This window comes from Theropithecus gelada, chromosome 1, assembly GCF_003255815.1.
Source record: "Theropithecus gelada isolate Dixy chromosome 1, Tgel_1.0, whole genome shotgun sequence".
NCBI lineage: Eukaryota > Metazoa > Chordata > Mammalia > Primates > Cercopithecidae > Theropithecus > Theropithecus gelada.
Window position 1 is genome coordinate 127,064,379 of NC_037668.1, and position 288,358 is coordinate 127,352,736.

The 288,358-nt window shown below is 37.4% G+C and overlaps 1 protein-coding gene across 2 annotated transcripts; it reads right to left on the bottom strand.

Annotated features, from left to right (window-relative positions):
- Nucleotides 1–77,034: 77,034 nt before the first annotated feature.
- PLPPR5 (phospholipid phosphatase related 5) lies at nucleotides 77,035–200,822 on the bottom strand. 2 transcript variants are annotated; one of them, XM_025394590.1, is made up of 6 exons: nucleotides 200,364–200,822; nucleotides 146,282–146,414; nucleotides 142,796–143,046; nucleotides 109,548–109,724; nucleotides 101,692–101,826; nucleotides 77,035–79,896 (listed from the first exon to the last, which is right to left on the bottom strand). In XM_025394590.1, the coding sequence occupies exons 1-6, from the start codon at nucleotides 200,598–200,600 to the stop codon at nucleotides 79,864–79,866; spliced, it is 966 nt and encodes a 321-aa protein (XP_025250375.1). In that variant the 5' UTR covers nucleotides 200,601–200,822; the 3' UTR covers nucleotides 77,035–79,863. The 2 variants fall into 2 exon arrangements, with proteins under 2 accessions (XP_025250375.1, XP_025258076.1); XM_025402291.1 differs by having other exon boundaries at nucleotides 79,159–79,896; nucleotides 101,707–101,826.
- Between the last annotated feature and the right edge of the window lie 87,536 nt (nucleotides 200,823–288,358).

The following is a 288,358-nucleotide window of genomic DNA, read 5'->3' on the forward strand; positions in this document are numbered from 1 at the left end:
TAATTCGCTTAGAATAATGGCCTCCAGCTCCATCCATTTTGCTGCAAAAGACATGATTTCATCCCACTTGTGGCTGCATAGTATTCCATGGTATACGTACGTGTACTACATTTTCTTTATCCAGTCCACCATTGATGGGCACCTAGGTTGACTCCCTGTCTTTGCTATTGTGAATAGTACTGTGGTGAACATGTGAGTGCATGTGTCTTTTTGGTAGAATAATTTCTTTTTTCTTTTCGACATACCCCTAATGATGGGATTGCTGGGTCAAATGGTAGTTCTGTTTTAAGTTCATTGAGAAATCCCCAAGCTGCTTTCCACAGTGGTTGAACTAATTTATATTATCACCAGCAGTGTGTATAAGTGTTCCCTGTTCTCTGCAATCTTACCAACATCTGTAATTTTTTGACTTTTTAATAATAGCTGTTCTGATTGGTGTGAGATGGTTTCTCATTATGGTTTTGGTTTGTATTACTCTGATGATTAATGATGTTGAGCATATTTTTATAAGTTTGCTGGCTACTTGTATGTCTTGTTTTGACAAGTGTCTGTTCATGTATTTTGCTCATTTTTAATGGGGTTATTTGTTTTCTGCTTATTCAATTAAATTCCTCATAGATTCTGGATACTAGACCTTTGCCAGATGCACAGTTTGTGAATATCTTCTACCATTCTATAGATTGTCTTTTACTCTGTTGATAGTTTCTTTTGCTGTGGAGAAGCTTTTTAGTTTAATTAAGTCTGACTTGTCAATTTTCGTTTTTGTTGTAATTGTTTTTGAGGACTTGGTCTTAATTTCTTTCTCAAAGTTGATGTCTAAAATGGTGTTTCCTAGGTTTCTTTCTAGGATTCTTATAGTTTGATGTCTTAAATTTAAATCTTTAATCCATCTTGAGATAATTTTTGTATATGGTTAAAGGCAAGGGTTCAGTTTCATTCTTCTGCATATAGTCGGCTATGCCATTTGTTGAATAGAGTCCTTTCCCCATTACTTGTTTTGTCAACTTTGTCAAGATCAGATGACTTTAGGTGTGCAGCTTTATCTCTGGGTTCTCTATTCCATTCTGCTGGTCCATGTGTCTGCTTTTATACCAGTACCATGCTATTTTGGTTACTGTAGCCTTGTAGTATAGTTTGAAGTTGGATAATGTGATGCCTCTTTCTTTCTTTTCTTTTTCCTTAGCATTGCTTCAGCTATTCAGGCTCTTCTTTTCTGGTTCCACATGAATTTTTGAATTTTTTGCAGTTCTGTGAAAAATGACATTGGTAGTTTGATAGGAAGTATGTTGAATCTGTAGATTGCTTTGGGCAGTATGGCCATTTTAATAATATTGATTCTTTCAATCCATAAGCATGGAATATTTTTCCATTTGTTTGTGTCACCTGTGATATCTTTTAGCAGTGTTTTGTAGTTCTTCTTGTAGAGTTCTTCCACTTCCTTAGCTAGATGTATTCCTAGATGTATTTATCGTTATCATAAATGGGATTGCATTCTTGATTTGTCTCTCAGCTTGAACATTGTAGGTGGACTGAAATCCTACCACAAAAACACACTTAAGTATATAGCCTACAGGCCCTATCAAGCAACTGCACAATAGAAACTACAAAGCAACCAGTTAATAACTTCAATATAGGATCAAAATTTTATATATCAGTATTATTCTTGAACATAAATTGTCTAAATTCTCCACTTGCAAGACACAGAGTGGCGAGTCGAATAAAGAAAAACAATGTCCATCTGTCCATTGTCTTCAACGGACCCATATTACACATAAAAACACCCATAGGCCCAAAGTAAAGGGTTGGAGAAAGATCTACCATGCAATTGGAAAACAAAAAACAGCAGGAGTTGCTGTTCTTATATCAGATAAAACAGGATTTAAATAAAAAATAGTAAAAAACAAAAACAAAAACAAAAAACAAATAGGGCATTACATTACAAATGATAAATAGGGCATTACATAATTGTCTTCTTGTTCAATTCAACAAGAAGACATAACCTAAATACATATGCACCCAACATTGAAGCACCCAGATTCATAAAACCAGTACTTATAGATATACAAAAAGACTTAGACAGCCACACAGTAATAGTGGGGGACTTAAATACCCCACTGACAGCATTAGATAGACCATCAAGGGAGAAAAGTAACCGAAAAATTTTGGACTCACACTCAACACTTGACCAATTGAACCTAATAAACATTTAGATTACTAAATAAGTAATAGACAATATATTACTCCACTCATCAACCACAGAATATACATTATCATCTGCACACAACAAATACTCCAAGACCACCCTCATGCTCAAAAATTTGGCCATAAAGCCAGTCTCAATAAATTCAGAAAATTGAAATTATACCAAACATACTGTTGGACCACAGTGGAATAAAACTAGAAATCAATACCAAGAAGGTCTCTCAAAACCACACAATTATATGTGAAATTACATGGAAATTAAACAACTTGCTACTGAGTGACTTTTGAGTAAACAATGAAATTAAGACAGAAATTTTTTAAAAAATTAAATAAATGAAAAGAGAGATACATAATACCAAAATCCCTGGAATGCAGCAAATGCAGTGTCAAGAGAAAGGATTATAATGCTAAATGCTTACCTCAAAAAGTTAGAAAGATCTCAAGTTAATTATTTAGCATAACACCTAGAAGAACTAGAAAAACAAGAACAAACCAATGCCAAAGCTAGCAGAAGAAAGAAAATAACGAAAATCAGAGCAGAACTGAACAAAATTGAGATCCAATATTTCATCTAAAGAATCAATGGAACCAAAAGTTGGTCTTTGGAAAAGATAAACAAGATCAATAGACTGCTAGCTAGATTGACAAAGAAAAAAGAAAGAAAGAAAGAAAAGAAAGAGGTTCCAAATAAGCACAATCAGAAATGATAAAGATGACTGCATTAGTCTGTTCTCATGCTGCTAATAAAGACATACTTGAGATTGGGTAATTTATAAAGGAAAGAAGTTTATGGACTCACAGTTCCTCAGGGCTGGGGAGGACTCAGAAAAGTTACAATCATAGCGGAAGGGGAAGCAAACATTTTCTTTCTTCACATGGAGGCAGCAAGGAGAAGTGCAGAGCAAAGGAGGGAAAAATTCCCTTATAAAACTATCAGATCTTGTGAGAACTCACTCATTATCACAAGAACAGTGTGGAGGTAACTCCTCCATGATTTAATCACCTACCACCAGGTTCATCCCATGACACATGGGGATTGTGGAAACTACAGTTCAAGATGAGATTTGGGTGGGGACACAGCCAAATCATATAAGTCCACCCCTGGCCCCTTCAAAATCTCATGTCCTCACAATTAAAACACAGTCACGCCCTTCCAACCATCCTCCAAAGTCTCAACTCATTTCAGCATTAACCCAAAAGTTGAAGTCCAAAGTTTCATCTGAGACAAGGCAAGTCCCTTCCGCCTATGTATCTGTAAAATAAAAAGCGAGTTACTTACTTCCTCGATACAATGGGGGTACAGGCATTGGGTAAATAAACCAATTCCAAATGGGAGAAATTTGCCAAAACAAAGGGGCTACGGGCTCTGTGCAAGTCCAAAATCCAATATGGCAGCCATTAAACCTTAAAATTCCAAAATGATCTCCTTTGACTCCATGTCTCACATCCAGGTCACACTGATGCAAGAGGTAGTTTCCCATGGCCTTGGGCAGCTCTTCTCTTTTGGCTTTGCAGGGTACAGCCCCCAACTCTTAGCTGGTTTTATGAGCTGGCATTGAGTGTCTGTGGCTTTTCCAGGCTCACAGTACAAGCTGTCAGTGGATCTACCATTCTGGAGTCTGGAGGACAGTGGCCCTCTTCTCAAAGCTCCACTAGGCAGTACCCCAGTAGGGACATTGTGTGGGGGCTCCACCCCACATTTTCCTCCCACGCTGCCCTAGCAGAGGTTTTCCATTTGGGCTCTTCCACTGCAGCAAACTTCTGCCTGGACATCCAGGCATTTCCACACATCCTCTGAAATCTAGGTGGAAGTTCCCAAACCTCAATTATTGACTTCTGTCTACCTGCAGACTCAACACCACATGAAAGTTGCCAAGGTTTGGGGCTTGTGCCCTCTGAAGCCATGGCGTGAGCTTTACCTTGGCTCCTTTTAGCCATGGCTGGAGCAGCTGGGATGCAGGGCACCAAGTTCCTAGGCTTCAGAGAGAAGTGGGGCCCTGGGCCCAGCCCAGGAAACCATTTTTTTCCTCATAGACATCCAGGCCTGTGATGAGAGGGGCTGCTGCAAAGCTCTCTGACATGCCCTGGAGACATTTTCCCCATTGTCTTGGTGATTAACATTCAACTCCTTGTTGCTTATGCAAATTTCTGCAGCAGGCTTCAATTTCTCACCAGAAAATGGGTTTTTCTTTTCTGTTGCATCATCAGTTGGCAAATTTTCCAAACGTTTATTCTCTGCTTCCTCTTGAAGCTTTGCTGCTTAGAAATTTCTTCTTCCAGATACCCTAAATTTTCTCTCTCAAGTTCAAAGTTCCACAGGTCTCCAGGGCAGGGGCAAAATGCTGCCAATCTCTTTGCTCAAGAGTAATAAGAATCACTTCTGCTGCAGTTCCCAAAAAGTTCTGCATCTCCATTTGAGACCACCTCAGCCTGAACTTTATTGTTCATATTACTATCAGCATTTTGGTCAAAGCCATTCAACAAGTCTCTAGGAAGTTCCAAACTTTCTCACATTTTCCTCTCTTTTTCTGAGCCTCTGCCAACCTCTGCCTGTTACCAGTTCCAAAGTCTCTTCCACATTTTTGGGTAAACTTGTAGCAATACCCCACTCTACTGGTACCAGTTTACTGTATTATTCCATTTTCACACTGCTAATAAGGACATACCCAAGACTCTTTCCTCTATAAAGGAAAGGGGTTTAATTGACTCACAATTCTGCAAGGCTGGGGAGGCCTCAGGAAACTTATAATCATGGTGGAAGGGGACGAAAACATGCCCCTTCCCATGATGACAGCAAAGAGGAAGGGGAAAGCCTTTTATAAAACCATCAGATCTTGTTAGAACTCACTCACTATCACAAGAACAGCATGGAGGTAACCACCCTCATGATTCAATTACCTCTCACTGGGTTCCTCCCATGACACATGGGAATTATGGAAATTACAATTCAAGATGAGATTTTGGTGAGAGCACAGCCAAACCATATTGGTGACACTACAACCATTCTCACAGAAATATGAAAGATCCTCAGAGACTATTATGAACACCTCTATACACACAAACTAGAAAATCTAGAGGAAATGGAAAATTCCTGGAAACACACAATGTCCCAAGATTAAATCAGGAAGGAATTGAGACCCTGAACAGACCAATATTGAGTTCTGAAATTGAGTCAGAAATTAAAAATCTACTAACCAAAGAAAGCCCTGGACCGGATGGGTTCATAAATTCTACCCGACATTCAAAGAAGAGCTGGTATTAAACTCTACTAAAATTATTCCAAACTCTACTGAAACTATTCCAAAAAATCGAGGAAGAGGGACTCCTCCCAAACTCATTCTATGAAGCCAGCATCACCCTGATACCAAAACCTGTCAAAGACACAAAGAAAAAAGAAAACTACAGGCCAATATCATTGATGAACATATACACAAAAAACCTTCAGTAAAATACTAGCAAACCAAATCTAAAATCTCATTCACCATGATCAAGTAGGCTTCACTCCTGGGATACAAAGTTGGTTTAACATACACAAATCATTACATGTGATTCACCACATAAACAGAATTAAAAGCAAAAACCATGTGATCATCTCAATATTCATGTAAAAAGCTTTTGATAAATCCAACATCCCTTCATGATAAAACCCTGAAGAATCTAGGCATCAAAGGAACATACTTCAAGATAACAAGAACCGTCTATGACAAATCCACAGCCAATATTATACTGAATTGGAGAAAATGGGGAGCCTTCCCCTTGAGAATTGGAACAAGACAAGGATGCCCACTCCTATTCAACACAGTACTAGAATTCCTAGTCAGAACAATCGGACAAGAGAAAGAAATAAAAGGCATCCAAATAGAAAAATAAGTCAAACCATCTCTCTTTGCAGACAATATGATTCCATACCTAGAAACTCTAAAGACTCCTCGAAAAGGCTCTTGGAACTGATAAATAACTTATGGAAAGCTTCAAGATACAAAATATTGTGTCTTTTTTTTCTTTCTTTTTTTTTTTTTGAGAAATCACTGATGCTGAACACCATTTATAAATACCCCATGCTTTCTAGTAGGTCAACTGTCTGGCTAAGTGCATCAGTTTTCTACAGAGGGGCTTTTGAGGCTTCGTTCAGAGGGAGTATGAAATGATGGCTCTTTCCTTACTTTTTCAATATGCTCATCAAACAAACAATTTTAGACCACACCTAACAGTATAAGGGAACTTGGACTCATTTACTTTTTTTATGTCTAGCCTCTACTGCAATGTCTCACACATAGTAGGTACTTAATTATTATTTATTAAATGAACAAAATAACCTTTTCCCTTAAGAGTTTACTTGAAATAAGACATTTATTTGGAAATTTCTGTCATTGGAAAGTGTTCAGGCAAGGCACAGTAGTTCAAATTGAAAATTAACCATAAACTAACCCAGAATGAGCGCAAAAGAAACCATTCAGTATTCACTATGCCATTTTTTTTCTGGGATATTCTGACAGATGCAGTCTTCCATATTCACCCAAGGCTGATGTGATTCTAGGCCAACTCTGCTCATATGTGGCCAGAATATAGGATACAGAATAAAATAATTCATTTTTCACTATCTCTCTATATTCATATTCTCTCTCCTCTTCATTCCCATTCTTTCAGAAAATATTAAAGATGTCAATAATGTTCGGGGCCATGGGAACAGAGGTAGGTACTTACCTTCAAGGATCTTTCAGTATTCAAATTATAGTGGCAATTAATAGCTTAATGAAATATTATAAATCCTTTGACTAAGAAGTTATGGTCGTTACAGTGCTTGTACAGAAAAAATGAGATTGTTTTCATCTTGAAATTTGGAACGTGGCACCACGATATCTTTGTAAAGTTTGTAACACTTTAAAAGAATCTTAAAATATGAATAGTTATTCTTTAGATATTTCTTGAAGTTTATGATTGTGTCACTTTAGAGGATAAAGAAAATCAGGTGTTAACCTGTAAATGAGAACTTAAAAAAAGAAAACAAAATGTGAAAACAAAAAATTGAAAAATATGAAATTGAAAACAAAATATGAAAACAGAAATAGAAAACAAAATATGTTTAAGGTTATCTCCCTTTAGAAGAATAGTACATGTCATATTAAGCCATCTGCTGCAGGTGTTTATCAGGTAGACTGTGAAGTAGGAGGGTATTCCAAAGCACAGAGGAAGCAATCAGCATGGTGTGCTTGGTAAGCACAAGTTGTCCACTGTGAAGCAGGGGTTGGAGGTATAGATGATGCTAGAGATGTATCTCTCATTTGCTGATATGGAAAATGCATGACTTTCTTGTCTCAAATGTCTTTACTGCCTATCTGTATCTGAGGTTTGAATTCTGGAAGTTCCTGAAGATATTTAATGGTCATTTTCTAAGATATGACTATATAAAAATATAAGGAAGGCAGAAAGGAGAGAATACAATCACAAAATGATAAAATAAAAATTATAAGAATATATTTATTAGCTCTAAGTGCTATTCTCTAAATCTTAAAATTTCTAATGGGGTTTCAGATCATATGGGTTTTTTTTTTTCCCTAGCAGATGTTCATAGACAATTTCTGCTTGCAAAAAGCTGTGGGAAATGTCCAACCAAAAGGAGGCTGGAGTGATAAATCTGTGCAGGTTTTTGTTGATGAATTTATTCAGATGATGAATACAATTTACATACTTAGATGCTTATTTTTATTGCAAAAGCTTTTGGAAAAAATATTTGATCCACTATTTAAGGTCTCTAATATCACAGATGCCTTTTAAATTGACCTATATCTAACCCTGCCTGTCATCTCAACTCAGCCTATTCTATTAACATCACCTTTTCTAAACCCATTGCATGGAATTTAGAAATGGAATAGTGTTCAAATAATATGATGAAAAGGGAAAACAAAGAGCCTTCTAAACTGAGCTTCCCAAGTGTTTTTTTTTTTTCCCTCATTGTGCTGTCTTTCTCACATTTGTAGACCCAGTAACACAATGACATGATCATAGTTCATCGATCATAAAGACTAACTCATACTAACCAAATTTAAGTAAACTGGTTTTTATTTCATCAATTCACAATAAGGGATTTTCATTTCCAGCCATTAAGATATCCTTCTTCTGCCCAGGTAAATTCCTACCCAGTTACAGAGTCTGGGGTTGTTGCATTGGCTATTAGGATGTTCATTGATAGGCACAGAATCAGAGAAAGAGAAACAGAAAGTTTGAGGTAGGTTTTACTCATCCTTGGTGAGGCTCTTTAAATCTTCCCTGCTTCACAACTGGTTACACCTCTCTAGTGAGTAAGAAATGTGTTTCTAAGATTTCATGTCTGTTTTCTTTAGCAAGTGTTGAAGAACTACTGCCAAACTCATTCTCTGCTTTTCATTTTTCTATGACTCATAAAGATTGTTTCCACTTTTCTTAACACATTTCTTCTTTATGAAGATTTTTGTCACCCAGACTTGGAAGTCACATGGTGTAACTTCCACAGTACTCAGTGAGTGCAGGCAGTCACAAAGCCCTACCCATGTTCACTATAAGGGGACATAGATACCACCACTCAATCACAGGAGACTCAAGATCACGTTGTAAGATCACAGAATGAGAGGAGCTGATGATGGGCATCTTTGCAAATACAGTTTGCCACAATGCAGGCTCTGGTCACAACAATTCACATTGCTTTTATAGGTAAAATGCATCCACCCCTACCCCAAAACTTACAAGGTGTAATTCATTACAGCATCTGCTCAAAGCCCAGTATTTCATTATTTAGCTCAGGTCTATGTTCCTTAGATGCAGTTCCTCAAGTACAGCTTCTTCAGTACTTGTGAAGGAATTCAGTTCCTCTCAGTCTAAACAGCTTCAAATTAAAAGAGATAAATTATCTGTTCTCTACCTTTCTCCTCACTGCCACAACATATAATCCTGGGAAGGAATAAGATAACTACTCGAAACCGGGGGATGTGATAGACGGTATTCACTGGTTCATAGCAGCTGTAATATGCAGTGGGACATATTTTGCCAATTCTTTGATCAGTCCTATTCATTGGGAGTTGTTCTCAGTATTTCTTCTTTGTGTCTTCTGAGTTTCTCCTTTTCCACAAGAATAGGTCTTTGGTTTCATTTGAGAAGCCTTCTCAGCCTGATTTCTGCCTCTGGAATATTGTGAGTACAAAGGTTTCTTCTCATCTTATACTGTTTCTGCTCTTTTCCATGTGTGATCCCAATGCTTGTGCCAAAACAATTTTTTTAAATGTTGAGACTGTGTTATGAATATTACTAGGGTTCATCCCAATTTTAAAAAGCCACAAGTAGAAGTATCTTCAAGACTGGCCCTTGTCTATCTTGGAATCACTGAGGGCAGCTACCCGCCAAAACACAAGCTTCACATTTTGGTGCAGAGAATCTGCAAGACATTCTCTAAAGCACTTGAAAGTGCTTTTTGTTTGTCTGAAAGCTTTTAGTGAGGCACTATATTAGAACTTTCTAAAGTTTTAACAAAAGGGCTTATAGTCCCATCCAGAGTTTGACCTTTGGTGTGGTCCTTTCTTAATCTGAAAATTATTTCCAACCTGGAAACACTGGAAATGAAAAATAGTCTTATTTTCAAGTCCAGTAAGTCCTAAGTCCTTACTCCTTGATATTTATTAACAGGTTTTTTTTTCTTATTCGTCAACTTATTCTTTTCATATTTTATCAAAGGCTTGGAAAGGAAGCCAGGTGGCAATTATAATATTATGCTGGAAATCTCCTTAGCTATATTATATTCAAGGAGCACATGAGGTACATATTCTATTTTTTATCACATTACAGAGGGCAATGGTGTTGATAAATTATCCATCATTACATAACAAGGAATACATTCCTGTATTTGCAATATTTTTTTTTTTTTTTTTTTTCTTTTTAAGCTTTCATTTAACAAGCTTTTGGGCTTGAGACCTTTTAAGTATCTGTTAAAACTCTCCTCAAATCCATTTCAGACATCACTAACAGTCTCCTCAAATTCCTTCCAGTTTCCATTCACCACTGCACCCTCAAACCAATACCAGGTGCTTTAGGTCTTTGTCAAGACAGTATCCATTTACAGGTATCACGTTACATATTAGCTGCTCATTAATACATAACAAATCACTCCAAATCATAGAAGCTTAAAACAACAAAAATCATTTATTTGTTAACAATTCTATAATTTGGGCAGATGTAACTCCTTTTTGCTCCACGCAGTGTCAAACGGGACAGCCATTTTCATGAAGGTTTACTCACTGGAGGCCACTGCCAGCAAGCTCAGTCAGGGTTGTGGGCCAGGGACCGTGGTTGCTCTTCACATAGGTCTCTCCATGTGGTTCTGGGTCTTCCTCCCAGCTGGGTTCCAAGGCTGAGAATTCCAAGAAAACAAAGTGGAAGTATGTGGCATTTTTGTAATGCTGACTCAGAAGACGCATAACATCATTTCAGCTGAAATCTATTGGTTAAGAAGTTTCAGGGTCATATTGTTAGAAGAATATGTGGAATGGGAGATAATTGTAACTGCCATGTTTGGAAAAAAACCACCTGCTACAACGATTACTATTGAGAAAGGTCCTGTTTATGGGCCATTCCTGAACTACCTATTCATACTCATTGCCCATTGTAAAATCTTCAATTTTGACTTTTTATTGATTTGTATATGTGCTGTGTATATTGAGAATATTAACCTGTTGTCTATCGTATCTGTTGCCAGTATATTTTTTTTTCCTGAGGACATTTCTTTTAATGTGAATTCCAGTGGCTTCTTAACGGTGCTATACTGGGATAGGCATCCCCAATACACATGCTTGAACTGTGCTGTGGCTAAGATTTATAGGAATATTCAATTCTGTCGGGCTCTTTTTACATATTTGAAAATAAATAATTTATAAGTTAAAATAAGAACATTATACTTGCTTTGGGGTGGGGAAACAATATCATTCTGGGAGGACATTAAAGGGAAGTATTTCCAAGAGTAAGTAATAAAATATATTTTTTATGTGCAAAAATTAGACAGTGCCTAGCACCTAGTAAGTGCTTGTTTAATGGTCAGCTTCCTTCCAATTTCTCTTTCATCAGCATTGATCTTCGTTTGGGTTCTCCCCAAACGAATCTCCCAAAAGCATTCACTGGGAGAACGAGGTGGGTATGAGTAGTTTATTTGGGAAGGTATTCCAACAAGCAGAGTGAGGTAGTGGGAACAGGAGACAGGGAAGAGAGGAGGCAGGGAAGACAGGATGGTGTTACACTGGGCTACCCATGTGGACAAGAGGGACTGAGTCCACTGGGGCTCTTTATAAAGTTTAAAAAAAAAAAAAAAAAGGAACTCAGAATAATTGCATCAAGTAATGAGAAAGCTGGAGTACCAGACCATCAGATGTAGCCCCTCATTGGTTGTGTTACTCCTGGGATCATTAAACTATTGCACTTCTACCCTTCCATAAATGCAAGTGCTTGAGATAAGAAGCCATGGGCATGGACAGCAACTGCTTATGAAGCCACAGGTGACCTCTGTGGCAGACACAGGTATATGGGCAGGGCTCTGGCAGCATTTATTGCAGCGATATATTGGATAAAGTGAAAAAGGAAATAACATCTATAACGGTGAAATAACAGAAATGGAGCAAGGAAAAAAAGAAATTCATTTGTGGAGGAAAGATTAATTCCCCTCTAACTTCTAAGAATTATGTAAAATCAAATACTTTTACTATAACTTTAGGGGTCAAATAAAATAAAGGTCTTCAAAAAAGTTTTATATTTAATTATCTGAGATGAACATGTGAATGGGTACATTTCTAAGTCAAAAGTATGACTTTACCTGAGTTATCTGCATAAAAACTGTCTTTTTGAAAGAAACAGAAAAGGTATTAGAAAAGAGAATGCTGATTTACTACAGAGAGATATGACTTTGACAAAATGAAAGGCAAAATGAAAAAAGTTCATCCTTCCCTTTCCCTCCCTCCCTTTCTTCTTTCTTTCTTTCTTTCTGAGAATGTGCAAATCAAAGAGAAAGTTGTTGAAAAATGTATACGAAGATAGATTTAACCTTCTATAACTTTACCTTTAATTTATAAAGGACCTCTTAAGATAATAACATTCTTATGATTAATTGTTGCCAATCTTTTAGTATTTATTTGACCCTTAGAAACTGTATACTGTTTACATTAGCTGGAAGCTGCCACAGTCTGATCATCATTCAGTGAAGATCTCCCTGTAAATGATATGAGAATTAACTTAACGAACATACAGAGTAAAATTAAATGTCAACTTTTATTCCATACTTTTCTTCCATCTGCCAGAGTGATTTTAAATGCCAGCTTTAAAAAGTGCAGAGCAACCAGCCGGCCTTTCAGCAGGGCTTGCACATGGCTGCCTATGGCGTGTGGTGTTCGGGTGTTCTTCTGCACACTGGCTCCCAGCACTGCTGAGCCCTAGCCTGGTGGTGGCACTGGGCTGCACATGGCAGTAATCCCTTGTCCATCTGTGCCCTTTCTCTGCCTGGAATAAGACGTTATGGTTGAACAGCTCTGTTTTGTCCTTCTTTTTCTGCTGATTTCTTGAATTTCGTATCTTGGCTATTACACTGGCAAAAGTTCTGCTTTCCTCTTTCAAGAGAATGCTTTATCTTCTCTTTCCTTCTAGACCACTGTATTTGTTGGTTGTGAGCCAGCATTACACAATGTTATGTTTTGGGATTTGGTGGTAATTACCTGATGAAATATGAAAGCTTGTGAGTTAGATTGTGGGAGGAAACAAGAGTTTAATTTTTAAATTTCTCTGTATAAATCAAATAGCCTAACCTAGGATATTAGTAATCTACCTGGAATAAATTACGCACTTCCATCAGATTCTACAATAGCACTGTGCACACCGCCTTCACATTACTAATTGATACTTGCTTAATATATATTTTACCCACTTGTTTATTTTTCATAGTCACATTAGAAAGAAAGTTCTAAGAAGACAGGGACTCTGAATTTCTTCTGTGCAGATATACATCCAGCATACCTGGTACATAGCAGGTGTTCAATAAACAAATCTTGAATAATTGAGTGCATGTCATCTTGCTGCCTGTTGATCTCATCCACCTTAAATTGTGTTGTGTTAGGAATCAATAAAATTGGCAAGAACTATGCCTACCTTTGTAAAAATATATCACTTGGAAGGGTCACTGCAAATTTACCTCAGAACAGTTTTTTTAATCAAAGTAGTATATAAGGAATTTAAAAAATGAACAAATTAGAAATAATACACTATCTATTTCTAGCTAAAATACATGTATTCTTCTATCAGCTTGCACGCACGTTAATCTGAATTTGAGGCTGGAAGGTACATAATCACATTGCTGAAGGTCAAGGTTCACAAATGTGAAGTCCAAAATAATAGGTAAAGAACCCCAGAAGGTAGTGATGTAGATATGAAAACAGAACTGTTGAAAGAGAAAAAATACAGCTAGAAAAGCCAGGGTCAAAAGCTGTGGGCACTGGTGAAGGGATCATTGGAAGGATATTTGGGAAGTTAAGGAATGGCGGTGGTCAGGCAAGGTGAGGGTTAAACTGCTTGGTCACAAGAGGTGGCTAATATGTATATTCTTGCTGCCATTTGAGTCAATAACACACTCCTTCCCAGCAGCCTTGCTGGGGGTCATGCCTCTTCTTAAAAACGACCACTTCCTCCAGACTCTCTGTTGATGTGCTGGCCTAATCACCTATGAAGCACTCCAGTGCTTTCTACAATGTTCTTATAGTGACCAAATACCAGTAGAGCTCATTTTTTAAACACCTCAAACCATCTTGGTATAGTTCTGATTGTTAAGATGTTTATCTTTTGGTTTTAATTCTATTCTTAGGAACTGATAGATCATATCTTGTTACTCATATATATGACTGGCTTCTTAAAATACTTGAAGAGAGTCATTATTCCTTGTACTGGTCTGGGTAATTATTGACCATATCAGACAAACCCTGAAATATTAAGGTCTTAGAAAAATAAAGGCTTATTTCTTTCTCATGTGGGTCAGGATGCCTTTCTGAATCCTGTACTATGCTTTCTGGAACATGTGGCCTTCAGGATTACTTTTCCAGAGGAAAAGAGAGATGGAAGCAGCAGAGTAACTGTTAATTGCCATGCCCTTGAAGTGATGTATCTCTCTGCCCACTGGCCAGAACTAGTCATGTGGCCACAACCTAACTGCAACGGACTGGGAAAAGTAGGAGAGCCCTTGGATATTTAGACAACACTAAATGTGTTGTCTGCTATGTAATGCTCCCAGAGGGTTTTTTTCCCTTTATTTTTTCAACTGGCTAGATTTCTCAGAACCTTGAAATATTTTCTTTTAATTTCTCTTTCAATTATTTCTTATAGGACAGAATCTCAAGTACCCTAATTCCCCAAAACCTCTAACATCTTCTATATAGTTTATTAACTGTACTTTAGTACAGTTTTTACTGTCCAACATTGTATCCAAGCACTTTTGCTCACATAGCTTAAAGACTTTTGGGACAAGCAAATAGGAAATTCAAGTAGAATGTAAGAAGTATATTGATGATGCAAGTACAGAGGTGTATGTAGCCACACACAAAAAATATCCCTAACCTCAACCTTGCCTGAATGAAGAGATCTAATCTGAAATTGAAGAAATTAATTGGAGTCAGCCAGGAGGGAGGAAAACTGAGACTGCCAGTGTCAGGGCAAAGGGAAGGGCATGCGTGAAATCCAAGGCCCAAGTGCACAGTGAATATGATGCATTCAAAGAACTACTGGAACCTCATTCCTACTGGAGGATGTAAGGTGAACGGGAATTGGGCAGGGATGAACTCAGATTTAAGCACCGGCCCAATTATTCAGAAGCCTGGAAAATATACTTACGGTTTTTACTTTATAATAAAAGCAATGGGATTCATTGAAGCTTTTAAGCAGGGAGATGGAAAGGTCAGACATATTTTAGAGAGATTTTTTTAGCTTCAATGGTCAGATCAGATTCAGACTAGAATGGCCTAAATTTAAAGGTAGAAAGATCAGTTAGGTGACACTCATAACAATCTCAATGGGAATGTATAGTATTCTGTAAGAGGATTTTTTTAAAAAAAGATACTGAGGAGTTTAGACAGCAGGTTCCCAAGATACCTTCAACCTGCTCCATCCAGAACCGAAATCCACTCGGGTTTCTGACTCCAAGGAACCACGTCCAGTTAGGTGTTTCTAACCCACTGATGTTGTAAATACCACACTTTTAGTTCGAGTTTAAATATGACACCGGGATAGATGTATATTTATCCCTCTTTCAGCTAAAATTTGAGCTTATTCGGGGATCACATTTTATACCTCACTTTATTTCTATTTGCAGTTGTAGGTTTATTATAAATAGTTTAATTAATGCTAATTTACAACACAAATATAGCATAACATATAAAACAAAACCAATCTGAAATCATTATTATCATAATGCACTTGTACAAGTATTATAATGTACAGTATTATAATATATTATTATAAAGCACATGTACAATGATGTATATGTACATTATTATGATAATGGAGATGTACATGTGGCTGCAATAATAAATAATAATGTCTTTCTCTGTCAAGTAATCAGAGATTATCTAATAATTATTTATTTATCCAATAATTCCCTGATCTTACAATGCTGCTCTGGAATGTATTTACAGTTGAATGTCTTTATTCACCAACAGGAAAAAAGTAACCAAAATATGGGTTAAGTAGATGAAGGAGCCCCCCGCTCAGGAGTGATATAGCTTAGAGGAAGGTTTGCATATGATTATCTCTTTAAACTACTAATCTGGCAAGGAAAAAATACTCAAAATAATTAAGCTAGTTCATTCTTTGAAAATGGATTAGAAGTACACATCTTTGAAAGTAAATGAAACATATTTGTCATAGGAAACACTGCAAATAGTAGTGTCTTTTTGACGTGAACTGGAAAAGAGGACAAATATTTACTGGATCCCCAGACCTCAAGGAATAAAGTGCCAAGGTCTAAGAGAGGTATTGTTAACCACACCTTTACCACAAATATGGAGCTTCCTTGGTCATAAAGTATCAATGGTGAAACACATGTAAGAAAATATTTGTTAAATTTGCAAAGCACGTGTGTGGCATATATGAGGAAGCCTATTTGCACACATATCTGCAAGTGAGTTACATTCACCATTTGCCTAAAAAGGAGCCAACATGTGATTGCATAGTTGAAGCTGATCACTCTGTTTTGGCAAAGAAGTGAACATCGCAGTGGGAGCTGAGCACCACCACAGAGCTGAGATTCTTGTTAAATTAAGATTATCCAATCTCACTGAGGAGAAAAATAATTTACATATTTATACCTCAAGCTCTTAATTTTCCAGACAGGTCTTAATAAGAACTGTGCTTTATATAAGAAAACAAGAAAACTAAATATTTATTGTATTCTTCTAAATATTAGTGTGGCCACTAATATTCCTAACAGACTTCAATTCCCAAAGTATTTAATGTCAAATATTTAAGCTTCTTGAAGAGAAGGATCTATTAGCATTTGTTATATTCTTACCACACACAAAGAAAGTGTTCAGTAAATATTCATAAAGTGAATATATGAATGAATGAGTTACATTGATCCTATTTTGTATTTTGTTTCCTAAACTCTAACACTAAATAGTTAATTTTATAATGCTCTTATTCTAATTACGACTGAGTTTATAAAGCCAACACTATATCTTATAATTAAGTACAAGAAATAATTGTTTTAATTTTGAAATATTAACAAAGTCGGTTATAAAAAAAAATCTATACTTTTTGCATCGATAAATGTTTAACGGTGCTAAATCATTCAAAATGTCTCTTCACTTGATATTTTAAGGAAACATGTTCAAGGAAATGTTACTCCTTTTTTCTTTTACATCTGTAAAAGATTTGTACATTGGCTATTGACAAAATAATAATCCCATTCATCATTATAAGAATTCATTTTCGGCCGGGCGCGGTGACTCAAGCCTGTAATCCCAGCACTTTGGGAGGCCGAGACGGGCGGATCACGAGGTCAGGAGATCGAGACCATCCTGGTTGACACGGTGAAACCCCGTCTCTACTAAAAAAATACAAAAAACTAGCCGGGCGAGGTGGCGGGCGCCTGTAGTCCCAGCTACTCAGGAGGCTGAGGCAGGAGAATGGCGTGAACCCGGGAGGCGGAGTTTGCAGTGAGCTGAGATCCGGCCACTGCACTCCAGCCTGGGCGACAGAGCGAGACTCCGTCTGAAAAAAAAAAAAAAAAAAAGAATTCATTTTCATAGATAGAACAATTCCATCGGTTTCTTAAGATTAAAAAGAGACTTTAGGTAATAGATTCTTATTTGCTTTTCACAAGGTCTGGGTGTGCATTGCAATATTTACTTTTAGGAACCCAAGAGGACAGGAATGTGGCATGTGTAGTTACAGGTTCTGATTGAAGAAAGTTCCCAATTCAGCACTGCCAGCAGAACGTTTAAAATTCTGTTTACCTAAATCTTCATCGTGCTAGCAGCTCTGCACCAGTGATTTAGTAGCAAATTGGCAGTAACTTTGTATCTTTCTTTGCTTTAAATATAAGAATAGGAGATTCAAGTCTATTAGCTATCAAAGTCAGTCAGTCTCTTGAAAGCTACACTTACTGTGAAAACAATAATTATAGAGATTACTAAAAACGTGAAGTCTGTAGGATGTAAATATTAAGTGGAATAAATTTTATTAAAAATATAGATGTAAATACACAAGGATTAGAAGCTAACATGCAAAAATTAAAAGAGCTAGTTAAGATTTAGGGTTATAGGTAACTATTTTTCCTTTTACAAAATTATATTCAAGACTGTTGGAGCACTATCTTTTTTATTTTTAAAATGATACAGCAGGACAATCTGGTACCATTATAGCACAAAAGATTATTCTAGAAACATCAACAAACAGTCTGGGATTTCTTTGTAAAAATGGATATGATGCCTTTAGAATTGTTACAGTATTCTGTGTTTCTAATACAGGCTTTTAGTTCATACTACCTTTTCCTACTTGTCCAAAACTAATCTTCTTCATTCATGTTGTAACTAAACTACTAAGTCCTGGGAAGTTTAACTGATAATAATTTTAAGCAAAAAAATAAACTATGGATAGTAAGTATCCAGATAAACTAGAAGATTAGAAAGGACTAAAATAAAAATAATCATTAATGAAAAGGAAAACAAAATTGTCATACTCGTATCAACTATTAATCTGAGTAAACACTGAATTACATTTTGAAATTATTAAAAAATTCTTAACCATTTTTTTATTTTTAAATCTTACACATTAACATGTTCTTACTCATGGAATATTTACCAGTTCGTGACAGATACAAATAATAATGTTTTGTGATAATAAAACTTGAACTCATGTCTTTTGTATTTGCAACAGAGAAAAGATGAATAAGTGGTATGTGATTTATTTCATAAGTGGAATGAAACTTCTTTTTCATTTCTTCTTTTTTTGGGGGGAGGGGGACAGAGTCTCACTCTATTGCCAGGCTGAAGTGCAGTGGTGTAAACTTGGCTGACTGCAACCTCCTTCTCCCGGGTTCAAGCGATTCTCCTGCCTCAGCCTCCCGAGTAGCTGGGCCTACAGGTGTGTGCCACCACGCCCAGCTAAGTTTTGTGTTTTTAGTAGAGATGAGATTTCACCGTGTTGACCAGGATGGTCTCGATCTCCTGACCTCGTGATCTGCCCACCATGGCCTCCTAAAGTGCTGGGATTAAAGGTGTGAGCTACTGTGCCCGGCCCCCTTCTTTTTCTTAAAGTTATACTTCTTTAGAACAATATGAAATAGTTATTCATAGGAAAAAATGCAAGTTTTACATATAAAATTACCTTGTCATTTTTTTCTCCTTTCTTATCAGACAGAAATCTTTAATTTTATGCAATACTCTAGTCCTGTCATCATCCACAGCCCAAGATTAACCTGAGCTTTTATTCTCGAGAAAATTTGCAAATCACTTTTATATCAAAAATAGGAAATTGTTTCCTCTATCTCACACCACCAAATAACATCATGTATTAAAAATTTTCAGTAATCAATTGAGGAATATAGTAAGAGGTTACACAAGGAACAAATAGAAAATGACAACTGAGTTTGATGTATGACTGCTTAACCTGGAGAAGCCAGGTCCTGCAAGGAAGAACTCTTTTATGAAACACACACACACACACACACACACACACACACACACACACACACACCCCACAGCCAGTTAGAAGGAAATATTGATATTATTAAATACACTAGGGTGCCAATCTGCTCATGTAATACTAAGCATCAGAATAACATTCTGAGCATAAAAGATTTAGAAAGAAAGAGAATCATGGCTCTAGAATGAACAGTCAATAATATGACAACTATAAAAGGCCTATTTGGAATTCAGAGATCAAAAAGGAGCTGTAGTCTTTGCGGCTCCATTAGGAATTAGGCCCAAATCACTTCCCTTTTTTATGACAGTATTCAACTGCGCACTTTAGATCTTCCCAACAGAAAGCCTAATGAGCCCTGTGGAGGCCACACTACCTGCCAAGAAAATAATCCATCCTCCAAAAGCCCCAGTGACAATATTTCTCAATGTTCAAAAAAAAAACCCTGCTGAAATGTTGTCACTCAAAAGACTTTCTACAATCCTCCCTGGCAATCCTATAGAATGTAATGAGTGAAAAGCCAAAGTACAAAAAGGAATCATCATTTCCAAATTTAGAAAAGAAAAAAAGTGCCATAAGTCAGAAAATTAACTACTGACTGTCAAAGATGACCTTCAAGAAGTGTCAAACAATTCTGTCGTGGCTTCTCAAACTAGCCTAGCAGGAATGCTCGATAACTAAGAAGAGGCCACAGTGCTTTCATTCACTGTCCTGCTAATGTGCAACCTGTTCTTAAAATTCTTATTGCTGCTTCATTTTGGAGATACATTTTAAGACAGAATAATCCAATCCCTAGGTCATTGAGTGAGGAAATTTAGTAACAGGAATGTTACAAAGAAGAGAGCTTTCTTTTTTCCATATTTTTCTTCTTTTTTTTTTTTAACCTCTTATTGGCCATTTTTTTCTTTTTTTCAATCAAACATCAATATTGTTTTTGACCTTTATATTTGAGAAAAGGACAGATTGCCCTCTGGGGTATTCAGAAATCAGTATTTATGACCCTGATAAGGCTACTTCTCTAGATTTCTATTATAGAAATAAATGGACATGCATCATGAGTAAGGTACCATATCTACCCTCAAAAAGCTTGTATTATAGTTATTATATGACAAATATAGGGTACTAAGTGCTGTAGTAAGGCAACAATAGAGATCTAAGTAGTCCTATAAATGTATACCAAGTTTAGTCTTGGAAAATGCAAGATTTTTTTCTGGAAAAAATGATGATTAAACTGAGACCATAAAAAGAGTACGATATGGGAGGCTGAGGCAGAGGATCACTTGATGCCATGGTATGAGACCAGCCTTGGCAACAAAGCAAGACCCCATCTCTACAAAAAATAAAAATAAAGAAGTTATCTGGGCATGATGGTGCATGCCCGTAAGCCTTAGCTACTTGGGGGGCTGAGGCGTGAAAATTACTTGAGCCCAGAAGTTCCAGATGTAGTGAGCCATAATCATGCCACTGCACTCCAATCTCCAAACCAGATGACAGATGAAGACCCTATCTGTTAAAAATAAATAAATAAATAAAGGAGTAGGAGTTGCCTTCTTAATGTGTCAACCTTTGATTATACAATAAAGAACTTAGAAGATCGAAGTTGTTATTTCAGCTGGCAAGTCACTTAAGCTCTGTGTCTTGATTGTCTCTACTCTGAAACTAATTTTTCCAAACTTACAGGATTATTGTAAGCATAAGGATGTCTGAGATTAGGAAACTAAAAGTGAGTGCTCAGCGTGATATGGTTTGGATGTTTGTCTCCTCCAAATCTCGTACTGAAATGTGACTCCCAATATTCGAGGTGGGACCTGGGAGGTGATTGGATCATGGTGGTGGATTGTTCATGAGTGGTTTAATAATATCCCCTTGGTGTTAAGTGAGTTCTCTCTCAGTGAATTCACACAAGATCTGATTGTTTAAAAGAGTCTGAGACCTCCTCTTGCTCTCTCTCTTGCTCCCTGTCTCAACGTGTAAAATGCTGATTTCCCTTTACCTTTCACCATGATCACAAGTTTCCTGAGGCCCTCACCAGAAGCAGATGCTGGCACCAGGCTTTCTGTACAGCCTGTGGAATTATGAGCTAAAATAAACTTTTTTTCCTGATAAATTACTCAGCCTCAGGTATTTCTTTATACCATAGAAAATTGGTACTGAGAATGGGGTACTGCTATAAAGATACCTGTAGATGAGGAGGCAGCTCTGGAACTGGGTAACAGGCAGAGTTTGAAAGAATTTGGAGGGCTCCAAGAAGATAAGAAGATGAGGGAAAGAATTCAGCTTTTTAGATAACTGGTTAAATAGTTGTGACCAAAAATGCTGATAGAGATACGGACAGTGAAGGCCAGGCTAACGAGGTCTCAGAGAGAAATGAGGAAGTTACTGGAGTAAAGATCACTCAGGTTATGGGTTCAAGTGATTCTGCTGCCTCAGCCTCCTGAGTAGCTGGGATGACAGGCATGTACAACCACATTGGGCTATTTTTTGTATTTTTAGTAGCGATACGGTTTCATGTTGCCCAACTGGCCTCCAACTCCTAGAATCAAGTGATCCACCCACCTGGACCTCCCAAAGTGCTGGGGTTCCAGGTGTGAGCCACTATGCCTGGCCAATTATTCTCTTTTCTAATGAAAAAACAAGGACGTAGAGAAGCAAATGCTTTGGCCAGTCATCTAGCCCATACTAAATAACTAAATAATTTAGACACACACTAACAGATTCTATGTATATGACTTTTACAATAGACAAATCTATACTTATGGTGATAAATATTAGAGCAGTGATTTCCTTGAGAAATGGGAGTAGATTTATTGGAAAGGAGGAGCAGAAGGATATTTTCTGTGGTGATGGAAATATTCTACATCTTGCTTGCAGTAGTGGTTACACAGTTATATCTGTTGAATAAAACTCAGCAAAGTGGACATAAAATTATTTATTTCATTCTATGTAAGTAATACTTTAATCTAAAAATAAAATATGAGGAAGAATCAAAACTGCACATGTTAAAAATAAACATTTTTTATTAAGAAAAGGCTTGAAATTTGAAACACAGTTTTGTATTAATCTCTTTGGGATTGTTTTATTATTTGTTCACTTTTTTGCTATACATCTGTGTTCTCAAATTTTTCTAAAATTAAAATTCATTTATTTTTATTACCATCTAAAAATTTATTAGATGTTTAAGGACCTAGGAAGAATATTTGTTAACTCATTCCTCTTGTGCAAAAGCTTGACTGGAGCATCATGAATGTGAATGCTTCTGAGTAAGAAAGACTGAAGACCAGAAAAGAGGAGAAAGAAATAGGAGGATTAAAAATACAAGTGTGTATTATTAACAATATATTTTGAAGGTGTAGATATGATCAACCAGAATTTTGAGCTTGGTAAGGTGAAAACTAAAATATCTAATTATGAAAAAGTATCATTATTATATCCTCCAAGATCAAAGAGAAAATAAATGAGAGCATGTTGCAAAGTAAAAATATGCATAACAATGTAAAGTTTATTTTTTAACTGAGAATCATGAAGGCTAACAGTTTATAAAAGAGGATGTGCCCTGATCCTAGGAGAAAAGTCTATTAGCAGAGGTACTATCTGACACTTTTACTCAGAGATGAAGTAATGGCAAGGGATGCATTCTGTTGACAGCAACCAGTGTTCAAAAATTTTGATCTATGCTAGTCAAAGTTGTGTTTCACCCAGGATTTTTGGACTTGGAAATCAATGAGAGCAAATGTTATTTAGCTTCTAATTGGATCTCCTTCTTCATGCTGACTGTAAAGGAATCTGATCTGGCAAAACAAATATTTGGTGTAATTTGTTAGCAAGAAGAGTATGTTTTTACATGACTTCAGGAGAGCAGCAGAGCACTGCAATTTATTCTGAAAAGTCTCTAAACATTATTGACTAGTATTTAGTATTGTAATAATACTATGCATACCAACCTGGAGGTTTGTAATTGAGGACTTTGTTCCTTCCTTTAACTGTTTTTTTTTTCACTTTTTTATTTTTTATTTTTATTTTTTACCCAATGTGGTGTTTCTGCAATGAGAGTGAAATACCTAATTTGTTATTGAAATATTGTAATGTACAACTTGATTATAAACAAGTGGCAGATTCTTACCAGTACAGGCATACCTGAGAGATATTGTGGATTCAGTTCCAGACCACTACAATAAAGGGAATAGCACCATAAAGTGAGTAATAATTTTTTTTGTTTGTTTTCTCAGTGCATATAAAAGTTATGGTTACCCTACACTACAGTCTATTAAGTGGGCAATAACATTGTATCAAAAATGTGCATAAACTTAATTTAAAAATACTTTATTGCTAAAAATGCTAAAGATCATCTGAGCCTCAGGGAATCATAATCTTATTGCTGGCGGAGGGGCTTGCGTCGATGTTACTGGCTTCTGATTGGTCAGAGTGGTCATTGCTGAATATTGGAGTGGCTGTGGCAGTTTCTAAAAATAAGAAAACAAGGAAGTTTTCTGTATCCTTTGAATTCCTTTCACCAAAGATTTCTCTATTATGGGATGCTGTTTCATAGCATTTTACCCATGGTACAACTTCTTTCAAAACTGGACTCAGTCCTCTCAATGTGTGCCACTGCTTAATTAACTAATTCTACGAAAGATTCTAAATTCTTTGTCATCATTTCAACAACGTTTGCGACATCTTTACCAGGCATAGATTTCTTCTCAAGAAACAATTTTCTTTGCTCATCCATAAGAAGTAACTCCTCATCTGTTTATATTTTATGAGATTTCAACAATTCAGTCACCTCTTCGGGCTCCATTTCTAATTAATATTCTCTTGCTTTTTCCACAACATCTGCAGTTACCTCCTTCATAGATCTCTTGAATTCTTTAAAGTTATCCATAATGATTGGAATCAACTTACTCTAAACTCCCATTAATGTTGATATTTTGACCTGTCTTAATGTTCTTAATGGCATTAGAATGGGAAATTCTTTTCAGAGGATTTTAATTAGTTTCCCCAGTTCCATCAGAGGAATCACTAGGCTTCTATAGCCTTACTTAATGTATTATTTCAAAGAATAAGACTTGGAAGTCAAAATTAATCCTTGGCCCATAGATTATGAATGTTGCGTTAGCTGAAAACAACATTAATCTTACACATCTTCATCAAAGATCTTGGCTGACCAGGTGCATTGTCAGTGAGCAGTAATACTTTGAAAGGAATCTTTTTTTGAGCAGTAGATCTCAAGAGTGGGCTTAAAATATCGAGTAAACCATACCCTAAACAGATGTTCTGTCATCCAGGCTTTGTTGTTCAATTTACAGAACACAGGCAGAGGAGATTTAGCATAATCTTTAAGGGCCCTAGAATTTTTGAAATGGTAAATGAGCATTAGCTTCAACTTAAAGTTGCCAGTTACATTAACCCCTAACGAGAGAGTCAGCCTGTCCTTTGAAACTTTGAAGCCAAGCATTGACATCTTTTCTCAAGCTATGAATGTCCTAGATGGCATATTTTTCCAATAGAAGGCTGTTTTGTCTACATTGAAAATCTGTTGTTTAGTGCAGCCACCCTCATGAATGATCTTATCTAGATCTTCTGGGCAACTGGCTACAGCTTCTACATCAGCACTCGCTGCTTTGCCTTGCACTTTTATGTTGTGGAGATGACTTCTTTCCTTAAACCCCATGAACCAACTTCTAGCTCCAAAAATTTCTTCTGCAGTTTCCTCACCTCTCTGAGACAGTTACAGAATTGAAGAGAGTTAGGGCTTTGCTCTGGTTTAAACTTTGCCTTAAGAAAGTGTTGTGACTGGTTTGATTTTCTAACCAGATCACTCAAACTTTCTTCATATTAGACATAGAGCTGTTTTCCTTTCACATTATTCATGTGTTCACTGGAGTAGCACTTTTAATTTTATTCAATATATTCTCATTTATATTCATAATTTGGCTAACTGGCACAAGAGGCCTAGCTTTTGGCCTTTTTCAACTTTCAATATGCCTTCCTCACTAAGCTTAATCATTTCTACCATGCCAGGATAGAAATCGAGGGCCTAATAGGAGGTTTTGTAGCAATGCAAGTGAGAGATGTTGATAATTTAGGCCTAATGGTAACGGTGAAGGTGGTGAAAAATAATTAGATCTTGGATATATTTTAAAGTTAGAGCAAACAAATAAAAACAATTTGGATGTGTGGTATAAGATAAAGATATCCCAGAATAACTCTAAGTTTTTGATCTGAAGAACCGGAACTTCAGAGCACATAATGAACCTCAAAATACATGAAACAAAAACTGATCAAACTGAAGGGGCAAATAGACAAATTCACAATTATGAATAGAGACTTAACGCTCTTCTAAAACTAACTAACAGAAGAAGTAGACTAAAAATTCAATAAGGACATAAAAGACTTAAGTAACACTATCAACAAACTTGACCCCATTTACTATTAATAAAATATTATGGCAAACAACTGCACAATACCAACTCTTTCCTAATGCATCTCAACATTTTAAAAATTATTACCCCCTGCCCTGAGAAAAAATTAAATTTAAATTCTCCCTACTAAGACAAATTAAGTCTTAAGTAATTGTCTCCCTAATGAGAGAAATTAAATCTTACATAGTAAGTGTCAGATAAGGTTGAGTTTTGGAGTGCCACACATCATTGTAATATCCAAGATTTTTTTCTCTTATCACCAATAATCAACTTTCATCCCCTTGAGGCCAGTATCACCCGATTAAGAACATATACTGCAGAGTTGAAGTCATAAGGACGGTATAATTAATTCCATGTATAGAAATTCTAGAAGGAGCAAAATTAATCTCCATGATGATAGAAATTATATAAAATGTGGTTGCCTGTGGTGGATGGAGGCACGGGTAAATTCCAGGAGTGACAAAAATATTTCATATCTTCACTGTCCCATTGTGATATTGGTATCCCATTTGTCATATCTCATGAAATTTTGTACTTGAAATCACTATGTGTAAATTTTTCCTCAATTTAAAGATTGATACAAAGATCATAATTTAACTTAAAATAATATATTTTCACAAATTTGTCTTCCCCAATATGTACAAATTTTTGTACATAAATAAAATGTTCAAATAAATACCTGCTAGTAAGCATTTAAGAACTCTTGATACTCAGTGATAAAATATTTTCATTTTGCTTTCTAAATGTTATATGAAGATTAAATCCAAGAAAGAAAAGATGGCATAAAGAATAGTATATGGAAAGCGAAAACCACAACGGCTGTATGGGCACTTGAAACATGGTTTCTACTGAATGCATATTGCTTTCACACCAGCATAAAGTCAAAAAATCGTAAGTCAGAGACTGTCTATCCGTTTTGGTTTAGACACTTCTCAGGGATGGTGCTATAAATGACATCTTAGATTATCTATATAGGAGCAGCGTTAGGTGAAAACATAGAACCGATCTAAATTTCTTAAGTTCAGAGGATTTAAGAGTTTCTTTTTTAATTCATTCATATATGCACTCATGATGAGTTCATTCATTAGTCATTTCTCACTCCTTTCTCTAGGGAGCAGCAGGAAGTTGCCTAAATTAGAATACCCAGATTCTAGTTCTATAATTTCAGTTTATATCAAAGCCCTTATGTAGGAAAAACAAAACAAAAAATTAGCTTGACATGGTGGTGGGCACCTGTAATCCCAGCTACTTGGGAGGCTGAGGCAGGAGAATCACTTGAACCTGGGAGGCTGAGGTTGCCGTGAGCCGAGATTGCGCCATTGCACTCCAGCCTAGGCAACAAGAGTGAAACTTCATCTCAAAAATAAATAAACAAATAAAAAACCAAACCAAAACACACACATACACCACACACACACGCGCACACACACGCACGCACGCACACACACACACACCAGCTTTGAAGCTTGGAGGGCTAGCTGACTATCATGAATGATGCCGGTGACTGGAGAAAGGGTCTGGCGATTTAGTGCCTACCTGTCATGCCTAAGAGGAAAATGCTGAGCTCTCTGACACTTTTGCCTATTTCCTCTGGACTCTGCAGATTCTTTCATCTCAGAACAGAACAGAATGTGGGCTGAAGGCAAACAGAGACAATGAATGCTATGGATATGTAGTTTTCATTCAATCTGTTTGCTTCAGCCTCTTGAAAAATGTTGCATGGTGAAAGGGGCAGAGGAAAGGCAAAATCTATAAGCAGAGTCTTTATCTTGAACTCCACTATTGAGTTTGGAATGAGACCTGGAAAATGCTTATTTATGACTAAATTCCTGGATTCCATCATTAAAAATTAATTTTAGAGTGAAATAACTATTTATTTGTTTAATTTTCTTGGCTTTGACGTGACAATGCATTTGGTACATATGAAGTCATATTGCTTTATTGTGCAAGAGAAATTAATATAACCTCAAATGATTCTTTTCAGACTCACTTTTCAAACAAGTATCCTGGTTTCGTTGGAAACTGATGTCCTATATATTTGCAATGTGTAGGAAAACTGTTACTTTTTGATTGTGTGCAAAAGTAAATGAGATGTCATAAAATCAATCAGCTGTGTAAAGGATTGTCTGTCTTCAGTAGTGAATGGTTTCCTCTTAACATTTGGTTAATTTTTCTTGCTGTGATTTTAAAGAGTGTCTCTTGAATTCAAGCTACAGATGATATATGGGATTAGCAGCCACTTATAATAATGTCACCTTGCTACTCTGACTGCTTTTGAAGTTGATTTTGGGCTACAACATATTTTTAAAAGGCTTTGTTTCAGTGACAACATTGCCACCAGCGGATGTTTCTTCCTTTTCACTTCCGGAAAATAACTGCGGAATCTTTGGGAAAACTCCGATTGCTGGTTCAACTCTAGTTTGAAGGAGGTACCACTTCCCTCTTCATATGACTGAACTGGGAGCCCTAGCACTAGAATAATGAAATAGAGACCTAAATAATAGAGCAAAAGAGAAGACAGACTCATCCAACCTAATCTTTTGTTTTATATCTGAGGTAACAGGCCCACAGTGGTTTCCCCAGAGTCCTACATTGTATGTCTCTAGACTTCGCAACCAATCCCCTTTCCATTGAACCTCACTTTTATTTAAAAATTAAAGCAATTTGGAAAGTCAGTGATACAAAATGTGTTAACCATGAAATTATTATGCTTACCTCTGTATTACTAGTTTCTAGGCCTTAATTATTAATTCTAATATCTGGAGCTCTTGGAATAAGTTGCTGGTTGTAGCTCTTATGAATATGACTACAGTTTATTTTGTTTTCCTTCTTACCATTGGTCAGGCGATTCATTCCTAAACCGTATGTTTTCCTCCTTGGAATTTGTAAACTATCACGTACTTTTTCTGTATTGGTAAAAGGTCTTCCTTTCCCTGCCATTGAAATGGTGGCCTTTCACTAAATGCTTAGACCCATTTAGATAGGCTCCTGTTTTACTGCCGGAATCTATTTCTTCCTAAATACATAAGTCTTTGATTGTATAACAAACAGGGTTAAACAAATTGTACTCATTTCATCTAACTTAGCAAATAGAATGGCTAGCCATTGGATGCAACTTCTAAAACTTCAATAAGCAATTGTCTCACACTATAATTATTTCTGGCACACCTATTCTCATCTATTACTAGTTACCTTTTTGTACTAAATTATAGTGCTAGTGCTTTTCTTTGATGAACTTTAATGGAATTTTTAAATAGATTTTGAACTTAAATCAATACTACATTTTTAAGAAGGCTCTATTATTAAACAAATAAAAGTAGCACACAGAAACTTCATGTTTTCTTTGAGTATCATTTGTCCCCCAGGCCTAATAATATTTGCAGATAAAATTACAGAGTACCAATTTTTTATCATTACTTACAAAGAATAGCCTTTGAAGGAACATGAGTGAGGAAATTATTCAGTCAGAAAATGTGTGTGTCACTCTGTGATTTCATCACTTATGATGGATATTAAAAAAGAAAAAATATATATATATTTGAGACACCCAGGCTAGATTGTGCAGTGGCATGATCATAGCTCACTATAGCCTCAATCTCCTGGGTTCAAGCAATCCTCCCTCCTCAGCCTCCTGAGTAGTTGGGACTACAGGTGCACACCAGCATGCCCAACTAAACTTTTTAAAATTTTGTAGACAGGAGGTATCCCTATGTTGCCTATACTGGTCTCAAACACTTGGGCTCCAGCAGTCCTCCTGCCTCAGCCTTCCAAAGTGCTGCAAATACAGACACCACACCTGGCAGATTATATAATTTCAAAAGTTACCCAGGAAATAACAGTAAACTCTGCTCTTCTGTTAGGATAATATAATTTTTAATAAAAATTAATACAGTGAGCTATTTTCATATTGAACCCAAGTCTAAGTCCTCTAGCAAAGCATTTTCTATTGACTCACTTTAATACAGAACATTTAGCTTGTAGATAAATTAATGCTGGCTATCGCATATTTCCCTTTGGATAGTTCCCCCCGCCTCAGTCTGGGACCAGCTATAAGTTATTTGGTTGCTTTTATTAGTATTAGAAAATGCTTTCACAACCTGGCAGATTTCTTGCATAACTGCACGCCATGCATTGCATCTCAATGAGTGACATTCTCAGCACTGAAATTTAGAGCTTCTTATTGTGCATTAACAAATCGTACAGTCGTGCTGCTGACCTAGCTAATTTGAGGAAAAGGTCTTCTCAAAAGCCAAGTGCTGCTGTTGAATACTAACTTTGTTTTAATGATCTTCTATTGAGCAAAATAACAACAACAACAACAAAATACCCAGAAAGCTCAGTCATACCTCATAAGGTCAGACTCATCACACACAGAGTACACATGTATTATTAAAGACTGGCTATGCCCAGTAATTATGTCCAATCTGATTTGTAGCCTTAAACTATCAGGTATAAGTGTAAGCAGAACCACGTGAAAACTCTTCACCTATGTCTAAATTCTTTCTTTAGAATATCACTCTGGAATACTATAGTAGTAACTACGTTCCTGAAATAGGGTTTAGTAGCATTTCCCTTGCTTATTTCTCTCCTTCCTCTATCACCAAGTAGGATTTTCTACTCTTGATTATATAACAGACAGTGGATTTCAGAGTAGCCCAGAACCCCAGAGAACGAACTTGGAGCTTTGAGAATGCTGGTTTTATGCCCATACTATACTCTGTATTTCTTCCCCATTTGGAGCTTACTCCATTTTGTTGCTATATATAGGTTTAGCTCTGTGACAGTAACAGATATAGCTAAGCTACATCTCCTCCTTTCATAGAATGAAGTTGTTGCTGGAAGTTCTACTGAGTTAGGAACTATATGTCCTGACCATTACACATCCAGGCTAAATAATTTTCATCAGTGGAACATGAATGGGATGGTCACTTTTGGACTAGGATTCCTAAAAGTTAGTTATGTCTTCTCCAATGTCTCTCCCACTCTCTCCCTTTTCTCTTCTGCTGGCTGGAGCAGAGGACACAGAACTTTTAAGGGAATCCAGTGCCACAAGACAGGAGCCTGGTTCTCTGAATGACTCTATCAAGGAAAGCCTGTCAAATAGGGACTATCACCTTAGAGTTTTGCCTAAGAAATACACATCTATTGGGTTTGGGCATGGAAATTTGGTGGTTTATTTGTTACAGCAGCTAGCGTTTCCTAACTGTAATAGTTTTTATGTGTTTTCCAAGAAGTAAAATGACTCATTCATTTTTGAAACTTCTTACATGCTCAATTCCCACTCAGTATCTAGCACAGTATTTTCATACTAAATGGGTAACAATAAAACTGTTCCTTATTGAATACTAGAGATTGAACACAGAGAGATTGTGTATGTTGCTCAAGGTTATACAGTTAATAAGAATTTAAACCCATGTTGTCTAATTTCAAAACATTTCTTTTGCACTAAGCTTAACTGCGTCTTTGCAAATTTCACTTATGGAGAGATATATCTAGGCTAACTTTTCATTTTGCACAAATTGTCTCATTTAATCATCAAACAAGCATATGCAGAAGGTACTCAATCACAGAAGAGACAAGACTATTTTACAGAGTATATACAATTAAGCATTTTTTCAGCACTTGCACTGTGTACAGCTTAATGATATGTGAAATCCAAAGAAAATAGATTTATTTTCTCTTTCAGAGAGTGGTTAGTTAGACAAACACTAAACGCAACTGGAGAACTGAAGTAAGTCATAATAGAACATTAAAATCAAGATAGCCTATAACTTGGATGTGCAAGACTTAACTAGAAAGATATTACATTAGTTTGGTAGGGCTTCCATAACAAAGTACCACAAACTAGGTGGCTCAAACAACAGAAATTTATTGTCTCATGGTTCTGGAGACTATAAATCTAAGATCAATTTGTTGGAAGGGTTGATTTTTTCTGAGGGCTGTGAGAGAGAATCTATTGTTCCATGCTTCTTGCCCAGTTTCTGGTGGTTTGCTGGTAATCTTTCACATTTTTTGGCTTGTAGAAGCATCACCCCAATTTCCACCTTCATCTTCACATGGCATTCTCTCCGTATGCATGTCTATCTCCTAATTTCTCCTTTTCGTAAGGACTTCATAAGGACTCACTTGATTAATGCATATTCTAATAACCTCATTTTCATTTGATGACCTTTCTAAGACCCTGTCTCCAAATAAGGTCACATTCTGAGGTACCTGAAGTTGGGACTTCATCATATGATTTGTGTGTGTGTGTGTGTGTGTGTGTGTGTGTAGGGGACACAATTCAAACATAACAGATAGTCACTCATTTAATTACTGAACACATAACCATGAAATACCTGCTGGATGCAAGGTACTGTTTTAGATGCTGGGAAAGTCAGTAGTGAACAAAACAGATAAAGTTCCTGCCCTGAGGACTCACTAGTGCCTGTCTAGCCTAAGGTGCTGTCCACTGTACCCCTCTGGACTCCTTATGAATTATCTCTATACATTATTATAACAATTTAATTTCATATTTCAAATAGCTGAAAGAAGATACGCTCTGCCCTTTGAAAACCTGGAAGATAAGTAAATAATTTAGCTGTATTTAATAAATGAATTCATTCCATCTAGTAGTAAAGTTTGCAAAGCTGTTTTCATTTTTCTTTTGGGCCCCGGCATGACACTTAGTGAATTAATTTTGGCTGCTCATCAAATGACATAGCATACAACAAGGTAAGCAAATTAACTCTTATTTAATGTAACATCGCTTTGCATTAATCTTGCATTTCTAAATTATTAAAATGCTTTAAACACTCCAGGCCCGATACTTCTGGTGCTAAGCAATTTGCAAAATGATATACTAATGACTTTTTAAAAAGTTATTGCCACATCTGCTCTTTGCCCAAGTACAAGTGCCTAGTATACAGAAAATAATATTAAGCTCCAAGTGGATACCAGATACAGGAAAGGAATCTTGGGAAAAGGTTCAGCAGGGTTCAAAAGAAGGAGATCCTCATGGACAACAGCTAACAGGAGTTACCCTGAAAAGATGTATATTTTAGAGCTTCTCCTAGAAGGAATCCAGAAACAGGCCTTTATGATATAAAGTGAAAAAATTAACACTTGATACTATAAAATCTGCCAACTTCTTGAGAAAAGAAAAATAAAAAATAAATTCTCCTCAGGTATCCTCTTGGACCAGTAAGGCTCAGCACTCACTATCGTTGGCATCAAGGTGACATCAGTTGAATAGTAAGAGTGTTCCTCCATCTGAATATAGGACAGTTCTATGAAAACATTCTTGGAAACCTATTCCCAGACTTTCTTTTTCTTTTCTTTTCTTTTTTTTTTGAATCGGAGTTTCACTCTTGTTGCCCTGGCTGTAGTGCAATGGCACAATCTCAGCTCACTGCAACTTCCTGGGTTCAAGTGATTCTCCTTTCCTCAGCCCCCCGAGTAGCTGCGACTACAGGCACAGGCCACCATGCTCAGCTAATTTTTGTGTTTTTAGTAGAGATGCAGTTTCACCATGTTGGTCAGGCTGGTCTAGAACTCCTGACCTCCTATGATTCACAGCCTTTGCCTTCCAAAGTGCTGGGATTACAGGTGTGAGCCACCGCGCCCAGCCCACTCCCAGACTTTTTTGTTTCTTCTTCCTGGAATACCTTGCCTTACCCACACTTATCTTCTATTTGCCTAGCTAATCTTCTTAGCTTCAGTTGACAAATTTGAGTTACTACCTTTGAGAAGTTCTTGCTAAGTCCTCAATTATAGATTAATGTCCCCTGCTATTTGATCCCCTAGCACAGTGCTACTTAGCCCTGCCACAGTCTCCGCCAGTCTTCGGGGTAAATATCAACCCACTCATTTGTCTCTTCTACTACACAATGAACTTCAAGCTAGAAATCACATCTGTTTCACTGTTGTAGACCTGGTAGCTGGAACATAGAATTGCTCAATGTTAACTTGTCAAAAGAAAAAGTGAGAATGATAAACACTGTATCCAATTACTTTTTCTAATAACCTTGTTATATTTAACTTACACTAGAAAAGCACAGCATAGAGTGAATGAATAGTAAATGAATAGGGATTTTCATTCACTCTTGCTGTTCTATCATTCATAGTTGGGTGAGATTTCAGAAGTCAACCTGGCTGAGACTTAGGATTCTAATGAATAAGATATAAATAACAATAATAGTCTGACTTCACAGGTTGAGGATTACTTGAGACATGTATGCGATAATGTTTGTGACAGGTTATATAACTATTAGGTTTGTTCTTATCACTTAAAAAAATAAAACAATGTCACACATCAGGAGGCATGAAATCCACTTTCGAAAATAAGTTTGCAAACATCCCCAAATTCATTTTTTTTGCTAAAAATGCTTTTGGTAAGTTATCCTCTATATCATCAACAAATATTTACTGAACTCATACCGGAAATAAAATTTCTTTCCCTTTCATCAAAAACATTTGCATTTTGGGTGAAAGCACAGGAGGCTTGGCATTGTCAAATGCATTTCTTAATTAAATAATGAGTCATTTGACCCTTTTCATTTTCTAGATTGCATCCTTTGGAAGACATTTGTTCAGAATAGAATCTTAATGTTGTTGTTGTTGTTGTTGTTTTCTCACTAAGCTCAGAGAAACTTTCGTGAGATAAAGTAACGAAGCCTACCACTCTTTTTGGCTCTTTTTATCGTATTGTTTCCTTGTGGCACAGTATCAGCTTACTGTTTTAGTTTCCTATTACTGCTGTAATGAATTACCACACAATTAGTGACTTGAAAGTACACAGTTTTTTCTCTTACAACTCTGGAGTTCACCTAAATCAAAATGTTGACAACACTGTGCAACTTCTGGGGGCTTCACTGGGGAATCAATTGTCTCACCTATTTCTGTTTCTATAGGCTGCCTGCATTCCGTGGATCATCATCTCTTTTTTTTGTACCATTTGTACCTCTTGCTTCCGTTGTCACATCTCCTGACATCTCATGACCCTCTTGCCTTCTCCTCATAAGGACACTTGTGATTACCTTGGACCTACCTGTCTAACCAAGGAAAATCTCCCCATCTCAAAATCTTTAATCACAACTACACTCCCTTTTGTAATGTAAGGTATCATATTCACAGGTTCTAGAGATTTAGACCTCGTTGAATCCTAATGAACATCTTTGGGAGACCATAATTCTGTCTACTTCAACGCTCAAAACCTTTTTTTCTTTTTGAACTATTGCTACTAAAAGCACCAGATTCACTATTATCTGTGATTATAAATAATCCTTTCTGGGTTGCATCAGGTATCTTAATTAGGTTGTATTATATAGCTTTAGTTGGTATGTGACAAATTAAAACTTTGTGGCTTGAAAAAACAGTAGACAGTGATTATCTCACATAGTCTCTGTGGGTAAGGGATTCCGTAGTGGCTTAGCTGGGTGGTTCTGGCCCAGGTTCTCTCAGGAAGTTTCAGTCAAGATGTTGTCATGGCTGCCGTCATCCGAAGGTCTCACTGAGCAGCAAGATCTGATTCCAAAATGACACACTCACACATATAGCAAGTTGATGCTGGCTATTACTGGAGGCTTCAGTTCTTCACCAAATGGCCCTCTGCATAGGCTTCCTAAGAATCCTCATTACATGGCAGCTGAGTTCCCCCAGAGAGAATAATCCAAGAAATGGCAAGGTGAAAACCACAGTGTTTTTGGATTTACCCTTAGAAGTCATCACTATCAGTTCCACAGTGTCCACCTGATTACGCAGGCAAGCCATGAGTCAGTGTATAGACGACTATACAACATCGTGAATACCAGGAGGGAAAAATCTTTCAGGGCGATTTTTGAGCTTGGTTGTATGCATAGGTTTATACAAATTAGTGTGCCTTTTGGTGTGCTTGAGTGTTAAATACATTTGAGATTAAAGGAGACACAGCTCTTCAATTGGTCTTAATAAATGACAAAAGGAAATTATGAACTTTTTCTCAGACAGAACTTTATTTCTTAATATATCCAGTCACATGTATAGTATTTTATGTTAACAAAATATAGTTGTGTATATTTATTGGTTACAAAGTGATGTTATGCTTTTAAAACATAATATGAAAAGATTGAATTAAGGCAGTTAACATATCCATCACCTCAAATTTCTAACTTTTTAAAACACTTTTATTTTAGATTTAGGAGTACATGTGTGGGTTTGTTACATAGGTAAATTGCGTGTCATGGCGATTTGGTGTACAGATTATTTCACCATTCAGGCAATAAGCATAGTACTCTATAGGAACTCTTTCAATCCTCACCCTTCTCCCTCCCTGCATTCCCAAGTAGGCCCTGGTGTCTGTGGTTCCCTTCTTTGTGTCCATATGTACTCAATGTTTAGCTCCCACTTACGAATGAGAACATGTGGTATTTGGTTCCTGTGTTAGTTTGCTTAGGATAATGGCCTCCAGCTCCACCATGTTGCTGCAGAGGACGTGACCTCATTGCTTTTTATGGCTGCATAGTATTCCATGGTGTATATGTAGCACATTTCCTTTATTCAGTCCACCATTGATGGGCATCTAGATTGATCCCATGTTTTTGCTATTGTAAATAGTGCTGTGATGAACATGCACATGCATGTGTCTTTAAGGTAGAATGATATATATTCCTTTGGAAATATCCCCAATAATGGGATTGCTGGGTCAAATGGTAATTCTGCTGAGTTCTTTGAAAAATCACCAATGTGTTTTCCACAGCGGCTGAGCTAATTTACATTCTCAGCATCAGTGTATAAGCATTTCTTTTTCTCTGCAACCTTACCAACATCTGTTATTTTTTAACTTTTTAATTATAGCCATTCTGACTGGTGTGAGATGATATCTCATTGTGTTTGTTTATTTGTTTGTTTTTGAGATAAAGACTCTCTCTGTTGCCCAGGCTGGAGTGCAATGGCACTGTCTCAGTTCGTTGCAATGTCCTCCTACCAGGTTCAAGCAATTCTCCTGTCTCAGCCTCCCGAGAAGCTGGGATTACAGGTCCCTGCCACCACGCCTGGCTAATTTTTGTATTTTTAGTAGAGACGGAATTTCACCAGTTGGCCAGGCTGGTCTCAAATTTCTGACCTCTAGTGATCCACCCACCTCAGCCTCCCAAAGTATTGGGATTACAGGAGTGAGTCATCATGCCTGGCCTCATTGTGGTTTTGATTTGCATTTCTCTAATGATCAGTGATGTTGATCATTTTTTCATATACTTGTCGGTCATGTACATGTCTTATTTTAATAAGTGTCTGTTCATGTCCTTTGCCCACTTTTTAATGGGGTTGTTTTTTTGCTTGTTAATTTTTTTAAGTTCCTTATAGATTCTGGATAATAGGACTCTGTCAGATACATAGTTTGCAAATATTTTCTCCCATCCTGAAGGTCGTCTGTTTACTTTGTTAATAGTTTCTTTTGCTGTGTAGAAGTTCTTTAGTTTAATTAGGTCCCTCTTGTTAATTTTCGGGGTTTTATTTGCAATTGCTTTTGGAGTTTTTGTCATGAAATCCTTGCCAGGACCTGTGTTCAGAAAGGTATTTCCTAGTTTGTCTTCAAAGGTTGTTTTAGTTTTAGGTTTTACATTTAAATATGTAATACATCTTGAGTTGATTTTTGTATACAGTGCAAGGAAGGGTTCCAGTTTCGATCTTCTGCATGTGACAAGATATTTAATCTAGCACCATTTATTGAATAGGGAGTCCTTTTCCCATTGCTAGTTTTTGTTGATTTTGTTGAAGATTAGATGGTTGTAGGTGTGCAGCATTATTTCTGGGCTTGCTATTCTGTTCCATTGGTCTATGTGTCTGCTTTTGTAGCACTACCGTGCTGTATTGGTTACTGTAGCCTTATAATATAGTTTGAAGCTGGGTAATGTGATGCCTTCAGCTTTTTTATTTTTGCTTAGGATAGCCTTGCCTATTCAGGCTCTTTTTTTGGTTCCATATAAATTGTTACAGTTTTTTTCTAGTTCTGTGAAGAATGTCATTGGTGGTCTGATAGCAATAGCATTGAATCTATAAGCAGCTTGGGCAGTATGGCCATTTTAATGATATTGATTTTTCCTATCCATGAGCATGGAATGTTTTTCCGTTTGTTTGTGTCTTCTCTGATTTCTTTGAGCAGTGTTTTGTAATTCTCTTTGTAGAGACCTTTCACCTCCCTGGTTAGCTATATTCCTAGGTATTTTATTCTTTTTTGTGGCTATCGTAAGTGGCGTTGCCTTCTTGACTTGGCTCTCAGCTTGCATAGCACCGGTGTATAGGAATGCTAGTAATTTATTACATTAATTTTGTATTCTGAAATTTTGCTGAAGTTGTTTATTAGCTCAAGGAGCTTTTGGGCAGAGACTGTGGGGTGTTCTAGGTGAAAATCATACCATCTGCAAACAGGGATAGTTTGACTTTCTCTCTTCCTATTTGGATGTCTTCTATTTTTTCTCTTGCCTGATTGCTCTGGCCAGGACTTTCAGGATTATGTTGAATAGGAGTGGTGAGAAAGGTCATCCTTGTCTTGTTCTGCTTTTCAAAAGGAATGCTTCCAGCCTTTGCGCATTCAGTCTAATGTTGGCTATGGTTTTGTCATAGATGGCTCTTAATATTTTGAAGTATGTTCATTCAGTGCCTACTTTGTTGAAGGTTTTTAACATGAAGGGGTGTTGATTTTATTGAAAGCCTTTTCTGCATCTATTAAGGTGATTGCGTATTTTTTTTTTCAATTCTGTTTATGTAATGAATCACATTCATTGATTTGCATAGGTTGAACCAAGCTTGCATCCCAGGGAGAAACTTTACTTGGTTGTGGTGGATTAGCTTTTTGAAGTGCTCCTGGACTCAGTTTGCTAGTGTTTTGTTGAGAATTTTGTCATCTATGGTCATCAAAAATATTGGCCTCTAGTTTTACGTATTTATTATTTATTTATTTATTTTCCCAGACAGAGTCTTGTGCTGTTGCCCAGGCTGCAGTGCAGTGGCACAATCTCAGCTTAGTGCAACCTCCACCTCCCAGGTTCATGCAATTCTCCTGCCTCAGCCTCCCGAGTAGCTTAGATTGCAGGTACACACCACCATGCCCAGCTAATTTTTGTGTTTTTAGTAGAGATGGGGTTTCACCATGATGGCCAGGCTGGTCTCAAACTCCTGACCTCGTCATCTGCCCGCGTTGGGCTCCCAAAGTGCTGGGATTACAGGCGTGAGGCACTGTGCCTCGCCAAGTTTTATTTTTTGTTGTGTCTCTACCAGGTTTTGGCCTCACAGGATGATTTAGGGAGGAATCCTTCCTCCTCAATTCTGTGTGATACTTTCAGTAGAAATGATACCAGGTCTTTATACATCTGGTAGAATTTGGCTGCAAATCCATCTGGTCCTGGGCTTTTTTTGATTTGCAGTCTTTTTATTACTGATTTAATTTTGGGACTCATTATTCGTCTATTCAGGGATTAAATTTCTCTCCTGGTTCAGTCTTGAGATGTTGTATGAATTTATCCAATTTATCCAATTTATCCATCTCTTCTAGATCTTCTAACTTGTGTGCATAGAGGTGTTCATAGTAGTTTCTGAGGGTATTTTTTTTTTTTCCTGTGGGGCCAGTGGCAAAGTCCCCTTTGTCATTTCGAATTGTGTTCAGTGGATCTTCTCTTTCTCTTTTTTTTTTTTATGTATTAGTCAAGCTAGTGGTCTATGTATCTTATTAATTAATTCAAGCAACAAACTCCTGGATTCATTGCTCTTTTGTATGGTTTTTCCCATGTCAATTTCCTTTAGTTCAGCTCTGTTTTTACTTATTTCTTGTCTTACGCTAGCTTTGAGATTGGTTTGCTCTAATTTATCTATTTCCTCTAGTTATGATGTTAGACTGGTAATTTGAGATCTTACTAACTTTTTGATGTGGGTATTTCATGCTATAACCTTCCCTCTTAACACTGCTTTAGCTGTGTCACAGAGATTCTAGTGTGTTATATCTTAGTTTTCATTAGTTTCAAGCAACTTCTTGATCTTTGCATTAATTTAATTATTTACCCAAAAGTCTTTCAGGAGCTGGTTGTTTAATTTTCATGTAATTGTATGGTTTTGAGCAGTTTTCTTAGTATTTATTTCTATTTTCATTGCACTGTGGTCCAAGAGTGTGGTTGGTGTGATTTCAGTTTTTAAAATTTGTTAATGACTGTTTTGTGTCCAATTATATGGTTGATTTTAGAGTATGTTCCATGTGCAGATGAGAACAATGTATGTTATGTTGTTTTGGGGTGGAGAGTTCTATAGATGTCTATTAGGTGTATTTGGACAAGTGTTGAGTTCCGGTTCTAAATATCTCTGTTAGTTTTCTGCATTGATGATGTGTCTAATACTGTCAGTGGCATACCGAAGTCTCCCACTAGTATTGTGTAGTTATCTAAGTCTCTTTGTAGGTCTCTAAGAACTTACTTTATGAATCTGGGTGCTCCTGTGTTGGGTGTATATATATTTAGGATAATTATATATTCTTGTTTAATTGAGCCCTTTACTATTATGTAATGCCCTTGTTTTTCTTTTTTCTGTTTGTTAATTTTTTAAACATTTTTTTGTGATGAGAATATTACAAATATACTCTTTTAGTGATACTGAAATTTACAAACTCAATGATTAGCTATCTTCACGCTATGTGATTGATCTAAAAATAAATCAGATATATTCCTCTTTTATAACTGAGGAAGTGCTCTATATTATTCTTCTTTTTAAATTGACATATAATAGTTGTACATATTTTAAAGGTACATGTGATATTTTGATACCTTTACATAATGTGTATAGGTATCCATCATGTCTAACATTTATGTTTTCTCTGTGTTGGGAACATTACAATTAATAGTTTTTATAAATGTAGATGTAGAGGCATAGGAAGTAAATTTGGGGGACCAAAATTCTTCACATACTCCCGAAGAGAATTTTTAAATTTTTGTATTTCTTAAGCTATGAATACATCCAATTTAAGTTACATTTAATTAATTTTTAAGCTATGTGTTGAACAAATGCAACTTACCAAAAATAAAACTATTTCATGAAATTATGACTATTCCACAAAAATTAGAATACATATTTGTCATATAAATAATAGCAGTTGTTTAAGGCACTACTTACAGCTAAAATGGTGAGTTGTCAGGTGACCTGCAACCCATGATGCGTTACTTGCTATTGACTTTGGAATGTCTGGTTTTTACAAACTAAAGAGGGGGCTCCTAGGTAATAAATTCTCGTTAGTCTTTGTTGATAGATTGTCTAGATTTCTTTGAATAAATGAAGGCCTCTGCAACATTGCCCAGCAGGTAGAAAACACTTAGCAAATCCTCTTCAGATGATACATTATGGGATCTACACACAACTGCCATTTTCCAGTTCTACTTTTTTTTTAGACTATTAACCTGGAGAAATAGAATAAATTGTCTCTACAGACCAACATCCAGGTTATAGCTTCCATTCACATTTAAGATAAAGTCTAAATATGTGCAGACTTTCACGACTGGGTGTCTGCAGTCCTCCCCAGGTTCATCTCCCTGACCTCTCCAGCCCTCCCTCCTAGGATACATGTTATTTTCTCTGACAGTATTAAATGATCAACGTTTTTAAAAATTCACCAATCACTGTATCACCTCCATGACTTCGTATGTTCATGTCTCTTCCTGAAATAATATGCCTATCATTTTTCCCCACTGATTTCTTACTGATTCTTTAAGTCTCAGCTCAGGTGGCTCCTTATCTGAAAAGTGCTTCTTGAGCCTACCGTTCTCAGTTATGTGTCTCTCTTATGTGTCACGACATAATTGTTATAATATTATAATATGCAAGATCATAATATTATAAGACTGAAACTATGGCTCATAATGCCCTCTTTGCATTTCTTTGTATCCTAAACACAAAGTACTTGCTCACTAAATATCTGTTGAATGGGCAGATGGTCAGTTATACGTATAAATGAATGGCTAAGGTATAAGTCCATCAGTTAGAAGCCTGAATCTACCTGTAAAATTATCAGCTTGTGATTAATGTTGAGGATGCACCTTATCTGACCTCATACTCAGTGGGGTTGTGATGATAAGTGCCACTCACAACAAAATTACCTAGTAAGGTAATCCATTCATTATCATACTTAAAGAAGGCAGTAAGGCATCTCCATAACCCATGAGGTAACATTTTGTCTCAGAATTCTGTAATTTAAAGTTTTCAGGGGACATTTATAAATCTAGTAAAATTTAAAGTAGGTTCTCAAATTCCTGGGACTTTTTTGGTTTCTTGAAGCCCGCTATCAAAAAGTAGTTAACAGATCCTATGGAAAATAAACACTCGTTACTAGGAGAAGTAGTAAAAGTTAATGGTGAATTAATCACGAATATACTTACACATGGTTTCACTGTCCAAGGTTTCAGTTATTCCTGGTCAACAATGGTCTGAAAATATTAAACGGAAAATTCCAGAAGTAAACAATTCATACACTTAAAATTGCATGGCATTCTCAGTAGTGTGATGAAATCTTGTGCCAGCCTGCTCCATTCCAGCTGGGATGTGAATCACCTCTTTCTCTAGTGTATCTAGGCTGTGAATGTTACCTGCCCGGTAGTCACTTAGTAGCTGTTTCCATTACCAGATAAATTGTCATGTTATCGCCTTTCTTGTGTTCAAGTAAGCCTTATTTTACTTAATAATGACCCCAAAGCACAAGAATAGTGGTGCTGTCATATTGTTATATTTGTTCTATTTTATTATTATTTATTGTTAATCTCTTACAGTGACCAGTTTATAAATTAGATTATTATAGATACATATGAATAGGATGAAGCATACTGTATATACATTTTGGTATTAGTTACTAGATGTCTTGGAACATATTTTCTGCCAATAATATATGCTGATAATACTATTGTATCAGAAAACTGTTTGATGCATTAAGAAATCCTTCCTATTTGATAAATACTTTAAAGGTTTTGAAGTGCCCTTAGGAATATTGGATTCCATAGTTCTATGCAGTTGACAGACTGGATCTGAAGAAACTGAAGTTCAGTATGTTATTTGTCCAAATCAGACAGACAGACAATATGCATTTCTTGATTACCTTCTATGTAGATGCTGGTAATATGATCTCCCTGGCTTCAGAGAGCTTGCAGTTCTATAGCAAAGACATACATTAATCAAATAAATAAAAATGTATACATTTCCAGTAGAATGCAAAAGAGAATTTCAGGGTGCAACAGCAGACTATTATCAGAATAAGAAGTATACTTAGGGGGGAAATTTTCTTGGAGAAAGAGATACTGAAAGTAAGATTAGTAGGATGAGTAAGAGGTTGGTCCTATAGCAGAATCAGGGTTGGAGTTCCAATACCCTGATTTAAAATTCAGTTATCTCTAATGCAAGACATGTTAGGAAGGAAAATTTAGTGAATGGTCCACTGCAAGTTATTTCACATAATTTCATCATACAAATGTTAGAAATTGATTTCTAACTGTAGTCTAATAATCTAGTAAATTAATCCCTAAGAACATTTTCCCTCTGCTGAGGAATCACCTTAAAGTGAAGAAATGTAGCAAAGACGAAAGGGAAATGGACATCTGGTCATCAATAATTTTTCTTCTTTAATATAATTCAACATTTTCCCAGCCTGGAAGTCTCATTTTTCAGAATTCCCTCTTGTTGCTTTCCGAATTCATCACATTCTGCTTAGTGTGCTAGAGAATACTGACAAATTGCATACTTCAGTTTCATATGTAATATTTTCTCGTAGTCTATTTTTCCTATTTTCTGGTTCTAACAGGAGCCAAAAGTGTTTTGAATATCTCATCATCTCTTCATTTGTCTTCCCTCTCTAAACGACAGAAAGGGTGGTAAGAAGAGAGAGGGAAGGAGCGAAGAAGTGAGGGAGACAAAGAGAAAGAGAGAGAGAGAGAAAGAAAGAACCTCCGTCCCATCACATGGAAACTGATTTTGTTATCAATAGGTGTGAAATCTTCAAAGTTGTTAGTAGTTCGGGGGTTGGTTGAGACTGCCAGAGATGTAGCAGTAACACTTTCTTATGGCACCATAGGAAGCGTCAAGACCGACCAGACACTTCAGCAGCCAGAAAAGCAGATTTACTGCAGCCATTCTTTCCTGGGCTATTTATAGAGACCACGATTGTTGTCATCAAAAGTAAGTTTGAAATCAGACTCTCTTTTGAATCTCTGTGAGCATCTTTGAAGCTCTCCTGTGAATCTCTTTTGGGGTGGCTTTTCCCCTCCTGCTCTTGTAACGCATCAGGGCCTGGAGGTGGTGCAGGAATGCCTTTTGCTCCTACTGTCCCTTCCAGAACATTTTATTTCCTTTCCAAGCCCTACCCCTCGTGTGTTAATCTCATGTCAACAAATGACACTCAGATGTAGCCCATATACCAATCTATCTGCTAACTAAAGTCAGCTTTTTCCTTGAAGATGTTAAATCCTGGCTTACTGTCCATCTCTTCCACAGTACTCCTATCATAACTGGGTGTGATTTCAGTAATCATATAGGTTATTTTTCTAAACCCCAACATTTCCATTTCCTTAACTGTTCTCCTCAAATGATATTTTTTTCCTCTAAACCGTCTCTGACATTCATTCCAATGACTGAAATCACTCCATGATCTTAAATGTAAGCATCCTAATCTCTGAAAGTATCTGTTATCTTTTCTGCTCATTCCTACTATTGTTCTGACTTAGTGTTTCAACCCCCTTTGAGAATGAAATCCATTGATTCTACCAGCTTTTTACTTATCCTCATGTCCTCCCTTCTTTCCTTAAATTCCATTGTTAATCTTCATAATCATTTCCTCAAATACCTTTCATGTGCTTGATTGAGGCAACGCCTCAATCCTGGTTAAATCGAAATCTCTGCTATCTTGCACCTGTAGCGGCTCAGATGCAAATGCATGGAGAAAAACAAACAACCGGGATTACTGGTCTCACTTAAATTCACAATTGATTACTTTAATTGTGCCTGTATATGCTGCTCAGCAGTAGTGCTCTTTTTCCCACTCCATTCATTTTTATGTTTTCCAAAATGAATACTTAGTACTTCCTCTTCTCTCCTGAAGCTTCTAACTTCCACCTCCTCTTCACCGTCCTCATTCTCAGCTGATAACGCAATCAGAATTTCCCAAGTTTCTGTCATTTCTGTACAATCTGTGTTCCCTCTTACAATAGAACTGCCTGTCCTCTGTTTTAAAGCCAATCTCTTTTTCCCTTTGGTGCTAAATCCCATCACCTTTTCCCCAATTAAAAACATCATTTCAACTAACTCTCTTTTTTTTTCTTAATATCTGAATTGTAGTTATTTTCTCTCTGTTAGATTTTGTTATTGGTATAGAAAAATGCTAGTATTTCTTATATCTTAAAAAATTATCTTAATCCAACTTTCTCATTATTTCTCTTCTTTTAGAAAAGCTATCCTCAAAACAGTTATCTCCACACACTGGCTTCTTCTGTATCCATTTTCTCTTACATTCACTACAGTGAGGCTCACACTCCCACTGTCTCACCTTAAGCGTTTTTCAGGTCACAAATTGACGGGTTCTAAATCAAAGGTCGGTTCACAGTTTTCACCTTAACTTGACCTACAAGTGGAAGTTTACATATTTGCTTATTTTCTCCTCCTTGAAACACTATCCCTCCTTAAAACACTTTAGTAGAGATGGGCTTTCACCATGTTGGCCAGCCTGGTCTCAAACTCATGACCTCAGGTGATCTGCTCGCCTCGGCCTCCCAAAGTGCTGGGATTGCGGGTGTGAGCCACCGTGCATGGCACAAGCATCTTAAACTAGTGGTTGTGATCAAAACTCAGCTCATACTATTTCTGCTCCAAACCTGGTTCTTTTTAAATCTCCCTCATTTCAGTTAATGGTGGCTTCATCTTTTTGCATACTCAGGCCAAAATCTCAAATTAATCCTTGACTTCTCTTGTTCTCTCAAACCTCATATTTATCTATCAGCAAATCCTATTGTCTATGGTTTTACAATGTATTTACAATCTGACCAATCCTTACACTCTGTTACTATCCTTATCCATGCCGACACCGTCTCTCACCTGGATAAATGTAATAACCACCTAACTGGCATCTTTATCTCTCTTCTTGCTTCTCTTTCTTGCCTATTCTTACATAGCAATCAGTGATTAAACATATTTGCTAATATTTATGACAATTTATTCTTTGAAACATTTATTTAGAAGTGTGTTATTCAATTTTCATGTCTTAGGAGACTTTTCTACTTTAAAATTGATTTCTAGATTTAATTTTATTGTAGTTAAGGAACATACTTTTTGTGATTACAGTCTTTAAAATTTATTAAGACTCAATTTTATGAGCTAGCTTATGATCTGTTTTGACGAATGTTCCATGTATACTTAAAAGTAATATATTTTCTGCAGTTGTTGGGTGTAGTACTCCATAAATTCCAATCAGATCAAATTAAGTAATAAAATTGGAAATCTTCCAATTTTCCATATGTTTATTGAACTTTTGTCAGTTAAGTCTATCAATTACTGAGAGAAAAGTGTTGAAATTGTCAAGTATATTGTGGATTTTGCTATATCTTTCTTTTCCTTTCTTTCAAATACTTTGAAACTGTATTATTCAACTAAATGTATTTAGGGTTGTTATAGCCACCTTATGAATTGACACTTTTATCGTTATGAATTCTCTTTCGCGTCTCTATTAATCATCTTTGTCTTTAAAGTCTGTTTGTCTGGTATTAACACAATCATAGAATTTTTAAATTGGTGTTTGCATAGTATATAATTTTCTATCTTTTTACTTTTAACATATCTATGTCCTTATACTTAAAATGGAACCTAAATGCTAAAATGGATCCTAAATGCTAAAATAGATCCTAGCACTGTAAACAGCATTTAGTTGGTCTTTTTCTAGTGGACAATCATTGTCTTTTAAATAGAGTGGTTTAGCTTATTTAGATTTATTGAATTTACTGATGTGGTGGAGTTTAGGCTCACCATCTTGTTCCTTGTTTTCTATATGTCCATGTTTCCTTTGTTCTATTGTTATTCTAATCAACGTGTTATTAGAACATTTAAAAATTAACCTTTCATATTTACCCTCATGTTTCCCATCTTCATTACTCTTCATTACTTCTGGTAGTAATTCATTACTTCATTTTACAAATTACTAAGCATTTATTTGTTCAAAATAACTTTATTTTGCCTTCATTTTGGATAGACATTTTTGTGGATAGATATGTTTCCTGGATATGTGTGTGTGTGTATATATATATATATATAAACTAATATATATATTCATATAAACTGATATTATATATATTCATATAAACTAATACTATGTATATATTCATATATATATTCATTCTAGGTTAGTAGACTTTTCCTTTCAAAATATTAAAGATGTTATCCTATTATCTTTTGGCTTCTATTTATTTATAATAAGAAGACAGCTATCATTCTTATGGTTGTATCCCTGAATATAATGTTATCTGCCCTTTGCTGGTTTTAAGATTTTCTCCCCCTCTCTTTTTTTTTTTTTTTTGTATGCTTCTGTTTCAGTTTGACGTGTCCCATGTGGCCTTTATATTTACTAAGTCTCCTGAAATTTGCTGGACTTGTGGGTTGATATTTTTAATAAAATTTAAAAATGTTTTGGCCATTATCTTTTCCAATCTTTTTTTGTCCTCCATTTTCTCACTGTCTTTCTGGATTCTAGTTGCATGTACGTTAACGTGACATTATCTCACTTGATATGGAAACTTTAGCCTGCATTTTCCATTCTTTTATTTTTATTCTCTGTATGTGAGATTAGATAATTTCTACTGACCTGACTTTGAGATTACTAAAACTTTTTCTGCTTTTTCAAGTCTGCTGTTAGGCACTTCAATAAATTATTTGTCATAGAGAGATTTTACTTTTAGACTTAAAATTTCTCTTTGGTTCTTTTCTCGTCTTTCAGCTTTTTGCTGAAAATTCTCCATCTGTTTGTACCTATCTGTATTGTTCACTAAAGTTTTTGACATACTTATAATAGCCCTTTTAAATCCTTTACTGCTAACTCCAAAATTTGGATTATGTGTGGGTCTTTCATAAGCCAATTTTTTGTTGATGGATTTCAGGTTCTTGCTTCTTGCATATTTAGTAATTTTATTGATACTGAATGTTGCAAATTATATATGGTAGAGCTTCTGGATTATGTCATTTCCAGTTCAAGAGAGAGCATTGTGCTGACCAACAGTCAAATTTGTGGCAGATAACTTTGATCTAATTTTCTCTGAGTCCTGACATGTGGTATTTACTCTTAGGCTGTGGTCCTAACCCCTGAGGCATGGGCTTCCTAGGTTCTCAGCTGAATACTAACATTGTTCAAAAAGGTGCCTTCATCTGGATGGATGGGAATGCCAATATTTCCCCAGCACCGTAAGACCTCTGAAGTCTCTATTCACCTTTCAGTTCCCCAACAGGTTTTTTGCTTATCCTCACAGAATCATGCCCCACGCATGTACAACTTAGAATTTGATCAATGTCTTGGCAGGAAACTTCTATGCAAATTTCTCAGACTTTCTCGATGTGGTTTTCTCTCTTCAGAGCCTTGCCCTAACAACTCCAAGATAACATTAAGTCCTCAAACTCTAATATCCATCTTTTTAACCCACTTATCTTTTTCTCTATCCAGTTATGTAGAGGTTTTTTGCTTATTCAATTTTCTGAAAAATAATTTGGAAATCTCCCCCAGACAGAAAGCCATAATGAGTGAATGAGTGAATGAAACTGACTCTATGAGGCTCCCTTCTTTCAAGGATCACAGCCTTGTGCTTTCCATTGTTCAATATCTGAAAACAGTTTTTTAAAATAATATTTTTTCCAATTTTATAATTCTTTACTATGGGAGGGTAAGTACAATACTAGTTATTTGATTGTAAACTGAATCATGATTTGTTATTTGTAATCATTTTTGACAGTTTTAAGTTTTCCCCTAGAAAAACAATTTTAAAATGGCAATTTTTTTTCAGTCCTAGGAAAATATGCTGTAGAAATTCTGAGTGATTGATATAATGAGATCACATTTTAAGCGCTCATGATGGTGGTTGTGGTAGAGATGGTCATGGGGTATGTATGTGTGTCTAGGGTAAATTCTCAAGTTGGAATATAAGACATAAGTTACATATGCTCATAATTGTTATTGAAAATCCCTCAGAGTGGAGATTCACATGTTGTCTCTTGGGAAGTCCAACAGATAGTTGCTCTGCTTCTTTGAGCATCAGATGACGAAGTTAGCTAGTGTTTACGGCCCATGTTATTAAAAAAGTTCTTCTATCCACAAGCCTTAGATCACAAAGTGCTTATAGTAGGAGAGAAACTTGGGAGATTGATACCTACGGAAGAAACATTAGATTTGTATTTCCTGTCTTGTACCCTCCTTGGGGAATGCAGTTTTTAGTAAAATGATAGACTTGTTTTTCTTCTATCTTTTTCCTATTTAGTAGTGAATTTTATTCTCTCTCTCCCCCACCCCTTTTTCATCTGTGAATTTTGTTCTCTCTTCTTTCTCTCTCTCTTTGCCCTCACATCCCCCTCACTTGAGTACAGGGCTAGTGGCATTTTTCGTAAGTTACATATGTAGACTGGTCTCCAGTAGTGTGCATAGCCAGATACCTGTGTAGATGAATTGGTTATAGCATAGAGTTACAGGTTTGGGACCTGTTATTCTACAGGCTGATGAGTTTCTTTTCCTTGGTTACTTGGCCACAGATATCATTCTGACATTCATAATTATATTCAGGTGGTTTTGTATAAGATCAGTAGAAAACCCATGATGACTCTAATAATAATTCAGTGCAAGTGCCATGCTACAGGTTTTCAGGTATGGAGGATGTCAGGACAGTCTCTTTGCTATTTTGTTACTTGAGTCATTAATTCTGGACAGCACTGATGGCCATCTAATTCCAGCTTGTCTTGAGTAATTGGAGAGGAGGATAATTAAAAAATTAGAAAGAAATTGAAAATATTTTTTCTGGAATTCTTTTAAATTTATCAACTTTATCTTCTTTTTATCATATAATGATAGGTATAGTTTTTATATAACTAAAACTTTATTCACCCATTTATGCCTGAGGTTGCAATTTTTTGAATTTTTGCAATCAAAGTTTGGCAATGACCTTGAGCAGTAGGATATAAATAGCTCCCACATGCTTAGCATTCCAATAATGGAACACTAGGCATAAATGACTAAGATAAAATTAAAGTATGAAACAAGCACGCATACAGAATATTTATAACTTAATTTGTTTTGATTCATGCATATTCTTGTGAAATTGTCACCACAATAAAGAAAGTGAATACTTACATCATTCCCCCAAATTTACTCATGTCCCTTTGTAATCCATTCCTCCTCCACTCCCATTTCAATGAAACTACTGATTTGCTTTCTATCACTGTAAATTAGTTTACATTTTCTAGAATTCTATATAAATGAAATATAATGTATATACTATTTTAAGTTACTTCTTTCACTCAGCATAACACTTTTCATATTAATCTGTGTTATGTGTGTCAATAATTCCTTCCTCTTTCTTTTTTGCTGGGTAAATGCCCATTGTATAGAGCTACCACAATTCGTTTTTCTCATTTAACTGTTGATGGGCATTTGGATTTTTCTGGCTTTTGTTTATTACAAATAAAAAAATCTATGAATGTTCATGTACAATCTTTGAGAGGACATATGTTTTTATTTCTTTTGAGTAAATATCTGGGAATAGAATGGCTGTGTGTATGGCGAATGAATATTTAACTTTTTAGGAAACTAACAGTTTTGGCTATACTGTTAGCCAAAATTGTGATACCATTCTATATTCTCAACAGTTGTAAACAACATCTTCACTTACCCTACATGTTCAACAACATATGATATGGCCAGACTCTCTATTATTTTTTAAATTTAGCTATTCTAACCTATATGTAGTGGTAACTCGTTATAGCTTTAGTTTGCATTTTCATGCTGCCTAAATATGTGAAACATTTCTTCCTGTACTTATTTGCCATTCACATATATTGTTTTGTAAAATTATCTGTTCAAATCCTTTGACCATGTTTTTAGAGTTGGGATCTCACTCTGTTGCCCAGGCTGAAGTGCAGCTGCACTATCATGGCACACTGCCGCCTAGAAACTCTGGGCTCAGGAGATCTTCCTGCCTCAGCCTCTCAAGTCATCATTTGCCCATTTTTTATTAGGTTGTTTGCCTTTGTACTATTGAGTTTTAAGGGTTTTTTATTTATATAAATATAAGGGGTCCAATAGCAGTGTAGTTACATGAATGTATTGTGTAGTGGTGAAGTCTGGGCTTTTGGTATAAACGTCACCTGAATAGTGTACATTGTACCCAGTAGGTAATTTCTCATCCATTGCCTTCCCCCCACTCTCCCACCCTTCTGAGTCTCCAATATCTATCATTCCACACTCTATGTCCATGTATTAAAATATGTATTATTTGGCTCCCATTTGTAAGTGAGAACATATGATATTTTGAATTCTGTTTCTGAATTGTTTCACTTAAGGTAATGGTCTGTAGTTCCATTCATGTTGCTGCAAAAAACATGATTCATTTTTATGGCTGAATAACATTCCATTGTGTATATTTGCCACATTATCTTTATGTATTCATCCATTAATGGACACTTAGGTTGATTCATTATCTTTGCAATTGTAAATAGTGCTGTGATAAACATACAAGTGCAGGTATAGTTTTGATGTAATGATTTATTTTCGCTTGGGTAGATAACCAGTAGGGAGATTGCCAGATTAAATGGTGGTTCTATTTGTATTTATTTGAGAAATCTCCATACTGTTTTCCATAGTGGTTGTACTAGTTTACATTCCACCAACAGTGTATAAGTGTTCCCCTTTTCTCCACATCCTTGCCAATATCTGTTAGTTTTTCCCTTTTTAATAATAACTATTCAGTCTGGTCTAAGATGATAGATTACTGTAGTTTTAATTTGCATTTCTCTGATGGTAAATGATATTGAGCACTTTTTCATATGCTTACTGGCCATTTGTATGTCTTCTTTTGAAAAGTATCTATTCATGTCCTTCACCTACCTTTTAATGGGGTTATTTATTTCGATTGTTGAGTTGTTTGAGTTACTTGTAGATTCTGGATATCAATTTTCTATTGGTTTCATAGTTTGCAGATATTTTCTCCCATTCTGCAGATTATCTGTCCACTTTGTTGATTATTTCTTTTGCCATGCAGAAGCTTTTTAGTTTAATTACTTTCTATTTGTCTATTTTTGTTGTTAGAGGTGGTGGTGCTTTTGAGATCTTTGTCATGAATTCTTTACCTAGACCAATATCCAGCAGTTTTCTCTAGGATTTCTTCTAGAACTTTTATGGTTTCAGCTCTTACATTTAAGTCTTTGATCCATCTTGAGTTGATTTCTGTATATGGTGAGAGATAGGGGTCCAGTTTCATTCTTCTCAATGTGGCAATCCAAATTTTCCAGCACCATTTATTAAAAAGGGTATCTTTTCTCCAGCATATGTTTTTTTCACCTTTGTCAAAGAACAGTTGGCTATAGATATATGGCTTTATTTCTGAGTTTTCTATTCTGTTTCATTGGTTTATGTCTCTATTTTTATACTAGTATCATGCTGTTTGGGTTACTATAGCCTTCTAGTATAATTTGAAGTCAGGTAATGCTATGTCTCCAACTTTGTTCTTTTTGTTTAGAATTGCTTTGGCTATTCAGTCTCCCATTTTGATTCCATATGAATTTTAAGATTTTTTTTTCTAATTCCATTAAAATGGCATTGGTATATTGGTATTTTGAAAGCGGTTGGATTGAATCTGTAGTTTTCTTTGGGCAGTATGGTTATTTTAGTGATATTAATTCTTCTGATCAGTTAGCACAAAATATTTTTTATTTGTTTATCTTATATATAGTTTCTTTCATCAGTGATTTATAGTTTTCCTTGTAGAGATCTTTTACCTCCTTCATTAAATACATCCCTGGGTGTGTGTGTGTGTGTGTGTGTGTGTGTGTATATATATATATATGTAGCTATTTACATGGGATTGCCTCCTTAAATTGCTTCTCAGCTTGATTGTTATTGGTGGGTAGAAATGCTAATAATTTTTGCATATGGATGTTGTATCCCGAAACTTTACTGAATATGTTTATCAAATCTAAGAGTTTTGGAGGAATCTTAAGGGATTTTGGTGTAATATCATGCCATCTGAAAAGAGAGATAATTTAAATTCCTTTTTTCCAATTTAGATGCCTTTTATTTCTTTCTCTTGCCTGATTGCTCTGCCTAGGACTTTCACTACTATGTTAAATAGAAGTAGTAAAAGTGGGCATCCTTGTCTTGTTCCAGTTCTTATGGGACTGCTTACAGCTTTTCTCCATTCAGGATAATATTAGCTATGTGTTCATTGTATATGACATTTATTATTTTGAGGTATGTTTTTTCTGCTTTTTTTCAGTGTTTTTTTAATCATGAAGGATGCAGAATTTTATCAAAACTTTTTCTGCATCTATTGAGATGATCATATAGTATATTATTCTGTTTTCATGCTGCTGATAAAGACATACCTGAGAATGAGTAATTTATAAAGAAAAAGAGGTTTAATAGACTCACAGTTCCACATGGCTGGGGAGGCCTCACAATCATAGTGGAAGGGCGAAAGCACATCTTACGTGGCAGCAGGCAAGAGAGAATGAGAGCTAAGCAAAATGGGAAACTCCTTATAAAATCATCAGATCTTGAGAGATTTATTCATTACTATAAGAACAGTATGGGGAAAACTACCCCATGATTTAATTCTCTTCCACTGGGTCCCTCCCACTCACATAGGAATTATGGGACCTACAATTCAAGATAAGATTTGGGTAGGAACACAGCCAAACCATATCATTCCACCCCTGCTCCCCACGAAATCTCATGCCCTCACATTTCAAAACCAATCATACCTTCCTAACAGTCCACTAAAGTCTTAACTCATTCCAGCATTAACTCAAAAGTTCACAGTCCAGAGTCTTATCTGAGACAAGGCAAGTCCTTTCTAACTATGAGCCTGTAAAATCAAAAGCAAGTTAGTTACTTTCTAGATATAATTGGGGTACAGGCATAGGGTAAATACACCCATTCCAAATGGAAGAAATTGCCCAAAACAAAAGGGCCCCATGCAAGTCTGAAATCCAATAGAGCAGCCATTAAACCCTAAGGTTCCAAAATGATCTCCTTTGACTCAATGTGCCACATCCAGGTCACTGATGTGAGAGGTGGGTTCCCATGGTTTTGGGCAGCTCTGCCCCAGTGGCTTTGCAGGGTACGGCCTCCTTCCTGACTGCTTTCATGGGTTGGCATTGAGTGTCTGTGACTTTTCCAGGTGCACAATGCAAGCTATCAGTAGATCTACAATTCTGGGTTGTGGAGGATGTAGGCCTTCATCTCACAGCTCCATGAGGCAGTGCTCCAGTAGGAATTCTGCGTGGGGTCTCCAACCCCACATTTAGCTTCTGCACTGCCTTAGCAGAGGTTCTCCATGAGGGCATTGCCCCTGCAGAAAACTTCTTTCTGGACATCCAGGCATTTCCATACATCCTTTGAAATCTAGGTGGAGGTTCCCAAACCTCAATTCTTTACTTCTGCACTTGCAGGCTCAACACCATGTGTAAGCTGCCAAGGTTTGGGGCTTGCACTCTGAAGCCATGCTCCGAGCTATACCTTGGCCCCTTTTAGCCAAGGCTAGAGCAGCTGGGATGCAGGGTACCAAGTCCCTAGACTGCACAGAGCAAGAGGCCCTGGGACCAGCCCATGCAACCATTTTTTTCTCTTAGGCCTCCAGGCCTCTGATGGGAGGGGCTGCCATGCAGACCTCTGACATGCATGGAGACATTTGCCCCATTGTCTTGGTGATTAACACTTGGTTCCTCTTTACTTATGCAAGTTTCTGCAGCCTGCTTAATTTCTCCTTAGAAATTTTTTTTTTTTTAATTTCCTATTAGATTGTCAGCCTGCAAATTTTCTGAACTTTTATGCTCTGTTTCTCTTTTACAACTGAATGCTTTTAACAGCACCCAAGTCACATCTTGAAAATTTTGCTGCTTAGAAATTTATTCTGCCAGATACCCTAAGTCATCTCCCTCAAGTCCAAAGTTCAACAAATCTGTAGGGCAGGGATAAAATTCTGCTAGTCCCTTTGCTAAAACATAGCAAGAGTCACCTTTACTTCAGTTCCTGACAAGTTTCTCATCTCCATCTGAGACCACTTCAGCCTGGATTTCATTGTCCATATCATTATCAACATTTTGGTCAAAGCCATTGAACAAATCTCTAGGAAGTTCCAAACTTTCCCACATTTTCCTGTCTTCTTCTGAGCCCTCCAAACTGTTCCAACCTCTGCCTGTTTGTCAGTTCCAAAGTCACTTCCATATTTTTAGATATCTTTACAGCAGTGCCCCACTCTACTCTATTAGTCTGTTTTCATGCTGCTGATAAAGACATACCTGAGACTGAGTAATTTATAAAGAAAAAAAGGTTTAATGGACTCATAGTTCCATGTGACTGGGGAGACCTCATAATCATGGTGGAAGGCAAAAGGCACATTTTACATGGCAGCCAACAGGACAGAATGAGAGCCAAGCAAAAGGGAAAGCCCTTTATAAAACCATCAGATCTTATGATACTTATTCACTACCATGAGAACAGTATGGGGAAAACTGCCCCATGATTTAATTATCTCCCACTGGGTCCCTCCCACAGCATGTAGGAATTATGGGACCTACAATTCAAGATGAGATTTGGGTGGCGACACAGCCAAACCATATCATATAATTTTTATTCTTAATTTTTTTATGTCGTGAATCACATACATTGATTTGCATATATCAAACCATACATTTATAGTATTCAATATATTACATGAGATAGTTACTATTATAAAATAAGCTTTGTGTTAGATGATTTTGCTTAACCAGAGGCTAATGTTCTGAGCTCATTTAGGGTAGGCTAGGCCAAGCTATAATGTTGGGTGGATTGAGTGTACTAAAGTGCATTTTTGACTTACAATATTTTTAACTTACTATGAGTTTATTGAGATGTAACCCCATCATAAATTGAGGAACATCTGCATATGTGTTCCAAATGTTTTCTTGCAGGCTCTGGATTTCCTCTTCATTTTCTTAATGGTATATTTCAAAGAAGAAATTGAGGCCAAGGCAGGTAATTTGACTTGCTTAAAATTTCCCAGTTAAAAATATCAGTGGAATTTGAACTCAATTCTTTTTGTTTTCCAAATCCTACCTCTTAGTCCTTATGTTTTATTACTAAAGAATCATGAAATTATTTATTTATACTAAAATATTTTAATAAATGCCTCTTATTTTGTAGTTTCAGCACTTGAGCAGTGGTTCTATATAAATGAACAACACATGGTCCCCATCTACTTTAAGATCCCAAACAAATATAAGGAAAAATAAAAAATCTAAAAAGGTATGTTGAATGCTATCATAAAGGTAAATAGCACAGGTAAGGAAAACTATTACTATCTGGGATTGTTGAGGAACTGGTCAAATAGAATTGCCGTTTGGTCAGTGTTCAAAAGATATAATGGGTATGGATAGCTGAAAAGAATAGTGTAAACATGGTAAAGCCAGAGAGGTGTGAAAGCAAGTGGTCTCTGCAGAATTGGGACTAAATATTAGATTGCTTGAGAAAGTGGCAAAAAGCACCATTTTAAATATATATTTTGTTCTGATAATATCACATGCTTTGATGCATAGACATTAACCTTCTATGAACATTATCTGATTATGATAGAAGCACAGATTTTAAATAGTTATTTGGGCATAAGTTTCAATTACTGGCAAAATGAGAATGAGACTTGTGGTCAGGAAGCAATTGAAAGCTTATTGTAATACAAGAAGAGAAATTAAACTGACAGGAATTGTCCAGGGAAGAGGAAGGGCTGAATTTTAATGAATAATTAATAGTTCAGTTATGGAATATGTATCATCCTCTTCAAGTACAATGAATTGGCCAAACTAAACATAGTTTATTAGATTACTAGCTAGCTATGAAAAACCCTGAAGGGGAAGAGTACCCAACACTCCACATATTAGGTAATTGGGAATCATTATTATTTTATAACATGGCTGGGCTATAACATTGGCTCAAATGCCAACAAGCTGAAAAGAAGGCGAGAAGGTCTGTAATAAGGAACAAACACAGAAAACTCATATATATATATAAAATGAATGTATGACCCAGACAAAAGGCAAGGTCATTCTAATATTCTACAATATTGTCAATAGCCAGAACTGTCTTAGGCATTTACATGAGCTGGGCAAAACTGCTGTAATCACTATTAAACAAGGGTGCCGCATGATACGTTCCTTGCCCCACACAGTCCAGTAGACTAATGTGTCTTAACACAGTTAGTCGAAGGTCTTAGAGAGCCAAAGGCTGCATATGTCCTGAGAAAAGTAACCAGAGTATCATTATTTTAGAATTGAAAAACAAATGATAGCATGTTGCATTGGATACACAGACCTAACTTGTGTATCCTCAAGTGGTTTATAAAAATCAATCCAACTAAACATTATAAATTTTCTTGTAAAATTCAGATTTCTGGATTCTCTTGAAATATTAGATGATCCAGTGGTGAAGGGTCTTAATTCTGGTATCACAACAACTGACATGAGCTACACATAGCAATCTTCACCCATCTGTCTGGGCACATACCTCTCATTCATACAATGAAAAACATATTCACAAAAAGATCAAGGTATCACTCATTGTTATCTTCCTGGTCTTCTAAGCATTTGCTTTCATGGTCTCTGATTTAAGGTGCAAGTGAAATCTCAAGTGCCAGAGTATTTCATAGCTGGATCCAATAGAGAAGAAACAATAGGACTCCTAAAGGATGAGTAAAGAAGTTGGAATTACTTATTTTGAAAGATATAATAAGAAGTTTTGAGAAATATCATCAGCATGAAGGCTGACATCTGGAAAAGAAGATCTCAATTGCATTAAATTAAGTAGGATTTCTGATGAGGTCCTACCTAAGGCAAATTTTACTTAGTGTCTAAAAAGCCACCTTTCCCTTTGGCCCTTTCTTTCTCTTCAACATTAACTTATAGCATCACATTTTCTGGTCTCTATGTAAAATGTGCATATATTTGTATATAATGTATATATTATACATATACATTTACAAAATATCTTCCAAAATATTCTCAGTAGCTAACAAGAATGGGATTCTATAATTATCTCTGGTTTTAATTATGGGGTACTGTCAAAGGCTTGGGTTTTAGATTCATTTATTCTTTCAACAAATATTTATTTAGTTCCTAAGAATCTAGTCATGGTCAAGGTTCTTTTTTTCTTGAAGCTTATATTCTAGTAAGGGAATATATGTAATAAATAATAATAATACAAGTAAATATTTCTGCATATTGATAAGAGTTATGAAGAATAAATGAGTTGTTGGGTTAGAGAGTGGCCAATGGCTATAAACAATGGCCACTTTCTGTGTAGCAAATTTCCCAGTGGAAATACTGTAGTTGGTTTTAAAAATTACTTAAAACACAGTGCCACCCAGCCACCTAGCTAAGAATTTGCTATTTGGCTATTTCATATTCACTATATGTAAGGGTCATCCCAGCAGTTGTAATCTGCCAAGTATTTCTATACAAAGATTTCTAGGATTCAGCATATTTAATTACCCAATTGGAAGCACTTCTTGCATCTAATGGGCATTTTTTTCTTGATACTTTTTTCCCCACGTATCAAAGAAGCCAGCACTTTCTTAAATGTCTAAGGTTTGCTAAGGTCAAAAGGTTGTTTTCGAAGCAATGAGTCTATACATTGCTAAGTTTTGTGGTGGAGGAAATAGAAAAAATATATTTTGGAAGGGAATGCAGTATGGTAATCACTCTAGGCAGGCTTAATTATGGAGAAACTAAGAGGTGGGCATGTGGGAGGAGACTTGAAGTTTACACTTAGGATATCCTGACTTTGATGCATTCTATCTCTAGGATTAATTTTCCCCTTCCATAGAAGACATAATGTCATTAGAGTAAATCATGACTTCTCATATAATTGCTCATCTGCTGATAAGGAAGATAGGGCCACCTGATTCCAGCCATGAGCAGATCGTGCCTTCCCTATCCACTGAGTTGCTGAGTGAAGCCTGATTCTGAAGCTGCATTCAGGTGTTATCAGTGCCTTCTGTTCTTGTAATGTCTCAAGAAAGATTACAACAGAAATCAAGAGAGATCACTAGACACAGCAGCAAAGAGAAAGAGAAAGCATTATTTTAGCTTGTGCACAAGGTAGTCAGCACCACAAAATGAAAAGGGCAGTCTACTCCCCAAGGGTAGTATGTGGATTTGTTTTATGGGGACTTTCTATAGGGAAGGATTTCATCAGGGCATGTATAGGAGGGTTTTTTCTAGCACTTGTGCAATGACTCTACATGTTTCTTCATACACCACTTGTAATATTACAATTTTAAATCTCCACCGCTGGGTGTGTGACTTTTAGTATTAAAATGAGGGGGAGGGGCAATTATAAGTTAAAGTTTAAGTCTATCTGCACATGTGGAGCCACAGGGAAGTCCTTCGCCCCCTAAAGCAGGAACTTGTGGTTAATAGCTTCTGGGGTTTTTTGTTGCTGATTGGCTGGAAGTTAGGTAAGATACAGTTTGAATAAAGGGTTTTTGATCTTTTTCTCTAAACCACATCGAAACAGGAAATGAGCCAGTCTGCCTGTCTGGCCGACTCAGTGAGAATAGATTCAGTCATAGATTAGCAATGTCTGCCATAAAAACAGAAATAACAGCAAACCTATGAGGGCTTGGGACATAGAGTTGTGGCAAAATGAACTAAAAATGATTTATCAAAGTGCTAGCTTTGGAGCTTCTTGACTTATAGATAAGCAGGAATAATAGGCTAAGCATGTTCCCAGACCAATTTCCCAGGATACTTGGTAGATCCTGGAATAGGTTTTTCATGTAGAAAAGCAGGTAGGACTGAGAGGTGGCCGCCCTGGGATGGGAGGGGCCCTGTCCTCAAATTTGTCTCACTCCAAACTTGTCAGAAGTCAAAAATCCATGCTTGAAATAACAAGTTTTCAGGGTGTATAGAGGGTTAATTAACTCATCCATTGTTTTCAGTGGAAGCAGATGGAAATCACACAAATAGAATCCTATTTAGGCTGTGCTAGAGACGAATTGCAGCCTGGCAGCAAGCCCTGTACCTTTAAGAGACATGAGCCTTGTTTCCCTTTATTATTCTTAATTTTTCATCAACGATCTCAACATGTCTAGTTTTTTTTTTTTTGAGACAGAGTCTCGCTCTGTCACCCAGGCTGGAGCTCCACCTTCTGGGTTCATGCCGTTCTCCTGCCTCAGCATGGGTAGCTGGGAATACAGGTGCCCACCACCACACCCAGCTAATTTTTTGTATTTTTAGTAGACAGGGTTTCACTGTGTTAGCCAGGATGGTCTCGATCTCCTGACCTTGTGATCCGCCCGTCTCGGCCTCCCAAAGTGCTGGGATTACAAGCGTGAGCCACCGCGCCTGGCCAACAATGTCTAGTTCTTAATATGTAAATGAATATTCATAGAGAGGCTGCCAGGTAGATGTTAGGCATTTTTATGAGTAACTGATAACAAATAATAGATGATGTTGAAGTCTGGATAGCAAAGAAAGTCTTCTGTGACATTCAGGCAGTTCAGCAAGAAGATGCAATGAGTAAAAACAGTTTTTAAAAATTGTTATATAATAGGCATTAATTTTAAGTAAACTCTATTTTAGAATAGGTTTACAAAAATTGGTGAATGTGGTGTAAGAGAATTCCCATATACTCTAGTAAACCCATTTGGACATTTTACATTAACGTGGCGCATGTTTCATAGTTAATGAACTCAGTGATACATTATTAACTAAAGTCCATACTTTATTCTGATTTTCTTAGTTTTTACTTAATGTCCTTGTTCTGCTCCAGGATCCTATCTAGGATATCATATTATATTTACCTGTCTTATCTCATACTGTTCTTGGCCGTGACAGTTTTCCAGGCTTTTGTTGTTTTTGATGATTTGGACCACTTTGAGGGGTACTAGCCAGGTATTTTGTAGAATGTCTGTTAATGGAGATGTGATTGATATTTTTCTCATGATTAGACTGGGTTTATGGTTTTGAGAATACTACAGAGGTAAAGTGCCATCCTCAGTGCATCACATGGGGGGTACATACTATAAACATGATTTATGGCTATTAATATTATTTTTGATCATCTGACTGAGGTAGTATTTGTCATGTTTTTCCATTGTAAAGTTACTTTGTAAATCGAAAATAAAATGCTGAGCCCCTCTGACCATCTATATGGACCCCTTCTCTTGGCCTAGGGCATTCCAAAGTTAGCCTGGAAATCTCACTCAGCCCATGATGGAAAGTGGGAGTTGGACATGCCTCATTATGCCCACCTCCCTGTTGGAATTCAGGCCCAGCTGACTGACATTAGCATCAACACAGACCTTAACACTGATAAAACAGACTCTTTAAGTCTGATAAGAAACATTTACAATCAATTCTCTGAAGCCTGCAACATGGAGTGTTCACCTGCATGTTAGAACCTTGGTCTCTACAACCCCTTATCTTAACCCAGACATTCCTTTCTATTGAGTCTAAGTCTCTAGACAATAACTTAACTCTCAGCCAATTGCCAGTCAGAAAATCTTTGAATCTACCCATGACCTGGAAGCCCCCACTTCCAGTTGTCCCACCATTTTGGACCAAACCAATGTACATCTTACATGCATTGATTGATGTCTTATGTCTCCCTAAAACGTATGAAACCAAGTTGTAGCCTGATTACCTTAGGCACATGTTCTCAGGATTTCCTGAGAGCTGCGTTGTGGGCCATTGGTCACTCATATTTGGCTCAGACTAAATCTCTTCAAATACTTCACAGAGTTTTATGCTTTTTATCAACACTCTTTTTCATATCATCCTTTCTGTACAGGAGTCACTATATGTAGGACACACTTAAGGAGCGGGAGCTATATTTCATCTTTCTGAGACTGGAGTATCTACCTATTCACAATTATGCTGTGTAGATGTGTCTATTCTTCCCTCTTTTATTAATGTGTTAATTCAATCATTTATTTACATCTGTATGGAATCATTGTTTTTCTTTTAATATATGTTATATAATCCATACAATATTGTATTATTTATTTTCTTGCTCAAATTGTTCCAATATTGGCCATTGGGATAACATTTAGTTGAGCCCTATGTCACTTTAACATTCACCTATCACATGTCATGGGGTTCAGGACACATTACCCCAAAATATGACCTTGGCATTTGAGAAACAAGCAGAAGTAGGAGGATCACTCTCATCTTCCCGCCTTTCTTCTCTTCTGCATCAGATCATAAAAGCTTCCTCCAGAGGCATCTCCTTAAGCTTGGTCCTGAGGTTCAGAAACATCCTGTCCTTGAAGACACAGAGACACTAAGAAGAATCTGAAGTTAGGCCTTGCTAAATTCAGTCTGATTTATTACCATAAGGTCATCCCTCCGCCTTGTTTAACTATACTTCTGCACAGGTTTCCACTCTTTAAACCTAAGCATAAAAATACACAAATTTCCGTGTTTCTTTGGGTCTTCATTTCTGAAGGGTCATTCTCGAGTCATGTACAAAAAGTTAACTTATGTGCTTTTCTCTTGTTAATCTGTCTTTTGTTATAGGCACTCCAGTCATAAACCTCACAATAGGTGACAAGAAGATATTGCTTTTTCTTCCCTACGTGTGTGTGTGTGTGTGCGCACATGTGTGTGTGTGTATGTGTGCCACATCTTTACTGCTCCAGGCTTATCTTGTGTATTTTCTCTCCCAGTCCGAGAATTGACATTTCTTTAAGGAGTCCTACCTAAAAGGTATGTATTTTTATTGGAGAATGGTATTAAAACCAAGATAAAGGCACTGGGTGTGCTCATTGCTACTGATTTGCATTTCTCTGATGACCAGTGATGATGAGCATTTTCTCATGTGTCTGTTGGCTGCATAAATGTCTTCTTTTGAAAAGTGTCTGTTCATATCCTTTGCCCACTTTTTGATGGGGTTGTTTTATTTTTTCTTATAAATTTGTTTAAGTTCTTTGTACATTCTGGATATTAGCTCTTTGTCAGATGGGTAGATTGTAACAATTTTATCCCATTCTGTAGGTTGCCTGTTCACTCTGATGGTAGTTTCTTTTGTTGTGCAGAAGCTCTTTAGTTTAATTAGATCCCATTTGTCTATTTTGGCTTTTGTTGCCATTGCTTTTGGTGTTTTAGTCATAAAGTCCTTGCCCATGCCTATGTCCTGAATGGTATTGCCTAGGTTTTCTTCTAGGGTTTTTAATGGTTTTAGGTCTAACATGTAAGTCTTTAATCCATCTTGAATTAATTTTTGTATGAGGTGTAAGGAAAGGATTCAGTTTCAGCTTTCTACACATAGCCAGTTTTCCCAGCACTATTTATTAAATAGGGAATCCTTTCCCCACTTCTTGTTTTTGTCAGGTTTGTCAAAGATCAGATGGTTGTAGATGTATGGTGTTGTTTCTGAGGCCTCTGTTGGTCTATACCTCATTGGTCTATATCTCTGTTTTGGTAACAGTAGTATGCTGTTTTGGTTACTGTAGCCTTGTAGCATAGTTTGAAGTCAGGTAGCATGATGCCTCCAGCTTTGTTCTTTTTGCATAGGATTGTCTTGGCAATGTGGGCTCTTTTTTGGTTCCATATGAACTTTAAAGTAGTTTTTTCCAATTCTGTGAAGAAAGTCATTGGTAGCTTTATGGGGATGACATTGAATCTATAAATTACCTTGGGCAGTATGGCCATTTTCACAATATTGATTCTTCCTATCCATGAGCATAGAATGTTCTTACATTTGTTTGTGTCCTCTTTCATTTCGTTGAGTGGTCGTTTGTAGTTCTCCTTGAAGAGGTTCTTCGCATTCCTTGTAAGTTGGATTCCTAGGTATTTTATTGTCTTCGTAACAATTATGAATGGGAGTTCACTCATGATTTGGCTCGCTGTTTGTCTGTTATTGGTGTATAAGAATGCTTGTGATTTTTGCACATTGATTCTGTATCCTGAGACTTTGCTGAAGTTGCTTATCAGCTTAAGGAGACTTTGGGCTGAGATGATGGGGTTTTCTAAATGTACAAATCATGTCATCTGCAGACAGGGACAATTTGACTTCCTCTTTTCCTAATTGAATGCCCTTTATTTCTTTCTCTTGCCCGATTGCCCTGGCCAGAACTTCCAACTCTATGTTGAATAGGAGTGGTGAGAGAGGGCATCCCTGTCTTGTGCCAGTTTTCAAAGGGAATGCTTCCAGTTTTTGCCCATTCAGTGTAATACTGGCTGTGGGTTGGTCATAAACAGCTCTTATCATTTTGAGATACATTCCATCAATACCTAGTTTATTATTGAGAGTTTTTAGCATGAAGGGCTGTTGAATTTTGTTGAAGGACTTTTCTGCATCTATTGAGATAATCATGTAGTTTTTGTCTTTGGTTATGTTTATGTGATGGATTATGTTTATTGATTGGCATATGTTGAACCAGCCTTGCATCCCAGGGATGAAGCCAACTTGATCTTGGTGGATAAGCTTTTTGATGTGCTACTGGATTTGGTTTGCCAGTATTTTATTGAGGATTTTCACATCGATGTTCATCAGGGATATTGGTCTAAAATTCTCTTTTATTGTTGTGTCTCTGTCAGGCTTTGGTATCAGGATGATGCTGGCCTTATAAAATGATTTAGCAAGGATTCCCTCTTTTCCTATTGATTGGAATAGTTTCAGAAAGAATGGTGCCAGTTCCTCTTCGTACCTCTGGTAGAATTTGGCTGTGAATCCGTCTGGTCCTGGATTTTTTTTTATTGGTAGGCTATTGATTATTGCCTCAATTTCAGAGCCTGATATTGGCCTTTTCAGAGATTCAATTTCTTCCTGTTTTAGTCTTGGGATGGTGTATGTGTCCAGGAATTTATCTATTTCTTCTAGATTTTTTTTTTTTTTGGAGGTGGAATCTCACTCTGTTGCCCAGGCTGGAGTGCAGTGACGGGATCTCAGCTCACTGCAAGCTCCGCCTCCTGGGTTTACACCATTCTCCTGCCTCAGCCTCCAGAGTAGCTGGGACTACAGGCGCCCGCCACCTCGCCTGGCTAGTTTTTTGTATTTTTTAGTAGAGACAGGGTTTCATCGTGTTAGCCAGGATGGTCTCGAGCTCCTGACCTCGTGATCTGCCCGTCTCGGCCTCCCAAAGTGCTGGGATTACAGGCTTGAGTCACCGTGCCTGGCCTATTTCTTCTGGATTTTCTAGTTTATTTGTGTAGAGGTATTTATAGTACTCTCTGATGGTAGTTTGTATTTCTGTGGGGTCAGTGGTGATATCCCCTATATCATTTTTTATTTGATTCTTCACTCTTTTCTTCTTTATTAGTCTTGCCAGTAGTCTGTCAATTTTGTTGATCTTTTCAAAAAACCAGCTCCTGGGTTCATTGATTTTTTTCCAAGGGTTTTTTGTGTCTCTATCTCCTTCCGTTCTGCTCTGATCTTAGTTATTTCTTGCCTTCTGCTAGGTTTTCAATTTGTTTGCTCTTGCTTCTCTAGTTCTTTTAATTGTGATGTTAGGGTGTTGATTTTAGATCTTTCCTGCTTTCTCTTATGGGCATTTAATGCTACAAATTTCCCTCTACACACTGCTTTAAATATGTCCCAGAGATTCTGGTATTGTGTGTCTTTGTTCTCACTGGTTTCAAAGAACATCTTTATGTCTGCCTTCATTTCATGATTTAGTCATTCAGGAACAGGTTGGTCAGTTTCCATGTAGTTGTGTGGTTTTGAGTGAGTTTCTTAATCCTGAGTTCTAATTTGATTGCACTGTGGTCTGAGAGACTATTTGTTGTGATTTCTGTTCTTTTACATTTGCTAAGGAGTGCTTTACTTCCAACTATGTGGTCAATTTTGGAATAGGTTCAATGTGGTGCTGAGAAGAATGTATATTCTGTTGATTTGGGGTGGAGAGTTCTGTAGATGTCTGTTAGGTCTGCTTGGTGCAGAGCTGAGTTCAAGTCCTGGATATCCTTAATAACCTTCTGTCTCGTTGATCTGTCTAACATTGACAGTGGGGTGTTAAAGTCTCCCATTATTATTGTGTGGGAGTCTAAGTCTCTTTTTAGGCCTCTCAGGACTTGCTTTATGAATCTGGGTGCTCCTGTATTGGGTGCATATATATTTAGGATAGTTAGCTCCTTTTGTTGAATTGATCCTTTTACCATTATGTAATGGCCTTGTTTGTCTCTTTTGATCTTTGTTTATTTAAAGTATGTTTTATCAGAGACTAGGACTGCAACCCCTGCTTTTTTTTTTTTTTTTTTTTTTTGCCTTCGGTTTGCTTGGTAGATCTTCGTGTATCCCTTTATTTTGAGCCTATGTGTGTCTCTGCATGTGAGATCGGTCTCCTGAATACAGCACATTGATGGGGCTTGCTTCTTTATCCAGTCTGCCATTCTGTGTCTTTTAATTGGGGCATTTAGCCCATTTACATTTAAGGTTCATACTGTTATGTGTGAATTTGAACCTGTCATTATGATGTTAGCTGGTTATTTTGCCTATTAGTTGATGCGGTTTCTTCCTAGCATAGATGGTCTTTACAATTTGGCATGTTTTTGCAGTGGCTGGTACCAATTGTTCCTTTCCAAGTTTAGTGCTTTCTTCAGGAGCTCTTGTGAGGCAGGCCTGGAGTTGACAAAATCTCTGAGCATTGCTTACCTGTAAAGGATTTTGTTTCTCCTTCACTTATGAAGCTTAGTTTGGCTGGATATGAAATTCTGGGTTGAAAATTCTTTTCAATAAGAATGCTGAATATTGGCTCCCATTCTCTTCTGGCTTTTAGGGTTTCTGCTGAGAGATCTGCTATTAGTCTGAGGGGCTTCCCTTTGTGGGTAATCCAACATTTCTCTCTGGCTGCCTTAGCATTTTTTCCTTCATTTCAACCTTGGTGAATCTGACAATTATGTGTCTTGGGGTTGCTCTTCTCGAGGAGTATCTTTGTGCTGTTCCCTGTATTTCCTGCGTTTGAATGTTGGCCTGCCTTGCTAGGTTGGGGAAGTTCTCCTGGATAATATCCTGAAGAGTGTTTTCCAACTTGGTTCCATTCTCCCCGTTACTTTCAGGTACACCAATCAAATGTAGATTTGGTCTTTTCACATAGTCCCATATTTCTTGGAGGCTTTATTTGTTTCTTTTACTCTTTTTTCTCTAAACTTCTTTTCTTGCTTCATTTCCTTAATTTGATCTTCAATCACAGATACCCTTTCTTCCACTTGATCAAATCAGCTACTGAAGCTTGTGCATGTGTCATGTAGTTCTCATGCCATGGTTTTCAGCTCCATCAGGTCATTTAAGGTCTTCTCTATACTGTTTATTCTAGTTAGCCATTCGTCTAATCTTTTTTCAAGGTTTTTAGCTTCCTTGCAATGGGTTTGAACCTCCTCCTTTAGCTTGGAAGAGTTTGTTATTACCAACTTTCAGAAGCCTACTTCTGTGAACTTATCATTCTCCATCCTGCTTTGTTTCATTGCTAGCGAGGAGCTGTGATCCTTTGGAGGAGAAGGGGTGCTCTGGTTTTTAGAAATTTTAGGTTTTCTGCTCTGATTTCTCCCCATCTTTGTGCTTTTATCTACCTTTGGTCTTTGATGATGGTGAACTACAGATGGGGTTTTGGTATGGATGTCCTTTTTGTTGATCTTGATGCTATTCCTTTCTGTTTGTTAGTTTTCCTTCTAACAGTCAGGTCCCTCAGCTGCAGTTCTGTTGCAGTTGGCTGGAGGTCCACTCCAGACTCTGTTTGCCTGGGTATCACCAGCAGAGGCTGCAGAACAGCAAATATTGCACAACAGCAAATATTGTTGCCTGATCCTTCCTCTGGAAGCTTCATCTCAGAGGGACACCTGGCTGTATGAGGTGTCAGTCCCTACTGGGAGGTGCCTCCAAGTTAGGCTGCATGGGGGTCAGACACCCACTTGAGGAGGCAGTCTGTCCATTCTCAAAGCTCAAACACCATCTGGGAGAACCATTGCTCTCTTCAGAGCTGTCAGGCAGGGACATTTCAGTCTGCAGAAGTTTCTGCTGCCTTTTGTTCAGCTATGCCCTGTCCCCGGAGGTGGAGTCTACAGAGACAGGTGGGCCTTGTTCAGCTGCGGTGGGTTCCACCCAGTTCGAGCTTCCAGACTGCTTTGTTTACCTACTCAAGACTCATCAATGGCAGACGCCTCTCCCCCAGCCAGGCTTGCTGCCTTGCAGTTCTATCTTGGACTAGCAATGAGCAAGGCTCTGTGAACGTGGGACCCACTGAGTCAGACACGGTATATAATCTTCTGGTGTGCCCTTTGCTAAGACCATTGGAAAAGTGAAGTGTTTAGGTGGCAGTGTCCCGATTTTCCCAGTACAGTCTGTCACGGCGTCTCTTGGCTAGGAAAGGGAAATTCCCCGACCCCTTGTGCTTCCCTGGTGAGGTGATGCCCTGCCTTCCTCGGCTTGCCCTCCGTGGGCTGCACTCACTTTCTGACCAGTCCCAATAAGGTAAACCAGTTCCCTCAGTTGGAAATGCAGAAATCACCCATCTTCTGCATCGATCACGCTGGGAGCTACAGACCAGAGCTGTTCCTATTCAGCCATCTTGGAACAGAACCCAATATAGTACACTTTAGCTTCTCAAAGTACTATAACTTTGTTTCTTATTTTACTCTCAGAACCATCCTGTGAGATAAGATAAATCTTATATACTTTCACTTTACAAATAAGGAAATTCAGGGACAGAATGTAAGCAGCTAGCACAAACCCATCCTTTTTAGCAGTGGAAATAAAGCAAAAAGCTAGGTTTCTCTATTCTAGATTTTTTTCACTGCCTACTCCAGGGTTTCGCAACCTTAGTACTACTGACATTTTAGGCCAGATCATTCTTTGTTGTGGGACTTGTCCTGCAGCTGTACCATACATTGTAGGAGGTTTAGCAGCATCCCTGGCCTCTACCCAATGAATGCCAGGAGCAAACTTCCCCTCCGCAAGTTGTGACAGCAAAAATGTCTCAAGACATTTCCAAATGTCCCCTGGGGAACAAACTTGCTCTCTTTAGAGAACTACTAGCTTTAGTACATAATCCACTTTTAAGCAATGAAGGCAGAGCTGCATTGCCTCCAAACTTCAGTAATGTGGATATCAAATATCTAAAAATTTTTAATCTGTGTTTTAAAATAATGTATTAGAAATGTGTTGATATGAGTCATCTTTGTGTCCTCACCCAAATCTCACCATGAATTGTAATGCCCAGGAGTCAAGGGAGGGTCTTGGTGGGAGGTGATTGGATCATGAGGACAGTTTCCCCCATGCTGTTCTCGTGATAATGAGGGAGTTTTCAGGAGATCTGATGGCTTAAAAATGGCAATTTCTCCTGCTTTCTTTTGTTCCCATGGAAGATATGCCTTGCTTCCCCTTTGCCTTACACCAAGATTGCAAGCCCCCTGCGGCCTCCCTAGCCATGTGGAACTGTGAGTCAATTAAACCTACTTTCTTTATTAATTACCCAGTCTTGGGTATCATCTTTATAGCAGTGTGAAAATGGACTAATACATATGTTATAGCTTATTATATCATTCACTAAATTGCAGATGTATTTGTTTAAGAAATAGGGCACCATTTGCAACAGTAATTTAAAGTAGAAATCCCAAAAGTGCTGATTTTATGATTATAAATTAGTATAGAATAAAGTTCACTCAGATTACAGGATATAGATACTAGGATTTTAGTCAAGATCAAATCATTGAATGGGAAGGCACTGTTCTCTGTGGTCATTTTAATTATATTTTTTAGTCAATTACATAAGCAGTACTGTAGAATTACTTAAGCATTTGACAAAGGTAAAGAAATGACTACAGTGTTTTTTTAAATGACAACACATTTGCACATTCCAGATTTCACTTTTCCACATTCACTTTTAATCTCACACATTTACATTTATGATTTTTACATAACAATAATTGTAGGGTATAATTTGTATCTTTTTTAACATAAAATTATATCATAAACATTTTCCTGTTGCTACAGAATGTTCATAATTATCATTTAATGCCTACATAATATTCTATGTAATTGGTAAACCGTAATTCATTTAACTGTTCTCCTATTGCTGTGTATTTAGGTTGTTTTTGCTATCACAAATAACACTGCTACAATCATCTTTGTGATTATTAAATTATATTACTTTTGGAGACAGATTCACAGGAATGAAATTACTGAGTCAAGGTTATTCACATTTTAGTGGCTCATGAAATGCAATGCCAAAGTACTTTCCAAAGGGATTTACACTGCCAGCAGAAATATATATTTGCATCAGAAATATTATATTCTTGCCAGAATTAGGCATTTTAATCTTTTCTGTGTTTTGTAACTGAATTGTTACAAAATTTATTTTGAGTCTTTCATTTTTGATGCTGGAATACACACACACACTCCAAAATTTAAAAATAATTTCCGTGAGTTTATATCAGGATATAAACAGTATATACAATTCTCTGACAACATCTGGATTAACCTGGATAGAAGAGAATTTAGCTTACTATTGCTTCTGTTATCCTTACAATGTTCCTGGGAATTTGGTGAATTAGAAATAAAAAGCAATAATGAAAAAAAAAAAGATGAGTTGAAAAATAGCAATGTTATTTTTCAAAATATATGTTGTTAAAGTGAACAGTGTTAGAGTTTCAATTGCTGGTGGCCCAGCTGCTACGTCTATATGTCTTTAGTATTTCAAGATTAGAACCAAGTACTCAGAATAAATATAAAGGCATCTGAAAAGGTATGGATCTGATCCCAGATGCTGTCACCATATGTCTTATGAAATTCCCATTTAAAAATATGAAGTCTATATCATTTGACTTCTCTCGTATAATATACAAGTTGTTCTCCTATAACACAAAACACTGAATCATAAATAAAGCAAGCTACTTAAGATTGCATGAAATTTTTATGGCATTGAAGTTTCACATTCAATCACTGCAATTTAGGATCCCAGAGGTTTAAATTTCGTTTGTAATAAAACTGTTTTAACATCGAACCATATGCTAGAATCATTCTCTAACAGAGCAAATATTATTATCTGAGATCTGTTTGGACGCTCGAAGATTATTCTTCATCATGACGTCCATGAACCTCACGTTTCACTTTTTTACTTTTAGTAGTGAGAAAAAAAAATATTCGACTTAAAGATATACTTATCCACAATCATAGATATACTTATCTATAATCATGGTAACACTTTTGATGATCAGATGACTTTAATTTGAGCCATAAATAAAGGGCCATCTGAAATCAGAAGTACAGGAAATAAGTCAGAGTAGCAGCAATGAAAACATCCCTCACAAAGCCCAGATATTTTACTTTATATGACAGAAGTAGAATCCATTTCTGCCTAATTGACTTAATTTTACATACAATAACACCATGGTTATCTGTGTTACATTGGCATCCTTTAGTTCTTCTGCAGGGCATAACTATAAGAGATGAAATTTCAAGACAGTGGATAGCTGTTATGGATTGAATTGTGTTTCACCCCCCCAAATTCATATGTTGAAGTCCCAATCCTTAATGTAGCTGTGTTTGGAAATTGGGCCTTTAGGGAGACAATTAAGGTTCAATCAGGCCATAAGGATGGAGCCCAAATCCTATATAACTGGTGTCCTTATAAAAAGAGACACCATAGATCTCTCTGTCCATGTGTGTATGGAGAAGGCTGTCATCTGCAGCCCACGGAGAGAGCCCTCACAAGACACCAATCCCACTGGCACCTTGATCTTGGACTTCCAGTCTCCAGAACTGTGGGAAAATAAATTTCTGTTAAGTCACTCAGTCTATGATAATCTTTTATAGCAGCTTGAACAGACAAATACAATAGCAGATTGGGAGTAGGTGAGCAAGTTTCTAAGATCGTTTTCAAGACAAGAAATAATGAGAATTAACAGCAGAGGGCAGATAAAGCCATTAAAAAAGGTGAACAGATAAAAACAAAACAAAGCAAAACAAAAAAACAACCAAATAAACAATCACAGTTTCTGAGATGCTTTAGACTGAGGGACCCAACTCCCCTATATAGCTCTTTATAACTTCCAAGAACTTTATTAGAACACCAACAAATGATTCATGTTCAAAGGGTGTGGTGGGTTAAATTATGTGTGTATGTGTACCAAGCCAGAATGTGAGCAATATAATTTTAAAAGATAGTTAAAATATTAAATACAGGCCGGGCATGGTGGCTCATGCCTCTAATCTCGGCATTTTGGGAGGTCAAGGTGGGTGGATCACCAAAGGTCAGGAGTTCGAGACCAACCTGGCCCACATGACAAAACCTGTCTCTACTAAAAATACAAAAAGTTAGCCAGGCGTGGTGGTGAACGCCTGTAATCCCAGCTACTCAGGGGGCTGAGACAGGAGAATCGCTTGAACCCAGGAGGCGGAGGTTGCAGTAAGGCGAGATTGTGCCACTGCACTCCGGCTTAGGCGACAGAGTGAGATTCTGTCTTTGAAAAAACATCACTTTTGAAAAACTTTGAAAAAACATCACTTTTCCTCATCCCCCTTCCTCTGAATAGCTGAAGTGATACTCTAATACAAATACTTTTCTATCCATTGATCAGAACAGTATTTTAAAATTTGGCCATAGGAAAATAAGTGACCAGAGAAATACATCTAATAAGTTAGGAGACTACAAAGTTCTCTGCTGTGTATTAATATAAAGTATAGACAATATTTATTTTAAAAGGAAGGCATATATATGGGATTTTATTCATATATATAGGGTTTTATATATGTGTACATAGGTGTGTACATATGTATTAAAAATAGGTGTATATCTATATGTATTAAAACATATATGTATCAAATACATATATACACACATAGCGCCATATATATGTATAGACTTGACTGCCTGTTTATATTTACATATAGGGATATATATGTGGGTGTGTGGGTTTGTATATATATTCCTATATATAAATACAGACAGGCAGTCCTTACTTTGTATGGCAGTGTGAGACCAAAAAAAAGACCATGCAAGCTGAAACCAAGAAGAGTGATCTTAATAAGCAATGGAAAAAATATATCATTAATGTTACCTTTAAATGTTTACATTTTGTTTACATTAAACAAAATGCTTACATTTTGTTGAAGTATTTAAAACTAGTTTTAAATATAGAGAAAAATTTAAAAAAGCTGATGTTTATTCCATACTCTGTTATCTAAAACAGAAATGTTGAGAATTAAATGTCTTATTTCTTTGTAAAAATTTTATCGAGTAGTTTTGTTATAGACTGACTGTTTGTGTTTCCCATAAATTCGAATATTGATGCTCTAATCTCCAATGTGGTGGTATTTGGAGGCGGGGCCCTTGGGAAGTAATTAGGTTTAGATTAGGTCCTGAGTGTGGGGCCTTCATGATGGGATTAGTATCTTTACAAAAGGAAGAAGAAACCAGAGCTCACTCTCTCTCTCACCATGTGAGACAGGTAGAAGGCACTGGGAGAAAGCATCTGTCTGCAAGCCAGCAAGAGAGCCATCCCCAGAACCTGGCCATTGCAGCTGGCACTCTGATTTCGGATTTCCTAGCCTTCAGAACTGTAAGAAATAAATGTCTGTTACAGTCAAGTGCCACATACTGATGATGTTTCAATCAGTGAGAGGCCACACCTATGACGCTGGTCCCATAAGATTATAATACCATATTTTTACCATAACTTTTCTATGTTTAGATACATTAAATACACAAATACTTACCATCGTGTTACAACTTCCTGGAGTATCCAGTCCAGTAACATGCTGTACAGGTTTATAGCCTAGGAACAATAGGTTATATATCTTAGAGTCTAGGTGTGGTGGGCTCTAACATCTAGATCTGTGTCAGGACACTCCATGATGTTCACACCACAAAATAACCTAATGATGCCTTTCTCAGTACACGACCTCGTCCTTAAGTGATGCATGACTGTATGTAAGCCACTCAGTCTATTGTAGTTTGTCACTGCATCCCAAGCTAAGACAGGTTTGAACAGTGTTTACCACCGCCTTCTTGTCATATAACTTAGGATATGGGGCAAGCATCTTTTCTGTGCCTACGCTAATTGCCATATCCTTGTCTAAGTTTGGATCCATTACTAATTAATTTTTTATCCTTTGTATTTTCAGTGTTGTGAAATATCTCCAAGAATTCCTTTAATGTGAGTTTTTTTAGTCAGAATTATTTCCTCTAGGATATCTTCATATTTTTCAGTCACAACCTTTTCTCCCATTTGTATCAATAAGCTCACTTTCACTGAGTTTCTCTGGTTGCATTTCTAGAGTCTCTCAGATGGTGGTGGTAGTTTCAGCATTTCCAAGGTTGGCTACGCTATGTCTTTTATAAGTCTATTTATATTCAATATTCAAATTTCACTTTCAGTATTGCCACATTTTTGTCTTTGCTGTAGTTTCATTTTCGTTGACCAGATCCTGTTTAAATTATGCATTCTTTTGTAAGATGTCATGTGGATTTATTACTGGGAGACAAGGAGTCAGCACATACATGCTTTGCTGTCTGTGCATGAACAGAACGGCAAATATTCAGTGACAGATCACTGGAAGACTTTGAAGGAAGTGAGATGACTGGTCACTAATCATATGTGCATTTGTTATTTTTATAGTGATTTCTGGACTGAAGAACTGGCGGCAAAGTTTGTGCATTGGATCGTTACTCTCAGTTATTATGCTGTAACTAAAATTTGAAAGCTGTTTTTGGGGGAGTAGTGTTATTTAACTAAATCATAGTAACTGAAATTTCTAAAAATCAGAATTATACAAAGCAAGCATATGCATATATATACACACACTCACATCACAGGTACATATATAGAATCAATGTGTCGTAACCTGATCTTATATTTTAGTTACTTTCCTATTCTTTCTGCCTAGGTGGTTTTTCTCCTTTATTTTTATTTCTGCTTGTAAAATTATGCTCTCTTCCTTCATTATTGCCTATTGAAGAAGATCTAGGAAATTTGTAGACAAAACTTCAGCAAGCTCCCTGTTGCTGTCAGGTGCTGGACAGACAGTTCTCTAGACAGCCATCACAAAGGCATTTTGGAATGTCCTCGGTGATTGGTGGCATGGCCAGTATTTTACAGTTATAACAAGCTTGCTTTCTATTGTCATTTGTGGGTTTCTCATGTTTATCAGAATAAATCGGTACTGGACAAGTTAGGAACTCAACTCTGGGGAGTACTGCTTGAAGAAGTTTAGCAGCAGTAAAAGTGTATGATATACTGAATGCAAAAATGGCCCTTGTTCTCCACCCATCTCTGTGTTCACCTCTTTGTAATGTGACTTTGTAGCTCCTCCCTCACTTCTTAAATCTGGCTGGACTTGGGACTTGCCTTGACCAATTGACTGAGATGGCCAAGTGACAATGTGCTACTGCCTTGCATGCCTCTACTCTCTCAGCCCATTCTGCCAAAGAGCCTACCTAGCCTGTTGGAGTTTGAGAGACCACATAGAGAAAAATGAAGTTATTCCAAGAGAAGCCATCCTAGACCAGCATACAGCCAGATGACTCCCATATATGAACAGCCCAGTGAAGATCAGCCAGAGCCTCCCAACACGATCATGGCTGCATGAAAACTTCAGCTCAGACCAGAAAAGCGACTCAGCTGAACCATAGACTTATGAAGGATAGTAACGCTCATTATATAGAATTTTAGGGTTTTAAAAATTACCAATAGTTGAATAATACAATACTGTTTATGGAGGCACTGCTTTTTGTTTTCTTAAATTAACCTAGCTGCTGTTGTAATCTATAAAAATGCCCTTTCTTTAGTCCTCAGCAGCAGATTAACTCCAAGCCAGTTCTCCTACTTGAACTTAAAAGAGATCTCTTACAGCTCCACCACCAGAGCTGCTGAAGTGTACAATCTGGAAGGGCAGAGGCCAGATCCTTCTATGCACTGTTTAGTCAGCACATTGCAAATTATCTGCTTCACAGGATCACTTAATAAATACGCCAAATGAATGAAGGCTGAAAGTGCTTCTTGACAAGGAGCAATACATCTAGAGATACCTGATTAATGTTCAAAACATCTCACCATTTTGAAAAGGTTTTCCTTTAAAACAAAATTCAATTAAAATTTCATTTTTCCTCCTCCTAAGAAAAAATAATTCTTTTTCTACAAGCAATAAGAGTTTCCATGCAAAAATGAGAACACATTTATAAATGAAATAATATGAAGGTAATCATACCAGAGGATGGCACCTGTCCATATCACTCGTCTAAAGAATGAGACCTTTGAGACAAAGCTTTGAGTTTTCCTGTGAATACTAAAGGCGGTTGTGTCCACTCATCTATATTTTCTTATCTGAAGCTCCTTTGTGAGTAAGGCCACAGATTTGAAAGACAGGAATCTGAGTTTAGAATTTAGATGCTATGATCCATTCATAGCTCATAAGACTTGGGGTAAAGAGAGCAGACTTATTATTTTATTCAATGTTGGCCATGTCCTGAGGCTCTATTAGGCTAAGATCAGACTATAATCTAAAGTGGACAGAAAAGAGTAATTTGAATACTCTCGTTTTTCTTAAAAGAGATTCATTCACTTAAAGTCTGGAGGGAATTCCCTTAATTGATATTCTAAAAGAACTGTAATTTGGAAAATTCATTAGAAAGCCCATGCCTGGCGAATTTTGAGATCAACATTTTCAAAGCATAAATAGAACCATTTGGTATATTTCCAGGGCAACTTTTTAGAGCATGCAATCAAAATGTAATAAATGGTGCCTTAGAGGCAGGAATATGCTAATTTACATCCAATCTTAAATGCTTTGCTCAACATAGAAGTGAGCCTATACAGTGGATCATATACCCGCTCAATGTCTCAAATAGTTTCTAGGGAGTTGTGATTTGGAAATAAGGACGTTAGTAAGATCCCAGGATGGTCCATGAGATGCAGAGGGTAATTGAGCTGTCCAAGGAACTGGTCTAATCTGATCCATTGTGATCCATTTCCAAACATTCTTCAGTCACTCTGAGAATTCTTTCATGTACATTAATAAGCATTCCTTATTCCTCTACCCACTATCAAGACCAATATATCACAAAGTCAAAAATCAGTTTTCAATTGAATTTTTAAATTTTTATTTGAAAAATACAATACACAGCAGAGAATTATTTCCTCCCCTACTGTTCTTTCACAAAGGAAACTGTATGGTAAATGTAACTGAGATATTTGGCTAGGATAGATCCTGAGAAAAGAGAGGCCCAGTTAGAAGTGGAAAATACAAAGTCTGTCAAAGAAGATTCACCTCTCTTTTAACATAAAAGAGCCTTTTAAGTTATCATAGGAATCAGATAAAACATGTGCAGAATTTCTGCCATGCAAACAGAGACTACTGAAATTTTCAAGTTGACCAAATTACACTGACCTGGGCCCCAAGTAAGTAGAATAAAAAGGAGATGTCTTTATCAGAAAGATATGTGTTTGCCTGCTTTTACTAGCCTACATATGTACATATTTACATATTAATGTTTTCTGAAATACGATTTTCATTATTCTCAGTAATAGCATCATGAATAAGGGCTATTTTCTGGCTTTTGCCTTATTCACATGTATCTTGCCTTTTTCATCCGAATTTTCCTCATGACAGCATCACTCACTGTACAATCTTGAGCCCATGATGTGTAAATAGTAGAGGTGACTTTACTCTGGTTCTGGGTTAAATCTGAGTTTTTGAAGAATTTATAACACTTGCATTCAGATCAGGTTTAGCAAGGTGCAAAGAAGCAACCTTGACACGGGAATATATAGGCAAGGCTTCCAACAGGAAAAATATTCCTGGTTGGCTCCTTGGAAGTCTGATGTAAAATCAATAGAACTGATAAAACTCTGGAAGCCTTACTAGTAATCTAGCTTTCCAAGACATTATGATCATCCCCTTCACTTTCATTCTCAATAAGTGAATTCCCTATTACTGTTATTGCCTAAAAAGTCTTTAAAGAGGGTCAGGACATTCAAAGTGTCTCCATGTTCTAAATTTCCAACAGGACTGAATTGCTCTAGAGGTCTGAAATTAGTAGAAATTTGGATTTTCTTTTCTTTTTGGCTCTACTAGAAGTGTTTTAGCTTCCACCGTGATAGAAATGGGCAAATAAAATCTATTTGGGGAGTAATGGTCAATCTTTGGTTATATTTATTTGCTGATCTCTGTTGAAATTACAGAGAAAATTAAAAGTTTGCTTTCTTTAGTACTGTAAAGTTTAGAAAGATTCATTTCAGTCAATTACTGCCAAAGCTACTTTGCCATATAAGCTAAAGTTACTTAGGGTAGTTTTAATTACTGCAAAGTTATTGTTGAGGAGTTTGCCTTCCTTATGTTAATGGTGATTTTAATCTGTAATTCCACATGCTAAATGTAAGGTATGTCTCTTGGGCCCTCTCCTGAGTGGGAGGCTGGGGCCTGAGGGTGAGGGTGGAAGGAGAGATGTTGAGTTTAGGCTTCTCTTTTACAAAGAGCCTCACATCTAGACTCTTGATATTCGTTATTTTAAAACTGGATTACAATTATTATATAGTTGTGTATTTGCAAACTGTTCATTCTTAAAACAAACATTTAAAATACAGCAGAGCTTTCATAATTGTATTCTGGCATTTCTTTATTTTTTGAACCATAGGTAGTTGCCCAGGATTCTACTGAGCTCTGAAAGGCCTCAATGTCCAAAATGAGATGACAGCTGTGCTATATTAGAAAGAAATATGAGTTCAGGGTCAGAAAACCTGAATTTAGGCTTCAACTATGTCTCTTACTAGTTTGTGATTTGGCATGTTATTTACCCTGTCGTGGCTTCATTTTTCTTATCTGTAAAAATAAAGCCATACTCTTCATGTTTATACCAGGTTATTATGAGGATTACATAAAATAGTTGGTGTAAATATACTTTGTAAACTATAAAGTACTACACAAATGCAAAGTAAAATACATTAACCATATTTCTAGCATTTATATAATTTAAATTATGTGTCAGGGTATAGTTCTTTCCCGTTTAAATTCTGTAGAATCTTTAGTAGTAAAAAAGCCTAAGAATGGAGCCTTTGACCACTCTTGAGACACTGCTACTCATGGGAAATTACTCAATAATAAGGGACCAGTGCTGAATTTCCTGATTTAAGCTATCCTAAATACTGCCTGCATTCAAAAACAAGTCTTGAATTAAGCCACAATTGTCAGGAGAAGAAGTCCAAATAAATAATTTTTAATTATGATACATTACTTATTACAGTAAAAATTGGCATTTTCCCCTTCAAAAGCAGAAGCACCAGTCTTAGAATGTATAGTATGAATGGTATTTTAAGTGAAATATAACATAATATAATGTGGAAACATTATTTTACTATAGAACATACTTTCTAAAAGGAATTTCACACACTGAAATGTTAGAATGGAAATAATGTCATGCTGAATAATAAAATAAAAACCCCCATGACTTTCAAAGTCCACTTCAAGTTAAACATGGCATACTGCTGACTAGATATATGAAAATTAAAAAAAAAAAAAAAACTAGCCCAAAATAGAAGGTTTTCTATACAAATACGATTTATGTAGAGGTTTCTCTTAACATAATTGCAGTGATTCTGTGAGAAACTAAAGTGAATGTTTTATTGAAGGATTTTGTTCATTTGGTCATCACATTTTTGTTGAACACCTACTTTGTGCTAGGCTTTGTTGTAAGTGCTGGGGACACAGAAAAAAGAAAGACAATCCTGCCCTCGAGGAGCTCACAGTCTAGTGGGGGAAACAGATAGGTGGACATTGATTTTAAAATTATAAAAAATATTAAACAACGTTATAAACTTCCTTTGCAATCAAACAAACTTTGGGTGTTATGAGTGGATGGTAAAAAGGGATGATGTCCAATGCAGTGAAAAACCATCTGCTTCAATATCATGTGACTTCTGCGAAGGCAGTGATGTGGTTCTGCAAAAAGAAAAAGGAATGACAAAGTGAGAGGCTTGGGAACATTAGCTTTGTAAAACATGTAGTACCTTTACAAATAATCATTAGCTTATATGCTGAATGTTGAAGTTGCCAAAACATCCAGCATTATTAAACTAAGTTTTATGTATTAGTGCATAATTTTCGCTGCTAATTACATATTTTATTCAATAATCTTAATTATCCAAATAGATTAAAATGTTATATCTGCTTTATTCAAAATTAACTCTGAAATTTGAAAAGATAAAAATGGCAATGCCAGACACGTTAATATTCTGTTCAGTGTTAATGGAATTTTAATGCTGCATGTTGGAGTTTCAGATTAATTGCTCCCTGAGAGACAGATGGTGTAGAATGAGGTGGTGAAATGCTGACTAAAATGGCATTTGCTAGTTGACAAAAATCTACTTAAACACTTCATTTTTGATGCATGAATCCTGACTCCAGACTGTGGTCTCTGTTGTTTACCTCTACCATAGAATTCTTTACAGAGCCTTTTTTTTTTTTTGGAAAGCAACAGAATTATGTACAAAGAAACTCTGTGGAATGGCTAGTATTTAAATAGATTCAGGCATGAAACAGGCCATGTTATGCCTGCTGAAGTATTGCAATGAAAAACTACTATTACATAATTAATCATGCTACATATGGGCTTATGTCAAGATCTAACGTGACTGACAGCCCCAACAACTAACATCAACATTACAAAAGGGTTCTACCATCATACTACCCATTTTAAATGTGTTTTGTGTAGTTTTTGTATGGCTGTTGCATTGGCTTTTTTATAATAAATGATATCATAAACAGAATTTCATATGATGAATGTACGCCATAAAATTTTCTCAACATACATGTAGCTTTTTTCAAGTTTAAGTATTTTAATTCATCAAAACATATTTAAAATGTGTGTAAAAAAATTAAAATTCATTTTCATTGAATTTAGGCATATTAAACCACACAAAAGGAATCTCACTGATTACAATTTAGGGCATTATCTTCTAGGCTTGACCCACTTAATACTAGAGAAAAACAAAATTAGTAAGAATCAGGAGTGAGCAGAGCATGCTGAGTTTTTCACTAACTCCTGGTAACACTTTAGAAACTTTATTTCCCATTTAAAAATGCATGATGAAAATGCCTGAACATTCAGTAGCTCATCTCTAAGTTTTCTTTTGCTTTCCTTACAAAAGCTCAGGCATGACTTTAGGGTAAAGATGACTTGTCAGAATTATATAATGCACTATAATTGAATTAAAACAATAAGAACTGTGGAGATCATACATCACAGTTTTATTTCCAGTGGCCCCACGGGTACTTGAAACCAGTGACTGAGAAAATGCAATTTGATATAGAGTGTTTCAGCACAAAACCCTCATGAACATCACACTTCTTACTAGGATCTAGACCAACATAATTTCTGGAAAGATGTTAAGATAGAAATTAAAGATTAATCAGTCAGTGACAACTGGTGGGTAGAAAAAGGGTCAATAAGGGGCAGTAGAGAGAAAATAAGTGAGGTAAGAAAGAACATGGGTGGTGTCCCAAAGGCCACTGGCATTGGCCTCAGTGTTCCCATTGACCCAGATAATGAAGGGAGGGTTCGCAAGGCTCATTAAGTTTGCTGAAGATGATCTTAAGGGGACAACTACCAATCTGGAAGGCAGAATTAAATACACATTAAAGGACTTTAATAAACAGAGAAATAATCAGAAGCAAACCACTGATGATCAGTGCACAGCTTGACAGAAATAGAGGAAAAACCAAGTGCACAGTGCAAGCTGGAGAGTGTGACAAAGAAAACTGTAATAACTGTAGGGTGACCATATAACTTATCATCTAAATATGGACATGTGGAAGGGGGGAAAGGGTGCTAATACTACACAAGGACAACAGGCTTAAATGAGGATTGTCCCAAATAGTAATATAAAGTCACCCTATACTGTGGTTTAATGTGTCCACTAAAATGCACATGTTGGAAACTTAATCTCTAAGGTAACAGTGTTGATAGGTGGGGCCTAATGGGAGGTGATTAGACCTCTAGGGTTCTGCCCTCATGAATGAATTAATGCCTTTATCATAGGTCAGGGTTTGTTATAAAAAAGCAAGTTTAGTCCCCTTCTCTCTTGTTCCCTCTTTTTGTGCTTCCACTATGTTATGATGCGGCAAGAAGGTGTGAGCACCTTGACCTAGGACTTCCCAGCCTCCGGAATCCTGAGCTGACACATTTCAGCTCCTCATAAATTACCCAGTTTGTGGTATTCTGTTATAGCAGCACAAAACAGACTAAGAAACCTTAATAATGAGGCATGGAATGTATAACTGTAGGTGAGCTATTGAGATCTAGAAAATACTGGAATTCAGTCTTAGCATTTAAAATCACATGCTTCAGTGATCACTATATCTCCCTTTAACTGCCCATAAATTTTAAGCCATATTAGTCTTTTCCTATGCCAAAATATTACCAAGTTAAACTACAAGAACAACAGTTAATTTCTAGACTGACTTCATTTTTAGATCCCAGGATTCTAGGGAAAATTCTTGCCCCCCCCCCCCAAATTAGCAGCTTTTCCATTTCACATCACTTAAGTTTTCACTTCTGAGATGACTTCATTTTTTCCTATTTCACTGGGATTAGAAGTATCCTGCTTGGGGCTCATTATTTTAAGGTAGTTGTGGTTAGCAGACAAACAGATGAAAATAAAACACTGAAGTGACTGTGCCTAGGAAGAGAAAATTAAGGAGAAATTTAATCATAGTACATGACAGGAGTGTACAGACATATCAGAGAGCTTCTGTTCATTCACTTTACTGTTTAAGAGCAAATTAACCTATGTCATAAATGAAAGAGATGGATTATTTATCTCAGTAGTTTTGTTTTTTTTTTTAAGTTTAATTCTTTTCTGGCACAGGGGTGATTTTCCCTGAAGGAATCTAAAGAAGGGCCAAGATAATTACTGGAGGTCCTTTTATAAGAATCTATTATATGATGCTACATTATACAACTTACATTACCAAGGTGTATGTACATGCATAATTTGAAATATACAGATGGCCTAATTCCTGTGCAGGAAGTTACTGTCTATTCACTTCCCAGAAGCATTTTTCCCAGTAACATGGAAAACCAGAATTGTGTTTAATATTTTCAGATTGTTGTCTTAAGAAATGGACTGCCTACGAGGCAAAGTAGTTGATCAAGTGTTTTTCTTTTTCAATATGGCTAAATTCTTAATATACAACACTAAATCTTATGAGATGATAGTGCAAAAAAGCGGTAGGCAAACCAAACAACTCATGCTTAAAAGTTCTATTCAGAATTGTGAGATGAAAGTGGTCATAAAATGTACTGTCACAATTCCCGGTACCTTCTGCAATTACATTAACAGAGGCTTACCATGGAGATGACAAAGCTTGACCCCAAATAGCTGAAGATCAGAATATGCTACATGAAGCATCCATTAGAAAGTGTTCACTCAGGTGCACGGCAAACCAGTGAGCAAAATACTGAGTCTGATCCTTGAGTGCAGGGGTCACAAGGGAAAGCAAACACTTTGTTTCTGGAAAGTTGTACTGGATACTTAAATTTAATAAATTTGAAAGTCTCTATAGCATGCCCATTTTTAAAAGCTCTAAGTTCTGCATGAAAATCTCTGCTTTACTATTTATTCTATACCTCCATATAGAAAATGCAGTCTGTAATTTTTAAAAATGTTACTTAAGACAAAACTGTCATGATTAATGACATGAAACTTTGATGATGACTTGCCATCTGGCAAGATCCGTCACTCAACAATCAACAAATCAGGGGAAAAGTGTGGGAAAATGCAAAAAGAGCACTCCAGGGAAGTGTTTGGAATTACAGCTATAGGAATACAAGCAAAATGCCATTGTTAATGGCTTCTTAGTTAAGGAATGCTAAATTCATATTAATGATGGAAAAATAACATGTATTTGAAAGATTAATAATAATAACAACAGCAGCAGCAACCAAAAGCTCTAGTTCCTATATTGCTTTTGGTTGTAAGGAAAACCTGCACAGAAGGACACATTTTTCTGCATTTGTCTTAGCTTTGCAACCCAATTCCAACACCAGTGCGCTCCAGCGCACATACGTTTATTGCCTTAATTGAAGGTGTTCACAGTGGCTTATTCCCATTATCCAGCTGAAGAGCCTGGCAAGACAGTCTTTAAAAGACCTTTCCTGTGAATTTTCTTCTTCACCATTCTCAATAGGTTGATTTCGGCACACCTACAAAATGTGTTTTACATATTACGTAAATGTTTATTTAAACATTGACTTAATTTATTCAAAGTACTAGTTTATTTAAAGTTCTATGTTGTTACATTGTTAGGCCAAATGCTGAGATTAAATATTATTCCAGTTTCATTCTTTCAAGATGATTGATGATAAAAAGCTTTTGTGTTTGAATAGCAGAGGCTATCAACGATCAGCATAGGTTTTTAACCTAAACATAAAATGGGATCTGTGCATCTGTCTTTCATGCAATGATTTATGTCTTTGACTCTGTTGCTGACGAAGCTGTGTGGTACAGTGGTCTTTGCAGTCAAGTCGTCTGAATGTCAAGTGTTTAAATGTGATCTCCATCACAACTGAAATTTTAGCAAGCAATTTAACCTTTCACAGACCCAGCTTTCTCATCTGTGAAACAGAGGTAAGAATACATACTTTTTGAATGGATTTTTATTAAGATTAAATGGGATTATAGACACAAGGGTCCCTGTCCCTACTCAAACATATTCATCATTTACTTATAGTTACTAATAAAAGTCACAAGCTAAAAAGGAAAGTTAAAAAAAGAAAAAGTAAAATAAATAAATAATTTTTAATTGGTTAGAATTTTACAAATAAAGCTCACTATCTGAATATAAAATACACTATTCTACCGATCTGCAATGCTCATATCCAAACAAACTTTAAAACCCCAAAAATGTTCCTTTTAAGATTGGTGCAAACTAATTTGGTGGCAAAACCTGATCTGTTGTGAGGGAATGTACACACTGTTTTGCTGCAGAAATTCTCATCTGTGATTCCAATTGTTGCTCCAGACACTACTTGTGTAACCGAATATGCATATTCCTAAAATATAAAATATTTTGAATTCTGTAAAAACATCTGACACTAAGGATTCTGGAGAAGGACTAATGGTCCAATAAATTAATCAACAATTCTGACACAGCCTACATTGCATCAGGAAAAGATAGGTGGATGTCATGATCTCGAATATTGTCCCTGTTTATTTTGCGATTTGCTTCTTTAACTCATTCATTTGCTTCCTTCATTGTGTCCTTTAAAGAAGGGAAAGTGAGCAGAAGAGAGGAAAAAAGCAGAGTATATGGAGTATGTGTTGGAAGGTTCTACTTTGTCACATTGTTTTCCTTCTGCTAGCTTGTGAAGTTGGTATTTTAGTAAAGAGAAACAATGTTAAAACCATTTAAGAAGACATTGGTTAAATTCAGATTTGAAGCTGTGAAACTGATTCTAAAATTTATGTTCAGCAATTTCTTGTTGTTTTAAGAAGCTGGAGACATAAAAGCTATCATGGGACAGAACCAAAGTTTTCTTGGGAAAGGTGACTTTTTTGGGGGATTTTTAACCTTTCTATATAGTGGTTCTGTTTCAGTTCAGAGTTTTATATTGGTTCAGAGTTTTGTTTCCATTAAGAAGTTTACTTTTTTTTTTTTTTTTACTATTCAGAGAAAAGAGCTAACACAGCTACCTTCTGAAAGAATCTCTAGGCAGCTTTCTCTGATAATTAAATCAGAGGCAGGCCCAGTTTTTATGAGAGCATTAGCTACAGATCTTATGAAGTATTTCCAAGTCCTGAGAAGCCAAAGAAGCTTAAGGCTTTTCACACCAAATCTTTAGAGGCACTGATTCTCTACTGTGGCTTCATGCTGGAATCATCAGGATCTTTAAGAAAATACTGATGCAACCCCAGAGACCAGGATTTAATTGGTATGAGGCATGGCCTGGTTACTGGAATTTTTAAAGGCTCTCTGGATGATCGTAATATACAGCCAATATTGAGAACCACTGTGTGAGAGGTTCTGCAGGCCCAGCTGTATCCAGATCAAGTGCTGGCTCTAAATCCAGATCACCTGATATGCCTGATGTAGTACAACTCCTGGGGCCCAAGCCCAGGCCTTCTGGATCAGAATGTCTTGGTGTGAAACCCATACATCTTCTCTTTTTGCAAATGCCACAAGCAATGGATTGTCTTTTATGCCAGTCTGAGTACCACGGCCTAAAGTTAAAGAAAAGTGATTAATGAAGAAGCATTATCTGGGATGTAAAATCAATTCCTTCTTTAAGATGCTATCCTTTCAGTGGCAAAAGAGTATTGCTTAAAAAAAATCAGTGAACTTGAATAATTCCAAAAAGTACATCTTTGAATTCAAGCCTTTTGACATTAACTGCACATTATATGTCATGCTTAAAGCTGCACAATGCATAAAGGTGTTAAGAAGACCTTCAGCAAATACCTGTTTCAATCTTTTTTTTTGAGATGGCATCTTGCTCTGTCACCCAGGCTGTAGTGCGGTGGCAATATCTCAGATCACTGCAAACTCTGCCTCCTGGGTTCAAGCGATTCTCCTGCCTCAGCTTCCCAAGTAGCTGGGATTACAGGTGCACACCACCACACCCAGCTAATTGTTTGTTTCACTTTAACTCAATGTTTCCCAAATGTATTGACATGAAATTTCATGGAAGTCTATTAATACTAATGTGTTCATGGTATTTGTCTTCTAAGTTTGTTAACTTCCTCAACTATAATAACCTTCCTCTCTACCACACTTCTATCCCATATCCATAGCTATATTCTCAATCAGTAATCATGTTTGAAATGTAAAATCCCAACTTACCTCCTGTCTTACCTCCCTCACACAACAAGGTTTCTTTGGCCATGAGGAAACTTCCTGACTACTAATTTATCCATCTGATCCAGTCTATCATGCTCCTTATGAATTCTGCTTCTTTTTCACTCCTTCTGGACCCCATGGTTGATCATATGATCAATCTTTAACAGCATCCTCAAGTTTCTTGCCCTTGTGCCCTTATCTTGCCTGCTAAACAAAACCGTTGCATGAACTGGATTATCCACCCGGAACGTTCTTCTCTTTCACCCTCACTTGGCTCATGGTCCTGCAGCTCTCCCCTAAGATGATGTTTCAAGCATTGCTGCATTGCTTCAAGCATTGCTAAAGGTCTCCCTTTAAGTGTTCCTCCGGTATAGTCATCATCATCTTCTGTATATGATTACAAAATTCTCTCTGTCCCCACGAGACATACCATAGTGCTCCGTATTTGATATTTGTTACATTTCATATATTACAAATCTGATTATAATGATAAGGTAACTCAACAGTAAATTGTATCCATGCCTTGTTTCATATACTAATACTTTAACCTATAAAATTGGCTTCTTCTTAGTTATTTCATTTTCCTTTAACTTTTTAAAATGCTTTAGATTTACTAAATAAGCATCCTAACAGTACTTGACAGAGGAGAATCGGAGGATGTGGATAATGGACCAAGTGCATGATAAATTCTTGTAGAACCAGGAGTTGATTAAAACTCCTCATTTAAAAACTTGCTTATTTTCACAAAAAGGCACCAGTTGATAAAAATCTGAATGAGCTACAACTAGATTCATTTCAGAACCATTCAAAATCATAAGGGCCATTAGAAATGACACAGATAACTTGAAAAATGTTTTATAAAGGTAAATATATGCTTACCATACAACCTGGCATTCTCACTGCTAGGTATTTATCTAAAAGAAATAAAATATATGTATTCACAAAAAACTGTATGTGAATGTTTATATCAGCTTTACTCATAATTGCCAAAAATGGAAATAACCCAACCTTCTATTGGTAAATGGATAAACAAACTGTGGTGCAGCCACACAACAGGATACTAGTCAGCAATTAAATGGGAAAAACACAGACTACAGATGCATGTAACAAATAAGTCAGACTCAACTCAAAATGCATGAGTCCACTTATATAATATCCTGAGAATGGCAAAACACGAAGAACCAAAACAAATCAGTGGTTTCTCAAAGTTGGAGATTGAAGGAGGGATGACTACAAAGGGGAAGGCAGAAACATTTGGGAGTCACAGAAATGTTATCTAACTTGATTATGGTGATAATTTCATGAAAGTAGGCATTCATCAAAACTCATAAAACTATATGCCAAGAAAGGATGTTACAGGATGCAAATTATGCTTTAATAAATCCCAATTAAAAAAATTAGGACCACCAGCCATAACATGAAGTCTAAAGGCCAAGACATGTCTAAAATTTGGTTTGTCAGTTATTGAATTATTGTTTTAACATCTGGTTGTTTCAGTACAAAAGAAAAATACAAAATAAGTTTATTGAAAAATATTCGAAAATATAAATTGAAACGAGAACGTTATTATTTTTGGCCTATAAGATTGTAAAGATTATGAAGAACAATATTCTCCACTGTTGTGAGAACATACGGATATGAATTCAACCAAAAGCCTTAAAAGTGTTCATACTCTGTTTCAGCATTTCTATGTCTATGAATTTATCTTAAATTATTAATTGAGCTTAGAAAAATATATATTTAAGGAACATTTACCTTAGTATTACTTATAATTGTGGGAAATTAGAAGTGGAAGCAATTATCTATGTCTAACAAATGTAATGGTTTATATATGGATTATAACTTTTAAAAACACAATGTTGTTATGCAGCACAGTGATTATGATTTGGAGCTCTGAAGTGACAAATATGGAACATATTTCTGTGAAAATGGAAAGTAAGGATTCCTATTCTTGTTTCAGAACACAGACCAGTTGTGTGACCTTGGGTGTATTACTTAACCTATGTCACTTTCTCCGTAAAATGGAAATAAGACACACTCAAATGACTTCACATATTTTATATGTGAAGTTCTCTGCATAATTCCAAGCACATATTAAGCTATAATTGAAGATTAGCTTTTAATATTATTCCTGATGTGACTGTTATATTTATTGATCTGAAATAATATGTCTATGATGCATTGTTATGTGAATAAAAGCAATAAAATATACAGGGAAATTCTGTATTCAACACAAACCCACACACACGTTCATTGGGTCTTGAAGGTTATTTTAAGAAAATGTTTCCTCTGATTATTGTGATAACCCTATAGATACTTCCTATTCATTTTTTGTTTGGCTTATTCAGATTTTCAGATCATAAATACCTACAAATTATTTACTAATTGCTTCTTTAATCAAAACTATGAAAAATAAACTTCTTGTTTCATAAAACTGTGAATTGAGTCATTGCTTATTTACCTAGTTTTAGTCAAATACAATTTTATATTTTTTCAACAAAATGTTTTCACAGAACTGTGATTCTCTGATTGATTTTGAAGGCCCTCCATAGTGTCTCCAGGATGGTCCCCAATAAGGAAACAGACCTGAAAAAAGAGGGAGATGAACGACTGGGATCAGGTTCCCATCCATGTGTAACTAATTATGTGTGCATTGGAAATGATTTTTAAATCTGTCATTGATTATTCTCTCCTTAATTAATGACTGAATGAATCATATAATTTAAAGATACAGTCATCAATTCTATATTTATTCACATAAATCAGATGAGAAAGTTTCTAGTCTATATTCCAAAGTAATTTAATAAAAGATGCTTTTATAAAAGGCCTGTTAGATAACTGAGGGGAAAAGCTGTCTTTTATTCTTCATGTAGTACGTAATAATTCATAAATAGTATGGAAAAATAGATACTGAGTACACTGGAGTATAAATAGGAAAATGACATATGGCAAAATAATAACAGAATATGCTAGTATTTTTAACCTAAAATGTTGATGCCTGTTGGAAATTTTTAAGCTTCTACTTTCAATTTCCTTTTTTTAAACAAAATTAAATTTTACAAATGAGAACACATTATAGCATGTAAATATTGATTTACTTCAAATATTTTTCATAAATGCTCAAAGCTTAAAGAAAAATGCCTACATATGAATATATTTAGTTCCACTAACTATTCCAATATCTAATCACTAATAAGATTGTTTTGACAAGGTCCTATATAACATTTATATTACAGTTCAGCAGCTCTGTAAAACAAAGATTTGCATTATAGAAAATCAACTGAATCTTAAATAGATTGCCAGAGTTACTCACGCACAGCATTCTGAAACCTCAAAGGAATTTATCACAGGAAACGCAGTAATGTATAATCATATTTGTCTTGGCAAGAAACCACAGGATTGTTTTGCTATTGCTATGACACTAATATATGCAACATTTTATACTACAATATTTCCTGCATATGTGCAACGTATGAAATAGACAATTCGTATAAACTTTTAAATCCATGAAGTCTTCGTATAGGAGTATCCTAGTGTGAAATAAAAAAAAAAATCTCATTAAGAAATTATTGTTGCAGGAGGGAACTAACTTGTGTGAAGCACCTATGTGCCAAGAAGTTTATCTGTGATGTGTTAATTCGAACAATTATCCTACAGGGAAACCAACATTGGATCAATTCTTCAGATAAGGAGAGGAGTGATTTGTCTAACTCCACTTCAATATTATGCAGCTGCACCAGGCTTCAAACCTAGCTCCAAAATCCAAGCTCTCTGTCCGCCCATCACTCTGACTCAATTCCACTTCACGTTTCACCATGACCACTGTCATCTTATAAAATCTGCAAAAGAGTCAATCCATGTAAAGTTCAATTCCTTGGGTCACCGGGAGCTCTTTCAGAACATTCCTATTGATGTAATTTTTTTTTGCAGTTGCCATGGGAATTAAACATGGCAATTTTCATCTGTAATAGTATATACTCATTATAATATTTCTAAATTTTTGGAGCTATTATCACTTCTTATCACTGTCATTCAGCTGATGTTTCTGTTAAGAGGTGTGTGCTTTTACATGATGAGCTTCATGGGGTAGTGTAGGTTGGTGAAAAGCCCCTTATCCTAGGTATAAAACTGAATCTTATAAACTATTTCTATCATGACTTTCCCTTTCTTTTTGGCAAGAGAGAATTCCCTTTGGTTCAATTGATTAAGAGCACATCAACCTAAGAAAAAATAGTGCCTGAGTTTACATGGAAAAAATCATTTTCTCAAAAAGCATTTTCAAATTAGCCAGGAGTGGTTATTGTGGCCTGTCGTACCTGCCTTAATAAAACTATATGGATATTAATTTCCCTTAGATCTACTGGAAATATCCCATTTTCTGTCAAATCCTATTCATCCTTGTATTTATTTTTAAGTATTTTTGTTCCTTTACCAGATAAAGCCTTTTTTTCTAGATTTTCTATATGGCATCAGTTAAAATGCATAATTCATACATTATCTCCCTGTGCTGACCTCTGCCAGTCTCATAGACTCAGCATTGGTCCTTGGAGTGAGAATAAGCACAGGCAGGAGAGAGAGGACTACAGAGCTCAGTGCTTTGCTGCTGGGGTGACTGCAGTCTGTCCTATGAGGATTGTCTGGAAGGAATGCCAGTGCACACCTTACCCGTTAATTATAAAGGATAGGAAGCTGTGAAGAAAGAACAGGGAAAGGCCATAGATGGAGGATCAGCATACACTATGGGTAGGGGAGAGGGATGGTTTTCTTAGTGACACTCTGGCTGGAAGCCCTTTTCTACCGTAAATCATGAGGTGAGATAAGTCCTCTAAATCAGCACCTTACAGCAGACTTTGCCAAATGACATCTGGCCAGTCATGATGGCATAACATGGCTTGGTTTTACTGAGATCTAGTAAGCATCATCTGCAGCATTCAACTGGATTCTTACGATAGCCTTTCAGATTCTTTTGTTGTTTCATATTGCTCTCTTATTCTCCTCTCTGAACAAGCCCTTTCCTTCCTTAAAGTCCTTTTTGGAAGGACTTTAAGGAAGTCCTTTTTGGAAGGTACCCAGTTGCTTACAGCATAAACATCAACTTCTTAATGTTGTATAAAACATCCTTCATCACCTTCATCCAAGGTCACACAGAACACTTTTCCATGTATTTATTTCCTAATTGTATTTGCTCTCTAATGATTTGCCTATTCATGAACTTGACCAATCAGGCTGTTTTCTATATTATAGACATCAACTTTTTGACATGTGTGTTGTTTATATTTTATACTTTGTAATTGGCCCTTTGTAAATCATTTTAAACTACTCTTGGTAACTTATTTTTTTAAATGCTTGAACATTTTTTCTAGTTACCAATGCCAAGAATGAAGCACTGATAATGAGTCCCACCTTTATGAAATCTGGAGAATTTTATATTTTTACATTTTTGCTGGTATTATCTAGAATTCATCTCATTTTGTCATCTTAATTTTCTTTTCTTATATATCTTCTACTTAAATTTTATAGTTTTGTACAGTTTGTTACTTTATTTTACTAATTAGTTTTAATTTTACTAGTTTTATATTGAAATGGTTTCTATTCCTTCTGCCAATTCATTCATATCCTAATTTGATCTCTAGTTACTGGTGTATTACTCAGTTAATTGCTAAACATTTTTCTGTACCTTTTTGTGAGTAGTTTAATTCCTGAATTCTTGTAGAGCTGATATTTTATGGTTGTTTTAATACTTAAATGACCTTTTGGGTAGAAATAGGATTACGTCATGAACTAATTCCTTGAAAATTCTGAAGACATTACTACATCTAGAAAAGATAGAGTAGCATAGATGTTGCATCTAATGTTATGCAGACACAAGTCTGAGACCAGCATGCTGTCAGCCTTGGATAGGTCAACAACTCTTTCTGTCTTTGTGGTTGTATTAGTTTTCACTAGGTAATGCTATATACCTAGTATATACACAGTGTGTGGCTATATACAGTGTGTGGCTATATACAGTGTGTGTATATATAATATAGATATACACACACACACTAGGTATATAGTATTACCTAGTGTGTGTGTATATATATTGTGTATATATACTGTATATATAAAATATATATATATATATGTGTGTATATATAGTATAACAACCCCAAAGGCTCAGTGACTTCCAACAATAATACTTATTTCATCCTCATACTACATGTTGTTGGCCAGGTTCTTAATCTGCTCTAGGCCACAGGTTGGAGGCAGGCTGGCTTCTCCTGTCTTTCCATTTTACAGCCCAGGCTGAGGCAGCAGTACTTGTCTGGAAAATGATCTTTTCCTGCAAAAAGGCAGGGGCAAGAATACTGGCAGAAACTCATGATAGCGCTACATGTTTCAGATTAATGAAGTTTATATCAGGTCTATTCACATGTTATTGACCAAGTCCAAAGTAACTGGAGTAGGAAGAACACTCTGCCTAAGGAAGGAAATAGCTAATAACTGGGAACAATACTACTACCTATCACAGAACTTACAAGGTTCTTTCTTGAGTACTGAAATTCAAAAATTTCACTGAGAAACATCTAATTCCAATACATATTTCAATAGTTATTTTTTATCCTTTTAACCCTTCCAGCTTAAAGATTCAAGTATTTATTTGGAAGAAAAGTTCCTTTAAAGTGTATTTCTAAATATTGCTATTGCCCCACTTGTCATCCTCTTCAGACAATGATTCACATGTTAGGTTTCTGTGGTATGTCCTCCATATCTATGATCTTTCCTCAGATATCAATTTCTCATTTTTTAATTTATAAAATAATATAAACAACAACTTTTTCCAGTGTGAACTTTGTTCTTTATGGTTTCTAGTATAGTTTTAATCCCACCATGACATTATTTGTTTTCTTATATTACATTCCTGATTGTGTCAGCTATCTTTCATCTGACATTCATTTCACAAGTTTTCTTTAATTTCCTTGACTGTGGGAAGAAGATGGTATCTACAATAAATTTAGTTATTTTTATTGTTATATATATATATATATATTTTTTTTTTTTTTTTAATGAAGTCTCACTCTGTTGCCCAGGCTGGAGTGCAGTGCCATGATCTTGGTTCGCTGTAACCTCCGCCTCCCGGTTTCAAGCGATTCTCCTGCCTCAGCTTCCCAAGTAGCTGGGACTATAGGCACGTGCCACCAGGCCCAGATAATTTTTATATTTTCAGTAGAGGCGAGGTTTCACCATGTTGGCCAGGCTGGTCTCGAACTCCTGACCTCAGGTGATCCACCCGCCTTGGCCTCCCAAAGTACTGGGATTACAGGTGTGAGCCATGGCGCCCAGCCAAATTTCTTGTAATCTTTTGTTTGTTTCTTAAAAAAAAATTGTGCCAAATGCACAATTCGGCAGAGAAAAATAAACCAAATACTTTCAGAAAGGTCGTGCGAGCCCTAAGGAAGTACAGTGTTTTAAATTACCCTGGGGGAGTTTTTCTGAGGGCCTTTTGTCTATCTGAACATATTAGCAGTCAATCCAATGAGGAAGCACTGGAACCTCTTCAGAGAGCAGGTTTGTTTGTTTGTTCGTTTCTTAAAAACAAACAAACAAAACCCCCCAAAAAACCCCATGCTCTATTAAAATATCTCTTTCTCTCTCTTCTGTGTCATTTGAAAGGATTTAAGTTCTTGTCCTGATTATTCATGCTTGAAATAGGACAGATTTAGCTCAGTTCATTTTCCTAAAATGAGTGGGAAAGGAGTCATCAGTTGTCTCTTAATGATCACCATGAATTGCTAGGGAATCCTCTACTTAGATCATGAGCAGAAAAGCTGGAGGATGTAGTTTTATATCATCAGTCTGAGAGGACTGTGAGAAGAAGCTAAGACCATGAGCATTTTCAGGAAGGTCACTTTGTCTCTATACAATTTCATTCATTATGTTTGTTGAAACCAGGAAGACTACCGATCAGTTCAGTCGAACTTCTATTCGAGGAGTATGTGCAATCCTTGCAGGCAGGTTTTGGTTCTGGACAAAGGGAACTCCTCATCCATGTGTGAGGTACCCATCCAGTTCATAAAAGCTTTCCTTCATCTGGCATGAACCCCTAATAGTGAGAAGCCTAATCTGAGGACAGCTTCTTGTCTCAGAGCTTTCTTTGGGCATTTGCTTATTTGCTAATTCTGTCTCAACATGGTGTTGATCCAAGGTGTTGAGATGTTCTCCAAATGAAACGAACTCCTTACTCTGTTAGAGATTGCTCCTCGCTCTCATTCCCACTCTTTGGAATTTTGGGATATTATTGGGGCCGCATAGACTTTTAGCTACTCGTACAGCACTGTATTTCTTAAAGAGCAAAGAAAAAATGGCATTGTCCTTTGTGGGATTTCCTAAAACTGGGTTTATTTGTACCATATCTAGTCAAAATGCCAAAAGAATTTTACTTTATCTAGTTTTCACTCTTGTTGACACAGCTATTAAGATATTAATTCCTACATTATTTTTGATAATATAGGAGTGTAAAGGTAATGAAATGTAAACGTCTCCATCTCTAGTTCCTAGAGTCAGACATTTGTTTCTTGGACTCCTAAGAATAATTAATAGAGTCTTTGTGTCTTGGAGATATCCTGAAACCAGCAACACCGAAGCTTTTGTTTTGTTTGAGATATGTGGGCCATTGAAGACCAGAGCCAGCAAAGCATGAATTTGAGAGAAAGGGGTGGTGTGGCCCATGAGGATATTTGGCTCCTTGGGTCCTTGGGTGGATGGGGGGTTTGTAGATCCTGTAAATGACAAGCATCTGCACACGGCTCACATGAAGGGCCCCAGGGCTACTGGTACCTAAAATAGGGATGGCTGCAGGTGCCACAGAAAGCTGAACCCTGGGTATGAAGGTATGAGAGATACCCCCAAGATTTCCATACACAATTTGGCAGAGAAAACTAAACCAAACACTTTCAGAAAGGTCGTGTAAGCCCTAAGGAAGTACAGGGTTTTAAATTACCCTGGGGGAGTTTTTCTGAGGGCCTTTTGTCTATCTGAACATATCAGCAGTCAATCCAATGAGGAAGCACTGGAACCTCCTCAGAGAGCACCTTAAATAATTGAATAATTTTTAAAAAGATAATGACTTTCAGTCATAAACTTATTCATGAATAGTATAGTATTTCATTTTAGGAAGAAGGAAAAGAAGGAAGAAAAGAAAGAAGGAAAGAAGGAAGGGAGGAGGGAAGGAAAGGAGGGAGGGAGGGAGGGAGGAAGGAAGGAAGGAAGGAAGGAGGAAGGAAGGAAAGAAAGGTCAGAAATGTGGATAAGGTCATGGTCCACTAACCTCAGTTGACTCCTTCAGTTTAAGCATTGCTCTGACTGGTGTCTGTTTCTCTCTTTCCTTCCTTCCTTCCTTCCTTTTTTTTTTTCTTTCTTTCTTTCTTTTTCTCTCTCTCTCATCCACATGTCCCTTTCTATACTACTAAAGATAAATAGATGGTATTTTGCATAAGTGATTTTATTATATATATATTTAATATACATATAAAGTCTTTTTTAAAAAAAACTTTCCAATATATATTGGAAAACTTCCCATGTCTTGATTTACCTCATCCATTTTAGCTTAAATAATAATAATAATTATAGTTATGATTATTAAGGGTTTCACTGGTACCAGACATGGTTTAAGTGCTTTACCATTAACTTATTGAACTCATATAATGATCAATTTATGAAAGAGAAAACTGAATCACCAAGCATTTAAGTGAGTTGCCTAAGTTCAAAATTATCCAAAATTCTCAGCTAGTTTGCCTCCAGAACCTAACAGCAAAAGCACTACACTACAATGTACTGGATCCCGTTGATTTAATAATTCACTACTCATATATATTTAAGCTTTTCATGATTTAATACGACAAAGAGTCATACAAAAGTTACTAGTAACCTGAATATTTAGTGGACGTTGGGATATAATGGGCCAGTTTCCACAGATGATTAATTATTTTCACAAACCAAATGTAATGAATGTTCAGATATACTTGGCTTTCAGAAAAATCAGGACTTTTCCTCATAAACTACGGTAATTAGCTATATGAAAAACTCCCTATAATTAAGGGATAAATTGCTGGCGTAAAAATAAAGAATGCTGGTATGCTATAATTACACTGCAGCTTATAGTTTGTCAAACATGTACTTTGAACATAAAAGGTTATATAAGTACATAATTTCTAAACGAAACCCTTTGCCTTCTCCATACAAAAGTGACAACCAGAAAATGACAGCTTGGCATAATAATGCTAAAACTCTTGGTCATGCTTGCAGACCAAACTTTCACACCAGGCTCCCTTACGTTTTTCAGAGGGCCAGCTTTAAGGTCTAATGCCACTCTCCAACTATCAATTATTAAGATCAAAGTACTGGGAAGAATTTTGCATTTACTTGTTTACCAATATGAGCCATGATTAATGCAATAAGGTGAGTACTCGCTTAGTGATGTTCACAGGCTCTTGGAAACCAAGTTTAAGTAGAATGAAGTATAATGAAACCAATTTGACCATAGGCTAATTGATATAAGCAGGAATTAAGTTTCTATGGCATATTTCTGGTCACAAAGACATCACCAAACTTCTAAATAAATACCAAAATGGTTCTAATATAAAACACTGGAATAAATGTGATTATACATACATACATTTAAGAAAGATTAATAGAAACAAGCATGATAATTATCTGCCCAATTATTTTGGTTCAGGGTAGCATGTGGCCAGAACCTAGCATAGCAGCTCAGGGCTAAGGCAGTAACCAGCCCTGGACAGGATGCCATCCCACAGCAGGTGCACTAACACACACACATCACATTCACCCACACTGGGACCATTTAAGCATGCTACTTCACCTAATAGGTAGTCTTTGGGAGGTGGGAGGAAAACAGGGTAGAAAAGCCAAGCAGACATGGGGAGAATGTGCAAACTCCAGACAGCAGCCCTAGCTAGAGTATGTGTGTGTGTGTGTGTGTGTGTGTGTGTGTGTGTTTGTTTTTTCTCATCGGTGTTAGAAAGAAATGATATTGAATGAAATGATGTCATTCGAAGACCTGCTGTGTATTTATCCCAAATGCTCCTTATCACACACAAAAAGAGAAAGCTATTATAGGCTTCCCTTAAATGGTAGCTTTCCTCCCTTTCTGCCTGATGAACACAAATACATGTCCTCTCAGCAGCACGGTTCCAAAGGCATGCCTGAGATGTATTCTCAGCACCTGGCCTTGTGATCATCCCATGCTCTGTGAGTGCAGGGGGCAGAACTTGCACTGTGCAGACAGCATCCTGCCTGGGAACAGGAATACAAAGATGGGAGAGTAAAGCTGGAGCTCAGCAGGGTGTGGTGCCAATGTACTATAATGAGTAAGGGGAGAACCGAATCAGATTCAAACCATTTTTATTTCCTACCTACCGGAGTGAAAACAGAGCGCATAAATTTGTTATGAACCAAAAAATTAATAAAAGAAACATGCCACTTAACCTAATATGTACATGAATACATATATTAACGAATACTCATCTCTAACAATTTATACATGGATAGAATATTTTTGCTTTTACTATCAAATATTTCAAAGCTCCCTATAAATAAAAATGAACTAGCATAACATTGACAAGAACCTTTTAAATAATTTAATAGATATAATGATGTAATGATATATATGAATATTTGGCAATGCTAGAAAGCTACCAAAGAACATTCATGCAAATAAATGTTAAAAGGTAGAAGGCAGTGATTACTACTGAAGTTAATTTCAGACGTATACAAAATGAAAAGGTTGTAATAGTTACCCTGACCATATTATTCAAAATATGTCTAAGATCTCTTCCTATATTTCACAACCCTTATTTTTTAGAGATGGGGTCAGAGATGGGGTCTCTATCTGTTGCCCAGGCTGGAGTACAGTGGTGTGATCATAGCTCACTGCAGCCTTGAACTCCTGGGCTCAAGCAGTTATCCTATCTCAGTCTCCTGAGTCTCTAGGACTACAGGCACATGCCACCACACCTGGCTAATTTTAATTTTTAATTTTTTTTTTTTTGTAGAAATGGAGTCTCGCTATTGTTACAGCCCAGGGTGGTCTCAAATTCCTGACCTTAAGGGATCCTTCCCCCTTAGCCTCCCAAAGCACTGGCATTACAAGCATGAACCATTATCCCTGGGCTAAATTCTACTGTTTTTAATCTTTATTTAGTAAGTTAAACAAGATCTAATTTTGTACAGATTATTCAGCTTTTAAACACATTTTCTTACATAGGTATGTGTCTCAAAACGTTACATTGTATATTTTTTCTCAGCTGTTTATCAATGATCTGGACTTTTGCAAATTACTTAACCAGTTGGAAGTTCAGTTTTCTTAACTGTAAAATGGGAATATGCATTGTAATAGGATATCAGCTAAGTCACTATAGAAAAGAAATTAGAACAATTTAATGGCTGAGAGGAAAAGGAGTTCACTTCTTTCTCAGAACCATCTAGGCTGGGTGAAATCTGTTCCATAAGCTCATCCAGGGACCCAGGTTAGCAGGATAGATTGATCATCTTACAAAGGGATTTCCGAGGTTGCTCCAGTCATACTTTTTTCATTTGGTGAGAAAGGGTAGAGAATGTCCAGGGCAAGAGTCTTCAAAGAGATAAATCAGAGGTTGAACTTATTCCTTCTGCTCACATTCCATTTGTCTAAACTTGGTCTCATGGTTACACCTAACTGCAAGGGAAGCTGGGAAACATAGATTGTAGCTGGGCAGTCATGAATATAGCTAAAATTAGGGGATTCAATTATTAAAAGGAAGAAGGGGAGAAGGAATACTGAGTATTAGCAGTTCTTACCATTTTAATGAGGATCGTGTTTAAAAATTGCTGTGAGTACTGAAATTGTATTTGTAGAGCATAGAAGTATTTTGTGGGATTTATATAAACCATCAGCACAGGACTTGACACCTACTGATGATCATTAAATGGTAGTCATTATTAGTGTTAGTATATTATTATTATTAAATACTTCTATCCTTACCTGAATGCTTGAATTCTCTCCAAAGTATCATGGGCAAGTAATTATTTAGCTATTCTGGAATTCCTATAGTAAAAGGAAATTTTATCTCTCTTAAGGCAGCCATTTTGTTTTCAGAGTTTTTTCTTCTTTCTAGCCATTATTTATCTTCTTACACTCACTTTGCTTTGTCCTCATTGTGATCTCAGACACCCTCCAGAACAAATCTCACCCCTCTGTCATACAAGGGTCCTTCAGGTTCTTATGGGAAGCTATTGCTTCTTTCATGAGTTTTCTTTAAGCACTTTTTTTTGTTCCTCCAACAGTCCCTCATAATCCATGATGTTGAGTCCATCCCAAAGAAATTCATTCACTCATTTAACAAATATTTATTGAGTATCAACTATTTTATCAATGCCCACTTTAAAACTGCGTTGTCAAGATCAGTACACACTATTCAAAGTTGGTCTGACCAGAGCCTAGCAGTGCACACCATCAACCCCCTCATTCAGGGTATCATTTTCCCCAAGTGGGCCTTAAGACCATTTAACTCTTTTGGTAGTCCTATCATACTGTTGACACATGTTGACTTGGTGCCTGTTACACCCCAAGCCTTTTTCATTTGTGCAATTAACCTAGATGTACCCTACTTTACACATGAAGTTTTAAAAAAAATCCAAATACGAAATGTTTCCTTTATTTCTAGTTAAATATGAATTGCATCTCATTGCAGTCACTGAAGAATTTTTATTCTTTCGTTGAATATGTTAATTATCTTTCACAGACACACACAATCTGAACACCTGATTAGTGTGTAACTGACTCTTCAGCTAGGATACTGACCAAAGTGGAAGTGAACAGGACTGAAGAGAAGCCACTAGTATACCTCAGAGCAATCATTTAACTAGTTACAAATGCACATAACTGCACCAACATTTAGGAAATATTATCCTATGTGGTTCTTCCAAAAGTCTCAAGAAAAGTTTTTGTCAAATACTTGGTTTCTGTGCTCACTGCCATGCCCAATGAGGCCTTGGCCGACCAGGCCAAGTGCTACTATCTGGCTGCATTCAGCCCAATGGAGTCTCAGAATCTCCCTCATTAGAAGAGCATGACTGGTGTTTTCCTGATGTCAGACCTTTGTGCACTGAGATTCAACAAATCTTTATTGAATTGTGAATGTGGGCCAGGCATTGTGCTGAGCACTTTCTCCTATAAATGGAACACGGAAGATACGGAATATATTTTGTAAAAAATGCAATATATCCTCAAGGAAAACTATTTTATTTTTCCTGTGTGTGAGACCAGTACACAATGTTCCTTATTTAGAAACTACGGCAAAGTACTAAATAGATTTCACATACAGGTACTCCTCACCTTTTAGCATGAGGAAGACAAACACATATTTTATTTTTTGATACAGTCTCACTCTGTTGCCTAAGCTGGACTGCAGTGGCATGATCTTGGCTCATTGCAACCTTTCAAGCTTCCCAGGTTCAAGTGATTCTGGTGCCTCAGCCTCCCAAGTAGCTGGGACTACAAGTGCATGCCACCACGCCCAGCTAATTTTTGTATTTTTTTGGTAGAGATGAGGTTTCTCCACGTTGGCCAGGCCGGTCTTGAACTCCTGGTCTCAAGTGATCTGTCCGCCTTGGCCTCCCAAAGAGCTGGGATTGATTACAGGCCAGGTGTGAGCCACTGTGACCAGCCTACAGATTTTTTAAATGTGATATATATTTTTCTATTATTATCTCTTTAGTAACTAAATTCTTGCTAAATATCACATTACACTCTGAGGCTAAGTAAATCAACATAAACTGTGTGGACATGCTCCAGATATACATACAGGAATGATGATTCATTTGCTCTAGATATTATAGTTTCGAATTTAAATTGTGAATCACCTGTACAGATGTTACCTTTTCCAAAGGACTTTCTACTCGAGGAATGCTGATTGTTGGCATCTGTGCCAGATTATCCATGTGTATATGCTCATTTTCTGCTTGTCTTCCTTTGAAATTATTTACCACGCACACAACCTAAAATTTCAGAAAACAATTACAGTTAAAGCAAACTGTGCTCACTGTGACTTTCACCCTTTTGAGGAGCTTAATAAATCTAAACATCTAAGAAAGTATTAAAGTTACTTAAATGTTACATGTATATGAATTTATACCGATTTATCATATACATTTATTGTAAAGTTTATTGTATAAATTTTAATAGCTGCTCCAATGCAGATATGTTTAAGAAAACTCACAGTTAATATGTAGCTCACTCAATTATGACAATTTCACTATCCAAAAATTTTCATTAAAGTATAGTCAATGCTCAAATCGATCATAACACTAACCTTATAAAAACTCATAGCAAGCTAACCTTTTCCTAATATGGCTAACCTACAACTTAATTTAAATGCTAATTATTTTTCATTGCTTCAGTATCATTATATTCATAATAAACCTTTTACAATTGGCACTCTCTAATTTAGCAGCATCCCTTAATTAACCTAGTTTGTCGTCTATTATTGTGTCCCATATATACCTGGCATACCAACAATAGCTTACTGGGGCTACCACTAAAATAGAAAACCCTCTACATAAAGAAAATTGACCCTTGTTTCAATGGATTATATCTCACAGGTGACAGAATTTGCACTAAACCAGAGGTTCTCATACTTAATGTGCATAAAAATACATCTTTGGCATTGTTAAAGATGCATACTCTGAAGCCCTCCCCTAAAGATTCTGATTTAGTAAATGAAGAATGGGGCCTAGGAGTTGGCACTTCAAAAATACATTCAAGAAGCTTCTAATGCAGGTGAATCATATTTAAGAAATAATGAATTAAACATACCTGGAAAATTATTTGCTACTGTTTGCTTATACAATAAACAAGGTATTCTTGGGAAAGGTATTCTTGAGTTTTATTTTCTGTCCTTCATATTCTATTACAAATCAAAATACAGGACTTACTTGCAGCTATAACCTAACGTTCATTTTGTAACGTAAGTACTTAATATATAATTATACATTTACGTTTCATATTTTCATAAATGTTACACTGAAAAGCCTTTTCTTTAGTAGAATTCATTACTGAATATCTTCAAAGGCCAATTAGATCTTGGTTGCTTTCCAGTTTTTAAATAAAATTTACAAATCCATAAAATAATAACGTGTACTGAGACTTTATGTCAGAAAAATACTTCTTTGCAAACTGTTATAGACTTCTTATCCTTCCACTTCCCAGAAGAACTACAGATTAGAAACATAGATCAAAGCCTGGTAATTTAGGCCGGGCGCGGTGGCTCACGCCTGTAATCCCAGCACTTTGGGAGGCCAGACCATCCTGGCTAACACGGTGAAACCCCGTCTCTACTAAAAGTACAAAAAACTAGCCGGGCGAGGTGGCGGGCGCCTGTAGTCCCAGCTACTCGGGAGGCTGAGGCAGGAGAATGGCGGGAACCCAGGAGGCGGAGCTTGTAGTGAGCCGAGTTCGCGCCACTGCACTCCAGCCTGGGTGACAGAGCAAAGACTCCGTCTCAAACAAACAAACAAACAAAAGCCTGGTAATTTGATACCTCAACTTTGCAGTTGCCACTTTAAAGATCTTTAAAGCAAGGGACAGTAAAGGCTTAGAGATGGCCTTTACTTTGTCATGACCCCACAAAGGTCAAACAGATACTGATTGCTCTAGAGATAAAGTAAGCAAATTTTTCGTGTTAAAGGAAAATAGTAAATATTTTTGGCTTTGCAGCCTTACAACCTTTGCTGCAACTGTTGAACTGCCTTTTTGGTGCAAAAATAGCCACTGACAGTTCATAAACAAATGGGAGTGTCAATATTCAAAAATAACTTTATTTACAAAGATAGGCAGCAGATCATATTTGGGTCTGTGGGCTGCAGTTGGCTGACTGACCACTGCTCTAAAATACAAAGGATATAGTCAAGAATTTTAGCCAACAATAACAACAATGAAACAAATAAGCAGTTTCACACCCATTCCATGAAATACATACACATATACACATATTTCCCTTTTCACTAGTATTAGAAATTATTGGAAAATTGGGAATATGAGTAACATTGATAATTATTTTGAAGTAAAATTTGTTAACAATGAAATAACTGTACATAGATATATGGATATCATGTGATAAAAGTTTATCTAGAGACAATATGGGCTTCTGGAATGATAATTATTTTATATTATGTAGGTTTTGGAAACTCTTTGAAACGACGTATTGGTTATCTCTTTGCCTTAATTAAGGATCAAGGTAATTCCACTGAAGCAGCTAGGCATTTGCATATGAAATACTTAAGTGACTAACCCACAGCAGATACTTATCAAATTGTATCTACTAGCATCATGATTATTCTTCTTATTCTTAGTATTTTAATTATCGGGAAATAAATTACCTAATTCTCTGTAGAGTTAGACTCCCAATATTTAAGAAGTCTTGTCTGCTAACATTTACAAGTATGGAACAGATGTCCTGTTTGTAAAAATGGTGATAAGAAAAAGTGAGGGACTTGATGTTTGATCTTGAGCATGCCTGAGTCTATACGTTCTCAGACAGTTCTCTGGGTCTCAGTTTTATCAATTTGAAAGTGAAAAGGTTGCAATAGATCACTAAATTAACTTCATTTCTTTGTCTGGCAAAGGTATGACAATTCAACAACTACTCAAAACTAAACTCAAGATCTGTCCCCTCCAGCACCCACTCCAAACTTGATCTTTTCTCTGGACACTTTCAAGGGAAGGCAACATGCCACCCCATCCCTCAACACCCACCTCCACCCCAATGCAGCTGCACAACGCTAAAAACTTGAATTAATTCTTTACACCTCTTACACATGACCAGTTACTGAATCTGCTCAATGCCACTTTCTAAATATCTTGATATCTAAGTATCTTGATTTCTTATATTTTCTTCATTTTATCTCCTCCACCAACTCCAAAAACTAAGCAACTACCACCTGTTGCCTGGATACCAACACAGCTTCATAAACTATCTCTCTAAATCTAATCTTGGCCCCTCTATTTCCACCATAATGTGAGAAGGATCTTTCCAAATGCAAACTGGATTGTGTTACCCCCCTTAACGCCATTCATGGCTTGGCTTTCCATATTTCTTAATGTGTAAACTCTGGCCCAGGCCCACTTTTACAGCCTTTCTTCTCTGTTTTCAAAACACTTTCTGTTAGCTTTCATTTCCAGCTGTTTGGATACTCCTCACCTTCACTGTCTTTAGATGCCATATCTAACTCAGCCGTGATATCTCATCTCAGCTTCACTTCCTCAAGGATGCCTTCCTTGAACTCCTAGCTAGGACGGTTTATTTTGTTTTTGTTTGTTTGCTTTTTGCTCACATGGAGCTGTGATTCTTTTTATCAGAGCACTTAGTATGAAATTAAACATCATTTAAAGTAATACTTTGATTGATGTGTCTCTTCCAAGTTCCACAAATGCAGAGATGTTCTTTTTTGCTCACCGCTGTGTTCCCACTGTCACAGTGAAGGATCAGATTAATGAATGAGCAAGCATCTAGGACAGAAATTGTCAAATTTTCTGATGTGCTTATACAATTTAACGTTACTCTGCTTTCAGACATTCTGTTTTTACATGAGTGACTTCCACATGTATAATTCTTGTAATTCTATTCTCTCCTACCAAGATGATATGAGTAAATCATCACTATATATATATTTTCTTTTTCCTGTCCTGATGATTACTTAATCTGATCCATTCTTGTTCATTTTCACTCTTTGTGGTAAATGAAACATCATTATTGTATGGGGTTAAGTGCATGGGCTTTGGGGTCAAACTGGTCTGGATCATAATCCTGGATCTCTCAGTTACTAGCTTTGTGAGCATGGGCAAGTTACTTCATATAATCAGGCTTCAATTTTTTTTAAACCTGCAAAATGAAGACAATAAAAACATTTCACTGAGCCGTTCTGAGGGTTAATTGCAATAATGTAGTAAAGAGCACAATAGCTATTATTGTTACTGTTATATATGATAACATGACAAGCTATTGTTGCGGCTCAATAAACTTGAGCTAGTCTGCCTGACACTGTCATATATATCATAATCAATCTACAAATATTGTTCAACTAGTATTTGTTTTGTATTTTGCTAAGTATCGTGATTCTGCTGTCTAACCTGAAACAAAATGCCCATGAGATAAGAGTAATACAATTAACACAGCATTAATTCCTTATTAAATTATAAGAGGACAGACTCAAAGAGTGGTAGAAATGCAGGAAAAAATGGAAAAATCAGCCAATCAGGGAAACTTCCTGGGGAAACTGGATCTTGTCTGAGACAAATCTCAGGTGTCTAAAGGGTTTGAATATAGTCATCAAACGTGAAGACTGTGGTATTCAATGTCTTGTCTGCACTAGGCTGCACTTCTTACATGTGGGATTTCACTTAATCCTTAAAAGAATTCTGGGAAGTAAATAAAACATTCTTTATTCATTCTTTCATGTATTAATTCATTCATCATACATTTATTCAGTACTTCCTCTGTATCAGACCTTGTTCTAGTTACTGGGAATATGCAGTGAACAAAACAAACAAACAAACGTCACAAGGAGCTTACATTCTAGTGGGATTGATAGGAAAGCAAAACCAAAAAAGTTCCATATGGTATATTGCACACTAATTTATTACACATTAATTAATATTACATATTAAAGGCTGAAACATCCTATGTAGAAAAGTAAAGTAGGGAATGAGGAAAGGAATCCTCAAGGAGAAGTAGTCATTTTAAACATGGTTCAGGGAAGGCCTCACTATTTTAGTAAGAAGCAATAATGTCTACAATTCAAAAGGTATGGTCAGAGAGCAAAGACACAAGACATGGAAGAAATATTTTTATAGTGGAAATGAACCTGGCCTAAATGAATCATTGGTGTGTGGAATGAAACAGGAGAAGGAGCCAAAGGCAAATGTTAGGCATGGAGTCTGGGTGACTGGGTACTCTGGGTTCCTTTAACCAAGACAGAGATCTGGAGTAGATTAGCATTAATTTTATTTTGGAATCACTTTAGAATTCTGCACATACTGCAAGATAATTGGAAACACCCTAGGATATTACAACATATTACAGGCCAGAGCTGGAGTTACTGCTCAAAATAAATGTGTTGAGTTTCCCAAATGAGAAAATTGGGAATCATCATAGAAGGCTCCCTGTGCCTCGTCCATATCACCTTCCATGTTCCACCAGGCTCCAAACCATTCCACCTCCTAAATATTCTGGAGGACATGATGGATATCCTCCCTCTTTGTGCCACTGAGGACCAATCTGCACCATCCTGTTTCCCTGGTGCTGCATAACCCATCTCTTCTATCCTCAACTTTGTCTTATCGTCCTGTAAATATATTTTCAAAACACAAATCTCACATAGGGCAAAAGGGGCTGAGAGGAAGCAAACTATAGTTTATGGAACTTTTTCCAGTCATTCATGTAGTCATTCGCTGAACTCGTACTATTTTGTTTAACTTTTTTTTTTTTTTTTTTTTTTTTTTTTTTTTTTTTTTTTTTTTTTTTAAATTTATTTATTATTATTATACTGTAAGTTGTAGGGTACATGTGCATAACGTGCAGGTTTGTTACATATGTATACTTGTGCCTTGTTGGTGTGCTGCACCCATCAACTCGTCATTTACATCAGGTATAACTCCCAATGCAATCCCTCCCCCCGCCCCCCTCCCCATGATAGGCCCCGGTGTGTGATGTTCCCCTTCCCGAGTCCAAGTGATCTCATTGTTTAACTTTTATAGAGCCTTATAATGATCCTTTAGGGAGGCTGTTATTTAGCCACATTTAAATATACCTATGGGCATTCACATTCATAAATGGTTGTGAATGAATGCATAAATATATTTTTAGTCATTATATAGGCATTATTTACATATAATCTTTTCATGAAGTCATTTTCCTGGGAGAACGGGAATGTTGAAAGGGCTATCATGAAATTTTCTCAACATGTGCAATTGGAGGGTCTTGAGCTCAAAGGGGATCCAGAACTCAGCTCAACATTCACCAGACAGGGAAGCGACTTGGAAGGCACCAGCATTCTGGTGTTGGCCTTGTAAGGTAAGGTGTTCACTGGAAGTATAGGGAAGGTGGCAATAGCCACAGATAAACAAGAAGGCTGATGAAATGCCAGTGAATATGTTATGGACCCGCAGAGCTGAAACACAGTTGCATCTGACATTACTGCTTTGAAATTTTGGCTACGTGTATGCTCTTGGCTTTGCCTATAATATTTTTGTAAGGATTTATGTAAAGTTTGTTGTTGGTTTTGCTTTCTGAATGTTAACCAGTTTCAACTGTGTGAGTGAATGAAAAAAAAAAAAGGTTTTGGTTCAAGCCAGGGCCCCAGTTTTCACGAGGCTAGAGGATACTTCCAGGAATGAGAGAAGGTTGAGTCTAAGTCTCCCAGGGACCTTGGGAATCACAGAGAGTGGTATCAAAAAGAAGCACAGGATGCAGTACAGAGATGAGGTCATGGTGACTACTTTACCACAGGAGATTCTAGAGGAAATAACTTATTTAAAATGCCCAGTACATAAATTATGTTTCAGCATTTGGTAGCTGGAGAGATTCACTGAAGTGTTTGCTTACTGATTATTAACTAGTAAAATGAGGCTAACAAAGTAAAGTTACATGTAAGGGCAATTTAAATGTAATCAAAATGGACATAAAGTATTTTTAAAATTATTATGTGTCAGTGCAAAAATATGTTTGATTCATAGTCTACACATTGTTTCATTTGTGTAAAATGTGCTATACTCATAATGACTAGTGCACATGAGTACAGAGGGAAGTTCGGGCTGTTTATCACATACTTATACTTATAAAATGTTATATACTCATGATTATACTACACTTTAATAGTATAATCTAATAGCATAATCAGAATTTATGGTATAAACATCAGTAAGTATTTGGTACTGATAATAAGTCAGAAAAATACTTAGAAATGCATATAAACCCTTGACTATTGCCTCTCGTTAAATAAATAATGATGAATTCTAAAGTCAGACTAAAATACATTTTCTAACAACCAAAACCTATGGAGATATTCCTAGAAGATTTCATAATAAGAGTATAAATGGAATGCTTACTTCATAAGTCACTGTGTATGCTGTTTACTGTGTGGTGAAATATGATTTGACAAGGTACGGTCTTGGAAACTATTCATGAGTTTTCAGTTACTGACGTAAAACGCCTCATCTCACAGGTGAGGTTGACCTGTTAGAAAGCACTGGGACATGGAGGCTCAGGGAGACTACAGCAGGGAGGCACTAGGGGACTTTGGGATGCTCTCCATACGACATGATGCCAACTTCCCTGAGGAATTTTTAAAAAATATCCAAACCAGTCCTGAAACATTTTTAAAGATTTATGTAAAGTTTGTCATAAATCCTTAAAAAATATTATAGGCAGTTTTTACCCCAGTCTTAAAAACTATTTGGGAGGGACAGTGTGTTTTTAGGCCAGTTTTATTTTATATGAAAATATATTGTTCAACTTTAAGTGTAGGATTTGTATTTTTTTCATCCCCAAACCTGACTTGTGGCAGAACAAATGGGGGAGGAGGAAGAAATGAATGACTTAAATGAATGACTTGTTTGATATACTACATTTAGACAAACCCAGTGATTCACACTTGTATTTTCTCATAGGTGATTATGCAAGTTAATTAAAAACCCAATGATATATACAGAAATTTGTACTTACCAGAAATACTGCTATAGATATTCCAACCAGAAAGCCTGCTATAACATCTGACCAATGATTTCGATATTCTGCTACTCTGTTGAGTCCAGTAAGAAATGCCAAACACATTAAGCCCAAGCATAGAACTGGCTTAGCAAGTCTGGTTCCCTTGGCTTTGATTGTGTTGGTAATATACATCTGAAATGTTAAATAAAAAACATGACTTTTCATGAAGGCATTTCCTTTATTAGCATAGAATATCATGTGTATATACAAACATATATTTATAGACATACATATGGCTGTATGGTTCAAATCATTAACTGGAGTTTATGAAGTTTTTGAAATAAGTTTCTTAAAAGCAGAATTCAAGAGTAGCAATTGTTTCATTTTACTTACCTTATATGGCAATCTGTTACAAATGGCCAATTCTTAATATAAGATTATTAATCATCTAGAAACACCAAGCACAGATAGTCCAATTGTCTTTTTTTCTTTTTATTCTTACTATCTCCATTCTTGTTTTATCTGAATTTTCATTTTAGATCAACCTCAACAATATTGTTAGAAGGGGGAAAACTCACGAAGTGTTTAAGTGTTTTTAATGTTTCCATTTGTGTATGCCATATTTAGAGGATGCATACTTCATAAAAACCAGGATTGTGAATATAGCTAGAAAAAATAAAATGGAATAGATTTCTACCAAACAGATGTTACTTTGAAGAAAGAATTTAAGATTCAATGTAATGCCACGGTTGCTTTCATGTTGTTAAATAAAGTTGTGAAATTACTTTGACTACATTTTATCAGCCAGGATTAGGACAATAAAATACTTAAGTACAATAAGGGAAATGTGTCAACTAGAAACAAAACAATGAATAAATAACTACATTTCTGGCATCTGGACATACGCTAATGAACGTATGGTGTCAACTGACTGCAGGGAATGAAATGTCATCAGCCACCATGCTCAAGAATTATTAGGTCCTTCCCCCATCTAATAAAACTAAGCATTTTATTAACTTATTCTATAGCTCAACTGCTCTTAATTTTATGCATTACTTTTTAAGCAAATTTGTTGACTGTATTTAATTATTATTTCAAGTTATTAGTAGAGCAATTGTAAAAGAGATGACTTTGATAATGTAATCAGGTTTTATGGTATAAACATCAGGAAGTATCTGGTACTGATAATATACTCAGAAAAATTCTTAGAAATGCATATATACCCTTAACTATTGTCCCTGGTTAAATAAACAATACATCTGCTTAAGAGAGTAAACTAAAATCAGAATTTAAGTTTTAAGTTCATACCAGCCATTTTAGAACACTATGAAATTCAGTAATTATCTTCTCTATTTTTTTTTTCTGGGCAAAGTTTGCAGCCCTTGTAGCTGCCAAAAGGGACTGTTTAAATATGTAAGCAGTCCAAGTGATACAAGGCATCTCTCTAGCCAAGTTCTAGCCTTTTACAATCCATCCCAGGTCTCAATAGTCTGGGGCGGGGGGAGCTGAACTGTTTCCATCTTGGCCTGTGACTTTCAGAGCTGAGTCTGTGTGTCTAGGAACAGACTAGTGCTTGGAAAAAGCTTGATAATTTCAGTTATGGAGGATAAGTATACATGAGAGGGGAACAGGAAGAGATGAGAAAGAGAAAATGATGCTTTTGCCAATCTGAGAGAATGTGTTAAAGAGTTCTGCCCACATGAATAACAAGGCCAGGCTATCACACCACTTCAGGTTTCTAGTGATGCAGCTAATTGAGTAACTCCTTGTATGACTAGTGCATATGAATAGAGAGGGAAATTTGGGCTTCTTGTGAGGTTTTCTTTAACACAGCTATAAGGCTGGTTAATTGTTTCTTACTTTTACATTTCTTTACATCTGTTAATACTCAATATAGTCTGTCCTCATTAAGACAAAATAAACGTGGAATGATAACTGAATAATATTAATACTGCTAGTATCAATTATAGCTACCATTTCATGAGTGATTGCTCTTCAAGGCAATGTTCTAAGCATTTTATTAACAGATTACTTATCTCATTCAATCTACAAAACAATCATCTAAGTTCGGTATCATCATTACCTCCATTTTATAGGTTAAAAACTGAATCAAGACAAAGCTTATTATGAAGACTGCACAGTTTCATGATTGCGGTGGCACTGCTGAGAAAAGACAGGTGTAAATGGAAAGTAAAGGGAAGGCACTAGGGTATCTCCTAATCTTCCTTTCTACTTCATTGACTTCTTGCCTGGAGGAAATGGCCAATGAGCATAAGCTGAGTATCAGTGAATGCAGGCCAGTCAGGAACTAAAGACAGGAGAAAGGAGGCCACCAGAGAATCATAGAACTATGATGGCTCTATGCTCTGCTATTAGGGAGAAGTGGCAAATAGTGTAAATGTGGTCCTTGTGCAAAATACCCTACAGAATCTATTTGGCTTCAGAAAACACTTGCCTTTCCCTCGCCCCCAAAGACCATCTCAGATACAGCCCAGCCCTTACTTGGCCAAGTTGTATGAGCCCATAGTAAAATGTGGGCTTGGGCTACATCCCTGTGAAGTTTCTCTTGAATGTCAAGTTGATCGTCAAATTGCCCTAATGACTCAAGCAAGGTTTATAAGGAGCCCACAGACAGTCTAGCCACAATGCAAACTCACGAAAAAGCTTCTATTTTAGGAATAGCCTGGTATTTGGCTTTTCCCTCCATCAGAGTGGAGAGTGGACAGTGGCTGAATTTCAAGGGTTATGTGAATTTCAAGGGTTATAGATTTAATTTTAAAGTAGATCATAGCAGTGCTTTATAATGTACAAATTTTTCTGTAGCATAATCAGTTGGCATGGATGTTACAAAAGAAAATTTAAGAGAGCTTTCACTTGTACTCAGCAACTCTTTAGTACTTTATGAACATAAGTGCCTTTTAAACCAGTCTAATTGTGTTATCCTTACAGAAAGTCTATTATTCTTAATTTGCAGAAGAGGAAATTATGGCATAATAATCTATTAAGCATGTTGGATACAGAACAGGAATTGATTATTTATGCTCTCTTGGTTTTTAATTCACTTATGAAACCATCTAGGTTGACCAGATGTCAGAATGTAGCTAAAATAAAATGCAAACAGCAGGGTGTGTGATTTGAGCAGGATGGTATTCACTCAGTCCTCTAGGGTCAGTAGATGCTCACTACCTCACAGGCCAAGCCACTTAATCATTATTAGCAGAGCTTATTCATCCATTCCACAAATATCCATTAGCACTAAGATGCAGAAAGCCAAAGCTGATCATTTGCTCCCTGTTAAGAGCCTCGTGTATATTCTTCTATACTTTTTCTCTTTGCTTATACAAATATATACAATAATTAACACACATATAAAAAGGTTTTGCTTGTTTGCTTTTACTAAAATATAATCATAATATCCTATTAGTTTGTAAAATGCATTGACTCACTTGTTATAATATCTATTTTTTGTGTAAATTGAGAAAACATTGAACTATTATTAACAACAAAATAATACTATTATAAAAATAAATGAAAATAAACACACACACACATATTTATTAAGCACCTACTATGTACCAGAGACTGTGCTAGGTTTCTTCAAAGAGGAGACATCTATGGTTAGATCCTGAAGAATGAGCATGAGAGTTCCAGGTAAAAGGGAAGTGATGGGGAAAACGTATCCTAGACAACATATGCAGTCCTCCTCTGTGTTCTCAAAGCACCTTGCTCCTCATCTGAGAACACTGGCCACAATGTATGGTTATAATTTATTTTCATTGGTTCCTTCACTAGAGTGAGGTCATAGAAGGCAAGTCCAGGCTATTCATTGTGGTCTAGCTTTTGGAGAACCTTTTTCCTTCTCTTGTTTTCATGCTTCTTTCACCTTTCTTGTGCTATTTAGCCCTAAAGACATCCACTAATTGTTTATTTGCAAATGATTATATGTATTCTTTTACTATTTGCCTCTTCTTTTCTACAGATGAAACAGCCTCAATTCCCCTCAGTATGGGAATAACTCAGTGGCCAGATCCCTCAGCACTCTGCACGGTCTAGTGCTTTTGACATCTGTTAGTACTTCTCTCAAAGAGTACAGCCCAAAGTTAAGCAAACCGGTGCCCACTATCAACTGACCAGCCCAAAGTGCAGCTGAGACTTTTCTAGATTGCACCCTATAGTCTTACTCATTGATCCGTATTCTCATAGTCAGGTCAGGATTGGATTATCTTTAAACCGATTTCCAGATTTTGATGACTTTGATTGATGCAATCTAACAGGGCACTGGGTTTGATTAGTGTGTGTGTGTGTGAGAGAGAGAGAGAGAGAGTGTGTTTTAATAACTTCATAGCATTATTGTCAAACTGTGTTTGCGATCCACTGAATCTTCCATGACTTCTTCACATGAACTGATGCCTTATCAAGTTCCCCTTACCCTGGGCTCCTGAAATTGTTCAAAAAATCAAATTTATTATTGTTTTCAAAACAATATTTTACCCTGTCAACACCATTTTGAACTTTTATGCTGGCATCTATCATAGTATGTTAGTTATCTTTCTCCCAGATTCTAGTTAGCTCCAGACAGATCACCAATAACAAGACAGCATCAAGGACAGAGCCTCATGGCACTTCGCCTGAGATCTGTTTACAAAATGCTACTGACATTTTTCATATAAAATTTTTATTTAAAAAATGGGGCATTCATTTATTAAGCCAACCTTGTAGTGTCCTGAAAGTTTTATTTATGTACCCAGACTTCATATTCTTGTTTCATTGATAAATTTGCCAAACAGCAATGTAAAGGTGTCTGATGGGGTGTGTAACAAAATTGTGATGCAATGGTGGAAAGACCATGGACTTTGCCAGACAGACCTGTGTTCACTTAATTCAGACCTTTCAGGATTGTGATGGGGGTCAGGAGTGCTAATGGTGGTGCAATAAGCAGTGGGATATTGAAGTCATAAATTTTCTGTACGGTGCTATAATCTAGATTGCATAAAACATGGAATAACTCTAGTTTCCATAACTGATCTAAACTTCATCATAAGCACCCATCTTCCACTGAATAGAAATGGGATGGGAGGAATTCTGAATAAATGCTTAGTTGTTCTGTTTCTCACTATTCTCTCTTCTGGAAAAACAACAGTGGGGTCTAGTTGGAGGCCTGCAAGACCTCAAGGTCAAGGTGGGGAGGCAACCCACCAGCCTTCACTGGCCTCCACTGCCAGGTGTGTATCCCACTGCTTCACTGGTGCCCTACTGACAGCCACTGTTAACGTCCTTGTAGCCCCATACTGACTTGGTCCATTTAGGCTCACAGGAAATAAAGATCCTTTTCATCACCTGCACATCTTCCTTGTAGTCCCAGGTGGGCTGCCTACCCTCCCAAGCTCTGCTGCAGGGTCCCTGGGCTCCCACTGTCTTCTCTGTGGACTTACCTGCTGCAGGTATATTAAGAGAAATTGTTTTCCCAGTTTCAAGCCAGAAATGAAGTACAAGCCCTTCTACTTTCTGTTATCTCCACAACCTCTCTGGAGTTTCTGTTATCCAGTGACCAACTGCCTTCTTTGGGTTTCTAATGTATGGGTGCTCACCTAAGTGGGCACATTAAGCCCTTCCCTCTCCTCCAATCCTCCACTTCCTAGGACAGGAAGTACTCCCTTCCCTTCCCCTAGGTTGGTGTTATCACCCTTTATAAGTTGTGTTTTCTCTATAAAATACTCGGCTAATAAAATGTAATAATAATACTTACATTATATATAATATTTTATTACACTCAAAATATTCAGATATTCAAATTTTGCTTTTGATATGTAAAGCTTTGATATTTAGAAATTCCTGTTCTCGCTTGACAAAGCTAGCCTCATTTAATTACTGAAGCTAAACACTTCTTTTTCCTCTTATCTTGAAGTCTTTCCTTGAGGCACTGAACCAATACGTAGCCAGTAGCTACTGTAGCCATTAGCACTTGAAATGTGATGAGGCCAACTATGGTACTAAATTTTCAATTCTATTTGATTTTAATGAAAAGGATTTCAAAACTGGTACTCAATTAGATTGTTAGAAAATGTTAATATATGTTTGAAACAAATTGGGCTTCACATCTACTTTTTACACTGTAAATTTTATATCTAAATACAGAAACAAGGATTTCAGATGAAAATGTAGTGTCTGAACTGAGATGCATTTTGCAAGTGTCAAACATACACTGGATTTAGAACATTTTGAAAAAGAAAAAAGCAAACTATCTTATTACTAACATATTGATACATGTTGAAATAACATATTAATACATGTTGAAACAATTGATAATAGTTTGGATATACTGGGTTAAACAAAATATTAAATATTAATATCACCTTTTTACCTTAAAAATGTGACTATTAGCCATTTTAAAGTCATACACATATGGTTCACTTTCTGTTTCTATTGGACAATGCTGACCTAAACAAGAGCATCATAATTTAAAGGGTATACAAAATGATCAGTGAATATTCCAAAAAAGTTTTTACCCATTTCCACAGTTACTGCTACTTTATTATTTTTATTTATTTTATTGCTTTGAGTTGGGTACTGATCCTAAAACCATTTTCCAGGCTACCTGAGCTTCATTAGACAACATTTATCCACATATTTTTATTTACATTTATTTTTAAATATTTGTTAATATATTACCATTTCAAATGGCACATAGTGCAATAAAATGATACTATCATGGAATTCTTTAGAGTTTTCTAAGTTAAACTATCATATACAGCCTATTTTTTCAGATTCTAATTATCATAATGGCTACTTTTAAAAAAACTTTACTTCATCAAAGTTAACCGGTTGTTTTGTATTTTATTGATACCTTTAGAGACTTGGGAGATTCCGTATTTAGTCAGTGTAAGCTAGGAGGAAAAGTTCAGCTTTTAGGAATTTCATAGTCAGGGTTAAAAGTTCAATCTACTACCAGTTAGCTCTGTGACCTTACACAAATTACTGAACTTCTCTGACTCTTAGTTATATCACTTGTAAAATGAAAATGACTATACTAATCTGTAGGATTTAGAATGGTAGTCACATAAGAAGTGTAAGTTTCACTACCGTCACATGGCACCATGAGAATTTTTGTTTGCTTTGTGATGAGAATAAATTAAAAGGATTAAAACAATATATTTGGATTAAAACTATGTATGTGTTAGGAGAAATAATGTATTCTAACTTATGGGCATGGGGATAAAGCTCCTTATTGTATTCGAAAATCAAGAGTAAACATCCACTTTCTTTACAATATCCTTAATGGGTACCTAACAAAAGATTACATCATCATGAACACAGAATTTATCCTGTAGCTGATGTCCTTGAATGAAAAACACTGAGTCACAAATGTGATGTAAGTAACAACAACCTCTGTGTTCAGGACCAGCTGGTACATGAAGTTAAGACCTGAATATGCTCAGTAACTCTGCTGCCCACAGCACAAAGGCCGATTGATGGTTTGGTTATGAATAACAGCTCCTTCATCACGGACACATTTACCTAATCCCTAAAATGCAGCCATGGCTGATTTTACATGGAGACTATTTATCTCCAGTATGACTGCTCCCCGACCCAATAAATATACTGCACATGTGGCATTTCATCCATCAGCTAGAAGAACAAATACACTTTTGCTTGATATTATCATCTATGAAATCAAGAACCATACATATTCACCACTTAACACTTGTTTTCCATACACCAGATAGAAAGTGAGATGATATTTACATAAAGATGCTTGTGATCTTATTTCTGGGTTTTATACAAGCACAAAAAATATATAATAAAAAAGCTGTGTAGCATCTGAAGAATTCCCTGCAAGCAAAAGATATTTGATGGCTATAATTCTATCCCATCATCTCCAAGATTTAAAATTCCCTGACAAGAAAGTAAGGAACTAAAATCAACATGTTACAGACTAATCTGGAAATTTTAAATGCTAAAAAAAAATATGCACAAGACTATTGGGTGAATTGAAGGGTTAGATTTGCTGTACCTTAAACAAAAATGAAGTAGAACCTGCAAAATTTAAAACACATAAATAAAAAAATTAAGTTTACTGTTTGGGACAAGAAATTAGTAGTATAACAATAAAAGCATATTTCAAGTATCTCTGAGTAGTCCTCAAAGATGTCTGAATTTGTACGTAAATCTTTAGGACTCAAAATATTTCTCAGGATTTCTTCAGATAAGGAAAGAAACTATAATTAATGATAATGTGATTATCTATATGTCTGATCTTTGTATAATCTATACTATGTATATAATATACATATATAGAACCAGAAAATGTTAAATATTAAGTGACAATTGGATTCTAGATCGTGAGATACTGTCGAGATACTGTCTTAAATTATATAATAACAGAAAAAGAGTCATCATACCTTAGAAAGATAAATATAATATTGCAGCACATATAGGCTTGTGATCAGCAACAAAATACTGTAATCAATTCCACACTAATTTCAATAAACATCATTACTATTAATGACAGTGTGACATTTCAAAGGATGTCTTAAAATTAAGAGTGTGCTTATAGTATATTTCTGACCTCATTCCTAACCCTTATCGGTGAGTAAGTAAAGGGCAGGGGAGAAGTTTTCCCAGTTGGGTCCTTAGGAAGTGCTCTTCTTTCCCCCTCTCAAGGCTTGCGATTTTCCTCCCCAACTCCTTCAATTTTCATTCAACCAAAAGCTTCCTACATCCATTTCCACTGAGTCCCCACCCAGCTTCCAACTCTCACTTTACTCCCTTTCAAGAAGGAGGAAGGTGATGCGGGTGAACCTCTGTAACCTCTCTTCTCCCACACCTACAAGGTTCTACCATTCACAACAAAAACTGCGTTTAAGGCATGTTAAGTTATCAAAGGTGTCAAAACACATCTCTCTGCTTAGTGCCTGCTTGCACCTCAAATCACAACCTCAGCCTTAGTCCCAGCTGTTGGAGGAGCAGAATGACTTGTTCTCACTTTGCTACCAGTATTCTGTTCATAATTATTATAAAAGAGTTATTTTTACATAAAAATATTTATCTTTTTCTCCCATGCTAGCTTATATGGGATAGAAATATCCTTTTCTCTTTGTAACCTCGGTGCCTGGTCTGGTTCTTGGCTCACTCTCAGTAACAACTAATCATAACAAAAGTTAAAATTTCATGAATGCTTACTATGTGTCAAGAACTGTGCTCAGTGCTTTACATGCACTCAATCAGGTAATCCAAACAATTCCATGACATTGGTACTCAACAACAGAGGTAACTAAGACACAGAAAGGTTAAGTAAATTATCCATGGACTTAAGGCTAGAAGATGATGAAGCTGGGATTTACACTCAAGCAGTTCAGTTACAGAGCCCATGCTCTAACAAAGATGCTATTAATATATGCAGTATAGGAGTCAAGGATCCTCTCTCCCTCAGCCTTGGAGAGGAAGGCGGGGCTGGAGTAGTCCTCAAGCAGAGGTAAGACTACTTACCTTCAAGAGCACGCCTGAAGGAGAAGCTGAAAATGACTCAGTGTGTCAGTCTGAAGGCTGTGTGGGTGGAGGCCGGGGTGAGTACAGAGGGGAGTAGCAGGAATTAGGCCAGAGAGGTTAACCGGGGCCAGGTTCAAAAAGCTTTGTGTGCCAAGTGAAGGAGTTGGGATTTGTATTAAAAGGAAAATGGGAGTACATAAAGGGGACATGAGAACGTGACAGGAGTACCTTTGAATTTTAAAGTATCACTTTGGAAGAAGCGGTTCCCAGTGCTGGATCATCACATCCTGAACTAGAGTCATGGCTGCAGTCATGAACAGACTGGAATATTTAGGATGCTAAACTGGCCAGAATTCTTGGTTAATTGGATGCGTGCTTATGTGCACCCATGAGTTTGAACTGGGTGAGGTCAAGGGTGGAAGGTGAAAGTGCAGTGAGGGAGGAATAAAATGTAACAAGTCTCAGGCCTCAGTGGCCAACAGAAGTTTCTAGGCAGGAAATCTATAGTTCCACTTGGAAGTACAATTATATCCAGACATACAACAAGAATCAAGATGTTCCACCTGCTTTCTCATGGAAACACTGTACTTCATGGTAGTCCTATAGCACGATTAATAATATATTTTAAGTACATCATGGGTTAAATAGGTTTTTGAAGGCGGAGTTAGATACCTAAACTCTGTGTATGACATGATTTCCATCAGGTCACAGTTTCAAACAACTGAGTTAAAACACCAACTAGGCCTCCACGGAGACAGGGGATATATTTGTTTTGCCCCTTACTCGATACTCAGCCCCGGCATAGGGTGAATCAATGGATGAATAAATGAACATACTGCTTTGGAGAGCTGGGCTTGTGTATATCACACTGCTTATATCTAATTAGAACAAAAATATATACAAACTGTACAGCAACTCTCACAATGAATAATTTATGTGACCTTTCAGCCTTATGCATTACTTTAGCTATTTTTTAGGTGTGTAGTAGTTACTGTATTTTGGAAATGACCTCTAAGAAACTGTATATTTTCCAGGAATCTATTGATTTTTTCTAAAAACCTAATGTACTTAACAGGCTGTGGTAAAAGAATCTCTACTTTCCCTCCAGCCTGCAGTAAGCATGCACATTAGTTGCCTATAATGAGTGGATAATGGCCCAGATAGCATCAGAGGATCTGAGTTCCAGTCTTGATCCTTCAGTACCTTAGGGCTATGATGTTAGGTGGGTGATGACTTATCTTCACTGAGTCTCCTCACTGGTCAAACCTGGAAAGCAGCAAAGTCTGCTTTACTACAGCTCCAGACTCCTTTATCTGAGCCCTCAAGTAGAGAAGTATTTCAGAATTCAGAACATTTTCAGATTTTGGGTAATATGATCTATGTACTGGCCATTGATACCTCCAGTGTGGTCAGGGCTGCACCCTATCATAAAACACATTCACATTTCTACCTCAAAACAGATGGCTACTCACAGGAAGCAGAATAAGTAAAGAAATCCAATATATTCAGGTCAGATAAAGTTTTTCATCCAGGGACAAACAAAATTTTGTCTTTCCTTGCATAGAGAGGGCTTTTTTAAAAAAAGATTTCAGAATTAAGAATAAAGGATTATGAAACTGAGCTGTTCTGAGGACCAGATGAGACAATGATACTAAAGAACAAAGTGCAGAGATGAAAAGCTGAGCTTTGCATAACCAAAGCTGGTGTTGTAACTACTTGGCAAGCTCCAATTATGGTGGCAGGAAGGCATTTCCATCATTTCCATCATTTCCATCTAGCTCTGAAACCTGAGAAGGTGCTGAAGACACACGGACCGTTCGAATAGCCGGAGAATGCTGGTTGATTTGGGAAGGCCTTTCCTGGTAAAGGGGCAGCCAGGGTTGGGGTTGTCTCTGATGCATGTAGTGAGGTGAGGAAAGGCACCAAGGGGCAGGGAGTCAGGCACGATTTGGGCAACATGAGCAGATATGTATCTGGCTAAAGCTGGAGAATCATGGTGGGAAAACTAGCTTGGCCTTGAAAGCTGTGTGGAGGAATTTGTTACTTGTGCAAAAGGAGAGGGGGTAGTGTCCTAGGTGCTTGAGGGGCTAGAGGAAGATGTTTCTGGCAGGTGGGCACCAGGGGAGGAAGACAGAACACAGGGATCCTAGGATCTCATTGGCAGCATCAGGAGACACAGAAGTCGGAACCAGAAGGCAGAGAAGTGTAACCATGCTTCTGGGATCAATGTCCATGGGAATGTGGGACACAGGAGAAATTATTTCACAGGCCTGTTCTCCCAACTCTTGCTTTTCTGGGACCTGGAGCTTGGGTGGCAATAGGACACAGTGAGGGAGCAGAGCAGGCGTCTGGTTGCTGATAGGTAGGAGCCAATGGATGCAAGCTTCTCATCCCTGGGCAAAACACAGAAGGAAGAGTGGATGCAGACTCTATGTTTCATGGCAGATAAGAAAAGATTTCCTAGAATACCACTGAACATGTAGTATACAGAAAAAGCTATTAATTAAAAGTTTAAAAACAGCTTGAGGCTTCAGGAGAAGGAAAAAGTGTGCAGAATATATTCATTCATTCCTACTCTCATTCATCCAGTTTCAATTACTATTTATGGTGTCTTTCCTATGTCCTGGATAATGAGTTCGGGCTAGCAATATAGAGATAGGGAAGTTTGTTGCTGCTGACCTCAAGGAGCTCTTAGTCCAAGAGAAAGCGGAGACACATAAAAGACTAATTAATAAGCATAACTGAAGTGTATGTTGAGGAGCACAAATCACAGAAATCATTCACAGGAAATAGAAGTCAGGTCAATCAACAGTTTCTTTTAAGTCTCGAGTATAAAAAGACTCTTACCCTCAAGCAAAATGGAAACAACAACCAACGCGGACATGAGGGGAGTGTTAGGCACAACTTTCTGTAGGGGCCCTTTTTATGAGAGATTTAAAAATGAGGGGGCAGGAGAAGAAGAGTGAGGGGAAAGGAATTCTAGGCGGATAAAAACAGGAGACACTATGTGTAAAGAAAGGGTTACAAATTCACTTAAGGTAAAGTCAGGTAATATAAAGGAGCCAAGTGTCCCAGTAAAGACAAAGCCAACAGCAAAGGCAGACTGAAATAAAGCCAATGGCTCCAGCCTTGTGTTGAAGACACAATGAGTGAGGACTGAGACCAACAGACGAGAACATGTGTCTTCTAGAGGGGAGAGCAGTGCTCAGATCCAAACAGTTATTGCCATTACTGACCATAAGTCCAGGGCCACCATATCACTCATATTTCAAGAATAAGATGTAAAGTTCTGATATGACATTTATCAACTTTAAAAGCTTGGCAAGTCATAAAATATTTTTTTTAAATGTGCCAGACTATTGTGAATAGTGCAAAGACTTGGATGCAGCCCAAATGTCCATCAATAATAGATGATAAAGAAAATGTGGCACATATACACTATGGAATACTATACAGCCATAAAAAGGATGAGTTCATATCCTTTGCAGGGTCATGGATGAAGCTGGAAACCATCATTCTCAGCAAACTATCACAAGAACAGAAAACCAAACACCACATGTTCTCACTCCTAAGTGGGAGTTGAACAATGAGAACACATGGACATAGGGAGGGGAACATCACACACTGGTCGCGGGGTGGAGGGGTAGGGGAGGGATAACATTAGGAGAAATACCTAATGTAGGTGACGGGTTGATGGGTGCAGCAAACCACCATGGCACGTGTATACCTAGGTAACAAACCTGCACGTTCTGCACATGTACCCCAGAGCTTAAAGTATAATAAATAAAATGTGCTAGACAAATACTAACAGATTTTCCAGTTGGACTAGGAATGCACCGTTAGTTCATTTCCCCAAAGGACTGAGCAAGAGCACAGAAAGCTCACCAGGCGGCAAGGAGTTAAGTAAATTCCTACTGCACTCAGAAAAAAGTTCCAGCTTCCAAGCAGGAGGAAAAAGATCTTTCCTGACATGGCTTTTCATTGCTTTTCCGCCTCATCCTATCCCTCCCTTTCCAGAATCTATGTTCTAGCCATGGTAAACTATTTATGGTTTGCTCCAATTTGCTCTGTTATCTCATCTCTCAGACTCCTTGTAGTGGGTGGAATAGTGGCCCCCAAAAAGACACATCCAAGTCTTAATCCTGGGAACCTGTGAATATTCCCTTAGTTGGCAAATCGTCTTTGCAGATCTCATTAAAGATCTTAAGATGAGATCATTCTGGATTTAGGGTGGGCCTTAAAGCCAATAGGAAGTATCTTTAAAAGAAGAGAAGACAAAGACAGAAGAAAGGGTGGGATGCACATAAAAGGCCATATGAATGTGACCTTGTGGAGGCGGAGATTGGAGTGATGCTGTCACAAGCCAAGGAACACTCACAGCCACCAGAAGCTGGAAGATGCAACGAAGTGTTCTCCCCTAGAGCCTTCAGAGGGAGCAAGCGTCCTGCTAAACCCTTGCTTTCAGATTGCTGGCCTCCAGAACCATGTGAGAATAAATTTATATTGTTATAAGCCACCAATTTCGTGGTAATTTGTAGCCCTAGAAAATGAATGCAGTCCTCAACTACCCACCATCCTTACCTGTCTCTTCCTCAGATATCACTTCTCGTAAAAGCCTTCTGGCTGCCCCATTGCCCTGCGCCCATGCATGAGAGCACTTATTATACATGTAATTGGTGGTGCTGTGTTGTTTTTGGCCTCCTACTCCCGGCTGCATCTGGGTGTTAAGCACCCTCAGAGTACGGGCTGCATGTCTTTGCCTTTGAGTTCCTAGACCCGCTGTGTGCTCAGTAATTGTTTGTTAAATTGGCTAATAAGTGAATCAATTTTTATTTTCAATGTTTTGTAATTTAACTAACTTATAATTGCCTGGTTTTATGACCTATATTTCTTCTCTAATACGTAGTCTAGAAGTTATAAATTGATATAAAACTATAGTGAAATCGGCCGGGCGCGGTGGCTCACGCCTGTAATCCCAGCACTTTAGGAGGCTGAGGTGGGTGGATTACAAGGTCAGGAGATCGAGACCATCCTGGTTAACACAGTGAAACCCCGTCTCTACTAAAGAATACAAAAAATTAGCCAGGCATAGTGGCGGGTGCCTAGAGTCCCAGCTACTCGGGAGGCTGAGGCAGGAGAATGGCGTGAACCTGGGAGGCGGAGCTTGCAGTGAGCCGAGATTGCTCCACATCACTCCAGCCTGGGCGACAGAGCAAGACTCCGTCTCAAAAAAAAAAAAAAAAAAAAAATTATATATATATAGAGAGAGTGAAATCAAGATTCATATATTTTGAGTCCTTTTAGAAATCTCTTATTGGACACTAAGATAACTGGTGACAGTGAAAATGACTAATCAATAATAACAATCTAGATCTGTTGATGTAAAGGAAAAGATAAAGGTCACTACAGAAGAAAAATCCTGGGGATTGTCTGTGACCACCAGGTCAGTACAAGTCAAGAGCATGATGTGTCTGATCAAACAATTAAGCAAGCACACTACAAACCAAAACTAATGCCATATTTGGTTCATTATCACTGGATCATTTTTGAGGTGTCTGTACAAACATTAGGTCTGTGACATCCCTCCATCTGTAAAGCACTTTATGGTTCATAGAATTAAAAAAATTAAAGCTGAAGGAAGTTTACAGAAAATCCAGGTGCTTCTAAACCACATTCATGAATTCTTAGGTAATTCACAGAAGGGCTTCTGGAGTCTTTATGGAGTTGGGGGTGGGTTACATGATTGTATGTTATAGGACTGGGTATATAATTTGTAGGGTCCAGTGCAAAATGAAAATGAATGACAGACCTGTTTTTCAAAAATCATTACAAATTACAAACCAGTGACAGCAGAGCATTAAACCAAGCATGCAGCCCTCCTGAACACGGGCCCTGTGTGAGCTGGTAGGTGCTGGAGACAGGACCTGAAGCAGGTCACACATCCATTAAACCAGGCCAGCACATCATAATCTCCATTTCAGAAAGTTGCGTAGGCAATTTATATAAAGAATGAATGAATTTCAACCAGCAAGAGTAGAGGCTATTAGGACATTTTTATTAGCAATCCAGGCAAGCCATAATGAGGGCCTGAACTAAGTCTGTACAAGTGGGAGGGGAGAGCTGTTTTATCATCCTAGGTAATATGACTGTTCACCTTTACTATTTAATTTTCTTCATTTTAAGTATATTTGTAATAACCCCCAATTTATGATACCAACACCATAGAGCTTCATGAAATAGAAAGTACCCAATAAGAAAACTTTATGGGATAAGGAAAATCAATTACAAGAACAAGTCAAACGTCTCTGTGATTCTATGTTGAAAATAGCCCCACTGAATTAGTGGGTGTCACTATAAGTAAGTTAAACTTCATAGCAAGGAATATGAGAACACAGGGGCCATTAAGAATAGTTAAATATAAGAAATATGCTTGCTTTATGTGCAGTGCTTCCTTTCGCGTTCCTTATCTGACAGGTGCACTCTGATTACTTGCTCACTCTTTACTGAGAAGCCCGCAGTATCAGAACACTGCATTATGCCATGGTCATGGAGGTAGCAAAAGACCATGCTGGAAATCAAAATCCCACTCTCTTCCAATAAAACTACGGAGACATTCGCCGCCCAGAACGAAGTGCCCAGGGTAAGGGACCTGGAATTCTGCATGGACAGCCACCTCAACGTGCACCTGAGTTTACTGGCTGCAAGGGGGAGGCAACGGAATGAAGCAGTTCCGAGAATAGACATGGGGGATGTTCTGGATTCAGATCCTGTCTCCAGCATATACCAGCTGTGTGACTCTGGGCAAATATACCAGCTGTGTGACTCTGGGCAAGCTATTGAATTTCTCTGAGCCTCAGTTTTCTCATCTTTAATTTGAGAATTATAATAGTACCTATGCAATTTGACTATAAGGATTAAATGAGATAATCTATGTAAAGCACTTAGCACAGTACTGGCACAAATAATAGAAAGAAATCACTTATTATTTACACAAATACAGTGAACCCTTCTGTGAAAAAAATGAGTTAAAAGGTCTTAAGTTTGAGGGCTTTTTAGTGTGTAAGGAGCATTCTGAAGTGAGTTGCTGAAGGGTTCTGTGCTGTACAAGATGTTGCGGACATGGCTATGAGCAGCCATAGACTCAGCTAGAGTCAAGGAGTCCTCCAGCCAGCATCTCCAAATTCAACCCAGTTGTCTCCATGTCTACAGGCATGTTGGGAGTACTCAGAATTATTTACGGGTGTGCAACAAAATTTCCTGATCCTCAGGATGTGCATGGATCCCCTTCAGGCAGTATTTCCAACTATGGGATTGCTTAAAAGTTTTCCCAGTTGAGACTGGAATGGTGAAGAGGTTTAGTAGGAGGACGTGTGGGGTCTTATATAAATGCCAAGGTGCATCAGACAATCTCTCTTGGCTTTAACAGAATTGTCAGAGATAATGCAAATGGGTACTTTATTTAAGGAACTAGACCTATTTATTCAGAACAATCGATCCAGTGCTTTGTGTAGGCACAACCTCTAAGTCTTGGGTATTTTTTCTGCATCGGAATACAACGAGACAATAGATTTATTTGAAGACAAGGGCAAGTCATCTATTAGAATGTCTTACTTCCAAATAATGAGCACTGAATATATGGCTGTTGTTGTTTGAACAAATCAACATATTTGTCTAAGTCTGGGTTATATTTATGCACCAGCTGGCATTGTGATAGCTATAGAGAAACAGTCTGTAGCCTCAGAGATGTTACAGTCTACATGAGGTAGGAATACACACATGATAACGGGACAAGGGTAATCTCTAAACTTTTTAAGTGCCACATCTACCAAGACCTGCAGAGATCAGAACATGGGCAGTGGCAAACTAAGGGTGGGGTGTAGCAGCAGTCTGCCCAGGTGCAGGCAGTGAGGGGATGCAACAGTAAAACCTACTAAATGTCTATCTGCTTTTTATTGTTGCCATGCTGTAGCAGTTCTAAGCAGTGTCAGTGATAACACACTCCTGCCCTCTAAATCTCCTGTTGGTTGTGGCACACTGTATTCTCCAAAGATAGCTGTAACAGTCTCTAACCCCTTGCATTCTTCAATCTTCCCTATTAAGAGGTGGAATCAAATTTCCCTCCCTCTGAATCTGAGCAGCCTTAGCAATCTGCTTGTAATCAAGAAAATACAGTAGATGTGGCACCATGAGCTCATACGATTGAGCTCATAAGATGCATTTCTGCCTGGTTCACTGGAACACTGGTGCTTGGAGTCTTGTAGGAAGCTGCACTCCGTGAAGCTGCCACACTGTGTGGAAGCCAAGGCACGTGAGAAGACTATGGGTAGGCTGTTGTGTTCTTCACCTCCTCATAGCCCAGGTGCAGTAAGGTGAATGAACAATCCTTCAGATAATTGCAGGTCCTGGCTATCAAGTCACCTTTGAAGTCAGTCTTTGAGTCTTCCCAGTTAAGGTTGGAAACACCATGGAGAAGAGAAAAGAGAGCCACATTTTGCCTTTTTCAAATATCTGACCTACAGAGTCTGTGAGCATAGTAAAGTGGTTGTTTTATGCTAAGTTTGGGGTGGCTTGTAATGGAGCAATAGTAAACAGAACATTGATATAAGTTGAAATAACCTGCAGTTATTGTTGAGTATTAATAATATGTATGTAAGCTTCAAATAAGCATACTTTTGTCACATAATCTCTAATAAATACTGTATTACACGTGGAAATTAATTCAAGGAATGCCTAGCTATATACATTTGCCCCCTAGCAGACATGTGGACTCAGCCACTCATAATCATCTAGAGAGTAAGCTCACAAAGGTTGGGAATCATTTGTGACTTTTGCTACATTTAGTGTCTCCAGTCCCTGTGGTGGTGCATTTAAACTGTAGATTTGAAAAAAAGAAAAAGGAAAAAAAGACATGATAGCATAGTAATTATAAAAATGAAGAAGGAGAACTTGAGCTATTTCAGTTCTTCCAATCTATGTGACCACCTGGATTTTTTTTTTCATGTCTAAAACTTAAAACAGTAAACTAGTGTGAATGCAAAGTATAGTATTTTTGCTGGGTGTGTTGGCTCATACCTATAATCCCAGATACTTGGAAGGCTGAATGGGAGGACTGCCTGAGCCCAGGAGTCCAGGGCTGCAGTGAGGAATATACAAATAATGAAGCAGCCTGAGAAACAGGGCGATTTTCTCAAAAAAAAAAAAAAAAGAAGTATAGTATTTTTACTGGGTAAGTGCAAATTTTAGTCCATACATAAAATAGCATACTGAATATTTATAGCTTTAAAATTAAAATACATTTATATATTTATATAAATGTAAATATATATTTAAATTACTTATTATATATTCAAAGTAATATATATCATTCTGTCACAAAGACACATGCACATGTATGTTCACTGCACCACTACTCACAATAGGAAAGACATAGAATCAACTATGGGCTCATAAAAGAAGATGAAGTTCTGCCTGGTACACTGGAACACTGGTGCTTGAAGTCTAAATTCCCATCAATGATAGACTGGATAAAGAATACGTAGCACATATATACAATGGAATACTATGCAGCTGTAAAAATGAATGACAGCGTGTCCTCTAAAGGAACATGGATGTATCTGGCAGTCATTATCCTTAGCAAACTCATGTAGGAACAGAAAACCAAAACCAAATACCACATGTTCTCACGTACAAGTGGGAACTCAGTGATGAGAACACATAGAGAGGAACAGCACACACTGGGGCCTATTGAAGAATGGAGGGTGAGAGGAGAGAGAAGATCAGGAAAAATAACTAATGGGTCCTAGGCTTAACACTTGGGTGATGAAATAATCTGGACAACAAACCCCTATGGCACATGTTTACCTAGATAGCAAACCTGCACATGTACCCCTGAAATTAAAATAAAAGTTAAAAAAATTAAATATATCTTAAAATGTTTAAATTTAACAATGCACATGTAGTATATTTTTAAATATATTTTACCTATTCTTATCTTAAAACTAAAAAATAAATCAATAAAATAATGATTATTATCACATAATTATTACTGAAAAAAAAATTTCCATATAGAGGAAGAGATGCTAAAAGTGATTTGCTTTTGTGTCAAATATGCTAGGTGCACTACTGAAGATGTGCAGATTAATTTTAAATAAAAAGATGAGAAAAAGCCTTAAAAAGGGGATCAGCGTTAATCTAGGTTGCAAAGGTAAAAATAAGTTTTTTCTTTTTTCCCACTACTTAGCGTCTAACCCCCTTCTTGTGATTGGGAAATTCTCCACACGTATTGTCTCCTGTGTGGGAAGCATATATTGTATCCCACTACCAAAGCTAAACAAAAATCTGAGTGTGGTCTTCCTCAAAGCCTTGGCAGGCTGGCCACTGGCACATGATCCACAGTTAACCAGATGCTCTGCAAACGATGCAAAGAAGCGGGTGAAGTGAAACATCCCCGCCACTGGCAGCCACAGTGGTGGCAGCACAGGTGGAGGCATGGAGAAGCGGTGGTGCCAGCGATACCAGGGTCCTGCAGTCACAGCCGTGTATCCTCAGCGCACCCTTCCTGTTGTCTGGTCTTGACTGTGGTTCTGGCTGCTTAGGTTCTATCGGTTCCTGCTCATTCCCTGGGCCTCATTTTCAAGCCTCTCCTTTCACCTCATTTTATTTAAATCAACTTGACTCATTTTCTATTATTTATCGTAGAGAACGCTGATGGACACACAAAAAGGTGAATACAGTTTTGATGGGTGGAGGCACTGGAAATGTAGGTTGAGAGAACAGCACAAAGAGTCTAGTGTAAACGAGTGGACTAGAGTGATCAAAAGTAGTCTAATATGGACTGGGTTCGCATGAAGTGACAGAGGGCATTATGTAGTAAGGGAGGGGGTTCAGGTTGGGCACCATGACAAAATGCCATAGGCAGAGCGGCAAAAACGACAAAACTTCATTTTCTCACAGATCTAGAGGCTGGAAGTCCCAGATGAGGGTGCTGGCATAGTTGAGTACTGGCGTGGGCTCTTTCTGGCTTGCACATGCTGCCCTCTTGCTGTGTCCTCACATGGTGGAGAGAGCTAGGATGCAAGCTCTCTTCTGTCTCTTCTTATAAGGACACAATCCCATCATGGGGGCCTTACCCCTTCATGATCTCATCTAACCCTAATCAGTTCCCAAAGGCTTCATCTCCAAATATTATCACTTAGGGGTTAGGGCTTCAACATATGAATCAAGGGAGGACAAAATTTATTCCATATCTGGAGGGAAGACAGCTTTTTAGCCAGGTCTAAGAGGGCCTTGTATAGCACACGTAGGAGTGTAACGCTTGAAAGGGCTTTCACTGGGAGGACAGGTTATGGAGAGATTTTATGCAAAGGGAGAAGTGCTGATAACTCATGCTTTAGGGATGTTACTCCAGTGGCAAAGTGCAGAATGGACAGAGATGAGAAAAGAATTATGTTAGGAAACTTATCGGAGATGATCCTGCAATAGTCAAGGCAAACAACACAAAGAAGCTAAATTCAACCAGTAGAATAACATATATGATGAGTCTGGATTTGAGAGATATTTCAAATATTTTAAACCAACAGAATTAATCAGACATCTGGATGTGGGGATGTGGAAGAGGGAGCAGTTGAGAGCGACTCAGAGATTTCAGGCTTGGGTAACTGGAGGGTAGGAATGCCAATAATCAAATCAGAAGACACAAAAGCAGATGGTTGGGAGCAGTGGTAAGATCATGGTTTTGGTTTTGGAAATTCTGAGAGTAAGTGCTGAGACACTCCAGAGATATGTTCAAGTTAGGCATAAAGTCTGGAGCTGAAGAGAGAGGTTAAGGCCAATGAAGGAGTTGTGGGGTTCACTTGAAAGGCATGGAGGTGGGAATAGATGAGATTACTGTTGGAAGGGATAACAGAGGGAAGAAAAGATCTAGAACAGAAACTGCTGGTAACAGCTTTCTGACATTGCAATAAAGCACTTAATGAGAAGAAAAGCAAATTTGAAGAATATAATGTTTCCAACATATTAAAAAGAGACAAGCTGAAATAGAGGGAATAATTAAGAGTATCCATGCTATTGAGAAGGCCAGCAAAACAAGGATCTGAAGAGGTTCTTGATAAGATCTGGGGGATGAGGTCTGAGGAGTGGTTTCAGGAGAGTGAGTGTGCATGTGTGTGTGTGTGCGTGTGTGCGTTTGTGGAAGTGGAAGGGGCAAACCCCATGTAACCGGTTTATAAGGTGAGAAAGTGTAAAATAGTCTTTCCAGAAATTTCTTTCAAAGATGGGATGGTAGCTTGAATTAATTGAAAATTTTTGTGCCGTTGTGGGTTTTGTTTTTTTGATAGTGGAATTTTTAGCCTGTCCAAGGAGAACATATTTCCCTATGATGTACAGAAGTTAACAGCATAAGTCTCTGTAATAGAAAGATGCCTGATTAATGTATTTGACAGAACAAAGAAAGCAGTAAATACACTGTACATAAAGTACTTAGCACAGTAAGGACACAATAATTATTTTTATACCCCAAATTGCTGTATTATTATAGAGAGATTTCTACTTGTTCTTTGGAGGCTTCTGTTCTCCTTCCAAGAGTTTCTTTAAACGGCATAAACAAACAAACAGCTCAAAGCAGACGGCTTATAAGAAGAAGGTAACCTTTATTGTAATACAACAGAAAAGGTACCAAGAAATCTCCTTGATTTAAATGCATCCTCAATTTAGAAGGAGTTTGATAACTGCAATTACTGCGAGAGAGAGAGAGAGAGAGAGAGAGAGAAAGAGAGAAAGTCTCGCTCTGTCGCCCAGGCTGGAGTGCAGTGGCGCAATCTTGGCTCACTGCAACCTCCGCCTCCTGGGTTCAAGCAATTTTCCAGCCTCAGCCTCCTGAGTAGCTAGAATTACAGACATGCACCACCACGCCTGGCTAATTTTTTTTTCATATTATTAGTAGAGATGGAGTTTCACCCTCAAGTGATCTGCCCGCCTCAGCCTCCCAAAGCTCTGGGTTTACAGGCATGAGCCACTGCACCCGGCCTACAGTGCTATACATTTTTTCCTATATGTTAAGGCACTTAAAATGTAAATATAGACACAGGGAGGTTCAGAGATGGTACTATATCATGCTGTTAATCTCTGGCTGTGCATTAGCTTGTTAGGTCCTCTCTGCATTAGGACTAGGTGAAAGCAGTGTGGCAGCCACAGAGGTAAGTTTCTCTCATCTCTATTTCAAGAAATACTGTGTCATTCTGCTGTAAGGAGACCAGTGAGCTGAGTTTCCACCTCTAGTGCATTGGATGGTAAAAACTTCCTGATGATCTGGCTCCTACAAGCATGGAGAAAGTGATAGCTCTATCTGAATGAGGGTGAACGGCCTGAATTGTCTTGGCAAATGGGTAGAAGGAGGAATTAAAAGGCTCCAGGAAGTGGGCATTGCTGGAATGTACACATCACGTGAGAACTGAAGGCCCACCAGATGATTATTAGCCTTGAGGGGTGGACACGTCATTCACTGAGGCGTCAGAGTGTACTGGTGAGAGGGACACCAGCATCACTCAGAAGTTCAGTGATGCCTTTCCTCTGCAGGTCAGGGCTGATGGTAGGGGAGGCTGTCACAAAGCTGGGTGCCTTAATATCAATGGGGATTACAGGGTCCCGGAAGAAAGAGAAGCCAGATGCTGGGCTTAACCACCAAAAGCCAGTGGGTTCCAACTGTCACAACAATGCATAAAGTCAGAGTGACAGCCAAAGGGACTTAATACACAGAAAGTTATAGAGGTGGTTTATAGAACATAGCATCCATGAGGGGCAAAATAGACAGGGAGCCACGAGATTACCTAATATATATCATCCCAAGGAAATGGGAATGTATGATCTGAGGGTGGGTGCCCCAGGGAAAATCTTCAACCCTTTGCGCAGTTACCAACACTGAATGACTTCATTGCCTGAAGAGGCATCAGGTCCCCAGAGGGAAGGACCCTGAAACACTACAGGAGGTATACATTGTAATGACATCCCCAGTTCTTCTTCAAAAAGACCCACAGCCATTTACTCAGGTTGCCATACACTGGAGAAAAAAAAATATCCAGATATTTTGAGGATGACTGGACACAGGGTCTATGTAGACAATGATACCTGGAGACCTGAATTAGTGTCATCACGGCCCCCTGTTAGAGTAGGGACATATGAGCCTAGGTAATAAATGAGTCCAGGCCAAAGTCTGGCTGAGAGTGGATCTCTTCAGTCTGTGAGCATATCCAGGGGTCATTTTCTCAGTCCATGAGTGCATAAATGGGGATGCACAATACTTGACAAGAGGAGTAACTACTTATTAGGGGAATTCAATTGAAATCTTCTGAAACTCCAAGATAATAAATAAAAACTACTACTGCATTATTGAAGGGAGGATGGTGAAGATTTAATGTCACCTCTTAAGATCTCAATAATGCAGGAGTGCTGGCTTTTCTATTTCCATGTAATTCGCAAGACTGTTCAGATCCTGAAGGATAAGTGTAGACCACTGAATCTTCAACCAACTAATATTGGCCATTGATTTGTTTAATGGGTTCTTTCCAACTACATTCAAAAAAGAGGATGAGGAACAGTTCACATTCACCTGGTACAGGCAATTCCTCACATCATAGTTGATGTTAGTGCTATATTAACCCTCCCACTCTCTGCCATAACTTAGACTAAACAGATAGAGATAGCTTGGATGTCCCACAGTTTAGATGTCATTGATCATTTATATACAAGACATCATGCTGACAAGATAAACAAGAGGTGGCTAGCACACTGTAGGCCTTGGTAAGACATACGCATTCCAGATTTGGGGAGATAAATCCTACAATATTCAGGGCCTAATGACATCAGTAAAGATTTTAGGGATCCAGTGGTCAGCGGCATGCCAGACATTCCCTCCAAAGTAATTGATAAATTACTGCATCTCATACCCCTACCACAAAGAAGGAAGCACAGTACTTTGTAGATCACTTTGAGTTTTGGGAAAAACACATCCCATACCAATAAGTATTGCTCCGCCCCATATACTAAGTACTATTATCTGAATGTGTGTATCCCCCTCACAAACTTATATGTTGAGATCCTAACTTGCAAACTGATGGTATTAAGAGGTGGGGTGCTTAGGTTTTGAGGGCAGAGCCCAGAAAGCTAGCTCATACTTTCCACCATGTGAGAGCACAATGAGTAGAGACCATGTATGAACCAGAAAGCAGGCCCTTGCCAGACACTAAATGACCAGAGCCTTGATCTTCTACTGTTTAGTCTCCAAAGCTGTGAGAAATGAATTTCCTTTGTTTATATGTTGTACCCAGTTTATGGTATTTTGTTAGAGCTATCTGAATGGACTAAGATACTGGGTGGCATAAAAAGCTGCCAACTTTGAATAGAACTTGAAGCAAGAAAGGGCTCTGCAGCAGCAGGTACAGGCTGTGGGGAAAGCAGCTCTGGTACTTGGGCCATGTGATCCAGCAGATGTTTTAGGGATTGATCTGTCAGTGGTGGGAAAACATATAGTCTGGAGCTTATGGCAGGTTCCAGTGGGGGAATCGCAATGTATGCCGCAGGGGTCCGGGAGTAAGGCCATGTCACCTGCAACAGATAATTGTGGTGTTTGAAAAACAGACTCGAGCATGTTGCTGGGCCTGACATCAAATGACCATGTATTCAGAGTTTCTCATTATAAGTTGTTGTTGTTGTTCTGTTCCACCTTGTCAAAGTGATATTACCTACCATGGAGTTCTACCCAGCTATAAGCACTGCCAGTGTTGGTTTTGTTGTTACTCAGTCAATTGTTGCAAATAGAAAAGAAGTTAAAAATACTTAGAAGTTGTCACTTTAAAAAGCAAACTTATTTAACACCTTAAATGATTTGCAGAGCAAAACATATAAAAATTATAAAATATGCATTCACTTAAAATTAAAGAACAACCAAAATCCAATAATCAAGACTATTTATATGACTTTTAGTGCTTGAGCTACCTGGTCATCTGGAAAATAAGACATGAGACAGGAATTTCTGGAGCACACACGTTTTCAACTATCTTCCTAATTCATATTATGCATCATTTAATTAAAATCAACTAGCAAGTTTCCTTCACCTACTGTGCATGAAGCACTGCACTCTGAGGACAACTCAAAATTAAGCTGCCTTCTCTTCAATGGGGGTACATTCCAGGAGGTAGTATGATGTAAAAGACCAAATATCGACTTTGGAGCCACAGTGGCCTGGGTCACATTCCTGGTTGTAAAACATACTAGCTGAATAACCCTGGACAAGTTAACTAGTTTCTCGTAGTCTCAATTTTGTTACCTGTAAAATAAAGACAGTCGTACTTTCATTTCAGCCACTCTAAACAATTAGCCATATAAAGAGGTAAGGTAAAGTAACTAGTACAATAGTAGGCCGATAGTCACTTTTCAATAAATGGTAACTGGGACATGGGTTTGAAGTAAAACAGCAGAACAATTGGCCCATGAACTTGGCCACATTTAGCCATAGTGTAAGTAAGCTGGTGATGGTTCAGAAACTCTGAGGTGTACACTATAGTACTGGTTCTAGGTCTAGATCTGATTTGTTTATTCCTGTGCTTTAGGAGAAAGTGCTTAGAGATTCCCTAGCAGCTCCAATCTGTACTCACCCTGCCATGGCTCAGGCTTGGCAGCTCACAGAGTCCTAGCTTACTCCATCCCTCAGAAACTATGACTTTCATTTCATTTTATCTGGTCCTGGTCGCTTCAGTATAAGGGCTCCCAGTCTTAAGGAAACCAGCTAAATCCAAATCCAAATCCAAATCCAAATCCTGAGATTCTGTCTAGGGATTTTGATTTTACGCCCGAGATTCTGTGCTGATCTTCTTAAAAGCTTTCCTTTGCCTTTAGTTTCTTTCCATTTTAATTCCCTCTTTACTCTCTACCAGACCATTTTTAAGCTCCTGAAGGAGTTTATATTGGTATGTAGAGACTTTATGCATTCTAGGTATTCAATACATATTTATGGAATTGAATCAAACACAACCATTCTGAAGCACTGCTTCTGTAATGTCATTTCTCACTTCCACATTGCTTATTAATTCAAATCATAAAGCCTCAGATTGGTTTACCAAGTCTTCCTGATTCATTCACCCTTGCTAATCCTTAAATCCCACAGTTCCAAATATACGCCCCTGTGCTGATGTTCCCCCTTACCTGTTTCTGCTTGTTTCAGTGTTTCTTGTTTTTTGCCTTTGCTCCTGCTATTGCCTTTCCCTGGGACACTTCTTCTCCCCCTATCCAAATAATGTCCATCTTCAAGACTCACCCGAAGTACCACTCACCTCTGAAGCACTTCCCGTGATGCTTTCCAGCAGGACCTCATCTCTCCTGGACACTGGGTGGGACTCGTCATTACCAGATACTCTAACAATCATATTCCATAGAGAACTTTATTATACCCACTCCTCAGGGCAGACTAATCCAGCATTACAGTAAGCACAGTACCTAGGGCTCATGACACTTTGAAGCACCCGTGAAAATATCATAACTTTTTTTAGAAGCAGAAGGTAAATGTGTATTTTTAGGTTAAAGAAAATATTTACTGTATAACATGTATATATTATTTTTATAGAAATACACTTGTAAAATGTCATTTTTAATTTTATTTATTGTGGAAGGGGCCCATGAAGGCAAAAGTACCTAGGGTCCATGGAAGTCATAATACAGCCCTATCTTATATTGTCCTATAATAGAAAGTCCTCTTTTCTTAATTAGAATGTTCAAGATGCTATCAGCAGTACCCAAGCTGACGTTTGCTAACATCTAAGAAACCCCATACACATAAATATAATTCTGTGGCATATTTTTCAATATTTCAAAGAGCCTAATCAAATAGTATATTTACCCATAATAAGACCACATGCATTAACTAAAACGTCAATGTTCTTTGCTTTTAGCTGGGAGTACACTAAGTCATTTGGCAACACTGGTGATCTCATGCTGGTTAGTGGTTGTTGAAGACATGGGAATTTCTGTGATGTGACTGAAGAACCAGAAAACCATTATAAAGCCACACGTCACTCACAGAATACCCAAATATAAGTGTCTTTTACAGAAGCCAAGTAAAATTAAGGTAAGGATGCAGAGTATCCCTGGGTGTTTAGTCATTTACTTAACTGTTTATCATCGTCTAAGCCATTTTAATAGTTTTATGTGTGTAATTGCAAAACAGCACTATTATATTTTATGATTATGAGCAATTATGTAATACCTGGGCCTAAGATAGAATGGGAAAGTATTTTAAATATTTAAAAACTGTTTTAAAGATTTTTAAACATGCAGTTCATGGAGGAGTGTGGGGAAAGGGAGAAAGGGTTAATACTGAAAGGGGTCCATGGCAGTGAAAATAGTGGAACCCAGTGGATACTTCATGAATGTCTTTTGTACTGTCCCCAACTACATCAATAACACTTAGCTGAAGGCTAATAGGTGAAACATCAATCAACTAATAATAGTGGTCATGGCACCAGTAGTCATAGCAATAGTATAGCAGTCACATTATGAGTGCATGCTCAGTAAATATTTTTGATGCATTACATAGTAAACGCTTCATCAAATTTGCTTGTTTGAAATTTAGAGCATAGGGACCTTATACATTTCAGCATTACATTATTCCTAAGCAGGGAGCTTTAGAGGAATGGCTTTCTGATTGCAGCCAGATCTCTTTTGCCAGTGAAAAGAAGCACATGATGGCAGCCCGGAGCTTTTCATTTGGCTCACCCTATTGTTTCTCCTTCAAACACAATCACTGACCAGTCTCATGAAATCACCTGCTACAAGTAAACTGACATGCACTCCCTGAATTCTTATACCTCCGAGTGAGGGCTTGCTCATGTTCTTGTACAGAATTAGGTAATAAGTCTCAAAAGAAGAGGGGGGCAAATAGACACTAGTGGGTTGTGTTTATTTAACCCTTGTCTCAGCAGCCTGTGAGCAGTGGTTGTTGGTGCATGGGACTTTGTGAGCTTATTATAAAAGATGACTGTGTGGGACGTGAGAGTGGGATAATGCCAACGACTGGCCACCAATGGGGAGGGGGAGAGAGGGAATGATATTTTAGAGTTTCCACCAGTATTCTGGGAAAAGACTGGGATAAATTGTTTAATGCCACAAATCCTTCCCATCCCAGTATATCCTCCTCATTACAACATGACTTTGCTGCACCTCCCATCTCTAGGTGGAATCTATTTCTCTACTCTCAACAATCTGGGCTGGCCCTGTGATTTATCTGGACAATAAAATACAGTGACAGAGATGTGTAACAAGCTTAGGAACCTAAGTCTCAAGGTACCCTGCAGCTTGGGACATTACCATATTGGAAGGCAGCTCTGAGATGCCATCAGGGAAGATGACCCTTGTGAGAAAGACCTCTTGAGAAGGAGAGAGGCCCAGCTATTTGTGCTGTCTTGGCTGAGCCCAAACCCCAGATCTCTGAATTAGCTGAATGTGTCCCATGAGAGAAGCAAGGATTGACTAGCAGGAAAACCGCAAGTCAACCCTACATACCCTGACAATAACAGATTGTTGTTGTTTTAAGGTCTAGGGGGGGTTTATAATGCAGCAACACATAGCAGAAACAGAGGCCAATACATATAACTGACCCTTTTTTCTTGACATTTTCAAAAATCTAAGGTCAGAATTGGAAGTGACCCAAGGAGGTCATTTCATGTCTGCCTATTTCAAAAATTTATGAGGTTAACTGGAAATTCACCAAACATAATTTTTCATTCTCAACCTTGATGTTTATTTTCTTTTAATTGAAAAAAAAAGCTGTAACCATTTATATGAAAAGAAATACCACAAAGGTAAATTTAAACATTCTAATGTCACTGAACACTGAATTGTAAATTTGATGACTGAGGGTTAAATAACTCTCACAATTTTTTTTTTTCCTGGAGAACCAACAGTACTTACAAAAATAGGAATAGAGCTTATTATTATTATTACTATTCCTGAAAGTTCTCAGTAAAGCAAAATAAACCTCCATGATCAACTTAGCCCCAAAACCTTAATTAAAGTCAGATGTTAAGGGAGAGTTCAAATTCCTTAGTTTTATTTCCAAATCCACATAAAGAGGCATCAGAAACATATTTCTCAGTTATTATTTACATACTCCATAACAGGGCTCATTGATTTTTATTTATGCATTTATGTATGTTTATAGCACCAACACCAAATTAAATAAATATGCCTTGAACTAAATACAGCCATAAGGCCGTTTCCACAGAGGATACTGAATATATGGCTGTTTTCTACTATTTACTACCCATCAACATTCTGGCAAGCATTTCATGAGACTGCATTAGTTTGAAACACCCCAACATTCCTACGATCAAGTTTTCCCAAGGTGCCTCTAGTGAAAGTGGGAAAACAGATATTTGTATGTAAGTTCAAATACAACAGCAAAACCTGCCTATAAGGCTGACATGTGCAGCAGGAGTTATATTCAGAGTTGCCATAGCAGCCACCCACACTTACACACACACAAAGGGGTGGTGGGGTAAGACGGAGAAACAGCAGAGGACAGAATCTATTGTTAAAAAGACAGAAGTACCCATCAATGTAATTACAAGCAGGAATCCTAGTTTGTAGTCTGAACCAGTGTTTACCGGTAGAAGATTTCCCAGTGCTGGAGTGTCTGTTAAGGGATTTTGCTCTAAATGAATCTACCATCTGTACCCTTGGCCTTACAGTTTACTGGACGCTGGTATTATGCAGGAAAGAATTCAGCTGTAGATACACACACTAGAGCTAAAATAATCTAATGTTTCCTTCTCCATCAGAAACATTGTCACCAGAAAAATTTGTGGTTCTATGGATCTGAGAAAGTTACTTTACTTTTTGAGTCTCTTCATTTATAAAATAGGTAAAATAATATCACATACTTTAAGAAAATGTTACGAGAATTCAATAAAGTATCACAAATAATCAATTATTACATAAATAATAATTATGATAAATAACTTAAAAAATACAAAGGAATTAGTAAAGTATTAACTAAGTTAGTAAAAGTGAAGCAATTGGTGCCTGACACACGGTAAATGTTCAACAAATGTTTGCTATGATAATTATTATCATTAATATTTCCAATTTTTATTACAGAACAGTATGATTTATAATTCAGAAGTTTATAAAACAAATGCATGTTGGCGGCAAGTAGATTGTAGCAAGACAAGATGTTAAGATTTTTCTAGTGCATAAACAATAATACTTTCTCCTGTAGCAATGCCTTTGAAACACTACTTTGCCAGAATAGAAAGGCCAAGTATATTATTATAGCAGCACAATCAACACCACTGGCAAACATTGGTTACACAGCAAAATCTAACATGTACTGTGTTTTAAATCTTTATTTATTTATTTTTTTAGAGACAGAGTCTTCCTTTGTTACCCAGGCTGAAATGTAGTTGAGTGATCATAGCTCACTGTAACCTCAAGCTCCTGGACTCGAGAGATTCTCCCGTCTTGGCCTCTCATGTAGCTGGGACTACAGGCATGCAGCACCACACCTGGCTGAGGTTTTGCTTTTTTTTTTCTTTTCCCTCTCTCTCTGTTTTTGTAAAGATGGGGTCTCCTAGGTTGCCTAGGCTGGTCTCAAATTCCAAAGTGATCTTTCTGCCTTGTGGTCTCCCACAGTGCTAGTATTACAGGTATGAGCCACCACGTCCCATCTGAATCTAATATCTATTAGTATTAAAATATTTGTATAAGAATATTTGGGGTCAGAGAGTATTCTCGAATTTGTCTCCCATCATTGACTTGGCCATGTATTTATCACAGATATATCTGCAATTCACACCCAGATACAAACATAAACATCAAATTCAGATGTGATGGCAATGAGTGAAAAGGATTTTGTGACTTCTGATTCACTCAAGCTTCAATCCCTGTTTTAAGGCTGAGGGCTTCATATTCTAGTAGAGGTGAAACATAGAGTCAAGCAATTTCTTTAATAGGAAAGATATGCATGGGTTACCATACTCCATATCAGGCCCAGAGGTACCTTAGAATGTGCAAGAAAAAGCAAGGCTAATGGGCTAAAGGAAACAGGGGAAATTAGAATAACAGACTTTGGGGGCACAGTGGGATGGCAAGGAGAGAGTTGTAACGGACAAACTTTAGAAAAGTTAGGAAGCAGTGGAAGAGAAAATAAATAGGAGAGGATTAAGGAAAGAATCCTTGACTCCATAAAAAGTTTCTGGATGGGAGTTTTAAAATGTCCAGGCAGTGAGGGACAGAATTAACTTGGCTTAAAAACTTTAAAAATGTTAAAATGTATAATCTATGGTTCTAAAGTTATCCTGTCATTCTAAATGTTATGCATAACGTTACATTTCTCTTCCCAAATTGTCCTTCTATTTAGTAATCTTTATTTGAATCTCAAGTAGCGATGTCACAAGGTATTCCATATATTCTCTCTGCCTTTAGAAATAACAAGATTGTATGGAAAACATTTCCATTATCAAATAGCTCTCTGAGTGAAGAAAAATAATTCCAAGTTTTTCCAAATCATTAGAAATAATCAAATTTGGTTTCAAATTGGTCCTGAGACTTTACAGATCTCTAGTTAATGAGCTGAAATTGGAAGGAAGTAGATTTAGCACCACTGGGAAGGAGAACCCCAGAAGACATTTAAATTCTCTGGTCTGGCCGGGTGCAGCAGCTAACGCCTGTAATCCTAGCACTTTGGGAGGCCAAGGTGGGTGGATCACTTGAGGTCTAAAGTTTGAGACCATCCTGGCTAACACGGTGAAACCCCGTCTCTACTAAAAATACAAAAATTAGCCAGGCGTGGTGGCGGGCGCCTGTAGTCCCAGCTACTCGGGAGGCTGAGGCAGGAGAATGGCGTGAACCCGGGAGGCGGAGCTTGCAGTGAGCTGAGATGGCACCACTGCACTCCAGCTTGGGCAACAGAGCGAGACTCTGGCAAAAAAAAAAAAAAAAAAAAAAAAAAATCTGACCTTATACAGGTTTGTGGAAAAGCCTACAGGGAACACTTTTGGAGTCCACCTCCTGAGCTGCAAGGCACATCCTTGTGAGGAGGGAGAGGTTGATAGTACCATTGCTGGGGACAAGAGCTGCCTGCCAAGGCTGCCCTTCTTTCTCCTTCTGTATATGGGTAATGCACTCACTCACTTCTAACTAAAGGTCCTAGGATAGCTGCATGGGGGCCTGGCTCTTGCCACAAAGATGATGGCCAATACTTAAGATTAAAGGAAAAAATAGAATTTCTAAGGACTCCTTGGTTAGTTCTATGAGAAAACATTAAATGCTAATTGAGATATGATGATGATACAGTTGCCAGTAACAATAGTGCTTTCTAGAAAAAAAAAGGGAGCCCTTTCACCCCCAGCAGGGACTATGAGAGCTTGGATAGGCAGCTAAGAGGCCTAGGTAGTTCTCTTAATCATGCTATTACAAGTTCATGGGGAATGCTACAGAACAAATTTGTTTCCACTAAGTCCTATTTAATATAAAGACAAACATATTCTCAAATAGAAATGCTAATGGCTACATTTTTTAATACAACCAACTACCCACACATAATCTCATGAAAGACAACTGTCTTAATTTTGTTCGGAATACCAACAGCTATTATTAAAACTAGATTAAATGGCCTACAGAAATATATGGATGTGCTTTAAGTGACTTTCATTATGGCAGGGAAAAAGAATTTCTACACTGGAAAAATTAACAGTAATACAGACTAAGACAACAAATGTATAATCCTTACTTACAGTCAGATACATAGCTGCATAGACACTGAGAGCTGCTTCTTTGGATGGAAAGGTTTTCCGTGCTCTCATGATGAGATCTGGGTTGCCAGTACAGGCCTCTTCCCCACTGATGAACTGTGTATACTGTTGACATCCAAGTGCTGTATAATTGGGCTTACACAGGGCAAGGAAATGTGGGGCCAGATTTCCTGTGACTACTTGTCCAGCATTTACAAAGATATCTGTAGCAAACAGTCCAAATGTATAAATTCCTGGGGAAGAAAACAAATAATTTTAACTTCTTGCTTTATGTGTGTGTGTGTGTGTGTGTGTGTGAATTTCAGTTTATAATAAACCAAAATGGAAATATCTTAGAAACTATAAATATTCCGTACGTATACATAGTTCCTTTCATTTCATTCCTCTCCAGTTCTTTCCTTGGCTTTCTGGAGTGGTGAAAGTGGTAACTGCGCTACTACTACATGGTTTTTGTGCATGGCAGGTTTATAAGACATAAGATAAAATAAGAACATGTATTCTCAGACTCTGAGTAATGCAATTGTTTCATGGAGTCATGTGTTCCTTGAGAGGGTATAGTCTATCATGCTCTACTAATGTCAGCAATTTTATTTTTTCCCCTATTTTTGAATTTTTTTTAATCGCACTAACATAAAGCAAAGCAGTTGTCTCTCTTTGATTATGCTCTTACTCCCATTGAGACTGATGTTAACGCTGCTGGAGGTGCCAATTAGCAGTAAATCCAGCGCCATCGGTTTTCATTTAAATATGGAAAATCTTAAGTAAAGCAGAATGCTTTCAGAGCAGTCTCTACATTGTCTTCAGAAATACATTTTGTTAAAGTCATAGAACAGCTAGTAATTTATTTCTACCTTATCTTTTATGGATTGACTTTCAACAGATCCAATGTGGGCTATTTATAAATAAGGCAATCAAAATTATAGGCTATTAATTATTTTTACAGTTTTAAAATTTATTTACTTTGGTTACCTGAAGGTATAGAACTAAGTGTGTAGATATTTTTTCCTCCTTTGCTAAAGAACTCCCCAATTTACTTGAATACTAAAAACATTTTCCAAATTCAAAGTCATTGGTCATTATTGTTAAAACTTATTTTTCTATTATACAGGCAAAACAATTTTTGGCATTAATTTAAATTAAACTTACAGCTACAATCTTTAAGGATGTGGTACCAATGAAAAGAAATTCATCCTTTTATAATTTTGGGAATAAAATCCAACAGGACCTTTTAAAACTATCCCAAATTAATACTTCTAAAAGTATTGATTTATTAAAATGTCATATACTTATGTTATAATAATTAGATGTTTTTCTTTTTAGTCATATATTTCTGGATTGTTTGTTTCCCAAGCCTTTTAATCATGATTAGCTGTTGTATAGTATATCACCATAAAAGTTGTACTAGAGCGAATAATTTTCCAGTATTAGATGGATAGCTGTTCTTTTAAATTTTTAAAATATTATATAAGATTACAAAAGGTTTACATACAAAAACCCCCACACAGCAAAACTCTATGTATATACAAATGGAAATGAAACAAAGATATTAGTTCTCTCTTCATCTAAAAATTCTAAAAGAAAACAATAAGAAGACCTTTTTTTTTAACATCTCACCAGCCTTCTATGAATCATACAAAGTAGCGCTTATCAAAATCAGAAATTTGAGAGAGGCAGAGAAATTAAAGAGAACCGAGCTCAACAAAACTTCTCCTTCCAAAATCTCATGGCCAAGCATGGGAACCTAAATTACAAGTCTTCATTTGTACACATTTGAAATCTAGGCTGTTTGGTGCAATGAGTTTTCCTGTTGGTAACAGAAATATTTGATAAGAATGTGGAAATGTCTCTTGACACTCTAAAGTTCCCAAATATGTTTTCGAATTAAAATGTCAGTGCACCAGGCCCAAGGCTAATACTGTAGTTGACTATAAAGACAATTATTAAAGTGAGATCCTTTGAGTGTACCTACTCCACTGACCTAAAGAATAAAGTCACTACACAGAATGATGTACTATTTTACAGAGAGGCTTTGCTTACATGCTTCCACTTTATTATAGCTAGAAACATCCAACTCATAAGGGAACAAGAAACAAATGAGGCTTTCGTATTTTATAAAATCACATAATAAGAAGCATGCAGAGACTTAAAAGCATACTGTAAGCCAAATATTGTTTAGAAATATGTGTGCAAATGCAGAAAAATATTTTACTTAAATAGGCACAATGTAATTTGCTTAACAGTATTTAGGAAAGCAGCGATTTCTTTAAATACTTTTAATTCTGAGATACTGTTGTATATTGCTTTTTTTAAAAATTAAATGACTTATACAAAAAGAAATTAGTCAAGAACACAGTATTGATACATGTGAAGAAAATAACTTTTAGGGTTTCATATAAAAGTTGTCCCTTTAACGGGATAAATAAGGGCTTTGGAGATACAAAACTTGATGTCAGTAAAAATAACAGTCTCGGATATGAAGGCCTTTCATCTTCAGAGAGATCCAAAAGCCTGACGACATTTGGCTAGTCTTTAATGGGTTTATAGATAGATTAGGTGATCTATGCATAATATCTTCAAAGTCTTCATCTTGATCCCTTCAATATGAGAACTATGTTGAAGAGTTACATTACCTTCAGTGCATCTCTTAATACTAATAAAAAATTATCTTAAATGGCATTTAGTAGATACAGATATACTTATTTTTATCTGACAAATCCAGGAAACAATTATTTATATTACATTGTATTGTGTCAGTTAAAAAAAAAATGTGTCTAAGTTCCTACTGAATTAAAATGATTTTCAATAATTCATACATGTATATATTTATTATTGCTAGTATTTCAGATTACAAGTTAAATTATTAGTGAATCTTGTCCTCTACTAAAATCCTCATTACATTTTTGTTTATATAAAAATCAACCTAGAAGTAGCACATGGAGTGCTACCTTTCTTCTATTTGCCAAGTTATTTTTCCATCCTTTGTGATGTTCAACAACCCACCTGGATTATCACCACCCTCCCACTAAGTACGGTCCAAAGATTTTCGTAAACACAGTAATCATGTAATTTTTGGTTCTTAAAGAATATTAAACATCCAAAGGTGGTGTTCTTTTTGCCTTAAAGGAATGTGGAAATGACACCCTAAAGTGGGATCTTGCTATATTACAGAGAAAGTAGTATGCAATGTGTATTTTAAAAATTTTTCATTTATTTTTTATTTCAGTAGATTTTAGGGGAACAGGTGGTGTTTGGTTACATGAGTAAGTTCTTTAGTGGTGATGTCTGAGATTTTGATACAACCATCACCCAAGCAGTGTGTAATGTTTACTTTTAAAAGCAAATTAAAACATTTCAAAGAAAAAAAAAATACAATATTTGCAAACAGTTAAAATGTGAGTCATTTTTAAGGGTTAGCTTATACACAGACACTGTTTCAGAAATATTAAAAATAATTTAATGAACACATACCAAGAAATCGGACAGTTCGGCGCACCAGCGGGTTTATATAGCAACAGTCTCCAGTTAAAATAGTTTTTTCCTGGTTTTCAAAATCCCTTGTGGCTAGTTGTAGGCAAAAGACAGCAGTTTCTCCAACTATTATCTTGAAAGAAAATAAAAGATTAAGGAATATTAGAGTTTAACCAGTATAAATGTAAAATATTTTTATTTTAAAAAGGTAAAATGGAGCTCTTTTGAATGGTAATAATCTCAATGTAAAACGGAGTCATAATCAATTTCCTAGATCCTTTGATTACAGCCTTGTCCCTATGTATGTAAACCACATTTTTCTCATATTGAAAAATTATGAACAAAAATAGACAACATTTTTTGTTTTCTAAAAGTCTTAATTAAAAAAATAAAACATACAATAGATATGTAAGGAAGTATTCATTTATTTTTGGTGTGTAATTAAGCTCCATGTTTTATTTTTTTAAGTTACTGTCTTATTTAAATTTGACTCTGCTACAGAATTCACAACAGATTCTCCATGCAAATATTTTTTAAAGCGTCAGATATACACATACTAATTTAAAATCATATTCATACTTTTATAAATGAGAAAAATAAATCTGCACACGTTTGACCTTGAGAGCCTCCTGTTCTGACACATTACTAGGACTTGTGATAATTAATATACTACTTATACTTTAGTATAAATGTTATTTTGATCTTCATTAAAACCATATGAAACTACGAATAGCATCCTACCCTTTTTACAAGTAAAGAAACACCAAGACTTAGAACACAAGTGAGTTGCCCAAGTGCTGGCAACGGGAACAAAGTTCTGTTACAGATGCTTTGCTCTACTCTGCTGATTTATTAAAGGACCTGGCTATCTTACATTGGTATTTGTACCATTGGTTGTGATTTTTATACATGGTCCTCAAAATCACCCAGTAAGGTATTACAGCAAGTATTATTATTCCATTTTACAAAAGAGGAAATGGAGATTTAGGGAGGTTAAATAATGTGTTCCTTTTAAGGCCAGTCAGAAGCCAAGCAGAAATTTCTGACTCTATTTAATACTATGAACAACAGCATGAGAAATAAGATTAAGAGGAAAAGAAACTGGAGCTAACAGTGTGTCTACTAATTTGTCATTGTGAAGTTTGCTTTTATTATGTCTTGTCAAGCTTAATTAACAGGTTATACAGGGAGTCCCTGACATTCCCTGGGGAAATGCTTTTGGGGTCTCTGAAAAGTAATATCTATGATTACAAGACATTCAAAATAGAAAGAGTGAGGTAGAGAAGGAGGTTACAGGAGAGTAGGTGTTTGACCTACTTTTACCCCAGTGTGAACAGAAGATTATGAGACATCTCTTCGTTTTCATCCTTCTTTCTACCCCCTTTTCCTCTTTTCTTACTATACTTCTTTTTCCCAGTAGCCCAGGGTTCAATGTTAAATCAGAAGACGTTGAGTGGAATTAATTAAAAGAGACTAGTTCTTGCCTATTTGGTGAGACTGGATTGAGTTGGAAGAGATGAGAACTTCCAACTTCCTCCTGAATTTTAACTCTGGCATTGGTGAAGTAGAGCGGATGTGTGATGAAACAGTTCATCCAACCAAAGGATGCACAAGAATTATTTTTCATGAGTATCTGGAGAATCTGACAAGTAGATGAACTGTGTGTTTGATACTTTATCTCTCTTTCCGAATAACTTTTTTCTCATGTCCTACCTCCTCTTCATTGCACCTTGAAAGAAATTACCATGATGATGTTTTCTGGGTTTTCAGATTCAACTTCTTCTGGGTCTGTTTTACCACAGAATGTTCCAAACTCTAACAATGCATCATCCATTCCACTTCATGAGCTGACCGGCTGTGCACATGATGGCTGTCCTCTCAGCCTCCTATTCTCCACTGCAGCTTCCACTGGGTCTCCATCCCCAGGCAGGCCCCACTCCACGGTACACTGAACCCCAACTCAGGCTAACATGCTAAACTCCCTAGAATGTAGTAGATACCCAATCATTCTTATTTAATGCATAAAGGCCTCACATTTTCAAGAAACTCTCAGCTTCAATAGATCAGAATGTCCTAGTCTGCTATTAACCTTTTGCCTGACTTCTAATAACCAACTCTGGCTTGTTCCTATGATGAAGGATCTATCCTGTACCTAGTTCCTAAAACCGGAGCCTGTATATGAAGTCCTTGACTTGATAATTCTTTTTAGTTACCAGGGTCTTAACAGACCAAGAACCGCCTTGTTGGGGCCACCTTTCCCGGGGCTCTCTTCCCAGTAGCTTTCTAATGCTGACCTCTTGCTTGCCTGCATCTCAGCACATTTCACATTGCTGAACTTCCGATTTGTGTCCTGGGCATTTCTGTCAGAACGGTTTCTCAGTCACTTTCAGTTGGCTGCTACTATAAGAAACACACTTGAACTATGTTAACCAAAATAGTAAGTTTAATCTAGAGTTAGTTTCCTCAGAATCGAAGGGCAGGGAGCTTGGGGATTAGGCCCATGAATGGAAAGTCCTCAGGATTCCAGGCAACAACTGTCGCCATTTCATTCTCCCTCTTTCCCTGGAGTCACACTGTCTCTCATCTCAGTTTCTCTGTGTATGCCTTTCTGCCAGCCAGTGTTCCTGATTCTGAGCATACATGATTTCCCCAATTGTCTTCAAGAAGCTTATCTTGAATTTGTCAGCTCAGTTCAAGGAAACAGTTCAACTGATAAGATTTTCCAAACCTCAATTCCAAATTCCCAGGAGGTTTAGGTTGAGATAAGGCATCTCCCCCAGTCCAATGAGCCAAGGTTAAGAAGGTATGTCATGTACATGAAAATGTCACTGTGGGTAGACAAGGCAGTTCTCAAACACAGAGTTGCTATGCTCAGATGCCGATGTCAAACACCTGTCCATCACATCTTGCTGGACTCCCTCCAGCCAATTTTCAGTCTAGACTAGCTCTTTCCAGCATGTTCTCTGGATACTGTATTCTGTCTACCTACTTGGACTTCATCTCCAAGGACCTATTTGGACTTCTGCTTTCCTCCAAGGGTATGTCTAATTCACATGCCCTAGTTCTTTTTCCCCCAGGGCTCACTGTGATATCCATGGAACCCCTCATCAAAACCATATTCTCTCTTAACTTCCCCCACCCACTTCCTGAGTTAAAACTCCAATTGTTTACTGTTCTCAGATAATAATAATAATAATTATTATTATTATTTTAGATGAAGTCTCACTCTGTCACCCAGGCTGGAGTGCAGTGGCACAATCTTGGCTCACTGCAACCTCCTCCTTCCAGGTTCAAGCAATTCTCCTGTCTCAGCCTCAGGTGGGACTATAGGCACATGCCACCACACTAGGTTAATTTTTGTATTTTTAGTAGAGATTGCGTTTCACCATGTTGGCCAGGCTAGTCTCGAATTCCTGACCTCAGGTGATCCACCCGCGTCAGCCTCCCGACGTGCTGGGATTACAGGCGTGAGCCACTGTGACCAGCCTGCTCTCAGATAAATTCAAATAATGAAAATAAAATAATCCTAATTATGATGAATGTATTTATGTAAATGCCTTCTGAGTTAAGGGTGAGGTGCTAGACACTAACGTTTGAAGAAAGGTTTATAATCTAACGGGGTAGACACAAGCAAATTGATTAATAATGGTACAAAGTTGCACAGGTTGAGCTTTATTTGACTGGTTTGGACAATACATGCTAGGAGAACGCTTAGGAAGAAGTGTCACTGTGTCACTGAGGGAATCTGTGGTGGCAATGACACATGTCACTCAAATCTCCCACTGCAGAGATGTTTACAGACAGATGGCCCCGGCTGCTGCTCCTCTGGATCCAGTACTGTATCCATGCTGAGGCCACACTTCTACAGGCTCCTCCTAGCTAATGACTAAGCATGGTGGGGGTACTAAGGTGAGTCTAATCTTCTGAAACATGGGATACCTCCAACTGGCAATTTTGGTTTAAAGATTCTCCATGAGCCTGACCAAATCCTTCTTAGATTCATGCTTCTTTTACAATCCCACTACCCCAACGAGACTACCTAACCTAGTCTGAAGTGTTTCCACCCAGTCTTCCTTCTTTCTCCCTCTTGTGCACGGAGAGGGGCAGACCTCCATCACAGTCTGAAGGCTCTCTTTGCTGTCTCTGGCTTATCCCTCAACTTCTGCTTTTCACAGATTTTTTTTCTAACAACTCTTGTACTTCTAATCTCACTTGATAATTGCTTCTAGGAGAATATAAACATACACAGCATCAAAGATAGACAGGGTGTGATCCTTACTACACTTAGAGCTTGCTATTAGATAAATGTAGAGAATTCAAAAACAACTCCAACTAGAAAGTATTTGGAGAGGAGGAGGTAACCTTTCTCCTATTAGCTCTCAGCTTGACCTCAACAGAGGCTAAAGTAGATTGAGTTTGCCTTGAAGGCAGAGGCACAGCAGGTAGCATTTGGTAAATGTTAACCACTGTCATAACTGTTGAAAAAATTATTGGCAACAAAGCATCATTAACAATAGCAATGTCTAATTAGTATACAGTCTAATATATATGTAATTGTATGCAGTTTATATTTCTATTAATAATTGATATTCATATCTATTCTTTCTTCCTAAGCTTAGCATACTACTAGGCACGAAGTAGGGAATTTTCATTTCCTACTGTCCTATATATCCACCCTTATGATTAATTTAATATCAGGTCATATTGACTCTAATGCATACATTTCTCTTTTTCCTCTTGAATTTAATCAGAGACTCTGGTCAGTGAGTTACAGACCTAAGTTCTATATTATCTGGTATTTTATTTTGGCTCTCTTTTCCTGACAGAAGCTCTCCCGAGTGGACTTCATTCCTCCTAAGACTTTACCAACCTCTGCTCCACTAAGGAATCCCAGATCTTCATATTTCCCCTAAACCCCAGATGCAGGTCTCCATCCACCTATTAAACAGCAACATCTCAACATGCTTATATCTACCTATTGGAAGGCCACACAGCCTTTACACCCAAAATAAAATCCATCTGTTCCTCCTAATCGTCCATGTCACCACCTCAATTAATCCATTCAATTTCTACTTGGACTCAAGCTACAACTCTCATACATTTACATATCATGCTGATACCTCCAGTTCCCTCATTTGTCTCTTTTCATCAATTGCTTTTATTTATATTATTTTTAATTGACACAAAATTATATATATTTATGGTGTGCAACATAATGTTGTGAAATATGTATACATCATGTAATGGTTAAATCAAGCTTATTTATCATATGCATTACCTCAGATAATTAGCATTTTTGTGGTGAAAACACTTAGAATCTACTCTGTTAACAATTTTTAAGTTTACAGCACATTCTTACTAACTATAGTAACCATGTTGTACAAAAGATCTTATTCCTTCTAACTGAATCTTCATCAATTGCTAAATCCTGTTGATTATATATCTTAACTCTATTTCAAATAAGACCACTTTTATCACTACCTCCATTTTAAAATCTAGTCCCTCTTCACTTTTTTCCTGCATTAAAGGATACTCAGAACTTGCATTTGTGCTTCCATTTTCTCTGCTCTTCAAACTGTTACTGTCAGATTGGTCTATTGAAAGCAAATTTTGTATAATCCAAATTTTCCTTTCTTTTTCTGGAAACAGAGTCTCCCTCTGTCACCTAGGCTGGAGTGCAGTGGTGCAATTACAGCTCACTGCAACCTTGAATTTCTGGACTCAAGCCATCCTCCCACCTCAGCCTCCTGGGTAGCTAAGACTAACTACTAGAGGTGTGTGCCACTACGACCAATTAATTTCTTTGATTTTTTATTTTTGGTTTTTGTAGAGATGGGGTCTTGCTATGTTGCTGGTCTTGATCCTGGCCTGAAGTGACCCTCCCAAAGCACTGGGATTACAGGCATGAGCCACCACACCCAGCCCCACATTTTCTATTTACAATTTTCAGTGTGTCCTCATAGCTTGTGGATTAACTAAAATTTCATAAGAGATCATTTATTGCTGAGCCTAAACCTATCTTTTACAGTTTCAGCAATTCCTACATAGTCTTCAGACACTCTGTGCTCTAGTCACAGCTAAGCATTTTCATTCTCCAACATATCCAGTATATCCATACATCCAGGTTTTTATGCTTGGTCCATGGCTTAGTATATCTTGGTAGGCAGTGCATGGTTCTGTGCTTGAGACGTGATTTAAATATTGCCTATTCTATTGCAACTTTATTTTATTCCTGGTGCAGTACATCCTTCCCTTCTCTGTGTTCCAATGGCACGTTGTACATTTATTATGATAATTTCCATACGCTTTTATAAGTATCAGTAACATCTGTGTCTTCCACTCAGTTGAGAGCTTCTCTGAGGTAAGGATTGCATAACATTTATCTTTAAACTTCTACTATTATAGCACAGTGACTGACAATAAATGTGAATACTGTATGAATGAATAAAATGCAATTCAATCTTCCCATCTCATAGATAAGGGAACCTACAGAGAGAGAGAGAGAGAGAGAGAGAGAGGTTGAACATGCCTGAGTCACATGGTAACTGGCACAGCCAGAGTCTGAATCCAAGTTCAGAGTTTTAGTTTGACTATAGCCTCTGGCTGGGAACTTGTGAGCCTCTCCTCCAGCTTTTCCAAGTTAAGATAGGTCAGTCTCTGCTGCCCACTTACAGGTCACACACTGGAGTCCTACCACATTCCTAGCATCTTTACAGTTTCAAAAGGTAGGAGATGGGGCATAAAGCACCTCAAAAGGACTTCTAGACTCCTCTGGTGTCCAGGTATAAGAGAGTTGAGTATAGAAAAAAATATTTTCCTGATCCTATTAACGTACAAGCCAGTCTTCCAACAAACACCAAAAACATTTACATCGTCCTTTCTAACCCCGTTGTAATTTTGTAATTTTTTGAGACACTCTTTTCACTGAAATGTCTTCATGTCTTCTTTGCGTATCCTTGGCTCTTAAGCGCCATTGAGGATCTGGTGTTTTGGTTTTCTCATCTTTATCAAGAAGGGGTTCATTTTTTTTTTTTTTTTTTTTTTTGAGACGGAGTCTTGCTCTGTCGCCTGGGGTGGAGTGCAGTGGCCGGATCTCAGCTCACTGCAAGCTCCGCCTCCCAGGTTTACGCCATTCTCCTGCCTCAGCCTCCCGAGTAGCTGGGACTACAGGCGCCCGCCACCTCGCCCGGCTAGTTTTTTGTATTTTTTAGTAGAGACAGGGTTTCACCGTGTTAGCCAGGCTGGTCTCGATCTCCTGACCTCGTGATCCGCCCGTCTCGGCCTCCCAAAGTGCTGGGATTACAGGCTTGAGCCACCGCGCCCGGCCAAGAAGGGGTTCTTAATTCTGGAATCATGGGCTACCATTTTCACTAGATTCCCAAAGCAGCCCTGGGGCAAAGAGCATAACTGGTTTGCTTTCCCCACTGGGAGTGGGAAATATGAGGTTTACAAGATCACAGAAGCCAGAGATAGAGATGCTGAAAGCTTTGTCACTTCATAGTTTTCTTTGATAAAACTTCCTTTCTTCTGTGAACTAACCAATGAAAGCTGTTTCTAGACAGAGTTGAGAGGATGGACGGTATTAACTGAGATCGACTGAGAAGCAGCATGGCCCCTCCTCCCTCCCACAGGCACCAACTGTCTATAGAGCAGGAGAAAGAAGCAGAACCTTGGGAAGGACACCTGTGGTCCCGGTGGGAAGGATCAACTGGCCTCCCATGGATCAGCCTTTCTCGGAGGTGATCCTCCCCCACCTCAGCAAAAACTCTCCATTGCCTGGGACATGAAAGAAAAAGGAGCAGAAAAAGGACTCTGCTGGTAGACAGAGGGCAGGCGGGCACAGTAAGTGCAGAGCTGTCAACCCTCACCCTGTTTCTCTTACATCTGACTTCCAACTCCCCTCATCTGGGCCCACTAAACTCAACCATCCCTACTCCTCCTCTGCCAAGACAGGCAAAGCACCTGCCTATTCCCAGTTGTACAAGAAGCCCTCAAACAACTTCCAGGGAAGATGAGTAACTGTTCGTAGTCCTTATCAATCTGACATGGAATGTGATGAGATGCCCACCAAGGGCTCAGAAACTAATACTGAAGAGCTTTCACTGCTTTATTTATTTATTTTGGAAGCAGGCTCTTGTTCTGTTGCCCAGGCTGGAGTGCCATGGTGCAATCACGCCACACTGCAGCCTCGACCTCCTGGACTCAAATAATCCTCCCGCCTCAGCCATCCAAGTAGATGAGACTACAGGCATGTGCAACCACACCCAGCTAATTTTTGATTTTTTTTTTTTTTTTTTTTTTTGGTAGAGATAGGATTTCATTACATTGCCCAGGCTGGTCTTGAATTCTTGGGCTTATGCGATCCGCCCGCCTCAGCCTCCCAAAGTGCTGGGATTACAAGCATGAACCAGCGCACCTGGCTTCACTACTTTATGCATTCAGAGCTGGGTCTGAGCAATCTGTGGTGTTTCTTAGTCACAGTCCCATCCTTATTGTAATCTGACAGTCCACCTCATTGGGAGGAAGAGTTCTGCTCCTGTACCCCAATCTGATAGAAGTCCTGCACCTCACTGACAGACCATCTCGAACTTGAGTATCGCATTCCTTATTACACTCCATCTCCTTGCTGGACATTACATTATGCTTTAGTAATCTCAGTGTTGAACATTATGAAGCTCCTCAAATCTTGCCCTGCCTAACAAGCTGGATCTACACACTGTCTGTCCTTTCCTAATGACTCAACTAAGTCTCCATCCTGTCTTTGAGGACAGGTCTGGTATCTAGCCTTGTTTTTTTCTTTTTTATCAATTACCTTCTTTGGTAATGAGTAAAAAGTCCCATTCTGCTGATGAATAGCAACCTACAAGAATGCAGGTGTGAATCATAAATGTCTCCAGAATGCATACATCACTGTGTTCTCATACCTTAACCTTTGTTATGCATAGGCCAACTTTGTTATCTACAGTCCTTGATGACAAAATACTGAAGTTTTACTAGGAAGGGAAAAATCGCTGTAGATTTTCATCAAATGTCAAAATCCAAATAGCTCTATGTTTTCATTTATAAGTACACAATTAGAAATTCCTCTCCCCTTTAACTGATGGTGACTCAAAGATATTCACGCATCGATTTGAAATTGGTACAAGAAAGCCATTTCAGATGTAATGCAGCAAAACAGAAGTTATGTAATCAGTGTGATAGTATTTGGCATGCGTTTCACATCCTTCAGAGAGGTGTGAAATAATATCCAAAAAGCAAAATTAATCCACAGAAGTACAGCTATGGGACACACCTAAACTTTAAACTCTGAATGTGGGAGTCCAGTGAAATGTGGGGTTTTATTTGTTACAGAAGCTGGAACTTGCTAATTTCCCTGTTTTTAAAAAGAGACACAGCAAGTCTCAGTCTCAGGGTCTTTTGCAGAAAACAATGCCTGGCTAGAATTTTTAAAACAATGTAGACTTTTTGTATTCATTTCACGGTTCCCTTCTGCTTATCAAGTGATACTGGTTTTCCATTTGTAGTAATAATAGAATGTATTCTTTTATAATAACTTGTTAGTAAAGTGAACTGATTTTAAGAAAAAATGAATGCTAGCTGAGTTGGTATGCAGTTATGATGTAAGTCATGAAGGTGATGTCCTGAGAGGAAAATTTGGGAAACATTTAACATATAATAAAAGCTCATTTACACTGTTGATGTACATAGGGCCTAGGTTTTAGGCACTGTTCTAAGTGCTTTCCAAATATTGGCTAATTTAATCTTCAAAGCAATCTGATGAGGTAGGTGCTATTATTGAAATCCAGTTACAGAAGAAGAAAATAAAGAATAAAGTAACCTATATATGTTACTAGCCATGGTTATAATTGTGGGGATGTGGCAACCAGGAAGCCCTAATAGTCTGGGAAGAGGACAGTTTAAGGGAAGTGGAGGGACAAAGGCTGCTTAGATGGAAGGATATGAGGTCAAGAATTGGATTTGATCCTTTGAGTTGTGATTCGATCCGTTGAGTTAAGATTTGCAGTCTTTAGGAGATCCCTGTAAAATGCAGATACCAGAGGATAAGAAACATGAAGCTACCAACTCAACCACTGGGGGGGATGAGCTTATTAACTCACTTTTCAATTGGGAAAGATATGTGTCTATTTTGAGAGCTCTACAGACAGTAGCTCTCAAATGTGGTCTCTGAACCAACAGTATCGGCAATCTGGGAGCTTGACAGAAATGCACATTCTCCGGCCCCACCCCTACTGACTCAAGAACTCTGGGGGTGGGGTCTGGCCATGTGTGTTTCAACAAGCCCTCTAAGCTCTGTAAGATATTTCAAGGGGTCTAAACCTCCTTTATATTACGTTGTGAATTTGTCAAGGATATGTTAAAAGGGATTTTTAGATACTGATTCAAAGAAATAATTATTATGTACTCACACTGTGCAAAGAGCTATTCTAGGTATTGCAATAAAAGGGTGGGATTATAGAAAGAGAGGTTAAATAAATCCTAAAGTAAAAACAAATCCAACACTCTCACTTTCTGGATATTTTAAGTGAGATGTGAAGAGATGAACCATCCTGAGAAGGATGGCTCACTCAATCAATGCTCAGCACCCAGGAAGGCCACTCCCATCCTGTTTGTGAAACTACTGCATGGCTCTGCATGGCCCACCATGTTTAAAACGGGGAGGACATCAAAGAAACTCATAACTTTGCTTGCACTTATTTATGAATATGCCAGTGCAGACACGTGTAAAAATACTAGTAGAGAAATGAGGAAGGGATGAGATTAGGGGTAAGTGATGATTGAGAACTGAGTGTGCAACTCACCAAAACTTGCACAAAAAGAAACTCAGTGCTCCTTTTTGAAACAATCTGGCAGAAACGTATCTAATCTTTCTCAGCCTCATGTAAGTGGTGTAATCAATATTAACCCTCCAGGGCCTGAGAACTTGAGAGTATAGGATGGAAATGCACTGCCTAGAATCTCTGTCTCAAGCACTGAAAAATGACAAATGTTTGTCCCTCCAAGGCAGTACAGTGAGTCTGAACTCAAGAGCCAGAATGCATGGGGGTGATGCATGGGGGTGAGTGTTGGCTTTACCTCTAATTAACTGAATGACCTTAATTAAGTCATATAACTTCCCTTCACCTCAATGTTATCATATACAAAATGGAAACAATAGAAATAATGCCATCACAGGGCTGTTGTGAGGTTATTGTTATAACATTCATAGTAAAGGGGCTGGCACAGAGTAAGCACTATGTAAATTTTAGTCATTATTAGGTAGCCCTGAGGGCTCTGTCCAAGTCGTATCTGTGATGGATTAGTGTTTGTTTTAAGGGAGTAAAGGAGTCTGGGATGCCCAGAATAGGGTAATAGAGTTGTTTGATAATTTGGGATAAAGTAAAAGTCCTGACACTAATCTTTCACTGCACATGTAGATGCAGGATCAGTGGGAAGATAGAGAAAAAGGAGATTCAGTCTGCTGAACAAGAACACCAAGATTCACAAGCTACGAGCATCCTTTTTAAACGACAAGAAGCTGGTGAAACCATTAACAAACACTTCCCTAGCTAAAGCAAATGCTGCTGATTAAACTTTACATGATGTTTATGCTTTGCCCAACCACTCACATAAATGTAGCAAACATAAGCTCTAAGAAAAATGAATGATAAGAGTACTGTAATATAAACTCATGTTATATACTTAGAGTTTGCTTTTAATTTTAATATATAAAGTCAATGTCTCCATGTTCACAGATCTACCATTGGCCAGTACTGTTAGAATGTACCTATCATTCCTCAAAAGAGCAAGCTTATAATTAATAAAAAATCAGTATGTAGGTTATTAGTAAGCTTTCCAGTTTTTCTAAAATACCCATTAGAATTATTTTCCCCTCTTATCAACAATAAAAAAGCAACATGATAAAATGTAAATACTCTCTAGGACTTTGAGATGATGGACATTTTAGAAATAAACCTTTGAAGCACAAGCAAAATTTAACTGTTCCCTAGGTCAATGTTTCTCAAATAATATTTATGTAGCAGGATGTTAAGTGATATTTTCTAGCAAAAAAAAAAATTCTAGTGAAAAAACATCAGCTAAAACCTTACTTGTTCATCAAGATTCATAAATTATATTACTAGGCATTATATGCCTGTATCAAAATATTTCATGTACGCCATAAATATATAAACCTACTATGTACCCATAAAAGTGAAAAAAATAAATTTAAAAGTAACGTAAAAAGATTCATAATTTCCAGCAGCCGCATGCTGGCATTATTTTATTGTGTTCAGCATATAGAAAAGGACACAATGGCACAGAAAGATTATATGACTTATGTAAGGTCATTCAGCTAATAAGGTACAAAGCCAGACCCAATCCCATGCAGTCTAGTTTCGGAGTTCAACTTGACATTATAATATCTTATTATTTTGCTTTATGTTAGGAAGAGAAGTCTAGCAGCTTAAGCTTTCTCGTATGACACTCTGAATTTATGAGTACACTTTCCTCCCAACTACTTTTCTTGTATGAATCAAAAGCATGACAATCTGTTAAAGAAAATTGTTAACTTTACTGTCCAGTGTTTTCCAAACTTATTTGAGCTTAGAAATATATATTCTGGGGACAATCTTAAATATCTGGTAGAACTCGGGGCCCAGAAACACTATAGGGAATAGGCAAAAGCAAAAGTCTTCTTCCTTTCTAGAGGACAGAAGCTTAGATTGAGGAAAGATAGTGTAGTGTAGCTACGATATGATAGAGAAAAGAGTTAGAGGTCTTCAGAAGGCAAAAGTAAGGCTGAGAAACGCTGTCTTTAGAAAGTAACAAACTCATTCACCACTTCCCTGGTTATTAGAAAAAGAAAAACGGGAACTTTAAAACAAACGAGAACAAATATTACTTCACACATGGGATAGAAAAAATATGATTCTAAAAGTCAACCCAGGTAGGAAACTAAAAAGACATTTAAGTAGAGTTTTCAGATTTATGTGCGGCAGAAGTGGCTAGGGGAGGATATAAGGATTTACCTGATCTTTTGGATCTATGGCTTAGAAGAATAACATTCTTTTTCTTATAGTATGGAAGACCTATACTTTTCCTCACTGGATTTCCTTGGAGTGTCTCTGACAACTGTATCTGGGGAGAATTATCACGGACCTGAATCAGTGGGGTAGCTCTCTGCCAATGTCTGGTAGCAGACAGTAAATCCTACCTCTTTTTATTTTTCTCTTTCTTTCTCTCTTCCTCTCTTTCTTTTTTCTTTTCTTTTCTTTTCTTTTCTTTCCTTCCTTCCTTCTCTCTCTCTCTCTTTCTTTCTTTCTTTCTTTCTTTCTTTCTTTCTTTCTTTCTTTCTTTCTTTCTTTCTTTCTTTCTTTCTTCTCTTTTCTCTTTTTTTCTTTTTTAGCTAGTTCAGAAAAATCTATGTTGCTATGTGGTTGAGATGTCCTCAGTTCCAAAATACATGTTTCTGTTGTACAATGGGACTGCATTATTAGTGGTCACCTGTAAGTGCCCTACTGCTGCATTCAGAGAATATATATTCAATTGACTAAACCGTGATACTCTGAGTTACACTCTCCTTTTCATGAAAATAGGCTTTTGAGGTGACAGCTCTGCCTAGGAAAGCAGAAACAGTATTTCTTGCAATTTCAAATTCATCATACAGATCATTCCCTTGAGGCCATCTTCTTCTGGTTTTCTTGGCTTTCATCTCTCCCATCTTTAAACAGACTGCCAGAACAAATGTCTTTTAAGGCCACTTATTTTTTGCTGAAAAAAAGACTAGACATTTGAAGGACTTTATTTTTAAATCGCTTTTCACAGGAAGAGTAAATGTTGATTACATAGGAAATCCTTATATTTTACCAAGCCATTAAAAATGTTTGATGAGAATACACAAAGAAAAGCATGATTGAAACCCAAAAATAAATGAATGAGTCTTGGAACATAAACTCATTTTGCAGTCTGGTCTCATTTGTGCTTGGGATAAATGCAGCTTTGCAGCTTACTGTTCACGTGTACCAGGAAAAGGTGTGATTATAATTTAAATGTGAAACCCTAACAGCTTGGAATGGGCTGAATTTATTATGCAAGCCAATTTAAGGGTTTCCAATACACAATGGGAAATATATTTAGAAAACAGATTATTATTCTAAATGTCTTTAATTTCAGTTTAAAATATATAAGTATAAATGTATTTATTATACAAATTCATAAATATAATCCCTTTCCTTGTCATTTTAAAAAGCGACAAATAGCATTTACCCTAGACCAAGTACTGTTATAAACATCTTACATACATTAATTTGACTGGGTCCTCATAACTACCTTATGAGGTCGATATTATTACCTCATTTTACAGGTAAGGAAACGGAGGCACAAAGAGGTTAAGTAATTTTCCCAGGGTCTCACAGCTATTAAATGACAGACCTCACAGTCTGACTTCAATTTTAATATTATATTCATTATAAGAGATTCTTGTAGGAATGGAGTCAAAGCACTTTATGAGATACATATTAACCTACTTTATCACTCAATGTCAAACTTGACATTATAATATTTTATTATTTTGTTTTATTTTAGGAAGAAAAGTTAAAACTTTTTATCTGAACTTCTGCACTTATAATTTCTTCCAATAAGCGTTTCTGCATAAGGCATAAAAATGCTTGATAAACCAATAAGACGCTCTAATAAACAGTGACATTTATTCAAATGAGGAGTAGAGAACAAAGTCTGTATTGGTGGGCAGTGTGATGAGGCCTGGAATGTTCATTTCTGCAGTGTTTTCCCAGACTAATACATCGTATTTTTAGAAGCAGCCTGCTACTCCAAAATGTCTTTTGAAATATTGGTGATGGGGCAGTTTGGTGAGAGGTGAAGAAAATAACATGATTTCAGATAATATTAACAGGAAGCTCATTTGTGAAAAATAAACTTTGGAGAAGAGTTATACATTCATATCACTTCTCAAAGCAATAATGATTATGTATTTATTTGTAGATGTTGCATAGCATAGCAGAAGCCCATAGAAGTGGTGTGTAGGTCTTCCTATTGACTCTAAATGTTAAGGAAAAAAAAGTATGACTACAATATCTCTTTCACATATAACTTACTCAATTTTTATCCGATTTCCCCTCCCTTCAAGATTCAGATTAGCGTTTCCATTTTTTTTTTAAACTCTGAGATAGGAATCCTTGACTTTTATACTTCTGAGGCAATCTGTCTCATCTAGCCCCTTCATCCTTCAGAATATTTGTCCAAATGTCCAAATCATGCACAATCTTAGATTCTGCTTTTCTACTGAGTCCTATTGTGGGCTGCTAAAATATTGAGAGTCATCGCATCCCAGCAGTTGGCATGAGTGTTGCTGAGAACATAAAATGCCAGCTGCAAGGCCCCTGGCACCAAGGTCTATAACTCTGAGCACCAATGCCCAGAGAAATTTTTACAAGCAGATTCTCTCTGTTCTGTTCTTTCCATTTCATTCAAAAACAGAATTAGTCTTTCTGACCCCTTCATTCTGATGAATATTTTCATGTTAAGAGTTCTCATGTTGACCCAGAGCAGACAAGGCCCCCCCACGGTCTCCCCAATAGGACCATCTGTGTTTCTGACTGGTGACAACACTTCAGAGGCTTGAATGAGCCCCCATTTGCAGAATACAATACTAACTTCTGTGCTACATTCTCCACCTGCCACCTCTGACTTAACCATGGAGGATCATGAGTGGGGTTGGGCCTGAACTAACCCTCAATGGGAAGAAAGAATTCTTAAGGGATGTGAGAGACAAGGATCCCCATTTAGCAGCCTCTCTTCCTTAGCTCCCCTTGGTACTATAAGACATTTCAAAATCACAATTTTTTGACCAATTATTTGTCACATTTCACAGCTGGCAGATATTTGAGAATTCTGTAATCCAATACCAAAGGGTGAATTTGCAATATATATTTGAAATCCTATGAACAAATACTTAGACATTGCCTCAAAAAGCAACAGAAAACAATTCTACTTAATGAGCAATTCTGAGCACAGTTTACCGGCCAGCAGTTTTAGATGGCTATTAAAATCTCAATCAAGTTTTCTTTCAAAATCTTAATTATAATCTCCCCATATGAACTTAAGGAAAATAGTATTAAAGTGAACCTGGTATGTGCAGTACTGATACTGTTTAAGGCCTATTTAACATCAGTTTTCATAATTTATGATACCATTAGAATATTGAGGTAAATCAAAATTCTTTACATTCTGAAGTCAAATTAAGCCCTATTTAATAATTATTATTTGAACTTAAACTTATAAGTAGCAATGCTGTTGGCCTAATCAATGTTAATTATCTTTCCTTCTCAAGTAGCCTTAGTTTTGTTCAGTTACCAACCTGCTTGAATGGCTATGATCTTCAGGGGAGTCAGGGCCATACTTTGCCTCAAGGGATGAATGATTTGTCGGGTCCTGATGGCCCTGATCTGGGACTAGTGTAGGCCTGGGCATGGCATGAGATTCTGCCCAGTGAAGCATGAGGAGACTTCTGGTAGGACAGATGCTTCTGAAATAGGGGTTCATTTCTTTTAAAGGGGCTCACAGAATACTTTTTTTATGCTAGACATCCTCATATTTGGATGTGATGTTTAGGAAAAGGGTGATCATTGTGCAATTATGAGAGGAGTCAGCCAAGAGTAGAACAGACACATACTGTAGCAGAGTGGACAGAGAAGAGACACCTGGATCTTTGACCTGTTGTTCAGATATTGAATTAGTCATTTCTGAGCCATCCTAATTTGACACTGCTTGTTACATGAAAGAAACAAATTTTCCTAATTGTTTAAATATCCAGCCACAGTTTCCTGTTATGTGCAGATGAAAGCAATTTAATCGTTACAAAGACCCTGAACCTGTGAAGTACCATAGAAGATAACATTTAAAATATACAAATAACTATCTATAAATACAAACAACTGCAATACCATGTTGGTAAATGTAGGAATTGACAGTAGGAAGAGAATACCTTAAGTTAGGGACAGTAGGATAAGGAGAGAGGAAGAAAGTCTTACGAAAGTTGATGTTTTCATATGGCACATGGCTTGAAAGGACAGGGTTATGTTGAACACAAGCAAAGTTAAACAGAGTGGAGACTGGGGAATAAGACTCAGAGAAGCAACAAGCGGAAGAGCTTTACAGGTAGGGTGATCATATAATTTATCATTCAAACTGCTATACTTTTGAGTGTGAAATGGGAGGCTTAATAATAATGATACCAAGACAAAAGAAATAAACCAGGACTGACTCAGGCAAACCAGGACATAGGGTTGACATAGTTATAGTACAAAGAAGAATACAAATGAAGTCTCAGAGGAGGGGAAATATAGAATATCCTTGAATAACAGTAAGTGGGCCCACATGGCTGGCATGCAGACTAGATACAGGGGCCTAATGGGACATTCTCCTGAGACCATGATGTAAATGGTTTGGGATCCAAGTGAGGTGCTGGTACTTAATTCTGTTCACAATGGGAGGCCATACAATTTCTGGGCAGGGGAGAGATGAGGTCAGACCTGTGTTGCAGGAAACTCAACCTGGAAAAAGGCAGGGGAGACTGGAGAGAGGAGGTAGAAAGCCCAGAAAGTGGCTGGTGTAGTAAATCCTTTCCGGGTAGCGAACCATGCTTAAATCAGTGGGAAAGCAAAAGGGCACATGCAAATAATGAGGAGAAAAGAGCAAAAGGAAAGGAAGGCTCCAAAGTCCATTTTTAGATCACTTACACTTGGGGAGTGGGCAATAAAGAGAAGCAAACAAGAAGGAAACAAAGCACATTGGGCAGAAGCGTCACCAAGTCGGAAGAAAATTATCATGCCATGGAAACCACCGGGAACAGACTTTCAAGACAGGGGTCCTCGATCAGCCACATTCAGTGTCACAAAGAAGTGGAAGAAGTAAATGTTTAAGCAAGCAGGTTGTCATTGGTGACCTCTGAGAAAAAACTTGACAGTAATGAAAGCACAAAACTTTTTCACATTGCCTTTGCCTTTCAGAAAAAATGTGTTAGTTAACTCAATGGAAGAATTCTCCACACACACAGCAAATCTGACATTAGATGACTTGGCAATGGGTTTGACTTAAACGATGAAATCAATGAGATGAAGAGTAGAGAATGGAAGAAACTCTGAAATGGATTACAGGTGCTTCATCCTATTTCATTCTTAGGTCTGTCCCACCATCCCCACTCTCTTCACAAAGTCATAGGTGCTTAAATGTATTTCTTTTCCCTTGCTCTCTAAACTGTCTCTGATCTCTGAAAACTCCGATCTGAGGCGGGAGAGAGTCACAGAGCTACAGCCCAAGCTGTGATTCAGTATCAAGTGTCCTCTGCTAATTCAGGTCATACATTCTGGCCTATATTTGGTAACAAGATGTATGCATTATTCCTGAAATGCAATTTCTACTTCGTACCTGAATTTCATTAGCAGATCCCTATTCCTGAGCTTTCGCTTTGATCACTTACTTCGCACCTCAGTTGCTCTAAGGCTGGGACTGTCTGGGAGTGTGATTCCTGTCTGTCTTACAGGCAGTGGAGTTTTGCTGCTAAACCCTATTTGGTGGCTAAGGCACTGTTCTCTTACTTAGCAACAGGTTTTCTCAACACCCACCTGCTCCTAGATTCCTGGGAACTATGTTCTGCCCACCTACTAGGACAAGCCACTATTCCCCACAAGACCTCCCTGATGCAGTCTCTTTTGTAACTATTCTGTTCAGAGATCATGTTCTGTTGCAGGACCAGATGCCCAGAGAATCATCAGGAGAGTCTACCCTTCTATGCCTTGACTGCATCCATGTCTCAAATAATTTCCACACCCTAGTTCTTGCTGACTTAATTCATCTCATTGGTTTATAGAGTAGGACTCTGCCTCACCCTGTCCTGACGCATAATAGGCTTTTGTGTCCAATCCCATCTTTGCATAAAGTATTCAGGCAAGTGGTAACACTTGTAAATTGGAACCAGAGGAAAACAGATTTTGCATTGTTCTCTTCCATCGACAAAAATCACGGCATGTGATTCATGTCCTTGGAGACGTACAGGAAGCAGGGAGAAGCACTGATCCATGCATACAGATGAACTGAAGCCTTTTAAGGTTTCAGTGGAATATTTGTTGCCAATATTTGCAGTATGAATAAAGTTGTCAACAGAAGTACAAATATAGCCTACATGTTATTTGGAGATAGCACAGCACTGACTTCTTTCAATATCTATCCAACCTGATCTGATGCCTCTGACAATTATGCATAAAAACAGACATAAGCTTCCCCTGATAGTACTTACCGGGAAAAAGGGTCAGCTGGAACCCATACACATGAACATAATTTGTACTTTTAAGAAAAGTCAAGGAAGAGAGGGATACTTCTTGATGTGCAGCAAATCAGGATATCTGCACCCAAGCTCCACCAAACCAACAAGGAACAAATAATATGTCCTGTGGAGGGTAGTGGTGAACAACATATGTCAATATTCATAATCTTCTTATACAAATTTCCCACTAATGTGAGATCGTTGAGGACTTCCTTTTCATTATTAGATCCCATGCCTAGCAAGTTGCCTGGCATGTAATATATATACACTAAGAGTTTATTAATTAATATATATGTTAAATGGACTGTGATAGAGTCAGGGCAGTTGTGGCTCCACGGAATACACAGGCCCTGCAATCTGTAAGGCACGTGCTGAAAATGTGATCATCCTACTAAACAGAAAAAAAAAAAAAAAAGCTAAATGATGCCATGAATAACCTTTCTCAAACAACTTTTTTTTTTAACATATAAAACGAGCTAACAAAAGGAAGAGGGGTTGGGGAGAGAATCCACACATAGTAATGAATCTTTTCCTCCCACGGTGAGATACATGAAAGGGAAATCTGTAAAGTGCCCTGATTCAAGTTTAAGCTTCAAAAATGTTCTAATATTTTCACATCCTTCTCTATGTCCTAACATTGATGAAAAATTGTTTTTATGAAAAGGTGATGTAAAAATGATATTTGACCTAGCACTTTGGGAGGCCGAGATGGGCGGATCACGAGGTCAGGAGATCGAGACCATCCTGGCTAACACGGTGAAACCCCGTCTCTACTAAAAAATACGAAAAACTAGCCGGGCGAGGTGGTGGGCGCCTGTAGTCCCAGCTACTCGGGAGGCTGAGGCAGGAGAATGGCGTAAACCCGGGAGGCGGAGCTTGCAGTGAGCCGAGATCGCGCCACTGCACTCCAGCCTGGGTGACAGAGCGAGACTCCGTCTCAAAAAAAAAAAAAAAAAAAAAAAAAAAAAGATATTTGAAACAGGTACAGTAAACCAAGTATTTGAGAAAATGGCTTTAAAAATCTATTCAGATATATCTTCTAAAGTACAGATCAAAATAGTGCATATCAATTCAATGGTATTTCCTAAACACACAGAAAAAGTAGCCTAGGAAACCAAGTTTCTTTAATTAGCAAGAAAAAAAAAATTTTGATCTGCCCTGTCTGATGAAACCACCACTTGCCTTGAACACTTGGTGACTGAGCACCAGAAAGGTGGCTAGTCCAGATTGAGGTGTGCTGTAAGTGAAAAATTCAGACTGGGTTTCGAAGACTTAGTACAAAAATGATAACTTATTAATAACAACAAAAATAACTTATTAATACATGTGTATATTGATTATGTTAGAATATTTTGCATATATAGGGTTAGTAAAATAAATTATTAAAATTAATTTCACCTGTTTCTTTTTTAAAATGTCGCTACTAGAAAATTTAAAATATGGTTCACATTATATTTCTATTGAATGTCATGTGTCTAGATTCTCTTCTCATGTCCCCTGGCCCATCACAGCAGCAGATAATTGCTCCACAATAATAATTGCTCAATAGGTCCCAGGTTTAAAAGGAGCCAGAGTGGAGGAGAGAGCTGCATAGGTATCATGGATATAGATTTTCTGAGGCCTCTTTTGGCATGCACATCTGATTGATTTTCTAATAGAAATATAAATATGAGCAGAACTTTTAGATACATTTCATCTTGTTTCTTTATTCCAGTGATTTGGTCTTTAAAAGATAAAATGCCCTATGATGGAGACTCCACCAGGCAACTGGGCATACATTTGTGGATGGATTAAATAAATACATGTGAAACTCTAGTGTATTTGATGGGCATTTTAATCAATTGTCCTAGTATTTTTCATGTTTCTGAGTTAGATCCAGCTTAAACCTGTCAATCACACCTGAGGTCTAACCTGTAACAATCCACGATCCATTATTCCCACATATTCTATGATAACTAAAACAAATAGATCACAATGGAATCAACTCAAAAAATGTGTTCCTTATTTTTTTCTCCCATCTTCCTGCCCCAAAGCAATGTTCTCATTGGCTCTATGAATGTATGCTAATACATCTAGAATTTCTAACCTGTTTTTCTTATTACGACTATTTGCTTATCATCTAGGATGCTTAGATAATAAGCAAAAAAGACCATCATGTCTTTATTGATGTAAGTTATTTGAATGCAGCAAGTTCAATACATTCTTCTTTGTGAATCACATCCCCTTAGCTGGTTCCTCATGCTGATATTTGAATATGCCTTCTTCTTGGCATGTTTTTATTCAGGTTAATTTCTCTATACGTGGTGAACCGATCTCTAACATTTGCTTGGAAGAAAGGTTTATTTTCTGGTAGAGACCTAGCCTCTGACCCAGAGAAGGCTCTTAAGGAGTATTCACATCATATATATTGTATACATATACTATAGTAAATGGGGCTTTAGAAAAGTACCTTTTCAATCAGTCTTAAAAACCAGTAACCAAAGAAAAAAAATAATAATGGCATGGTAGAATATCAAGAATGCTAACTTTTTCAAAATGTCCATGCATAATCAACTCAAACTACCTCTGGGGGTATAGCTATGAAATAGACCATGAATGTGACTTTAGATATAAGTTGTAAAAATCTTTTGCTTGCTCCAAATTTTGTCTGTCAAATGCAAGAGGAGAAAAGTAGAAATGATTTTTAATTCCTCTGGCATTGACACTGATTACATTCGACAATGAATTCCTGACTCTTATCTTTGTATCACTAGACCTCTTCCCAGTTCCTTACATAGAGAGGAAAATCAACTAATGATTGCTAAAGAAGGAATGAAGGAAGAAAGGGAGGGAGGGATGCAACATTTTCAATTGTATATTTCAATTTTTCAAATAGTGCTACATTTTCAATTGGTAGCTCAGCCTTTGATTTTCACACAGAATTTTCATCCCAGTTTCAATCTTCTTCTTCTCCATTAATGATGGTTCGATGTTGCATTGGAATTTGTTTCCGCTACATGTAAATTATTGCTCTCTTCACTTGTTCATAACTCTCTTTCTCTTTCTACAAATTCCTCAATACTATATAATGGACTAAGTAGAAGCTCCTTGTCTTCAAAACTCCCCATGGACCCCTGGAACACGTCTCTTGCCGTTACTGGAGAGTGATGGAAAAAGAATGAATCTTGAAGCCAGGCAAACCTGGTTTCAAATTACTTAACTTTATGCAGATTACATGATGGTTTTTAAATCTGTTTCTTCTTTTGCAAAAGGGTAATGATAATATGAAATGGTAGCTCTGTTGTGAAGATTAAATCAGCTCTCCTTACCAAAAAAATTTAAGATGTTCAAAAGCACTAGCTTCTATAAAATGAACACATACCATAAGGAAACTAAGAATCAATGAGGTCAGATAATTCATTCCATATTACAAGAATTAGTAGGAGAGCCAAGCTTCAAACACAGGCATGTCTGATTCTAAATCCCCCTCAATGAATATTAGTTATCTTTCCTTCCCAACCAAATCCAAATACACCTGACAGGATGACATGAAAACATTCTGTCATTGAATTGCTAAAACGCATGTTCTCACAGAAGACTTCTCTATATCTTGAGTTCAAATCGATTATTTTCTTCACTGGGCTACCCCAGCATTTCACCTATACTCATTTATATATGAAACGGTGACTGAGTACCTCCCAGGTCCCAGGCATTCTTCTAGGTACTGGAATGAATTTTTGAAAGTTTAGCATCTCGTTTAGGTTATTTCTTTCTGATTTTAATGTTGACTGTAAACTTCCTGAGGTCAGAAGAGCCCTTCTAATTTATCTTCAGAGCCGTTTTCTTGCTCTTTACTCACTGCAAGGTACTTAACAAAGGTTTAAAAATGCTAGGGTTATGTTCTAATTTAAGTTTTGCTACTGTTTTGGTTGCATGACTGTGAGCAAGTGTAATTTTTAAGCCTCAGTTTTATCATCTCTAAATGACTGTAATATCCATGCCATTTGATTATTGTGAGCTATTCTCTCAGTGATGGAGCCTATACAAATGTAAGGGGCCATGTTGTTGCTATTATAGACATCACATTATTATTTAATACATGAATGCTAGGATGAATGCTCTGCACGTAGCTTCTGTATTAGCAAATGTAAGGTCAGACTGTTTGGTTCCATATCAAGGCTTTCATAATTATATTACCTCACATCTGTTGCTCAGACTCTCCTCAGAATCAATTTCTGGTCCCAGGTTGCAGATTTCTGCCTCCTACAATGGATTTCTGGCCTTTCACTGCTGGTAATCTGATGTGCTCTGCACCCCAGATCATGTGCCTGGGACCTCATCTCACCATGTTCTATACTTTGCCCTCTCTTGACTTTGAAGCTGATCAGCCTGCCTCATCTTACTAAGGTGTCTTTTCTCAAATTCACCACACCTTTGCTTCCTCCAAACTGCTATGATCTGCCTTAACTCTTAGCATCCTGGTCCCAGGCTGCCCTCGTTTCTATAACTCTGGCTCAGCACTGCTCTATCATGTCCAAGTGACCCCCCTATTAGAGCTATCGGCCTGATGCCTGCCTGCCTGCCTGCCCATAATCCAAGCAGCCATCCTTATCTTCGTCTTCCTGGTCCTAAATACACTACTGGTTTCCGTGGCAGTCTCTATAACCAAAGCCCCCTCAGGCATCAAGGATACTCTAGGCCCTTTTTCTCTTGAAAGAAGCAACAAAATCTTGTGGTCTGTCTCAATCTTCAGTTTCCTTCTTCTTATGCCCAGGTTTTCTGGCTTGACCTGCCTATATATTGCCAAAGCTTTTACTACTTTTGTTCTTCATAGTGTGTTCTCGCCATGCCATTAACATGACTGCTTTTACCCGCTTCCTTTGCAAACTTTTATGCGTTTTCTCTTTCAAACTCCTTCAAGATCTCTCTCACAAGTGAAAGAAGCCAAGACTGTAGTATACTCACATAAAACTTACGCAAATCCAATTAATCCAATCAAAGCTTATTTGTGTAAAAGCCTGTCTTATGTGCTCTTTGAAGTCATTTCCCATGAATGAAAATCTTAATTAGATGACTAAATTTAGAAGGATAATGCATCTTGCAAGAAATCCAACACATTTAATCCTTAATAGTATAAACTGGAAAAACCTGAGTTTTACCTACCAGGAATAGTACTGTTTGACTTCACATTAATTACAATCAGTGTTTTTCTGAAAGAACCGCAGTATCATATCCTCAAATTTATAGAGCAATATATAGGTGTTTGTGTTACACTTTAATTTCCAATTTATAATGAGAAGATTGAAGACATGTATTGTACAGGTGAACACACCTGTTATGCAATTTAGAAAATGCAAGTTAAGATGAGTTAATTATAGAAACAAAACATAGCAAAAGAAATAAAAATAAACTTACCAAGTTAAATTTTAATTCTACATTTCCAACACAAACTTTCATAATCGCACAAATACTTATCTTTTAGCACGTCCATGATGCAAATAATGGTTTAACGTCATGTAGTATGTTTGTGGCAAAAGTTAACTTCTTAGTAACCATCTAACTAAAAATGTATTTCACAGTATTAATTTTTATTTCAAAGTGAGAAAAACCTAAGAATTCTGCAACACACTTAGCAGCTGAGACCCATGCACTAAATATTGCCCTAGATTCCTTAAAACTCTAAACCAATATTATATTTTTTTTCTCTTTAGTTTACTAAACTAAAATTGGTCACAGGAATAGAATTACTTGTATGACAGAGGCAGATTTATAAGCCCCATTTTGCAGATAAAGAAAGTGAGGGTAAGATGTTAGATTGTGTATTATAGGTTTACCTCTTCAAGCTGGTAAAGGAATCTTGACTTCAACTTCTCAATATCATTGTAACACATTTTCGACTAAACAACTTTATGTTCTGAACCTAACTACCTCTGTGCTATACACCTTCCCAGTCTAGGCATTGTTGTAGTTCCTTCAACCTACCAAGCTTTCTTCAGCCTAAACAACTTTGCATGCTGTTTGCTGGGAACACTCGTCCTTCACTTCCCTGACTAGCAACATCACCTCCTCTCAGAAACCTTCTCTTTCATGATTACCTATTTCATTTTTTTTCACTCCACTCCACTTCATTCCACTTCCAGTTACACATACCTCCATCAGGATTAGTTAAAATATACAAATACAGGGATCCTTTCTTCTATCTCTGACTATCTAGAACCCATTACACACACAAAGACTTCCCAAGAAAGACTTGGTAAATGTTTTTAATAACTACATGAAGGAATGAATTACTGAATACTGACTTAAGCATGCTTAAGCCATTGTGCTTTAACATGATTGCTAATAGGCCATTTCATTTTCAACCCATATGATAAGGTGAGAAGCTAATTTGCTCTTGTTTGATATTTCACAAATTGGGAAATCCTGAATTTCAATGAACAGTATCTATAAACAATAAAATCCTAATTTTATTTTATCTGTTCTGCCTGAAGTTAATTGAAGTTGTAAGTGATTGCCTGCACAAGCAGCACCAAATCTTCCTTTACTCATTAATGTCGTTCTCTAAAGTACCACTAATTTTTATCACACTCCCAACAAAGAGACTTTTCTCAAAAATAGTTCCATGTATTGAGTCAAATGTTTCAACTCTTACTCTGTGATTACTGATGAAAACGTACAGAGTATGATTCAGAGATCCTGAGTGACAATAAAATCATGACTCATCTCATTTAGAAACTCTGCCAGCTATCTGAATGCACAATGAGAACAACATCCAAAAAAGTGTTCTAATTTTATCATGTATACACATTATAAGATGTAAATTGTACTGGTGTTGTTAGCCAATGGTTTGGGCTCACCTCCTGCACCAGGCTCAGTGAACCAAACCAAAATGGAGTCACTCATACGAACATTCCATGTCATCAAACAGAAACTAAGTTTTGTTTTTTTTTTTTTTTTTTTGGAGACGGAGTCTCGCTCTGTCGCCCAGGCTGGAGTGCAGTGGCCAGATCTCAGCTCACTGCAAGCTCCGCTTCCCGGGTTCACGCCATTCTCCTGCCTCAGCCTCCCAAGTAGCTGGGACTACACACGCCCACCACCTCGCCTGGCTAGTTTTTTGTATTTTTTAGTAGAGACAGGGTTTCTCCGTGTTAGCCAGGATGGTCTCGATCTCCTGACCTCATGATCCGCCCGTCTCGGCCTCCCAAAGTGCTGGGATTATAGGCTTGAGCCACCGCGCCCGGCCAGAAACTAAGTTGTTTATCTGACCTTCCAAGAAATCAGAAGTGTGAGAGATAATAGCCAATTCCTCAAACAAGCCAGTTTTAGCTGGCAGGTTAAGGAAGTCCCTTCTGCTTTAACCTTTACACAGAAAGTAGCTTTGAAACAACCAATCTGCTTTTTGTTTTCTATTTCTGCTTTCCTCGGCCCTTTTCTTTCCATGAAACCAACCTCCTCTGCCCAGCTCATTGGAACACTCATTCTATTTTATAGAATAAGGTGTTGCCAGATTCCAGAATCACAAGTAAAAGCCAATTAAGATCTTTAAATTAAATGTGTTGTAATTTTGTCTTTTGGTGGTTCTTGAAACCAAAGAGACCTGAATATCACTGCTAACAACTCCAGAGATCTCTTGAGGAAAGCAGGAGAGGCAGTGCTGACCCTTTTGAGGTCCCCTGTCTTCCTCATGGAGCTCCAAGGGTTGTAAGTTCCTCTTAGGTAGGACTCTGATCTTTTTGCATCAACCCGCTGCTTTTATGGGTTTTTGAAGCCAGACTTAATTTGTGCTGTGAGAAGACATTTGACCCTGGGGTAAGTACCAAGGGTTAGTTTGTGCTGTGAGAGAGCACATAACCTTTGGGTTTGGGGTGGCTGAGGAGTCACTGGTAAAAGCTGCAGTTTTAAAGCTAACTGACAGCTACTGCAGTAAGTGCTTATTACTACAGGGGGCATAAACTCCAGTTTTTGAAATTCACATGTAATTTGAATTCTATTCTCTTAATTTATTTTTCTTGTCCACTTAGGTAAGGGAGGTCTCAGGTGCCTGAATGAGTCAGACAGAAACTGGAATATCACTATCTAAGTTGCTCAAGTGTATCTCAAAGCCAAAGCTACAACTTGACTGGTGGGCTCAGTTCAGGCACTTAAGAGCTATTAAAGCAGCGTGGCAACAGAAAATAAGACTATTATGTTAGGATAAGCTGGACATGGAACAGGGCAGTGTCTGCCAGCATCAAGAGGGTGTCCATGTAATAAGATACCCTGTCAAAGCATTACATGACCCAACCCTGTAGTCTTTCCCTCCTAGGATCTTATCTTTATTCTAAGAGAATCAAGATTCAATGTAAAAATGGGATCCTTAATTTCTAAAGAACTGAGTACACCCCATGCCTGCCTTTTACATGTGTAAGTATTAGCCCCTGGAAGCTTCAAATGCTTACCAAAATGGTGAAATCTTATTAAAGGTAATTTAGAATTAATGTGGCCATTATGTAGAATGCTCCAGATGAACAACACTGAACTTTAAGGAGTGCATCTAAAATTGAGGGCTCTCAAATTAAGCTCACTCAGGAACACCTATCAGAAGCTTCTAAAAAGATTTCAAAACATTTTATTGACTCTTTAAAACTATTCTTTTGCAAAGGTGAGTAAAAATCTTAGGTGACTAATTGATAAGAAAATTTGAATCTACTAACCCTTTCCCTTAGTTACTACCCTATCCCAAAGGTGAAAAGAAATCTAAGACGTTTATAAAGGTTAGAACCTCAGGTAGAACAGGTTTGCTTCTTTTTCAGAGGTATCCATGCTGAGTCCAGGCAAAGAAAATACTTTCTCTGCTCTATTTGTTAATAGGTTCCACCCTGTAGTTGGTAATCTAGTAAGGAAACAAGCTAAGTCGAGAAAAAACTACCTAGCTAACTAAATTTGTCTCCAAAAAGGTATCTTTCTTGTACTGAGTTGGCTATGTAAAAACTCTTCATAAAAATTTATATCTACAAGAAAAACCACTCAAAATTCTTACAACAGAAGAACTCATTGGTCTCAACAAGCCTGACCTTTGACTATTTTGTCTTAACCTGGCTTCCTACTTAAACCTTTCCTGTTTGGGATGAAGGAGCTCTTAGAACAATGGATGACTGCTCTCTAGGTTTGGTGAAGAAGTCTCCTCTCCTTTAATAAAAGTGAATCGTCCCTGATTGCTGGAACTTCCTAGGGAGAGGATTGATAATAACTGAGTTCCTCTGGGATGATCTGTCTTTAGGCAGATAAGGGGAATTCAGAAAGCTCCTCCTTGCTTTATACTGTTTTTCAGGTGCCCTCAAACTAATCAACAGAGTTACGGGCTGCATAACAACATTTTGGTCATTGATTGACTACATAGATGACTGTGGTTTCAAAACCTTTTCAGTGGAGCTGAAAAATTCCTTAGTGATATTATACCATTATAACATTGTAGCACAACTACTTTATTTTTTAAAATAAATTTAGTGTAGGCTAAATGTACAGTGTTTATGAAGTCTACAGTAGTATACAGTAATGTCCTAGGCCTTCACATTCACTTATCACTCACTCTCTGAATCACCAGAGCAGTTTTGAGTCCTGCAAACCCCTTTCATGATAATTGCCCTATACAGGTGCACTGTTTTTTAATCTATCATACCATATTTGTACCGCACTTTTTCTGTTTAAATATGTTTATATACACGAATACCACTGTGTTACAACTGTCACAGTTTTGAGTATAGTAACAAGCTGTACATATTTGTACATAACCTAGGAACAATAGATTATTCCATATAGCCTCAGTGTATATACATTATGCCATTTAGGTTTGTGTAAGTACACTTCATGATGTTTGCACAATGACAAAATCACCTAAGAATACATTTGTCAGAAAGTATTCCTGTTGTTATGAGACATATGACTATATACAACGCAACGTATTTTGAGGTGGCATTTCCTCAATTCCTTCCATGGCTAGTTTCGTTTAAGGAACAATTGAAGTATAATTGTTTTTTTTTGTTTGTTTGTTTGTTTGTTTTTTTAATTTATTTATTATTATTATACTTTAAGTTGTAGGGTACATGTGCATAACGTGCAGGTTTGTTACATATGTATACTTGTGCCATGTTGGTCTGCTGCACCCATCAACTCGTCATTTACATCAGGTATAACTCCCAATGCAATCCCTCCCCCCTCCCCCCTCCCCATGATAGGCCCCGGTGTGTGATGTTCCCCTTCCTGAGTCCAAGTGATCTCATTGTTCAGTTCCCACCTATGAGTGAGAACATGCGGTGTTTGCTTTTCTGTTCTTGTGATAGTTTGCTAAGAATGATGGTTTCCAGCTGCATCCATGTCCCTACAAAGGACGCAAACTCATCCTTTTTTATGGCTGCATAGTATTCCATGGTGTATATGTGCCACATTTTCTTAATCCAATCTGTCACTGATGGACATTTGGGTTGATTCCAAGTCTTTGCTATTGTGAATAGTGCTGCAATAAACATACGTGTGCATGTGTCTTTATAGCAGCATAATTTATAATCCTTTGGGTATATCCCCAGTAATGGGATGGCTGGGTCATATGGTACATCTAGTTCTAGATCCTTGAGGAATCGCCATACTGTTTTCCATAATGGTTGAACTAGTTTACAATCCCACCAACAGTGTAAAAGTGTTCCTATTTCTCCACATCCTCTCCAGCACCTGTTGTTTCCTGACTTTTTAATGATCGCCATTCTAACTGGTGTGAGATGGTATCTCATTGTGGTTTTGATTTGCATTTCTCTGATGGCCAGTGATGATGAGCATTTTTTCATGTGTTTGTTGGCTGTATGAATGTCTTCTTTTGAGAAATGTCTATTCATATCCTTTGCCCACTTTTTGATGGGGTTGTTTTTTTCTTGTAAATTTGTTGGAGTTCTTTGTAGGTTCTGGATATTAGCCCTTTGTCAGATGAGTAGATTGCAAAAATTTTCTCCCATTCTGTAGGTTGCCTGTTCACTCTGACGGTAGTTTCTTTTGCTGTGCAGAAGCTCTTTAGTTTAATTAGATCCCATTTGTCAATTTTAGCTTTTGCTGCCGTTGCTTTTGGTGTTTTAGACATGAAGTCTTTGCCCATGCCTATGTCCTGAATGGTACTACCTAGGTTTTCCTCTAGGATTTTTATGGTATTAGGTCTAACATTTAAGTCTCTAATCCATCTTGAATTAATTTTCGTATAAGGAGTAAGGAAAGGATCCAGTTTCAGCTATCTACTTATGGCTAGCCAATTTTCCCAGCACCATTTATTAAATAGGGAATCCTTTCCCCATTTCTTGTTTCTCTCAGGTTTGTCAAAGATCAGATGGCTGTAGATGTGTGGTATTATTTCTGAGGACTCTGTTCTGTTCCATTGGTCTATATCTCTGTTTTGGTACCAGTACCATGCTGTTTTGGTTACTGTAGCCTTGTAGTATAGTTTGAAGTCAGGTAGCGTGATGCCTCCAGCTTTGTTCTTTTGACTTAGGATTGTCTTGGAGATGCGGGCTCTTTTTTGGTTCCATATGAACTTTAAAGCAGTTTTTTCCAATTCTGTGAAGAAACTCATTGGTAGCTTGATGGGGATGGCATTGAATCTATAAATTACCTTGGGCAGTATGGCCATTTTCATGATATTGATTCTTCCTATCCATGAGCATGGTATGTTCTTCCATTTGTTTGTGTCCTCTTTTATTTCACTGAGCAGTGGTTTGTAGTTCTCCTTGAAGAGGTCCTTTACATCCCTTGTAAGTTGGATTCCTAGGTATTTTATTCTCTTTGAAGCAATTGTGAATGGAAATTCATTCATGATTTGGCTCTGTGTTTGTCTGTTATTGGTGTATAAGAATGCTTGTGATTTTTGCACATTAATTTTGTATCCTGAGACTTTGCTGAAGTTGCTTATCAGCTTAAGGAGATTTTGGGCTGAGACAATGGGGTTTTCTAAATATACAATCATGTCATCTGCAAACAGGGACAATTTTACTTCTTCTTTTCCTAACTGAATACCCCTGATTTCTTTCTCTTGCCTAATTGCCCTAGCCAGAACTTCCAACACTATGTTGAATAGGAGTGGTGAGAGAGGGCATCCCTGTCTTGTGCCAGTTTTCAAAGGGAATTTTTCCAGTTTTTGCCCATTCAGTATGATATTGGCTGTGGGTTTGTCATAAATAGCTCTTATTATTTTGAGGTACGTTCCATCAATACCGAATTTATTGAGCGTTTTTAGCATGAAGGGCTGTTGAATTTTGTCAAAAGCCTTTTCTGCATCTATTGAGATAATCATGTGGTTCTTGTCTTTGGTTCTGTTTATATGCTGGATTATGTTTATTGATTTGCGAATGTTGAACCAGCCTTGCATCCCAGGGATGAAGCCCACTTGATCATGGTGGATAAGCTTTTTGATGTGTTGTTGAATCCGGTTTGCCAGTATTTTATTGAGGATTTTTGCATCGATGTTCATCAGGGATATTGGTCTAAAATTCTCTTTTTTTGTTGTGTCTCTGCCAGGCTTTGGTATCATGATGATGTTGGCCTCATAAAATGAGTTAGGGAGGATTCCCTCTTTTTCTATTGATTGGAATAGTTTCAGAAGGAATGGTACCAACTCCTCCTTATACCTCTGGTAGAATTCAGCTGTGAATCCATCTGGTCCTGGACTTTTTTTGGTTGGTAGGCTATTAATTATTGCCTCAATTTCAGAGCCTACTATTGGTCTATTCAGGGATTCAACTTCTTCCTGGTTTAGTCTTGGAAGAGTGTAAGTGTCCAGGAAATTATCCATTTCTTCTAGGTTTTCCAGTTTATTTGCGAAGAGGTGTTTATAGTATTCTCTGATGGTAGTTTGTATTTCTGTGGGGTCGGTGGTGATATCCCCTTTATCATTTTTAATTGCGTCAATTTGATTCTTCTCTCTTTTCTTCTTTATTAGTCTTGCTAGTGGTCTGTCAATTTTGTTGATCTTTTCAAAAAACCAACTCCTGGATTCATTGATTTTTTGGAGGGTTTTTTGTGTCTCTATCTCCTTCAGTTCTGCTCTGATCTTAGTTATTTCTTGCCTTCTGCTAGCTTTGGAATGTGTTTGCTCTTGCTTCTCTAGTTCTTTTAATTGCGATGTTAGAGTGTCAATTTTTGATCTTTCCTGCTTTCTCTTGTGGGCATTTAGTGCTATAAATTTCCCTCTACACACTGCTTTAAATGTGTCCCAGAGATTCTGGTATGTTGTATCTTTGTTCTCATTGGTTTCAAAGAACATCTTTATTTCTGCCTTCATTTCGTTATGTACCCAGTAGTCATTCAGGAGCAGGTTGTTCAGTTTCCATGTAGTTGAGCGGTTTTGATTGAGTTTCTTAGTCCTGAGTTCTAGTTTGATTGCACTGTGGTCTGAGAGACAGTTTGTTATAATTTCTGTTCTTGTACATTTGCTGAGGAGTGCTTTACTTCCAATTATATGGTCAATTTTGGAGTAAGTACGATGTGGTGCTGAGAAGAATGTATATTCTGTTGATTTGGGGTGGAGAGTTCTATAGATGTCTATTAGGTCTGCTTGCTGCAGAGATGAGTTCAATTCCTGGATATCCCTGTTAACTTTCTGTCTTGTTGATCTGTCTAATGTTGACAGTGGAGTGTTGAAGTCTCCCATTATTATTGTATGGGAGTCTAAGTCTCTTTGTAAGTCTCTAAGGACTTGCTTTATGAATCTGGGTGCTCCTGTATTGGGTGCATATATATTTAGGATAGTTAGCTCTTCCTGTTGAATTGATCCCTTTACCATTATGTAATGGCCTTCTTTGTCTCTTTTGATCTTTGATGGTTTAAAGTCTGTTTTATCAGAGACTAGGATTGCAACCCCTGCTTTTTTTTGTTCTCCATTTGCTTGGTAAATCTTCCTCCATCCCTTTATTTTGAGCCTATGTATGTCTCTGCGTGTGAGATGGGTCTCCTGAATACAGCAGACTGATGGGTCTTGACTCTTTATCCAGTTTGCCAGTCTGTGTCTTTTCATTGGAGCATTTAGTCCATTTACATTTAAGGTTAAGATTGTTATGTGTGAACTTGATCCTGCCATTATGATATTAACTGGTTATTTTGCTCGTTAGTTGATGCAGTTTCTTCCTAGCCTCGATGGTCTTTACATTTTGGCATGTTTTTGCAATGGCTGGTACCGGTTGTTCCTTTCCATGTTGAGTGCTTCCTTCAGGGTCTCTTGTAAGGCAGGCCTGGTGGTGACAAAATCTCTAAGCATTTGCTTATCTGTAAAGGATTTTATTTCTCCTTCACTTATGAAACTTAGTTTGGCTGGATATGAAATTCTGGGTTGAAAATTCTTTTCTTTAAGAATGTTGAATATTGGCCCCCACTCTCTTCTGGCTTGTAGAGTTTCTGCCGAGAGATCTGCTGTGAGTCTGATGGGCTTCCCTTTGTGGGTAACCCAACCTTTCTCTCTGGCTGCCCTTAAGATTTTTTCCTTCATTTCAACTTTGGTGAATCTGGCAATTATGTGTCTTGGAGTTGCTCTTCTCGAGGAGTATCTTTGTGGCGTTCTCTGTATTTCCTGGATTTGAATGTTGGCCTGCCCTACTAGGTTGGGGAAGTTCTCCTGGATGATATCCTGAAGAGTGTTTTCCAACTTGGTTCCATTTTCCCCCTCACTTTCAGGCACCCCAATCAGACGTAGATTTGGTCTTTTTACATAATCCCATACTTCTTGCAGGCTTTGTTCATTTCTTTTTCTTCTTTTTTATTTTGGTTTCTCTTCTCGCTTCATTTCATTCATTTGATCCTCAATCGCTGATACTCTTTCTTCCAGTTGATCGAGTCGGTTACTGAAGCTTGTGCATTTGTCACGTATTTCTCGTGTCATGGTTTTCATCTCTTTCATTTCGTTTATGACCTTCTCTGCATTAATTACTCTAGCCGTCAATTCTTCCACTTTTTTTTCAAGATTTTTAGTTTCTTTGCGCTGGGTACGTAATTCCTCCTTTAGCTCTGAGAAATTTGATGGACTGAAGCCTTCTTCTCTCATCTCGTCAAAGTCATTCTCCGTCCAGCTTTGATCCGTTGCTGGCGATGAGCTGCGCTCCTTTGCCGGGGGAGATGTGCTCTTATTTTTTGAATTTCCAGCTTTTCTGCCCTGCTTTTTCCCCATCTTTGTGGTTTTATCTGCCTCTGGTCTTTGATGATGGTGATGTACTGATGGGGTTTTGGTGTAGGTGTCCTTCCTGTTTGATAGTTTTCCTTCTAACAGTCAGGACCCTCAGCTGTAGGTCTGTTGGAGATTGCTTGAGGTCCACTCCAGACCCTGTTTGCCTGGGTATCAGCAGCAGAGGCTGCAGAAGATAGAATATTTCTGAACAGCGAGTGTACCTGTCTGATTCTTGCTTTGGAAGCTTCCTCTCAGGGGTGTACTCCACCCTGTGAGGTGTGGGGTGTCAGACTGCCCCTAGTGGGGGATGTCTCCCAGTTAGGCTACTCAGGGGTCAGGGACCCACTTGAGCAGGCAGTCTGTCCCTTCTCAGATATCAACCTCCGTGTTGGGAGATCCACTGCTCTCTTCAAAGCTGTCAGACAGAGTCGTTTGCGTCTGCAGAAGTTTCTGCTGCTTTTTTGTTGTTGTTGTTGTTGTTGTTGTTGTGTAGCTGTGCCCTGTCCCCAGAGGTGGAGTCTACAGAGACAGGCAGGTTTCCTTGAGCTGCTGTGAGCTCCACCCAGTTGGAGCTTCCCAGCAGCTTTGTTTACCTACTTAAGCCTCAGCAATGGCGGGCGCCCCTCCCCCAGCCTCGCTGCTGCCTTGCTGGTAGATCACAGACTGCTGTGCTAGCAATGAGGGAGGCTCCGTGGGCGTGGGACCCTCCCGGCCAGGTGTGGGATATGATCTCCTGGTGTGCCTGTTTGCTTAAAGCGCAATATTGGGGTGGGAGTTACCCGATTTTCCAGGTGTTGTGTGTCTCAGTTCCCCTGGCTAGGAAAAGGGATTCCCTTCCCCCTTGCGCTTCCCAGGTGAGGCGATGCCTCGCCCTGCTTCAGCTCTCGCTGGTCGGGCTGCAGCAGCTGACCAGCACCGATCGTCGGGCACTCCCCAGTGAGATGAACCCAGTACCTCAGTTGAAAATGCAGAAATCACCGGTCTTCTGTGTCGCTCGCGCTGGGAGTTGGAGACTGGAGCTGTTCCTATTCGGCCATCTTGCTCCGCCCCAGTATAATTGTTAAGAATGAGTAAATTTGGAGAATGTAAATGGGATACAAGTTTACAAATGCACTTGTCAGTGTTTCAAAAATATTTTTTCAGTAACTTGAAATCTTAAAGTCACATTTTATTAAATTAAGTAATGGATATTTATGAAATGTCTGAGTCATTTCTAAGTTAGCTAAAATACTGAAACATTAATTGCTGAACATATGTTTAAAGTACATATACTTTGGCATCTTATTTTTATACAGTATGGAGAAGCTAAATATATTTAGGTCTGTTAGTAAACATGAAAAAATTGTTCTAGAGGAAACATATTTTTAAAAATTATAAAATGTACTAACATTCATGAAATGTTAGTATAAGACACGGAGTTCAAAATTGCTTAATTCCTAGGTTTTCACTAAAACATAAGGTTACTAGGAATTTAAAATTCTAATTAACATGTGGTAATTAAAAGTAGGAATAATAAGGGGAACAACTCTGGATGTGAGGAAAGTAAGGCTTTTTTTATAAAAGAAGTTATAAAGTATGAGGATATATTTTTGTTAAGGGAATAAGAGAATAAGCTTTGTTCCAAAGTAGAGTGGTTATTCCAAAATGAGAAAATAGGAAAAGTATAGGACAAAAACTGAATGGATAAGAAAATTGTAGAATATTTGTGGAAGATGAATCTTGTGAAAAGAATTTTATGCGTGATAAAGCTGGCTAAAATTAGAAGGTAACTCTTTATGTTTTTCTAAATAGGGAGCATTATGCATCAAAAGTACACTGATGCAAAATTAAAATTTGATCCTCTGTTACAATGACAAGGTTTTCTTGGAGTGTTGATCTGCTCTTAATAGAAAACACTGAATTTTTTTTTTTTTAATCTTTTAGGTACTTGGCCTAGGAAACAGGGATTCTCTGTTATCAGAATGATTCCCTGTGCTTCAAATTTTCTTTTTAGTTGTTTGATTACTTAAGAAAATTGAGTCTTCCCCATATTGAAAGAGCTAAGGTTTTCTGACAACTATATAACCTCCTGTATTTCCCTCTTAAAGTCTTTCAGTTATCACTCTGGATAAATAAATGACTATTACTTTACAGTGGTATGTAATATTGTTTTGATCAAGTGTTTTAAGTACTTTGATACTGACAAACTTCCCAAAATCAAATGCTAAATGAAGTCTTCCTGATCTCAAGTTAACTTTGGGATTTTCCACTTAAGCCCTGGAAAAACCTCTAAGGATGTGTCTCTTACGTAGTATAAGAGAGGTATTAAAATAATTAGGCTTAGTTGATATGTTAAATTATATGAGAAGCACTTTCAAATATTAAATGATTTTTCTTTAAGTGATATTTATGGGTATGTTACTAATGAGTGTCCTAAAATATTGTATGAAATTACCAAAAATCTGATCTGTTATTAGTCATAGTTTTGGTTTTTATTTTAAAACATGGTATGCAACAGAAATACCATATTTCCCTATGAGTTGTACTATTATCATAATGAACTCAAAACAGATCTTTAACTATGGTCATTTTAAGTGCTTCTGTCCACAGTTAATTGCGTTATTCTAATGCTTTTCTGAAAGCCTTTTGCAAGCAACTGTAATTCCAATGTGTTATGCATTCAAATAAATTCATGGAAAGGACTCTGACAAATACTGTTTTCTGATAACCTTAGAACATACCATGGACTGGGTAAGAATTTCTATCACCCTAATAAAGGAACCAGTGGGTTCATGAAACTGTTAGCCAAAGGCAAGCAGAATAAAAATTAATTTTACAAGATGAAATAAACTGATAAAGAATTATGCACTTTACAGTTTTTTTAAAACATTGCTTATTCTTTTGATTTGTTTTTCTAGGTTTAAGAAATTTTTCTCTTAAGCTACCCAAAATTTATAGCAATTTGGTATAGTACACTTTCATGAACAAAAATTGAAATATTTACTTTTTCTCCATAACTGATCCCTTCAGAATTTGGAAACTATTATGGGCATTCTTATTTTTATGGAAATACAGTTATTTGCACAAGTTCAGTAAGAATATGTTCTGCTTATAACAGTATAGAGCCAGAAATATTGGTTATATTACCAAAACTTTGACTGGGATGTAGTATCTGAGAAAATACCTGGAATGAATCTATATGTACTGCAGGTAAAGTCTAAAGTCCACTTTGATTTGGCTTCCCAGCCTTGAGAGATTTTAAAAAGTCAAATCTGAAATTCCTTGTCAAAAGTTGCAACAAAGCAAACTTACAAAGAGCCTATGTGGTCAATTACTATTCTTGTTTCATTTATGTAAGTAATCAGGCCAAGTTTAATGAGATTAGACCTACGTTGCAAACAAATTGGTCTTACTCTAATTATCTTTATTATAAATGCGATAACTGCAGAGAAAAATCTTATGTTTATGAAGAAAAATTATACTATACCTGTTATTAGGTTATAGCCCTATTCATTGTTTTCAAGATTTATTATCAACTTGTAGGTTAGACTATATCCTGAATTATCTAATTTCCTCCAGTATCGGGCTACAACTCTCTAAGAACAAGATCTGCTTTTTTCCTGAAGCCCTATAAGCTAAAACTGGACAACTCAATTTAAATGTCAAGGAATAAGTCTCATGCCTGATGTGTGGGCCATACTGAGAGCTCACCAAACACCCAATACCATAATCAGAAACATTGACACTATAAATTAGGAGAAAAAGTTGATGACTTCATATCATGTACTACTTTTCTCAAGATGTCTGAACATATCATAATGAGATTCTTGCTTCTCTTAAGTTTTCCTTGCTTATGCCTATATTTTTTCCTTGGCAGGATCATGCTACAGTTGTAATTTCACAATCAGTGCCTTCTGTGGGTAATTTGATGAAATATTGGATCTGACATGCCAAACTCAGATCCTTATATGAACTAAGGAATCCTTTAGTCCATCCAGTACGTAACTTTAGCAACATCCCTAACACAACTGCTGTTCAAGTTGTACCAGCGGTCCCTTTTATGGAGTAAGACTTCTAGATCTGTTTGTCCTCACTTCTCTTTAATTTAACAGAGTCATGGATTGTCAGATTACCTACTAACTGAACAGGGAAGAGTCTGTGCAGTTGCTGACACTTCTCATTGCACATGAATAAACACATGAAGCACTGTAGGAACTCAGTTGCAGCAAGTTAATAAACAGCCTATTTAGTTAAAATGGGCAGAATTATCACATGCTCAGTCTTTGAATTGTTCAATTTTAGTTGGTTTGGTTCGTGCGGACCCTGGCTAAGAAACATATTCCAAACTCTTGGAATTATTCTCCTGATAATCATAATAGTATTCTCCTTGGTATGCTGTATTATTTCAAGTGTTAAATGTTTGCATTCAACTATTCATGGAATGTCAAATGGTCTCTTTGACTGGAATAGAAAAACTTCAAAGAAATGCTTAATCATGAGGACACTGTAACCCGCAAATAATGTGTTAAGACCCGAAACCCAGAATAATAGTAACAGAGTTGTGGTAATGCTCCAATATACCTAAAGAAAGAGTGTGATCAAAAGAGGAGAACTGTTCAATAAAATGTACAAAACACAGGCTTGGACTGAGCTCCTGCACTAGGCCTAAGGAACCAAACTAAATGTAATCATCCATGCTAAAGTTCCATGTCACCAAGTCAATCTAAGTTATTTATCTGACCTTCCAAGAAATCAAGAGAATAAGAGACAATAGCCAAAACCCCAAACAAGCCAGTTCTGGCTGGCATGATAAGGAAGTCCACTCTGCTTTAACCTGTATAAGAGAAGTGACTGTGAAATAACCAATCTGCTTTTTGTTTTCTGTTTCTTCTTTCCCCAGTCCTTTTATATCTATATAACCAGACTCCTCTGCTCAGCTCATTGGAACTCACTCTGTTTTATAGAATGAAGTGTTACCCAGTTCAAGAACCACAAATAAAAGCCAATTAAGATATTTAAACTAAAATTGTTGTAATTTTTTGACGGTGGTTTGATTTATAAAAGTGAAAGGAAGATGATCTTAAGTCATCTGATTAATTTCAGAAAAAAAAATTGTTAAAAAGTGTACAAAGTATATAAAATATCACCCTTGAAAAAGAAAGAGCAGGCCAGGCATGGTAGCTCACACCAGCACTTTGGGAGGCCAAGGTGGATGGATCACCTGAGATCAGGAGTTTGAGACTAGCCTGGCCAACATGGTGAAACCCCATCTCTACTAAAAATACAAAAATTAGCCAGGCATGGTGGTGCATGCCTGTAATCCCAGCTTCTCAGGAGGCTGAGGCAAGAGAATCACTCAAACTCAGGAGGTGGAGGTTACAGTGAGCTGAGATCACGCCACTCTACTTCCCCCTGGCTGACAGAGTGAGGAGGTTCGTCTCAAAACAAAAAAACAAAAAAAGTAAAAGCACATACAGTACTATATAAATGCTTAAGTAGTGACAATTTAAAGTTATGAATATATATGCTATGTACTGTTAAAGATATGGGAATGTGAAATAGTAATTACACAGGCAAAATATGACAATGTTAAAGATTTTTAAAACAAAATGATGAGTAAGTGAAATATTCTCCATTTGAAGTAAGTGAGATTTATTTTCGACTGTCTTATACAGCTTTGATTAAATGAAAAATAAAAAATGAAATGAATATACATGAGAAAAATACTAGAAATCAGTGATGATTAGGAAATAAAGTAAAACTAAAGACGAGTTTTGGAAAAATAATTTGGACTTTATAACCTAGGCCTCTATGAATGGGCAGTGCACCTAAATATATTTTCTCATAAAAATTATATTTTATTCAAGTGTCCAGGAAATTAATAATAGTCTTAAAGAAACAAGAGTATCTAAAATAATTTTAATTTCTATTAATTTTATTTTTTAAATACACAACAATTAGAGTTACTTATATCTACAATTTTAAAGGCATTGTGGTAATCAGGATGTGGTGAGCAAGAAGCAAAAATATGCAAGACAAATATCCTAGTCTATGGGAACGTATAATCTTTTGACAGCCAAAATATGTGTGTATGTAAGTAACTATAATGCACAACCACGTAGTATACTAAGTCATATATACTACATACAATTGAAAGCATTTTAATAATCATCTGATTCCAAGACAGTAAATCCAATTAGATGAGGTTGCCTGGAGTGTTCTCTTAAGGTTTAGAAGCCCAGCTTAGTCTCAGCAGGAGAGAAAATGCCATGATCTCTTGGCAACATTTACTGTTTTCATGAAGCAGGACAGTGTCACAATACCGTGTTTTGCCTACTTGGGAAAACAAAAAAAGATGAATCTACTCTAAGGATGAGACAAATTAACCACAAGGTATCTTTATACCCACCCCAAGTCTAATGCATTGGGGGAAAAAAAAATAGCATGCAAAATAGGTACACTTTCTGTTCTACTTGCAAGAGTGAAAGTACACTTAAAATACAACATTCAGTAGTGGTGACAACAGTTAAGAACGTAAGACATCTTGTGTACAGTCAGATATGGGCAGCCAGAATAGTAGAAGGGACTCAGGTCTATGTTACATAAAGTTAAAGATTCTCAGTTCAAGAAAAGAAGAGTCAGAGAACTGAAAAGTAACTTCAAACACTATGAGACCACCTAAGTTGTTCCAAATAACTTCAAAAGGTTGAGTGAGGTCAGTGAGGAGATTCAGAGAGACAGACTTTATTTCATTGGAAGGTAGAGCATCCCAACAGTCAGACTTGATTTTTACATAGAAACAGCTGCCTGGGGAAGCAATGAGTCAGTATCCTGTCCCAGTTGGAGTTCAAACCTTTGCTAACTAGATAGCTAATGATACAGAGGCTGAAAAAAAAAGGTCTAGACTTTCTCAAGGGCTTAAAGCTAGTAAGCAGCAGAGCATGGAGGAACACTTACGCCTGTCAGGCCAATGAGTCACTGTTCATTTCATTTGTCTTGCTTTCTCTCCAGCAATCCATCACATACCCACAGGTACCCTTTTATCTTATGCAAAGCATATAAGGTAAGGGAAAAATACAGGAGTTTAGAGAAAAGATGGATTACTGTTGAGTAGAAGCATTAAGGAAAGATTATGAAAGTGATAGTATTGGAGCTGTCTAAATTAAATGATGGAAAGTGTTTCAATAAATCCAAATTAAGAACAGAGAAAACAACATCAAGTACAGCAGCTCATAGAACTGCTTTATCAAGTCACTGCTGCTTGCCAGGAAATGGTACCAGGCTGGACCAGTCCTGCTATTATGTTTGCTATTATTTTGAAAGTACTCCTAGGAACAGATTGTGTCCCTTCAGAAATAAATATGAGTTCAAAATATAAATATATAAATGTCTATGCTTTTCTCTTAAATTTATAACACTGAATAACTCTTCTGCCTTTAAGTAGTTGTCAAACTAATGACTATGTCTCAGGTGCAATAGATATTCTATATGTTACTTATGCTGTTACATTATGTGTGAAAATCACAGTGTCAGAATTCAAAATCTGTGCATCAAAAATGGGTAGATTTTGGTTATATCCACTTGTAGCAAGTTTCAAATGTAGTGTTACTTTTTGTCTGAAAAGATTTGATGTTAGAAACAAAAAAGCATCATCATCAAGCCAAATGATGTGGGTGTTAAATGCTCTTTTTCCCCGTCTTTTGCTACCTCTTCACTATCACAGTATTTAACCATAAATACAGTGTTCAGTAAAATCTTTTGGGACAACAGTATAGTCACTCGGAAAAAACTATCATAGTAATCACATACTCTTCATCTATCTTCCAATTAATATTGCCATAAAGAAAGATTCATTGCAGATGGCCTTAACATCTCTAGGAAGTGGCAAAAAATAAATAACATAGTACTAGTGAGAAGGGCCATCCCTTTATTAAAAAGCACATATGGAACCATTGTGTCGAGGTATGTCACTTCCTTTATGTGGGGTCATAGGTTAGTCGCTTAATCTTTCTGTGCCTCAGTGTCCTCATTTGTAAGCTGAAATAACAATAGGGTCTCATAATGCTGATGTAAGGGCTATGTTAGTTAATATGTATAAAGTAGTTGAAACAATGTCTGCTACACACTAAGTGCTCTATAGATGTTAGCTACTTGTGTATTTGTGTTAGCTCATTAGTTGCATAACCTTGGGCAAGTCACTCATTAATTTGAAAATTACGGGATAAAACTATATAATCTCTAAGACCTTCTTCATGACTAAAAAGTTCCAGTTATAAAGAAGCACGTTCTCTTTCACATTGGATTCACGAATCTTTTCCAAAAATGGGATGACAGAAAGAGCCTGATAGTGCGGCCTGAAAAAAGTGTCTACTGAATTCTCATATCTGTATTCTAGATTTAGCCCAGGAAAAATAAAAAGGGAACCCCAAGTAATCATGTGATAAGGAGCCAGAGAGAAGAGGAAATAAAGATCTCTCTGTGAAAGACCTAAAAGATTGTCACGTAGTTTTGACTAAGTCTCTTCATTTTAGTGACTGAGCACACTCAACACTGCGAAGACACATGTGAACGCAGAGGACATTGTCACCAACCCCAAAAATACTGTCTAGTATTTTTTTAATTGGAAATTTTAGGAGTTCATTTTAAATTACAAGATGAATCCCCAGGTGCATTATCTCTATCCAGGACTGCTCAATTTTGGTGTGTGTGACAACACAGTGTACTGCTTTGAGGAGATCTCTGGAAATACAAGACGTTTCTGAGTGTAAAAGGTACTTCTATGAACCCCAGTGTGAGAAAATGCTAAATATGAAATGGATATTAAAAAGTACAGTCTCTGCTGGTACTATCCAAAGCACCCTTTAAAAAAGGGATCACTGCACTAGAACACAATTTACTTAGCACAGAGGTTCTGGTGATATCAACACAAATTCGATTTTCCTTAGAGAGGAAATGCCACATGTTATTTTAGTGTTATGCAGATATGTTAGGGGTACGTACATTTGTACATAACTGCTCTATAATTTCATAAGTATTTTATTTCCAGATATTTCTTTCAATGATATGAAGAAGGAGTGGTGGGGGCTGGGCTTTATCCTAGTTTTAGGATTTGGCACAAGTCACTTAACCTCTTTAAGCCTTAATCTCAAGGTATGGTGCACATAGAAGGTGCCCACCAAATATTTGTCCAGAGAAAGGAAGGATGAGAGAGGCAGGGAGAAAGGAAAGAAGGGGGAAATGAAGGGCGAGAAGGAAAAAAAAAATGGAAGGAGGGAGGGGAGAGGGGAGAAAGAATGGAATTAGAAAAAGTTCCCTCCTTTACTCTCCTCCTTTTGTACTTTCATTCTTTCTACACTGTTTCAATTCCAAGTGTTTTAGATATTTCCATACCATGCCAAACACAAAACAGGTCATCAACAAATTAATGAAAACTTGAAGAATTCAATAGACTAGCAAATGTAATTGTGGCAATATGGCAAATAAAATTCAATCACTTCCACAATTATTAAGTTATCCATTAGCTAACAAATTTTGCATGTCTATTCTAGAAATAATGAGGACAAAGAAGACCTAGTTCCTAAGTTATGAAGTTTGTAATTTACTTTAAAACACTTCACCATAGTCTGTATGATATGTACTTACCAGTTTGTTTAAATTCTGATTTAAGGAGTAGTCAGCTAAAATGCTATCAAAATGCCAAGTCCTACATGGTCACCAGCATTTTATCAGAAAGGCCCCACTCCAAAGTCTTTTGCTATCTGCATGTTAATTAACAACTGATTTAATTAGCATTGTGGATGTAAAAAAGAATTTTTCATTGATGAAAGACTGAATTCGCATGATGAATGCTAAAGATGAACTCACTGGTAAAATCAAAGATTTTTAAAAGAAGATATACTTGCAGCCAACAAGAATATGACAAAAGCTCAACATCACTAATCATTAGAGAAATCCACATGAAAATCACAATGAGATACCATCTCACATCAGTCAGAATGGCTATTAGTGACAGACTGGATTAAGAAAATGTGGCACATATACACCATGGAATACTATCCAGCCATAAAAAAGGACGAGTTTGTGTCCTTTGTAGGGACATGGATGCAGCTGGAAACCATCATTCTCAGCAAACTATTGCAAGAACAGAAAACCAAACACCGCATGTTCTCATTCATAGGTGGGAACTGAACAATGAGATCACTTGGACTGGGGAAGGGAACATCATACATCGGGGCCTATCACAGGGAGGGGGGAGGGGGGAGGGATTGCATTGGGAGTTATACCTGATGTAAATGACGAGTTGATGGGTGCTGACGAGTTGATGGGTGTAGCACGCCAACGTGGCACAAGTATACATATGTAACAAACCTGCACGTTATACACATGTACCCTAGAACTTAAAGTATAATAATAAAAAAAAATTAAAAAGAAATTTTTTTAAAAAGTCAAAAAATAACAGATGCTAGCAAGGTTGCAGAAAACAGGGAATGCTTGTATTTTGCTGGTTAGAATGTAAATTAGTTTAACCATTGTGGAAAGCATTTTGGTGATTTCTCCAAGAACTTAAAACAGAATTGTCATTTGACCCAGCAATCCCATTGTTCGATATATACCCAAAAGAATATAAATCACTCTAGCATAAAGACATATGCACATGTATGTTCATCGCAGCGCTATTCACAATAGCAAAGAAATGGAATCAACTCAACTCCAACATGGAGTATATATGGACACAAAAAAGGAAACAATAGACATTGGAGCCTACTTAAAGGTGGAGGGTGGGAGGAGGGTCACGATCAAAAAACTACCTATAGGATACTATGCTTATTACCCAGTTGATGAAATAATCTGTACACCAAACCACTGTGACATGCAGTTTACTTATAACAAACCTGCCTATGTACCTCCTGAACCTAGAATAAAAGTTTAAAGAGACTTTCAAGCTATGTGGGTTCACTAAAATAGTTCGGAGTACTTCCTACTCTTGAATGAAAAGGGTGTGGGACTCTAGTAAGGCCTACACCCTCTCCCCGAATGGCTTATTCTTAATGGATTTAGAGTCTAGCCCTTGGTTTAAAAGGGTTCCTGCTTGGATCATGTCCACATGGGGGCCTAGAATCCCACTGTGGCTGTGCCCACTTTCATACAGGATTTCATGAACTAAAAACTTCTCAAGGACAGAGAGTTGGGAATCAACTGAACTTAGAGAACTTAGAGAACAGAATATGTAAACTGTTTGCTTAATAAATTGTTATTAAATAACTGTATGCACAGCAGAATTTGTTCTGACACTTGAATTTAATTCATTATAACATCATCACCATGAACTTCAGTTGGTGCCTGGACACCTTATCTAGTAAAAATAACCTAAAAGCTGGGCATGACAAAATTGGTTTGAATCAGATAACACCACGTGACTTTGAGATGCTTAAGTCTAGTTATGGAAATGTAAATAAAATACAATATAAATTATAATATGATGTTATTTGAGTTTCACAACTTGTATAAATGATGAAAGGATCATAGAAGAGAATGCAGTTATTTAACTTAGAGACTCCAAGAGACCTACATAAAGGCATTGGTGCCAGCTTGGAAGAATATATCAGAATATTCCAGGAAGTTGTTTTTGTTTCCGTGGGGGTGGGGGAAGCATAACAGAGGTGAGAAGAAAGGAACATAAAAATGAATTCATACAAGAAATTACAAATGTATTATACACACACATATACTACCCCCACCCACACATACACACACATGCTTTAACTCATACATGTTGTATCAGGGAGAAAAGCCCACAATAAATTATCTATAGAGTTTTAAATGTACCTGGCCTGGAGAGTAAAACTCTAGAATCCCGTTTTTGCCACAAAAAAAAAAAAAAAAAAAAAAAGTGGTGATTTTACTGACAGTGATTCTCAAACTACATCTGTCATAATAAGACTAAAAAAGTAACCAGCCTGCTGAGTGAAAACTGGCATTCTCATAAAAAGTTTAAATAGTACTGAATATAGAGCTCCACTTCACATATGTTAAAACATCTTTCATAATAATGATACTCCTTATGATTTTCCGAAGTCTGTTATAAGGGTGCTGCTAACTATAGGTTAAGATCCTAACTCTGACCTCAGAACTTACCTTCTAAATGGGAATGATGGGCTGGGAAAATTTAGTTCTACTGGTTATTCCACTGGTCTTAGGAATCAATAAAGTTTTATCTTTAAACACAGATTTTTTTTCTTCTTTTTATGTTTGGTTGTAACTAAACTTACATATTAACAAGTATGTGGATACTGTAAAGAACATATTGATGTATACTCAATATGTTTTAACTCTCCCTTGCCTGCTAGGAATGCCATCATTTATGCTATAAATCAAATCAGTGGGCAACTGCAGCCAACAAAGCATCGGACGTGAAGTAATAGGTTCAGATCCTAGATATGTGATTCACCAAGGGAGCAAATTGCTAAAGCTCCCTGGATATGTTCCTATGTATGCTATCTGAAAGGATTAAAGAGTAAACGGTTTACCTCATTCATTCAACAAAAATGATTAAGTACACTTAATGTCATTTGCTCTGCATTATCAATAAAAATTATTAGCATTTATGTTAAATAACTAGCTATCACTTATTGAGCACTTAGCACATGCAAATATTTAACTCTTATCAGCTATCAGGTTAAGTATTACCTCAGTTTTACAGATTGAAAAAACTGAGACTTGGATATGTAATTTTAAGTATTTTTGTCTGAACTTCCGAAGGGCAGAAATATGCCTTACTTACTTTAGAAGCCCAGGCAAATCCTATTACATAGCAGATACATTGTCTTCTTTCAAAACTTTTGCAAATAATGTGTTTGTGGCACAGTACCAATTTAAAAATTCATATGATACATGACATACTTAATACATGGTATCAGCTATGCTCCCTAGAAACATTATTTATTTCAAATTACAAAATGAACGAGATGATTCCTTCTAATCATGTTGACAATACTCAGAGCTTATTGAAATATTTTGAAAATAGCATTGCATTAATAATTAGGAGACCATTTTACATTTTTTTTTATCTTTGCTAGTCTTTCTACAGAAAAATCAGAAAAGAAGTGTAAAAATCTTACTCATTTTTCCACACCACAGACTAAGGCTGGCAAAGTAGTGCTACAAGCAGTGCTAACCATCTCCAATGACCAGGTAGCCACACAACCCATGTAACTTGCTCACGTTATATACATATTTTTCCTATATGTATGAAGTGATTTACTGTCTCCACAGTGTTTTCTCAACCATTTCATTCTCACAACAGTACTGAAAAGTAGGAAGAAATAAGTCAATATTTTTCAGGTAAGGAACTGGCAAGAGAAGCCACATAGATAATGAGCAATGGAAGACAGAGGGAGAGACAGGAACAAGAAAGAGAGAGAAGGGTGGGAAAGGTGAAGGGAGAAAAAACACTACTGGTGTTACGGGTCTTTGCTTTTCCCTCAGCATCACCATCTCCTTAGCAGTATGCAAAGGAGAGAAAATAAATGGAAAAAGAGACAAAGAGGAATGAAGAGAGAAAGGGAAAAAGAAAGGGAGGGAAACAGGAAAGAAGGGAGAAAATAAATGAGTATGAGTGAAAGTAACTAAGTGAAGCAAAATCTTAAGAGACACAAGAAGAAGTTTAAACAGACCCACATATCCCCAAAGAGTAGTTCTTAACTTTTAGGGGATTTTGGATATATCTGACAATCTACTAAAAGCACAGAGGCTCTTACTAAAGAAACTGCATATGTATATACATACATGCAATATTTTACACATAATTTCCTTGCATTCACTGCACCCCCAAATCTAGTGCCAGGTCTCATTTTAAGAAACATGCCTTAGCAACAGAAGTACCTTCACCTCGCCATATACCATGGTTTGCAGATCTAGAACCAGAGGGTGGTTCCACATAAATGTGGTGCTTGTAGCACTGTAGTAGAGTGTGCTACTGAGATGAGATGCATGCCTTCAAATCAAAACAATAGAAATATCTTTGACACTCCCTTCTGCTGCCACCTACTCCCCTGCAACATTTCCAAGCTTAATAGGAAACAAACAATGTCCTACACTACCCATTGAAATGATCATCTACAATAGCACACGAAGTTTTCCACCAAAGCAGGAAAATTGAAATCGAGGATAAAAGGTTTGAGAAAATTTTGACTCCTGGTATTGAATCACTATGAGTGAAAATCTTTAAAGACTAATTAACATGTTAGGATAAAAGTATGTAACAAAAAATGAAATGCACAGCCTTTGGTGATTATGCCATTGCCATCATGAGACTCCAGATTGGTCATCTAACCTCTTTACGTCCAAATCTCTTTCATAAATTTGTTGTGAAAATTGATTACATTAATGAATTTAAATAATTAGAGTCTGACATACAGTAATCTCACTAAACTTCCCATTTCTCATTTATAAAATAAATATATTTAATGTTAGTCCCTTATATGCTTAAGGGAAGTACTATCCTGGGGAGTATTAAATGAAGCAACGTGTTAAATGCACCTAACACAGTGGCTGGTGTGTAAGAAATGCATGACGAATTTTAGCTAATATTAGCCCACTTGGACAAACAGAGGAGTCACCAAAGATAGGAATCATTAATTTCATTCTAAGAACTGAATTTTGATTATTTTTTGCTTTTCTTCCTATTCAGACTCCCAATTTGTGAAGGTCAGCAGACTAAACTAGGTGGTTTCTATCTACGTTTAATTTCTTACTGGCCCTGGAATCCACTAACAAACTAAAGTATTTTGCTAAGTGCTTTAAAGAGGTTTCCTGATTAATCAACACAGGCTTGGAAAGCCTAATAGGAGCTAACACATATACAGCTGGGCACTGCTCTGATACTTACACATGTTAACCCATTTCATACTCAGTAATCCTGTGAGGCTACTACTCATATTTACCTCAATTTTACCATCGAGAAAATGGAGGCATGGAGAGGCTAACTGGCTCAAATTCTCACAGCTGGAAAGTAGCAGATCAAACCCAAGCAGGCTCCAGAGTCTGTGATCTTAACCTCTACAGGTACCGAGTCTCCGAGAGGTGGGTGTTTTTATGTCCAGTTTATGAATGAGAACATTTTGACTGAGGTTACACGGCTAGTAAGTGGGAGAAACCAGGATAAGCATCCAGACACATCTGAAACCCATGTCTGTGCTTTGTCTCCTACACCACACCACAAGAGTGTTCCAGGAATGGGGATGGGCAGTGAGCCCAAGGCTGGGTTTGGGGGAGAAGAGGTCTATGGGAAAGCTCTAGGCACGTTGATCCAATGGGGAGCTCTGGGTATGAGATGACTTTCTATCATCTATCTTCACCACATACAATGACGCCAGCACCCTGGGGATAGCAGCAGTAGCTACATTTCTCAAATCTGAGTCTCCAGGTCCAGAGGGAGCTTCCTAGGGTTGCAGATATAAATAATCTGAGATGCACCTTAACATTCAAATCTGCCATGCTCAGTGTCGGGGCTGCCTTGGTTGGTGCTGGTTTTCTTTATCTTTATTCTAGCTTTGTGAAGATGGTGCTCTAGCTTCATCTCCTTTAAATCATCTATGTTGCTCAGAGATCTAAGGAACAATAGCTGCTAGTGGCCACTGTATCCAAATGTGGGGAGCAGTAACCAGTGCCATCACCAGTTCTTTTAATCAATGAACACCAAGGATCACTAACTAAACCTGTACCTGTATAAGCAGTGTCCAGTGCTCTGGCAAATGCTATAGAGAACCAACTGAAGAGTACCTCTTTTCAAAGAGTTTATAAACTGTATCATCTGAGTAAATAAGCCCAAATTACAGGTGCTTTCTGAAAATGCAATTGCAGTAACATTAGATAATGCAAAATAAACTTGGAGATGAAGAGTTTGAAATTCTGTATTTTGATAACATTAGAGTCCTATACACTACTACCTAAAAAAAGTCCTAAAACACCACCCATCATACTTTGTCTCTGCTAAATTCCTACCAAACCGAGAAAATCTCTCAGCCTGGCATGGCATTTCAGGCCTTACCAATGTGACCCCAGCCTTCATCTTCAGATGTATACGCCATTTTCCCCACACACCACTCTTAGAAACAAACTAACCAACTGCTGTTTCAAGAGTACAGTCTCCATTTGCTGCCTCCACGGATTGTTCACGGAGCTGTTCACGGAGTGATGTCCTAACTCAAATTCTATTTCAGCCTCTCCTTCAAGACACACCTTAAATGCCACCATCTTCTCCATGAAGTCTTTCCTCTTGTCTCCAAACAAAAGTGATTTATCTCATCCTCTTCTGAACCACTAGAGGTCTTTGTGGTACATGCAGATGCATGTATATGCATATACACATACACATGCATAACTTCTGTCATAATTATTTATATTATGCGCTGCGGTATGGTTATCTAATTTCACAAATTAGGCTGTAAACGCCTTAGGATCAGTTACTATGGTTAACTTCTGAAGTTGCCTTTATAACCTCTACTCAGCCAGATATAATGCTTGGAACACAGGCATTCAATAAATTTTACTGATTTTTTAAAAATAATAATGTTAATTATGTAGTGAACTCCTATGGAGTATCAACTATGGGCCAAAGATGACATTTACATATTATAACTAATTTGATATTCAAAACCTTGTCACGAAGGGAATTGAAGCTTAAGGAGCTTAAATACATTGTTCAAGGTTACACAGCAAGTAGAGTTCCCAACTCTTAACAATGCAGCAGAGTGTACTTTGGATTTGAATCCAAATTTACTGGACTCTGAACCTGGGCCCCAAGTCAGCATTATATAAAAGTGATAAAATTCAAAATATATATTGTTTTTAATTTGTACATAAATGAATTTAGCAAGTATGAAACAAATCTGTAGATTGTGGTAGTGAGGAGAACGACTTTTCAAAATTACCCTCAAGAACTAGAAATGAGTTTGAAAGATATATATATATATATATATATATATATCATATATATCTAGATATATATATGAACCTTTATTACTACAGGACAAAAAATGTAAAAGAGACTTTTTGAGGCATTTATTTAGAAGAATGATTCACGAGTAAATTGAATTTTCATCCTGTAATAGAAAAACCACACTTGAGAGCGTGATAGAGTAAGGGGAGAATTCTGGGTGTAACATTCTTAGCCTTGGTCCTTGGAGAAGATACTTAATCTTTCTAAGCCTTCATGTTCCCCAATATTAGGTAAGAATAATAATTATTGCTTTCACAGATAATGCAAATATCAGAAGGATATAAGGTATGTAGAAAGTTTATTAGAGTATACAGAAGAAAGTAACAACACATGATGGGTACACATGATGCTCCCAGATCCTCACATGGTGACAGAGTGCACTACTCCTAGAAGCAGAAGGGAAAACAAACGCCAGCAGCACAGCTATCCTCCAAAACCCGCCACTTCCTTCTCTTCTAAACTGATTCCCATATCCATTCTCCTGTACCTAAAATAACTAAAAGCCAAAACATTGAAATCAATTTGGATTCTGACTTCAGAAAAGTCTATCCACTTTTATTCTCAATGCCTGCCTGACTAGCCAGCTTCCACCTTCTTTCAGAGAACAAGCTCTTTGGAAGCAATGGAAGTCGCATGGCATTCAGGCATCAGTCCTATAGGCATACAAATGCCATACCCACCTTTTTTTTTTGTTTTCAGATATTCCTAATTTATTATCTGAACCTCACTTTCTTCAAATATTAATTGGAGATAATATCTCCTGAAAGAGCTGCTCTGAGAAATATACATGACTATGACTATTTGGTACCCAAAATAGAGTAGGCACTAAATAGTGACTAATTCATTCCCTTTCTCCATCCTACATTCCCCCTAAGTGGAGACTCATCCAAATCTGTGGGCCAGTGTGTTCTTGTCTCTAACTAGCACCTGCCGTCATGATTGGATGGTTAGGACTGAAAAGTGCTATCTTATTTAAATAAGACGGAATGATAACTAAAGGAAGAGTTACAGACATTATTGATTATAGTTATGACCAAACCAATGAACTGAAAGTGACAGTCTTTTCCTTTTTTCTTTAAAACAGTCCTTGAAAAATATCTGAGCTATTTAGTCTCCTGGAAGAAAATGTATATGGGAAACCCCGATCTCCAGAAAGTAAAAAGGACCCCAAAATTTCTCTGCCAGCTTGTCAAATGGAGAAAAGAGAACACAAACATGAAGGCTGGATCTGGGGCTTCGACAAATTTTAGCAACTTATATATATAGTAAAACATTATCTGGGGCAAGGTCTAACACATTTCAAACTATTATGCTAGAAGCAATTTGAAGTCAACTATCACAGGACATGTGATAAAGTTACTTTAAGGTTCTCAAGAAATTCCTTGATTTGTTCATTGAATTCTATTTTATGTGTTAGAAACTTTTCATTATTTTGCAAATAAGTCAGTCATTGCTCCTAAAATAAATTTTAAAAAATGATGAATATCCAAACCTAATGGATTCAACAGACATTCTTAACATTCAGTTTACACATTTAGCTACTGAAAATAAAACTTCATTTTTCCTTTCTCCTTCATTTTCTTATTTCCTGGTTGTTATCTGCTGAGGGAGAGAGAGAGCGCGCGTCACAGGAAGGGAACCTCCAATACTTTGTCAATTTTAAAGGAACCATAAAATATCAGGTTTTCTAAAGAAACACTAGCAATTCTCCTAATAATAAATATGTAGCATATTCACATATGTAAATTATAATAAAATATTATGTGTAACTTATCCCAATAATTTCATATGTATATAAGTGAGGTGTGTGTATATATATATACGTGCGTGTATCTGTATAGTCATTCCTTCTCTCTCGCACACACATAGACTCAATAAATCCAAAAGGCATGTTCTGTTAGGTTCTAAGAGAAAAGGACTTAAACTGCCCAGGGAGCGGAGCAGCCTTTAAATAAATCCGAAGTGCTCTTGTAATTGAGGCACAGCTCCTGCTTTTCAGCAAGGCACTGGTGCTGAGGCCTCTTCATTTAGAAATTCTCAAATTCTTTTTTCAAATATTTGTTCCCTGGTCAGCTTAGTCCCATTGGCACCTTCATCTGAATAGGAAGGAGGTGGTAAAATAGAAATACGTGCCCCGACTCGGGAAGCGGGAATCCCTTCCACACCCCAGCAACTGATCCCCTCTCTCCTCGCCGGCCCGCCAGCCGCTGCTCTTCTTCCAGGCGCAATAGGAGAGGAGGCAGTGAGTGAGGCAAGGCCACAGAGTGAATGGAATCAAGGTTCACCCCCGAAGCTCACCTCCTTTGCAACCCCGATCCCCACCCCTCACCACCTACGGCCGATCTTCCCTTCCACCCTTCCATCCTCCGCCCCGTCACCCAAAGCTGAAGCCACCGCGGGGAGTGCGGGGGGTGCGGGGGTGGCGTGTGGGAAAAGCTGGGGGCTTCCTTCGCACCCACCCCTCACGCGCCCTAGAATGTCCTCTGGGGAAGGGGCTGCCCATAACTTGGAGGAAGTTAGAAGGCAAAACCTACCGCGCCCCAACCCTCCGCGGGGCCTCAACCCCGAAGGCGAGGGGCGAGAGAAGGGAGTCGGCGGCGAGAGCAAGCGCCCCGGGGCTTACCACGAGCACGGGGACCCCTGCGGCCAGCGAGTAGAGGAGCACGGGGGGCACGGCGCTGCTGTCCTCCGGGCCCGGGTAGGGCTTGCGGTAGGCGCTGTCGTGGCAGAAGAAGCCCTGCACGTTCACGGTGAACGTGTCCGTATACTCGAAGTAGTACGCCAGCATCACCGTCCCTGCCATGATCACCATCTGGAAATAGAGCATGCTGCTGGTGAGCGCCGCGGGCAGCAGGGGCATGCACGCCTCCCGGGCCGGGCCGAGCCGAGCCGAGCGGGCGGCCGACGCGGTGGGCCCCCTACCCGGTCCGCCGAGGCAGCCACCGGGGGCGCGGCGGCGGGGGCGGCAGGAGGACTAGGCGCGGGAGGCGGGATGGAGCCGCTGGAGGAAGAGGCGGAGGCAGGTCCGGGCTTCGAGGCGCCGGCAGGCTGCAGAGGAGGAGGCTACCCCCGGACGAGCCCCCTCTCCCCTGCCCGCCCCCTGCCCGCCGCAAGCGCCGCCCGCCCCGGCGCGGGGTCGCGAGGGAGGGCGGGGAGTCCCGGGCGACGGGCAGCGGCCGCTGCGCCCCTGCACGAGACCATTCGAGAAGCGGCGGCGCTGGGTCAAGCCCCCTGGCCAGCCGGGAGGAGGCGGCGTGGGCGGACCGGGCGGCAGCCGGCGGGACAGCTGCACCTGTACTCCTCAGAGGGCGGACGCTGTGGGGCTGGAGAAGCTCCTCGCGGGGGTAAAATGTAAAAGGGGGGAGGGGAGGCAGTAGAGATGGAGCTTCCAGAAACTCTTCCGAGGCACCAGCTGAGCGGTTTAAGAAACCCGCACAACGCCTGGGAAAATGGTGCGTGGACGCATCTTCCGAGCGCAAAGCCCACCAAGGCGCAAAGTGCCTATGCGGCGCCTCGAGTTTCAACCGGTGCGTCCAGCCTGCATTCCTCGAATTCCTTGACCCAGCCCGGGGCTCCGAGCCTGACGGTGGTTTCTAGGTGCTGTTAGAAAAATCTCAGGATTTTAGATTCGGGGTTTCTTTGCCTCCTCTGCAGCCTCCCAGGGCTTTGTGTGTGTATATATATGTATAAATAATATTAGAAATCATAGCCCAGTAGCTCCCGAAGCATCATCTCTTCTACAGCAGCCCCTTCCTGGATCCATGCATTCTCTTGCTCATCTTTTCAGTCTGTCTTTATTAGCTGCTTGTGAGAGGAGGCATTGCAGATTCCAGGCACTGAGCGGTCCCAGCCACCAGGGTAGGAAAAAGGACTATTTGCCTCATCTCGTTATTTATTCCCCGAATTCCAGGGAACTGCAGGGATTCCTCAGGGGTCAGGATAAAGGAGAGGGAGACCAATGCTGGGCTCACAGCACATGCATACAAAATTCATACGTCCATGGGTGTCCACGCCTATGCGTGGGTATGTAACTAACTATGGAACTGCATATATGCAAGGAGCCCGTTCTGTCATGCCATGTGGGTCCCTGCTGCAAGCTTAGTCAGCAGACTCTCAAGGGGTCTTTCTTTGAGCCTCAGGCTGACACCCCTCTACTCCAGTGAGCGGGTGAGGAAGCATGAATACAAGCAAGAGGAGGAAAATATTTTTAGAACCGTGCCCTGCTCATTAAAACCTGGAATCACCTTAGCAGGGTTCTAGAATGTTGGTTCATTGTAATAGGCTGTAGCTTGATGAATTTTAGAGGTGGGCCTTTATCATCAGGAAAAACAAAACACTGTTGGCTTAAAAATCTGTTGAAATCTGTCAAATGATCGGTAGTTTTGGGATGGGATAGTAATGGCAGTGTGAGTTTCTTATGCATACCTCACCCTCCGCATTGTTATAAACATAATTCTACAACTAATTACTTAGAGCTACAGGATAGACAACACTAAGCAATGTGTATAACAAGCAATTTTGGGCAGTGGGAGTAAGCTGTTCCAAAATGGACATGAGCAGCTTATATTATGAAAATATAACTACTATAAAGATACACGTTTTAAGGCTTCATTAAGAAAATCATTCTAAGACTGTAAGGGTATTTAAACTGCTACTCTGGTTCTAAATAGGAATCCCCCCAAACTATCTCATTCACTGAGGAATGCCCCTGAATGCCCCTGAAGTCTTGTTTATAGACAATTTTCCAATTTTTGGAAGAGTGATGTTAATTTTTAAGGGTAACTCATTTCTTCAGTCTAATGAAAGTGTGCATTATTTTCACAATTAAGACTCATTGTAATGTGTTGTTAATGCATATGCAGTGCCCAGCACAGTACATGCAACACGGCAGAGTCCTTGTCTGACCTGTTCACTACTGTGTGCCCAGCATGAGCACTGCACTGTATTGCACATTATGGTTATTTAAGAAAAATTTGTCGAGTAAATCGATGAACTGGCTCCTCTAAGAACAATGGGAAACTGTTTTCACATAGAAAATTTGTCAAGGGTTAAGGAGTCAGAATCTGGATAAACACAGCCCACATACTTACATGGTCACACTGAAGTAGAAGGTGTAGGTTCAGCATAAGAGCAGTGACTCTGGTATTGCCTCAGTGCAAATGCTAGCTCTGCCACTTACCACTTCTGGAAGCCTGGGCATGATGCTTCAACTCTTTCTGCCTTAGTTTCATCACCAGGAAAATTGAGATAATACTAGTACCTAATTTACAAGGTGGCTATAAGGATTAAATGATGCTAAGCTTATTATGTCTGGCACATTTAGTAAAATTTGATTTCTAGGCATAAATGCATCTAACCTACCTCAAGTAACTCAGGGCATTTCAACAGCCATCACCAGTCACTTTCTTCTCATTTTATTGCTTACAAAATGATTCTGGTTGAACCCATATTTTTGTAAGTGTGCAAATATTTTTTATAGATTTGTGCACATTCTGTCTTCTCCTTCAAGTGCTCTACATCTCAGGAATAAGATGTTATATTCCTTCAGAATTCTAATATCCCCTAATATTTGTCTGTTTTAGATGGTGAAAGAATGTTGTTGACTGATTCATGGTTGACTAACCACCCAGTGCTGAAATTCAAAGTTAATATTGAATCTTAACACATGTTATAAGGATACCAGTATTAAATTCACCTTCCATGAATATTTGAGCAGACTAGATATTCATAGAAGTGGTTCAGGGTGGATGAAAGAGCATGTGAGTTATGTGCCCTTGGGCTAATTCCTTTACCTTCCTAAGCCTGAGCTTCTTTGGGGGCAAAAATGAAGTTTTTTTTTTTTTTTTTTAACCTTTGGGCTTATTTTGGCAATTAAATGAGAATATGTGAGCTGCCTGGTCCAAAGTAGGCACTTATTTAGGTGTTTCTTCACTTTATTTTCTATTAAGTCATTTAAGCTAATTCTTTTCCAAAATATATCTTTCCAGCTGCAAAGAATCCCTTGGAATCATGCCTCAATTTTTACTTGTTTCTGACTCTTTCTAGATGAAAAAAGCACTACTGATATTTGATCCTTTACAATCCTGCCTGAATCCTTAATTTCATTCTTAGGTACATCACTGTGCTTTCGAATGTATTATAGCTGTCAGTCTTAGCAAAACACTGTCTTGTCCTTCAAACTGTGCCTATCTCAGCTGCTACCAGCGTGAATAATCTAGGTTAAAAATGTGGAATTTATAATTTTTATTTTCCAATTTCTCATCATTCAAATTACAGTTAGATGTGCATGACTTAACCACTCTCACTCCTACCTTGTTTCTCCACCATAAAACATGAACATGGTAAACATTAAGACAAATCTTGGGAGGAACATTTATCAATTCCAACACCTCTCCTCTCTCCACCCCAATACTATATGCTCTAGTAAGAACTAGTAAGGTGCTCGACTAGCATGGGATGATATAGTCCTCGTCCATATGGTTTATAACTCTTCTTCCACAGACAGAAGATGGACATACAAAAAGTCAAGGTGGAGGGGACCTTTATCTTGGTAGGAAGTACAAAGACAAACTGAATAGTCCTTGGATGGGCGAGGATTGAATATTTCTTGATGGCTTAGATAAGTGAATGTATTCTCCCTATTTAACTTTGAAAACCTAAGGTGCCTGCTAGAAGAGTACAGAACATCTGTACCTGGCGCCTCAAGATTATCAACTGGGTCCTATACAACAAATATTTTATTGTTGAAAGAGCTAGATTGAGATTTTCCTCTAAGGGCCAAGGATTTGACTTTCATTGATTTATAGACATAGTGTTGGTAGCAAAGACATACCTGAGCATTTCAAAAAAAAAAAAAAATACAGAATGTTAAATGTTGGTTTCCATGTGTTTCAGGTAAATAGTGCATAAGCCCAGACATTCTCCTGAAATGTTCTCATTCCGTATGCAAAAACAGAGAAAAAAAATTATAGCTGAGATAGTGGAATATGAAGGATTGAGACAGTTTTACATAAGACAAACTAGGGAAGCATCTTCAAAAGAATAGATTTCTCCTTTAAACAACAACAAGAACAACAGCAACAACAAAATCTATACTCACAATGCCAAACCTGAGCTAGATTAGTTAAGGAGATTCAAGGGTGCACAAAGTTAGATGAGTTTGAACTAATACAGAACTTTAAATATTAACATATAGATTGTTGGAAGATCTCATGAGGATAAATTTGGAAAGAGATTTTTTTTAATAGGCCAGGTAACTGCTTCCAGAATAAGTAAGAGTATCTGGTATTTTATTCTAAAATTATCTAAAAGCCTACAAAAGGCAGTGTCTAGCAGCTTATTATTGGACTGAATCTGGGGAATGAACAAATACACTAATCTACTAACTCCCAGACTACTTGATATGAGGAATGCCCCTGAAGCTTGAATAAGAGAAATAAGATGTAGAATCTGGTTAACTCAAGAAATGTTGTGCTTAAAGACATTCACATAAATTCAAAGATACAATATTCTGAAAGGCAAATTTGAAAAAGTAGGAATATTTGGGATTACACCCTTGACCTCTTCTTATTGATACCGTACAGTATGAGATCCTCACAAAATGATTTCCACTGTTTAATTTAGGATGTAGCTGCTTTCTTAAGCAAACAAGAAGAAAAACAGCTACGGTAGTAATTGGAGTGTCTGTCTTTGAATTTCCAGTTGTTATGGGATGTTTAATTCAAAGGCCAGATGCTTCTGACCTGGACAAGTTGTACTTATCTTGGGACCACTGAGATGTCTTTCAAATGCCTTACTCTGTGTCTGTATTATAGCTTATTCTGTTCTACATTTCTAGTATTTTAAGTTTTCACTTTTAACACAGTTATCACAAACAAAACGTATATTTTATTAGAGAATCCAGTTATATTTCACCGAGGGTACAGATATGAAATTAATGGACCAGGTGAAAAGAGCTAAAATAACATAAAATATTAAGGCTGGGAAAGAAATGAAATACTTAACTGATATGTAAGGGAACACTCCTATGTGAACATAACATTTTTAAATTATTAAGTTAGCAAAAGTTAATTGGAACATGCTCATAATGTTTACTGTGTAAACCTGGCAATTACTTAGTCTGTGTGAGTCTCAGTTTACTCATCTCTAAAACTGGGTGAATGAATCTTAACTATGCAAAGATGTTGAAAGGCTTATATTTATAAAATGCTTCATAAATAGCAAAGCATTGGGAAGATGTGCATTAGAAAATATGTGATCAGGAAAAGAGAATGCCTAATCTAAGTAGGTGCTGGGTTTTCTTCCCATCAGTGGGTTCCAGCTCACAAAAACTCAGATTCATCACTGCCTGGTCTGTTTCCACATCTGTGAATACTGGATTGTTTACTATATGTTTTCCTCATAAAAATACACATTGTTAAGTATAAATCCATGAGTCTATAAAATCAGAGGATGTTTCAAAATATTCAAATTCCCTGAGAATAACTTTAAACAATTACTAATAAAAGTACATAAGAGTGTGTCAGTGAAATATGATGGTTAAATGCAAGGATTGGGGATTCAACAGATCAGAGTTTGTATCTTTGCTGTGTAGAATCGTGACTGTGGGACTTGACCAGGTCATTTCAGTTTCTCAGTGTCTACAGTGTCCTAAAATGAGGCTAATGTTCCCTACTTCACCGAAATGCTGTACAGAGCCTAGGCCATTCTTGATAGCCACTGATCATGACTGCAATTGTTATTCATCACCACACTGGTATAATTCTGCCACTGCTGGATCAGCAAGCCTTTCATTGATCTATTTGAAATTGTGGCAGCATTCCTACAGAAGTGTTTTTGTAACTTCACGTTTCTCGAAGACACTTGAAAGTCACTATTTGTGTTATGATAAATGAGGACCACTCTAAACTAAATCACACGTCCTGTTAATACTTTGAGAAACAAAAGTTCTTTAGCAGTGATACAGAACACACGGGGCAACTAAGCTGATGACAGCTGCAGGTTCTTTGTCAAAGCTTCAGACTGTGAATGCTCATCAGTATTTGCCTGGTTGTCCTTCAGTGTCCTGCACTAGGTAAATGACTGAAATAAAAATACGGCAGAAACTAGGCACTCAAAATCATTCTTTATGTTAATACTTGGACCATAATCAGCTATTACTTTTCGTCCTTAAAAAGTGGGATCAAGAGCAGATGAACGAATCAAGGTTCATAATCTTGATTAATGAAAACCTGATTTATTCATAACTGGACCCCCTGCCACACTGGAAGCCTCAATTAAATGGAGAAGATTTAATAGTATTCTGCACACCACTTTTTGGAAGATAAGTAAACCAAAACTAATGCTGTTATACCTCTTCAGTAAAGTGGAGATAGTTGTGAGGATCAGAAATTTGTGAGTAAAATAGCACTCCCCTCCTTTCTGATGTATAGTAGTCACTAAATAGTCTTGTTTAAAGAAAAATAAACATATATCAGACATTTTTTTACAAAAGGCCCAGAGTTTACCCTGCCATCAGCACTTAAAAAAAAATCAATCTTCTACATCTTGTTCTGCTACAGTAATGAACAGTAAGAACGGAGCATTAGAATAATGACCCCTATGTCAGACCATCAAAGATAAATGCAGTATATTCAGCATGTTTTGATTACTAATTTAAGAGTCCTGACAGAAAAGAGGGTTTCTATTAATAAAAGCTGTAGTTCCCCAGGAAACCCTCTTTTATGAGACTTTTATGAAGTTAATTGAGTTTTTACTATTTGTGTTCTGCTATCTTTATTAGAGATCTATATAAGCCTAAAGATGTATTAAAGCAAGTCATCAGTGACTAAAAAAAAAGTGGAAATATTTTGTACTTATCCATTAATTAAAGATATAAAGCACCATTACACATTAAAGCATTGGTTATAATGGTTGATTGATATAATAATGAAATGTCTTTAGAAATACTGATACAATAACAGTGATACTCAGAAAAGTAAACAAAACAATAGTCACAGTGATATGCTTCTCTTCCAAATACTTCCCCCGACTTTCTTTCAAAATGATTTTGTTTAATTTCACAGTTGTATAGTATATAAATACTTATTGTTAATTATTATTATTTTTGGGAAAGAATCTTGCTCTGTAACCCGGGCTGGAGTGCAGTGGTGTGATCATGGCTCACTTCAGCCTTGACCTCCTGGGCCCAAGCCATCTTCCTACCTCTGTCTCCTGAGTAGCTAGTAGCAGACATGCACCACTACACCTGGCTTATTTTTTGACGTTTTTGTAGAGAGGACCTACACCTGGCTTATTTTTTGATGTTTTTGTAGAGAGTACATCTGACTCTGTTGCCCAGGCTATTCTTGAGCTCAAGCTCAAGAACTGTTCTGAGTTCAAGCTATCCTCCTGCCTTGGCCTCTCAAAGTGCTAGGATTACAAGTGTGAGCCACTGCATTTGGCCTAAATAATTATATCTATATATATTTTTTGAGGTGGAGTTTTGCTCTTATCGCCCAGAATGGAGTGCAGTGGCGTGATCTTGGCTCACTGCAACCTCCACTTCCCAGGTTCAAGTGATTCTCCTGCCTCAGCCTCCTGAGTAGCTGGGATTACAGGCGAACACCACTACACCTGGCTGATTTTTCTCTCTTTTTTGTATTTTTTAGTAGAGATGGGGTTTCACCAGATTGGTCAGGTTAGTCTTGAACTCCTGATTTCAGGTGATCCACCCACCTCAGCCTCCCTAAGTGCTGGGATTACAAGTGTGAGCCACCATGCCAGGCCAATAATTATTATGTTTTTAAAGTTAAAATTTTCCATGACTTAGTATCTTCCAATTCGACAATTAAGATGTTATTTTCTTTCCTTAATGAAAATTACATTCCTTGCTTATAGTTGTAAACTCTTGGGAAGAATATAGACCCATAATTTGGTAATCCATTCAAGTATGATGAAATTTAGGGCAGAGTTTTCACCATCACCAAAATAGCATTCTGAAAATCATCTGAAATTTTTATGGAAAAACGCCCTTGAGACAATTGCTGCAATTCATCCACTTTTTCATTCGTCATGACAGAATACCTCATTCAAAGCAGATGATTAGGAAACTAGACAGAGCATGAAGGAAGGTCTGTTTTTCCTAAGTCTGTTATCATTCTCAAAGACAAGAAGAGCCAGAAGTGAACCTTGGATTGAGCTACAATTTGAATCCCATTCATCTTAAACTGAGAAATCAGTCCCCAAGTAATTAACTAATTGTCTGAGGTCAGGTAACTACAGAGCAAGGAAGAGAACCTCTTGGTTTTCTAATTTCCAGTTTACTTTATTACTGTTATTATTTTCAGCAAGACAAAGTCATGTTTTTATCATAATCAAGTAGCTTAGTTCTTTGGACTGAGTGTATCTGTATCTATTATATTTAACTCTGTCTAAATGACTTTGTATGAGAAAGGATTCCAAGCATGTCCTATATCTAGGTTCTCTGAATCTTAGTCCAGATGTTCTTCTACTGTAAAATATTGCTTCTTGGCCAGGTGATGTGCCTCACACCTGAAGTCCCAGCACTTTGGGAGGCAGAGGAAGAAAGATCACTTCAGCCCAGGAGTTTGATACCATCCTGGGCAACATAGCAAGACCTCATTTCTATAAAAAATAAAAATAAAAAAAATTAGCTGGGCATGGAAGTGTGTGTCTATAGTCTCAGATACTCTGGAGGCTGAGGCAGAAGGATCGCTTGAGTCCCAGGAGGTTGAATGCAGTAAGCCATGATCGTGCCACTGCATTCCAGCCTGGGTGACAGAGTGAGATATTGTCTCAAAAAAAAAAAAAAAAAGTTTCTTTATGTATCTACCTCCTAATTAATATAAATGTTCAGGAATAAAAGTTTATGTGGGAAATTTCAGTTTGCATAAGGGGCCTAACAACAATGTGTGTTTTTGGTTGAGAGAAATAAATGAGAGAACATATACAAATATACTTTGTAACTTGTGTTACAAAGGGATCTGCCACAGGTGTATTTGCAGTTTCACTTTTAAGCCTTGTTAACTTTTAGGAAACACGTCGCTAATGGTGGCATTTCAGGGATGTGGCAAAGTGAATTTGGGGCAAAGTGGACAAAATACATGATGAGCACAGGACTTTCATGTGCTGTTACAGCATGCAGTACCGAGACCTCAAGAAATTTCAAGCTTGAGTCTACAGACTTTTAAACCTAACATATTTGTAATTCTACAAGAGCATAAAATTACTCTTTTGGAAATAGAAATGGAAGTTACTCCTGAGTGATACAGAGTTTTCATTTTGGTGTTCAGTGGACCTGCAGATGAGGCTGTAGGTTTGAAGAGTAGGTGCCCCTATATCCCTTTAATATTTGATAATCTGTCTTGATTACCTAACCCGGAGATTACAGGAGAATTGGGTATAGACACGTGTATCAGTCTCCTTAAGCTGCCATAACAAAATAACAATAGACTGTAAACAATATAAATTTATTCTCTCATACTTGTGAACACTGGGCGTCCAAGACAAAGATACCCATCAGGATTGGTTTCTGGTGAGGCCTCGTTTTCTGGCTTGTGGATGGCCGCCTTCTTGCCCTGTCCTCACATGGTCTTTCCCTCTGTGTGTGCACAGAGAGACATTGATTTCTGCTGTTGCTGCTGCTTATAAGGACGCCAGTTGAACCTGATTAGGGCCCCAACCTTATTTCCTCTTTTAACCTTAAATTACCTCCTTAAAAACCCTGTCTCCAAATACCATTACGTTGGAAGTTAGGGCTTCAACACATGAATTTAGGGGGATACAATTTAGTTTATAACAGCTTCCGGAGTAGCTTAGATTCTACTTGGGAGGGTGTTACACACTAAATTCTACTTAAAAGAACCCACAGCTCTCCTAAGTCAACATCTTGGGATATTTTATTAGGTTGAACCATGTGAAGTTGCCATTTCTTTAGGTGAAAAAGACTTGCTCACTGACAACTTTAATTGCATCAGTCTATACAAGGTCATGCAGGTATGCTTTATTGCTGAACCATCTAGGTGATCTCATAAATTATAACATTGAGAAATCATATGTACTCATTTTTAATGATGTCATGCCTCCCAATCTGACAGATTTGAACTCTTTAAAGTTAAGTGTGAGACAAAGTTAATTTTTATTACCTCATTATAAAAGTCAAAAAGCATGAATTAAAACCGAATTAATGGCACATAACTTTAATGATTCATTTGGCAAAACAACTCCACTAAAACCCTTTTCAATGTGATTTTCATACTATAAATATTGATGATGAAGGTCACTCTTACTCACTTACATATAGCCAGAAGTAGGAAATGGCAAAATATGAGGAGTTTGGAATAAGCACACTCATATTTTTTATCTTTGGATTAGAAATTTAATTGCATCTTCTTGCTTATACTGATAAAGTCATATGCTATGCTTCAGGAATTGCAACAAGTCAGTTACTGACAAGTGATGCGGTCCAGTATCAACTGAGATAAGGATGCTTAGAAATGAGCTTCATCAGAAGACTTTCCTAATGCTGTCTGGACCACCCAAGCCTTTTTTGCACTTAAGTTTTGCTTCCTTCTTTCTAGTTGGATGTGACTGCATGAAAAGGAACAGATAAAACTTGCATCAGTCATTTATCAGCATCAGATTACATGGTGTCACCAGTTCTGCTGGTTATATTTCAAACAGATGTACCAAATTCCTGGCCTCTGGGAACTCACTCCATAAGATAACATTGTACTAGAAAGTCATGCTACCTAGTGTTTTGCACCTGTATAGAAACCTACTTGTTAAGAATTTATTATATGCAAAGATCTCTATTATGCATAGTACTATAGATTATCTCTGGTCTGTTAACAAAATCATTCATAAAAACGTCAGTATTAAGAGATGATGACAATTTCTAAACATACACCAGGCTACCTCAACTTTATGACAGATGGGGGGAAAGATAGACATGTTTGGCTATTTACTCTGTGCCAGACACTTTACATGCTTTAATTTTATATAATTATTTTGAAAATCATATGAAAGTAATATCATTACTCTCTGCTTTGCAAATTTTGAGGGTTCGAGTACTTTCCTACTTGCCCACAATTCATAAGTAGCAGAATTGATGTTTGAATCTAGATGTGGCTAGTTCCCAAGGTGTTTCTATTGCATCATATTGACAATTTTTAATATGTTATACCAATTCCAAAAATACCATTATATGTATTCAACAATATATTTGAGTAAACAAGCTGTGATATATCCATATAACAGAATAGTAATGAACAATAAAAGAGGGCTGGGCGCGGTGGCTCAAGCCTGTAATCCCGGCACTTTGGGAGGCCGAGATGGGCAGATCACGAGGTCAGGAGATCGAGACCATCCTGGCTAACACGGTGAAACCCCGTCTCTACTAAAAAATACAAAAAAATAGCCGGGCGAGGTGGCAGGCGCCAGTACTCCCAGCTACTCGGGAGGCTGAGGCAGGAGAATGGTGTAAACCTGGGAGGTGGAGCTTGCAGTGAGCTGAGATCCGGCCACTGCACTCCAGCCTGGGCGACACAGCGAGACTCCGTCTCAAAAAAAAAAAAAAAAAAGAAAAAGGAAAAAACTCCGTAATTTGGATGAATCTCAAAGACATTATACTTCAGGAAAGAAGCCAGTCTCAAAAGGTTATGTACTGTACTGTTCTGTTTTTATATCATTCTTAAAAAGACACATCTGTAGTGACAGAGAGCAAATCGGTGGTTCCCAGGGCTTTAGTGTGACTATGAAAGAATATCACGAGGAAGTTCTTTGGACTGATGGAACTGTCTTGCATCCTGGTTGTTATAGTGATGATCTGAACTATATGTATATTATAATACATAGGCCTGTATACCAAAAACATCAAGGAAAAAGAAATATCTGAAACATGGAAAAAGAAGAAAGGTTGACAGTATACTAAAGCTTCCAATATTTTTATAGTTTTATTTTTACACAGAAGGTGACGTGTTTTGTGAGAGTCTTTAGTCCCATATGGACAGGTACATATTCTGAGGTATCTGCGTTTGGAAGATGATAAAACATGATGCTTAGGAATAACGGAGACTGACATGTAACAGTCTTTTGAAGTTGGTATGTACTGTGTTTATCCTAAGGAGTGTGGTGGACACCTCAGTCAACAAATCAATGCATTAAGAGCAGATTCCATCCAGTAGCCAGAGAGAACTTAGATAAGTCCTTAAATCCCATAGTTCCTTCCCAGGATAGCCAGTGGGTGGCAGGTATAGGCACCCTATCTCGGTGATTAGGGAGACTGTGCCGATTCCTATGGAGAACTAGGGGACTAAGAAAGAGGCATTGGAGGGGAACAAAACACATTTGTGTCAATCGAACTTAGAAAGTGCAGTTTGGCAGGATGCTGGGGCTGATGAGGGGGGGTAGAGTGCCAGAATCCAATCTGGCCATATCAGATAGTAGGTCACCCTCTGACCACATCCACTGACCACGTCCACTACCTGAATCTAACAGCTTATTCAGAATTAGCTTAGGAACTTGCGTCTTTAAAGGTTAATGACGGAGGCTTGGAGGAAAGAGCTGGCTCTTTAAGTGGTTTCCTTGTAGCTTCATAGGGTTATTGAACCTTCCCAAGGGTTCAGGAATGCTATTAAATGAGTTCATGTATGTGAAGAGTACTATAAACATTAGGGCACCACACAGGAGTTAGTCATTATTAACCTTGAAATTGGGAGACTGACTTAATGGAATATAGTTAACTAAAGGATTAACATCTGTAAGGTAACCAAAATACCAAATGCTCAGTCTTTCAAGTTTTTACACATGCATTTCAGGTAAACATAATCCATATGTGCTTGTACATTGTGTAAATATTCATATTGCATATTAGCAAACACATATAAATGAGTTGAAAATTGTGACTTACTCAGTAAAACCATAGCAGCCCATCTTGATTAGAAGATTACCCTTTCAGAAAAACCATTAAAATGCAAATATATTAAATAAATCAAATTTGGGGGGGTCAAATTTTCTGGGGACATACAATCTTTTAGCAATATTGCATCTCTACAAAATTTCCATCTGAATTGTACTAACGATGTGCAGACTGAGAGTGCAATGAAAGAAAAATGTCTAAGACTCTGGGCTTTAGCTGTACCAGATGTTATATGTTCTGACAACTAAATCAAAAGGAGATGGATAAAAAAAATCTTTGCGCATACTTTATATATATTTGCTAGGAGAGATACACTCTATAATAAGTAATTCACAGGGAAAATAAAATAAGTGTGTATTATTTTTAATGAAAACAATTCACGTATATCAAAATATTAAGTATATTTACAGCATTATGCTAATATTTTTATGAGGCACACTGAGTAAAGGCCTGAGTTCTGTTTTAACAATGACTTTTTCAGGCAAAGCCCCTCTCCACCCAACTGATTCACAAATGTTATATTCAGAGATGTATGTTCTGACAACAAAATCAAAAGAAGATTGATAAAAAATCTTTGCACACACTTTTTATATATATGTTAGGAGAGATATACCCTATAATAAATAATTCACAGGGGAAATAAAAAAGTGTATGTTATTTTTGACTAACATAATCATATATATCAAAATATTAAGCATATTTACAATATTATGCCAATATTTTTTACGAGGCATACTGAGTAAATGCCTGAGTTCTGTTTTAACAATGACTTTCTCCGGCGAAGCTCTGCTCCATTCAACTGATTCACAAGGGACACTGAGGAGGTCACCTTTGACGTATCTGTGGCTACCAGGCTTCTCAAATGAAAATGACGATTTAGGCTGAGATAGTAAACAGCTATTTTGTCATCATCAGTGTCTTGTTTTGCTGAATGCTTAGTCTTATCCTTTTGAAGTCATCCAAGCAGGACTGTTCAAAGCCACTCTCTGAGATAACCCACTGCAGAGGAAGTCTGACAGACTCTCAAAACACTAGTTGTTGTCTTGTTGTATTCTGTGACTTCACCTTTTTTAACCCTGACAGCGCTCCCAAACTTTGCTGCTCATTGAAATCGCCTGAGGAAATTTAAAACTCTTGCTGCCCAGGTCACATCCTATTCCAATGAAATCAGAATGTATGTGGGTGGGAGCTAGGTAGTCACAGTTTTTAATAATCCCCAGGTGATTTCAATATGTAGCAAAGTTTGAGAACCACTGCTTTATGGCCACTCTGATATGGAGTATAGTGCCTGACACAGCCAGCACAGCACTTGTATTTGCAGAATAAATCAAAGAATCTAGCCTCAGGATAAAAAGCCTTCTAGCTGTTGCAAACTTCTAGTCCTGCACCCATTCTTGCTGTAATTTCCCCAACATTCAATCCCTCAGACAATTTGTATACAAATGTTAAACCTCATTAAATATGGATATTCAAATGAAAATAATAACACTATATTACTTTTAAATTATTGGATTACTAAAGATATATGCAATGATAAAAACCCGTGTGAGTGAGATTGTGCTGAGATGAATATTTTCATGCACTATTTGTAGTACAGCCTTGTTGGAAAGCTATTTAGTGATAGTGACAAAAACTGGCTTCTTGACTCAGTAAGTCTATATTTTTAAATTTGTCCTACGAAAATAATTGGGACCTATGAAATTAAATTATGGTTTAACCACACTATTTACATCATGATGAAATGGATAAATTTTAATGTCCAGAAACAGAGCATGGTTGAATAAATTGTGGAATGGCAACTCAGTAGTAGATCATGAAGCAACTAAAAATATTACCAAAAAAACTTCTTTTTTTTTTTAATTTATTTTTTATTATTATTGTACTTTAAGTTCTAGGGTACATGTGCATAACGTGCAGGTTTGTTACATATGTATACTTGTGCCATGTTGGTGTGCTGCACTCATCAACTCATCAGCACCCATCAACTCGTCATTTACATCAGGTGTAACTCCCAATGCAATCCCTCCCTCCTCCCCGCTCCCCATGATAGGCCCCGGTGTGTGATGTTCCCCTTCCCGAGTCCAAGTGATCTCATTCTTAGCAAACTATCACAAGAACAGAAAACCAAACACCTCATGTTCTCACTCATAGGTGGGAACTGAACAAAAAAACTTCTAAGAACACTGAATGAAAATCTTTTATAAGAATTAGAATTAGACTTTTATTCTCTTTTTCTTTTTCTCTATTTTCCACATCTTTCTTTAGAAAAAAAAAATCACATTCATAGTGGAAAAACATAACAAAATGATATTGCTAAGAAGGTCATAATATAGGTCTAAATTGACATTTGAAGCCAAGATGATGGTGCCTAAAATAGGAAATAAATTGCGTTTTGCAAGGGATTTCTGCCTGTGAAAGGCCCAGTCTTGTTTAGCTCTGTCACAATTACACAAGTACTATCGGGGTTTAGGGGCAGTGCCCTCATGCAATGATCTGGATTGGTTAGAGAACATTTCACAGAGAAGGGAGGATTTAAGTGGAATCATAAATAGGTTTGAATTTTAGTAAAAGGAAAGATTTTGGCAGGAGTCTCAAAACCTCAAAACTTTGAATAAAGAAATGAAAGGCAGAAGTGAGATAGATGTGTTTGCAGGCAAGTGGAAGATTGACTTAGCCAAACCAATCAGTGTTAGGAAGAAGTGGAAAACTGTTTTCGACAAGGAGACCGAACCCAGAGACTGCTAGCAAGCTTTAGCAGAACAGATCTAATAGTTTGGGCTGTATCCTAAAAATAATGGGAAGCCATCTAAACTATTTGATCAGGAAACAGATAAGATTAAAACAGCACCCCGTGATGATTATGTGGACATTGGTATGTATAATAATTCACAAAGTGAAGGGATAGGAGGCACACCTACAATCAATTGGGAAGCAAAGGCAGTGATCCAAAAATGCAGAAGTGATCTTTTGAAAATTCAGTCTGATCAGGTCACCCCTTTGTTTAATCGTGTTGATAACTTTCTTTTATTTCAAAATAAAGAAAATATTTCTTAACGTGTCGTTCAAGGCTCTACATAGCCTCCCCCTACCTCTCCAGTTTTCTGACTCTGTAGCGTGTTCTCCCAAATCAGCACTTAGCTTCTTGCAACCTCTCTTCACCATGCTACCTCCAATTATAAGGCATCTGCACATGTGGAGTGTGACCTAGAGCGTTCTGCTCTGCTTTCTTTGTCTAATTAACTCCTACTCATACTTTACATTTCAGCTTGAGTGTCACTTCCCAGAGAAGTCGTTTCCCACCTCCCTGATCTTCTGATTATAGGCTCACATAGCACTGAGTGTCTTTGAGACATTGCAGTTGTCTGTGTTGAGTCTATACATTTGTTTGGGCTACTATTGGATACCTCTTCATTCTAAGCCCCATGAAGGATGAATTGATGTACCTTTCTTTTGTATCCCCACTGCCTAAAACATGTTCTGACATTTGGTATGTCCTTAATCAATAGCTGTTAAATGAATGCATGACAAATAAAAAGTGGAATAGGATGGCAGAAGTACAAATTGGAGAGAAAGGAGAAACACGAGAGATGTTTTAAAAGAAGAACCAATAGAACAAAGAAGAGTGATGAATAAAAGATGATGCGAATGATGATTACTGAAGAGTCATAGTGCCACTGACCAAAACAGAGGGGAGCATGGGGTAGGGGATGGAGAGAGAGAGTAGGCAGTTTTAATAATGGAAAGTTTAGACACACATAATGACTTGGAGATACAGACTTCGGAATTATTTACATAAAATGATGATCAAAACATAAAAATGGAGAATATCCCACCCTGTGTATGTACACATGGCTTCATATTTCCTTGTGGAGAGAGTACTAGAGTCCTATTCATGATGTCTTCCTCATTTCTGCCCAAGTGGGAGCAGTGATTTACCTTACTGGGAGTGACAGTGACATACATTGGTTCACATTTTTCCACTAGACAAATGTTATTTACTTAAAAGATGAAAGATCCAGAGATATGTCCTCTCTTTTTGTGGGGAGGCAGCAATTCTGAGTATACATGTCTGCCCCACAGATCTATTTTGTCTCCTTGAGTAGTTTCTTTCCATCTTGGAGCTTGGACTAAGAGGGGAGGCAGAGGATGTTAACATTCCTTTTTAGTCACGGGTCTAAAGAAATAGTTAATATACCTTTGCTGATCTGCTATGTCTAATTTTGTAATTAGTTTAAAATTATTTGGTAGGCCTGGTACAGTGGCTCATGCTTAAAATCCCAGCACTTTGGGAAGCCCTAGTGGGGGGATCTCTTGAGACCAAGAATTCAAGACCAGCCTGGGTAACATAATGAGACCCTGTCTCTACAAAAAGTATTTTTGAAAAATTATTGGGCATAGTGGTGTACGCCTGTAACTCATGCCTGACCTGAAGATGAAAGGCAGGCCTAAAGTGTTCCATCTCCAGGACACATGTCCTGCCCTCCCTTGCCTCCGTCTGCTCCCCATACCACCCCTTTTTATTCCCTTTTCCTTTAGAAAAAATAGCAAGAATACACACAGTTTTATTTTTATTTTTTAGAAGCTAAAATATCTTATGAATATGACTCCTTTTAAAAGAATCTTATGTCAGAACAACTAAAGTTATGCCAACTTCACTGATTGATCCAATGCCATGTTTTGAGACTGAAATAAGTCACAGGCACTTCAAATCAGCATAGCATGGGAAAAAGGCAAAGGAGAAAATTAATTTCACGAAGTTTTTCATGTGGTCTAGCACTTGTCAGTGAAAATTAAGAATGTGTTATGCACCCTACCTTTTTTTTTATGAGAAAATGTTAAAATGTTTCAAATATGCAGGAAACAAAAGGCAAAAGCAATGTAATCATTGACAAGGTTACATATAAAACATTTTATTTATTAATGATAAAGTTATATGTAACTTTATCTGAAAACAAACACTATTTCCTCCTTAATATAGCTCTGTTATCAAAATCTTTCTTTTAGATCATAGAGTAAGTTACATATTGGTTTCATATAAAACCTTTATATTGAATAATGATTTTCTTCAAGCAATTTGAAGCACAGAAAAATAAACTGTATTAACAATGAACTTTCATTTGTTTTTATTTTTAAAAATAAGAAAATTGAGTTATAAAAGGAGTAAGATAATTCAACAATTTCCCCATAATCAATGAGTTAGTCTCAATTGAAAATGAGTTTCTTAAAATTCATTAAAAGATTGAAATCCATAAAATAATGAATAAACAGTCATAGTGGGGTGCCGATTACTTTCAGGATGTGATAATAAGAGCTATAACTTATATGTCTCTTACATGGGAGGTACTGTACTGATCAACCTATTTTTTGTACTATTATTAGGAAACATTTCAAACCTTCAGAAAAATACAGAAATAATGTCTTAAAAGAATCCCAGTGACATCCCATAACTAAGTGATGTTAGTTCGGATGTTTATCCCTTCCAAATCTCATATTGCAATGTGACTGCCAATATTGGAGGTAGGGCCTTGTGGGAGGAGATTGGATCATGGCGGCAGCTCCTTCATTAATGGTTTAGCACCATCCCCTTGGTGATAAGTGAGTCCTCCTTCAGGTAATTCATGGAAGATCTGATTGTTTAAAAGAGTCTAAGGCCTCCCTCTGTCATATTCTTGCTCCTTCTTTTGCAATGTGATATGCTGGTGCCCCTTTGCCTTCCACCATAATTATAAGCTTCCTAAGCCTCTCATCAGAAGCAGATGCTGACACCATGCTTCCTGTACAGCCTGTAGAACTGTGAGCCAAAATATGCTTTTTTTCCTTATACATTACCCCCACTCAGGTATTTATTTATAGCGACTCAGAAATATGCTAATACAGTATTTTTAACAACTGCTTAAAAAGTCATGGAAACTTTCCAAAATGTATATAATTAGAGAATAGTATAATAAGCTGTCCTGTTCTTACTGCCCACCTTTGATAATTATCATGTTGTAATCAATCTTGCTTTATCTTTACCCTCTTTCTCCGTTTCCCCCAGATTATTTGGAAGCAAATCCCCAACCTGTCATGTCATCCACAAGTAGTTCAGTATATATTAATTAATCCACAAATAATTCAGTATATATGCAATGTAAGCATATATGTATACATATGCTTTTAAAACATAAAAATAAAATAATGACTATTAAATATTCAGTATCCAGTCAGTATTCACATTTCCTCATTGTCTCTTTTCTAAATAGATTCTTCAAATAAAGAACCAAATAAAGTTCAGATTTTGAAATTTCTATATTAATTTATAGGTTCCTCTTCCATATGTTTTTCCCTTGCAATTTATTTTAAACATTAATCATTTAAACCATAGAGTTGCCTGTAATCTCAGCACTGTGCGAGGCCAAGGCAGGTGGATGACTTGAGCCCAGGGGCTTTAAGACCAGCCGGGTCAACATGGTATAACCCCATCTCTAAAAAAAAACAGAAATTGGCCAGGTGTGGTGATGTGTGCCTGTAGTCCCAGCTACTTGGGAGGTTGAGGTGGGAGGATTGATTGAGTCTGGGAGGTCAAGGCTGCAGTGAGCTGTGATCATCCATTTACATTCCAGCCTAAGCAACAGAGAAAGACCTTGTCACAGAAAGAAATAAGAATTTTAAAAAATTGAAAATAAGCGATACAGTCCCCACAGGCTAGATTTTGATAATTGCAACCTGATAGGGTTGATTGACATGTTCCTTTGTCCCCTGCATTTCTATGTATTAAAAGATTAATCTAGTGTTTTATATTTTTTTTTTCAAAAATACCTCATAGGCATTGGCATGTACTTTTATTAGGAAATACATAACATGTTTTGTTTTGTTTTTCTCTATTACTGATATTATCCACCATCGATGATTATCTCCTAGATCTGTTTATTCTTTTAGGGGTTGAAATATGTTGAAATTTTATTTTTATCATTCATTCCTCATTTATTAACTGTAGTACATATATAAAGAGAAACTTCACCTAATCAATGATTTATTCAGTAGTACAGTTTATGTAGTAAAACAGGATAAATTTTTCTTTAGCCCCCTTTTAGTATAAAAAGTGAGTTGGTTTCCTAGCATCCTGCAAAGGTGAACAATCTACATATTAATATATTTTATATAATATTTGTATATATATTTCATGATATATAAATAATATATTGCATACATTGTATATATTAATATAACTGATTATGTTATTAGTATTTAATGTATTTTATATTACTCATACATCAATTATATAATTATATATTATTAATATATAATATATTTTATAGTTATAAATCTATTAATTTAAAGGCATTTAATATATTTCAATTCATTATGTTGTTATTCTTGACACTCTGGTTATTCACTTTTTGGCCAGTAGAAGCCTCTTCAATTGATTTCCTGTATCCTTTTCACAGAACTGTAATTACAGTATCACCATTAGCTTCCTTCTGGTATAAGATGTAGCAGTTATCTTATATATATTTTGTCTCAGAACTAGAACTAGCTATTTTTCCAAGGTGCTTTGGTTCCTTTTAGGGGGAAATGGTATTTATTTAGAGACCAAAATCTGGTCAATAGGGTTGCCAATTGTTACCTATTGGCTGGCCATTGTTTCCAGTTCTTTTCAGTAGAAAGAACTAGAATTTTTTTTTCTCTTTCAGAGAAAATATGCCACTAGTTTATACTGACGTTCCAATTCACAGTCAAGAATACAGGATTTGTGCTTAATCTCTTTAATCTTACATCTGTACTTTCTCTCATGCTGAAAATTCTGCTTCACAAGGATATCAACATAACTGTGCATTTGTTTATCACACATCACACAAATAACAGACCAACAACATCGACATTACCACAAATAATATAATCATTGAAAAGAGTTAAGTGTTTTTGTTGTTGTGCTTTTTCCCACAACAGTGGGGCAGTTTTGTCTGCTTGGTTGGTTTTAAGCTATTTGCCACTAGAAATATAGAGACAAATAAATTCCTGTGTTTTAAAGTTATTTTAAATAGTTCCTCCCTATGTAGTTACGTCACCAACTTGAAAAATAGTAAAGTTCATTTGTTTCATTTTGCTTTTAAGTTTTAGTGATTATATTTTTTCTTCAAAATACATTATAGCTACAAAAACTATTGACAATATAATTTGGAAGCAAATTCTTCTTTGGTCTGACCTTGAGATGACAGCAACCCTAGCTGACATTTTGATGGTAACCTTATGAGAGACCCTGAGCCACAGTTAAGCTGTGGCTAAATCAGTGACCTATGGAAACTGTAAAATAATAAATATGTATTGTTTTTAGCTGCCAAATTTGGGGATAGTTTGCTACTGGCCAATAGATTACTAGTATACTGCATTTATTTTCTTGCTTATATGTTTAGCCCAGTTTTTTATAAAGTTGCTGGTACTTTTCTATTTTTCAAGGCTCTTTGTATGTTAGGGCTATTATGTTACTACATGTAATATAAGTATATTCCCAGTTTGAAATTATTTCATTTTTATGTACTCACGTTTTTAAATCTTTCCTCTACTTTTTCTCAATCTTGAAAACAATAAAGTTTTCCCAGTACTAATGTATCCATTCTAGTTTTTGTATGTCTTTATTCATTACATTCTGGCCTTTCACCCATTTGGAATTTATCCACAAGTTGCAATAGCATAAGAGAGTAAAACATTATATAGCTTAGGCAGCCGGGTACAGTAGAATCATAATGAAAATTTAAAAGATCTGGGTTTGATTCCCAGCTCTGCTTTTATAAGCCCTGTAACCCTGGGCAAGTTATTTAACATCTGTGAGCTTCAGTTTCCACATCTCAAAAATGGAGTAAAATAAATTTACAGTGTGGGGCATAGTGTTTAGATATTCATTCTATTTTAGTTGGTGCTAAAATTATTGCTCTCATTCTATTTCAGTTGCTGATAATATTGCTTTTATTGTTAATATACATTTTGTGACTCACCTATGTTTGCATTAAACCTATGGGTAAAGCTAAACTGCAGTTTGCTGACCACTAACCAAGCCCCAGCTTTCACAAAGTTTGTCTGCATCTGGGAACTTCATGTAAGCTTATGATAATGCCATCCTTTGAAAATTAAGATTATAATGGGTCTTTTGTACTCAAATGCAAGCTCCCTGAGGGCAAAGAGTGTGTGTGTGTGTGTGTGTGTGTGTGTGTGTGTGTGTGTGTGTGTGTGACAGAGAGAGAGAGAGAGAGAGAGAGAATGAGAGAGCTGCCTTCAATTTCATCACTGTATTCAAAATAGTTCTAATGAAGTTTTCAAGTGATCCCCTAGCTGTCTTCTTAATTCATTTATTCCTTTAGTATCTAGGTTTTTCCTTTGTTGTTTTTTTCTTTTTTTTAAGCAGCGCTTTTTGAGAAGAATGGATTATATCTACCAAATTGAATTCCTTGTATCTCGCTCTCATTTTATTTCATGGTAATATGGCTTCTGCTCTCACTGCTCCACTGAAACTGTTCTTTGTAAGTTCAACTAAATGTCCAATTTTTTAAAACATATTATTGTCTTTATAGTACTTGACCTCTATGAGTTAGAATTTAATATTATGAATTATTCCTTCCTTCTCAAGATTCTTCACTTCCTTGACTTCCATGAGGCTGCCCTGTCCTGGCTTTTCTTCCATTTCTCAGATTTCTTCATGCATTTCCCTTCCTCCATTAATCCCTTAAATGTTGGTATTTCCTTACATCAGAAATTATACATTGTCCCTCATTTTCACGTGGGACTCTAGCATCTTATGTTCATGATTTCTGAAATCCATCTCCCTTAGCTTCCTTTGTTTGTCTCCATAGTGCTTGTCACCATCTGGCATTTTTGCCCTCCTCAACTAGGAGGTAAACTCCATGATGGCAGATAAGCGATCTACTTTGTTATTTCTCAGGATCTAGAACAATGCTTGGAACAATATTCAAGAAATAATTACTGAATGAGCAGGTTTTCCCATTCATTCATTTATATACAAGTGTTTATTGCATGCCTACTTTGTGCCAGGCACTCATCTAGACACTGTGGATAGAGCAGCAAGCAAAGCAGACAAAATCTCTGTGCCCCAGGGAGCTTGCATTTGAGCACAAAACAAGACATGTAAGTACAATGTAGTGTAGGTTAAATAGTGATGAGTACAAAGGAGAGAAAAATAAAGCTGAGAATGAAGAGATGAAATGACAAATGAGAGTTGAAATTTTAGATACAATCACACAATTTTAGAAACAATGGTCCCAGTGAGAAAGAAGATGGCTTTTGAGTAAAGATCTACGGGAAGTGAAAGAACCCATCACAGGTTTACCTGTAAGGAAGAATGTTCCAGGAAGAAGGAATGTCAGGTGTAGCAGTTTTCAAGCTCCTGGCTTGAAAAATAACAAAGAACTTGCCTGGCTGAAGTAGGAATTTGCCTGGCTTGAAAAAGAACAAAGGCACCTGTGTGCCTAGAGAGGAGTATGTGAGAGGGAAAGTACTAAGAGATAAGATCAGAGATGGCCAGAAAGCAGCAGATTGTATCTGGCCTCGTGGGTCATAGTCAAGACTTAGCTTTTCACTTTGAATGAGATGTGAAACTATTGTTAGGAAATAGGGAAGGGACAAAATCTAACTTACTGTGTAGGGGGAACAGGTTGCAGAGGGATGCGAAGAGCAGAGACAGAAACAAGATCATATAGGAGGCAATTATAATAATTCCCTGCCCTCTGGGTCCATACACCTGCCTGCCTAATAGATGTCTCCACTTTCATGACTTACAGTACCTCAACCTTAACATATTCAGAGTTAAATCCATAGTTGCCTCCCACCTTCTCTACACCTGGTTTTTCTCCTTGTTCCCTATTGAAGTAAGTAGCATCACTGTGTACCCAGAAATCATGCTGGAATCTTGGACATTATTTCATTGTTTTCCCTCTTTTTTATCCTAACATTAAATCCACTCCAAGTGCAATAATTATAACTTCTTTCTCTTAGAAATCTTCTCCCTCCTCTTCATTCTCTCTGCCACCATCTTAACTCAAGCCTCATCATTTCTTGCCTATTTCAGGCAATAGCCTCTGATAAATGCCCTATCTCTGAATTTGTATCCCTCTAATCTCCTCTCCATATTGCTTTCAGAGTGAACTTCCCAACACATGAACAGATTATGTCATTTTCCTTGCTTAAATAATAATTATTAATATGATCTTCTTTGTATAATTTCCATTCCTCTATTGGCTTTAAGATTTCAAACTCGGCCGGGCGCAGTGGCTCAAGCCTGTAATCCCAGCACTTTGGGAGGCCGAGACGGGTGGATCACGAGGTCAGGAGATCAAGACCATCCTGGCTAACCCGGTGAAACCCCGTCTCTACTAAAAAATACAAAAAAGTAGCCGGGCGAGGTGGCGGGCGTCTGTAGTCCCAGCTACTCGGGAGGCTGAGGCAGGAGAATGGCGTAAACCCGGGAGGCGGAGCTTGCAGTGAGCCGAGATCCGACCACTGCACTCCAGTCTTGGCGACAGAGCGAGACTCTGCCTCAAAAAAAAAAAAAAAAAAAAAAGATTTCAAACTCTTGTGTGCTGTACGGCTCTTCCTTATCCGTCCCTTCATCTGTCTCTGCCCACGGCACACACTTTCACATATACATGATAAATCATAATCTTTTGAAAGCCTTTCCTGATACTTCCCATTAGGATTAGGACCCTTTTTTGGGGTGTTCACATAGTTTTCTATGTTTTCCTCTTAGTGGAATCATTTTACTTCGTTGTTGTGTTTATAGACTTATTTCCCCATAAGCAATGCACTATATAGTTAAGAATCAATCTTTATACTCTGGTTTCTCCTCAGATTGCATACACCTTTTGCATTTTACTATATAGCTAAGCAGCAAACTTTGATATTAAATATACTTAGGTTTACATTCTGGTATTGTCTGTTCCTAGCTGTGCAATTTGGGACAAATTAAGCTCTTTGAGCCTCAGTTTTCTCATCTGTGAAATGGTCAACTTACCATATAGGACAGTTGTAAGAGTTAAATAAGGCAATGCCTATAGAGTGTTAGCATTTGGTATAACTCATAAGAACTTTCCGTAAATATGAGCTCTTACTACTATCATTTATGCAATAGAGAATTAGTGAAGGTAAAATGAGGACAAGGTCAGCCTCCAAGGGAGGCAGTCATATCACTAGAGAGGCAGGTACTAAAACAAGAAAAGCAGAACTGGGGCCCTACTGGGGACAGAGGCTGTAGGTCAGTCAGTGGCTCCCCTAATTAGACCAGGAGTGACAGCTAAATCAGACCCAAGAGGCAACTCTCAATTGAGGCTGTCAGGAGCTGGCTGAGAAGAAAAGTAGGACGCACAAGGGACAGTTCTCAGAAAAGTGCTTTTCAAATAGCTTTTTTGGGTTGGGTGATTTGAAGTTACATGGCTCTCCTAAGCAGCAGTACTTTTAGTGGGTGTTTGGTGTTACAGGTTGAATTGTGTCCTCCCAAATATATATAGAAAAATCCTAACTCCTGGTACCTCTGAATGTAACCTTAATTTGGAAATGGGGTCTTTAAAGAAATAATCAGTTTGAGTTCTTTTCACCTCGCTTTTTTTGGGGTGGGTGATTTGAAGTTACATGGCTCTTCTGAGCAGCAGTATTAAAAGTCGATGCTTGGTGTTGCAAATTAAATTGTGTCTTCCCAAATATATATTTTGAAATCCTAACTCCAATTACCTCTGAATGTGACCTTATTTGGAAATAGGGTCTTTAAAGAGGTAACCAGTTTAGAACGGGCTCTAATTTGTATGACTAGTGTCATTATAAAAAAAGGGAAATTTGGATACAGAAACAGACCTAGATAGAAGGAAGATGATGTGAAGATGAACAAGGAGAAGATAGACATGGAAAGCCAAGGTTACTATAAAACATTAGAAGCTAGATGAGGCAAAGAAAGATTCTCCCTCCTAGAACTGTCAGAGAGAGCATGGCTTTGCCAACCCCTTTATTTCAGACTTGTAACTCCCAGAACTGTGAGACAATAGACTTCTATTGTTTTAAGCCATCCATTGTTTGGTACTTTGCTATGGCAACCTTGAGAAACTAACAAACCTGATGATACAAAATAACAGCCAGTTCTTTAAGACTAATATACATTAGGCAATGTGCTAAGCACGTTTTTTAATTTTAATTTTTTAACTGACAAATAAAAATGTTATGACCATCCTGGCTAACACGATGAAACCCTGTCTCCACTAAAAATACAAAAATTAGCCAGGCATGATGGCATGCACCTGTAGTCCCAGCTACTCGGGAGACTGAGACAGAAGAATGGCATGAACCCGGGAGGCAGAGCTTGCAGTGAGCCCAGATTACGCCACTGCACTCCAGCCTGGGCGACAGAGTGAGACTCCATCTCTAAAATAAAATAAAATTAAATTAAAATTAAAAATGTTATATATTCATGTCATACAACATGAGGTTTTGATATATGCGTACATTGTGTAATCATTAAATCAAGCCAATTAGCATATCCATTACTTCACATTCTTACCATTTTGTGGTGAAGTCATGTAAAATCTCTCTTAGCAATTTTTATATATATACTGTATTGCTATTAAATATATTTTCTGAATTTATTTCTTCCTTCCAACAAAAATTTTGTATCCTTTGACCAATATTTCCCAAATCCCCAGTTGATATGGTTTGGATTTGTGTCCCCTGCTCAAGTCTCATGTGGAATTGTAATCTCCAACTTTGAACAAGGGGCCTGGTGAGAGGTGATTGGATCATGGGGGTGGATTTCCCCCTTGCTGTTCTTGTGATGGTGAGTGAGTCCTCACAAGATCTGGTTGTTTAAAAGTGTGTGGCACCTTCACCCTGCTCTCTCTTACTCCTCCTCTGGTCATGTGAGATGTGCCTGCTTCCCCTTCACCTTCTGCCATGATGGTAAGCTTCGTGAGGTCTCTCCAGAGATGCTTCCTGTTCAACCTGCAGAATGTGAGTCAATTAAACCTCTTTTCTTTATACATTACCCAGTCTCAGGTAGTTCTTTATAGCAATGTGAGAATGGACTAATATGCCACCCCATACCCTAGCCCCTTCTAGAATGGTAATCACCATTCTACTTTCTGGCTAAGCACTTTTCATGGATTTTAATATTCATTCCTCATAGTTTTATGGGTTGTGTACTATTATGTCCATTTTATAAATGATAAAACCAAGGTTTAGTGAAATTAAAGCAACTTGCCTGGGACCACACAGCTAGTAAAGGAGAGAGCCTAAATTTGAACCCAGTCTACCTGAATGAGAGTTCATGCTTTTAATCACTACCTACTGTTTTCCTGGTGCATACAATAGGACACAAGAGCTTTAGAGTAAATGTGGAGCAAAACCCCAGTTCAAGAATGTTGTTATCTTGAAAGTGATGTCAGCAAGATGGGTCTGACAACCTCTGTCCTGGCTGTGAACCCTGAAGCTGCCCTGTAACTCAGCTCTGGCCTCACCCTACCATGGGCTTGGGGCAGTCTTGCTCACTCAGGGATCTGGTGAGAGCCATGTCCATCAATAACCTCCCTAACAGGCCTGCCGACCTTGGACCTGGATGTAGACCCTGAGCAGCCCTATGATTTGGTTGTAATCCTGCTCTGCTGCAGTCTGTGGGGCAGTTCTGCCCACCCAGGGACTTGCAGGTAGTCATACTCGTCAGCACCCACAGTAGCAGGCCCATTCGCCTCAGACCTGACTGTGTACCATGAAGCAGTCTTGTGACCCAGCTCCAACCTCCTTCTACTTCAAGTAGCTGGATAGCCTGCCCAGAGGGCTTGTGCCTTAACTTCATCCCCCAAGGACCTAGATGGAATCACACTCATCTATACCACTGGAATAAAGGCATCCCATACTTTGACCTGGCTCCAGCCCTGCTTGACTATGCTCTCAGAGGCAGTCCCATCAACCTATCATCTCAACAGGAGAAGGTATTTACCTACCAAAATCAGCCTGTAAAGAATGAAAGAGCTGTTTGCTCCTTCAAATATACAGACACCAAGGCAAGACTGCATAGATTATGAAGAATTAGGAAAATATGATGCCACCAAAGAAAATTAAGCACCAGTAACCAATCCTTAAAATGAAGTTCTATGAACAGCTTGACAAAGAACTTGATATTCTTAAAGAATATCAATGAACTACAATTTATTAGACAATCAAATGAAATTAGGTAAACAAATGTAAACAAAATGAGAAATTTTATTTTAAAAATAGAAACCATTAAAAAGAACCAAAAAGAAATCCTGGAGGTGAAGAATACAGTGACTGAACAGCAAAATTCAATAGAGAGCTTCACCAGCAGACTCAATTATGCAAAAGAAAGAATCAATAAACTTGAAGACAGATCATTTGAAATTAGGCAGTTAGTGGAATATAAACAAAAAAGAATGAAGAAGATTGAAGAAAGCATACAATATGGTACACCATCAAATTAACCAACATATGTGTTGTGGGGATATTGGAAGGAGAAGAGAGCAAACTGAATTCAAAGCATATTAAAAGGGTCATACGTCATGACCAAGTGGAATTTATCTCTGTTATGTAAGAATGATTCCACATATGCAAATCAATCAATATGATACACCACATTAACAGAATGAAAATTTATACTACATGATCATCTTAATAGATGTAGAAAAAGCATTTGACAACATTTAACATCCATTCTTAGTAACAACTCTCAACACACAAGGCATCAAAGGAATTTAACACAATAGACATCGTATGTAAAAAGCACACAGTTAACATCATAATTGATGGAGGAAAACTCAGATCTTTTCCTCTAAGATCCAGTAAAAGTCACAGATGCCCACTCTCACCACTTCTATTCAACACAGTACTGGAAATCCTAGCCAGAACAATTAGATAAGAAAAATAAATAAGAGGTAACCAAATCGAAAAAGGAGAAGTAAAATTATGTTTTTTTTGTTTTTTTTTTTTTTGCAGATGACACAGTCATATATGTAGAGACTTCTAAATATTCAACCAAAACAGTACTAAAATAAACAAGTTCAGTAAAGTTTCAGTATACAAATTAACATACAAAAACTGGTTGCATTTCTATACACATACAATGAACTATCTGAAAAGAATTTCATTTACCAAAGTTGGAAGCAGCACACTTCCTGGTTTCAAAATGTGTTACAAAGCTACATGATCAAAATTGTATGGCACTGGCATAAAAATACACATACAGGCTAACAGAGCAAAAGAGAGATCTCAGAAATAAAATCCAAGCATTTACAATCCATTGGTCTACAGCAAAGTTTCCAAGAACACACAATGGGGAAAAGATGGTCTCCTCAATAAATAGTATTGGAGAAACCATATATCCACATGCAGAAAAATGAAACTAGAACTTTAACTCACACCATATATAAAAATCAACTCCAAATCAATTAAAGTTATAAATGCAAGACCTGAAATGTAAATCTTATAGAAAAAAATATAGGGAAAAACTCCATGACATTGGTCTGGGCATTGATTTTGTGGATATGACCCCAAAAGGACAGGCAACGAAAACAAAATTAGACAAGTGAGATTGTAGCAAAGTAAAACACCTGTACAGCAAAGGAAACAATCATCTGAGTGAAAAGGCAATCTACAGAATGGGATAAAATATTTGCAAACCATGTATATGATAAGTAGCTAGTATCCAAAATATATAAGGAATTCAACTCAACAGCAAGAAAACAAATAATCTGATTTTAAATGGGCTAAGAACTGAATAGACATTTCTAAAGAAAAGACACAGAAATAGCCAACAGGTACATGAAAAGTGCTAAACATCACTAATTGTCAGGGAAATGCAAATCAAAACCACAAGGATATATCACGTCACACCTGTTGGAATGTCTGTTATCAAAATGACAAAAGATAACAAGTGCTGGCAAGGATGGGGAGAGAAGAGAACCCTTGTACACTGTTAGTGGAATTATCAAAGCCATCATGGAAGCAGTTCAGATATTCCTCCAAAAATTAAAAATAAAACTACCATATGATTCAGCAAATCTCAATTCTGGTTAAATGTTCAAAGGAAATTAAATTATTATCTTAAAGAGATATCTGCATTCCCATGTTCATTGCAGTAATATTTGTGATTACCAAAATGTGGTTATAATTTAAATGTCTGTGGACAGGGAACAGATAAAGAAATTAGGTATATATTTATATGATAGAATATTATTCAGCCTTTAGAAATAATAAAATCCTACCATTTGCAACAGCATAGATGAGCCCAGAAGACATTATGCTAAGTGAATTGAGCCAGACACAGAAAGACAAATACTGCCTTATTTTGTTAATATTTGGGATCTAAAATAGTTAAACTTATAGAAACACAGAGTAGAATGATGGTTGCCAGGGGGGTGCAGGAAATGAGAAGATGGTCAAAGATAAAATGATTCAGTTATGGAGGATGAATAAGTCCTGGAGAGCTAATGTACAGCATGTTGACTATAGTTAGAAATGCTGAATTTTAAACTTGAAATTTACTAAGAGGTTTGTATTAGTCCATTTTCATGCTGATGATCAAGACATAACCAAGACTGGGAAGAAAAATAGGCTTAATGGACTTACAGTTCCACATGGCTGGAGAAGCCACAAATATGTTGAAAGGCAAGGGGGAGCAAATCACATCTTACATGGATGGCAGAAGGCAAAGAGAGAGAGCTCGAATGGGGAAACTCCTATTTTCAAAGCTATCAGATCTCATGAGACTTATTCACTATCACAAGAACAGCACAGGAAAGACCCATCCATGTGATTTAATTATCTCCCAACAGGTCCCTACCACGACATGTGGGAATTGTGGGAGTTACAGTTCAAGATGAGATTTAGGTGGGGACACAGCCAAACCATATCATTCTGCCCGTGGCCCCTCCCAAGTGTCATGCCTTCACATTTCAAAACCAACCATGTCTTCCCAACAGTCCCACAAAGTCTTAGCTCATTTCAGCATTAACTCAAAAGTCCACAGTCCAAAGTCTCATCTAAGACAAGGCAAGTCCCTTCCACCTATGAGCCTGTAAAATCAAAAGCAAGTTAGTTACTTCCTAGATACAAGTATTGGTTAAATACAGCCATTCAAAATGGGAGAAATTGGTCAAAATGAAGGGACTACAGGCCCCATTTATGTCCAAAATCCAGTGGGGCAGTCACATCTTAAAGCTCCAAAATGGTCTCCTTTGACTCCATGTCTCACATCCAGGTCACTCTGATGCAAGAGTGGGTTCCCATGGTCTTGGGAAGCCCTGCCCCTGTGGCTTTGCAGGGTACAGCCTCCCTCCTGGCTGCTTTCACAGGCTGGCATTGAGTGTCTGTGGCTTGTCCAGGTGCACAGTGAAAACTGTCAGTGGATCTACCATTCTGGTGTCTCAAGGATGGTGACCATCTTCTCACAGCTCCACCAGGTTGTGCCGCAGTGGCAACACTATGTAAGGGCTCCAACCCCACATTTTCCTTCTTCACTGCCCTAGTAGAGGTTCTCCATGAAATCCCTGATTCTGCAGCAAACTTCTGCCTGGGCATCCAGTTTCCATACATCTTCTAAAATCTAGGTGGAGGTTTCCAAACTCCAGTTCTAGACTTCTGTGCACTTGTAGGCTGAACATCACATGGAAGCTGCCAAGACTTGGGGCTTTCACCCTCTGAAGCTACAGCCCGAGCTCTACATTGGCCCCTTTCAGCCACGGCTGGAGCAGAGCAGTTGGGATGCAGGGCACCAACTCCCTAGGCTACACACTGCATAGGCACCCTGGACCCAGCCCACAAAACCATTTTTTCCTCCTAGGCTTCCAGACTTGTGATGGGAGGGGCTGCCGTGAAGACCTCTAACATGCCCTGGAGACATTTTCCCCATTGTTTTGGGGATTAATATTTGGCTCCTCCTTATGCAAATTTTTGCAGCCAGCTTGAATTTCTCTACAGAAAATGGGATTTTCTTTCCTATTGCATAGACAAGCTGCAATTTTCCAAATTTTATGCTGTTTTCCTTTTAAAACTGAATCCTTTTAACAGTATCCAAGCCACCTTTTGAATACTTTGCTGCTTAGAAATGTCTTCTGCCAGATACCTAAATCATCTCTCTCAAGTCCAAAGTTCCACAAGTCTCTAGGGCAGGGACAAATGCCGCCAGTCTCTTAGCTAAAACATAACAAGCATCACCTTTGCTCCAGTTCCCAACAAATTTCTCATCTCCATCTGAGACCACCTCAGCCTGAATTTCATTGTCCATATCATTATCAGCATTTTGGTCAAAGCCATTGAACAAAGTCTCTAGGAAGTTCCAAACTTTCCCACATTTTTCTGTCTTCTTCTGAGCCCTCCAAACTTTTCCAACCTCTGCAGCTACTCAGTTCCAAAGTTGCTTCCATGCTTTCGAGTAACTTTTCAGCAGCACCACACTCTCAATATCAGTTTACTGTATTAGTCCATTTACCTGCTGCTGATAAAGACATACCTGAGACTGGGAAGAAAATTAGTTTTGATGGACTTACAGTTCCACGTGGCTGGGGAAGCCTCACAATAATGGTGGAAGGCAAGAAGGAGCAAGTCACATCTTACGTGGATGGCAGCAGACAAAGAGAGAGAGTTTGAGCAGGGAACTTCCTGTTTTCAAAACCATCAGATCTCATGAGACCTATTTACTATCATGAGAACAGCACAGGAATGGCCCACCTCCATGATTCAATTATCTCCCATGAGGGAGATAATCTCAACATGAGGGAATTGTGGGAGTTACAATTCAAGGTGAGATTTGGGTGGGGACACAGACAAACCATATCAAAGGTAGACCTTAAGTGTTCTCACCACACACATACACACAGATGCACAAATGTTAACTATGTGAAATGATGGTTATGTTAACTAATTTAACATGTTGTACACCTTAAACTATACAATTTTTGTCAATTATACACCAATAAAGCTGAAACAATTTAAAGAGCCCAAAAACAAAAAAGTGATATTGTCATCTTAGTAAATGACATGCACCATCTCTGTTATGTGCCATATTCCTGGATAATGCCAAAGGTAGGCTGTTGTAGTAACCTTGAAAAAGAATAAAGTTAGAATTAGATGATCTGGGTTCAAGACTCTACATTTTGATTAGTTAACTATATGGCATTGGGGCAGATATTTAACTTTTTTATTTATTCTTCTGCAAAAGTGACTCCTGATGCTTCAATCCCTCTTTGTATTTATATTCATTCATTCATTCATTCATTCATTCATTCATTTATTCATTCAACAAATGTATCTTAAGTGATTACTACACACTGAAGAACAAGATGTGGCATTGGCATTTCAAAAGGGAAAAGATAGTGCCTTCTCAGAACTTTCAGTCCCAATTTCTCACTTGTATTACATTATTTTAGGTGATTATCTTGGTCAACATTAGGGATGAGTCAGATTTTTTACTATTTCTTTATTAGTATATACAGCAATTAAGAGCACTGATTTTGGAAAAGACAGATCTGGATTCGAATTTTGGATCATCATATACTATTTACGTGACTATGGACAGGTTACCTAAGCTCTCTACACTTAAGCTTTCTCATTTGTAAAATAGGAATGTTAATGCTTACTGCATATTGTCATTTTGAGGGTTAAATGAGGTAAGATATACAAAACAAACAGTTCAGTTACTGTCAAATGGAAAATCTTAATTAATCTGACATGATTATTAATCATTTGGCACATTTTCTGCAACATAATTACTCAAATTGTTAATAAATTATTGAAATAAGATAACATAAATGAAGGGATTATATAAACCACTGGGTTATAAAATGTAACATATTGTCCGCAATATCTGCATATCCAATAAATCATTCTCTGTTACCACTTGTTTTCTAAAGGATAATGTTTGTTAACCATTTAGAATGCTGCTAAATTTTAATTTTTTGAAAATATTGGTGATAAAAGAGATTATTAATACTTGTTCCACAAGTTAGAAAAGATAACTCAGTGTGAAAAAGCTGGTGCTTTGAGAGTTCACTTATATGCAAACCTTTGATTGGCTATTTTACTTGAATTAGTTACTTAGTTGAAAAGTAGTCTGTATTTAGCTGGTAAGATGGCAGAATAGGAAGAGCTCCAGTCTGCAGCTCCCAGCAAGACCAATGCAGAAGGCAGGTGATTTCTGCATTTCCAACTGAGGTACCCTATTCATCTCACTGGGACTGGTTAGACAGTGGGTGCTGCCCATGGAGGGCGAGCAGAAGCAGAGTAGGGTATCGCCCCACCTGGGAAGTGCAAGGAGAATGGGAGCCTCCCTTTACCAGCCAAGGGAAGCTGTGAGAGACTGTGCTAACTGGCACAGATACTACACTTTTCCCATGATTTTTGCAATGTGCAGACCAGGAGACTCCCTCGTGTGCCTACACCACCAGAGCCCTGGGTTTCAAGCACAAAACTAGGCAGCTGTTCAGGCCGACACTGAGCTAGCTGCAGGAGTTTATTTTTATTTTTTTCATACCCCAGTGGCACCTGGAACTCCAGGGAGAGAGAACTGTTCACTGTCCTGGAATGGGGGCAGAAGCCAGACAACCAAGTTGTCTTGCTCAGTAGGTCCCACCCCTATGGAGTCCAGCAAGCTAAGAACCACTGGCTTGAAATTATCACTGTCAGCACAGCAGTTTGAAGTTGGCCTGGGATGATCAAGCTTGATGGGGAGAGACGTCTGCCATTACTGAGGCTTGAGTAGGTGGTTCTCCCCTGACTGCACTAAAAAGTCCTGGAAGTTCAGACTGGGCAAAACTAAACACAGTGTGGCAAAGTGCCTGTGGCCAGTCTGCCTCTCTAGATTCCTCTTCACTGGGCAGGGCATCTCTGAAAGAAAGTCAACAGCCTCTGTCAGGGGATTATAGATAAAACTCCCATCTCACTGGGACAGGGCACCTGAGGGAATGGGCAGATGTGGGCATAGCTTCAGTGGACTTAAATGTTCCTGCCTGCCAGCTCTGAAGAAAGCAGTGGACCCTGACAAGGAGGGTTCTACCAGCACAGCGCTCAAGCTCTGCTAAGGGACAGACTCCCTCCTCAAGTGGATCCCTGAACCCTGTGCCTCCTGATTGGGAGAGAACTCTCAACAAGGGTTGACAGACACCTCATACAGGAGAGCTCAGGCTGGCATCAAACTGGTGCCCCTCTGGGATGAAGTTTCCAAAGGAGGGAGCAAGCAGCAATCTTTGCTATTCTGCAGCCTTCCCTGGTAATACTCAGGCAAATAGGGTCTGGAGTGGACCTCCAGCAAACTGCAGCAGACCTGCAGAAGAGAGGCCTGACTTAGAAGAAAAAACTAACAGAAAGCGATAACATCAACATCAACAAAAAGAACCCACACACAAAAACCTCATCAAAAGGTCATCAACCTCAAAGATCAAAGGTAGATAAATCCACGAAGATGAGGAAAAACCAGCGTAAAAAGACTGAAAATTCCAAAAATCAGAATGCCGCTTCTCCTTCAAATGGTTGGAGCTCCTCTCCAGCAAGGGCACAAAACTGGACAGAGAATGAGTTTGATGAATTGACAGAGTAGGCTTCAGAAGGTGGGCAATAACAAACTCCTTTGAGCTAAGGGAGCATGTTCTAACCCAATGCAACAAAGCTAAGAACCTTGACAAAAGGTTATAGGAACTGCTAACTACAATGACCAGTTTAGAGAAGAACATAAATGACCCGATGGATCTGAAAAACACAGCACGAGAACTTCATGAAGCATACACAAGTATCAACAGCTGAATCAATTAAGCCAAATAAAGGATATCAGAGATTAAAGTTCAACTAACTGAAATGAGGCATGAGACAAGATTAGAGAAAAAAGATAGAAAAGGAATGAACAAAGCCTCAAGAAATATGGTACTATGTTAAAACATCAAACCTACGATTGATTGGGGTCCCTGAAAGTGATAGGGAGAATGGAACCAGGTTGGAAACACACTTGAGGATATTAACCAGGAGAACTTTCTCAATCTAGCAAGACAGGCCAACATTCAAATTCAGAAAATACAAAGAATACCACTAAGATACTCCTCAAGAAGAGCAACCCCAAGACACATAATCATCAGATTCTCCAAGGTTGAAATGAAGGAAAAAATGTTAAGGGCAGCCAGAGAGAAAGGTGAGGTTACCTACAAAGTGAAGCCCATCAGACTAACAGTGAATCTCTCTGCAGAAACCCTACAAGCCAGAACAGAGTGGGGGCCAATATTCAACATTCTTAAAGAAAATAATTTTCAACCCAGAATTTCATATCCAGCCAAACTAAGTTTCATAAGTGAAGGATAAATAAAATGCTTTATATACAAGCAAACACTGAGGACTTTTCTCACCACCATGCCTGCCTTACAAGAGCTCCTGAAAGAAGCACTAAATATGGAAAGGAAAAACTGGTACCAGCCACTGCAAAACACACCAAAATATAAAATCAATGACATGATGAAGAAAGTGCATCAACTAATGTGCAAAATAACCAGCTAGCATAATGATGACTGGATCAAATTCACACATAACAATATTAACCTTAAATGTAAATGGGCTAAATTTCCCAATTAAAAGACACGGACTGGCAAACTGGATACAGACTCAAGACCCATCAGTGTGCTGTATTCAGGAGACCCATCTCATGTGCAAAGACACACATAGGCTCAAAATAAAGGGATGGAGGACTATTTACCAAGCAAATGGAAAGCAAAAAAAAAACCCCAAAAAACAAAAAAACAAGGGTTACAATCCTAGTCTCTGATAAAACAGACTTTAAACCAACAAAGATCAAAAACAAAGAAGGGCATTATATAATGGTAAAGGGATCAATGCAACAAGAAGAGCTAACTAACCTAAATATATATGCACCCAATACAGGAATATCTAGATTCATAAAGCAAGTTCTTAGAGACCTACAAAGAGACTTAGACTGCCACACAATATTAATGGGGGACTTTAACACCCCACTTTCAATATTAGACAGATCAGTGAGACAGAAAATTAACAAGGATATTCAGGACTTGAACTTAGCTCTGGACCAAGCAGACCTAACAGATACTTAGAGGACTCTCCACCCCAAATCAACAGAATATACATTCTTCTCAGCACCACATAGCACTTATTCAAAAATTGACCACATAATTGGAAGTAAAACTTCTCAGCAAATGCAAAAGAATGGAAATCATAATAACAGTCACTCAGACCACAGTGCAATCAAATTAGAACTCAGGATTAAGAAACTCACTCAAAACCACACAACTACATGTAAACTGAGCAACCTGCTCCTGGATGACTACTGGGTAAATAATGAAATTAAGATGGAAATAACGAAGTTATTTGAAACCAGTGGGAACAAACACTCTACCAGAATCCCTGGGACACAGGAAAAGCAGTGTTTAGAGGGAAATTTATAGCACTAAATGCCCACATCAGAAAGCGGGTAAGATCTAAAATCGACCTTCTAAAATCACAATTAAAAGAACTAGAGAAGCAAGAGCAAACAAATTCAAAAGCTAGCAGAAGACAAGAAATAACTAAGATCAGAGCAGAACTGAAAGAGATAGAGACATGAAAAACCCTTGAAAAAAATCAATGAATCCAGGAGCTGGTTTTTTGTCAAGGTTAACAAAATAGATAGATTGCTATCAAGACTAATGAAGAAGAAAAGAGAGAAGAATAAAACAGATAAAAGGGGATATCACCACTGATCTTACAGAAATGCAAACTACCATTAGATAATACTACAAACATCTCTATGCAAATAAACTAGAAAACCTAGAAGAAATGGATAAATTCCTGAACACATACACCCTCCCAAGACTAAACCAGGAAGAAGTTGAATCCTCCGTATGCTGAGTGCCAGTCTCCTGGGCCCACTGTTCTTTCTCTATACTTTGTCTCTGTGTGTTATTTCTTTTCTCAGTCTTTCATCCCACCTGATGAGAAATACCTACAGGTGTGGAGGGGCAGCCACCCCTTCATCTGAAGTTCTGAAATCGAGGCAGTACCAACCAAAAAAACCTGGGACCAGACAGATTCACAGCCAATTTCTACCAGAGGTATAAAGATAGAGCTGGTACCACTCCTTCTGAAACTATTACAAACAATAGAAAAAGAGGGACTCCTCCCTAACTCATTTTATGAGGTCAGCACCATCCTGAATCCAAAACATGGCAGAGACACAACAAAAAAAAGAAAATTTCAGGCCAATATCCCTGATGAACATTGATGCAAAAATCCTCACTGAAATACTGGCAAACTGAATCCAGCAGCACATCAAAAAAGCTTATCCACCACGATCAAGTTGGCTTCATCCCTGGGATGCAAGGCTGGTTCAACCTACACAAATCAATAAACATAATCCATCACATTAACAGAACCGATGACAAAAATCACATGATTATCTCAATAGATACAGAAAAGGCCTTTGACAAAATTCAACACCAATTTCTGATAAAAACTCTCAATAAACTAGGTATTTATGGAACGTATCTCAAAATAATAAGAGCTATTTATGACAAACCCATACTGAATGGGCAAAAGCTGGAAGCATTCCCTTTGCAAACCAGCACAATACAAGGACACCCTCTACCACCCCTATTCAACATAGTATTAGAAGTTCTGGCCAGGGCCTATTATGGGGAGGGGGGAATGGGGAGGGATGGCATTGGGAGTTATACCTGATGTAAATGACGAGTTGATGGGTGCTGACGAGTTGATGGGGGCAGCACACCAACATGGCACAAGTTTACATATGTAACAAATCTGCACGTTGTGCACATGTACCCTAGAATTTAAAATATAATAATAAAAAAAAGTTCTGGCTAGAGTAATCAGGCAAGGGAAAGAAATAAGGGGTATTCAAACAGGAAGAGAGGAAATAAATTGTCTCTGTTTGCAGATGACACGATTGTATGTTTAGAAAACCCCATTGTCTCAGACCCAAAACTCCTTAAGCTGATAAACAACCTCAGCAAATTCTCAGGATACAAAATCAATATGCAAAAATCACAGGCATTCCTATATACCATTAATAGATAAGCAGAGAGCCAAATCATAAGTGAACTCCCATTCACAATTGCTACAGAGAGAATAAAATACCTAGGAATACAACTTACAAGGGACATGAAAGACCTCTTCATGGAGAACTACAAACCACTGCTCAAGGAAATAAGAGAGGACACAAACAAATAGAAAAACATTCCACGCTCATGGATAGGAAGAACCAATATTGTGAAAATGGCCATACTGCCCCAAGTAATTTATATATTCAATGCTATTCCCATCAAGTTACCATTGATTTTCTTCACAGAACTAGAAAAAGCTACTTTAATTTTCATATGGATCCAAAAAAAGACCCTATACAGCCAAGACAATCCTAAGCAAAAAGAACAAAGCTGAAGGCATCATGCTACCTGACTTTAAACTATACTACAAGGCCACAGTAACCCAAACAGATATATAGACCAATGGAACAGAACAAAGGCCTCAGAAATGACACCACACATGATCTTCGACAAACCTGACAAAAACAAGCGATGGGGTAAGGATTCCCTATTTAATAAATGGTGATGGAAAAACAGGCTAGCCATATGCAGAAAACAGAAACTGGATCCCTCCCTTACTCGTCATACAAAAATTAACTCAAGATGGATTAAAGACTTAACATAAAACCTAAAACTATGAAAACCCTAGAAGAAAACCTAGGCAACTGGGTGCAGTGGCTCATGCATGTAATCCCAGCACTTTGGGAGGCCAAGGTGGGTGGATCACGAGGTCAGGAGTTCAAGACCAGTCTGGCCAAGATGGTGAAATCCCATCTCTACTAAAAATACAAAAATTAGCTGGGCGTGGTGGCGAGTATCTGTAATCCCAGCTACTTGGGAGGCTGAGGTGGAGAACAGCTTGAATCCATGAGGTGGAGGTTGCAGTGAGCTGAGATTGTGCCACTGCACTCCAGCCTGGGTGACAGAGCAATACTCCATCTCAAAAAAGAAGAAAAAAAGAAGGAAAACCTAGGCAATACCATTCAGGACATAGGCATGGGCAAAGACTGCATGACTAAAATACCAAAAGCAATGGCAACAAAAGCCAAAATTGATAAATAGGATCTAATTAAACTAAAGAGCTTCTGCTCAGCAAAAGAAACAAGTGCCAGAGTGAAAAGGCAACCTACAGAATGGGAGAAAATTTTTGCAATCTATCCATCTGACAAAGGTCTAATATCCAGAATCTACAAGGAAATTATATTTACAAGGAAAAAACAACCCCATCAAAAAGTGAGTGAAGGATCTAAACAGACACTTCTCAAAAGAAGACATTTATGCAGCCAACAAACATGTAAAAGAGCTCATCATCACTGGTCATTAGAGAAATGCAAATCAAAACCACAATGAGATACCATATCACATCAATTAGAATGGTAATCATTAAAATGTCTGGAAATAACAGATGCTGGCGAGGATGCAGAGAAGTAGGAATGCTTTTACACTGTTGGTGGGAGTATAAATTAGTTCAACCATTGCGGAAGACAGTGTGGCAATTCCTCAAGAATCTAGAACCAGAAATAGCATTTGGCCTAGCTTTTCCATTACTGAGTATATACCAAAAGCATTATAAATCATTCTACTATAAAGACACATGCACTTGTATGTCTATTGTAGCTCTATTTACAATAGCAAAGTCTTGGAACCAACCCAAATGCCCCTCAATGACAGACTGAATAAAGAAAATGTGGCACATATACACCATGGAATACTATGCAACCATAAGAAAGAATGAGTTCATATCATTTCAGCAACAAGGATGAAGCTGGAAACCATCATCCTCAGCAAACTAACATAAGAACAGAAAACCAAACAGCACAAGTTCTCATTTATAAGTGGGAGTTGAACAGTAAGAATACATGGACAGAGGGAGGGGAACATCACACACTAGGGCCTGTCAAGTGTTAAGGGGCTAGTGGAGGGAGAGCATTAGGACAAATACCTAATGCACACGGAGCTTAAAACCTAGATGAATGGGTTGATAGGTGCAGCAAACCGCCATGGCACATGTATACCTATGTAACAAACTGCACGTTCAGCACATGTATCTCAGAACTTAAAGTAAAATTAAAAATAAATAAATTAATTAATTAATTAATAAAATAGTGTCAGAAACTAGTCTGGCATAATATTGACAGAGTAAATTAAGCAATAACCATAAAATACTTGAACAAATTATTAGAAGTAGGTATTGCTGCCTACTTTATTTGCTTCTATCTTGACTATCTCTAAAGTCTAAATTAAATCTACTTATCTAAAGTTGGACCCAAATAACACCTATTCCAGGCACCATTTGTAACTGCTAGCATAAAGTAAACTTCAGTTTCTGTTTCTCTTACTCTTCTCACCACAGACCATGTGGTATTAATATTTGAATATTGGTCTTATTTCTTCTGTTGGGATCTAGATTTCTTGCAAGAATGAAATATATTATCATTGCTTCCCATGACACTTTATATAGTACTTTGCATAGAATATCTGTCACATGAACAAACTAAAGAAAAAATCAGTGCATGAATAAATGAATGGTTGCATTTATGAATCATTACGTTATTTAGAAACATTCACTATAAGCATTACCAAGATCTTGCATGTATGCTATTTCTAAATTTAGAAGAAAATGGGTAATGTATTATACTCAGGCAATCTCCCCTGAGTCCTACATGCCACCATTCACTCACTCATTCATTCAACTTTTTTTTTTTTTTTTTTGAGATAGAGTCTCTCTCTGTTGCCCAGGCTGGATCTTGGCTTACTGCAACCTCCGCCTCCTGGATTCAAGCAATTCTCCTGCCTCAGCCTCCTGAGTAGCTTGGACTACAGGTGTGTGCCACCACACCTGGCTAATTTTTGTATTTTTAGTAGAGATGAGGTTTCACCATATTGTTCAGACTGGTCTTGAACTCCTGACCTTGTGACCCACCTGCCTCAGCCTCCCAAAGTGCTGGCGTGAGCCACTGCACCCGGCCTCAACATTGTTTATTGAGTGCCTATTATATGTAGTTCTCCCTCAGTAGCTGTAGTGGATTGGTTCCAGGACCTCTCTGAGAGACCAAAGTCTGTGGATGCTCAAGCTTCTGATATAAAATGGCATAATACTTGCATAAAACCTGTGCACATTCACCTGTATACTTTGTCATCTCTTGATTAAAACCTATACAATGTAAATGCTATGTAAATTGTTGTTACATTGTATTCTTTATGGAATAGTGACAAGAAAGAAGTCTGTACATGTTCAATGCAGATACAATATTTTTTTCCATATATTTTCTTTCTGTGGTTGATTGAATCCATGAATGTGGAACAGACAGATACAATGGGCCAACTGTATCAGGTACTGCACAAAGCAATGAACATCATTCTTTACTTGCCAACTGAGTGTTCTTTTAAAAGCAGAAAATCTCCTGTGTTTCACTATTATCTTCCAGACAAAGTTGAAATATTTTAGCGTGGTACATATGTATCTGCCTTCATCTCATTCATGTTGCTAATAGTTTTGTCTACTTTTTCAGAAGACAGAAAAAAGAAAATAAGTATATCACTATGTAATCCAATAAATCTGATTATTTTCAGAGCAAGGGGTGCATTATTTATTAAGTACTAATTGAATAGCTTTAATAAGTGCTCTGGGAATCTAAAAGGGAGGATTTGATGGGCATTCTGCTCTCCACGTTCCTCCTTCTCAGTTTGAACTTTGGGCCCTAATTTCAGAACTTCCTGACTGAGATTCAAACCCTATTCAAAGTTTGTTTTCTTAACGTTTTAATGTAAATGGTATAAAATATTTTTTGAAAATGTTAATTAGCTCAAGTGGATTTAAACTGTGCACTATATGTTTCCTAAAGAAAAAAAAATAAAAATTGATTAATCATTTATGTGTATGTACACATGATATACAGAAGACACACTAACCTCCTCCCCCCCACGGAATTAACATACCCTTATAGTAAAAATATTAAGCCTGACTTAAGACCAGAGAGAGTGACATAGAAGAAAGTTGGTAACATTTCCAAGTTTTCGTATCAAGTCCCTATTCTTGGAAAATTCAAATTCAGAGATCTTAATAGCTGGCTAAATTTTCACATTGGTTAAAAACACCGTATATCTTATTTTTACACTTTAATGAACTAATTTGTATCAACATTTCCTGTTTTAAATAATGATTTTCTCATATTCTTTTTTTGTTTTGTTTTTTCAGACAGTATCTTGCTCTGTCTCCCAGGCTGGAGTGCAACAGTACAATCTTGGCTCACTGCAGCCTCCACCACCTTGGGTTCAAGCAATTCTTCTGCCTCAGCCTCCTGAGTAGCTGGGATTAAAGGCGTGCACCACCACACCCAGCTAATTTTTGTACATTTAGTAGAGTCAGGATTCCATCATGTTGGCCAGGCTGGTCGGTCTTGAAGAACTGCTGACCTCAACTGATCTGCCCACCTCGGCCTGCCAAAGTACTGGCATTATAGGTCTAAGCCACCACGCTTGGCCATCTATGCTTTATTTATAAACTGATGATACAAAAAGTCTTCTGAGATTTAATGATACACAATCCTTGCTCTTTAGAAAACTAAATATATATATAAATATGATTTTCTCATATAACTGAAGCATTCATTACAGACAGCCTTTAAATAGGAAGCTCTTGATGAATTTAAATGCTGACAGTTCATCAATTAATTGACAGAATATCCTGAAGGGCAGAGAAATTTCAAAGGTGTTATGAAGGATTGTCAATTGCAAATCAATCAGGAATGCAGAGAAAATAAACTGTTCTAATGCAAGTCAATGTAAGTAGATTTGCCCTTATCTAATTTGCATATAACTTTTTAGAAATTTACCTAATTAATAAAAGACACATTTTCATAATGTTAATTCAAAGCGTTAACGTTTCTATGCTCTTGCCTCCAGGTTGCAAATTTCTCAAATTAATCTCTAAATTTTTTAAAATATGATTTTGGCCCGAAGAGACTAGCCTTTCTTACACAAAATTAATTACATGTATATAGTAAACTCTATACATTTCCAAGCTCTAAAAACTCCTCTGCCACACCAGATTGTCCAGCTTTTATGCAAAGTTCAAATCTGCTTTTTTGTCAGGATTTTTTTTCCTGCCCTTCAGTCCTATTTTTCAAACTCCAAACAAAAAACATGTTTACTAAATCCTCAAACCCAGTAGAGCATGTTTTCTTTAAAAACCTCTTTAGGGAACACCTTGTGCTAGGTACCAAGCTAAGTGCTGGTAAAGCAGTGCTAACCAAATAATACTTTCCCAGTATTATTTAGGCTCCAATCTAAAACCATCTCCAAACTCCCTCCATTACATACAAGCTTCCAGTTGTTCCTCCCATTTAAAAATCACACTTTAGGCTGTATTCTCTGAAATCATTATTTTAGTTTTTCTTTCTTTCTCCTCATTCTTTATATTCAGTTTGCTACATAGTACTACCTTCTACAAAATTTTGGTAATATTTATTTATTAATTTGTAAAAAATTCATTGAACAACTACCACGTGTCAGTCACTATTCTAGATTGTGGAAATATATAGCAATGAAAAACAGACAAAACATGTTACATATTACAGGGGAGGTATAGATAATAAATAAAAGTAAAGTGGTAAGGAAAGCTATGAAAAAGCAGTTCCTGGAAAGGACTGGAAAGTGTCCTTGTGAGCAGATTAATTTTAGTAGTCAAAGAATGACTATCTTTTGCTCTGTATATGACATAGAGTATCCCTGGCCTCTTATCATCTCTTACTTGCAATCTGCAATCTCCCTGGTTCCACATCTCACCCTCCCATTCATCTTTTTTTTCAGTCATTCCAGACTACTCTTCAGAGGGGATGAAGTTGATCATATCACACATTTTATAATGACTTCCAATGGAGTTTATATTAAACATTGACTCTATTCTAAGTAACTCTGATCTAAACATAGATTCAATTCTAAAATCATCTGTTTGCTCTGAACCTCCTGACGTCACCTTAAAATGATTTCCCACTCCTCCCTGATGCTGACTCCCAAGCTTCGTGATCTTCCTTCCATATCTCTGTTCATGCCATACCCCTGTCTTGGAATTCTCTAACTCCTTCTTTTCAGTATTCTTTCTACCCTTGAGCTTCACCTCAAGCCTCACTTTTCTTTTGAAATTATTCTGTCTAATCTAGTATTTATACACAGTCTCTCTCCCCAGACTTCCACATGAAGATTGAAAATCAACAACTTAGTTCTTCATTCTGTCCCAGCTTACATTACTCTGATTACTGCGTGTTAGGCTCCATCCTCCTTCAGCCCTCAGTACTGACATCAGTGCTACTCATCACATGGTATCGTTGTCTTCTGGGAGCAGGCACAAAGTTTTTGAATGTTCCTTTAAATAGACCCCATTTTCTATAGCAAGGGCTCCATGTGTGCTTTATGTCCACGTGTACTCAATGTTTAGCTCCCATTTATAAGTAAGAACATGTGGTATTTTGTTTTCTGTTTCTGTGTTAATTCAGTTAGGATAATGATCTCCAGCTGCATCCATGTTGCCGCAAAGGACAGAATTCTGTTCTTCTTCAATAACAAGTTTATTGATTGTGAATATTTTTGTTTGTTTTTGTTTCTTAAGACAGACAACCTGGAAACACTGTCTTTCTTAGGTTTTAGGTGGCTAACCTCCCCACTCCAACAAAACCTTGAAGCCCTACTTGAAATATTCAATCTCTTGTAGATTCATTTTGTCACTACCTATCTCCAGTAAATAATTTCGTCCCCTACATCAAAAGTTTTCAATAAATAATAAAGTTACAAAATTGTAACTCCAGAGGACATTATTTAGATTACTTCTTCTAGAGAAAAATATTTTTAAAAAATAATTTCAATGTTTATATTAGATTCAGCAGGTGCATGTGCAGGTTTGTTACCTGGGTATATTGCATGATGCTGAGGTTTAGGGTATGTATGATCTGTCATCCAGGTAGTGAGCATAGTACCTCATAGGTAGTTGCTCTGACCACACCCCATCTTCCTCCTCCCTCTTGTAAAGGCCAGGGTCTATTGTTCCCATCTTTATGTCCATGTGTATTCACTCAATGTTTCACTCCCACTTATAAGTGAGAACATGTGGTATTTAGTTGCCTATTTCTGTGTTAATTTACTTAGAATAATGGCCTCCTACTGCATCCATGTTGCAGCAAAACATAAAGGGAACATAATTTTGTTTGTTTTTATGGCTGCATAGTATTCCATAGTATATGCATACCACATTTTCTCTATCTACTCCACCATTAATGGGTACCTAGGTTGATTCCATGTCTTTGCTCTTATGATTAGCATTGTAATGAACATATGAGAGCATGTGTCTTTTTGTAGGATGATCTATTTTCCTTTGGGTATTGATACGGTTTGCATCTGTGTCCCCATCCAAATCTCATGTTGAAGTGTAATTCCTAATGCTGGAAGTGGAACCTTTATTTATTGATGGATTTTTGCCCTGGGTTTCACAGGCCATGTTTATTGTATATTGGTGTTATAATTTGTGATGTGAACCAGTAGATGATGGTTAAGAGTAATGACTGGCAGATAGGTTCTTACTCAACCATGCATCTCCTTTGTATTTCAGCACATTTGCAGCAGTTCTTTGTGGTATGGGAGGGAGAGAAAGATGATCCCCTCACCTTGTCTCCTCCTGGGCCTTGGAGGAGCTCTCTCCAAGCTCTGGCAGAAGGCCCGCATTTCCTTTGCTAGGTATTCTGAGCCATAGGGCTCCATCAGGCAGAGGCCACAGCTGGCAGACAGGTCACAACCTTCTAGGACCAGCCCTGTAAAGGAAGGTATATCCTGCTCTGGCACTGGCCCACTAGCCCACGCATCTCACCTCTCTCAGTGTTCTCAGAGTGGGGGCTCCTTCCCAACATGAGAACCAGCTTTGAATCTTGGTTCAGCACTCCTGAGCTGCACAGCAGCCCTGTGGCATTGAGACCAGCCCGTGGCTCCATCTCCAGTTCCCTTGAGGTTGGGCACCAGTGGCACTGGAGGATCCAAAGTACACCCAAGCTTCCAGGAAAGTACTCAGATGGGCCCCCTGCAAAACACCCAAGTTGGGCAGCAGAGGCTGCACTGTGTACACAACACTGCAGGAGCGGCCAGGTATGGGCTTTGGTAGGGACTGGCACGCCGATAGACCTGAAGAACAGATGTGCTCCAGTCCCAGTGGAAAATCTGCTGTGCTCTCTCTTGGCCCTGTGGTCAGCTTGGACTAGAGCTATTCAAAGGGAGATGGGGAGCCTTGGGAGTTGAACACCTATTAGTATGTCCACATTCCACTGCAGCTGCCCTGTGCGCTCAAACTCCCTGGGCTCTGGGCAGGCAAGAGCTCTGACCCTGCCTACTTTTGGTGCAGATCCCCCTGCCAGTTCAAATGTCTATGGAGGTCGTGGGCTCTCTTGTAGTTAGGATCCCAGGGGTGTGCAGCAAGTGTTGGCTGTCCCTCTGTCCCTTCATTCACCCTTTCCTTAGTAGCTACTGAGGGGCAGGCACTAGCCCTGGCATTCAGCAACCCCACACAGGACTCCTAGCTTTCCCTCTCTTCAACCTTGGTGTCTGAGCCATGGCTCCATTGACTCAGTGTTTTCTCTCTAAAGATCTTTTCAAAGTTTGTTGGTTTACTTGATAATCTGGTCTCTCTCCATGGGAGTAGCACTTCTGGATGCCTCAAATGGCACATCTTATCTCTCCTCAATATTTACTTTTATTCACTGTCAAAACTTCCTTTAATCCTAGACTGCAGTCTAGAATCTATAGTTGGTTTTAAATTATAACACTTTGTAATTCATACCAAAATTCATCATCTTTGTGTACCAAAAATCCAAAAATAAATTTGTCTTTTCAACCTTGCATGAAAAATTGTGATTATATTTTGTTATCCCTTGATAGTCTATCTGTTTCAGACACCTCTGGGCATGGTAAAATTGTGGCCAAAAATTTGCTTATCACTCTTCAATTTACAAGACAGATGAAGGCAAGGCAATCTTAGTCTGGTCCAGTTTTCTGTAACCCAGGAGACCAAAGAATGTAAGCATGAAAGGGCCCTCTAACAGAGTACACGTGTCATGTTTTATGTAGCTAATCTGTCCTTGGGTGCATCCTCGTTGCCTAATTTGTAAGAGGTACACAGATAGAAATCTGAATTATTTATATTGTTTTCTGTGCTCTTGGTTGCTTCATCCCAGTAATATCACATATAGCATGCCTCATAGAAACAAAAAGTTTAAATCTTGTTGAAACTTTGCCTAGGGAGATTTTGTTTCTTTTTTCAACTCCATTGCCATAACTTCAGAGTCTCCCTAGGATAATATACACACAAAGAGAGAAAAAGCTGATTCTCTGCTTTACTTAAATGCTTCTGGGTATGATAAAATAACATTCTGTTCCTTTGTATATCAGTATAATTTCACCCAGCTTTACCTTATATTGCTAGTTTAAAATTTGAGTTATTTTTAAAGGGAAAAAATACAAGTAGATATAATGCATATTTTTATTATTGCTAACTCTGTTCATTCTAGCTCTATGCTGAAAGGATTAGCCTATGCTTGTAAAGAGAATGAGAGTGATCCATCCCAATCATGTCTAATCTTCATCTAGCACCTTAACTGGAACATAACAAATCCTTGAAAGGGAAATTTCAGATGTATAAATAAATAAATAAATAAATAAATAAATAAATAAATGCAAGTTCATTTTTTTAATTTAATATTTCTACAATGAGGGCTCTTCTGATAATTTTAAGTACATATCAATATTTAAACAAAAATGATCATATTGGGAATTGGAAGAACATTTTGAAGTATTTCAACCATAGCAAACTTTAAATAAATCATGTGAGTTTTCAGGCATCACTCAGAACCCAAGGCTGTGACTAGTATAAAAATGAAAGAAAACAAATTGAACGAAATTATGAAAAAATAAGTTGTCTTAATGTCCACATCAATTTAGCAATTCTATTTTTTATATCCATCAAATCGAGGTGAATTATTTTACTTAGGCAGGATAGTCTTCCTTATTTGGTCAGACTGAGCTATTTCCTAGTTCCTGTTTATACTCTCTCACTTTGCCTAGGTTTCCCTTCCCCATCTCGCCATACACAAATTCTATCTATCCTTCAATGACAGTTTAAATGGCACCGCTTCCATAAGTACTTCTCATAATTTCAAACTTAAAATATTATTTTCTTTATAAAATTGTAGCTATTTGGTTATGACACTTGCCATAAAGACCATTAATTAATTTCAAATACTGAAAGCCTGTTTAAAGTTCCAGCTCTGCATTTACTAACTGAATGGTCAAAAGCCTGTCTATCTACCTTTACATATCTCATTATGCTAACCTGACAGAGAGGAATACTAGTTCTTGTGGCAGAGACAATGCTTTTTCTTTGTTATACAATTTCTTTTTTACAGACCCATTGGAAAACAGGATTTTCTAACTTCCTTTGGATTTACCTTCAGATCATTTGACTGATTCTGATCAAGAAAATGAGAGCAGAAATGACCAGACTGAGGGAGTTATCATGTGGTCTGCCTCTTTCACTGCACCCTATCCCTTATCCAGTAGCCTGTGTTGAGATGGATGGGCTAGCACTAAGACTTGTAAATGGTAACCATTGTCAAGGATTTTAGTCTCTCTGATCTATGCCTGAACGTGGACGCATGCTGACCCACATGGCACTTTGCTTGAGTAAGAAATAAACTTGTGTTGAATTATGTCGGGTTAATTTATTATCACAGACAGCTTCTCTTACCTGACACATATATTCTCATATTTCATAGAGTCAAGGTGAGAATCTAGTGAAGAGTACCACTTTTTGAGCATGTAGTATACACCAAATATTATGTTAAATATTTACATGTATGAACTAATGTAATAGTATAGTGAAAGTATTTTGGAAGATATAACTATTAATTATATGAAAAGATTAATACCTTGTGCCTGTACATATTTTCACATTTTCCTGATCTACAGGTTCTTTAAAAATGGATTGGAATACAATTCATACATTGAGGGCAGTGTAGCATGATGTTTAAGGATATGGGTTTTAAATCTGAATCTCATCCTTGCCATATACTAGCTCTGTGACTTTGTAAAAGTTGCTTAATATCTCTATATCATAGTTACTCATCTGTAAAACAGGGTGGATAAAAGCACCTACCTCATAGAAATTTTGCAGAGCATAAATTATTTAATGCACATGAAGTGCTTAGAAAAATACCTCTCATAAACCAATGGTTCAAAAGAGTTTAACTGTTCTTATTGTTTTACAAGTTCTTCCCCAAATTTAGTAGTCTTTTAGAAAATGAATAGGTGGTAAAGCTAAATGTTTTCTTGTCTCCATTGTAAAGAATTTTCCTAGATTATAATGTGACTACTTATTATGTCTATAGTCAAATGTCCTATAATTTATTTTCCATATTTATTTTTCCCTTTCCTTTTAGCTTAACTTTTTAAATTAAGAATTTCCCTTGAAAAATAAGGAAGCAACTTTTATTTTTGTGTCATGTAGTTGTATAGATGATGTGGGACCTGGTTGATCCCAAATAAAGATACTCATACATCTGCTGAATCTGCAGAGGCAGTTGCTGTCAGACATCTATTTGCACAAGTTTCTTTGAATATGGCAGAGTATGAAGGTGATGAAGGCAGACAACGTGACTTCCTTTCCCAGACCAACACTTTAACCTAAGTAAATCTCAGCCTTGTAGAGGAAAGGACAAGAGGCATAAACTGAAGGAGATGCTTTTATGAGGGACATTGTAAGAAGAGTATCCATATCCTGAGTCAGATGTGCCTTCACTTTTAATTAGGGAACCTCAGCATATATGGTCTCATAATTAATGCTTTGTTGATAAAGTTGATATTCCAGAATGAAAATTTTGCTCATTTAATATAAAAAAGTAAAACCCTACCGTATGACTGTACATATTTTTGTTTTGTCGATAATTTTAAGTTTACTTAAGCTTAAATTGGTTTAAATATCTTGTAAAATGACCTAAACCAAAGAATTTTGAAAATGAAAGTACAATATTTCAACAAAATGGAATAGTCAATCTTTACTAAATTCATCAAGCAATTCATTCAGTTGTTTGTTCATTCATCCATTCAACAATTATTTATTGAGAAACTACCATATGCCAGGCATTGCACTAGACCCTGGGTCTCCACTGGCGAGCAACATAGACATTGTCTCTGTCCCATGAAGCTTAGTCTAATGAAAGACACATAGAATAAGCAAGTCAATAAGTAATTGTGAGGCAAAAGGCATTATGAAGAAAAATTCAAAAATATTATGAATAAAACTCTGACAAAGAATACAATGAGAGCAATTACTTTGGGTAGTCAGAGGAAGCCTCTCTAAGGAAAGGTCATTTAAACTGAGACCTGAAAGTGAAAAGAAGCCAACCCTGCAGAGTTTGGGAAAGAGCATCCTAGGCACAGGGATGTTCACCCACAAACCTTTCAGCAATGTTGCATGCACAGAATGGTAGGCAGTGAGAGAAAGTGGTATTAGCCAGGCTAAACACAGAATCCTATAGCTTATGGTAAGGAGTTGAACTTTTTTCTTTAACACATTGGGAAGACATTGAAGTGTTTTGCATAAACATGAATTGATTTGTCTTTAAAATAAATCACACTGGCTGTGTATTTAAAAGATTTGACAGCTGGAAGACATGTGAAAGTTGTTGCTATAAGGCAGGAGCTTGGGCCAGGGTTGCAGCAACAGACAGACAGAGAAGTTCATACACTGGAGAATTATTTAGAAGGTAAAGTCAACAGGATTCAGTGATTGATTTGATTTAGGGGACAGAAAGCATGGTGAGAGAAAAGAAATGCCTAGGATGATTTCCAGGGATAGTGGAAATAGACACGGTGCCCCTGGACAAATGACATAAACATGCACGGAGACGAACAAGACAGAGGGGGTCAGCAGTGAAGGAAAGGTTCTCTCTGTCAATTCCAGCTTCTTTCAAGTTTCCATATATTTATAGATTCACTCTAGAACTTTAATATCATTGCTTCCTTAACAGGGGATTATATGGGAGTGAGGGAGACACATCTAGAAAATTACAGAGAGAATTTGGGAGGGCAAATTCTACTTTTTTCATTAATTTGCTCTAGCCTATATTGCATCTGTAGGAATTAGAACTATTAAGTCCTGGGAGATGGGATGTGGGAGTGTGGGTAGAAAGTAATAGAAAATTGGTGGCATAAAAATAAAGCCTGCAAAAATATTAAAGGTTGGGTTATTGAAAAATTTAAAGGCCGGGCGCGGTGGCTCAAGCCTGTAATCCCAGCACTTTGGGAGGCCGAGGCGGGTGGATCACGAGGTCAGGAGATCGAGACCATCCTGGCTAACATGGTGAAACCCCGTCTCTACTAAAAACAGAAGAAATTAGCCGGGCGCGGTGGCGGGCGCCTGTAGTCCCAGCTACTCGGAGGCTGAGGCAGGAGAATGGCGTGAACCTGGGAGGCGGAGCTTGCAGTGAGCCGAGATCGCGCCACTGTACTCCAGCCTGGGTGACACAGCGCGAGACTCCGTCTCAAAAAAAAAAAAAAAAAAAAAAAAAATTTAAATTGATGAATAAAACATTTAAATTCAAGTTTCATAATACTTCATTAAGGCTTACTGTTTCCAAAAATATTTCTAAAAATAAAAACTTCCATGTCTCACTGAGCTGAAATGGTGTTTTTCCAGACTTTCATGCTCAATAGTTTAGGCAACTCCATTATTTTGTAGAACTCTAAGTGTGTTTTCATTAATGAATATGTGTTTTCATTAATGATTATAGAAGTAAATAAAGGTAAATGAGAAAATAGTTCAAGTAGTTAATTCAACTGCCATTTCTATAGATCAAAGTTTCAAAAGTGTATATGTGATACACTGAGTTAACTTGATGCTTAACTTAATGAAATTTTCCTAAAATAACACAGGTTAAATTAAATGTTAGAAAATTCAACTAAAATGTAAAGTAATAGTAAAAGCCTTTTGTTTGATGGTTAGGAATGAGGTTATTGAATAGTAATCATGTTGCAGATTTAATCTCTCTGAATGTGTTTCTGCATCTATAAAATATTAATAATATTTTTATCTCAGAGTTGTAAGATATAAAATAGATAATGTATATAAAATGCAGGTCTAGTGTTTGACATCATTGGTTGCTCTAAAGAAAGTAAAGTATATGTATGTGGAACTACATACATAGTGAAAACAAGTTATAATACATTATGTAATGGAAGATCAAACATGTTATTTAGCCAGTAAATATCTTTTGGATTCCAGAGAGTGAAAGAACAAGTGGAAAGTGTGATTATTGATAACTTATTGAGAGATTTGGCTGTAAAGAGGGGCAGAAGAAGAAAATAGTAGCTGGAAAAACATGTGGGGTAAAGAAAGGCTTTTTCTTAACATGGGAGATATTGTGGCATGTCTTTATGCTGGTAAAAAATTATCTACGAAGAGGGGAAAATTATTGATAGAGGAGAGAAAGGACCAATTACAGGAAAATACCTTAGAATAAGTGAGAAAAATATATCCCTGTGCACAAAGGTATGATTTGTTCTTAGATAGAAGCACAATCAATTTGTCATTGTCCTAGGAAAGAAGATGAGTTATATGAATATAGATGTACATAATTTGGTAAATTTGGTAATAAGAGCATGGGAAAATTGTATTGTTGTTGCTTATATTTTCTCAATGACATAAGAATCAAGGACATCCCATATGGATGAGGGTATTGGAGTTTTATGAGTGAGGAGAAAATGTGAAATATTTGCCTAGGATATTGAGAAAGTGAATTAGCTGAAGAGATGTGGTAGAATGACTTGCAACTTAAGGTCTGTGTTGATTAATTTAAAATTAAAATGATCATTGTGACTTTTTTCCTCTAGCCATGTTTTGCTACTTGGGGCAGGAGAGGAAAAGGAAAAAAATGAATTTAACCAGGGTTGATGTTTTGATAAGGTATTACAATGGAGAGATACTAATTCTAAATGGAGAAATCAAAGATTCGTATAGAACTTGAATGGCCAAAATATTTGGATGGTCTTTCCAAATAGAAGGACAGTTTTGGAAAACTAAAAGTCTAAGTGAGTCAAGGAATCATGGAGATCATCACATAGATGGGTCTAATTAGCCTCTACATTATAAATATCCTAAATCTTTTAATGGAGTGAGCATGGGTGGGAGGTGATGAAAAAGAGGGAGGACGGAAAGCTCTACCTGTTGGAAGGGACCAAATGTTGGTGACTTTTGACTCATGTCTTTTGTTAACACACACACACAAATTATGAACTTTGAATTTGACCAAATACCCTATTGGATGCATCCTTTTTACCCACACAACTAAGACATTTTTCTGGGTTTGAAAACCTGCACCAAATTTAAGAACTAAAATGAAATGTTTTTTTAAAAGAAACAAACAAAAAAACTTCGTCATTTGGACAAGATTTTAACTTTTAAAATTCCCTGAAGATAATAACACAAATCAGTAAAAATTGAGATTGATCAGGCAACCTTGTGATTCAATATGCATTTTAGTATGTTTACTTTTTTTTCTATTTCATTTTTGAAAGTAAATCATTTTTATGCCTTCTCTATTTGATATTTTGGTGGACAAAAAATACCAGCTTATGCCTTGTAATAAACCAAAAGTTATTTCCCTGTTCATCTCTTCTTTTTAAAATTTTACTACATTTTAAATGTATTTTAGAGACAAGATCTTGCTATGTTACTCAGAATAGACTTGAACTCCTGGGCTAAAGTGATTCTCCTGCCTCAGCCTCGAGAGTAGCTGGCACTACAGGTACACCACCATGCCCTGCTAGGGATTCATCTCTTTGTGCCCCACCCACCACACTCACCCCATTCCACCAGTGGAATCAAATGAATATAGAAAACAAAAGGTTTTACCCTTAAATTTTTGAAACTCCTGTAATGTTCATATCCCTAAATGACTCAACAGAGAAAAAAACATTTATTTTTTTATGTATTGGGATCTATAACCCCTTTAAGGAGATTAATAATGCTCTCAAGTACAGAAGATTAAATGATCAGGATTTCACTTGATGCTCTCTAATTTTTTTAATTCTAAAACTGTATAACTCTTTGTAATTAAATCAGTATAATCAATAACTCATGAATAAGTTACCATTAATAGCTTCATTTTTATTTTCTTTGCATGGTATTTTTTCTATTAGATGCATAATGTATAATTTCTTTGTCATTAAATTGAAATATAATTTAAATTGTGTTTCTGTATAAATGATTTTCTCTAAATAATTCTCCTAAATGATAGAAAGAATGTCCTGGCCAATGTATACGAGAATTATTATAAAAAATACCTCTGCATTGTTAGTGTAATAGCATAGTAATATACAATTTAGAAGGAATATGTGTTTAGTGTTTAAATGTTTGTTCTTTTATTTTTTAAGAGAAATGTAAGACATATAGGGTACGCATCATAAATTAGTTCTGTTGAAAATTCATGTTGTTATCTTACTTAATCCTTGTAACATCAATATGAGATAAGTGTTATTATCTCAACATTATTTATGAAGATTTCCCTCAGAAACACAAAATATTTTCACAATATTGCATAGAATGTAAATCCTTGAGCAAATAATTAGATACGTAGATACACAAAAAATGCCTACATAAACTATTGCCAATTCAAAATTTGTGGAAATATTTTTAAATGAGTGATTCTACATCTTAAAAGTGTATATCATGAACTGTAACTAGATATTTACCACTTATTTATGGAGTATATTATAAAGTGACTTTCTGCATCAGAGATTTAAGTACCTGGATGTCAGGGTTCCTTATATGGAAGAGTCTATTATCTCTGTTGTTTGTATAATAATTTTGATTTTGAAATCTTACCTTGATTGAGTAAAAGAAATTTATCATATAAAAAGTTTGCCTGCCAGATGTTTGTGCACGATATGGAGGTTGTAAAGTGAAGCACCAGGAAAGGAGGCTGAGGCCAGGTGGGAGTAGGGGAAGAGGAGACAGCAGTCTACACCAGTGAAGGCAGCAGTCAACTGTAGATGAACCATATATGGGATACTGGGAAACTCTTTCTCGAGGAATTTGTGTGTGGATAGTGATTTGCAGGCCTGTAGTGAGTTATTGCTTGGCTCATTGGCAAGATTTCAAGTTAGAGGAGAGTCAACAGTCCCAAGAGGATAACTGTGAGGTCCCAGAAACAAGCCAGGATTCTGACTGGATTGAAAAAAGTCATTTCCAACACCTCCACTGATCCTGTGACATCAGGATCCATAAGAAGTTCTACATATTCTTAGAAACAAGGAGTACAGATGAAGAGAGGTGCTTATTTCGACTGAATTCCAATAGAAGGATTTTTTTGTTATTAAACTAGATTTTAAGACTGTTGGACTTAATAGCCTTCACAGAGGTTACAGAGGCAATTATGAATTAATTACTTGACTAAAGACTATCTGTGACATAGATGTCATCATACTTTGAAATCCTTACTATCTGCTTTAATTTTTAAATTTACTTTATATTCTTTGAAGTTTTTTTGTTGTTATTCATTTTTAAATTCTTGAGCTAACTGACTTGTGTATACCTTGTATAATAATGAGGATATCCATGATTAAAATATTTTCCCTGAGAAATGCTTTTTTTCCCTATCCCATAACTTTAACTCTTGAATTTTAGAAAAGTTTGAACCTATACAGAAGTAGAACAGTGTCATGACCCCCCAGTGTGCATCGATTACCCAATTGGAGCTATATCAATTGATAGCCAATCTTCTTTCATGTATAGGTGTCCAGATAGATCTCACACCGTTGGATCATTTTGAAGTGAGACATTGTATCGTTTTATGTAACGATTCTTATCTTCTTATGTAAGTTGGTATATCTTTTAAATATACTCTACAGCTTTCTCTCTCTCTCTCTCTCTCTCTCCCTCCCCCTGCCTTTCCTCTCTGTGTCTCTTTCCCTCCCTGCTCCCCTTTTTTATTGAAGAAAAACTTATTCTATTATTCAGTAGCATTTGCCTCAGTACAAATTCCGATGATTATTTCCTTTTGGTGTCAACTTATTCTATTATTCAATAGCATTTACCACAGTATAGATTCTGATGATGATGATTTTTTTTTGGCGTCATTTGCTAGGTTTTCTCTGTCTCTTATTTCACTATAAATTCATTTGTATGTTGAGAAGCTTAAGCATATTCATTTCATGGGTGGAGTAATATGCTTTCATCAAGAGATACATAATATGTTGATTATGTTTTTATCATATTAGCAGCCATTAATGATCACTGCCTAGATTGTTTACATTAGATTTACATTATAAGTTGCAGAATGGCCATTTGCAATTTTATCATTCTTTATTTATTAGCTGCAAAATTTCCACAAAAGAGAAACTTTCACTCATCATTTGATTATTCTAAGATATAGTTCCTATGGGAAAAGCAGGTTAAATTATTCCTTTTCCTTATTTTTTTTTTCAAAATATTGAGTTGGTTCCTTAGTGTTTTCATAGGTATTCAAGGAATATTTTGGGGAGTTGGAGAAGTACTTAACCTTATAGATTCAGGGATTTAATTATATATGATTTGTTTCCATCCAGAGCAGATACTATTGTTATTGCTCAAAATGCTCATCTCTGTCTTCATGTTTACTCCTGAGTCATTCTGATATGAAATTTGCATGCTATGAGATCTTCCTTTCTTTCTGTTATGACAAATGTTCCAGACTTATCTTGTGAATTTCCTTACCCAGACCTGAAATTAGTTTTCTTCAGTGAGTCCTGGTCCTAAAAGTGGAAAAAGACATTGAGATGCCATAATCACAGCACTGACGTCGTATCTCATAAGTTTTAATGGAAACTCCTTATCACTGTTTTCTAAATAATCTGCAATTACAACTTTAATTTCTTCTTTGACCCAAAAAGTATATTTAAAAATTTTTCAATTTTCTTCAATTATCTATTTTCGTTTTTGTTATTGTTTTCTTGATCAAAGAAAACTATTTTTACACATTTTTGCTTTTGTGGTTTAATGAATTTCTTATGGCCTAACATATTTTAAAATATTTTATCAGCTGTTGAAGAGAATGTATTGTATCTGTTGTAGGATCCTTAAGTTGTTTTATATCAGTTAAACAAATTTACACCTATATTATTGAAAGGCTGATTCTTTGCAGTTTATCTATATGGACACCTATGTGATAGTAAGACCCTAAAATAAAAGTAGCTTAAAGAAGTCCAACTTTTCTTTCTCTCTGTCTTTCTCTCTGCAATAACTGCAGAATAAGCAATTCAGGGTTAATATGGAGGTCCTTTCATCTTATTGCTCTGACATTTCCAGAATGTTGCCTTATCCACATCGAGGAGGGCTCCCCACCATGTTCACATCTCAGCCAGCTGGAAGGGGAAAGGGAGCAAAGTGGTAGATACACTTCTTCCTATTCGGGGAATGGGCATGGACTAGAAGCCATGTACAAATTCTGCTTATATCATTGGACCAGAACTTGATTATATGGCCAAATTGAGACACAAGGGAGGCGGTGAAAGAGAATCCTTACTTTAGGAGCTCTGTTAAAATATTCTTACCACAAAAGAAGATGAGAGGAGATATTTGGAGCAGGGGGGTGAAGAAAAGGGGGAGGTGTCAATTAGCAGCCTCTAATATGACCGAAAAGATGTTTTGTCCTTGAAATTAAAATTTTTCTAACATTTGTAGAAAGGATTCGGTCTCTTTCATTAATTTTGGCCTTTGAAACATGCTAATTTGCTTTGATATAAATATAGGTTTTATTCTGAATCAGGTAAATTTTCTTCAGTCTTACATGTACAGTTCTTTTCTTCAGGCTCATTTATTTCTCTAAGGTCTGCACCTCTTAAGTTCAGATGACAAGCACCTAAGTGCACAGTTACGAAGAACATCATTTTGCTCAGTGGAGGAATTCTGGCTGGATGATTTTTATGGGTGAAGAGGAATCTCTAAGTCTTGGTAGAAGCTTTGACTGATGACTTCTGAGAATCTTCTCAACTTTAGGATTATATCTGATACTATAAAATGTTCATACAATGTTGAGCTTATTTTCTTTTTTGTGTGCTTCATATGGAGCTTATAGACCCTGTGAAACCTACAAGTGTTCTAAAAGAAGTCAAAGCTGCAATGACCAAATCAAGGTGCAGGTGTATTATTTGCGGGGAAATATTTGCCTACACAGAGCATTTGATCCTGACTGAAGTACTTATGAGTCCTCTGGAGCATCATAGGACAAAGTCTCTTGGCTCCTATCCCTTTTCTTTTCCAAGGTGGTGTCTCATGAACACATGTTTGGGTGTCCCTTAATGGAGAGAGATTTGAACCAGGTATATACTGATTCCTATTTGGTTGTGTCCTTACCACATCCAGACTCTGTGTTGTAAAACAAAGCTCTAAAAGACTTGCCTGTGTCCTTGTGGATCTTATGGCCTAGATACATGATGAGGCATCTGATTAGAAAATGCATCTTGAAACGTGTTTTACCTCTGATTGCATATGTACTACAAATAGCTGTGAACAGTAGAAAAGGATTAGTTCTGATAAAGTGTTAAAAGTTAGCTATCGCCAGATGTGGTGGCTCATGCCCATAATCCCAGCACTTTGGGAGGTTGAGACAAGTGGATTATTTGAGCCCAGGAGTTCTAGACCAGCCTGAGCAATATGGCAAAATCCCATCTCTACCAAAAAAAAAAAAGAGAGAGAGAGAGAGAGAGAGAGAGAGAAGGAAGAAAAAAAAAAAGTTAGCCAGGCGTGTACCTGTAGTCCCAGCTACTCAGCAGATTGAGACTGTCAGATCGGTTGACCAGGGGAGGTTGAGGCTGCAATGAGCCTTGATCATGCAACTGCAACCCAGCCTGGGTGACAGAGAGAGACCTTGTCTCAAAAAAAAAAAAAAAAAGAAAAGAAAAGAAAAAAAGTCAGCTATTGGTGAAGCACAAAAGTAATGTTTACATAGACCAGTGTTAATGTTAGTTCAGCTTACTGAGGAAGTAAAGTAACCTAAGGTCATCTTGAATTACTGATTAAATAGATGAATCACCAACAAATCAATCTACAGAATTTTGGAAGAAAATAATACAGTATAATTTTTTAAAATGGTCTTTATGTAGATACGGAATTATAGGGGTACAATAGTTTAACATCTATCTAACATATACAGATCACTAAATTTTCCCCTTTACTGTTTTGGAAAGAAATTATATAACAGTTCCAATGCTCTTTCTTATGAAAACAATCAGAGGCCAATTTTCAAATTGAGTGAAAGCATTAGTTCCATAAATCATGTGATTTTATTTTTGTAATATATAAGTGGTTGAGTACCGCTTTGTGAGATTTAGCACAAAAGACATTTATTGAGACATAAAAATGCCCTACGTCTTAAAGAAAAACTTAGTAAAGTACTCACAGTCCATGCCCAGTGGGCATGCAACCTAATTAGACTGATAGACCTAATGTAATCCTAGGAACTCACACTACATTAACAAGTTAGTTAATTACATTTTAAAACTGGGCCGACAATGTTAAAATCACATGAGGTTCATTATGCCTTAATGCAAACTGGGCATCTTTAAAATTGTAAATAATTTGAGAAAATAAAGACTACTGACAACAATGTGTATACTACAAAGCGAGATCCAGACACCTTTTCACCTGCCAAAGGATATATCTCTATTACGTCTGTTTGCATCAATTGCTCAGTCAGCCTCAATCAAAAGCTTTTGCAGCCACTTGGTGGTGGTGGTTCTGCTTTATGGGCTGTGACTTAAGCTCATCTAATCCTATGTACATCACTAAGTTAGGTCAATTCTTAAATGGAAAATTCCACGGGAGATTAAAGACCTTTTATAGCACAAGCTGGGAATATAGGATTTGTATCATACCTGACATGTACACGTGGCTATCACACCAAACACCAATTGTGACATGGAGACATAAATCAGCTGCACTGAGGCCTAGGTTAAGCGCTGTCTAAACAACTCTACCTCAAAGAGGACATAGCCTCAGATATGTTCCTTCTGACCTCCTCTTGGAATCTTAGGCAGAGTAAGAGCCTTAGATAAAACTTCCAAGTCACTCTTAACTCCCACATGCCATGGAAAAGTCTTGGAAAATACCACATGCCCACAAAGCCAGGTAAATGTGGGGATGTAGAGATAGTTGGGAGTCCAGCTATGGTAACTGCTGGAGTTCCACAGTGGTCTGGCAGGCATCAAGTGATCTAGGAATCAAGTACAGTACCCTGCAGTCACACCCAAGCCCTCTTAGCACCAGTAAGTAAAGGTAAGCTTGAGTCCGGAGGGGAGGATCTCTGGGCCTTGATCAGATCCAGGAGGATGCAGTGCATTCCCCAGGCACAAACGTTAGTATGGTACACCAGCGGAGAGCGAGACCTGTGAGTGCAGCAGACCTTTTCTCAACCACTATGGGTTATGTAACCCTCCCCGTTTTGCAATTTGAGACCCTCTTGGACATACCAGAGGGACAGGTGGGAACCCTGAAAGATGCAGAATTTACCCAAAGAAGATGGTCATCTGTAAAACAAAGTTTAAATTGTTGGATCAATATAAGTTACTGAATTAAACTAAATTATATTTTCTCTGCTCTCCAGCATTGTTGGTGAGGGTGGCATGGAGATGGTCTTAAAGAAGGATTACATCACTAAGTTAGGTTTTAGTTAGGGTTGCAAGTAAGCCATATTTTCTGTGTAAATTTGTGACCCTTTTACAAACATAAACACTGATTTAGTGCAAAATCAAGTTGCTATGTCTTTATTACTAATTGCCATGTGGAGTTTATTGATGTTAGGACAGTCAAGAGTCAAATATAAAATTCAAACTATCAAGTCTGAAAAGCTATCAGAAAACTCACTATGTTCAAAAATTCCAAAGATCTGAATTAGATATTAAATATCTAGGCATATCTGAGGCAGGTTGCTGAATCACAAAATAGTCATTCATTAATTATGAGAGCAGCAATTTCTGTTTTGTCTACTACTATATCTCCAGAACCTACAGTATAACCTGGAATATAATAAATGCTCAATAAATAACTATTGAGTAAATGACTGAAGAATGAAATATGGATGTTGAAATTATAAATACAGAGTTCAGGCTCATATGTTAGCCATGATACATAGTAGTAGACCAATCATCAACTGGAAGTAAAGTTATGAAAGATTAAATGTCTGGCTACTCATAGCTGCTTTTCTTCTACTTGTTTTTACTGTGAGGTCAGTCCCTGAGTTTGGTTTACTGACAGTTTTTCTGGTCCTAATTGGTGGTCTAAAAAGATTTCATAGCAAAATATGGGTAAAGCTGTGGTGGTGAGTTGACTCAGGGCTGCAAGGATCCACCTCTGTTTTCCCATGGGCATAAGATACTTCTCTACTTATCTAGGCCAGATATTACTACCCTTTAAAAAAGTATAGAGTTCTTGTTCACTGTGACATAATCCAGCAGATAATTTATTTTTGACCTAGTTGTTTTAACTAGTGGTTGAATAACCTAGAGATAAAACAAAATTTCCCACGAAACAGGAAAGGATTGTTGAAAATAACAGCATGTTCTTACAAAATTAAAGACTGTGTCTCAAAAAGTGTTGTACATGTTATCTTATTTGCAATTCTCTATATTTAAAAACATAGAGTTTAATGAAAAATATTAACAAAATAGTTACAAAAGCACAGAATAATGGAAAAGTTTATAACAACAATGGAAATTACATTTGTAGTCAAGCTAGTTTCAAACTCTTGCAAGAATTTTTACTTGCAAGATCAATGAAAGTGAATTGAGGAGTAGATCATGACTTAGACTTGCTTTGCCTTCAGAAACAAAATAGATTTCTCAGTATATGCTCCCCCGTCAGACACATTCTGATTTGTATGTACCAGCAAATGTCCCTGATTTTTAATACATCTTCTGCAAAAGACTAAAAAATGATCCATTTGTTCATCTTTTGTATTATAATGGGACAAATGCACAAATATATATGTAAAAGAATATTCATTTTAGCATACATTTTAATCCTAGAACTAATTTAAATGCTGATTATTGGGAATGGATATATAAATGAAGATATATCCATACAATGGACTACCTCAAAGTATTAAAAATGTTGATGTCTATATGTGTTAACATAATTATTTTGTTTTTGTTTTTGTTTGTTTGTTTGTTTTTGAGACAGAGTCTCACTCTTGTCACCCAGTCTGGAGTTCAGTGGTGCAATCTCGGCTCACTGCAATTTCCGCCTCCTGGGTTCAGGCGATTCTCCTGCCTCAGCCTCCTGAGTAGCTGGGATTACAGGCGCCCGCCACCATGCCCCGCTAATTTTGTATTTTTAGCAGAGACAGGGTTTCACCACATTGGCCAGGCTGGTCTCGAACTCCTAACCTCAGGTGATCTACCCTCCTTGGCCTCCCAGAATGCTGGATTACAGGTATGAGCCATTACGCCCTGCCTAGTTTTTTTCCAATGATATATTATTAAGAAAAAAAAACCACATTCTTAAACATTAGTAAGTGCTTTAAAAGTGGATGTAACACTTTACCTTTTCTAAGGTATGTGTGATTATAACAGAAAAAGCCCAAAGAGATTATCACCAAAATATTAAAGGAATTGCCTCTTGGAAGTAGAATCACCAAAGATTTTCATTTTCTCTTCCTTAAGTATTTTATCATTTTTTGCAACGACTTGCCTTATATTATTTTAAAATCAAGGCAGTTTTTTAGGGAAAAAACATTAATGTTTGTATATAACTGTGAATAACTGACCAAGTACTATTATAAAATATAAAAGGGAAGTAGTCACAGAGTCACAAGGTAAATAGTAATCAACACACAGAGCTCTTCCTCCACACTGTAGGAAAGACAGAAATATGATGTGAATTCATCACCAGGCTGTCCTTCCATTATAATGGTGAGTAGTCACATCCTTGGCTGAGTGTGTTGAATTTAGCTGTTGTTGAAGAGCACAGTTATTCCCTCTCTCCTCACATGGCTATAGAGGGTTAGAGACTTTTGCAATATGCTTGAGGAAAGAGCAGCAAGTATTTCAGTAATGAGAGTTAATTTATGTGAAATCATTTAGTCTCCGTGACAATTCAGTTAGAGAGTTTGGGCCACTAACCACAAGGAAACACTGCCTTTTTCCAGTAAAACAAATATTTTCTGATATCTCCACCTCTTTGTTTACTCATCTCTATTGCAGGAGTGACTGATAAAATGAGGAATTTTGTGTATCTTTATTAGGGATATAGATGTTCTATTAAAGTGTGGACAATGGGTAATTCATCTCTTTCCTCTAACTTTATCTTTTAGTTTCATCTAAATTTTGTAAAGTTCAAAAAATACTTTAACCTAATTATTCATCAATACCCTCATCTGTGTAACTTGGAAGTAAGCATGCCTACCTTTAAATCTCTAGGCATAAGATCTGGCACCTTGTAAATGCTCAATAAATGTCTGTTGTTACAATTAATATTATTATTGCTTTAGATAAGAGAGGAGAAGAAGAGAAAACTTTGAGAAATTAGTAAAATTTTAAAAGCTCAGCTGGGCGTGACTGACAGAAGTAGGAAACAGAGAGAAATAGAATACTCTGGGGAAGTGCCGAAAAGATGGCAAAGAGCAGAATTTGGCATGACATGGAAGGAATCTAGGAATTGAAGTTCTACCAACTCCAAAATTCCGGAAAGGCAGTATTGGGTGAAGTGCACAAAGAAAGGAAGCATTTGTCCTCTCTTAACCCACTAAGGCACAAGCTTTGTAAAAAGCAACAGCTGCTTCAGTTCAAGAATCTCCTGAAGGAAAATCTCCAGCCAAGACAATTGTGATGCAGAGACAAGGGAAAGAGCCCTCTAAGGCACAGGATTCATAAGCCCAAGGAATTCTAGAGGGGGAGGCAGTAGCAGCAGACAAATGGCACACTGCTAAAAATGCCTTTAGATATTTTTGTGGTCGGAGAAATCCAGAAACAAAAAAGCGGAAGATTGACATTGTAGAGAATGCAATGCAATGAATTCTGGAGGATGGACTCTTTAAATATGGGACACTCAGCTCTCCAGAGGAAGAAGAGGTTGTATCCCTAGGCAGTATGTTCACCCTTCAGCATCCACATGCCAGCATCATAAGGCTCCGAGGAGATACGGAAATGAAAAAATGTGAAATGAATATAAAATGAAAGAAAAGAGTTTCAAATAAGGCCTGAAGGTTGGTGAGGCCATCACAGCAAATTTATATGTATATATTTTTGCAACATGAAAGAGTGTATTAAATGTAGAAGCAATGCTGTAATTAACTTCTTAATTAAAATATTCTCATACTTACATTTAAGTTCATAGGTTAAATATTCAATAAACTAACCTAGATTATTGGGCATTCTGATAAAGCTGAATTCAAATCTACTCTCTTCTGCTTTTCTATGGTTCAATGCTGGCAATTGCAATATTGCATTATATTATGAACAGGAATAACAGCTTTGGGGGAATTGAAATTATTTTGTCTATTCTGAATTGCATGGGTAAGGGCCGCAGCTGAGATCATCATATGTATCCTATTGACTTTTTGGATTCTTTGTCTGATGGCATGTCACACATGATGTGCCTTGAAATTCAGTGACTTGAAATTGGAGTAATTAAATTTTGAAGTTGCTATACTTATTCTCATGGAAAAGGGCCAATCTGCTTCTGAAAGAGCCCAGATTCCACATGAGTGAAATTGTTCTGGCTGAAAACAGAAAACCATTGGATAGAAAAGATTTTAGATTTTAATTTATTTAAAATCTAATGAACTTTAATCTGATTTTGTTTTGGGTCCCTAATTTCTCTCTGAGAATATAATAATCCAGGGAATCCTAAGTGATTTAAGTTTGAATCAACGATAAAGTTATACTGTATTATTGGAGGTATTTTTGTTTGAATTTTTTGGCATATTCTCTAGTAAGAACTATGTGACAATATGGCTGGGCATAATTTAAAGTTGGAAATTGAACAGAGAATGAGCTGTTGGCTAAAGTGCATTGTACCCTGCGAGTTACATCAGTTAATGGTTTGTTCTGAGCTACGCTGGAAATTTTTGGGAACAAAAATGAAACTATTCACTAATGTCCCAGAAGGAGATCCAGAGGGGCAGTGGTAGGGAGTGAAAAGAGTCTTCCCAAATAGGAAGTGGCGCTCCTCTGATACTCTGCTAGTCACTCCTCTGAAAAGATACAGCCACAACCTTGGTTGACCATATGCTTGGTTGTGGTCAAAGGTTAAGGGAACAAAAAGTTTGAGAATGTTCAAGAAGAAAGCTCATTTCCTGACTTCTTTTTCTATTATTCCTTGCAGAGAGGGGAGTTTGAACATAGTCACATAGGAGCAGAGGTAAAATATCTAATTGGTGAGTTCTTGAAGAGCTTAATATCTGTGAGCCACACTGGGAGGCAGAGGGTCACTAGTTGAACTGCTGCATTGCTAAGGGTGTCCCTTTTCCCTCCCGCATTCCAAAAATCCATTTACTCTCAAGTGCTAAGGGCCTGACTTGCACTTCCATCATCCTTCTGTAACCAAACCAAACAAGACTCCTGGCAAGCCCAGCTTGTCATCTGCTCTCTGATCCAATGTCTCTACCTGTGAGTGGATGAATCATCCCTAAAAGCCAGGTAGCCTTAGTTCAGAAGAGGGCATAGGAAGTGCCAATCTGGCCTCAAATCTACGCAGGGCTCTCTATCTAGCTTTACCAATAATAAAGTTGGCACTGAAATTTGTTCCTTATTTAATCTCTTGATTCTATTTCTCAATTAGCTAGCACCAGGAGTTATACAACACATATGCCCATTTTAATTGAAATATTGCTATTTTAGTTCTCAAAGAACCATTTTCAAAATTAAAGCAAAAAGAGAAAGGGATTTAAGAAAGAATTTTTAAATTAAGATTATTAAAACAAGACAAAGAACTTTAAAATGTAGGAAATTATATAACAAGCATAACCACATGGGCAAATAATTCTGTTTCTGTCTTCAGAGGGAAGAAATAAAGGCAGTCTCTGAATATGTATAAAACATATACATGTATGTTTATATAGCTGGATGACTGGACATATGCAGAGAAGACTTAATTTTAAGGAGAATTTAAACTTTTTAACCTATTATAAGTCAAATTACCCTGGCTACACAGAAAAAATCCAACCTTTGAAAAAAATCTTATTTCCTACCACAGCACCGCTACCCTAACTCCACATACCTGGCCATGAATGATCCTGAGAATACCCAAGAAATGTCTCATACAACAAGACCTAATTCAGCATCGATGCTGCTCCCCTGACTGTATGCTCTATATGGTGCTTCTTTGATGCAGCAGTTTCTCTACTAGTGGTCTTTGCAGTTCCAGAGTGTGTCAGAGGCTGCTTGCTGATCACCACACAGCTTGTTGGTTATGAGACACTCGCCTCTTGTTTGTCTGGGCACCCAAGGTCTCTGAATGCCCACACTAAGGCCTTAGTTACAACAAAGCTGGATGTGGTCTGTGAAAGGATTTGAGAGTTGTCCTGTTTCCCTTCACATATTTTTTCAACAGATTTTTGTTACAGTGGTGAAAATTAGTGTCACCTGTGCCACGAAGTGTTTATACACTTTATAGGAAGCAGCCTCTGATACACCCTGGAATTGCAAAGACCACTAGTAGAGAAGCTGCTGCATCAAGGAAGCATCATATAGTGCTTTACAGTGTTTAGTAAAAAAAAATACAAAAATCTTCCTGTTTTAACTTTTAGATCCGTGAAGCTGAGCCTAGAAAGAAATCATGCGACAGCCAAGACATTGTACCCAGAGTTCTTTCTCCTCTGATGGCTTTGTTGTTGGCTCAGGGCCATTTGCCTGGTTCCTTGGAATGAGTTCCCTAGAGCTCTTAATCTCCTGCTCACAATCGGACTTCTTTGGGGACAGCTCACCAATTCATCAGATAGGATCAGATATGTTTGAAACTCAGCAGAGAACACAGCTTATGTTCTTTCATAGAAAGCTTCTTAGTCATGAAAAAAATTTCTAATAAATCTGTTCTATAACTTATGTAACCTCAACTCAACCCTAGCAGTGGACAATGAGAAGACAATAGTTTATTCCGAGATTCCTCCAACACTATTTATAATTATTTAAAAGCAGAATATGGAATCATGTGGCTAACGGGACTCAGGTAGCAGCACTTCAATACTTCATTAACTGCTAGCAGTGTCACCAAGACATGTTTTTTGTTGTTGTTGCTTTTGTTTTTGTTTTTGTTTTGAGATGGAGTCTTGCTCTGTTGCCCAGGCTGGAGTGCAGTGGCACGATCTTGGCTCACTGCAAGCTCCACCAACCGGGTCCACGCCATTCTCCTGCCTCAGCCTCCCGAGTAGCTGGGACTACAGGCGCCTGCCACCACGCCTGGCTAATTTTTTTGTATTTTTAGTAGAGACAAGGTTTCACCATGTTAGCCAGGATGGTCTCGAACTCCTGACTTTGTAATCCTCCCGCCTCGGCCTTCCAAAGTGCTGGGATTACAGATATGAGCCACCTCGCCGGGTATGACATGTTTTTATAAATACATGTACCAGGGAATTCAATTGCCTGCTTGTAGACCTTTATTGCTCTTTATTTTCTGAACCAATGGTATTCCCACAAGCACAGCTGCAGGTACAGTCCTAAACTGTAGTACCCATAACCTTCAGTTGAAGTAATTACCATTTTGATGTGGTGCTATGATAGGCAAAATCCCACAAGTATTAATCACTTTGATTGTCCAAAGTGTATAAGGACTGTCAACTCTTAAGTTGATTTAGGAACAAGTTGGATAATTCTATATTTGTGAAAATGATCTTGAATTACTTTGATTATTAAAGACCTTCTATTTTAAAGCATTTAAAAATAGTGTTGCTCTATGACCCTTTTCTTTAGAGAAAATAACTTTTAAATTTCTGGAAAATTAAACTCATGTATAAAATATGACTTTCTATCACACTGGAATAATTATACCTAAGAGTTGCTTTGGGATCCTAGACTGGGTGAAAATGGGTGGTAAGAGGGGAAATACCATTGATGCAGAAACAAGTAGAGCCTGGTTCAAAGGAAAGAGGATTCACAAAAAGAAAGGAAGATGAAAATTATTCAAATAAAAATTGAAGGTGTAAGGGACTTTGAAATCAGCTGCTGATAAAACTCCCATGAATCCACAGAATAATGCTTAGAGCCTATGGTGAATGTAAGACGATGTAGGATTGTTGAAAGTTTACTATTTCTGTATTTCAATGATAAGAAAGCTTATGAAAGCAATAACTGAAAGCAAATGCTCTTCTTTTATTTGGCAGCATAGACTAACAGAGGATTGTGAGCGTATTGATGAAAGGAAAAGATTTCGAATTTGGAAGTTTTTGTCTAAAAGTAAAGGAAACAAAAAGAGAGTATAGGTCAAAGGCTTAAAAAAAATTTAGAGAGTAAATATAAGAAATAAATATATCCCCAAAATAGAACTTGATACCTCTTACATCTACAGAATGACTATGATGAAAATACAGAAAAATGACAAGTAACTGGAATTGTCATTAATTGCTGGTGGGAATGAAAATCTGTGCAATACTTTGGAAAATGGTTTGGCAGTATCTTCTAAAGTTGAACATACGCGTGTCTTATGGCCTAGCAATTCTACTTCATATCTCCAAATAGCATGCACTAGAATGTTCATAGCAGCACTAGTAGTAATGGTTCCAAACTAGAAATTACTCACACGTCCATCAACAGTAAAATATATAGGAAGAAAGAGTAATTTTTCCTCTACGCTTCTGAGTTCTTGGCCGGAATATCTGCAATAAAAGACAGATTAACAAAGAAAAAGCAAACGGAAGTTATTAACGTGTATTTCATATATACATGTGACATACCCAAGAAATGAGTAATTCTCAAAGAGATGAACTAGAATTTTAGTTTATATAACATCTTTATCTCAAAGAAAGAAGGAGGCAAGTTATGGGAAACTAATGGTAGGTAAAGTCTAGTTAATAAAGTTTGCTTTGTTGATTCCTCTGGTTCTGTCTCCTGGCTTATAAAATTCTAAATTTATCTCTGGTAATCAATCTTTGTTTTTCCTGGTAAAGAAGGAAGGTAAGACATCTTTATAAATGTATGCCCTGCTTTTAGGCAAATGTGGGAGGACAGAAAGCTTTTCTTTTATCTGCTTCTCAACTGCCTTCCATTCAAAATAGCCCTTTTGCCAAAGTGGCATATTTTGGGGTGACATATTTTGCTATCCTTCAAATGAGTAAATTAATTTTGATAGAATCACTGATTGAATGGTATAACAGCAATGAGAATTAACAAATTATAATTGCATGCAGAAAGATGGAAAAATGTTAAAATATGGAAAGATGGGAGTGAAAGACATGAACAATTATGATTCCAGTTACACAAATTACCAAACAAGACAATGCAAAATATCCCAACAAAATGTATTTACCTATGCTGTTAAAAGTGAGTGTAGTGGTGGTCCTTATAAGAAGAGAGGAGTGCCTCCTCCCAGACCCCAGACCGTCTGGGAAGAGAGGAGCTCCTCTGTCTGGCCGCCCTACAGTCTAGGAAGAGAGGAGCCCCTCTGCCTGGCAGCTGTGCAGCCCTCCAAGTGTGAAGTGGCAGTCTTGTGTGTGATCTTTCTGCCCTCCCCAAGTTTGCATTTTTGACATTAAAATTTACTTTTAAATTAAGAGTTTTAAATTCAGGGAAAAAAAGAGAGAGAGAGAGAGAGAGAGAGAGAGGGTAATCATGCCTGGAGGAGAAGTGAGGGGGTTTCAAGAGTACTGGCAAGACTTTCAAACAATAATGACGCTCTCCGCTTCGCTCCTCTCCTTCAAGCTGCCATTAACTTTTACCTAGACCATGAAGACAGCATCTTAACCAGTTTTCTTCTGTTCTTTGCCTACTTGCAAACTATTTTCCACTTCATGACCAGGGTGACCTTTTTGCATATAAATAAAATTGGGTCAGTATCTTGTTTTAAACCCCTTCTGTGGCTTCTCTTTACACTCCAGGTATTTCCCAAAGCTCATCACAAACTGAATGGTCCTGCATGGTCTGCTCTCTGCCCACCTCTTCAAGATCACTGCCTACCATCAAAGCTCCCCCGTACTGGCCTTTCATTTGCTTCCCAAGCATGCCTGTTGTTCTTGTGTCTTTGCACTAGTTATTTTCCCTGACTAAAATCTTCTTCCTCCCTAGATCTTTATATGACTGACTCCTCCATACTATTTACCTCTCAACTCAAATATTACCTCCTCAAAGAGACTTTCTCTAATCCATTGCTTCAAAAGCAGTCCCATCAGACCCATACCACCAGTGTATTTCCACCATATTATGTATATGTGTATGTATATGTATAATTATATGTATATGTATTTCCACCATATTATGTATATGTGTATGTATATGTGTATGTATATGTACATGTATATGTATTTCCACCATATTATGTATATGTGTATGTGTATGTATATGTATATGTATTTCCACCATGTTATGTATATGTGTATGTGTATGTATATGTATATGTATATTTATTTCCACCATATTATATCGTGTTGTCTTTTTCACAGCACTTATCATTATCTGAAATTTTGTTAATTTCTGTGTTTTCATATACATTGTCTGTCTTCATTGCTATAATATGAGGTCCGCAAAAGCTAAGACTCTCTTTTTGTCTCGTCTACTGCTTTATCTCCAGCTCCAAATACAGTGGCAGGCACAGAGAAGATGTTCAGTAATTATAGAATAAATGAAAAGCCTTAAGAAACTTCAAGGGTTTAAGAGCTCAAAATGTTGAACAGAAATTTTCTGGGAAAGAGGTGATGGAATGAATGTTAAGTCTGAGAAAACTGAACAGGCAGGGAACTTAGGGTAGAAAAAACGTTGGGGTTTGAGCAACTTGAAGAAGTATAAAGCTTTAAGAGAGTAGTAGAGGCCGGGCGCTGTGGCTCACGCCTGTAATCTCGGCACTTTGGGAGGCTGAGGCGGGCGGATCACGAGGTCAGGAGATGGAGACCATCCTGGCTAACACGGTGAAACCCCATCTCTACTAAAAAATACAAAAAAAACAAAAACAAAAAAACATTAGCCGGGCGTGGTGGCAGGCGTCTGTAGTCCCAGCTACTCCGGAGGCTGAGGCAGGAGAATGGCGTGAACCCAGGAGGCGGAGCTTGCAGTGAGCCGAGATCGCACCACCGCACTCCAGCCTGGGCAACAGAGCGAGACTCCGTCTCAAAAAAAAAAAAAAAAATAGAGATAGTAGAGTGGTCCAAGGTAGCTCAGAAGTATAGGCAAACTATTAAGGTCTATTATGAAGAATCTGGATTTTATCTTTCATCAGGAAAGCTACTAGAGGGCTTTTAAGTAGAGCTCTAACGCATTCCTATTGATACTTTTAGCAGATTACTTGGTTGCTGGTTGAAAGAGGAAGATCAACTTGAAAGGTGGGCCTTAATGAAAGATGATGGCAGCTTTAATTAGAGGCTCATAAGAAATATGGAGAGACCCAGATGGATTTATGACCTGTACTGGAGGGAAAATATTTAAATTTGCTGATAAATTGTATGTATGTAGCGTGTATGGTTAATAGAGAGGAAGAAGTCAATTATTTGTAAATTTCTCATTTGGGCTATTGGGTAAATGCAGCAAAACTGGAGAAAAAATATATCTTAATCTTTATATCCCTGGAGTTTTGTGGGTTGTATAAAGCAATTAACAAACATAGGTAAAACGAGTAAGTGAATAAATAAATGAATGAATGAAAAGTGCAATGCAGAGAAGAGAGAATAAGATGTAATCGCTATCTTACACTGTTTAAGGGAAGCATATCACTATACAGGGTCCTATGGCAGGTATTGTATTTTATTACATTTTCACATAGCTAACACATTCACACCTATGTAATGTAATACTTATGAACTTAAATACTTTTAATATGTGAAAATTTAGCCTTGAAGGTCTCCAGATTCCATGAAGATTAGTAGTACTATTCCTTCCAGACCCTTCTTACAACAGAAGAACTTAGGGTACATGTAGTAAACAAACATAGGAAGCCTCCAAAATATAGAAGGAAGATGTTCTGCCTAGGGATCTCAGAACTTGAGGAAAGACATAGCAGTGGGTCCACTGGATGTCTTAGTGCATTCCATATATCCTGGACAGGGAGATCCAGAAGCCTGCAACCCCAAACCTCCAATAGACATGAACACAAAGCTCCAAAGAAAACCTGTCCCTTTAGCCAAGAGACATGACAAAAGATTGCCTGACAGCAGAAATGCTCCATTTTTTTTTTTTTTTTTTTTTTTGCAATATCCTCCCTACTCCAGCTAAACACCAATAAAAAACCTCATTCATCCCAAGGAAGTAGGGAGCAAATTTCCACTCCCCAACAAGGGGGTGTTGGAGTGTAAAACACAGTTTAATAGAACCAGATGGTGCCCTGACTCCCTGCTGGGGTAGTGTCAGCATTGAGCAGGGCTATGTGTCTCTTTTTCATGCTAGTACCATGCTGTTTTCATTAATATAGCTTTGCAATAAAGTCTTAAATCAGGAAGTGTGATTCTTTCAACTTTGTTTTTTATTTTATGAATTGTTTTGGTTATTTGGGGGTATTTTTGGCTTCATATTGATGGATTTTGTTACTTCCATAAAGAATGCCATTGAGATTTTGATAGGGATTGCATGAACCTGTATATTGCTTTGCATAGTATGGACATTTTAATAATATTAATTCTTCCTGTCCATGAGTACAGAATATTCTTATATTTATTTGTGTCTTCTTCAATTCCTTCTATCAACGTTTTAAAGTTTTCAGTCTATAAGTCTTTGGTCAAATTTACTCCTCAGTATTTTATATTTCTTGATACTTTTATCAGGAAATATAATGGGATTGTTTTCTTTTTTAAGTGGGTTGTGATTTCTGGATAAAAATGCTCCCAATTTTTGTATGTTAATTTTGTAACCTGTAATTTTACTGAATTTAATTATTAGTTCAAACAGTGTGGAATTTTTACAGTTTTTTAATGTATAGGATTATATCATGTAAAGACAGACATAATTTTACTTCTTTTCTGATTTGGACAATTTCTTTCCTATACGTACTAAAAATGAATATGTGGAAACTGAAATTAAAGGATCAATACCATGTATAATCTCTCTAAAGAAAATGAGATACTTAGGTATAAATTTAACAAAACATGTACAGGAACTGTATGCTGAAAATTCCAAAATGCTGATGAGAGAAATCAAAGAAGACTTCACTAGATGGAGAGGCATACCATAGTTATGGGTTGGGAGACTTAGCATCACGAAAAGATCAATTATCTCCAAACTGATCTATAGGTTTATGCCATTCCTAGCAAAATCCCAGCAAAGTTTTTATAGATACAAACAAACATATTCTAAAATGTATAAGGAAAAGCACTCTAGAATAGCTAAAACAACCTTGAAAAGGAGGAATCCAGTAGAAAGAACCACACCACTTGATATTAAGTTCTACTATGTAGCTATAGCAATCACGACAGTGTGTGGTGTCAGTGGAGGGATAGATACATTGATCAATTAAACAAAATAGAGAATTCAGAAATAGACTGACAAAAATATGCCTGCATTCATCTGTTTTGTGTTGCTATAACAGAATATCACAAACTTGGTAATTTATAAAGAAAATAAGTATGTTTCTTACAGTTGTAGAGTCTGGAAGTCTAAGGTAGAGGAGATCACATCTACTGAGGGTGTTCTTGCTATGTCATTTCATGCTAGAAGTGGAAGAACAAGTGGACACAAGACTGCAAGGGGGCCAAACTCACTTAAAACAAACTCACTCTGTGATAACTAACCCAGTTTTGTGATATTAATATTAATCTATTCATGAAGGTAGAGCCCTTATGATCCAATCAACTCTTATTGGGCCCCACCTCCAAATACTGTTTCATGGAGGATTCAGTTTCCAACATTTGGACTTTGGGGGACACATTCAATCCATAGCAATACCAAACTTACTTTTGAGAAGGGTGCAAACACAATTCGATAAAAGAAAAGTAACCTCTTGCACAAATCATGCTGGAGCCAATGGACATCCATAGACAGAAAATTTAAACCTTGGGCTGAACTTCACACCTTTCACAAAAATTAACTCCAATTGGATTGTGAACTTATATCTAAAACATAAAGCTATAAGGCTGTTTGAAAAAAATAGGAGAAAATATTTGGATCTAGGACTAGACATAAACTTATTATCCTTTACAGCAAGAGTATGGCTGATAAAAGAAAAACCTGACCAAATAAACCTCATCAAAATTAACAACTTTGATCCTGCAAAGACACTGTCAACATGTTGAAAATATTACTACAGACTGAAAGAAAATTGTTCAAACCATATTACCAACAAAAGACTAATATTCATTACAAATTAATTATCATCAGGGTACATATATTAAGGATAGTAACACATAGATGTTCATTAATATGTTAATGAATATTAATATAGAGAACTCTTAAAGCTCAACAATAATAAGAAACCCAATTAGAAAAATGGACAAAGGTATGAAGAGATATTTCACTAAAGAGGATATACAAGTGGCAAATAAGCATATGATAAAATGTTTAACATCATAACCATTAAGAAAATGCATCACTGGCCATCAGAGAAATGCAAATCAAAACCACAATGAGATACCATCTCACACCAGTCAGAATGGCGATCATTAAAAAGTCAAGAAACAACAGGTGCTGGAGAGGATGTGGAGAAATAGGAACACTTTTACACTGTTGGTGGGATTGTAAACTAGTTCAACCATTATGGAAAACAGTATGGCGATTCCTCAAAGATCTAGAACTAGATGTACCATATGACCCAGCCATCCCATTACTGGGTATATACCCAAAGGATTATAAATCATGCTGCTATAAAGACACATGCACACGTATGTTTATTGCGGCACTATTCACAATAGCAAAGACTTGGAATCAACCCAAATGTCCATCAGTGACAGACTGGATTAAGAAAATGTGGCACATATACACCATGGAATACTATGCAGCCATAAAAAAGGATGAGTTCGTGTCCTTTGTAGGGACATGCATGCAGCTGGAAACCATCATTCTTAGCAAACTATCACAAGAACAGAAAACCAAACACCGCATGTTCTCACTCATAGGTGGGAACTGAACAATGAGATCACTTGGACTCGGGAAGGGGAACATCACACACCGGGGCCTATCATGGGGAGGGGGGAGGGGGGAGGGATTGCATTGGGAGTTATACCTGATGTAAATGACGAGTTGATGGGTGCTGACGAGTTGATGGGTGCAGCACACCAACATGGCACAAGTATACATATGTAACAAACCTGCACATTATGCACATGTACCCTAGAACTCAAAGTATAATAATAATAAAAAAAAAGAAAATGCAAATTTAAACCACAAAGAGGTATAATCATACATCTATTAAAAGTGTGAGAATAAGAAATAGTGACAACACCAAATGCTGATGAGGTATGGAAAAATTGGATTTCTCAAGAATTGCTGGAGGGAACGTAAATGTTGAGCTGTTTTGGAAAACTGATAGTTTCTTTTAAAACTAAACATTCAACTACAATGTGGCTCAATCATTGTACTCCTAAGCATTTATTTCAGAGAAATGTACCCTTATGTTCACAAAAAGCCTGTAGATAGATGTTTATAGCAGATTTATTTGAAATAGAAAGAAACTGGAAACAACCCGTGTGTCTTTCAATGGGTAAATGTTTAAATAAACTATGGTACATCTAAACCATGAAATACTATTCAGCAATAGAAAAGAATGAACTACTGTATTGATACTTGCAACAACTTCGATGGATCTCCAGGAATTATGCTGAGTGAAAAAAGCTAATTCTAGTAGGTCATATACTATGTGATCCCACTTCTATGACATACTTGAAATGTCAAAATTATAGAAATGAAGAAAAGATTAGTTGTTGCCACCTGTTGACGACTGCGTTGGGGAGATGGAAGTGGTTGTAGTTTAAAAGGCAACGCAGGGAATCCTTGCAATGATGGCACTGTTCTGTATTATTCTGTATTTGTCTGTATCTTTACTATACTGATATCAAAATCCTGGTTGTGATATCATAGTAGAGTTGTGAAAGATGTTATCTTTGGGGAAAACTAGGTAAAGGGTATTTGGCATCTCTCTGTACTATTTCTTACAACTGGATGTGGATCTATACTTATACAAAATAAAAAACTTAATTTTAAAAAGGTAGCATTGGGGGGAAAAAAGGTCTCCTAAAGAATATTCCAGAATTCCAGAGTTCAAGAGAGTGCAACTGCTTAAGGGAGAAGGGTTCAACACTGGTTGCTGAGTGCACAGTAGAAAAAAACTAGATGACAATTGGCATCGTTTGGGGAGAAGATTGTGAACATATGGTTTTAAGAATTATATGTGAATTTGGTATGAACAAAATAAGATGGTAAATAAAAATATTTGGTGTACATTCTAAGAAAACAAATATGCTATCGTGTATAAATACATAAAAAAAGAAAAAAATGACAAGACATCTTATTGAAACAGAAAGAGAAGAAACGGTAAGAGGAAAGAATAAAAAATTACTTACTGTAATTATATGAAATGCATTAGCTGAAGCTTAAAGGATAAGAAGTTAGCTAGATTGACAAAGGGACAGAAATGAAGAGGGGATATGTTCTAGTTAGAGGAATAACAAATGCAAAGCCCAGGACTGTGATTGAATATTTTAGGAAATGCCACTAATCGGGTGTAACTGAAGCTGAACATGAGGTGTATTTATAGAGGTTACAGAGGTTCCCAGAGCAAAGAATTGTCTTGTAAACCATGACAGATAGTTGGAAGTCTATCTATACTGAAAGTGGTAGGAAATTATTGGAGAAATATATCTCCTTGCCTGCTTGCTATCCCTTATTCTCACCCTTCCTGCTTCTTTCTTTCTTTCTTTTCTTTCTCTTTCTTTTCTCTTTCTTTCATTCTTTCTCTTTCTTCTTTTTCTTTTTTCTTTCTCCCTTCCTTCCTTCCTTCCTTCCTTCCTTCCTTCCTTCCTTCCTTCCTTTCTTTCTTTCTTTCTTTCTTTCTTTCTTTCTTTCTTTCTTTCTTTCTTTCTTTCTTTCTTTCTTTCTTTCTTTCTCTTTCTTTCTGCCTTTCTTTCTTTCTTTCTGCCTGCCTTTCTCTCTTTCTTTCTTTCTCTCCCTTTGCTTCCTTCCTTCCTTCCATTTCCCTGCCCTCTCCCCTCCTCTCCTCCTCTATTCTTCTGCATTTTTCTCATATTATTTTCTACTCTGCAGTAATACACTAAACTAGGTACCAAAAGTGCAGACAAAAATGGCTGCTCTAAGTGCTTATAGTCTAGTAGAAAAAAGTACACATGCAATTAGCTTATTATCTTCGGAATTTAGTTTTGTTTACTTTTGGTGACATAGAAATGAAATATATTAAACCCTATAATGTTTCAGACTCTGTGCTCAACATTTTGCTTGTAGTATCTCATTTTATCCTCATAGTAGGAAAAATTATGTGTAAGCATATTAACATATTATATAAATACTTTTTATAATTAAAACTCTGTGGAATTTTGTACATGAGGTGTTCAAAACAGTCTAGACATCCTTCTGTTGTGAGTACTCCAGTGAAACCTTGAGAGATGCTGTAGTCTTTGACTCAATGAAATTGTCAGTTTCCATCTATTTCAAAAATTCTATTACCAGATGGATGTGGTAGTGAACTCTTTCACTATTCTTAGATGATTTAAATATGATATATTTTTTTGAAGACAGAAACCAGTATTTCAGCATATCTTCTTATTAAAAATGCCATGCCATTCTCTCTGGTGTGGTGGTGGCTATGCTCATGCCAGGACCAAATTCCAAGAGAATCATTTTACATGGCTTGCCTAAGTTCCCTAGGAATTTCAGAGGCTTAAGACATTGTTTTGTTCTAGTTTCAGTAGTTGCATAGTTGTATTGGTCATAATTACACTGAAGTTTAAATGGGGTTAAATACACATATGTGTATATATTTACATATATGTATATAAAATTGAATCATCCTATGTCCAAAGCAGTCATATCTAACAAAATGATATAATTGAAGAAAACCAAGAGTCCTGTAAATGACTGCTGGTGCTCTGGCACACGGAATTCAAAAAGAAAAGGGCAATGTTATTAAAGGATTCTCGAACATTTCTATGACCAAGAAATGTTCCTAGGTATGAAATGTCATGTTTCTGTTTCCTGAAAACTGTATCCTCCATGGGAAAATTTTGATTGATTTTGATACAAGATGCTTTACTAAATCAGAGATATTATCTCTAAGTAAAATTCTATTAAATTTTGGTTTATGATTAATTGACTTTGATGAAAGTCAATACATCATAGAATATATCATTAATATAGAGCAGTAAAAATTAATGTTGTAAATCTTGATATTCTAGTATAACTTTTGTCTCCACTGAACTATTGCCCTGAAGCAAGTAGCTTTATGTCTGTGGGTCTCTGTTTTCTTCTCTAGAAAATGAGGAAGTTGGAAACAGTGACTTTGAAATTGTGTTTCATGTCCCAAGAATCACTGGGTCAGGAAGAGGGTACTGTGTTCAATGGATCCCATTTTCTGAGGTCAGAGACTCTCTAGGCTCTAAAGACTAGAGCCCACTGGGTGGTCAAATGCAAAAGAAAAGTCTGAATAGTAATCCTTTTCAGCCTTATGATTGTGTCATGATTGATGAGAGGTTCATACCAGACATAATTTCTAATTTATAAAGATGCACCTCTAGACCACACGTTTCTGAATATCAAATCATCCACCCTTTTGCAGAAGCAGAAGCAGAAGAACGGGGAGGAGGAGGAGGAGGAGGAGGAGGAGGAGGAGGAGGAGAGAGGACTAAACAAAGGACTGTCAAAGTTATGCTCATGTATAGTGATCATAAAGGCAGAGATTTTTTTTTTTTTTTTTCCCATTCCGTGAACTGTCTCATTTTGGGGAAGTCTTCAGAAACTACTTTGCTATAAGAGATTGAGAAACCAGATCCCTTATGCATTTGTGAGATCACCTGATCTGAAAGCATGTTTCAGCCAGGGTGGCTGCTACCTCAGAAATTGAAATATTGTGCACACCAGAACATTTTTGTTAAGAAAATCTGAAAGAAGTTGCCAATCAATTTAGTTTCTATAAATCCCAAAACAGAATTTCAAAAGTCTAGTTAGATTTTTACGGCAGTGAAGCTATTCTGTGTGATACTTTAATGGCAGATACATAATCATTAAATATTTGTCAAAACCCACAGAACGTATGACACCAAGAGTGTACCACAAAGTTAACTATGGACTTTGGGTAAAAGATGTGTCAATATAGGTTTATTAATTGTAGCAAAGTTCCACTCTGGTGCAAGATGTTAATGGTAGGGAAGCTGTATGTTGGGGCAAGGGGTTACAGGGGAATCCTACTTTCTGCTCAATTTTGCTGTGAACCTAAACCTGCTCGAAAAAATAAAGTTTAGTTTTTTAAAAACTCTACCATGACTGCTTCTTTATTTATCAGCAAATAAAATATTTTCATTAACTGAACAAATACTTATAAAGCACCAACCATGCATAGGTCTGTAAGCTCCATGGAGCAGGAACCAATTTCCTCAATGCTATTTCCCTGTCATTAGAACAGTGTCAGATACAGAGAAAGCATGCATGTATTCAACTGAACGGTGAGTAAATAAATGCTTGCCTACATACATGTATGAATACAAAGGAACTGTGATAAGTGTTTCAGATACAATGGTGAATATGAGATCTACTGTCCACATTGTCTTGGCAGAACAGATAGAGGCGAGTTCATTTTCAGTTGTGACCAACAACTTGAATGGAATCAGGTTGTGTGTGTTTGTGTGTGTGTGTGCGTGTGCGCACATGTGAGTACATTTGAGTGACAGATAATCATATTTAGGGCAAGAGTGTATCACAGATGGGTTTCTAATTTTTCAGATGACATCACAGATACAAGGATTGGATGCCATGAATTAAGGAAGCCTCTCTACAGTTTAAAAATATCAAATGGATATTATTGAGATGAAGACTAGAGTTATTCTTATAACCAAGGCAACTAAATTTCTTTCCCTTATCTCTATGTGTTGGGATAACTTATATTGCTGCCCTGGAAATGAGTAATATCTGTCTAATGGTGCCAAATGGGAAAACTGTATCCAAATTAGTGCAAGAGGCCATAAAACTGTCAGACTCTGCTCAAAATCATTTGTATCTGTGTGACAAATTTCCAGGAGGTAGGTCTTAGTGCTGCTGAACTCTATTTAAGCAATCCCAGGTGCACAGTTCCAGTTTTAACAAGCTTATTTGCTTATGCTTCAGCTTAAAATTTCATTTAACATAATTCATAAAAAACTTTAAAACTACTGGGCTGTTAAATATTCCAGTTCTAATAGATATTCTAGTTCTAATTGAAATTAGAACAGACTCTAGTTTCTTTATTGATTCACACAAGGAAACATTCTAGAATGTATTAATTTATACCTTATGAAGTTCCAACTGTAAACATTACCTTACTATTCTGTACTATTTTTTCTTAACAGTGATATTATTAGCTTTATTTTTCAGCTGAGGAATCTAAGGCAAAGATTGTCTCAGCTAGAGACAAACCAAGTGTCATATCCAGAAAGAGACCCAATTTGTATTAATGTTAGAACTGACAGTCTCTTTGAAGGCAGGAAATATGTCATTTTCTCCAGAGAACCCCTTCATTCTCTAGCAGCATGCTCTGAATTTAATTGACTTGAACTAAGCACCAGATAACACCGTATTCTCAGAATGAAGTAAACAATATTGACCTGGATACTCATGATAAATGATGATAAATGAATTGCTTAGCTGAATTTCTGTAAAAGCCATAAATACCAACCAAACAACAACTACGACTTTAAAAAAAATACGTTTTTAATGTTGTTTTGATTTAACATAAAGATCCAAGAAAATTTATCAAACCAGTGATATGAATACAAAATATAGAAACCTGGAAAAATTATAGAATTTAAGAACGACGCCACCAAAGACATTTCTTAATGCTTGTGAGGCTTCCAAGTTCATGTCTGATTAATATTTTATCTGTTATTTAATCATTTCATCATTATTTAAATAAATTATGTTTATTGAGTATTTTGGTCACTAATTAATTGTATGTAGTCAGCCGCTAATGCATGCTTGAGTTTGTCAGGTGATAAGCTGACAAGCTGGCAGGCTAGTTTGTTAGTGCTTATATCAAAGATGATGTGCTTGAGTCCAGCTTAAATAAAACAGCTTGTTAGCAGTAGGAAAGAAAGTCTAAGTTTCTACACAAAACTTTTCTTCACTTATCCAACACCCAACTCTGAACCATTGTGGCTCATTCCTTCACTTAATACTCTGTCCTAGGCACTCTTCCAGGCACTGGACATATAGCCATGAAAAAAAAAAAAAAGATAGAGTCTCTGCCTTTCCATGAAGCTCACATTTACATGGGAGGATATAAATAAATAAATAAATAAATAAATAAATAAATAAATAAATAAGAACAAATATCTATATGATGTCAGATAATAATAAGCATTACAAGGAAATAAAGTAGGATGGGGATCAAATGACAAATGTGATCATTTAGAAAGGACAATGAAGAAAGTGCTATTTTGGGGACGGTATTGGAACAGGCATCTGGATTAAGTGAGTAAATGAGTTATGTGACTATCTGGGAAAAGAATTCTCAAGTTAGAGAATGGCGAATCAAAGGCCCTGAGATGAGAGCTTTCTTGGCATGGTAAAGGAATTGCAGAAAGGCCCAGTTTGGCAAGAAAGGAAGTTGTAGAAAATGAAATCAGAGAGAGGCCAGGTGATATGGTTTGGATTTGTGCCCATACCCAGATCTCATGTTGAATTGCAATCCCCAGTGTTGGAGGTGGGGCCTAGTGGGAGGCTATTGGATCAGTGGGCAGTACCTCATGAATGGTTTAGCACTGTCCCCTTGATACTAAGTTCTCATGAGATCTGGTTGTTTAAAAGTGTGTAGCATGTTTCCTTTCTCTCTATTCCTCCTGTTCCAGCCATGTAAGATGTACCTCTTCCACTTTGCCTTCCACCCTGATTGAAAGTTTCCTAAGGCCTCCCCAGAAGCCGTCACACTTCTTGTTCAGCCTGCAAAACCCTGAGCCAATTAAACCTTTTTATAAATTACCCAATCTCAGGTATTTCTTTATAGCAGTGCAAGAACAGACTAGTATACCAGGCATGGTGGCTCATACCTGTAATCATGGCACTTTGAGAGGCCAAGATAGGAGAATTCCTTGAGCCCAGGAGATCAAGACCAGCCTGGGCAACATAATGAGACTTGAAAAAGGAAGGAGGGAAGGAAGGAAAGAAAGGAAGGAAGGAAGGAAGGAAGGAAGGAAGGAAGGAAGGAAGGAAGGAAGGAAGGAAGGAAAGAAGGAAGGAGAGAGAAGAGGAGAGGAGAGGAGACAGGAAAAGAGAAGAAAAGAAGAGAAAAGGAAAAGTAAAAAGAAAAAAATAAATCAGAAAGGTAAACAAGAACAAAATAATGGAGTCTTATAAACCATAGTAAAGATTCTAGATTTATTTTTTTCTAAGTTACCTGGAAATACTATTAAAGTTTATTATTTGCCAGACAAACTGTACATGTGATAGGCAAGAGAGGAACTGATATGGTGTGACTGTGTCCGCACCCAGATCTCATCTTGAATTCCCATGTGTTGTGGGAGGGACCTGGTGGGAGGTAACTGAATCATGGGAGCAGGTCTTTTCCATGTTGTTCTCGTGATAGTGAATAAGTCTTACGAGATCTGACGGTTTTACAAAAGGGTGCTTCCCTGCACAAGCTCCCTTCTCTTAGCTGCCACCATGTAAGACATGCCTTTCACCTTCTGCTATGATTGTGAGTCCTCCCCAGTCATGTGGAACTGTAAATCCATTAAGCCTCTTTCTTTTGTAAATTGCCCAGTCTTGGGTGTGTCTTTATCAGCAGCATGAAAATAGGCTAATAAGTTGGTACCAGCATTGCTGAAAAGATATCAGAAAATGTGGAAGTGACTTTGGAACTGGGTAATATGCAGAGAGGTTGTAACAGTTTGGAGGGCTTAGAAGAACACAGGAAAATGTGGGAAAGTCTGGAACTTCCTAGAGACTTGTTGAATGGCTTTGACAAAAATGCTGATAGTGATATGAACAATAAGGTCCAGGCTGAGGTGGTCTCAGATGGAGATGAGGAACTTGTTGGGAACTGGAGAAAAGGTGGATCTAGTTATGTTTTAGCAAAAATACTGTCAGCATTTTGTCCCTGCCAAGAGATTTGTGAAATCTTGAACTTGAGAGAGATGATTTAGGGTATCTGGTGGAAGAAATTGCTATGCAGCAAAGGATTCAAGAGGTAACTTGGGTGTTGTTGATGGCATTTAGTTTTATAAGGGAAGTGGAGCATAAAAGTTCAGAAAATTTGTAGCCTGACAATGTGATATAAAAGAAAATCCCATTTTCTCAGAAGAAATTCAAGCCAGCTGCAGAAATTTGCATAAGTAAAGAGGAGCCAGATGTTAATCCCCAAGACAATGGGGAAAATGTCTCCAGGTCATGCCAGAGGTCTTCACAGCAGCCCCTCCCATCATAGGCCTGGAAGCCTAGGAGGGAAAAGTGGTTTGGTGGACCAGGCCCAGGGTCCCTGTGCTGTGTGTAGTCTAGGGACTTGGTGTTCTGCATCCCAGCTACTCCAACTATAACTAAAAGGGACCAAAGTACAGCTCACACCATGGATTCAGGGGGTGCAAACACCAAGCCTTGGCAGGTTCCATGTGGTGTTGAGCCTATAAGAACACAGAAGTCAAGAATTGGGGTTTGGGAACCTCCAGTTACACTTCAGAGGATGTATGGAAATGCCTGGATGTCCAGGAAGGAGTTTGCTTCTGGAGCAGACTCTCATGGAGAACCTCTGCTAGGGCAGTGTGAAAGAAATATGTGAGATTGGAGCTCACACACAGAGTCTCTACTGGGGAACGACCTAGTGAAGCCGTGAGAAGAGGGCCATCATCCTCCAGACCCCAGAATAGTAGATCCACCAACAGCTTGCATTGTGTACCTGGAAAGCTACAGACACTCAACACCAGCCCATGAAAGCAGATGGGAGGGAGGCTGTACCCTGCAAAGTCACAGAGGTGGAACTGCCCAAGACCATGGGAACCCACCTTTTGTGACCCGGATGTGAGACATGGAGTCAAAGGAGATAATTTTAGAGCTTTAAGATTTGACTGCCCCATTGAATTTGAAACTTGCATGGGACCTATAGCCTCTTCATTTTAGCCAATTTCTCCCATTTGGAATGGCTGTATTTAGCCAATGCCTGTACCCCATTGTATCTAGGAAGTAAATAATTTGCTTTTGATTTTACAGGGTCATATGTGGAAGGGACTTGCCTTGTCTCAGATGAGACTTTGGACTGTGGATGTTTGAATTAATGCTGAAATGAGTTAAGACTTTGGGGGAATGTTGGGAAAGCATGATTGGTCTTAAAATGTGAGGACATGATATTTGGGAGGGGCCAGGGGCAGAATGATATGGTTTGGCTGTGTCCCCACTCAAATCTAATCTTGAATTCCCATGTGTTGTGAGAGGGACCTGGTAATTGAATCAGGGAGGCAGGTCTTTCCCGTGCTCTTCTCATGATAGTAAATGAGCCTCATGAGATCTGATGGTTTAAAAAATGGGAGTGTCCCTGAACAAACTTTCTCTTTGCCTGTTGCCATCCATAAAACATGACTTGCTTCTCTTTGCCGTCCACCATAATTTTGAGGCCTCCCTAGCCATGTAGAACTGTAAGTTCATTAAATTTTATTTTATAAATTGCCCAGTCTTGGGTATGTCTTTATCAGAAGCATGAAAATGGACTAGTATAGGAACCAGAAAATTATTTGGCTATTCTGTGATATTTGGGGAAATGATGGAGATGATGTTGGAATGGGGATGTAATAAGTGGTTGGATTTGGAATGTATTTGTCATCATTAGAAGCAGTAACAAGAAAGGTTTATGATATCTATGTTTCTCAAGATGACTTTTCTATTATTAGCTCAGACTTTTAGAGTCAAAAGGCACAAAATTGGTCAGTCCCATTGCTGTACTGTAGCAGAAACCATGGTGTATAATATATAGAGAATTTATATAGAGGAGCAAATCTTAACAAGGAGATAGAAAATCCTTTCTAGTTTACCAAGTAACAAAGCTAGCTCCCATCTACAGAGCAAAGTAGAGGGAAGCAAAACTTACCTAGTTTCTGTTTTTTCTAAAGCTTTTATTTTAGGTTTAGGGGTACATGTGCAGGTTTGTTATACAGGGAAACTCCTGTCACAGGGGCTTGTTGTACAGATTATTTCATCACTCAGGCACTAAGCCTAGGATCCAGTAGTTATTTTTCCTAATCCTCTCCCTCCTCCCATCCTCTACCCTCCAGTAGAGCACAGTGTGTGTTGTTCTCTTTCTGTCCATGTGTTCTCATCATTTAGCTTCCATTTGTGAGGACATGCTGTATTTGGTTTTCTATTTCTGTGTTAGTTTGCTAAGAATCATGGCCTCCACTTCTATCCATGTTCCTGTAAAGAACATGATTTCATTCTTTTTTTAATGGCTGTATTGCATTCCAGGGTGTATATGTGCCACATTTTTTTATACCGTCTACCATTGATGGTCATTTAGGTTGATTCCATGTCTTTGCTACTGTGAATAGTGGTGCGGTGAACATACACGTACATGTGTCTTTATGACAGAAGAATTTATATACCTTTGAGTATACATCCAGTAATAGGATTGCTGGGTCGAATAGCAGTTTTGTTTTTAGCTCTTTGAGGAATCATCACACTGTTTTCCACAATGGTTTAACTAATTTATACTCCCACCAACTGTGTATAAGTGTTTCCTGTTGTCCACAACCTTGCCAGCATCTGTAATTTTTGACTTTTTAATTACAGCTATACTGACTGCTGTGAGATGGCATCTCATTGTGGTTTTGATTTGCATTTCTCTAACGATCAGTGATATTGAACATTTTTTTCATATGCTCGTTGGCTGCATGTACGTCTTCTTTTGCAAAGTGTCTGTTCATGTCCTTTGCTCACTTTTTAAGGGAGTTGTTTGGTTTTTCTCTTGTACATTTGTTTAAGTTCCTTATAGGTACTGGATATTAGACCTTTGTCAGAAGCGTAGTTTGCAAATATTTTTCCAATTCTATAAATTATCTATTTACATTGTTGATCATTTGTTTTGCTGTGCAGAAGCTCTTTAGTTAGATCAACTAATCAACTGATTAAATTGTCAATTTTTGCTTTTGTTGTGATTGCTTTTATCATCTTCATTATGAAATCTTCACCAGTTTCAATGTCGAGAAAGGTATTGCTTAGGTTGTCTTCCAAAGTTTTTAATAGTTTTGGGTTTTACAGTTAAGTCTTTAATCCATCTTGAATTTATTTTTGTATAAAGCATAAGGAAGGGGTCCAGTTTCAATTTTCTGCACATGACTAGCCAGTTCTCCCAGC

Excerpts from the sequence above, each read along its gene's own strand:
- PLPPR5 (XM_025394590.1), bottom strand. The coding sequence starts at position 200,600 with ATGCCCCTGCTGCCCGCGGCGCTCACCAGCAGCATGCTCTATTTCCAG. Across the intron at positions 101,827-109,547 it reads TATCTATAGCAGTATTTCTG|GTTGTGTGCGTGGTAAATAA; the intron begins GTAAGTACAAAT and ends CTGAAATTTTAG. Across the intron at positions 79,897-101,691 it reads AAAAGGTAACATCTGTACAG|AACCACATCACTGCCTTCGC; the intron begins GTGATTCACAAT and ends TTCTTTTTGCAG.